Source organism: Felis catus, chromosome B1, assembly GCF_018350175.1.
Source record: "Felis catus isolate Fca126 chromosome B1, F.catus_Fca126_mat1.0, whole genome shotgun sequence".
Lineage (NCBI taxonomy): Eukaryota > Metazoa > Chordata > Mammalia > Carnivora > Felidae > Felis > Felis catus.
The window spans coordinates 59,044,883-59,333,240 of NC_058371.1; the positions used below are offsets into that span (position 1 = coordinate 59,044,883).

Consider the following 288,358-nt stretch of genomic DNA (forward strand, 5'->3'; position numbering starts at 1 on the left):
GGTGTAACAACAGGCTTATTGAAGTGGCCAGGCTTACCAGGGAGTGGTCAGGAAACAGTTTTGTTTTCTCCCACCACCGCCTCATACATTTCTTTTCTCAGAAATATTTCCATGCTCTTGTTGACATTTCCAGTAGAGCCTATGGCTTTTCACCCACTTTTGAGTCTAAAAACAGTCCCATGTTTAGATATTTTGTAGTTTAATCCAGTTTAAATGAAAACCTCGGTATGTCTTCCAATTCAGTGCTTTTCCTGTTTTCCCAGCTCAGGTCTGTCTGATTCCCCGATTTGTAGACCAAGGTGAGGAAGGGATGTAAGTGCCCATTTTAACTACGCCCACTCCCCACAAGCCTCCTCCAGAGTTGGGAAGGGGAGTGTGTGGAGGGAAAGGACCAGCCTGCACCGTTTATGCTATTTCTTTTGTTGGTCACAAGCCCTCCCTCATCACTTATTTTCAAATTCTGTTTCTTCCATGGTGTGCAGCACATGACCTTGGGAGATTTCTCTTGGAGACCTCCTCACCTGCACTCGTTTTCCTTGGAGCAGCTGATGCACTTGCCAGCTGACTTCTGCAACACTCCAGGCATCCCTAGCCCTGCCCTCCGCCTTTTGTTTTTGTAGGTTGGGGGGGGGGAGGGGTTGGAATTCAATTCACCCTGGCAAGCAGCCCTCTTTCTAGGATTTATTTCAAGATGACCCAAGCCCTGTTACTTAATGGTACCATGAAAAAAACATAAGCATCCTTTTGCTGTCAGATGGTGGAGATATACCCATTCCATAGCAACTCTGTCTCCCTGCCTTGTTGTAGGGACTGCTCCAGGCCATATACCTCCTGCAGACCCCTCTAGGAAAGAGAGAAGCTCTAGTGTTATATTCACAAGTGAGCCTCACACATCAGGAGACACAAGTCATGCTCTCCTAACACTCCTCTTGTGTTCTGCCCTTGCCCCACAGCCAGGGAGAGAAATGCCTGCCTCCTTTCTATCAAACATCCATTCTTACAAATATATTTCTTTTTTTCCCCTACAACTATATTTCTTAAAGCTTGCCTCACTTGGTTTGTGATGGGAAGGGAAGGAAATGAATGCATTCCTCAGCATTCTTATCCAGGCTAGCAACTTCCGCCCAGCTGATTCTCTTCAATCCCACTTTTGAATTTTTAGTTTTCTGTCTCATCAGCTGGAGGAGTACATTGAAGTAAGTGATGCTGCATTACCTTCCATATGGGATAATCTCCTGCCATAATAGAAGAGATCTAATGGGATGAGGGGGGCTGCTGTGTAGGAGAGCAGTCCAGAAAGGGCAGTATAGAAGAAGGTGTATAACCTGGGTTCAGAACCTGGGCAGTATAAAGAAGGTGTCCCCATGAAGGGGTGGCCAGGTGTGAATTGTCAGAAACCAAGCAGGGTAAATAGTGTGTCTGAATGGGAGGATTCACACTGGGAGGGGTCCCAGCATAGGATGCCAGGGCCCAAGCAAGGTCAGGAGGGGCTCTGTATAGAAGGACGTCATAGTGCAGGGTATAAGAGAAACTTTGGGGTGTGGAAGTTGCCCTCACAGGGATCTGGCCTGGCCCTGCTGAACCTAAACTAGGTAGGGAGGGCATCCTGTGTGGGGAGCAGCAATGGCAGAGCACAGGTGGGGTGAGAGAGTTTTTTTCAAGGAGGAAGGGCCAGCATACAGTTATGGGAGATTGCCTATGTACAAGAGGATTGATCAAAGAAGTAAATAATACTGAGGGGAAATGGGGATCAGGTTGGGGAAATTATAAATATGGAAAGAGAGAGACCAGAATCAGCCCTGTGGTATTGATTGAAATTGGAAGTATCTTGAGATCAGGGACTTCAATATATATAACTACAGAAATACATATAGATGCAAATGTGTGTGTGTGTATTCCTTATCAACCCACTGAGAAGGTCCAAGGCAGAGTTACTCCAAAAGCAATGAGCACAGTTGTTCGAGGATCTTGATTTCTGGAAACCATTCTCCATTAAAAGGCCAGAACTCCTCAGAGAAAAGAGATGCGAGGACTGGGGCAGAGTAAGGTCAATAGGAACCTGGAGGGGCACCGGGTGGCTCAGTCCGTTAAGCATCCGACTTTGGCTCAGGTCATGATCATCATGATCTTATGGTTCCTGAGATCAAGCTGCATATAGGGCTCCGTACTGACAGTGCAGAGCCTGCTTGGAATTCTCTCTCTCTGCCCCTCCCTTATGTATGCACGCATGCTCTCTGTTTTTCAAAATAAGGAAATAAACTTTAAAAAAAAAAGGGTGGGGGTTGGGCACCTGGGTTGATGCCTCAGTCAGTTGAGCGTCCAACTTCAGCTCAGGTCATGATCTCACGGTTCGTGGGTTCCAAGCCCCATGTTGGACTCTGCTGACAGCTCAGAGCCTGGAGCCTGCTTCAGATTCTGTGTCTCCCTCTTTCTCTGCCCCTCCCCTGCTCATGCTCTGTCTCCCTCTGTCTCTCAAAAATAAATAAACGTTAAAAAAATTAAAATAAAGGGGGGTTGGCACCTAGGTGGCTCAGTTAAGTGTCCAACTTTGGCTCAGGTCATCATCTTGTGGTTCATGAGTTCAAGCCCCACATTGGACTCTGCAATGATGGTGTGGAGCCTGCTTGGGATTCTCTCCCCCCACCCCCCTGCCTCATCCCTCTCCCATTCATGGTCTCTTTCTCTCTGTGTTTCTCAAAATCTTAAAAAAAAAAAAAAAAAAAGGAACCTGGAACATAAGCAAGGAGATGCTGAAAGAATTTGGGGATATAGCAAAAAGATACAGAAGCCAGCCTAAGGAGAAGCCCACAAATGTGGAACAGATTAAGCACCAAAACAGCTAGCTAATGATAGAAATACAAATAATCCTTTGAATGAAATTGCAAACTATGGGAATATATATACTTATTCATATACATATATGAGTACATTGAATATTTACTTAATCTCCAAATACTCTCTAAGAAAATGCTACAGAGAGAAAATGTGACTCTACAGTACAGAAGACTGGAAGACACTAGCTTAAACAAGTTATCAAATTGGACAATACTGAAGCCAAATCATGTGCTATACGATAAGATGCCATGAGAGGAACACAGCATCACTTCTGCGGAGGGTTTTTTTTTTTCAGAGGTGCATACCCTGAATCTAATAATAAGGGATAGTTTCAAACCCAAATTATACAAAACATCTAGCCTATAATCTTCAAAAGAATCCAAGAATGAGAAGTTATTTCCAAGTTGAAGGAGGTTAAAGAGGCATGATAGCTAAGTGGAATGTGGGATTCTGAACTGGATGGATTTTTGCTCTGAAGGATATTATTGGGGATTGTGTTGCTGTTATTGACAAAACTTACTGGTGGGAATGTATGATTGTCATTGTCCCAATTTTGATGGTTGTGTTGTGGTTACACAGGAGAATGACCATGAGGTGATGGGCATCATGTTGGCAACTTCCTCTCAGATGGTTCAGGAAAATGAAAGTTCTTGATATGCTTACTTGCAACTCTTCTGTAAATTTGAGATTGTTTTAAAACTTTTAATTTAATTAATTAATTAATTAATCAATTAATTGATTGATTATCTTAGAGAGAGCATGCATGAGTCAGGGAGAAGGGCAGAGGGAGAGAGACAGAATCCCAAGCAGGCTCCATGCTCAGCATGGAGCTGGATGCAGGGCTTGATTCGACAACACTGGGATCATGACCCTGAACTGAAATTAAGAGTCAGAGGCTCGCCAGCTGAGCTACCCAGGTGCCGGTGTTTCAAAAGTTTTTTTCTTCTTCTAAATTTAAAGTTATGGAGAAAGTGAAAAGACTACCAACTGGAAAAATACTAGCAATGTCAATGTCAGAGAAGTGGCCAATATCATTAACATACAAAGGACTCTTATTAAACTGACAAGATAGACTAACAAACTCAAATAAGAGAAAATCGAAATGAGAAGTGAACGATGAACAAATAAAAAGAAGTTACCTCAGTAGTTGTCAGGGACATGAAATTTAATATACTAATTGAAGGGCACCTGGGTGGCTCAGTCGGTTAAGTGTCCGTCTTCAGCTCAGGTCATGATCTCGAGGTTTGTGAGTTCGAACCCCACATCAGGCTCTATGCTGACCGCTCAGAGCCTGGAGCCTGATTTGGAATCTGTGACTCCCTCTCTCTCCGCCCTTCCCCCACTCATGCTCTGTCTCTGTCTCTCAAAAAAATAAATGAGCATTAAAAAAAAATTTAAAAATTAAGTTAAATACTAATTGAATATCATAAGGCACCTATTAAAATGATACAATGCTTTTTTAATTTTTTACAGTTTATTTATTTATTTTGAGAAAGTGAGCAGGGGAGGAGCAGAGACAGAGAGAGAGAATCCCAAGCAGGTTCTGCACTGTCACCACAGAGGGGCTCAACTCACAAACCGTGAGAAAAATGATACAAATTTTTAGAAGTGGCAGCCAGAAAGGGTGAATTGAGGATGTGGAATGAGTACTGTCATGCTCTGATGGTAGTAACCTAAACTGTTAAGTGTTTGTGGAATGAATCTGACAATATCTGTTTAAAAAATAGGCATTCATGAGCACTGGGTGTTGAATGGAAACAAATTTGACAATAAATTTCATAATTAAATAAATAAATAAATAAATAAAATAAAACACACCAAAAAATAGGCATTCAAAAAAAAAGGCATTCCAGGGGTGCCTGGGTGGCTGTCAGTTTAAGTGTCCGTCTCTTGGGGCGCCTGGGTGGCTCAGTCGGTTAAGCGTACGACTTCAGCTCAGGTCATGATCTCTCGGTCGGTGAGTTCAAGCCCTGCATCGGGCTCTGTGCTGACCGCTCAGAGCCTGGAGCCTGTTTCGGATTCTGTGTCTCCCTCTCTCTCTGACCCTCCCCCGTTCATGCTCTGTCTCTCTCTGTCTCAAAAATAAATAAATGTTAAGATAAATAAATAAAAAAAAAAGTGTCGGTCTCTTGATTTCAACTCAGGCTTGTGAGATCAAGCCCTAAGTAGGGCTCTGGGCTGACTGTGGGGAGCCGGCTTGGGATTCTCTGTCTCCCTCTCTCTTTGTGCCTCCCTCCCTCTCTCTCTCTCTCTCTCTCTCAAAAGTAAAATAAGCATTAAAAAATAGCATTCCACTGCAACTAGTAGATAAATAAGTTCTGCAGATTTAATGCACAACATAGTGATTACAGTCAACAATACTGTATTACAAACATCAAAGTTACTAGATCTGAGACCAGATCTTAACTATTCGAAACACACACAAAAAACACGACAATTATGTGACTGATAAAGATGTTAGCTAATGCTACTGTAGTAATCATATTGCAATATATAAATGTGTCAAACCAATACCTCAAACTTACATGATGCTATATGGTGATTACATCTCAATAAAAATTAAAAAAAATTTTTTTAAATGTCTATTTATTTTTGAGAGAGAAAGAGACAGAGTGCAAGCAGGGGAGGGGCAGAGAGAGAGGGAGACACAGAATCGGAAACAGGCTTCAGGCTCTGAGCTGTCAGCGCAGAGCCCAATGCAGGGCTCAGACTCACGAACTGCGAGATCATGACCTGAGCTGGAGTCGGACGCTGAACCAACTGAGCCACCCAGGCGCTCCCCCTAGCCCCCAAAATCTGAAAGTACATGCCCCTTGACGCAGAAATTCCATCCTAGGGAACCCATTCTCTATATAATGACACAGAAACAAGCATGTTTTATTGCAGCTTTGTTTCTAATTACAAAAGAGAAAATAGTTAATTAATAGTGAATTATTACTATTATTTTTAAATAGTGAATTATTAATAGGAAAATGATTGGGACACAACCATTCCAAGGAAAACTATGCAATATAAAGAATGTTAGCTCTATGCCTGTTGGCTGAAAGGGATTCCTACATTGTATTTTTGAGAGAGAAAAAGCAAGATACAGAGAAAATATATGACATCCTATTTAAAAAAAATTTTTTTTTAACGTTTATTTATTTTTGAGACAGAGCATGAACGGGGGAGGGTCAGAGAGAGGGAGACACAGAATCGGAAACAGGCTCCAGGCTCTGAGCTGTGAGCACAGAGCCCGATGCGGGGCTCGAACTCACGGACCGCGAGATCATGAGCTGAGCTGAAGTTGGCGCTTAACCGACTGAGCCACCCAGGCGCCCCAAGACATCCTACTTTTTAAACAAAGTGAACTTGCCAGTATATGTCCATATATTTTATATATGATTATATTAGCATGTAGAAAGATAGGGAAACATACCTACGTACATACCATATATTGGTTTGGGAGGAGGGGTGGATACAAATAGGAAGGAGGAGATGAACTCTGATGGTATTGCCTTGTTTTGACTAATTTCTATTGCTCTATAGACAAGTCTTATCAGCTGGGCTAATTGATTACTGAGATGCTAGCCATTTGGGTAAATTAATTGCGAAAGATTGCTACCATGAAAATAGTGAGCGTAGTCTGTAGATCTATTGTCAGGTCCCAACTAAGAAAGCCGGAATCTGAAAAAAATCAGCAGTTGGAAGCAAGACAAGTGACTAACATCCTCAGCAAAAAATTTGTGAGAATGGAGGGCCAAGAGAAATGTAAGATGAAGTCCACAGGTGATGATTATTTATCAAAAGCAGTGGGAGGTGGTGAGCAGAGGAAGATTCCCAGCACGAGAGTCAAGCACCAGATGACATTGCAGGCCACGAATGTGTAAAGACTTAGGATCACAGTCTAATGGTTAGAATCACATAAGTGGAAGATGAACATGGGTCTGGAACTTAACGATAGTTCAGAGAAGTGAAAGTGCTGACAGAGCAGGTTGGTTGGGTCGGCCCTTCTGCTCTTCCTCCCGCATGGCACTTACAAATTCCCACCAGTAAAAGATTTGGGCAGCTCCTGGTGCCGATAGAAAGGGAAGAAAGACAAAAACAAACAAAGAAAAAATGAAAACACAAGATTTTGAAATAGAGAATTCTGCTGCTAAGAGAAAAGGCTCCTAAACACTTCAGTGTAAAATAATCAGGTGGGGGCACCTGGGTGGCTCAGGTGGTTGAGCGTCCGAGTCTTGATCTCAGCTCACATCTCAGTCCTAGCGTGGGGAGTTCAAGCCTCGTGTTAGGCTCTATGTAGGGCACAGAGCCAACTTAAAAATAAATTTCAAGTGTATTCTCTTCTAAGCTTCAGAACAACCTGTGAGGTAGGTACCCTGATCTCCATTTTAAACGTGAGGAAACTAAGGCTGACACAGGTTAGATAACTTTCTTAAAGTCACATAAGTAAAAATTCCCAGAGTCAAGACTCAAACCCAAGCCTGTCTGTCTCTATAGTATTAATTATTCTGTTTGTAGAAAAACTGATATTTTTAATGATGGCCTGGAGTCATCCGGAAATGTTAATTTCCTGTGCTTTTAATTTCCTTTTAAAGAAAAAAATTTTTTAATGTTTATTTATTTTTTAAATAGAGAGAGACAGAGACAGAGTGCGAGTGGGGGAGAGGCAGAAAGAGGGAGACACAAAATCTGAAGCAAGCTCCAGGCTTTGAGCTATCAGCACAGAGCCTGATGTGGGACTTGAACTCACAAACTGCGAGATTATGACCTGAGTCGAAGCTGGATGCTTAACCGACTGAGCCACCGAGGAGCCCCTTCTGTGCCTTTCATTTCAAAAATCAGGGAAACTTAAACTATACTTCAAATATCTTCAGCCAAATAAAACTTGGTTTTCCAGAGTGACCCACTCTTCAAGGATTCTGGATAGCTGAAGCTTTAACTGTACTTCACAGCTTCTTACTAGATTTCAGTAATTATAGCTCTATAAATTGATTGAAATTGAGTTGCAAATAAAATTTTTATGAAATGCTATAAAATATATTGGTTGTAAATTTGGATTACTACATAAATTTTATCTATTGCACTTCCTTGCAAACTTCATTTAAAAAAAAACCCTTGAAATGTTTTTGGCAGGATTTTTTCTAAAAAATACTTCAATATGGGCTTTTTCTTGGCAATCCATATGATTTCCTGAAGTTCCTACTGAGTATAAACTTACTATGTAAACATAAAACTTGATTCCCCCAGTAAAAGCATCAACTATTTGTAAATGCCAATAGGCTTTATAAGCAATTTGCAGCCTGTGAGTAAGGTCATCTTCTTTTTTTTCCATATTGTCTCCGATGCTTGTAATATGGGCCACAGAATCCTTAGTAAGGCTATTTGTGAATTCTTCTTTGCTTTAAGACCTCCTGACCTTTTGACTACACATTCCTTCATTTTCCTGGAGTAAAGAATCTGATTTAAAAACTCTAGCCAGCGTTACCTGATCACATTTCCTCCAATATGTCAACTTAGCCATAACTGCTTTGAACATCTAACCTTTCCTTAACCCCCGTCACGTTCATACAACCGCACATAACAATATATACAGTTCTTTTTCATTTATCAAAAGAAAGAATCCTTGGGGAATAAAGATTTGACAGCTCCTGTTACAAGATAATTGTAATACTTAAAAAAAGAGAGAGAGAGAGAGAGATGAGACAGATGGTGTACACTGGAGACATGTGGAAGTTTGCTTGGAAAATAGCTTCAGAAATTCAATTGAGGCTGAAAAGAAATTATGCAAATTATCAGTTTTGCATAAAAGCATCATGGAAAACAAGGAAATTATCTTAATCTTTAGTCTTCCACAATCTTGTCAAAGAGAAATATGTCAACTGGACTGATACCATCTTGGTTTCCTATTTTTAAAAAACTCAATAGCCACTCATTTTTTTCTTTGTTTTTTTTCTTTTTTTCTTTCTTTTTTTACAGAGAGAGAGAGGAGAGAGAGAGAGAGAGCACGCATGAGCTGGGGAGAGGGGCGGGGGCCGGGAGAGAGAATTTTAAGCAGGCTCCCCTCTCAGCACAGAGCCTGTCTCAGGGCTTGATTCCATGACCCTGGGATCAGGACCTGAGCCAAAATCAAGAGTTGGTTGCTGAACTGACTGAGCCACCCAAGTGCCCCTATAACCATTCATTTTGAATTAAGGAGAAAAGAGATTGTTTTGAATGAGATGATTAAAAACATTAACTTCTATATTGCTATGCTGAGGTCTAATTCATTAACATCAAATATCAATGCATTTTATTTTGAGAGAGTGAGCGCGTGCGGGGGGCGGGGTGACGCGCGCGTGCGCGCGCGCACACACACACACACACACACACACACACACACACACGTGGGGGAGGGGCAGAAAGAGAGAGAGGGAGACACAGACTCCAAAGCAGGCTCCAGGCTCTGAGCTGTAAGTGCAGAGCCTGAAGCAAGGCTTGACGAAAGGTTCGACATGGGTTTTGACATAGGACTTGACACGGGGCTCGAACTCACAAGTTGTGAGATCATGACCTGAGCCGAAGTCAGATGTTTAACCAACTGAGCCAGCCAGGTACCCCAACTGTTAATACATTTTTTTTTAAATTTTTTTTTCAACGTTTATTTATTTTTGGGACAGAGAGAGACAGAGCATGAACGGGGGAGGGGCAGAGAGAGAGGGAGACACAGAATCGGAAACAGGCTCCAGGCTCTGAGCCATCAGCCCAGAGCATGACGCGGGGCTCAAACTCACGGACCGCGAGATCGTGACCTGGCTGAAGTCAGACGCTTAACCGACTGCGCCACCCAGGCGCCCCTGTTAATACATTTTTTGATGAGTTATTAAATACTTGTTTTTTTTTTTAATTTTTTTTAACGTTTATTTATTTTTGAGACAGAGAGAGACAGAGCATGAACAGGGGAGGGTCAGAGAGAGAGGGAGACACAGATCTGAAATAGGCTCCAGGCTCTGAGCTGTCAGCACAGAGCCCGAGCGGGGCTCGAACTCAGGGACTGTGAGATCATGACCTGAGCCGACCAAGCCACCCAGGCGCCCCGAGTTATTAAATACTTGTATCATATGTTATTTACATGGGGAATGCTTTACAATAAATTTATTAGTTATTTCATCAAATGTCAATGGCACAAAATGATGATGGAAATTTAATTTTAAAAATTATGTTTATTACTTAAACAAATTTTTCAAAGTGCCCCTTTAAACTTTATGTTTGCCTGATTCACGCATGACACAAAATTTTTTTAAAAAGGAAACACGTACAAGATGCCATGAGGATAGGAATCCTAAGGAACAGTGTAAAGGTTGGGGTGAACATTTTGGTGGTACAGGTTTAGGGAAATGAGGGGCAGAAAAATAATAAGGAAACTGATGTCAGCAGAAGGAGGAAAACCACTTACTGAATTCAGGCAAGTTTTCAGAAAAATGAGTTGAAGTATAGTTTGATCAGTACCCAGCATGATGATAGTTATGCTTTTAAAAAAAAAATTCTTGGGGCGCCTGGGTGGCGCAGTCGGTTAAGCGTCTGACTTCAGCCAGGTCACGATCTCGCGGTCCGTGAGTTCGAGCCCCGCGTCGGGCTCTGGGCTGATGGCTCAGAGCCTGGAGCCTGTTTCCGATTCTGTGTCTCCCTCTCTCTCTGCCCCTCCCCCGTTCATGCTCTGTCTCTCTCTGTCCCAAAAGTAAATAAACGTTGAAAAAAAAATTAAAAAAAAATCTTTTAACGTTTATTTATTTTTGAGACAGAGAGAGACAGGGCAAGAACAGGGGAGGGTCAGAGAAAGGGAGACACAGAATCTAGAAACAGGTTCCAGCCTCTGAGCTGTCAGCACAAAGCCCGACGTGGGGCTTGAACTCATGGACCACGAGATCATGACCGGAGCTGAAGTCAGATGCTTAACCCACTGAGCCACCCAGGCGCCCCATATAGTTATGCTTTTAAAAACATGAATAAACACACTTTACTTAGAAGCAAGGAAGAGAGAGGTGAAGCACTGACTACAGATGAATGAAAATGTTATGGGATCATTTCTAGTCGTTATGAAATCACAGAATATAGGCTTGTATTTGAGTACACATGTGAATTAGTTTGGATAAATTGGGAAAGACTCACATCTTTTGCAGTCTTATAAAAAAAGAAACCTGGGTCACGTATTATGAACCTCTAGTAAATTCTTGCTCATGTCCGTGTGTGTGTGTGTGTGTGTGCATGCTCATGTTTAAGCTGGCCTACTTAAATGCATTAGAAAAGTCAACCTTTATCCTTATATTTGATCAGAAAAAAAAGAAGTCTGAAAATTGATAAACAATCTTTAATATATAAAGATGGGTTACCAAGAAAGATTATGGAATTTCATTTCCCGAAGATGGTTAGATAAAGTGATGGATATTTATCTACTCTCTAATAGTTGGGTTAGGTAAAGTTTGCTTAGAAGCAAAAAGACCACTTCAAGGCTTAAACTTTTAAAATGATAATGGAATTTGACAAGAGAAAGTATTTTTAATAGAAAGGAAGAAATCCTATTATATTTTCCTCATATAGGTTAAATTTTTTTGGTACTTGGGTCAGAAATATCTCAGAGGCATCTGGTTTTCAAGCATTTTTTCACTGAAGTTTAACAGTATTGAGCAACAGGACCTTCTGAGGCGTGATGTGGGTGACCCTGGTCATATTTGGAGTCCTGGGGTAAATTGGGGTCAGCCATGTGTGTTTCTCTGGGCAGACCAATATTTTTGCTTCCCTTTAAACACATATTCTTTAAAAATCTGTCCAGTATTTATTAAGAGGAGAAACAGCACTGCATGGTGAAGTGGGCAGCAAAAAGGGGGACAGACTAGAATGAATGAGGGTGAAACACTCAATGGCTCTTCTGTTGTCTCCAGAAAACCAGGAATGGCTCCAAGCTCGCATGTCCTTCTCGGCAAAATCAAAGCCCTGGAGGCCCATTAGAGATGAGCTTCCTTGATCAGTGCCCAGGGTACCTCCCTTTTAATGTGCCTCTGGGTGACTGTAGGTTACCATTTCTCAAATTGTGGTCCCAGCAACACCTACATTAGAATCACCTGATTCTTGAACCTGTACTAGACCTACTAAGTAAGAATCTGTACCAATGAAGCTAGGATGTCTGCATTTTAAATAAGTTTTGTAAGTGGTTTGGACTACGCTGAACTTCAAGAACCACTCTCTGAAGGCCAGCTTAGAATCAGAGTCAGCTTAGAGCACTCCGGCCCTCGCCAAGTACTCCGCTGTCAAATTGCTCCTCAAATGTTCAGACCTGTTTCAAGAAGGCTGGAGGAAGATTCAGTTCGGTTCCTCCCACTCATCAGTCTTTCTCCCTAGCATCCATCCTGATTGAACTGAAATCTTCGGGGAGTGTCTATAAATACTCCATCTGCTCAGATTTTCTGCCAGACAGTGAAGTTTGCACCACCTTCCCACTACTGTAGACTGAAATAACTTCTCTGGGCTTGCCTGATTCTAACTGATAAGAACCCCTCTTCCTGACAACTAGGGTGCTTCAAGACCACTTGGGTTTTTACAAGAAGAATCCATTGCCCTTAGATGTCCTTTATGCAATTAGCATGGAGATAAAATTTTAATGCTGGAAAGAACCTCAGAGATAATCCAATCCACCCTCTAATTATGTGGAAACAGATGCCGATGTATACAGAAAAGGAGACTGGGAACAAACATTTTATTGAGTCCCTACTATGTGCCATAAAGGCACTGAGCTAGATTTTTCAGTGAGTTCTGTCATTAATTTTTTACAATAAGTTTTCAAAATAGAGAACATTATATTCATTTGAACAGATAAGGAAGTTGAAACTCAGAAAAATTAAAGAAATTTGCAAAGCCATTTAGTTAACAGGTAGTGGATCCAGGATTGAATTTATATTCTAATCAAAATAATATTAACTATCATTTATTAAGTACTTACCATGTGTAGGACATAGTTCCAAGTATTCTTTTTTTATTAACTTATATAAAATCTCCACAATATTAATATTATGCCCATTTATGGGGGAAATTTAGACATAGGAGGCTAGAAACTTGCCTGAAGTTCACCCAGTTAGTAGATGGAGAAGGCTTTGATTCCAAAGCTCTTTCCTGAGTCAGGTACTCTGGAAAGACTGAAAGCAGGGAAAATATTAGCTGTTCAAATAGAAGATAAAGAGTCCTGAAATAAGGATTGGGAGAAGGGGCAGATTTAAAAAGCACTTCTGGGGTGCCTGGGTGGCTCAGTCGGTTAAGTGTCAGGATCAACTCAGGTCATGATCTCACGGTTGGTGGGTTTGAGCCCCACATTGGGCTCTGTGCTGACAGCTCTGGAGCCTGGAATCTGCTTTGGATTCTGTGTCTCCCTCTCTCTCTGCCCCTCCCCCACTCACGCTCTGTGTCTGTCTCTCTCAAAAACAAACATTAAAAAATTGTTTTAAAAATAAAATAAAAAGCACTTCTGATGATCTTTGTATCATTTATCTGGGAGAAGATTTATCAGGGAGAAGAGGGAAAAGGAGAGACTAACTGAATTTTCTTGCTTGGAGAACTAAGTAGATGATGACTAAGACCTAGAATGAAGACAAACTGGCATAACATTCATGTTCTGTGTTATGTAGCTGGAATTTAGCTTTTTCTGCAGCTTAACTGTGAAGAGAAAGAATCATGTGTCCTCTTCTGCATAAAACTTAGTGACTGATAGATTCTGAGAAAGATTCTCAATGGAATTTGGAACATTGCCTGATTTCCTATCTGTAGATCAGCAAAGCACTAAGTATATTTGTAGCCTTAGGATGGTGATAAATATAATTCTACACTTGACTCATTTTTTATTTGAGAATCATTCACTGGTACCCACCATGGGTTGGCTGTCCAGGCTACAGTAGTGAAGAAGACAGACCTGATGCCTTCAGGGAGCTTATATTCAGGCAAGGGAGATAGGCAATAAACAAGGTATCAGAAAGGTAGACTCTGAAGAGTACCATAAAGAAGATAAACAAGGTGCTGTGGTAGAACATGATGGTCTAGGGTCCAAGTGACACAAGGGCTCCTAAGATGTGGAAGGTGCTTGATTTTTATTCTAAGTATGATAGAAAGAAATTGGTGAGTTTTGAGAAAGGGAGTGACATGATCTGTTATACATTTTTTGTATCTTGCTCTGGGTGTCACTACATTCAGGACAAGACTGTGGGGACAGGAGTGGGAGCAGAGAAGCTGGTTAGGAGGGCCAGAGGCAAAGAGCGATCAATGGTGGCTTGAATAAAGATTCAGCCGATCAAAGGGAAGTAGTAGAAATTGAAATATATTCTGAGAGCAGCTGGCAGGCTTGCTGATGGAGAAGGTTGGAGAGGAAGAGGGAGAAATCAAAGATGACCTCTACATTTCTAGTTATGCAATTGGGTAAACAGTGCTTCCAGTTCCCAGTGTCGCCAGCAACTGGAGGCAGGGTAAGTTTTAGAGGAAAACGATGACCAGATACATGTATGTGTGAGTATGATACCAAAGCTTATAGAAGAGTGGTCTGGCCTGGAATTTAAAAGCCCGATTTGTGTCATAACATTGTCACTAAAAGCAATAACTGCTTTACACCTCGTTTTTTCCCATCTACACATGCGGATGATTATATCTGTCTTTACTGCTTCAGAGGGATGCTTAGAAGATAAATGAGACAACATATATAAAAGTACTTTGAAGTCTTGGGAGGATCTGTACGGTATTAAGCCAAGCTATCATTATTGTGTACAGGGTGTGTTTATATTTTCATGTATCTACTCAAAGTCACAGGGGCCATAAGTATATCATGTTTACATTCTTCAAGTTCAGTTCCCAGAAATGGTGAGATGAACATGCTTCTCCTTACCCAACTGTCCCTTCTGCTATAGTATTCTTTTGACAGGATTTTGCAATTGTAAGTGTTTTCTCAAACTTTTCAAAGACCGTGGGAAGGAAGGATTTTGCCCAATGTACCTCTGCCTGGGTAATTTTCAGCAGATAATGATAATGACATCTTTCTTTAATAGAGATGTACAGATTACAAAGAACCAGCACATGATTTCATTGACTCTTCCAAGAACACTCTAAGAAAGGTATGATCTATTTCACCATTTGATGGAAGAAAGATGGCTCAAGAGTTTAAAGTAATTCGCCTAAAATTTCATTTTACAGCTAGAGTAATTAAGGCTAGTAGAAGAGTTGTGTTCTACCAAATATAGTGAAGTAGCACCAGGGGCATTCAAGGAACTGCAGCTATGTGCCAGACAATAACATTCATGGGATGTATGGGGTGCTTTTTTGATCACTGCAGTCTTGGGCACACTGTCTTTAGTTCTTTGATAATGGGCGTGACTGATTTTCTTGCCTAGTTTCAAGAGCTGCACCATTCCACCCATGACTTTATACACTGTTCTCTGTAAAAACAAACAAAAAACCAAAATAAGAACAAACAAAACAGAAATTGTCCCTTGCTCTCCGAAGTAATTACATGATGAACAGTGTCTTCTTTCCCTCGGGAGCAGACATAGTACACTTGGTTTTGCCTGAGGCGGAATGTTAAGAGAGGGTACTTAGAATCTAGAGACCTGAGGTTGTCTTGTGATGTTGTGACCTAGGGTTGAAATGAACCTATTTGAACTTTGCTTTCAAAAACTGTGAGCTGCAGGGGCGTCTCGGTGGCTCAGTCGGTTAAGCCTCCAACTTCGGCTCAGGTCATGATCTCACGGTCCATGAGTTTGAGCCCCGTGTTGGGCTCTGAGCTGTCAGGCTCTGAGCCTGGATCCTGCTTCAGATTCTTTCTCCCTCTCTCTCTGCTCCTCCCCCACTCATGCTCTGTCTCTCAAAAATAAATTAAAAAAGAAACATTAAAAACTGTGAACTGCATATACTAATATTTGTGCTTACTGACTGTACTCTTCCAGTCAGCCTCACCTTCATCTGCACAGTTCCAGATACAGAAGTACATAGGCTAAGTAGTCACTTTCAGAGTGCCTTGTTTCTAGATTATCAGATTAAAAATTCTCCATTCTGGGGACACTTGGGTGGCTCAGTTGGTTGAAAGATGATGGACTTTGGCTCAGGTCATGATCTCACAGTTCCTAAATTCAAGCCCCACATGGGAGCTGGCTGCTGTCAGCACAACCCCTGCCCCCCCCTTCTGATCCTCTATCCTCCTCTCTCTGCCCCTCCCCTGCTTGCTCTCTCCCTAAAATAAATAAATATTAAAAAAAAAAAACCCACTTCATTCTGTTCATTCCTTCCCTTGCCTTCTCAGCTCAAATGCATGTGTATTTGCTCACTTCTAACGGAGGGGGAAGGGGGCTGTTTCTGGTGTTCACACAAGATGATTCTCAGCATATTAATCTATTTAAAACAAAGCTGAGGAGGGATGAGTATCAGACTGCAGTGAGGATTGAATTAATGGGTGTAGAATGTTTAGCACATGCAATGTATGATCAATAATTATTAACTGTTACACTTTCTTTCTCACTTAGGCGATCTCATTTGTCTTGAAGAGTTGAGCGTGGCCTGGGTGGAGACGAGAGAATAATCTGACTTCCCTTCAGCAGGTCACTGTGGTCGCTGGCCAGGCAGGGGTTTCTTGCACAATATGCGTTAACCCTTCTTATGTTCGCCTAGTGTCTGCCTACCTTTGAGGAAGGGTATCCGGGATACCTCTTCTAAGCTGACGGTAAATGCAAATACAATTACGGCAACTTTGAGATACTGACAACATTTCAACTTGTTTTCCCCTCTCAACCGAGTCTGCAAAACAAACCTCAAAACCTGTGGACGTGTTTTTCAAAACTACATTTCAGTTTACAGGTGTGCGCCTGGGGCAACCGAAACAAAGATTACAGTGGTGATTATGGCTGCCTCCTAGGCTCAGATAAAAGAGGCGCCTCTCAGCTAGCTTTACGGTGCCAGCTCACCTGGGGTCAGACTTTGAATTTTCCCCGTTTGGGGCAGGTCTGACAGTAAACCCCCCACAACTGTTTTCCTCGCCTCTCTCCCCTCCCGTTTTGAGCTCCTGGGTCAGCAATCCTCCCAGCCGGCTCGGGTTTGTGCCCCGGGGAGGCGGCGTGATGCCTGGGTGCGGGCAGACCCGGGAGCAAGGCCGGGCTGCGGCGGCGGCGGCGGCGGCGGCCCGAGAATGGGCGGGCGGACAGCTGCCCCGGGACTGTCCCCGCGCTGATCCGACTTGCCCCTCTCGGACCTCGGGGGTAACAGCACTTCGCTCTCACTCTCCCAAGTGTGTCCGGAGGGCCGGGAGAACAGACGCAGAGGAAAAGTGGGATCAGTTCCCGCCAGGGCCGCTCCCGCCCTTTCCGCGGCCCCGGCCCCGGCCCCTCCCGCGCCCCGGCGGGTCCCGCCCCGAGTCGTCCGTCCCGGGCCGCCGGGCACCGCTGGGCCGGAGGAGGACGCGGCCGGTCCCTGCCCCGTGGCGCCTTCCTTCTCCCCTCCGTCGCCACTCCCAAAGCTCCCCCCCTCCGGCTGCTTCATCTTCTCGGGCGTGTTTTCCTCAGGGAAAGGCGCGTGCCCCTGCACCATCCCTCTCACTCGCGCTCGGGGACCCCGCTTCCTGGACTCGCGGCCCTCGCAGCGCCCCCCCCAGGCCGCCGCCCCCATCGCGCCCCCGGGGGCGGGCGGGGACCGCGCGCAGGTACCTCAGCGCCGGGAGGGAGGCTGCGCCGGCCCCGCGGTTCCCGGAGGTGCCGCGCCCGCTCCGGGGGGAGGCGCTGTGGTGCGGGGCCGCCCCCTCGCGCCCCGGGCGCCCGCTGCGGCTCGGCCTCCTCCTCCTCCTCTTCCTCCGCCCTCCTTGGCTGGGAAAGTGGGAGGCGGCGGCGTGCGTGTGTGTGTGTGTGAGTGTGTGTGTGCGCGCGTGAGGGGGGCGGCAGAGAGGAGTCTCCGGGTGCCGCCGCGGCGTCAGAGACACTGCGCGCGGCGGGCGCGGCGGGGCCGCATCTGCATCGGTCTCCGCCGCCGCTGCGGGGCCGCGAACAAAGAGGAGGAGCCGAGGCGCGAGGTAGGGCGCGGGGCCGCGCGGGGGAGCCGGCGCGGGCAGACGCTCGCGGCCGAGGAGGCGGTGGTCGGGGCGCTGGGCTGTCCGTCTGCCCCTCCGCCCCGGAGCCGGGACGGCGGCGCGGCCTCGCCGCCTTCTCCCGGCAGGAAGCTGCCCGGGCTCGGTGCCGCGGTCTCCCGGGGGGCGCAGCCCAGCTCTCCCTGCCCTCCCGGAGGCTCGGTCTCTCTGGGGACTCCCGCCTCATCTGTGCGGCGTCGCAGACGTTTCCCGGTGGCACTTTGTGGGGCTGACTTTCGCAACTTAAGGCTTCGAATGTATTTTTAAGTCCTTGAAAACTTCCAGCAGTCGTTCGGGGGGGGGGGGAGGGATTTGTGTGCCCGGCCTGACCCGAAGGGTGGCGGAGAGGAGGCTGCTGAAGGAGATCCCCGTTCCGGCACCCGCCGGGCCGCAGCCCCAGCGCGGGACCCTCCCCTGCCGCGGGTCGGCGACACCTGGCTCCGGGGTGTGTCCGCGGCGAGCGGCCGCCGCGCCTCCCTGCGGGTCGCGGGGTACCTGTGCTCGGCGGCGGGGGAGAGGGGCTCGGGGGCTCCCCGCTCCCCCGACTCCGTCAAGAACATCCACATCTTGTTGCCCTCTTTCTCCCAGGCGCTCCCATTTGCACTTACTTCGGAGGTGGGGGGGGGGGGGGAGCGGCGCGGGCACCGCTTTCAATGCTTTTTTCCCCCCGAATGGCCCCATTTTCCTATGACGCTCACAGTTTTCAGCCCAGCATTCCATTGTCAGATTCTTTTGGTGATAATTTTGCCAGCTTTTTCTGAATGGGGTTAGGACGGGCTGGCCAGAGATCCGTTCCGGAGTTTGTCAACCGCTGCCCCCGAAGGGTGCTTTTTCTAGTTCAGCTGCTTGCAAGCGAATTGCAAGCGAGTTGTGTCCCTCAGAATTGTCAACCTTCGGCTCATTTTTGGTTGGGCAAGATTAAGCAGTTCTATTTTTAAGGCCGATGAAGAAACATATGTATTTAATATTGGGATCATTTACCACAGGCGATCACAGGAGGCATGGCTTCTTAAGCACTGAAGTGGCTTCAAGACTGGGAAGTTTGTTGGCTTTAAAGATACTTTCAGGTAGAGGAAACTTTGAGTTGCTTCTGTTCAGCTTCTCGTATGAGTTGAGGACGACTTTGCTAAGGCAGCCGGTATCACTTTGAGAGCTGAAGAAGTTATGCTGTTTGTTACATTTCCTAAATCCCGTTGCATTACAGGAATCCCATATAGTGCTTGATACAGCCGAGTCTGCCCAGTGAACTCCTAGATATCTTTAGGGATTCGTTTCGAATTGTTTAAAAAGCCCACTTTGTGTTTAACTGTTGACTTTGGAGTTCAGGAACCACATTCCAAAGCAGAGCTGCACTATTCAGAGGAAGCACTTTTGTGTACTTTTTTGGTTCTCGGGGCTCCGCTGTGAAACGTCTCTCCAAGTAACAATACTAATTTTCCGTCTTCTCTCCTCCCCCTCCCCCGTTACTCCAGAGCGAAGTCTGAAATGGATGTTACATGAATCACTTTCAGGGATGCGCACGACTGTGAACATTTCTGAAGCCTTTTCTCAGTAGACGAGATAAAGATGGATGAATCTGCCTTGTTGGATCTTCTGGAGTGTCCTGTGTGTCTAGAGCGGCTTGATGCTTCCGCAAAGGTCTTGCCTTGCCAGCACACGTTTTGCAAACGATGTTTGCTGGGGATTGTGGGTTCCCGAAATGAACTCAGATGTCCAGAGTGCAGGACTCTTGTTGGCTCGGGTGTTGAGGAGCTTCCAAGTAACATCCTCCTGGTCAGACTTCTGGATGGCATCAAGCAGAGGCCTTGGAAACCTGGCCCTGGTGGGGGCAGTGGGACCAACTGCACAAATGCATTAAGGGCTCAGAGCAGCACGGTGGCGAATTGTAGCTCAAAAGATTTGCAGAGCTCCCAGGGCGGACAGCAGCCACGGGTGCAAGCCTGGAGCCCCCCGGTGAGGGTGAGTAGCCTGCAGAAGCAGTTTGGGTGAATCAAGGCGGTGACAGCTACGTTTTCTTTCTTTATGCTTCAGCTTGAGGTTTGCTAAATCAGTTCACTGCTAAGGAAGCCACACTTACTTGGAACAGATAGGAAATTGTGCCTCGGGATTTTTTTTTTTTCCTTTTGGAATGAGAATGGATACAGATAACAAATTTTTGTTTTTTAAATTCTCTCCAGATAGCCGCTATTACCTTTTAAGATAAATTTTGGGAAACAGGTAGCAATTATTCACTGAAACCTAAAACAAAGCAGTTTTTTGGTGCTCACGTTAAAATGGAAATTTGGTATGATTTTTCCTTTTTCATGGAGTTGGGGAAACCATAATCATGTATGGATGTATATATATATATATGATATATGTTGTAAATATGTGTGTGGGTGGATCATAATAGGAAATTAAACCTTAATTTGTAGGTTGCATTGGGCCATTCGAGCCATTCTTTTGGTTTTATGAATGCACAGCACAGAATTTACTGGTTGGAGGAATTCTTAACAAATCATGGCCACAGGTAGCAGAGTTTCGTTGCTGTAGCAACGAAATGTCATTTAGGACTACAGTGTAACAGAGAATCTAGCTTTATGTTGGGTTTCATAGGGAGTGAAAAGAAATGTTTCCATCAGAATGATTTTTCTTGGGGTTTTGGGTTTGGGCTGAAATAATTTTAAATGAAGGTAAATATTTGGACAGTTACCACATTTTAAATTCCTAGAACGTAAGGTATTCTGAATAAATCTATATTATGTTATGGGTAATGGCATTCCAAGTAAGACGTGTTTTTCTCATTTTTGTAAAAATAAAAAGTCGTTATGGGCATCAGATAATTAAAACAATTTCATTTTTGTCGGAAGAAACAATTCTAATGATTGGCCAAACTGATAAAATATATTTTTAAAGAACAGTTAATTTGGATGAGAATATATATTTCTTTCTCAAATATTCTTGGTAAACACTCAAAACTGACTTATTTAGTGTTGGAACAGGCTATTGGGATGGCGTTAGACGGTATTAATTCACAGATGTGAGTGTCAGACAGCTATAACCATTCCCTCACTTTCTTCTCAGGCTCATCTTTTAAAATGATACAACGTGTTTCTATCACTAGATGTAAAATAGGAAAGTGTCTTAATTACTAGGAAACAGTTTCATTACTAGGCTATCCAGCTTCTTTTGATTTATATTTAACTTTTTTTTTTTTGAAGATAGTGAGAACTTTGGGTTAGAAGACTGTGTGTTGTGAACTTGGTCTGCTTATAGTACTTTTCTTAGATTTCCTTTATTTTATGGAGTTTCCTGGTGCATTGGTTAATGTATATGGTCATTAATATTTTAGCCTCAGAACCAGTGATCAAGTTGATTATTTCTGAGACACCTGACCCAGGTCTGCTCAGCTTAATGAGAGAGTGGATTTGCTTCTTTTGGAGAGATTTTGTTTCCTTCTTAATTGGACTGGAGAGATTGTAGCTTCTGGCTATGGGTGGAAGCATCTTAGTTGTTGACACATTGCCTTACCTGTTGTGAGGAATGCACTGAATGTTTGATTACTGATAAAAAGGAATTTAAGAAAAGGGCTCAAGCATTTAACTTAACATGCTTTGCATTTTAAGTTTTCTTTCTAATAATGGAGATTGACTATGTAATGCTGTAATGTTCATTTAGTTCAACTGCTAAACTTCCCGTATTGAGCTTCACTTTTCTTGGGTAAACTTTTTTTTCAGATTTTGATGATGTTGCTGTTATTTTTCTGGCTTCTATGATTTCCTAATTTGCTTCATGTTTCTTCTTTAGCATGAGAAAAATTATTCACCAAGAAGCCCTGCTCAACTTGAGCCTTGCACCTTGGATAAAATAGTTGAAGTCTATAACACAGAAGATGATGTCTGTTACGTTGTGGGGTGGGGAGGCATAGAAAGTAGAGGACAAAACAACAAAATTATTCAGTAACCTGGGTTCTTGCAACTGTTGCAATTCTTATAAAAAGAACAGTTTTATTTTTCTAGTCTAAAATAATTTCTCATTAGGAGTTACTGGTAGCTTTTGCTTTCGAGTATTCAAAAGAATCAGGGCTACATAAATAGTCCAAATACCTGACAGATAAATACATCTCAGAAAACACTCCTTTTAAAAAAAGAAATCAGTAAGGTACAGACATGTGGAGGTTGTAATGCACTCTTTTGGACACTTTCCTGAGGTGAGTGACCATAATAAATCCCAAGCAAGCATTCTACTCTCTTAGATGTTCTGACACAACCGAGTGGTGCATGAGCCTGTTTCCACATGTTGCGCAAAGCTGAAAGTGATAACATGTGGAATGTTGCTTCAGTTTATTAGTTATGTTCTATGTTCCATTAGATTGTGACCATGTGGCTTCCTCATGCGCTTAGCCGAGGTAGATGGAGTGTTATCAGCAGATATGAACATTTCCAATGTGTGACACAAATCTTGTTCCCAGAATTTTAGTGTTTCCTGCCTAATATGAAGGAGAAAATGAAAAAGTGTTGGATTGGAGTCACCATGGGAATCTGTCAGTTCTTTAGCACAAGTAAAGAATTCTTCTTGGTTTTAGGCCAAAGTCAAGCAGTGGAATGAGTCATAGGGAGAGGGTGACTGCAGATATCTGTTCAAATGGACTAAAAAATACCTGCAGAAGAGAAATAATATATAAATGTCTATGGAAAATTACATATGGAAAACATGTTTAAGTAATTTCTGCAGAATTATCACATAATGGAACAGTTAGATTTCTACTTTCTATGTGTGGTTCCATTCATTCAAGATCTATTAATATCTGTGCACCTTTCTGTCTGTCTAGGAATTACTACTTAATGATTTCACACTGCCTCTATTTCAAAGTGAATTTATTTAGTAAAAATAGAGCACATAACCAGTGATTTACACTAATTTACACTTCACTTACTCTTTCCTTTAGCTAACAAATATTTATTGAGCACTTACTGTGTGCCAGGCACTGGTCTAGCTGCTCAGTAGAAAATGATGGATAAACCAGATGGAGTCCTGCTTACGAATTTATGAGTATGTATCAATCTGAACGACACACATTAATGACATAATAACAATGCAAGTATGGAATTAAACTTGGTGAGTGTTATGACAAAGTGAGGGGAGAGGGTAGGAGAAGGATCTGTATTTAGTGTCAGGATAAATAGTGTGTGTGTGTGTGTGTGTGTGTGTGTGTGTGTGTGTGGTCTTCAAAAGCTTCCTTGAGGAAGAGGCATTTGAGCTGAGATCTTAAGGATAAAATGATATTAATTAGTTGAGAGAGGGCTGGGCAGGTGAAGAGGGGTTGGGAGGAGTATTCCAGTGTCCTTGATCTACAGCCCACTATATGGCTCCTGGGAGGAACCGATTTAAGCTGAGTGTGAACTAAGCAAGGGACAGAGACAGTGAGTGAGATGAGGCTTCAAGTATAGTAATGTACAAGGCATCAAGAGGCACCACAGGCCATCTGGGGTCAAGGGCCAGATGAGTGGTATAGCTAGTAAGTGCTCTGCATGTGAGATTAGGAAAATGAATCATTAGGACTGAGATGATCATCAGGGCTGAGAACAGAAATAGGAGCTTGGTGTCAAAGGACTGAGAGAGAAGAAAGGGAATTCTAGATTTGGGGGAAACAGGTGAAATTTCTTCTGCAAGTGTGTAGAGTATGCTTTCATTTCTTCATAGCTATACTCACAACTCCTTTCTCTCCCTTATTGTTGACTATTATGGGCTGAATTGTGTCCCCTCCAAATTCATAAAATGAAGTCCTATCCCCTAATATCTCAGAATCTGACTGTGTTTGGGAAATAGCAACTTTAAGGAGGTAATTAAGGTCAAATGAGTGGGCCCTAATAAAGTAAAATATGGGTGGGCCCTAATCCACAATATGATTCTTCTTCTTCTTTTTTTTAATGTTTATTTATTTTTGAGAGAGAGAGAGAGAGAGACAGAGCTCAAGAGGGGGAGGGACAGAGAGAGAGATGGAGACACAGAATCCAAAGCAGGCTTCAGGCTCCGAGCTGTCAACACAGAGCCTGATGTGGGGCTCAAACTCACAGACTGTGAGATCATGACCTGAGCTGAAGTCGGTCGCTTAACTGAGCCACCCAGGTAATCCCTTTTTCAAAAAAAAAATTTTTTTTTGAATATTTACTGCTATTCTTATAAGAAGAGGGGATTAGGACCCAGAGTGAGACAGAGGGAAGACATGTGAAAACACACAAAGAAAATGGGTATCTGCAAGCTAAGGAGAGAGGCTTCCAGAAGAATCTAGCCTTGCTGACACCTGGATCTTAGTCTTTTAGCCTCCAGAACTGAGGGAATAAGTGTCTGTAACAGCCAGCCAATCTGTATTACTTTTTTATGGTGGCCCTAGCAAAAACTAATATACTAACTGTGGATGTACTCATAAAGGTCAGCACCTTGAGTGGCCTCAGTCCACTGCCCTTCAGTCCTGGCTTCCCCAAAGATCTGCAGTGGTCTAATCCTTCTGTGCTCTTTACTCCAAGGTGCAATAAGTTTGAGAGGTTGTTTAATACCTACTGCCCTCCTCAGCTGCTCAAGTGGCCCGGCATAGTTTTACAAAATAGGTAGGAGGTTTATGTGACAATAAACCAGATACACAGAAAGTTTTAAGAGTTGAGAGAAGGAAGTGTCAGGAGGAGAGAATTATTACTACTTGCTTATCTACAGGTTCTTCTGGAAGTGGAGTCTGGAGAGGGTGCATGTTACTGCATGTTGAGGCATGACCCAAAGGCCAGAAAGGGAATTGAAGGAAGGGTAGGGGAGAAAGACAGGAAGGACTACAGTGTGGCTCCAGCTAGGGTTTGGGAAGCTAGTGCTATGAATTGCCTCATTGGCCATCTTTGACCTGCATTCAGTGAACAGGTACCTGTGGAGAGTTTTTTTCAGCTCCATTCTAGGCTATGATCTGTCCTAGGACAGAGGTGGCATTAATGCATGTTCCTCTTGGAAAAGAGTTTACATTATGGGGAGGTAACACACAAGAAACAGCCAACAAGGCAGCATATTGTAAAGCATCAAACCTTGGGATAAGAAATAGAATAAGTCTCTATAGTAAAGTTCCTGTTTCATGGCCCCTGGATTAACTGTCTGATCAAAGAGCAGAGTGAGTGTGGATTAGAGTAGGCAGCCTACCAGTGACACAAGAATTGATGCCTTCATGCGGTGGATTGGATGAGGGAGACGTTAGGATATTTCTGAATGGCTGAGTTAAAATAGAAAATGTGTTTGTTTTTGCCAAACAATGTGTATTCCAGATGTTTTTGGCTTATTTTATTTATCATTTCATTCTTGACCCCTGCTTCAGTTCTCATGTTCATCCTGTTCCTGACTTGACTTTATTCCCAAGTTAGGCTCAATGGCTGGGGCTCAAGGCTCAGATTTGGGACAGAGACAGAAGGCAGGGATGGAGAAGGAGTCTGCGGTGCATACTGATTGATAATTAAAAAAAGAAATGCTTAGTGACTTTTTTTTTATATCACACAAAGTATCATGTAACCATTATCATGTAAATCTCAAAACAACCCTCTGAGGTTAAGTACTATTCTTATTTAAAAAGTCTCTGGGGCCTCTGGGTGGCTCAGTTGGTTAAGCTTCAGGTCTTGATCTGATGGTTCCTGAGTTTGAGCCCCGCATGGGTCTCTCTGCTGAGAGCTCAGAGTCCCGAGCCTGCTTCAGCTTCTGTGTTGCCCACTATCTGCCCCTCTCCCACTCGTGTTCTGTCGCTCACACGTGCTCTCTGTCTCTCAAAAATAAATAAAACACTTTAAAAATAAAAAAAGGGGCACTTGGGTGGCTCAGTCAGTTGAGCGTCCAACTTCGGCTCAGGTCATGATCTCACGGTTCCCGGGTTCGAGCCCCACATCAGGTCTGTGTTGACAGCTCGGAGCCTGGAGCCTGCTTCAGATTCTGTGTCTCCCTTTCTCTCTGCCCTTCCCTGCTCATGCACTGTCTCTCTCTGTCTCGAAAATAAATAAAACATTAAAAAAATTAAAAATTAAAATAAAAATAGAAAAAAATAAAAAGTCTTTAAAAAGAATGTGAATTACAATTTTTTTTAATGTTTATTTTTTGAGAGAGAGAGAGGGAGAGAGGCAGACTGCAAGTGGGGGAGGGGCAGAGGGAGAGAGAGAGAGAGAGAGAGAGAGAGAGAGACAGACAGACAGACAGACAGAATCGGAAGCAGGCTCCAGGCTCTGAGCTGTCAGCAGAGAGCCCCATGTGGGGCTTGAACTCATGAACGGTGAGATCAAGACCTGAGCTGAAGTTGGACGCTCAACCCACCAAGCCACCCAGGCGCCCCAAAAAGAATGTGAATTTTAAAGGGAGTTCTGGTGGTAAAACAGCTCAACAATGTACATGTATAATGTTATGAAATGTGTATATTATTCCACCTCTTCATATGCAATTGTATGTGTATGCATATAGCTTTTTTTTTTTTTGTTTTTTTACATAAATGGAATTTCATGTTTTGTGTATATGATGACTTGATAGTTCATTATTTTGTCTGGGAAACCTCTTCATATCTGAGCACATCTGTCTGCCTCATTAAAAACATCACACCTCTTTATTGAGGTTTAATATGTACACAGAGAAGTGCACCTATCTTAAGTGAGTAACTCATTGAAATACCATGCTTCGTTCTTTGTAAATGACTAGTATTTTTCTCCCTGTTTTAAAAATTAAGGTCATACATGTTCATAGTAAAAAATCTTAATGGTAGAAAAGGATGTAATGGAGACAAAGTTTCTAATCTCTCTATTCTTAATCTCCAAGAGTGACGACTGAGAAGAGGTTTGTGTGTGTGTGTGTGTGTGTGTGTGTGTGTGTGTGTGTGTGTGTGTGTGTTTTCCCCCCAAAAAAATTAATAGAAATAGGATCATATTATATGTGCTGTTCTGCAATTTGAGGTTTTCTGTTTGATGATGGATCTTTCATAGCTTTCCATATCTGCTCTCACTGATGTATAAGAAGGCATTATGTACTATCATTCTCATTTTATGGATGTGGAAAGGATGGCTGACAGAGGCTGAATAACTTGTTCTGGATCTCCTAGCTTGAAAATGATAGAGACAAGATTCTACCTTAGGCCTGTCGGGTCCCAAGAGCTTCCTTCCACACTCTACTTAAGTGACAGACATTCTTCCTGGGTCCTGGTTTGTGGCTTATGACAGGGAAAGCTTTGAAGTGGGGGTTCTTGTCTCCTCACTGTCCTTGCTGTGTCCATTGTGGTTGTTGCTCTGAAGGGACAGATGAAGCTCCTTTACAGTGACAGTGGGCCAGGAAACCAGACTGTTAGCTTGGTGCATGGGAGGAATGTGGTTTGGAGGTCAGAGGTTGTAGCCTCCACTTCCAACACTGCCATCAACCAGCTGCTTGGCTTCTCTGGGCTTTATTGTTTCAGCACAGGACTGCGCAACCTTAGGTCCCTAAGCTCCATGCAGGGAGTGGGGGGACAAGGATTGCCGAGTTTGGTTCATCTTACGCTTTTCAGAATGCTTTTGTAGTGTCTGGCACATAGCATGCACTCAAAATGAGGTTTGTTGAGTGAATGTTTTTAGTTTTCTAGGGCTGTGATAGCAAATCACCCCAAACTGGGTGGCTTAGAACAACAGAAGTTTATTTTCTCACAGTTCTGGAGGCCAGAGTCTGAAATCAGGATATTGGCAGAGTCATGCTCTTTCTGAAACTTTCGGGGGAGAATCCTTCCTTGCCTCTTCCCAGCTTCCGGTGGCTCTGGCAGCCCTGGGTGTTACTTGGCTTGTAGATGCATCACTCCAGTCTCTGCCTACATCTTCACATTTCTTCCCTGTGTGTCTGTGTCCAAATTTCCCTCTTTTTACGAAGACACCAGTCTTTGGATTAGGATTTGCCCTAAACTAGCATGACCTCATTTTAACTTGATTATATCGGCTAGACTCTAGTTCCAAGTAAGGTCACATTCACAGGTACTGGGGTTTAAAACTTAAACATACCTTTTTAGGGGATACAATTCAACCCATAACTGAATGGATGCATGAATGAATGGTTGAGTGATGTGCATTCAAGTCACCTTCTAAGAATTCTTGGCTGTCCATTCTCTCAACAGTTTATTTATACTTACCCCCTTTCTTCGTGCTGTCTCCTCACCATCTGTAAAAACGGGTTAACACTTTCTCTACCTATAAATAGGTTGCCTTGTGGATAAATGCAAGAATTGATGTGCAAACATTTTGAAAATTATAACATCAATGTGAACGGATATATTATTATTAGTATCATTACTGTAAGAATTATCAGTCTTCCTCACAAGGAATGTGATACCATTTCTGTTCGGGGTAACAAGAACCAAATAACTGAGAAGAAATTGAAAAGATCACAAAAATGGATGTAGAACTACATAAAATGAGGACATGGGCTCAGTAATTTTGGTCCCTTACCTGTGAGAAATAACCTGATGAATGTTCATTCTCTTTGGCTACCACTTGGAGTTTCTTTCCCCATTTCCCCCATTTTTATTACTCTTCCCTCAGCCCTTATTTCTCCTGTGGGTGACTGAAAGAGAGGGAGGGAAGGCGAGATTATTCTATTGTTGCTGGCTGGACAGAGAAAGGGAAGACAATGAGAGAAAGTCTACTTTTGCTTTAGTCACAAGCCCTTGCCGTTCTTCCTGGTCTCTGAAAAGCCCCACCTCTGCTGCTGGTTCTCTGGTTTCAGCCTCCATTTCCCCCCCCCCCCCCCCCCCCCCCCAGTTCTAGCATCTGCTGGTATGGAACTTCTGTGGTTCACTCTTCTGCCTTCTAGCCACCTTGCATTGTCCTTTCATACAACCATGGTCTGCATTTTCCAAGTGGCTAGGAAGGGGGAAATGGAAGAAATAGTGGAAGGTTAAACATAGGTCCAAAAAAGGTGGGGACAGTCTGTCATTTCTGACCTTGACTTCATTCCAAGAGTCCCTGGCTCTGCTTTGCATGCCTCCATTCCTTAACTCTCCTCCTCTGCCCCTAAGAATGCCTGCTTTTCCCCACCACAGTCAGACACTCACTGTTTATTAATCCATACTCTCTCCAGTCCATTGTATTAATATATTAAAAAATTTTTTAACGTTTATTTATTTTTGAGAGAGAGATAGAATGCTTAGTGGGGGAGCAGCAGAGAGAGAGGGAGACACAGAATCCGAAGCAGGCTCCAGACTCCAAGCTGTCAGCACAGAGCTCCATGCAGGCCTTGAACTCATGAATTGCAAGATCATGACCTTAGCCGAAAGCTGATGACCTGAGTCAGAGGCTTAACTGACTGAGCCACCCAAGCACCCCTCCATTGCATTAATATGGCTTAAGTAACCCTGAGACAAAAGATGAAAAAGCATGTTTTATTTTAAGGTCAAGAGGCAAATAACTTTGTAATTCACTTTCTAGCAGGATTCTTTATGAGGGTCCACCCTAGCAGAGTGACGTAGTATGCATAGTACAGTATAGTGAGCATACTTGTGATAGAAATATTATGTATAGCAACATAGTATAGTGAGGAACTCAGATGTCAAATCAGATACCATGTCAGGCAAGCCTCTTTTACACAGCAACCTAGCGTAGTGAGGTGTACTTGTGATAGAAATAGTACCCTTGGCAACACCTTTGCTAGTAAGGCCCTCTCACTGTGGAACCTTAGACCCCTCAGCCTCCCAAAGCTTTTATCACAAAGAGTGTGTACATCTCTCCACTTTTTTTTTTTTAAATCTCAGAGTCTTTTGAAAGTAGTAACCTTAAAAAGAAAAATTCTGAGCCTCAGTCACCCTTCCTGTGGTCCTGCAGTCCTCTGCAGCGTATGTGCCTGCCAATGCTTAGTCAAGAGGATGGCAGCAATTGCTTCATGAATGGTGACATATGGGTAGCTGTAAACACAGCCATCTTAAAGATAAATGTGTGAGTGGGCTCTTCCGGGGTAACAGGGAAGGGAATGGAGGTGCCATTTCAAATGGTTGACAGTAGGCAGTTAAGTAGTAGACTCCCTGAGCTGTGAAACATGGATAAAAGGGAGCAGAAGACTGTGCAAATGAATTTTCAAGTTACATTGAAAATAGTGCAGAAAGGCAAGGACTGTCACGTTTGAACATTTTTCTGTTAGCCCAAGGAAATAAAGAAGTCCTTATTTTTTGCAAGGAAAAAATCCTTTTGAAACAATGTATGTTTATTGTTTATAATGTTGGAATGAATAAACAGGAGTGGGTTTTCATTATTTTAAGATGTAGTGAGTGTTCCTAAACAATGAAAAATATTTATACAGAAGTAAAATTAAAGTTTACTGTGTGTTCCAGATCTAATTTTAAATATGTGAGGGATGCCCCCCACCCCCAAAATAGAGTAAGAATATCAGTGTGGGGTACCAGTACCCCTGGCATCTGTCTAAAATTTTTAGAAGTATTTGAAGACTAATATTTAAAAGTTGAACATTTGATTTGTTAAAAAGAGATACAATTCCTGTAGAGCTAAAAACATATGTACACTCCTAATTACATAACAGCTTACCATTTAAAGAATTTTAAAAGTTCTTTAATGGATAGATTAAGTATTATATGTGGTGAAATTATATTTCAAACACATTTTTATCTGCTCAGTTTATTCAAAGTGACATTTACTTAGCAAATCTCTTAGTTTTTCTGTTGTTAAACTCATGTTTTAAGCACACTTTTGATTATTTCTAGTATTTCATATGGTTTTACTTTTTCCTCCACAGTTGAACACAGCTAAAGAGCTTAAGTCTATAGGCTAGATATTTTTGCTGATTTTTGCCTAATTATTTTCATTCTGTATTTCATTGTAGATGATGCTATGTGCTGGTATTACTACTTTCATTTTTTCTCTCTTCATTTTTATAAACAAGTATAGAATATTAGATGATATTAACAACCTTAGGTCTATAAAGAGCCTAGGTCTTTATATAGGTCTATAAAGGTCACTTGTATAACCTTAGGTCTATAAAGGTCACCTGTATAAAGACAGTGATGTTGCTGAAACTCAAGTCTTGATTGAAAGACATCATCGTGTGACAGCTTGAAATGTTTGCATATTCCAAGAAAGTCCAACTCTGATATCAGAAAGTATTGGGTCTCAATATGTGAGCATGAATACGTATGCTGTGTAGAAGTTGGGGATCACTTACATGGTGGCAAGAATGATGGAGACCTGGTTTCTAGTCCTGGTTGTATGACTGACTTTATACACTGGTGATTTCTCTTCTATAGGCTATAGTTTCCTTTTGTAAAATGAGGGCTTGACTGCTTGAGTCCCTTTGCTTCCCTGACATTTTTTGAAATAATTACGCTAGCAAAGGCCACTTTGACATTGAACATGCAGAGCAAACTGAGGTTGGTGTCTGCATATCACCTTGGTGCAATGAGGTGAAATGTGCCTCTTACAGTCACCCATGGACACCAGACCCTAATATCCCTGAGGAGCCCACACTGTTTCTGCCACAGGAGCCTTCAGAGGAACTGTTGGATAATCTGGCAGTTTAGATGTGAGGCAGAGAAGAAAAGCAAGGACAGTTTAGTGAGCCTGACTTGGTATCAAGCTCCAAGGAGGGCAGTATGCTTGATGGGCCTCTTCTCCCTGGACTGATCTACCTGTATTCTGCCTGAATATTATCTTCATGTAGTTGTTACACTGCCTAAAATCCTGACAGAGATGGTCGATGTTTTAAAATGTTCTCTGCTCTCTGGAAGGGTATGGAATCATCTAAACATGTTGCTTTTCCCATTCTTACTGACTTGGAAAACACCTGTTCTGATGGACAGTATTCTTCATGCTAAAAGGGAAAGATGGTGGTAAGTGAGCTTCTTTGGGGTCAGACAAGCCTGGGTAAAGAGTGCAGTAAGGGGCTTAAGTGGGGTGACCATGTAACTTATTGTCTACACTTTTGAGCTTGAAGGGATGCTTTTGATAATTTTGCAGAGTCAACAGGGGTAAACTGGGTCTGTCTGGGGCAAACAAGGCCATATGGTCACCCTAGCTGAGGGCAGTGTGAGAGAGCCCAGGAAATAGAAGAAAGTTTCATCCAGTATGGGGAAGATGCCAATGAACACAGAAGCTCTTTCAAACATTTTCAGGGGAAATGCAAGGGAATTGATTTCTTCCTCTGAATGCTTCTTTCTGTGGGCTCTGTGGTTTTTGCTGGAGAGAAAATGTGATGTAGTAGGAAAGGCAGGGGATTTAGCAATAGGCAGACCTTCCTCTATTCTTTGTTATCTGTGTGGCTCCTGGGCATGTTAGTTCATTAGCCTAATTTCTTCATTTGTAAAATGGTGAGGATCTGCTTTCCAGGGTTGTGAGGATTGTATGAGATAAAGAATGTTGGGGCGCCTGGGTGGTGCAGTTGGTTAAGCGTCCGACTTCAGCCAGGTCACGATCTTGCGGTCCATGAGTTCCAGCCCCGCGTCAGGCTCTGGGCTGACGGCTCAGAGCCTGGAGCCTGTTTCCGATTCTGTGTCTCCCTCTCTCTCTGCCCCTCCCCCATTCATGCTCTGTCTCTCTCTGTCCCAAAAATAAATAAACGTTGAAAAAAAAAATTAAAAAAAAAAAAGAATGTTAAATGCCTAGGACCTAGTTAGATATTCAATACATGTTAGTACTTCTGTTTTTCTCTCTTCCCAGAAATTAGAACTTTTAGTACCTTGTATCGGTTATATTGTAAAATAAACTGTGTGTGTTTGTGCACGTGCATGCGGGCGTGTGTAGTCTGGTAATTTAATCAGTCAAGTTTACAAGGTTAATGCCACAGGAGATTTTGTTCTCTTTTAAACAGACAGACTTTAGGCAGACAAGCTGATCGTCACTTAGTAACTGCACATGATGCTAACTACGGTTTAAGTCCTGGTTCTGTCACTAACTGTGGTGTGATGTGCTTCTCTGGGCCTCATCTGTGAGAGGAGATGGTGAGCAACATGATCTCTCATACCTCTTTCTGTTCTCTCATCCTATAAGAGACCCAGCCAGCGGGGTTCATTATATATTAGACCATCTGTGACTGTTTTCATTGCCTGCCTGCCTTCTTCCCTTCCTTCATTGTGGATATGGGAAACTAATAGTTCAAATGATTTAAAATACTGGTCTTTGATTTTGTTCTTTGGTGTAGTATTAAAGACTTAGATCTCTAAAACTTCTGTAAGGGAAACTAGATGTGCTTTGTAGTGCAGTTCTCATTTTTAAAAATTAATGTTAGGAAGGATTTTTATGCCATCACATGGGTCCTTTAATGCCATGTTGGATATAGAATGCATGTGTGTGTTTTATTCCTTTGTGGCTGATTTTTACCATTTCCTCCCTTTCCTGCCCCTCCGTCAATACAGCATCAAGATTATGTTCCTTAAGTAGATATTACTGGTCAATTTAACCATGTTTTGGTTATTTTTATATCTCCTATCTAGAGCAACTAATTGTTATTTTTATGTGATTAGAGCCATCTCAGGCTAAATAAATGCATTTATGTAACTGATAACTTTCTGATGAATTTTGAAATGCCACAACAGTGAAGAGCCTCGCTGTGTTCCAACTTTCAGCAAGTTTGTGTGTATATATATATATATTTTTTTTTTAATGGAGCTTCTATTTATAGTTAAAATATTCACTTCCTGAGTTTGAAGGGTAAAAAAGGACACTGAGTGAAGATTTTATGAAGATGGTCATCTACTGTATTTAAAAAGTCTCTTGAAAAGGACATTTCAAAAGCTCGTTGGTAACTTATTCCTGTGCCTTGCAAGCTTCATAGCCAGGAAGTTCTTTCTTTTGTATCAAATACAAATCCCTGTCCTTGCAATTTAATCACATTCTTCTAGTCCTGTCCTTAATGGAAAAGAAGTGCTCCCTTGTAGGCTCTCCTTCATAACCTTGCAGGCCTTCATGTAGCCAGACCTCCTCCCTAGCCATCTTTTATCTGGCCCTAATAACTGCATTTCCTTTACATGTCCTCTTAGGACTCATTTCCTAACATTTTAATCATTTGGACGCTCTCCAACTTCTCATCTTGCTCGGGTTCAAGTCCAGAATAGCTCTTAGCATGGTAATAAAGTTCTGAATAGATCATCATTCTGTGGAAGGCTATCACATGATCCTCCTGAGCGTGCTGCTTGTCTTTACTTTTTGATGCTGTGTGTCTAAAAATAACTCACTACATTGCTGATTCATACTTTGCCTAGACCCTCAGTTTCTTTATTATTATTATTTTTAATGTTTATTTTTTGAGAGAGAGAAAGAGCACAACTGGGGGAAGAGCAGAGAGAGAGGGAGAATCAGAAGCAGGCTCCAGGCTCTGAGCTGTCAACACAGAGCCTGACACAGGGCTTGAACCCCTAACTGCGAGATTATGACCTGAGCTGAAGTCGCCGCTTAACCGACTGAGCCACCCAGGCTCCCCCCCTCAGAGTTTCTTTTATATAAATTTGTTTTCCTTCTCTTATTTGAGTGGTTAGTTTTTACTACCTTTCTAGTTAAACTGCCTCCTGTTGTTTCTATAATCCTTATGGTGGTGTCAGCAATTTGCAGCTATCAATGGAAACTGAAAAATGTCCATCCCAAATGCTATCTCTTTAGTAGATACTTGTAATTATATCGTTTTGATCTTAAACACATATATAACCTGTTTATCATATTTATTTTGAGTATCCTCTGCCCCCCATTTGGTATTTGATTGTTCTCTAAGTAATTGTGTTTTAGTTTTGTCTCCTGCACCAAGTTATAAGTAACTCGAGAGCAGGGACTCTTGTGTTGTAGGTCTTTTCTGTTCTTTACTGTTGAAAACTAGATGTTCAGTTCAATAAGCACATGTTGATGGGAATGATAGATTCTTCACATTCCAGAATCTCAAAGTTCATTTGAACACATTCACATCTTCCTAAGAGAGAGTGCTTAACCACATGTATATTTTTGGTGCACTTAATCATCCTCATTTCTCCATTATTTAAGTCCGCAATGAAAGTATTACCCAAACGCTGGGTAAACCCTCATGAAACTTGGCTGTAATTGGATCCTGAATAACAGTTCACTTGAGGGTGGCCCTTGAAACATTTGTGTTGCATCCACTATGGTGGTCTGGAAATCATGTTTTCCTAGTTTTATTAGAAAGAATGTTCTACCGAATTGAATCAAAAGCCTTACAAAAGTTAAAATATGTGATCTGTTATCTCCTTTCCCCTAGGCACATCATCGTTCTGACAAAGAGGAAAATGAAATGGATCTAATAGGAATTAGCTGTCCAACAGTCATGTTGATCTTTACCAAACATCTTGTGATTTCTCTGCTTGCATATTTACTTTGGGAATGCAACTATTACATGTAATAAAAGCCTCTTTTTTTTTTTAAATTTTTTTTAACGTTTATTTATTTTTGAGACAGAGAGAGACAGAACACAAACGGGGGATGGGCAGAGAGAGAGGGAGACACAGAATTGGAAGCAGGCTCCAGGCTCTGAGCCATCAGCCCAGAGCCTGACGCGGGGCTCGAACTCACAGACCCTGAGATCGTGACTTGAGCCGAAGTCGGACGCTTAACCGACTGAGCCACCCAGGCACCCCTAAAGGCCTCTGTTTTGATGCAGATTATCTATATACAAAGTAATTCCTGTGGGATAGGTAATCCTGTGGATGATAGGAAGCACAGGTAATGATGTGGTTTGCAATAGCACCTCCACATTCTAATTCCCATAAGAGGCAACATGCACATTCAAAATAAAATTAAAATTTCGAGAATGAAGTGGAAAGGGATAAAAGAAAAAAGGGCAGTTAGAAGAATAAATTAGCCCCAAGGGACTCTTTCCAATTCCTGAATTATAAGCCAGCCAGCTATGATACGAAACATGACAAGAACTGCAGGCTCTTTAGTTCAGATACCTGCAAGGCTGATTTTCTGTGATTGTTAATGTATCAAATATTTAACTAAAATGCATGGAAATACCTCCAGTTATTATTACTTCTCTCAGGAGACTAAGCTACGTGATACCTACAAATAAGGAACAGTAGGTCCACCTAACATTTCATTATAGATGAAAGAGAATGGCTTATCTTGGGGAACAGCACGTCAGGAAGGCTTGGTAACTTTAGAAATGTGTCACGCTGTGGTTTTTAGGTATGCAATGAATGAAGAGCTTTGTGTGGAAGGGGTAAGAATGCTATGTGAATACTTATTATGTAAATTTGTGTGTGTTGCTGGGTTTATGTAAGTTTCTTCTTTGTGATCCCAGCTTTCTTTATTTCCTGGACTGAGTGGCAAGTTTATTTTTCACATTTACCTGATATGTAAATTTGTCAGCCCCCACTGGTGGCTTTTTTCTCCTTCTAGTTTGGTGGTGTCAGGTCAGTATCTGGGCATCATTAGCAATTAGCTAGTGTCTTGTTTGTCTAAGTACAGCCATGGTGTAAGCCACCCAGCCCTTCTGAAACTGGGTTTTTTTGGACCAGTTTAGGATTTAACATGTGACCAGTTTAGGATTTATTTAACATGCCTCATGTTTAGTGATATATGTTGAAATTAAGAATGTATGAAAATAGAGATTGTGTTCAGTGCATGCATGTATCAGTCATTTAGTACACATTTCTTCTCTGTGTCTGGAATGAAGGGTCACCGTTTCTTGGCACTCTTACCAGACATACTGGGATATTAAGCTAAAGAATAGAATAGGTGGGTTAAAGATAGAGGCCAAAATTGATTTATGGTTTGACACTTAATATCAATTTTCCTAGTCAGTCGAGTGTCATCTGGCAAGTTTGCAGCCATGTACTGGATGATACAGTCTGCACAGGTGGGGAGTAATTAGATCACAACTATGTATCTTTAGCTTTAGGATGAAAATAGTAGCAATTTTAGTTTGACAGCAAAATCACTTTTAAATGGTCATGAAATCATTGTAAGAGCTGATCATATGGAATAATATATGTCTGATTCAAGAAAATAAATTCTTCACTATCTGACCTTGAGGGAAAATATGTAGCAAGATGTTTTGTGATCTTGAGTAAACTAATGAATTTGAGTCAGCTACTATTTGAGTGTTCTGTTTGTTGCATCTAGGTTAGCGATGAATGAATTCATTCTTTTGTTAAATAACTTGCTTTGCATTGATATCATTGTTTGAAAAAGTAAGCTATAATGAATTTCATAAGCTGGAAAATGCAACACGCCTTAAAATGTGAAAATGCTGGGCTTCCTTTTATATACTGAAACATTGGTTAATTGCCTTTATTTTCCATATCTGATCAAGTTCTTGAGTCTCTGGATAGCATACCAGAGTCCTTAGTTCCGTAGATATGCAATTTATCATTTACAGTCTTCAATTGATAAATATACTTATTTGGCACAAACACATAGGATCAAAGGTAATCTGAACAGTATACAGGTTTGATTAATGAATACACTAGACTTTTCCTTAAGGTTTGAACAAAGAATGGTATCACAAACAGTTTTGTTAATAAAATAAATAGGGGTTAAGGATTGGAACTGTTTCTAGTAGACTGTGCAGCCCTAAATCATTCAAAAGTAATGAAGCAGTTTTCTGAAACAGATTGTGTTTCCTTACGAAGGAAGCCACCTTTGTTCCATGTCACTGATGCATTCTTTATAGGTGAGGTCACTCTGCATTGCTGATATCTTTTTCCTTTCATAAAAGGGAGATGTGGACCGCTCCCAGTGCATTCCATTTCTCACAGTCCATAAAATAAGGCTTAAATGTACCTGTCCATTAAAAGCTTTTGAAGGACGAAAGCCAACCTCACAGGCTTTGTGAACCATGAATTGACAATAAAAGACAGTATGCTTCTGTTTTTCAAATAGCCTGTTTAAGGACAAAAGAACTATTCACTCCTACATGACTTTCATGTAGTTATAATAAAAGATAGGAGGATGGTCATCTTGTTTTGTGCATAATTTTAAGGCTGTTCGACTGAGATTATCTGAAACAATAGTTTTCATTTATTCAAACTAATAAAGTCACTGAGAGGAATGTATAGTATAAAATATACAAACGTCTTTATGTCTGTTTCTTTAGATAGAATTAAATTTAAGTAGCTCCTCAACCCCCACAAAACCTAACAGCTTAAAGCACTTACAGAGTATGAGATTAAGCTATTGAAGCTAACTATTGAAATGGTCTCCTAACTAATCTTCCTCTTCCACCTGTGTCTCCTAGAGATGTGTGGTGTGATGAGTGTGATGTGTGATGTGACACACTCTTGCTCAAACTTAGATAATGGTCCATTAGATTGAAACAGTATAACCGAGCCGTATCTTTTCCTCCACTTTATCTTTTAAGCTTCTGCATTTTACTTCAGCCATACAAGTTTTCTTGTTCTTCATCAAACCACTCAGACCTGGGGCCATTTGTACCTGCTTTTTGTGAAGCCTGGAAGGAAGGTCTGCTTTTACCCAGAGTTCAACATGGCTGGCTTCTTTATTTCAGTTTGATTTCTTCTCAAGTGTCCCTTCCTTGGGAGGGTCTTCTCTGACCACCATATCCAATCTTCTAGTCTGATAGGTTTATTTTTCCTTGTAGCGCTTATGCCACTTATGTCCATTTAAAATTAAAAATTTGTTTGCTTTGTTCCCTCCCCCCACTGCCCAGTAGACAGGAAGCTCTATGAGGGACAGGACTTTCTCTAAATTTATCCCTGTCAGTATACCCAGCAGCTAGAACACTACCTGGTACAAAGTAGGCCCTCAGTAAGAATTTGTTTAATTAACAAATCAGTGAATCAGTTACTTGATGTATCTTGGTCTTAACTCTGCAAACCTCATGTTGAAAAAATATGGCAAATGGGAAAATGTCAATTGTTCAGATGTTTAAGTTGGAACTAAAAATTTTTATAGATGAGTATATTAAAGTATCATATTTGCATATTTGTTTGGTTTTGCGAATATAAATGTAGAATGATTTCAAAAATAATCTTGCTATAAGCAGTTTTTTTTCCCCCAATGCAAGAGATGAACAACATGATTTCAAATTATAGCGGTATCTGTTTTTTGCTTTTGGAAATGAATACACACCCTTTATAACTGATGGTGTCGGTGTGCTTGAGTACTCATATTTTTAAAGGTACCCAGAACACCAGATAATGAGAGCATGGAAAGGAGCCCTGCCTTTTTCATATATTTCTGCAAACTCCTCTACTTAACATATTCTTTGGAAGAGAAGTGACATTGTTTTCTGTACCTAAAACTGTTTAAGGAGTGGGTGGAAACACCTATTAATCTTGGCTGTGTCGTGACTTGAGAATATTTCCTCATAGGATGTAGTGTAGATTCAAATTAGCCTTCAGATATCGTTTTTTTTTCCATTGCAAAATAATACTACCGAATTGTGGGTTGATTCTGTTGAGTGTCCTGAGCCTGTTGGTTAATATCAGAAATGGATTTTTTCTAATCTAATCATTTCTACATACATTACATGTAAAATTCACTTACGGGTCTCTGTGTAGGCACACAGAAACATGTCACAGTCACATGTTTCACCAATTACTATCCTTAAACCTGCATGTGTTTTAGCTTACTGACAAGGAGTCAGCTTGCTGTAAATTTGTTTTTCCCATTGTTAGCCTGTGTGCATCCAGTAAGGGAATGGATCTTCGTATTTTTTTTGCCAACAGTAATTCTGTGTTTTATCATGTGTTGGTACTCAGTCTGCTTTCCATGTAGAGTTAGAGGACGTTTCCTCCATCCATTAATGATTCTCGGGCCATTCTACAAGGTCACTGTAAATAGGCCCATTCTCCAGGCTCTGGCTCCCAACTTCAGTCTTGCCTTATATTAACCAGGCTGTATGACCTGTTAATTGCTGTCCCCTGGATCAGGTACACACCCCTAATGTTGCTGTGGATTATCCACTGTTCATTCAGTCAGTAAATATTTACTTGGGAGAAGATCCTGAGCTAGTTTGACCACCTCTTCTGTACGCACTGCACTCTGCCCAAACTATCAAAGTTGCTTTTTTTTTTTTTTTTGGCCCTTCACTTTTTTGTTTGTCTCTTTTTATCCCTCCCAGTTACCTGCTCCCAGCCCCATCTCCAGTTTCAGTGTCTGAGTCTTTGTGTTATAGTCCTTATCCTTTTTCCAGTGAGCACATCATATGTCTTAGTGTCCTTTTAAAAATTCCTTAACTGCATTTGACTTACGGTAGAAAAAGGAGTGCAGAATAAAGCACGTGGTAAAAAGTGGCATTAATAGTATACTTCTCAATTTTTCTGCAAAATGGAACTTTATCTCTTTGTACCTTCCCATTTTAGATGAAGACCTATGAGATTATTTCAGTTTTTCTACAGCAGTCTTGCAGGATTGATGTATTTACCATCTATTTTATAGATGAAAAAATTTGAATTGGCCTTTAGTTTCCGAGTAAAATAATTGCTAGTTAAGTGACTTACATTTGTCTATCAGACCTAGTTAACATAAGTTTGTGTCTGTCTTAAAATAAAAGTTGAAAAATTAAATTTGTTCCTTGATAATTTGATTTGTAGGAAGTGGGGAACAAAGGATTCCAAACAGAGCTTTTAAAATCAGTTCTAATTAATTGCATGTGCAGATGCATCAGCTAAGATTGGGAGGCAATTAGTCTAATTATGTTTAAAATACAGTTGCATGCTTAAATAGATAATCACACCCTCAGGCCTGCCTGTCTTTTTCTACTTTCTCCTTTAGGCACGTAGTGAATTTTTTGGCCATTAAGCATGACCTCAGCAGTGTCTATGGAGCAGAACAGAGTGACAGAATGCAGATGAGCAGGATCACACATTCTCCTGGCTCACAATTTGATACTTCGGTGATAATACCTACACACACCTAGATAGAAAGATTAAAATATACTAGGGAAAATTTATGTTTTGCTCCCCCCCACCACTTCCAAATCTTATTTTTTGCAAAGCTGAGTTCTCTTTATGAAATCTTTTTTTCATACCCCAATTTGGAGTAAACTATGGTTGAGTCCTATTCTGAATGTTATGAAATAATTTGAGTTTCAGAGTAAAACTTGGATAAGTAGCACCTTGCCTATCAGCATACCATTTGCATGACTCAGTTATAGGCAAGGTGGAGGGGCCAGGAAAAGTGTCATGTGGGGAAGTAGTTTCATCCCATCAAGGTCTTCCAACTGCTGCAGTTTACGGTGGATGTGACACCTTTGACAAACTATTTTTCTTTTCAACTTAAGCAATTGATATTTGTACAGGTGAATGAACAGAGATGTTTTTCTTGCCTTTCATTAAAAACTAATGTGACCATTTTTCTCTTCAGTAGATTCACTTTTATTGGAAGAATCTATTGAAGGTGGTCTTGTATAAATACTCCCCTATTGCCCTTCCTTTGGTTTCTGGTAGCATTAAAAATGATTTATAAATTACATTTTCATTTTATAGGATATCCTGCAGTTACAAGACTACAGTCTTTATTACCAACCTACCACAGTGATTTTGCTTTTTCTTTCAGCTGCTTTTGCTGTATTTCTGGCCATATTATTTGTAGCAGAAACTGAGGTTTACTATCATTGCTATATTTATAACTGGATTATGTGGTTTTCTCCATGTAGGCACAAACAGGATCTTGAGGGTAGATAGCTTAGTGATGTTAGGCCAGTTGAGAGTTTTGCTTTCTGGACTGTTTTCGCTAATCCTGGTGTGAGAACATAGCCTACTTAATCTGTGGCTATCAAAATATAATGGATTTAGGTGAATGAAGACAAATTTAGATGGAGATTTGAAACACAGACATCTGAATATGTAGATTATTGGTTAATATGGCTTGTGCTCTAACTTGAGTACACACCATCATCAGGGCCTTCTGTTCACACTTCATACATAGACACAGGCCTAAACCTAAGTAGATTTGGTCAGAGGTGACGGTGCCATTTTACTTCGTCTTTTGAGATTACCCTGTGAAAATTGGTAGTTAAAGCTGTGTTGAGAAGTTTATTCTTCCTTTAGTCTTGGATACAAACTACTCTTCTTACTATGGTAAACATAAGCAAATTGTTTTAAAATTTACACCAGTGTAGGAATTTGGTTTACAATACAGCAAAAGATAAATGTATTATTTTAGCAACTATTTGATGCTAGTTATGCTATCATTATGATGGAATATCTGCTTACACAATATGGGTATGTTTACTGTAGTATATTTACCTCTGTGTGTTGTGATTTATCTAAGTATGTAACCCGTGTTTTTTGCATAACCTTTACTAAAAACTGGATGACTCACGTTTTTTGGTTTGTTACAGTTTCAGTATCCCTCTTCATGCTGAGGGTTATATACCACCCTCTTTGTTCTTATTAATAAGATGTTAAATGATAGTACAATTTAAGGATATTAGAGGGATTAGGAGAGTATAACGACAGAACTGAAAACCATTGATTAAGTTTGGAAAAGCTTAGTGCTACAGGGTTGTCATTGTGTCTTGGTTAAATTTGTGCAACTCAGAAAAAATCATTGTTCTGTCCTATATATTATTTTATTAGATATCCTTCGTGTACAAATCAGTTTATCTTAAATATTTCCACACGCATTTTGGGTAGTTAGGGCAGTGTATTTTATGTGTCTTTCTCCTTCAAGTGATGCTGGTTATAGTGAGATGAATTTAAATTTATTAACTTATGGTCTAGGAAAATTTAGATTGATTGACATTCTGGCATTAGCAGTATAGTATATTCTTGAGTCCACAAAAAAGATGTATTGTGAAACTCTAGAATTGGGTAGAAAGAGATCATCTGTCTAGTGGCTTAAAAAAAAAACAAAACAAAACTGGGAAGAGCTTTTACAAAAGCAGCAGGAAGTACTTACTGAATCAGCACTGGTCCATTGTGTGGAGGGGTTTGCAGATTTCTAATTAAGCCACTGAATACTTACAGTCCTCAATTCACATGGAAAAATTTTAAAATGGTGGTGAGGCGCGTGTACGTTCCTGTGTTTGTGTAGGGGAGCTGCTTGTAATGACTTGATAGTGAAAATTAGAAAAAAAAAAAAAAACAATGTATGTGGAAACAGCAAGAAAAATTGAAATAGAATGTCTTAAAAAAAAAAAAAGTAGAACAACAACCAAAAAGTCATTCCATGTAATTTTGAGATCAGACAAAGGGATGGCCAGAGCATAATGGGAGCATGTAGAAGCCTGTTGCTAAATCAGAAATGAACAGGAATGCAGTTCAAAACCTCATTTACTACTCTTTAGTCTGTTGCCCTAGAGACAGACTTAACATATTGACTTTGGCAACTCCAGGGTAGCCTGCCATGTCTGCAGTTATTTAAGTGAAAATCTGAATTTCTGACTTAAAAATATAAGTTTACTGTAGTCAGTGCAACCAATTACATTTGTGGTTGGGTGGGAATTTCCAGAAGGTTCTAAATCATCTTATGGAGAATAGTGAAATAAATGGATCAAATAAACAATTCTGATTCTAAAAAGTTCAGATAGGAAAACACAGTAAGTGAAAGCAAGACTTACTGAAAACCCAGTGTAAGAGCTGTTGAGACTGATTTAAATTTCAGGCATCATCTCACTTAGTAGCATGAATGAGGTAACTGGAGAACATAGATAACAAAATTAATAGTCAGGGGAGTGCTTAAAATATTGTTTAAAGATTAAAATGAGAGAGTTAGCCTGGAATGATCAAGATCCCATCCAGTTCTAATTTTAAATGATTCCTTAGAGCAAGTGAGCTTTTCACCTTTCTCTCAACCATTTCTGCTATGTCTTACTTTCTGGCATTATTGTTATTCTGTAGTTGCAGTGAAAATGACATTTCAAAGATTTTCCTTGAAAAACACTAATCCAACTAAGGATTGTTTAAAAAGTGTCAAATGAAAAAAAAATCATGGAGTTGGGAGAAGAGGCTTGAAGACTGGACAGCTATAATGGAAATGAATTACCTTCCCTGCAGTGCTATTTTTCTAGACCACCTGCATCAGAAACACCAGGGTGCTTATTTAAAATGCAGATTCCTAGTCCCAGCCTAGACCACTGATTTCATTTCCTGGTGCTGAGATGCAGGAATCTGTATTTTGAAAAAGTTCTTGTGCACACTTAATGTTTGATGGAAAATACTTCCAAAATGCGAATGCAAATCTTAGCTATTAAGCCACACAGATTTAATGTTTCAAATCTCTTTCTTCTGAGTATAATTTTAGAAATGGTATTTCATCCTACAGATACTGCTTAATAGAAAAAGATTACATAGATGCTAGAATTCGGGCCACTGTGTAAGTGAGGTGCCTGTGTGGGGAGAAAAGTTTACGTGGCAAGCAGTTTTATGTTTGTGGTTAAATCACACATCAGATTAATGATTGAAATGGTTTTAGGAGTATTTCCCCTTTGGGGAGTGGCAGAATCATTTAGCACTGTAATTTTTACTCTTCTGTTAAAAAAAAGTATTCTGGGGTGCCTGGGTGGCTCAGTTGGTTGAGCCTTTGACTCTTGAGTTTCACTCAGGTCATGATCTCAGGGTTTGTGGGATCAGGGCCCATGTTGGGCTCTGTGTGGAGCCTGCTTGGGATTCTCTCTCTGCTCCTCCCCTGCTCTCTCTCTCTCAAAATCAATGAATAAACTTAAGGAAAAAAGTATTCTAATTGAAATAGAAAAATATTTGATTAAGAATCAAATCTCTTGGGGCACCTGGGTGGCTCAGTCGGTTGGGCGTCTGACTTTGGCTCGGGTCACGATCTCGTGATTTGTGAGTTCGAGCCCATGTCAGGCTCTGTGGTGACAGCTCGGAGCCTGGAGCCAGCTTCAGATTCTGTGTCTCCCTCTCTCTGTTCTTCCCCCATTCACGCTCTGTCTCTGTCTCTCTCAAAAATAAATAAAGCCTAAAAAAAAATTTAAAAAAAAGAATCAAATCTCTCATTTCCTACCAAAGAATCCAATTTATAATTTTTTTGGCATTTAAGCATTATTGTTCATAAACTTTATCTTTTATTTTTTAAAAACAGATTTTTTTTTAAGTTTATTTATTTTGAGAGAGAGAGAGGGAATCCCATGCAGGCTCCCACTGTCAGTGTGGAACCCGATGTGGGGCTGGAACCCATGAACCGAGCCATGAGATCATGACCTGAGCCCAAGTTAGACTCTTAACCCACTGAACGATCCAGGCAGCCCTAAAAACATTTTTTGATACTATGCTTTCTGTTGTTTAACTACAGAGAGTAGACTTAGGGTCTTGAACCATAAGGGACAGAGAAGCCACATTGACTTTAGTAGGGGTCAGAGGGCCTTGTAGGAGGGAACTAGCTCCTGTATCCCTGTAGAAGTGCAGTAATGTATTCAATAACTACACTACCTGGTCAAGTTGCCCGAATGACATTTCAGCAGGATCACAGTCTGGGTTTTTGACTTTTCCTTTTAGGAAGATAGCCACATTTTCCTTTTGGCATTTTTGGAGCAGCTGAACTTGGAAGACATGCTGGTTTTCTCAGGTCTACCCAGGGGGAGCTCAGGTGTGCCCATGTTGGCGGTGAGCCTGTGCCAAAACACATCTCACATGGTCACATGCATTCCAACCCTTCTCTACCCCTAAGGCCATTACTTTGGTTGGATAATTTAAAATACAGACAGAACCCTCACAAAATCAGGTCAACAGTTCTATATAGAATTGGGGGTGAAGTTCAGCTGTTTATTTGCTGAAGGGTGAATTTGTTGAAGAAAATATATTCAAGTTCCTTCTAAATGGTATCTAACATGTATTTCCTTATGTTAATTTGAATGTTTAAAGTTGGTCCATTTCATAGACTTGAGCTATGGCATTGATTTAAATTTTTTAGCCTCTACTAAACCTTTAAAGAGAAGGCTTCACTCTTTTTAAGAAGACCTCCCTGCAATGAGAAGGATGCTTGGATAAAGTTCAATTAGGTCTTGTAAGCACATGATCATTGTACTGAATGAGGGCCTGTTGTATAAGCCCAGTAAGTTGAGTAATGAATAAAGCAGGGTAGTGTCCTGAGTTGAACACAGTTTCTTATGCTTTCTTAAGTGGAATTGAGTTTATTATAAAACACCTTGAGAAGTTTTAATTGACTTTGAAAAAGTGCTTGTCTTACGATTCCACTCTTAGGTATTTCAGTGTCTACTTTGAGTTTGTGCTTTATAAATCTTACCATAGACCTTAATGATTTTTAAAGAAAAGTTTTTATTGATAGGTTTTGTGTTATAATTTGCAGTTAATTAATGGCAGTTATTCTGAGTACTTCCCTCAAATAATGTATTCATTTCATTCATATAGGAATGTTTGATAATGAGGTGGACATTGTTAAAGCTTGAATGGTTAAAAGTTTTAAAACTTAGACTTTTAATTTATTTGGAAGTCTTTGAACAGTTATTTAATAAAAACACATATATACACATTGATTAAGGTGCAATGATTAGTTCCAAGGTTGATCCTTACAGATGTCTGTTTTGTTTTCTGAATAACACTTGTGACTCAGAGCTCACTTCATTAACCTCTCATTATTTCCCCCTCTATGCTTGACTTCTTGAATGTCAGCTTTTTTCTGCATGCTGCTTGTGCACTCGGCCTGCATTATATCCTTCATGGTTTGACAGAGATATGTGATGGTAACAAAAATATCCCCTTTATACAAAGTAAGTAGTTTTAAAACCTTTCTTATTGGTGCAGTCTTGGCTAAAACAGCGACCCACATATGACTGTCAAAAGGCCAAAATTCCATGTAGAAAAGGGAGGTAAGAAAGAAAAAAGATCAGTGGAGCATTACTTAAGTAAGCCAAATGTATCTAATATATTCTAGTATAAGAATTGACCAAGGCCAGTGGCTGAGCAGTTAAACTGTCTTGTGAGAATGCATGAAAGACCCATATGGTATCTTGAAACCAGAAAAGTGGAAGGGAGGAAAAGAAAGACAGACCTAGCTTGGAAATTATTTGTCAATTTTTGTGCCTGAAATAGTTAAATAGTCTAGAAATCAAATAGGAAGATAAGAATGGAGAAACTTAAATGCTGCCTTGGAAGTGATGGGAGGCAGAACTAAATGTGAGGCAGGCAGGAGTAGAAGGAAGATGGTGTGATAAAAGAGTTCTTTACAGCACTCTATTAGCACAGCCAAAGCATTTTCAGAATGGAAGTGAATACTCCCTGTTAGAAATCAGCCCATCGACCCAATCAAAGGAGGGATGTGGAGACTTGGAGCACCATGAGGGGAGGCTTTAATCAATGTTCTTGCAAGAGCGGGTGTCTGATGGACAGGTACACTCAGGGCAGTTATAGCAGACAATTTATCTCCTAGCAATGCAAGTCCCTCCCCCGGTTCCTCATTGGGTGAGTACTACAGAGGTTGCAGCCTTAGCTGGATGTTGCCTATGCCCACGTAAAGGAAGAAGTAGTCTGATTAGAACAAACGTACATACCTTGAGATGATGCTGAGACTTTCATTCGCTTCTCCCTTTGTTCTTTGGCCATGCTCATTACAAAGCCCTTGAAAATAAGCCTGAGGAATGCTTAGGGGGAAGAAGAATCAGAAAGTGAAGTGCCTAAGGGTTTGGGACTCCATGGTGGGGGGAGTTTGTACATATTTCCAATAGGTTGTAAACCTATTGTTAATTAGACAGCACAGCTTTTATTTGGTATTTCTGAAAATGAATCATCTTCCTTGCTTCTCACATTTCCTAAACCAACAAGCCTAAAAGAATTTTTATTTAGCAGTTAGACGATGGGAGGAATGAACCCTGGCAGCGTAGTTGGCTGAGTTGTGCCAGAACAAAGGAGGCAGTGGCTTGTTTCTTGTGAAAGGAACACAGAACTGATTCTTGACCTTTCTGTGGATCTTGAGAAAGTCATTTCACCCTGATAGACAACAGTCCATAATTCTCAGCCTCTTCTCCCTCACAGGCGTCTATAGGACAGATCTGTAAGAATGTACTGTATGTTTGCAACTGAGGAGTCCCATAGATTCAGGGTATTGGTAAAATGGGAAGGCAGCAGAGAATCTATGGGAGCTTAATATTCTGTCTCTTTCCCAATGGCAAAGATGGCTTCTGGGCTGCACCATTCGGTCAGGGCCAGAGTTCCCCACAACCTTCCATACCAGAACACCTGCCAGGTTCCTTTCCCCCTGATGTGATGGGTTTTGCCTCCGCGGGTTGGAGTTGGGCTGCTGTCCCAATTCTGGACAAGTTTGGAGACAACACTCTAGTCTCAACTTTTTTTTTCTTTTCTTTTTTGAGTTCCAGTCTCAGTATTTTCATTCCTCACCATTCACATTGTAGAAACAATTGTAGTATTTGAGCGTTTTTCTAGAGGCATCCTGGAATGGCAGCCAAGTGCTTGTAAAGTTTGTGTCATCCTTTTGGCTTATCTTCCTGTTCTGATATTCAGTCTTTTGTCAGACTGTTGTTTTAGCTTCCCATCGTCTAGTTCCTGGAAGGGGAAGTTTCTGCTACTTCCTCATTTATTCCCCATGACCTTTGACATCTGTGTAGAGTATCCAGAAATCTCTGACCTTTTTCTATTTTCTTTCTTCTGAGTTTATGAACATTCTGTGTGTACATGAAAACAATTTTTTTTTTCTGGAAAGAGGATCCATATACTTTCTTCAGATTTTCCTAGGGCTCTGTAACTCTAAAATGTTAAGAACCACAGATGTCTAATAAGCTTATTTCTAATTTCCTGATTAAGACTATAGGGTATTCTCTCTCTGCAGTCTTATTACTAATTCACCTTCACTATTTTGTGTCCTCTTGCTGACCTTTTGGGTCTCAGGGCACTCTTTCTTAAGTTTTTAAATATCTATAACTTGCCACAACCAAGCTTGGATTTCATCACTCTACATGTAACTTAGTTGGATGTATCATTCCCTTCCATTAGCCACTTTCACAGTCTTATAATTCATATCTGCATTTAAAAATATGTAAAATTCTACATACACATTTTATTATAGCAGCCCCAGACTAGGTTATTTTTCAGTAGAGTAGGATGTTTTTTTCAATATGTAATTGTGGTTCTTCTCTAACTTTAAGAAAGTCTTCCTTTGCTTCCTTCACCAAAATGTCTACTAAAGACTTTAGAATCTCGTAGTTGTAGTATGCTAGTCATTGACATGGACAGCCATCTTATGGACAGCTACAACCATTTCCCCTCTTGAAGTCAGTTTTAATTATCTCCTGAGTAAATAAAAAAGCGCCTGATGAAAATTGTCTTTGGTGATTGTGCTCTTTAAAAATGTTTCTTGATTCTAAGCATGATCCTCTTCCTAATCAAGTCACCTTTACCGTGTGTCTAGGAAAATTCCAAGTTGATTTTCCACATCACATCACTCCTTTTCTATCCGCTTTTTCCATCCCTAGCTACGTGATGTCAGGTACTGGTTCATTAGTAGACATTACTGTGCATGTCACACGGCCAGTTGGCACTACATTTTTGGCTCCTTCTGATGAATATCTTTCTAGTTGGCTGGCAACTTAAATCTCTTCATTGAGAAGTGTGTGTGTGTGTGTGTGTGTGTGTGTGTATGTGTGTGTGTGTGTGTGTTTATTTGTCTTTGTTTAAATGTGTATTACTGGCAGAGGATGGGGCAGAAGCAAAAGTTGGGCTGATTAAATATAATCATCTTTACTCTATTTTCCTTACTTCATCATTTTGTAGCAAGGGGATCATGGGTTTTATTATTCAGTTTTTATGCTTGTCAGTCAATTATTTGGGTCTGACCAATTATTTGGTTAGCTTTTGGGTCTGTGTACTTAGCGTTTTATTATTAGAGTAATAAGAAACAATATATGCATTTACATATCCATTTCTCATAAAGACTTGTGACCATAGTGATGAGTTAGCTTGCCTGAGAGTATCTAGGGTAAATAGTGGGTACTTACAGTATGCTAAACAATGTTCTGGGCCCTTTTTTAATTCTTACATCAACACTATAAGGTAGTTGCCATTATTATCTCCATTTTACAGATGAGGTAATAGACACAGAAAGGTTAAGTAACTTGTTTAAGGTCACATATCTAAAAGTAAGTGTATTATTTAGAAGGTTAAGCCTTGGTGTAATAATAGACAACCCTTAAATTTGAGAGGTTCAACACAGTAAAGACTTATTTTTCACTCATGATAAATGGCCAGTGTGGGGTCACAGGGGGCTCTCCTCATTATAGTTACTCAGAGACCCAGCCTGACAACAGGCTCCTGCTTCTAGGAAAGGAATGGTGAGGCAAGCTCTGGCTCTTAAAGTTACCTGAAGTGACACATTTTACTTCTGCTCACATTTCATTGTTCAAACAAAGTCACTAGGCCATGGCTCCATTTAAAGGAGGTAGGGAAGAGTGGTCCTGCCATGTGCCCAGAGGAAGAAGAGAACTGGAGTGTTTGTGAACAGCCCTAACAATGATCACAGTGGTGGAGCCGGGACTGGAAACCAGGCAGTCAGGCTACAGAGGCTGTTACATTGTTATAGCACAGTGACCATAACTGAGACATACATTGTCCAGAACAGTTTTGTCACTTAGGCTGAAGAAGAAGTAGCATTGAAAGAAATTAAGTAAAATTTCCCTGTAATATGCTCATTATTATATGATTTACAATTATTAACAGGACATGCTAGTATATGAGATGCAATATAGCATAGTAGGTGAGAACACGAATTCTGAGTTAGGCTGCTTGGATTGCAATGCCAGCTCTGTCACAGATACGTGTGTGACCTTGGGTAGGTTACTAGGTTAACCTCTCTGTTTAATCGCCTCATATTTAAATGGGAAAAATAGTAGCACCTATCATACAGAGTTATTGTATCATTGAAAGGGATTTTTAAAATTGTGCATGTGGTGCTGTTAGAATAAGAAATATGGAATACGTAATAAATGTTGAAAAGATGCTACCTACACTTTTTTGTTATGCTACAGAATAAATGACATCTCTAAAAACTTAACTGTAAACAAAATAGTTTGATGACTAGGTTCATCTGTAAGGATACCACTGTGTTAATGTAAGCCAGATTATCATAGTGTTTTGGTACTGTTTAATATTTATATGTTTTCATTTATATTTATTAAGAATTAGAGCAGTGTTGTACTGAGTCTTATTTCCACAGTAGGATTATAGGTGGAATCCTATTTTAAGAATATCAACATAAAAGAACTTGTTGATTTAATTATTATTATTTTTTTTAATTATTTTTTTTTCAACGTTTATTTATTTTTGGGACAGAGAGAGACAGAGCATGAACGGGGGAGGGGCAGAGAGAGAGGGAGACACAGAATCGGAAACAGGCTCCAGGCTCTGAGCCATCAGCCCAGAGCCCGGCGCGGGGCTCGAACTCACGGAGCGCGAGATCGTGACCTGGCTGAAGTCGGACGCTTAACCGACTGCGCCACCCAGGCGCCCCGCTGTTGATTTAATTATTAAAAATATCTGTGCCCAGCAAACTTAATACATGAGAATGTAGGTATAGAAAACTTAAATTAGAGGTGGTTTTGTGTGTATGTGAATGTGTGTGTGGCGGTTTTATTTGAAACTCAGTGGTTGGTTCTCATCCACATTAACGGTCTGTAGACTTTGAATGTGGTGACAGGCATGTAGATAATCAATGTATAGAGTTTATTTGGTGACTCTTCATCTTCATTATATTTCCTGGACAGCTGCACTTGGATATGGCATGAGATCTTACTTCCTCCTTTGGCCCAGACAGCTTTGCTGAGCCTGGTGTCAAAGTGTACATATGGAGTTCCTTTTTCCTTCATGGCAGATTTCTGAATCTCTTTGAAGGCCCGAGTGGCATGCTTCCTGAAACACATTCCTTGGATGTGCTTGTGAGTGTTGACGGTGTGTTCTCTGGTCACTGCTTCCTTGACGGAAGGATGGCTTATCTTCTTACCACCCTTCCTTGCAAGAGCCATTCTGCCAGGCCCAGGTTGGAAAGCTGGCTTTTGTTTTTAAACCTCTAGAACAGTGGTTGTCAATGGGGGCAAGGGAGTGATTTTGCTCCCTAGAGGACATTTGGCAATATCTGGAGACATTAGTCATATTGGACTGGCAAAGGCATTACTACTGGCATCTGCTGAGTCGAGGCCAGAGGTACTGATAAACATCCTACAATGCACAGGACAGCCACCCTTTCCAACCAAGAATTATCAGGCCCAAATGTCAATAGTGGCAAGGTTGAGAAACGCTGACCTGGAAACAAATCCAATTTACCATGGATTGCCTTAAATAGAAAGAATCCTTAGAGTGCAGGTAGATTCCTCTTGTGCTAAATACCATTGAAATACTCAAGTGACCTATTGGAAGTGTAAGGCTATTTCCAAACACTGCCAAGCAGTTCATTCTAAAAAGGTGTGCTGTGAGGTATAGCAATGTCTATTAAATAAGAAGTCTAGTCTTAGAAATGTGTTAATTAATCCCTATGAAAGCAGCTATTAAGACGTCTCTATTTGGATGTAGTAAATGTTCTTCACCAAAACTGATATTCTTTAACCACCATGGCAGTATATTTGAAGAGTTTTATGTTAATATGCTTCTTGGGAGAACTGAAAAATTGTGGTACTTAGACTGAGATCATATTCTAGATCAGGGTTTCCCAGCCTTGAACCATGGACTAGATGATCCTTTTTTTGTGGGGGCTAGATGATCCTTTTTTTGTGGGGTTTGTTTTGTGCATTGTAGGATATTTAGTAGCATCCCTGAAATCCATCCACTAGATGCCAGTAGCATACTCCTCCCAATCCCCTCCATCTGACCAGTGGGGACAATAAACAGTTTGGAATTGCCAAATGTTCCCTGGTGGGGGAGTGGACCGGGATGCGCCTACTGAAGAATCTCTGTTCTAGAGTAATTGGGACGAGGACACTGCTTTCTCAGGAGTGTTCAGGTTGATTAAATGGACAGGTTAAGCAGAGTAAGGTAGGAATGGAAAAAAAAAAAAAACCCCAGTAAACCAGGAGTACATTTCAGCTTTAGGGATATATAGAGAATCAGAATGATAATTGAAGAAGATTTCAGAGTACAGGATCAGGAAGCAGATGGTAACTAGCAGGGACAGAAAATGTTTTATAGCTGCTTTGGGGCAGGGATCAAAATAGAGAAATCGAAGGGGAAGGAAGACCCTCAGACTTACCTGAAAGCTAGATTTTCAATTATGTCCCTTAATGAAATGTCAGCTTGTAAGGGCAGAGCTGACAAGTATGAAAGAGTAATGGTTCTGTGAAATAATGGGGTAGAGGGAGGTGGTTTTCTGATTAAGTTGCTCATTATCTGGAGGCTATGAAGAAAATCAGTCAGTGAATTACTGTGGTGAAATATAACTTTTATTTTTCCAGAAGCCAAACCACCCCCTCCCCCTAAAAGAACCTAAGTAACTGGGTTTGTTTTTCATGACTTACAGTGACAATTCTTATTTATCAACAAGTTGATGAGGTAAAATGTAATGCAGTGAGTTACTAGATATAAGACACTTAGAAGAGTACCTGTCGTCCCATGGTAACCTTTCAGTAATGTTGGTTATCATCAGCTGTTCAAATGAAGACCGTGAATTATCATATTCAGTATAGTTTTAATTCTAAATTATTTTATTATAATAATTCTTTGAAAGTTGGTAATTTTTCTGTGATACATAGCCTATGTGTTACCTTCCAGATAATCAGAATAGTAAATTAACGAGAACATTACATTTACCGACTATTCTGAGGAAATCAGAGTTTTTTAATAATCTGATACATAGTAAGACTTAATATTTACAACCAGGCAGTTTCCACCATTGATCTGAGTTGTAGATTATATGATGTTCACAGTTTATGGATTCAACTAAATTTCTGCTTAGTTGTTTGATGGGCATGAGTCTTATTTGGGGGTTTATGCACATCATGGAAGAAGGGTAAAAAATATCGAGTAGCAGCCAACTTTCAGGACTAAAGTTTATAAAAACTTACTGAATCAACTTCATTTTACATAGCTATGACGTATGTACTATGCCATTTCAATCAGAAAGTTATCTGATTAGGGGTGCCTGGATGGCTCAGTCGGTTGAAGTGTCTGACTTCAGCTCAGGTCGTGATCTCACAGTTTGTGAGTTTGAGCCCTGCATCGGGCTGTGTGCTTACAGCTCAGAGCCTAGAGTGTGCTTTGGATTTTGTCTCCCTCTCTCTCTGCCCCTCCCCTGCTCACGCTCTGTCTCTCTCAGAAATAAATAAACATTAAAAGTTAAATAAAAAAGAAAGTTATCTGATTAGTCAAATTCAATTCATTTGTCTCAGCTAACCCAGGTTGACTACAACTCTGGGATGTGCTGTGACCAAAAGTTTGCCTTTTATTTTAATTTCAGAGGGTTGAGGAGAGAGGTTCAGTGGAATGAGAAAACCTGGATTCAAGGGACCCTCTTGGCTGTTACTTCCTCATCATTATGTGACCCTGAGCAAGTCTTTTGATATTCTTGAGGCTCAGTTTCTGACATTGAATATGAGGGTAATAAAGCTCACTCCACACGACGTTTTTGTAAGAGTGTTCTAAATTTGAAGGTACTGGGAAAAATCATGAAGCCTATTGACTTGATCTACTTCTATTATTTTATTCTACACATTGCTGCAGTCATCTTTTCAAAATATGGATCTGAACCACCAGCTCCCCTGTTTACCTGTTTAAATCTCTTTAGAGCCCTCTACTGAATAGAGAATAAAGTCCAAAAATGTTAGCATGGTCTACAAGAGCGTGCTGGGTCTGACATCCACTTACTCTCTCACCTCATAGGACCTTGTAAGTGCCCTCATTCGCTATCCAGTGTATAGACTATTCTGAGCTGTTCCTGCCTGTCTGCCTTTGGGCAAGCTGTCCCCTCCCCTGCAGTGCCTTTCTCCCCTTTCTCCCCTGACCAGCTCCCTGGCCTGGCACTCTCTCCCCTCAGCAAGGGTGTCAGGCCTTTTTTTTTGTCAATACTATGTCTTAGATATATTTCCATTCTGGAATTTTTTAAACTGTCGAAATATTTTCTTTTGCTTTTCTTCTGGACTAACAGGTTTTTAAAGACAGGACCTGATACTTACATATCTTTATATTTCTAACGTGCAGAACAGTGGTCAACATGCAGTAGATTTGAATATAATTGAATGAATCAATAATTGAAGAGAGATGGTTCAAGCAGAAGTAGACAAAGGCATTGATTGTTCAGGACTCTGATGGGAACAGAATGGGTAATTGGTGGTTATGGGTAGTTGGTGAAGGTGTAAGTATCCTGTCACAGCTTTGGGCAGAAACTAATGTAGGCAATTTAGGTAGAATTTGGAGAAATTTATTTTCCTTTTCATTTATGAATAACAATTTAGGGCAACAAACATGGGTAGAGGGTAGTAAAAATAACAATAGTATGGTAGTAACAGGACACATTTGTTGAATGCTATGTGCCAGTACTATTCTAACTGCTTGGCATATTTTAACTCCCTTAATTCTCACAACAGCCCCACGGGGTAGAGGTTATTACCCTCTCCCTTATATAAATGAAGCAGTGTGGGCACTGAGAAGCTAAGTAAGCCTAGGGCACACAGCTGCTGCGAGGCAGTGTTTAGATCCCATCCCAGACCCCAGAGTGTGTGGTCTTCATGCTGTGTTTTATCATCTCACAGGAGCGGGACACTCAGTGATCAAAGACATTGCTTTTAAATGTATTGAGCCTAGTGCACTGTAGATCTCATTTTTGTAGAATTTTTAAAAAGGAGGAGTCAGTTTTATTTGAATAGTTAATACTTAACATTTTAAGATTAAAGTTAAAATTTTAAATTTAGATTGAAATATTTCTAGAATTTTATTGAAAAACAAGGTGAAAACCATTTGAAAGAAATTTCCTATCCCTTTAAAATTAACTTCAGTTTATTTTAATTAAATATTTTTATTCAGTGAATGAAGGAAAACAACCTTTGAAATGCTTTTTATGAATCTGTTGCTTATATGTAGTAGATGGGACATCCATAGCTCTATTTGAGGGCCAACATTTTGAATGAGATACATTTTGACTATTTATATAGATGGTATGGTTTGTTTAGACTTGGATCATTTAAAGTCCTCTTGAGTTAAACATTTATTTTAGAAGACCCATCCATATAAATACAATTAGAGGCCGCAGTACATTTTCATGTTTGTGTTGTTTCAAGTAAATTTTTTTTTTTTTTTAATTTTTTTTTTTTTTTCAACGTTTATTTATTTTTGGGACAGAGAGAGACAGAGCATGAACGGGGGAGGGGCAGAGAGAGAGGGAGACACAGAATGGGAAACAGGCTCCAGGCTCCGAGCCATCAGCCCAGAGCCCGACGCGGGGCTCGAACTCCCGGACCGCGAGATCGTGACCTGGCTGAAGTCGGACGGTTAACCGACTGCGCCACCCAGGCGCCCCTGTTTCAAGTAAATTTTAATCATAGTTGCAATTTGGCATTGATTCTACATTTGACATTTGTAAATATGTTTCATAAACTCTCATGAGCTAAACTGGGATTGGTTTTATTCCCAGGTCTGTTGAGAATGCTCTGAGTGCTCAATAAGTAATACTCTATGGAGATATTCTCTACATCAGTATTCTCTTCTCACTTTCCTGCTTCAGCCCAGGATATTTATAGCCGTGTTTGGAAAACAGTGAGTGAGGTTGAACAAACTTAGAGGTTTCAGTGTTTTGGGACTTGTTAAGAGTTTTAAAAAGTTAATGTGCATTGTGATCCTCCAAAAGGGGGGCATAATGTACATCCTTTTCTAGATATATATGACCACAGAATCGGGGTTTTTGTTTTGTTTTGTTTTTTAGAGGTATGCTAATTTACATTACCAAGTGTTCACACAACACACTTTGGGGAACAAAGTCATGTATTTGAGAATAGACCATTACTATTTAAATTGCTGTTTTGAAGTTTCAGAAATTGTTTCTTTGATCATCATTTAAAGAAAGTGGCTACGTTATATTCCTGAAACTGATATAACATTGTATGTCAGCTGTACTTCAATAATAAAAATTAAAAAAAAGTAAAGTAGCCAGCAGAAGTATTAGAGAATTGATTTGAATATGACAAAAGAACCATTCTAAATTAAATTCAAATACTTTATTTTATGTAAGTGTCTTCACTTAATAAGAAAAGAATTGTAAAGATGAGTCCAGTTTCCCACAACTAAAGTTGGAATTAAAGTGTCATGATTTATTTTTACTGGAAAGCACTGACAGTTGAGACAGAGTTCAGATATCCTTGGTTAACTGAATGGAGACCTTGAGAATTTCTGGAAAAACTCACTCTTTTGAGATAATGTAAAATTAACAAAAATGTAGCTGTAAGGTCAACCTGCCTATAGCAGAATGGATTGTAACTATGAACAAGAGACTTAGGATCTTTTGTAGAATAAGCCTAAAATGAGATCCTAAAAGAGTTATTCATTGGAGTTATTGTGTTTTTATTATCATATATATTTTTAAGATTTTATTTTTAAGTAATCTCCATACCAAATGTGGGGCTTGAACCTACAACCCTGAGATCTACCGACTGAGCTAGCTAGGTGCCCCTATTAGCATATTTTTTAACCAAAGTAAAATATTTTCTGGTTTACACTCTTTGAACCATCTGGAATTTCTTTCAAGAACAGATTTTTTTTAAATAAAAATTTAACACTATAAAGTTATAGGAGATGTTTATGGAACTATTCAGCAGAGTTAGTCTAGAATTCATAAAGTAAAACAGAGAAACCTAAAGAATTGTGTGTGTGTGGCTATGGCGTATGTCTGTGTATCTGTATGAAAAAATAAAATGGTCAGTGTACTAATAGGTGATTACAAATTGTGGCAGGCAGGATAATGCCCCTTTCTCCCAAAGATGTCCACTCCTAACCCTTGGAACCTGTGAATATGTTGTTATATGGGAAAGGGAAATTAAGATTGCAGATAGAATTAAGTTTGTTAATCAGCCGACTCTGAGATGAGAAGATCTTAGATTATCCAGATGGGTCCAATGTAATTGTAAGGGCCTTTAGAAGTGGGAGAGGGAAGCAGAGTTAATGCTAGGTGAAGAAAACTCAAGGTGCTGCTGTTGGCTTTGAAGATGGAAGAAGGAGCTATGAGCCAAAGAATGAAGGCAACCTCTATAAGCTGATACAGGCAAGAAAATGGAGTCTTCCCTAGAGCCTCTAGAAAGGAATGCAGTCCGCTGACACCTTGATTTTAGCCCAGTGAGACCTATTTTTAAAAAAATGTTCATTTATTTTTGGGAGAGTGCAAGTGGGGGAGGGGCAAAGGCAGGGTGACAGAGGATCAGAAGTGGGCTCTGTGTTGATAATAGCGAGCCTGATGTGGGGCTTGAACTCATGAACTGTGAGAGCTTGACCTGAGCTAAAGTTGGACTCTCAGCTGACTGAGCCACCCAGGCACTCCAAGACTCATTTAAGACTTTGGACCTCCAGAACTATAACATAATAACTTTGTGTTATTTTAATAATTTAATTTGTTATGGCAATCATAGGAAACTAATGCACATGCATACTATAATATGTTTAGATGGCTCCCTGTATTTGAAGAACACTTAATTTTATAGCCTGTATTTTCTAGTGCAGATTTTTAGAACATACACATTTAGAATGTATATTTGATGATGATCTTACTGCTCATGGAAATAGTTTGAAAAAGTGGAATAGTGAAATAACTTATTGAAGAAAGATTAAAATTGAAAATGTATTATGTTACTTTTATAGGAAATAAAATCCTTAATAAAGTTCAGACCAGGCATTTGAGATTCAGAATCACTTTATGACTCCAGAATTTATGGAGTTCCCTTCATTCATTCTTGTGGCATTATTTTTTAAAAGTTTTCCTTATGAATTTTCTGAGATGAAGTGTTTGGGGATGCAATTAGATTCTGCTCAAGTATCCAGAGATGGTATGTTTCCTGTGAGAAATTGTATTGTAGTTATCCTGTTGCCCTTTGACATTCCTCTTAAAATTGGCTGGGTTTATCTCAGTGACACTGTTCTGCTTCCTGGGGAAATGGTCTCTCTACTCTTAAGTTGTTTCCAGTCCACTGGTGGAGAAAGGCACACAGAGTAATTATAGATTAATATGGTAGGATAGTAAAATAAATAATGCATGGATGTTATGGAACACCCAGGGATCTCAGCTACCCCTGCCAAATGTTGTTTCAGAATATAAAATACTAATTCAGATTTTAAAAGAAACATTTTGCTGCTCTGGGCTCCATTACAAGTTGCAAAGCCTAAATTCCAACTTGATACCTGACACCTGTTAAGAAAACCACACATTTTTGTAGCCATGGATGGTTTCCATGAATCATTTTGCCATGTACCTATCAGTGAAAGATGAAATATTTGGTGACAGATACAGTTTTTTCAACAGGAATATTTTTTTAAAATATGTGAAATAGGTAATAGTTATTTGTTCATCATTTGCCATTCAAGTATTTTCAGTGTTTAATAAATTAAGAGTTCTTTGAAAATGGGTTACTGATAGATGACAGTGAACTTGTAAATTTTTTCCTATTATCTAGTGAATTTTTAATTTTTTCCTATTATTTTATAATTGGAATTAAATGAACTCTCAATTCCTTTATAGTTTTAAAAAAATATTTATATATTTTTGAGAGAGAGAGAGAGCATGAGCGGGAAAGGGGCAGAGAGAGAGAGGGAGACACAGAATCCTATGCAGGCTCCAGGCTCTGAGCTGCCAGCACAGAGCCCGATGCAGGGCTCCAACTCATGAACAGTGAGATCATGACCTGAGCTGAAGTCAGATGCTTAACCGACCGAGCCACCCTGGTGCCCCACTTTTATGTGTTTTAAAAACTAGTTTGGTAGTTGAGATGGTACAGCTTAGGTTTAGAATTGGGATAACTAATGCTGTTTTAACTTATTCAGGGTGTCACCCATTCATAGTTATTTTAAGACTTTAGCTTTGCTGGTAATTTTGGCAAACTGTAAAATATATTTACAAAGATAATTTTCATCATCTCTAGAAGTTTCTTATAAAATTGATGGTGCATCATGGCCAATTACTTCAGAAGCTCCTGTTTTAAAGGCCTTTGCTCCTGGCTCATGTTTTTTCTGTAATTTCCTTTTTTGGGGGAGGGATAGTTAAATGAGGTTAGTGTGAGCTATGATTGATTATCTCATTAATTACTTAGCTCATCTTTGTATTTTGTTCTTTCCTGCTCTTTTTTTTTTTTAATCAAGCTCCATCAATTTTTTTTCTCATTATAGCACTCTGTATATTTTGCTTTTCAGTGCTATGGCATGGTGATATTGTGGTGACCAGGAAAAAAACTTGATATGTAGACACGACAGCTATGGTAAAAAGCAGAATCCTTTTGATTTATGAATTTGAAACTGAATTATAAATGTCAAGTGATTGACAAAGACAAACCAAATAGGAGTTTAAATGAATTTCAGAAACAAAATATACTGTTTTATATATAGCAAGCTGAGCCTTGTCTGGAAGGTTATTCTTTATTCACTTACCAAAGATACTTAACCACCCACCTCTTTCATTCACATCAAATGCACTAAACAAAAGCGCCAAACTGTGAGTCACAACATTTGGTTGTTCTGATGTCACGACATTGACTAGAATAACGTTAGGCATTAGTCAGAATATTGTTTCTTCTAAAGTGATTGTCGGAAGTGCGTTGCTGTCTGCAGCTTTATTCCTTGTCTTGTCAGTCACCTCAGCGTTTCACATGCTGTCGATGTCAGTCTGCTATGTGCAGAGGGCCTGTCAGCAACATGGCAGCCACCATGGGTCCCAGGCCTGACCATCTTCCTTTGTTTGACAGAGGAAGAAGCATCCCTTCTCCTCTCCTGTTATTTTGTTAGTATGTGGTGTCATCCTGCAATTTTAGTTTCTCCCTTTGCACTGGAATTCTTCTCATTAAGCTCCCTAAGTTAATTCTCATTCCTGAGACACATACACTCACGTGCACTCACACAACCTCCTCACAACTCTGCCCAAGCTTCCAACTCTTTTATGTCCTTCCTTTTATAACCACACCTTGACAAATAGTGTACTGTCACCTATGTTTCCAAGACTGATTCGCTTCCCTTAGCACTTTGCAGTCACCTTTCTCTCTCTCTTGATGAAACTGCACTTTGGGCAGTTCTTAACTCTTTCTAGTCACAAGAAAAATTGGCCTTTTCTCAGTCTTTATCCCCCTTTACATCCATGCATTTGACCTTGTTGCACATAACCGTGTTCTTAAAACCGCCTCTTCCTTCTCTTCTGTTGCCACATTCTGTATCCACAGCTTTCTCTTCTGACTTCTCTGGTGGTGGTGCTATTTCACATGTGTGACTTTTACAGTCATCATCTTGCTGATGACTCCCAAACAATGATCTGCAGCCCTAACTGGTGCTTGAGCTCTGGTCCCACATATTCGGCTGACTTTCCTACTTGTGAGGTTGGCTGGCACTCAAACCCAACATATCTGAAGCTGATGCTGGACATAGTATTTTTCTTCTGAAACTGCCCCTTTCTCCATAATGCCCAGCTTTGTTCATGGCCCTGTGATCCCTCTGTCACCCAGAGTGGAATATCAGGGTCAGCCAGTCATAACTGGCACTGCCTTTGTCTCTGTGATGTCTTTTGGATTCATCAGGGAGCCTGCTTCCTTTACCCCAAAGGATGCTGTAACTGGCCTCACCCTCTGTCTGACTGGTCTCTCTGTTTTAAGTCTCTCCTTTTGCCATGTAGTCTGTAGGCTGTTATTGGATTACTCTGCCAGAAGCACGGAGCATTCTTCGGCACCCTGTTGCCCACAGAATGAGACTACATATCTTAGGCTAGCTCTCTAGGTCCTCAGCAGTCTTGTGTCAGTTTCCCACCCCAACTCCGTCTTTGGCTTTCCCTTTTCAAAACTCTGCTTCAACTGGATGAAGACACGTTAGGTAGATTCTGATGGCTCTGTCAACAAAATGCCCCTGATGTTGGTACTTTTCAGCATCTCCACTATAACTACCCCAGTCCAAGCTGTCATAATCTCCTGGATGATGGCAGGAGCCTTGTACCTGGTTATCCTGGGGCTACTCTGATCTCCTAGACTCAATTTTTCGTAAAGTAGACAGAAACATCTTTTAAAGATGAAATCCAGATCATAGCTCTACAAAAAGAGACAACGTTTCATATGTCCTCAGGTCGCTAGTGGCTTCTCCCTTACACTCAACATCATTATATCAACTATAACAACAAAGCCACACAGCATCTGGCTCAGTGGTTCTCAGTGGGAGGTACTGCTCCCTTTTGGTCACCTATAGGAGTGTTTAGAAATAAGTGATGGTTTCTTCAATCATTATAAGGATATGTTATTGGCATTCGATGCCTCAAAGGACCATGATACTGAATGGAAACAAGACTACATTATCCTGTCCCAAATGACAATAGTGCTCTTATTGAGAAATACTTATTCTCACTTCACTTGCCTTTCCAGAGCATTTCTTACCTTTTTCTGCTTCACTTGCATTCTAGCCACACTGGACTTCTTGCTAGTCTTAGAAAATGCCAAACTGTTCTGCCTCAGGGCCTTTGTACACTCTTTCCCCATCTTTCCTCTGTTTGAATAATTTATTTTCTCACTTGGTTCAGGTCTGCTCACATACCATCTCATTGTTCACTCTTACAGAAATTCCCCTAAATCACTGTGCCCTTACCCTGTTTTACTTTTCTTCTTTGTACTTATCACTGTCTGACATTAACTTTTATATTTTTTATGGATCTGTTTGTTCATCTCCTCCACTGCAAAATAAGCTCAAAGAGAGCAGTGATTTTGCCTGTCTTATTCAGAGTGCATCCTCAACACCTAGAACAGTGCCTGTGACAGTGTAGTCTTGAGTAAACATTTGTTGGCAGTGATTTTTAGATATGAATCACTTTAGGATATGGAGTAGAATAAGTTTGGGATACAAAGGAAGAGTGAGCAGATGTTACATACCTGCCAGCCTCATGCTGTGCTGTCTCCTTTTGCTCACCTATTCAGAGTGTACTTTATTTGTATCTCCGATTCCTACCCATTCTCTGAGGGCCCCTTGAGCTGTCACCTCTTCATAGTCGCTTCTCTGATTTTACCAGCTCTTTAGAACTCTCATAGAACTTTATAGCTCTTATTATGTGGACTGACTTCTGTTATTTGTTTATGTTTCTGTCTCCCTTGCTCAGCCATGCTCAGTGTCCATTACAACCTACCATCTCTGTGTGCTGAGCATGACACCTTGCATTGGGTATCTATTACCTGTCAGTTGAATAGGTGTCCTTTTGTGTCTTCCTGGGAGAAAGGGTCCCCCTTGACATTTTATGGCCCTGGAGGAATGCCATAAAGGAGTCTGCATGTTGGAGGACTGACACGATTGGGAAGAAAAGTGGAGGCAGTATTGTGTGTGCTTCATCTTTGTGAAGAGCTGCAGCTGAGCAAGCCACGTGAAGCATGACACTGCACCTCTTAAAAATTCACAGATGCTGTCTACACAGGCAGAGGCACCAGCCCGTTTGGCTTCATAGTCAGCTCAGAGCTTCCCATTTTATTTTTTAAAATTTATTTACTTTTAAAAATATTTATTTATTTTGAGAGAGGGAGAGTGCACATGTGTGTGAATGCGTATGTGGGGAGGGGCGCAGAGAGAGAGAGAGAGAGAGAGAGAGAGAGAGAGAGAGAGAGAAAGAGTATCCCAAGCAGCCTCCACACTCTCAGTGCAGAGCTCGAGCTCACAAACGGTGAGATCATGACCTGAGTCAAAACCAAGAGTCGGATGCTTAACCGACTGAGCCACCCAAGTGCTCCAGAGCTTCCCATTTTAGACAGAATTTTCTCAGCTGATCTCCTGTATTAGAGGTGTTGTGGGGAGCAGGGCAGAATATGGGGAATAAATATGTTCTATAAAAGTTAAGTGTCACAAAGTAGAGAGTTGTTAATGTACGTTCGTTCTCACTTTTAGTTGTAAAATGCATTTTAGAAGGTGAAAGATTAACAAGGGAAGCAGTAAACTGACTGAAATGTGTCCTCAGATTACAATTCCACTTTTATGGAAGCAGAGTTTATTATTATTTTGTTATGGTGTTTATCTAACAATGTTGTTAATTTGGAGTTAGATTCTATTATCTTAAATCCCCGTTAAAAAGGTGTCAAAATGTACAGAACAGGCAATGATTGGTAATTTAATAATTGCAACATCACTGATTTTGCAGTGCAGTATGTTTTGCCTTGGGAGGAAAACAAGTCAACCTTAAAAAAGCAAGTACATGGATCGAATGTATGTTACTATCACATAGTAGACATCTACACTTGATGCTCTTACAAGAAAAATTAGTTGTAGTTTTTCAGTGGATGAGGGGAGGCAGACTTTACTTTTAGAAGGATGAACTATATAGTTCCTCTTATTGAAGTCCGATCATCCACTAAACACTAACGTTATGCTTTAGCTTAGCAGTTCACTGTCAGAGACTTAGGATCCTTCTCAGAAAGGCTATCAGAAATGTAGAATGCAGATACCATGTGAAAGAAGAATTTTAAAATTCATGACAAATTTTAGGGAGTGATAGATGAAGTGTTGGGTCATCCTGAATCTAACAGCTAGATTCCTTTATTATAAGCCATAAAAGGTACTGCCTTTAATTGTAGATTACAAGGTATAAGGAGTAGAGGGTTGGTTTGTTAAAATGAAATGCTACCATGACACAGCTCTTATCCTAATGTATATATCTGATTGAACCCTGTTTTCCCAGTGTTAATGTTTTCTAAATTTTCCCAGAACAGAGTTGTTAGTATAGCTAATTATGGCAAATCTTTTTTTTTAAGTTTATTTATTTTGAGAGAGAGAATGAGAGACAGCATGAGTGGGGGAGGGACAGTGAGAGGGGGAGAGAGGATCCCAAGTAGGCCCTGCACTTTTAGTGTGAAGCCCGATGCAGGGCTCGAACTCATGAACTGTGAGATCACAACCTGAGCTGAAATAAAGAGTTGGACATTTAACTGACTGAGCCACCCAGGCGCCCCTATGGCAAATCTTAAATTAAACATTATTTTTCTTTGATGGAGATTAAAAGTAGCAATTTGGGCAATTTTTGAATTTTATTTTTGTCGAAACTAGTTCTTAAAAGTGCTTCCAAATCCGTGTCTGCAGAATGAGAACTCAGCTGGTTGACTGTCTATCACACTTTGTAGGAAAGAGCTATTTTATTTTATTTTTTTTGCATTCAAATGCTTCTCAGAGTTCTGTTTATAAACATTGTCAGCAGCAGAGAGTGTTAGGAATCTTCCACTTGAAAGAAAAATGACAAAAAGAATAAAATCATTACTTGACTTACCCATGGTTTCATGCTCAACCTCTCATCTTAATGCCATAGAGGATTACTCTTGCTCACTAGAGAGCACAGAATGATGTTGTGTCAGCAGACTGAAAGCAGTATAAAATGCAGTGTGTGCCTCTCATTTCTGATTAACCACTTGAGACCTTTTGGTTTTAAAGTTGTGTTCAAACTGTTTGGCACATAATGCTCAAAATACTTTTAAGACTGAACCAGAATTATTTGTCAAACTTCTGCTTTTAAGGCAAATTTTACCTGTGACTGGACCTTCAATCTCATTAATTTTAGTAATAATCAAAACCTCTGCAATGACTTTGGTCTTGAAAATTATAAATACTAACCTCATAAATGTATGGATTTGTGGATTCTTATTCCAGATCGCATCTTCATGTTAACTCAAGTTCCTTTGTGCATTACTTACCAATAAATAATAAGTGGTTGTTAGTACATTCAAGTTTTATGTTGCATGATGGTGAACTCTAGGGCTTTGTGGGTCAGTTGCTTGAGTCCAGTGTAGTGAAAGCTGGAGCACTGGAGCTAGGTGCTCAGGTGCCCAGACTTTCCAGATTTCTGGAGGGTGCGCAAGACCGTGGATTGCTAAAATCACCAAAGGCCAGAAGATGGCTGCTCTTGGAACAAAGCAACTGTTCCCCATCCCCAGCACCTGCCCCACTCCTCAACCCACCCTTGCCAAAATATGTACTCTAAAAGTACTAGAAAAAGAGAAATTTATCCTGTGGAAGAGAGGATCAAACAGAAGTTCAGTCGGTTCATTTATTTTTTTGACTGAGGAAAGCTAGTGTAAATATTTAATCATAGAACTTGTGAAATGACATGTATTTAAAATGAAATATATTCTCCATCAGTCTTCTTGTGAAGAGCCAGCTATTTGTGGACACGACTTGACATTTCTCTTCCAGTTATAATTATAAGAAGTTCATAGGAAAGAAAGAAAATTATGTCAGTTTTGATTTCATTATTAAAACAGTAAAATTATGCACAGTTTATAACACAAAACTATTTCCTGCATTAGTTACTTTTCTCTTAGTTATAAATAGGCCTTGTAATATGAGGCATGCTGGTAGACAGATGATTCACTTTGGCTGATTTGAAGTAATTTTAGTATTTCTTTGAAGCATAAACCAAAAGTTTCTCCTTTCTCTTTTCTTCTTTCCTCCCTTCTGCCTTTCCCCTAATTTAGATTACCACAGGCTAATTTGAATTGATTGCATGGATGTTGATTTTTAATAACAAACTGCCTATTCATGTATCGTTTTAGTCAGCTGAGACAAAATATAGATCTGGGCATAAAAAGCGTAACATATAAGTGAATAAAATGATTTTACACAGGATGACAAGTAAGTAATTGATTCTGATGATTGCTTGATAAAGAAAAATAGTAGAGGGGCACACGTGAAGAAATAGTCTCAAATTCAAAGTTTGTAAACCCCTGGTTTCAACAGCAGGAATGCACGAACAGGGTTCTTGAGTTTGGGCTCTTTGAGTAATTAGAGCAGCTGTCTACTGGCTCTTTGCCTGCAAATAGGCCTAAAGGAAACAGAAAACAGTAGACAAAGAAGAACAAACACAAGCTGCCCCTTAAACACATCCTTCAAATATTTGGTAAGGGATTTCAGAGGAGAGTACATTAATTTTTTAGCAGGCAATTTTGATAGCTTTGAAATAGTTTCTTTTAGGAAGAAAAACTTAAAAATAAAGCAGTGGCTCCTTTATTTGACATTGGTTAGGAAATAAGGTGTTCTCATGGATGAATATTTAATCTAACTGGAATTTATTATGTGAATTCCCAGAACCTTTTTTCTTTTCTTATAATTTTTATGAAGTCTTTCCGTAGTGCTCCCTATGTTGATTGAACAAAGGCTGCACAGCATAGATTAACCCTTTTCTGAAGGGTTAGGATTACCATTATATACATTCATTGTTGCACTGTGCCTCAACACAGTCCAGAGTCTGTTTCGTTTTCTGTCTTTTGTAGATGTCAGTTATCACCTTTTCCATATTGTTACGCTTGCCTCTGTCAGCTACTCCTTCTAAATTGAGAAATTAGATAGCTAGGTTTACTGTGAAGTCTCGGTTATGTAAGGAAGGGTTATTAAGGAGTTTGTGTATAGAAGCTTTGTGGCAAGTTGTATCTGCGTGGTGTAATCATGCTTCTGTGCTCAGTGGCTATGTTTTAGAGGGTGGATCTGTCAAAAGTTTGACTTTTAAATACTATAAATTGCTAAGTTTTTTTTTTTTTTATATATGAAATTTATTGTCACATTGGTTTCCATACAACACCCAGTGCTCATCCCAAAAGATGCCCTCTTCAATACCCATCACCCACCCTCCCCTCCCTCCCACCCCCCATCAACCCTCAGTTCTCAGTTTTTAAGAGTTTCTTATGCTTTTGCTCTCTCCCACTCTGACCTCTTTTTTTTTTTTTTCCTTCCTCTCCCCCACAGGTTTCTGTTAAATTTCTCAGGATCCACATAAAAGTGAAAACATGTAGTATCTGTCTTTCTCTGTATGGCTTATTTCACTTAGCATCGCACTCTCCAGTTTCATCCACGTTGCTACAAAGAGCCATATTTCATTCTTTTTCATTGCCACGTAGTACTCCATTGTGTATATAAACCACAATTTCTTTATTCATTCATCAGTTGATGGCCATTTAGGCTCTTTCCATAATTTGGCTGTTGTTGAGAGTGCTTCTATAAACATTGGGGTACAAGTGTCCCTATGCATCAGTGCTCCTGTATCCCTTGGGTAAATTCCTAGCAGTAAATTACTAAGTTTTTAAAGCACCTTGAAAGAACTCCTAATTACCTGAAGCAAAATTTTACTTCTAGGTGACCTTTACTTAACATTTTTTATTCTTAGATGCTTCCTCCCATAAATTAATTAACTTCTATATTTATTAGGCACAACACTACCTACTTTGTGGACCCACAAATGCATTTCAATGTTAGCTTCAGCCAGCTATAACTAATGTGGTTCTGGTTCTTATATTAATGATAAAATGACTGACTTTTTCTGCATTTTGTATCAAGAGTGGTGGTATTGCCTTTTGGTCCCTGCTCTGCAGCCCTCCTTCCCTATGGTGAGAGGGGCTAATCCCCTATATTCAGACTCCTGGTCCCAGCTTCAAGGAAAGGGTAAAAGCAGTTTCAGTTCAGGCCAGAGACTTTTATGATGCAGGCGAGGGTAAAATATTTTACTTAAATATTTTAAATAATAAAATCTTTGCCCCCTAAATGTGTGTATGTATATATTTATGTATATGTATATATGTATATTTATGTATACACATAGTTAAACATGGCTGTATCAAACTTGATTCTGATACAGACCCAGGTTACTGCTTGTTCTTGCTATGGATAAATACATTCACATTTGAATTACAGTTGGCCTTGAGCAATGTGGGTTTGAACTATGCAGGCCCACTTACATGTAAATTTTTGTCAATAAATACAGTAGAGCCCTGTCAATGTATTTTATGAATTTTTTAAAGAACATTTTGTTTTGTCTAAGCTTACTTTATTAATAAAAATACAGTATATAATATGTATAGCATACAAAATATATGTTAATTGACATTATTGGTGAGGCATCTGGTCAAAAGTAGGCCATTAACAGTTAAGTTTTGGGGGAGTTAAAACTTACATGCAGGTTTTCAACTGCACGGTGGTCAGTGCCTCATCCCCGCCGTTGTTCTAGGGTCAGCTGTAATTTCTTGCTGCAGTTCAGTCTATAGACTATTTTTTGTACAGTGGTGATTTGGAGGATCATAGGAAGTGTTGTTGTTTTTTTTTAAGTTTATTGTTTATTTATTTACAGAGAACACGAGCAGGGAGGGGCAGAGATAGAGGGAGAGAGAGAGAAAATCTCAAATAGGCTTCGTGCTGTTAGTGCATAGCTTGATGTAGGGCTTGAACTTATGAACTGTGAGATCATCACCTGAGCTGAAACCAAGAGTTGGATGGTTAACCAACTGAGACACCCAGGCACCTCAGGGTCATATGAGGTTTTTTAGGGAAATTGAAGAGATCCAGTATTTTTTTTTAAGTTTGTTTATTTATTTATTTTGAGAGAGAGAGTGGGGGAGGAGCAAAGAGAGAGAAAGAGAGAGAGAGAGAATTGCAAGCAGACTCTCCACACTGTCGGCACAGAGTCTGATGTGGGGCTCAAACTCATGAACCACGAGATCATGCCCTGAGTCAATATCAAGAGTCAGAAACTTAGCAAAATGAGCCACCCAGACACCCTGAGACCCAGTGTTTTTGATCAATGATGCTACTAAACATTTTCCCCATATTTTTGAAATTTTTCTTTTTATTGTGATAAAATACATATAACAAAATTTACTAAAATACACAGTGGCATTAAGTACATTTATATTGTTGTATATCCATCTACGTAACTTTTCATTTTCTTCAGCTGAAACTCTGTACACATGAGACAGGCTAATGTTTTATTCCTCACTATCAAGTTAGATCTAATGTTCATCTAGTTGAGACATGTGGTTTTACCCTTTGTCTGGAACCCCTGGTTTAGTAAGCCCTTTAGGTTTGAGCTTTGCCTTTCTGTCTCTAGTACTTCCTCCCCTTTCAACTGCCACTGAGCTCTGGACTAGTATCCTGGGCCCTTTTGCTGACTGACTTTGTCTGACTTTATTAGCCATTACCCACCCTGATTTCCTGTTTCTCTGATTTATTGACTGGTAATAGACATTCTTGATGGCAATAGCTTTATTGGATCATTTTTTTTCTTGCTCACCTGTTGGCTTTGATGTTTTGCCTGCTGGCTTCTAGTCTTTCTCCCAGGTTGTTCTGTTCTTCCTACAACTGCCTTTACTTGCCTTGGTCCTGTCCAGCCTGCCCTACCCATGGTGGTTAACCAAGCCTTGTGGGACCTTGTAAGAAACAATAGAGGCTAAACTAGCTTCTTGCATTGAAGACCATTGGAAATCTATACAAGGTACTAAATGGTATTTTACTTTATCATGACATGTAACATGAAAAAAGAAACATCAAATGTATTTCATTTACCAAGAATGTAAATATCAGGAAAATACTGAAGACTGTTAACTAGCTTTGTCGAAATTATTTATCAGTTAGCTATTAATGGATAATATAAAAAAATGGAAGAATAATTCCCATTAATAAATCTAAGAAATATGTATTAACTCAAGTTATGAAGATATTTCCCTATGTTGTTGTGTTGCTATTTATTGTTGTGTAACAAACATCACTGAATTTGATGTCTTAATTTATTAGATCTTCTGAATTTTTTTTTTTCAGTGTTTATTTATTTTTGGGACAGAGAGAGACAGAGCATGAACGGGGGAGGGGCAGAGAGAGAGGGAGACACAGAATCGGAAACAGGCTCCAGGCTCTGAGCCATCAGCCCAGAGCCCGACGCGGGGCTTGAACTCACAGACCGCGAGATCGTGACCTGGCTGAAGTCGTTTGCTTAACCGCCTGTGCCACCCAGGCGCCCCTAGATCTTCTAATTCTTAGGTTGGTTAGGCTTAACCGTGCAGTTGTTCTATTCTGTTCCATGTGCTATCTACTGGGGATACGTGACCAGGGCTGGAACATCCAAGATGGCTTCACCCTCAGCAGATACTGCTTTGGCCTTTCTCTACATAGTCTCTCGCTCTGGTCCAAATTCGTTACATGGTGATAGTATGCCAAGATGATTTTTATTTACTTTACATTCTAATATTTTTTAAACTTTTTTCCTAACTTGATTTAGTTTACTGTTAACTTATTTATTTATTTTTTTTTAAGTTTATTTATTTTGAGAGAGTGCAAGTGGGGGAAAGGCAGAGAGAGAAAGAGAATCCCAAACAGGCTCTGCACTGTGAGCACAAAGCCTAATGTGGGGCTTGAACCCACAAACCATGAGATCATGACCTGAGCGAGAAACCAAGAGTTGGACACTTAACCGACTGAACCACTAAGGGGAACCTACTGTTAACTCTTTTAAATAAATAGTTAAATACACCTAAGTGACTGTTTAATTGTTATATATAATTTATGTGTGTGTGTGTATATTTATATTCTCTAGAAAACCTAGAGAATAGAATTTTTGCTTGAAGTAAGTAGGCAGTTACACTGCGTTGCACATGTAGATAAAATTTTTAAATGAATTGCCCTCATGAGCTATTCCTTGATATTAGAGTGTAGCATGAGTTTTTGATATAAAAACATGAAGAGAAAACATTTCTTGTTTCTGAACAGACATTTTTATGCTTCACAGTAGTCATTGCATAGTTCTTATTTATATATTAACAATAATGACAGTATGTAAAGGCAGTTACAGGAAATTTTACCTAAAAAATAAAAGATTTCAAATACTGGTGGGAAACAAAGATACCTGGGTATCTTAAATTCAGGAGTCATGAAGATAAATGCTAAATTAATTTTTTTAATGATCAAACTTCTTCATTTTAAACAGTATAATTTCTAATTGTCCTAAACCTTTTACAGAATATGGACTTTTAAAGATTCTTTATCATTAACCTTGCTTAGAAATAGTGAGTCAGACATACAGCTAATATATACCACATATACTACATTTCTTGACTATTAGAAAACACGTGAATATACTGCATATTGAGATAATAAAATCTGTGAATTTCGTGTTTCTGAGAGAAATAAAATGCAACTTTCTTAAAGGATGTAATTAAGTAGGAAATCTGAATAAGGCTAAATCTATTAAAGAAATTGAATCAATAATTAATAACTGTCTAAGACAGAAAGCACCAGGCTCAAATGTATTCACTGATAAATTCTGTCAAGCATTTAGGAAGAAATTATATCAACTCTCTACATTCTCTTTAAGAAGATAGAAATTGAGGAGATACTTTCTAACTCATTCTATAGGTCAAGATTACCCTAATACCAAAATCAGATAAAGACATTACAAGAAAAGAAAACTGTAGACTAATAATCTCTCATGAACATAGATGCAAAAATCCTCAACATAATATTAGCAAATTGAACCCAATAATGTATAAAAAGAATTATACACCATGACCAAGGGGAATTTATCCTAGGTATGCAAGTCTGTCTGGTTCAAAATTCAAAAATGAATTAATGTAATTCATCACATAAACAAGCTTAAAAAAGTCACATGACTATCAATATATGCAGAAAAAACATTTGATAAAATCCAGTACGCATTTCTTACAAACCTCTCATTGAACTAGGAATAGAAGGAACTTTCTCAACTTGTTAAATAACATCTACAAAACCTTATTGCTAACATTATACTTAATGGTGAGAAACTGGTACAAGGCAAGGGTATCTGCTCTCACTACCCCTTTTCAACATTATGCTGGAAGTCCTAGCTAATGCAATAAGACAAGAAAAGGAAATAAAATGTGTACATATTGGGAAGGAAGTAATGTAAGTGTCTTTGTTCACCAGATGACACAATTGTCTATTTAGAAAATCCTAAAGAATTGACAAAAAACTCTTAGAACTAATAAGCAATTATAGCAAGATTAATTGCTAAGATTATCAGATTAATATGCAAAAATCAATTGCTTTCCTTTATACCAGCAACAAACAAATGGAATTCAAAATTAAAAACATTCCTATTGGGGCTCCTGGGTGGTTCAGTCAGTTACATGTCTGACTCTTGGTTTCAGCTCAGGTCATGATCTCATGGTTCATGAGTTTGAGGCCCATATCAGCCTCTGCTCTGACAACATGGAGCCTGCTTGGGATTCTTTCTCTCCCCCTGTCTCTACCTCTCCCCTGCTCAGGCTAGCGCTTTCTCTCTTTTTCTCAAAATAGATAAGTAAACTTAAAAAATTTAAAAAAATATATTGTCTCTCTCTCTCTCTGTTTCTGTCCCTCTTCTGCACACCCCCCTCTCTCAAATAAATAAATAAACAAACAAACAATACTATTTACATTAGGGTCTCCAAAAATTAAAAAATTCTATATAAACTTAACAAAATATGTACAAGATCTGTGTGAAGACAACTACAAAACTGTGATGAAATATATCAAAGAAGAACTGAATAAATAGAGAGATATTTTATGTTAATGGATGGAAAAACTCAATAGTGCCAGGATACTGGTTTTTGCCAACCTGATCTCTAAATACAGTGCAGTCCCATTCAAAAATACCAGCAAGTTATTTTGTGAATATAAACAAACTGATTGCAAAGTCTATATGAGAGGCAAAAGACCCAGAATAGTCCATACAATATAGTAGGAGAATAATAAAGTTGGAGGAATGATGCCCTCTAACTTGCTTAATATAATGCTAGAGTAGTCTAGACAGGGTGGACTGGCAAAGGAATAGACAAATAGATTCATGGAGCAGAACAAAAGGCTCAGAAATAGATCTATGTAAATATAGTCAACTGATCTTTGACATGGGAGCAAAGGCAGCATAGTAGAGAAAAGATAGTCTTTTTATCTGGACATCAGCATGCAGTAAAATGAACCAAGAAAGAGACCTTATATCTATCAAAAAAATTAGCCCAAAATGGATTATAGACCTAAATATAAAAATGCTAAAGTATAAAACTCCTAGAAGATAACTTAGGAGAAAATCTAGGTGACCTTGGCTATGATGATGACTTTTTAGGTACAACACCGAAGTCATGGTCCATGAAGGAAAAACTGATAAGCTGGACTTCATTAAAATTAAAAGTTTGCCATACAAAAGACAGTCAAGAGACTATGACAAGTCATAGACTGGGAGAAACTATTTGCAAAAGACATATGTGATAAAGGACTGTTATCTAAAATCTATAAGAACTTTTAAAATTCAACAATAAGAAAGCAAGCAACCCTATTAAAATGGAGTAAAAGACCTGAACAGGTATCTCACGCAGGAATATACACAGATGGCAAATAAGCGTATGGAAAAATGTTTCACATCATACGTTATCTGGGAAATGCAAAGTAAAACAACAATGAGATACTACACATCTTTTGGAATGGCCAAAATGCACAACGCTGACAACATCATATGCTGATGAGGATGTGGAGCAACAGGAACTCTCATTCATTGCTGGTAGAATGCAAAATATTACAGCTATTTTGGAAGACGGTTTAGCAGTTGCTTACAAAACTAAACATATTCTTAGCACATAATCTGACAATTGTGTTCCTTGATATTTACTTATGTTCACACAGATGCTTATAGCAGATATTTATTCATAATTGCCAAAACTTGGAAGCAACCAAGATGTCTTTCAGTAGGTGAATGGATAAATAAACTGGCATATCTGGATAATGGGATATTCTCTAGTACTAAAAAGAAGTGAACTATCAAGCTATGAAAAGACACAGAGGAATCTTAAATGCATATTACGAAGTGAAAGAAGCCAATGTGAAAAAGCTGAATGCTGTATGATTCCAACTATATAACAAGGAAAAGGCCAACTATGGAGACAGTAAACCACAGCAAATTGTGGAGACAGCAAACCACAGTCAGTGGTTGTCAGGAGTTATGGGGCAAGGCTGGAGAAATTTTGTATCAGTGAAACTATATTCTGTATGATACTATAATGGTAGAATGCCATTTTACATTTGTCAGAACCCATAGAATGTACAACATCAAGAGTGAACCCTAATGTGAACTTTGGACTTTGGGTGATAAATATGTCGGTGTAGGTTTACTGTTTGTAACAAATGTACCATTCTGGTGGGGGATGTTGACAGTGGGGGAAGCTGTGCATGTGTTGGGGGTACAGGGGATATATGGGAATTTCCTTATACTTTCTATTCAATATTTTCAGTGAATCTAAATGTGCTCTGAAAAGTAAATTCTATTTAAAAGGAAAAAAATGGGGGGCGCCTGGGTGGCGCAGTCGGTTAAGCGTCCGACTTCAGCCAGGTCACGATCTCGCGGTCCGTGAGTTCGAGCCCCGCGTCGGGCTCTGGGCTGATGGCTCAGAGCCTGGAGCCTGTTTCCGATTCTGTGTCTCCCTCTCTCTCTGCCCCTCCCCCGTTCATGCTCTGTCTCTCTCTGTCCCCAAAATAAATAAAAACGTTGGGAAAAAAATTAAAAAAAAAAATAAAATAAAAGGAAAAAAATGGAAGGAAATTATGAAAAACAAAAATATATATATATATTTACTTAGTATTAAAAAGAGCCCTGAGGTTATTGTGTTAGTTTATTGCTTCAAGCTAGAAATTTTTACTTTGTCTTTACTAATGGTTAAATATTTCAGAGAATATTTTAGAAACTAGATGACTAAGAAATCACAACAGAAACATTTATTTCTCTTTAACACTACTCATGAAAGCCTAAGTAGTGATATGAAAAGTAGAAAAATTAGCCATGTTTGGGCAGAATTATCTAAAATTGAGTTCTGTAATTTTTCATGTATTTTTGAATTAAAAAATTATTTTTAAGTAATCTCTATACCCAATTTGGGGCTCGAATTCCCAACCCCGAGATCAAGAGCTGCGTGCTTTGCTGACTGAGCCAGCCAGGAGCCCCCAATTTTTCTTATACTTTTGGTATTAGGATATAAAGCAGATCATAAATTAATATCACTTTGAGAGGCCTCCTCTATGAGAGGAGAGTCAGGAGTGGTAGCCAACTAAATGGTGACTTCGGATGGCATCAGCACGATTTTATGCCAGTTTTATTGACATCTGATATACATGGAAATAAAACTTATGAAAGCTGTCATCCACCAACACACATACATTTGTTATCTAGGCTTTGTTCATGGAGCTTTCTTCCTTTAATTATGAAAAACACTGTACAAGCGTGCAAGGCCTTCATTCAAACTGAAGGAACTCACTAAGAACAGTTTGACGTAGTTCCTCATTCAGGGTAGACAGTGCTGATGGAATAACCTGCTTATTCTAAGTTCTGCAGTGAATGGTTACAGCATGGTGATGTTGGATTTAGTTCCTTAGAGAGTGGGTCAAAATACCAAAACCTGTTTACCAATGGACAATAGAATCGAGACTTTTAATGGAACTTTTGATTTAAGAGTTTAAGTGTTTTGTCCTTTGTTCTTATTTCCATTGACCTGTGAAAATAAAGAACTGTTTCGAGGGTTTTTTTGAGCACGTTACATTGAAGCAGCATCACCAAAAAAATAATTATGCAAAGTTGTGTGTGCTATTATGAAAAGAAATAGTTTTTATGAACTAAGTAATTGTAATTTTGTTTCAGTAGGGTTTTAAAAATTATTATTTTAAACATCCCATTAGGCTTAGACCTCTTTTGGAAAAAAACTGAAATCTGCATACTGTTTCAGTATACTTTGTGAAATTAACATTTGCTTCGCGGCTCCTGGGTGGCTCAGTTGGTTAAGCCTCTGACTTAGGCTCAGGTCATGATCTCACAGTTTGTGGGTTTGAGCCCCACGTTGGGCTCTGTACTGACAGCTCAGAGCCTGGAGCCTGCTTCAGATTCTGTGTCTCCCTTTCTCTCTGCCTCTCCCCTGCTCATGCTCTGTCTCAGTCTCAAAAGTAAATAAAACATTAAAAAAAAAAACCCAAAAAACATTTGCTTCAGTTTTTGCATCATGCTATAAATAATCATAGGTTAAAACATATCTAGAACATGAGCCATACAGTCACAGAAAATGTTTTATCTTGATGTGAATTAGAAGGTAAAGTTTGCAGTTTTCAAATGCAAATGATCCTTTGTGGTTAACAGATGAAAATAAACAGCAAGGCAAATTAGAAAGAGGAGCAGGAAGGGAAAGCAAGAGGGAGGTAAAGGATACAATGGGAGAAAGACTCATAGAAGATGAAGGTGAGAGGGAAAGGTATTTAGTGAGGGGAGAAGGCAGGAAGGGACCCATCAGAATGTAGAGATTTGAGGACTGATGAAAAGGCATGAAGAAAGGTAAACATTTAACATATGTTGAATGCCGTGAATTGTGCTAGCATATACTGGTATACTACAGTATTATCTATCTTATTATCTCCATTTTGTAGGTTAGAAAAATTGAGCATCTTTTTTTTTCCTGAAGTTGATTTATTTTGAGAGAGCACTCTTGCACATGTGCAGGTGCTCATGGGATGGGCAGAGAGAGGGGGAGAGAGAGAATCCTGAGTAGGTTCTGCACTGTCAGTCTGAAGCCCATCGTGGGGCTCAGTGTCACGAACCACGAGATCGTGACCTGAGCTGAAATCAAAGGCTGGATGCTTAACCAACTGAGCCACTCAGATGCCCCAGAAAACTTGAGTATCTTATATTACAGTGTGAGTTAATGGTAGAACCAGGGTTTGAACTCATATTACTTAATTTTTCTAGTAATATTTACTGACCCTCATCGCAGGCCAAGCTCGATACTGAGACTACTATAATTATAAGGTAGATATGATCCCTGCCCTCATACAGCTTAAATTGCAGTGGGACAAGTGGACGAGTAACTATACAAATACAATGCAGGTGATAAGTACTATAGATAGTGGAATGTAGTAGAGAATTCAGGGTGAAAACACCTCACGCTGACTTGGTGTCAGGGAGAGCTTTCTGGATAAAGTGAATACTTGTTTGAGAACTGAAGGACAAGTTGACAATGACCACTCTACTCTCCTGTAACAAACTACCTCTTTTTTTTTTAGTCTGTTTTTCATCTTTTTCCTCATTTCTATTTTTTTTTGTTCAATCCTTTGCTTATTTTTGAGCCATAGAAATGCAACTTTTGAGAAAAATTTTCATATCTTTATTCATGCCTGGGGATTCATGCATGATTGAGGCTCACAGCCTGTTTCTTGGCTTTGTCCCTTGGGTTACAAATGACTTGGAATAATGCCGGGCAACTTTGTAGGAGCAGGACCTGAATGAAGGAGATAAGATAAGGCAAACCTAATGCAACTTCAGGGTAGATGTATGATGTTTGATTCAGAACTCTGTACCAGCTCATTTTGTCCTTGGGGGTGCAAGGACAGGGTAAAATTTGTTTAACTAAGATGGCCAGGAGGCATTTATTGGCCTTCTAGGTTATGTGTATTTGATTTAATGGAATGAAAACAGTTATTTACTAAACCATTAGGAAAGAAACATTTGACTTGATAGCAATTGTTCAAGTTTTTAAAAAAAAATCTAACGTAAAATAGATTTGTGTGTGTGTGTGTGTGTGTGTGTACGCACACATGTATATTATTAAGAAACTTTTGTGTCTGTCTTACTAAAAAAGTATAGCTTTGTGGTATTAAAATTTATTTTTCATCTTTTTCTTTTGCCTACTCAGTGACTATTTCCTTTCTTTATTAAGAGTTTCTTTAGGAATATAAATAAAAGGGAGAGGGAAAATGAGAGCACAATGGGTTTCAGTGAGTAACAAAAGGATGAATGGAATTCCTGTAGAAGATAAAGTGGGTGGAAGGGCAAAGGTCATTTAAACTCTGGGCAGAAACTGCTAATACTTGGGGTCAGACAGCAGGGATGTGGATGAAGGAGGGTTAGTAAAGGAATGTAGTTTCCTTTTAGGAAAAAAACAAAACAAAACTGGAGGTCTTAAGTGAGTCTAAGCTAAATCTTTACATTTTTAAATAAAGTTCCATTATTTTAGTATGTTTCATTGTATGCCTTGCGTACCCACAGACAGGAATAACCTGGCAAAGCAGACTAGAGGCGGTACTTACCCAGTTTTGTTTGGGTTCCCCACCCCCAGACCTGCTCCTCTCTTTAAGTAGAATCTGCTCATCCCCCTCACACCCCAATGGTGTTGTCTTTAGGCCTGTGATCTGAGTCCAGCTCTGCAGGGAGAGCTGCTCCTGTGAGTGCCCTTTGGAAAGTGGCACCTGTATAAACAGCCGCATCTCCCCTTGTCCTGTGTTGTATCTTGGTGGTTTTTGACACAGTACACAAGCAGTTGAGGAAAAGGGGGCTTTCTAAACAAGTGTCCTCCACAGAGGTAGATCTGCTGGAACTGGACTAATCATCACAGTCTTCTGTTAGGTTTATCTTCCCAGCCGAGCTCACAGCAGCCAGAACCTGGAGGGCTGAGCTTCAAGAGTGCAGACCACTGTGGAGCTGACCACATATATAGACAGAACTCTGAGCTTTTTAAAAGTTCTTTCTGGGACAGAGGCCAGAGTCTAAATCCTAAAGGGCTTTAGTGTATTGTGGTGAGTTATTTTAAAATGTAAGAATTTTGGTTTAGCAGATGGTATAATGTCCGGAAGTTAGCAGATCTCATTTCTTTTTAGATTACTGCCTATTCTACTTTGTCCCTAACCTGTTTATTCATTTCCCATTGGTAGAATGGCAACAGTTCTAAATGTAATTTTCTTACATTTTCCGCGGCTTTGCGTATCTTCTGCTGCACACCCTGTAAAGACTGGACCCTCGATATTCCCAGGGTATCCTGAGAGCTTGAAGCTGAAATTTTCAGTACAGGTTTCCCCTGCTATCCAAAAGTAGAGTGTTCCTTTGCAACCTTTCGTAAGCCAAAATGGTGCAAAGGGAAGAAGCAAATAGTATCAATTTATGTGGGAAAGTTTTTGAGCATTTCCAGGCCCCAAAAATAACCTCTTGTAGGCTTTTCTGATACCTTAGGACACGTCTTCCTAATGGATGCACAAAATAAATAGAGATAAAGCACAGATGTTCACAGACACAGTTCAAAGCTATGGAGCTTGGCGCTGAGATGCTGAGTGTAGCTTCAGGAAAAAGGAGCTTGGTGATGCCCCTCTGGCTGCACGAGGTGCATACCGCGTCTGTAACGACTGGTTGCAAAACAAATGATGAATGCTGTTTTTGCTCTTTGCCTTTTTCATAATAGCAAAATTCCTTCTGGGATTTCTTTCAGGTTACCTGGAACAGATACAGGTTTTCCCTTGTATCCAAAGGTAGAGGGTTCTATGAAACCTTTTATAAGTAAAAATGGCTTATAGTGAAGAAGCAGTTACCATTGTGTAAAAGTGAATCCTCCTCAGAATTCTTTTGGTTAGCAAAAACAGGTAGTAATGTAGGTCTTTTGTAAAAGCAAAGAGGTATAAGGTGAATGTTCAAAATGCAGGGGATGCCTGTGTAACTTATCTTTATAGCAACTTTGTGGGGCTTTGCATATGGTGAGTGCTTGACCCATTTACTTAATTTGAATCCTATGAGCAGTGTTTTTTGTATGTTAGACATCAGGGCAGTGTTGGCACACCCCTGGTGAGGACTGGTTGCAAGAGGTCACGAATCCAGTGGAACTTCAAGCATCCCCTGTAACCAGAATCATGTATGGCACACAAAGGTATCATTTTCAAATAGTTGGAAGTACTATGTCATTTATAGTAGTAAATATTTCATACATTTCATCATTCTTTCTCAACGTTCTCTTGAAGTGTTCTGATATATTTAAGAGTGCTCTTTAGAACCAGTGTTCTTAATTCCTTGAAATTACTGATCTCATAGACGGTAGGTGCTCTGTATGCTTCTCAGGTTGCTGCGTTTGCTGCATTCCAGAATTCCATTACTGTTTTTTCCCACTTAAAGACATTAATTAAGGGGCACCTAGCTGGCTCAGTTGGAGGAGCAAGCGACTTTTCATCTTGGGGGTCATGAGTTTGAGCTCCACGTTGGGTGTGCAGATTACTTAAAGAAACAAACTTAAGAAAAAGATATTAACTTAAAAATGTATTTATTATTCTTGTGGTGGTGAAGAGGGGAATAACCAATTATAAAATGCTCCAGATTCTAAGCCTAGTTAAAATGTAAATGTCCCTAATGAGCTGGAATGAGGCGGCTTGCCAAAGGGGATCTGAGAACTCCTTTGGACATGGTTTGCTTGTTTTCTTAAGTCAGGATATGAGTTTTTCCCCTCCGTGTGTGTATGTGTGTGTTGTTAAGAAATATTTCAAATATCCTTGATGTTCTCTTTCCTTTTCTTGAGTTAGGAAAATTTCATTCAGCGTTGGTATGGTATGTTGGCAAATTTCAAGAAAGGGAAAGATAGAAATTTATTAGTCTAGTTAAGGATGTCGTTATGTCTGGTTAAAGGCTCCTCTCAGAGTTACTGCCTATATTACTAAGTGAAAAAATGTGCTGGGAGATTTTTCTGACAGGTGAGTATTTGTCAACACCTTAATGAGATCAAATGGCTTAAAAGTAACTCAAGAAGGATATGCTCAGTGTTGCACTATGTCCCTCAGTTTAGGGTAGTATATTTGACATGCCTGAAGATTGGCCTGCATTTTTAGGTGATTTGATCTTATTTTTACAAAGACAGAGTTATTAAATATAAAAGAGAGTGCATGGGAGACTTTGCCATGCTTATTATTGCCTTATCAGTGGTATTACAAAAATATAAATCAGTTTTCATCATAGAAGTCTGACAAGTTATTTCTGTTTCTCCAAACCCATACATGTGGTGTTAATTTTGACCTGATTCATAGGTCCTCTGATACCCTAACACACAAAAAGTGTGTGTAAAATAGCTAGACTTATTGGCATTAACTTTCTTGCAGCTCTTGCCAACAAAGAAATACTACGTACTAAATTTGAATCTGGTTTCAAAACAAATGTCAAAATTTTAAAACATTGGATTTACTGGAACATAAATAGCGTATTTAATGAAGCTATTTCTCTTGAATCCCTTGTTGTTCTGTCAGCATATGAGGCAACTTCACGTTGCTGGTAAATTTCCCTTTTAATATATGATTCCTATCTTTCATTCACTAATGACTGATTGAGACAGAGAAAGGAAATTCAGCCTTCTTATAAAATCTTTTAATTAACAAATCGACTTCTTAATGTTTTAAATTGGTTCAAATTCCAGAAACAAGATATGAGCCCAGACTCTTCAAAGGGAAGAAGTTGCTATCTGTGATAGCTAGACAGGATTTGGTCTTATTTGTGTCACTTAGGTGTATGTTAAATACCCAACGTCATACTCTAATTGTTTTTAGCATATGAAAAACCTTAAACTTGGTATACTGCAGGAAATTTTGTTTGAAGGTTATTGGATAGGCAATATATTATTTTATTGTAGAAATACGCTGTTTTAATTTTGAGGATGATAAAGCCTCTGACAGGGAATAAGGTAATTTAATGAAATTATGTGCTGGAAGTTTTGTTGAATTAGTTTGATTAAAAGAAGATATATCCCTCAAAATTAAAAGAAGCTACTGTATTCAGGACCTTTAGGGAAACAGATGGAAAATAGTATCACATTCTTTAGAATGTGATTCTTTAGAAACCAATTCTCTATTTTATCATATTCAGTGTGGGATTTGTTTTGCCTTATTTCATCTTATTTAATACGCTATCATGAAGTTTTACTTATCCCTTGAGTTCCTTTTTCGTCAGGGTTTAAATATGGAAGAGTAAATTAGAATGAGGGAGAGAAAGAGATTACTGTTAACTTTTGAATCCCTCTAAGTGCCAAGATTATGCTAGACACTTTCTTCACAGTAGTCTTTTGGGATAAAAACAGTTTAAATTCTTGTTTTGCAAAAAGTAACTGTTCAAGAGCACACACCTAGTTAAACGCTGTTAGTTTAGCACCAAGCTCTGTATTCTTTCTTCTGTAATGTGCTTTTTTTTCCTGTTGTTTGAGAGAGAGAGAGAGAGAGAGAGAGAGAGAGAGAGAGAGAGAGAGCACGAGCAGGGGTGTGGGAAGAAGGGCAAGAGGAGAGGGAGAGAGAATCTTAAACAGGCTCCATGCTCAGCGTGGAGCCCGATGCAGGGCTCAATCCCACGACCCTGGGATCATGACCTGAGCTGAAACCAAAAGTCAGATGCTCAACCCTCTGAGCCACCCCTTTATATATGTATGTATGTACGTATGTATGTATGTATGTATGTATATATATGTGTATTTATGCAATGTGCTTCTAAATGTATGATTTCATAGAATCACAGATTGGTGGCTGGTACCTCTTAGGGAGTCTGGAAGAGGAGATCACAAGAGTTATCTATTGACTAGAATTGAAGGGAAAAATGCAGATTATTTAATTATTCGTTTAGCAAATATTGTCACATGCCAGATACTGTTCTAGATGTACCTTCAACCAAATAGGCAAAATAGCTTACATTTTTTTTTTACATCATGTAGCTATAATTTATACATTTATAGAAGAGAACTCTTATTTCTGGTAGGGATTGTTGAGCAGTTAGAACAACTCCAAGGTATCTTCATTTTGGAGGAACTACAATTTTTTTTAATGTTTATTTATCTTTGAGAGAAAGAGAGAGAGGGAGAGACAGAGTGTGAGCAGGGGAGGGGCAGAGAGAGAGGGAGACACAGAATCCAAAGCAGGCTCCAGGCTCTGAGCTGTCAGCATAGAGCCTGATGCAGGGCTCGAACCCACAAACTGCAAGATCATGACCTGAGCTGAAGGCAGATGCTTAACCAGTTGAGCTACCTAGGTGCCCCTACATCAAATGTTTTGAGTTGTGAGTTAATATTCTCTGATGCACTTCATATATCTAGCAACTATGTTAATATGTGGCATAATTGAAAAGTACTAAATAACAGCATTTCTTTAGGCGTGTTCTCTAGAGTATTTTGTTAAGTCAGTTTGGAAAATGTGTGCTTAAGTATAAAGAGATTTCTTTACTGCAGAACTTCTTAGAGCCCTCAATTTGCTAGCTAATATGCATTGTTAATTTTGCACAGTATTTCCCAAACTTTTCTCCTTTTTAAAGTTTATTTATTTTGAGAGAGAGAGAGAGAGAGAGAGAGAGAGAGAGAGAGAGAGAGAGTGTGTGTGTGTGTGTGTGTGTGTGTGTGTGTGTGTGTATGTGTGCGCACGCGCTCACGAGAGCTGGGGAGGGGCAGAGAGATAGAGACTCTCACGCAGGCTCCACACTGTCAGCACAGAGCCCATCTCAGGACTTAAACTCACGAACTATGAGATCATGACGTGAGCCGAAATCAAGAGTCAGGCGCCTAGGCACCTAAGCCACCAGGTGCCCCAAACTTTTTTTCTATCATCTGTCTAGCCCAAATAGTGTTCAGGAGAACTTCACAGTACTACCTAGATATAGAATGCTATGTCCTCCTCTTTTACCTTTTTTTTTTTCTTTCATGCTCAGAAAGCTCATAATTGGGTCTTTTAAGGTTCTTTTATTGAAGACCTCAGCATTTCTAATGGTACACATATTAAACTTTAGGTACAAAGATTAAATATCTAATGACAACAATATATGTAAAGAACTCCAAGGAACTCATTTGTCATAGACTGCTTCTCTGCTTGTCATGAAGTTGCTAAGTAAAATTATTGTGTTATTTCTTTAGAAATAGGCACTTACACAGGCCTGGAATTAACTGATACTTTGGTTTTTGAAGGTAGGTATTTACTACCATTGTGTTTTCAGAGGTTCAGACAATTGTCACCATGCTTTAAACCCAAATAATAATTATAAGCTGGCGGCAAGATGAAGACTTTTATTCATTTTAAATTACCCTTTAAAAAGAACCACATCCCTCCTTCAGATGAGTTGGTAAATTGAAATAGTTCTGCCCACCCCGGACTCCATTTTTCATCTACACAGAGACTCACTGTTTGAGTTTGTTAAATGTGTACTCTATTTGCCTACATGTGTGGGCACAAGAGAAAATAGAGAGGGCTGAGACTCAAGGTTGATCTCATACCAGGAACCAGCCTCCTACAGAGGGAAGTAAGCATTAAAAGGAAGGAGCAGAGTAAAGAAACAGTTTTTGTTAGGGCCGTAGAACAAACACTGTCCTTTATCTTCCAGCACTCAAACACTGTGTAGCACGAAATATCAATAAATATTTGCCGAATAACTGAAACAGTAACTTCCTCTTTAATTCTGAATCCTGAGGTCAGAGAGAACTGAGTTCTGGGGAACTCAAGATATTTTCTTTTTTAGGTTGACAGTTTGATAGGTTTTGTGCTTACATGTTTTATATACATTGTCTCATCTTATCCTTAAAACACCTGAATGAGGTACTTTTCCATTTTACAGATGTGTAAACTGAAGTTTGAGAATGCTAGATACTGTGCCCAAAGACCCTTATTTCGTGACTAGTGAAGCCTAGAGTGAATCCAAGTAGTCTGAGGCTGGTGCTTGCAGTTTTAACCAGCGTCCTGTGCTACCAGGTTTCTCTGCTTGCCTCTGTAGTGATGAGAGATGGGATTTTGGTTGTTTTTTTTTTTTTAAATTTTTAATGTTTATTTGTTTTTTGAGAGAGAGGGAGACAAAGCATGAGCAGGGGAGGGACAGAGTGAGGGAGACACAGAATCTAAAGGAGGATCCAGGCTCTGAGCCTTCAGCACAGAGCCCAACATGGGGCTCAAACTCACGAACCATGAGATCGTGACCTGAGCCGAAGTTGGGCACTCAACCGACTGAGCCACCCAGGCGCCCCAGGGGATTTTGGTTCTTATTCCCAGAATTTTAATAGTTAAATCTTTTATTTACATTGGTAAGAATAAAATCAATGTATGATTCTGACTGAGAAATAGGAGCTGCAGGGGAAGTCAGTAATGTTTTCCCTGTGACATCACAGGAAGTTACCATGGAAATGATTATGGTATTATGAATACAGAATTATAACCTTGAGTGGGAAATAAGCTGCCTACGGAGACAAAATGCTGAGAAATAGCAAAGTTGTTGTCATGACAGTGCCTTTCAGATTTTCGATGAACAAATTTAGCAACATGAAGTCTAAATGCCTAGTCCCTCTTAGCATTCCCGAAACATCAGTGTTAAATTATTCTTTTAACTCTCCCTGGTTTTGTTACTACTTTCAGAACTTGTTGAAAGTAAAATAATTCCCATGTGTGCATATGTGTTTTTAGTTTAGCAAATATTTTTGTTGTTGTTTTTTTTCTGATCCTCACTGCCTATACTCCTCTAATTCCTCCTTCAAGATATTCCCAGTAGAGATAAACCGTTTCCTGGTCTTTGCATCAACACATTCCCTGTAAAGTATGTTAGCGCTGGTATTTGTTAATTGTTAAAGCCAACTCTGGCAGTCAGATGGAGGGGGTATAGTGAAAAACAGTGTTATTTTTTCCATAGCAAATTTAATTCCAAAATCATCATTTCTATATCTGTTCAGTAAATGCAATTCTTTCCAAAAAAAAATGCTTGTTTAAAAAACATTGGTCATATACTGTAAACCTTGTCAAAGAAAATTGGAAGTGGTGACAGTGCTATATTATTGCTCATTGTCTTAATTTCTTTATATATGGAATCCTCTAGTGTTTTTATTTATTTAGCTAACATTGTGTCTGACTTGCTCCAGGGCACACTGAAGACTTCTGTTATTACTGTCCTTTTGCTTTGAAAGGGCTAACAGTTCTAGACAGGAATTTCATAGTTGTTCTGGCCCCTTAAGCTCTAGAAATGTGTCAGTTTACTTATTTCAGTTAGTACCACTGATTACTCTGGGATCCAAAATATCTCTCTTCCTAGTCAATTCTGGGATCTGAAGTATTTTCCTACCCTGTGATTAGGAAGAGAATAGTGAATAAATGGAGGTTTCTTTTCAATGAAAGGGAATTTAAAAGTGGTAAAAGGAAGACATAGCTGAATTGGTCACAGATTAATTGCCAGCGTATCAGGTGACAGTAATACTTGACATATATGAAAGACTATGTGAGGTATATATGTGTTGTGAAACTTACCTATAAACTGGTAAACCTAGCACCCAACTTAAGATTCAGAACATTACCAGTACCAGCAAAGCTATTTGTATGTTCATTCACTGTCCTGTTCCTCTTCCAATTTGGGTTTAACATTCACTTGTTTTGTAAAAAGAGAGTTGTGTAGTTTACCACATAAGTACAAGTAGTTTTGAAGAAATAGCACATCAGCTTAGCAATTCGGTTTTTTTGGTTCAGTATTGTGCTTATTCACCCATGTTGGTGTGAGCTGTGGTTCATTCTTACTGATGTATATATTTCTTTTCCAGTCTTTACTTTGACTTGTGGCTTATTTAGAAATGTTTAAAAGTTTCCCCAATATATGGGGATTTTAAATTTATTTTTATATTATTGATTTCTAACTTAATTGCTTTGTGATTGCGGACATGGTCTATATAATATCTATTCTTGGAAATCCACTGATACTTGTATTGTGGCTTAGCAAAACAAAACTTTTGAAATGGGTATGTGAAAACTATACTCTGATTATTTGGTATACTGCATGTGTCTACTACATTGAACATTTTTTGGAATTTCCTACTGTATTAAAGGTTTATTAATGTCTCCTGTGTGTGTTTTTTTTTTAAAGGTTTATTTATGTTGAGCTAAAGCAACCAGGGGAGGGGCAGAGAGACAGGGAGAGAATCCCAAGCAGGCTCTAGGCTCAGTGTGGAGCTCGATGTGGGGCTCAGTCTCACCACTGTGAGATCATGACCTGAACCAAAATCAAGAGTTCGACACTTAACTGACTGAGCCACCCAGGCAACCCCCCCTATGTTTTTATTAAATTTTGCTTTATACATATTTAAGGCTATTTTAATATATGTAGAGAGAGAATTGTTATACCTTCCTGTTAAGTTAAATTTTTATCATTATATGCTCTCTATTTCTTTAATATTTTTGTTTTGAAGTTCATTTTTTAAATGATATTAATGCATTTTAACATCATTTGTTTAGGTTAATATTTGGTATATTTTTTCCATGTTTTCTTTGTGTTTTCTTTGCGTTTTTCCATGTCTTTATGTTTTAGGTATATCTCTTGTATTGCTGGATTTTATTACTGTTTTAAAATACATCATAACAATCTCTAATATTTAACTGGCAGATTAATTTACATTTATTATGATTGCTGATATGTTTCATGTTATACTTTCTATTTGTCTCACTTTTTAGTCTTTCTTTTTTCTCTTTTATTTCCCTTTTTTAATTGGTTGAATTTTGTTTGTTTTTTTTCTTTTCTTTTTTTGAGAGAGAGCCAGTGCACAATTGGCAAGTGGGGAGGGGCAGAGGGAGAGTGAATCTTAAGTAGGCTCCACACCCAGTACAGAGCGGACTTGGGGGCTCCATCTCATGACCAGGAGATCTTGCATGACCTGAACTGGACTCAAGTTGGATGCTTACCGGACTGAGCCACCACGCACCCCTTGCTTGTTTTCTTATTCCACTATACTATACCTCTGGTTTGGAAATTGTAACAAGTCTCTCAGCTGAGATCCTAAACTTATGTCCTCCTCCTCTTCCTCCTCCTCCTCCTCTTCTTCTTCTTCTTTTTTTTTTTTTTTTTAATTACTTACTTACCAAAGTAATCTCTACACCCATTGTGGGGCTCTAACTCACAAGTATCACAATGATACTCTAAGGATTGGTGGAGCCACACAATGGAAGGAACCTGAGACCTTGAATCTCTCTATGTGGAGGAGAACCGCTTGCCAAACAAACATTAGACTGTTTTGAGAAATACTGTGTTAAGCCACTGAAATCCAGGGGGTTTGTTATAGTAGATGGTATTTTCTTGAGTAATGTAGAAATTGTACACTGTTTTTCTTCTTTTTAGTGATCCTCTTGTCCATGTATAACTAGCAGAGTCTAAAGTGAAATCTGATTTTAAACCCATCTCCCATAATACAAGGATCTTAGAACACACCTCCAATTGTGTCCCTCTTATCTTACATGTTCTTCTTTTTTTTTTTTAAACCCTAGGCATTATTATTGTTTTGCTTTGCCTCCATTTTACCGATTTATTTCCTGCCTTCTTTTCTTGTCACTCAGACTTGTTTCCTAGAGTCATTTTCCTTCTTGAAGTATGTACTTTAGAAGTTCTAGTGGGCAAAACTCTACTGGCAATAAATCCTCTCAGTTTTTACTTGTCTGAATGTGTCTTTATTTTTCTCTTGTTCTTTTAAGTCTAGGTTGATGGCTATTTTATGTAAACACTTCAAAGATATTGTCATGAACTTTGGCCTTTATTTCTGTTGAAATCTGTTTTCAGTCTAATTGTCATTCCTTTGCTAGATGCTCTCTTTTTTTTTTCCTCTTTTTATAGTCTTATCTTTGTGCTTGATGTTCTGCAATTTGATTATAATGTATCTAGGCGTGATTTCTTTTTATTTATCCTCTTTAGTATTCATTTTGCTTAATGTATTTATTTATACTTTTCAAAGATTTGGACAAATTGGATGATCTAAAAAAAGGTCAATCATTTGATTTATTTCCAGAGAGAGTGCGTTATTTTTAACAAATTTATTTTCAAATATACAAATCAAAATTCATGTGTTGGTATGTATATATTATATTGAACATGATATAAAAAGTAGGAGAAAAATATATTTTTAAAATTTATTTATTTTCTATACTTACAAAGGTGTATAATGTCAAGTACAGATTTATATTGACCAGTCCTGTGAAAAATTACAGCACATAAAAAGTTAAGAACCTGGTGACAACATTCTTCTCTATGTAGACCATATGCAATGCAGAAGGAGAACACTAATGTTAATATAATCAAGAATGTTAAAAATATTCATTTGCTTGTATTCTAAGAGTTAGGACTTTATTGGTGGTTTAAAGTGTTGAAAGCTATGGTAACCTGACAGTTTCTGATTACAGAAAGCAAATGAAAGGTAGAGACAGAAGACCTTGTTGTGGACCTTTCCATAATGTAATTTATCTTTTGCTCCAGCACAAAAATATTGACAGAAAGGGTGGAAAATCTTATTAGATGCAATAATTTTATACCAAGTAATTTCTCTAAAGCACTATTATAAGACTTTTTCATTTCTTTCTTCAAGGGAGAACATTCTGATTTTAAGGGTCACTTTGTATTTAACATTCCACTCGTGTGTATCAATTGTTTTTTCTTATACAACAGAGACAACAGTTGAAACTTTTAATATTTTCTATTGATTAGTGTCCTGTAGTCAAGTGCCAACTTTTAGTCATATTTTATTTTATTTTATTTTATTTTATTTTATTTTGTAAAAGTTTATTTATTTGAGAGAGTGGGGGGAGGGGCAGAGAGAGAGAGAGAGAGAGAGAGAGAGAGAGAAAGGGAGAAAGAGAGAATCCCAAGCAGGCTCCATGCTGTGAGTGCAGAGCCTGATGTGGGGCTCAAACTGACGAACTGTGAATTCATGACCTGAGCCAAAATCAAGAGTCAGATGCTTAACTGACCAAGCCACCCAGGCACTCCAATCATATTTTAAAAGGATATAATATTATTTTAACCAAAAGGTGCTAGAGAAATGTTATCATTTATTAGTTATAAGAGTAGTAGGTCTGTTTAATTTCTGATTTTAATATAGAATGTTAATAATTTTATTATTATTGAAAAGATTACTCCCTTTCCCACTATTCCAGATGCAGTTTGTTTTATAAAACATAATACAGCAAGTGTAGTTATTCTAGGGTAGGGGCCTTTTAACTTTGTATAGTTAAAAATAGAACTGATACAATTACAGATTTTTTTCTTTTACCTTTTTTTTCCCCCTGAACAATGAAAATTTAATTCCACATAGTTCTGGAAACAAGAAGTACAAGACCAAGGTGTTAGTAGAGTTGGTTTCTTCTGAGGGCCTCTCTCCTTGGCTTATAGTTGGCTGACTTAGGGTGCCTTCACTTGGTCTTCCCTCTGTGTCTTCTTTTACTTGAATGTTGTTTTGTTTTGTTTCATTTTGAGGGTTGCTTAGTATGTTTTAAGTAAAATAGTCAAAAGTATTTAAAGGGCTTAAAAGCTAGAGAATAACATATTTTGTGGGATAAAACCAAAGCAATAGTAGACAAATTCATAGGTTAGTTATATAGGTAGGCTTTGAGGAGATACAGTAAAGGAACAGCTTGTTAAAGTAAAACACAGGGCCGGGGTAGTGGACTAGGTAATTTAGGGTAACCTTGCTGAAGAAGACTGGAGAAGCAAGTTAAAATATAAAAAAGTTTTCTTGGACCAACCAAGATATCTTTCAATAGATACATGGATAAAAATTAGACTCTGATACATCTAAGCATTAGAATATTATTCATTGCTAAAAAGAAACAGGTTCTAAAGCCACGCAAAGACTTGGGGAGTCTTATATGTATATTGCAAAGTGAAAGAATCTTACCTTAAAAGGTTACTCAACTGTATGACATTCTAGAAAAGGCAAAATTATAGAGAAGTAAAAAGATTATTGGTTGTCAGAGAGTGGAGAGTGGTAGGGGAGGATGAGTGGGCAGAATATTGAGGATATTTAAGGCTGTGAAAATACTCTGTATGACACTGTAATGGCTGATACATGTCCTTGTATATTTGTCCAAACCTATGGAATGAGCAACACCAAGGGTGCATTGTAATGTAAACTATGGACTCTGGGTGATTATGATATGTAAATGTAGGTTTTCAGTTGTTGTAAATGTACCCCTCTGGTGGAGGATGTTCATAATGGGGGAGGTTTTGCATGTGTGGAATTAGGGGGGGACATATGGAAAATTGTTGTACCTTCCTCTCAATTATGTTGTGAACTTAAAATTGCTCTAAAAAAAAGAAGTCTTTAAATTAAGAAAAAATTCTGCTTGGAGGCATTGGGGAGGTTGTAAGATAGTGATGAGTTATGACTCCGGATCAGGGAGAAAAGAGGCCCAGCTTCTAATCATCTCATTTCCTGAAATTAGATTAAGGTGATTCCAGAGTACTAGTCCCACAGATATCTGGCAGAAACAGGCTTAAATCCCCTGAATAAGAATATAACATCCTAGTCCTCAAATTATTTTTACTAACAATTTTGCAAAAAGAGTGACAATAAAAATAACCTCATCAGGAAGAAAGACAAACATTAGCAAAACCTAGAAAAACAGGAGCAATAGAAAAATGCATAGAAGTTTTATATATTGGTGTTACTAGAATCAGATGTTAAAATTATTGTTTACTGTTTTCAAGGAAAGATAAGAATTCAAGAAAACTGCTAAGTATAAATAAGAACCAAATGGGAATTCTAGAACTGTAAGTTACGATGACCAAAATGAACAACTCAGAGGATAGATTTAACAACAGATTAGATATAACCAAGGACGGAATTAACAAAATAGGTGAAAGAAAATATGCAAAATAAAACACAGAGCAAAAGGATGAAAAATACAGAAGAGAGGCTAAGAGACATAAAGGATGTGGTAAGAAGTTTTGACACACTTATAATTTGAATCTTGGAAGTTAGGTGAGAGCACATTAAAGAATGTTCATAACAGAACCATTCAGAATAACTAAAACCTGAAAAGAACTCCACTGTGCACCAAGATTAGGTGGGCAAATTGTATATTTGTACTGTAGACTATACATCAGTGAAAAGGAATGAATTGACAACTACATGTAGCTACCTGGATAAATTTCACAAACATAATATGGAGCGAAAGAAGCTGGACATAAAGGAAGACTGCATGATTCACTTAAACTACATCTTAAAAAGACAGAATGGAACCATAGTGTCTGAGGATGTGTGCTAAGGTAAAAAGGATGATGGTTGCCTTTTGGGAGAGTGAGGGGCTAGTTATCAGGAGGGAGGCCTCTAGGTTCTGGCAAGTTGTATTTCTTGACCCTCGTAATGGTTACGTGTTTTTCCTTTGTGATAAATCTTTGAACGGCGCATCTTGTTTTGTGCATGTTACTGTGAATGTTTCATAACAAAAATGTTAAAATGCACACTCATATAATTTTCAAACCATACAGAAGAAGTTTTAGATGAAGAACTATTTTAACTTTTTATTATCTAGGTGTGTGTGTCTGTCTTTGTCTCTGAACACATATTTTGGAGGTTCTCTTGGTACAGTTTTTTAGCAGCTCTCATGCTAGCCACCAGGAGCCTGCTAGTCCCTTTTTACAACTCTGGCCCAAATATGAACACAGACCCCACCCCTTAGGCCCAAATATGAACAAAATCCTCTCTCACTGTTAGCACAGCTGCATGAAAGATTTTAACCAAATATCCAAGGAAGAAAAGGCAGAAAAAAATACCAATAACAACAAAGGAATATAAATCTTACAGTCTCTTTTGTTCAGATTTTGAATCTAACAACAGCTAATTTATTCCCAAGGCTCATAGACTCTGTCCTTTTCCATCGCTGAAAGAGTGTCTGTTAACTTCTAAATAGAGATCTCATACTCTGTTCCAGTTCCCAGGCCAAGGGACCTATTCTTCAGGTGACTGGCAGGGCTATGTGGTGAGACCTCCTTCCTTATTGTATTGATGGAGTGATGCGTTCCGTGGCAGGGCTTACGCTGTAATAATTACTCAGCCATGTGGTGAGCCAAGCATCCTTAGTAACAGGGCAAAGTCTCCTTATTTGTCCCAGAGGGAACAATTTCGGAATGACAGTTTTAACTTGCAGACTTAATATCTGTATATACTGAAGTAGAACATAACGGCCCTGGAATAGCTACAGGCATTTATTTATGTTTAAAAGAAAAAATATGCCCCAAATAACTCTCCGGGGGTGGAGTCCTTGGACTTTGTTGGAGGCTGACACATCTGCAGCGTTCTGCCGTAACTTAAAACAAACCTAAACTTAGTTGGGGGAAGGGGAGAAGAGGGAGAGGGGCCTGCCATACACTGAGTGTAGCGGACCTCTGTAGTCTTAGGTGCTTTGCACGCTTCCCAACCACCCACCCCACCTCTTAGCCCCACAGGACTCGAACCAAGAAAGTGAACTTCAGGGAAGCAGCTTCCCTATGAGTAAGTAGCTACCAACCGTGGTGGAGCAGGTCCCAAAGTTTGTTCTTTTCCCGTACACCCTACTCTCTTTAACAGTGTAGGGAAACACTGATTTTATTTTTAACTTAGGGTGCTGCACTAATGGCCTGTTTTTTGAAACAGAAAATTTGTGAAAATCTGTAGAAGAGTCTCTGGAAGTTCTTTTCCCTGTTTTTTCCCTGCCCTAATGCTGACCTTGTTTGGATTTTCATGTCCAGAGCAGTGCTGAGGAGTTAAGAAAATTCATGCTAATTCACCATGACTTTTGCTCTGCTTGGCCCCACATGGCACCCGTCGAAATGGATTACCAGATCTTTATAACAGAGTGTTTTAATAGGACCAAAATAGCAAAATTTCAGCAGATGCTGATGACTTTACTGCTTGATGATTTATTTGACTAATTGCAGAGGGTCATTTCTGAATTGATGTAAAAGGTTTGGGAAAGGTACTTTGTTCTCTGTTGTGATACATGTTTGCTTTGTTCTGGGGGCACTTGAATGTACCATCAATGAAAATAGAAAGGTGAAAACCACAATGTGTTCATCTTAGACATTTAGAAAAGTTTCTACTTAAACTGGCAAAACTCTCTTCACAGTAACTGTGTAAGCCAAAGCTATCTTTACTAGAATGAGACCATTATTTGTATCCCCAGAAATTTTCATTTTTAGTGTGTGTATATACATACATGTGTGCCTGTGTGTGTGTGTATTCTTTTCCACTGCAGCTAACTTCTTGAAAATGTCAAGGTGATTACATAATTTCATTGAAAAAGTCAGTTACAACTAGTACATTGATGAACTATTTCCTTAGTGATGCAGCCACCAGAATATTGGAGAAGAAAAGAGCATGTGTTTAACACTCCTTGCTGAAAGCTTGAAGCACATACAAAAAATGGAGATAGGGAGTATGGAAGAAATTATTTTGCCAATTTTGTCCACTTCTGCACAAAGCTTTTCATTTAAAATTTATTGAACTGTGGCAGGCAGGTTGAAATTATTAAATAAGCCAGAAAAGCTTTAAAGATTTTGAGTATGTTGATGCTTTTAGATGTGGGCTTTTTTTCTGTCAGATTTTCAGTGAGTTATAATGATTGCCAACTACATTTTCATTATCTTTTGTACTGTAAATATGGGAAAGGTTTTCAGAAATGATTAGAGAAAAGCAATGTATCGTTCCTCAGTGGTCATACCGTTAGAATAACAGACTTTTACACCACCTTTCATGTTTGTGGTTGGGTTTTGCTCTTACCTTGCAGCAATCGAAGGGCAAAGAGCTGCTTGAATGTACGAACACCGGTGTTTACAGCGAGGGTGATGTAGGAAGTGTAAAGATTGTGTTGTAAATACTGAGTAGGAATTTGCCTCAACGTTATCTATCTTTGATGCATTAGTATTTCACTTTAAGAATGAATGGTAGTGAAGGGGCGCCTGGATGGCTCAGTCGGTTAAGCGTCCGACTTCAGCTCAGGTCATGATCTCACAGCTGGTGAGTTCCATCCCCACGTCAGGCTCTGTGCTGACAGCTCACAGCTTGGAGCCTTTTCGGATTCTGTGACTCCCTCTCTCTCTCTGCCCCTCCCCTGATCATGCTCTGTCTCTCTGTCTCTCAAAAAATAAATAAATGTTAAAAAAAAAAAAAGAGAGACTGAATGGTTGTGGGAAAGCTACTTTTCTCTATCTAAGCATACTTTTCAGCCAAAGATGTTATATTAATTTCCTAGGGCTACTGCAACAAGTTCCCACAAACTGGGTAGCTTAAAACAACAGAACTTTAGGGGCGCCTGGGTGGCTCAGTCGGTTAAGTGTCCGACTTTGGCTCAGGTCATGATCTTGTGGTTCGTGAGTTCAAGACCCCGGTCCAGCTACATGCTGACAGCTCAGAACCTGGAGCCTTCTTCAAATTCTGTGTCTCCCTCTCTCTGCCCCTCCCCTACTCACACTCTCTCTCTCTCAAAAATAAATAAAAAACATTAAAATATTAAAAGAAAACAACAACTTTATTTTCTCACAGTTGTGGAGTTAAGTCTGAAATCAGTGTGTTGGCAGGTCCGTGAGTGTGGCTCTTGGGAAGGATCTCTTCTGTCTTCCTAGATTCTGGTGATTGCCAGCAATCTTTGGTATTCTTTGACTTGTATCTCCATCACTCCCAAGTCAGCTTCTGATGTCACATAGCCTCCCTCTGTGTATGTCTTCCTATATCTTCACATGGCCTTTATAGAAATGCAACTGCCATTGAACTTAGAGCCCACAAGAATCCAGGATGACCTCGTTTTAACAATTTACATCAGTAGAAACCCTATTTCCAAATAAGGTCACATTCTGAGGTTGCAGGTGGACATGAATTTTGGACTGTTTAACCCAATACAGGCATACCTCATTTTCACTTCATTTTGTTGCACTTCACAGATAGTGTACTTTTTATAAATTGAAGGTTTGTGGGAGCCCTGTGTTGAGCAAGGCTGTTGGCAGCATTTTTCCAACAGCATTTGCTCACTTCACGTCTGTATCACATTTTTGGTAATTCTCAACAATATTCCAAACTTTTTCATTATTATATTTGAATTGCTTCAAGCTCATGATAAAACTTAAAGGTTGGGGAGTTGCTTCTCATGGATGAGCAAAGAAAGTGGTTCCTTGAGATGGAAACTACTCCTGGTGAAGATGCTGTGAAGACTGTTGAAATGACAACAAAGGATTTAGATTATGACATAAACTTAGTTGGTAAAGCAGTGGCAGGGTTTGAGAGGATCGACTCCAATTTGGAGAGTTCTGTGAGTAAAACGCTATCAAATAGCACTGCATGCTGCAAAGAAATCATTCATGGAAGGAGTCAATTGTTGTAGCAGACTTCATTGTTTTATTTTAACAAACTGCCACAGCCACCCCAGCTGTCAGCAACCACCACCCTGATCAGTCAGCAGCCATCAACATCGAGGCAGGACCCTCTTCTCAGCAAAGGGATTAAGACTCACTGAAAACTTAGGTGATGGTTAGCAGTTTTTAGCAATAAAGTAGCTTTTAATTAAGGTATGTGCATTATGTTTTAGACATGCTATTGCATGATTAATAGGCTACAGTATAGTGTAAATAAAACTTTTATATGCACTAAAACCAAAAGGTTCATTTGACTGGTTTTATTGCAATACTTGCTTTATGGGGTGGGCTGGAACCTAAGCTGCAATGTCTCCAAGGTATGTCTGTACAGATACCCCTCATTTGCTTCAAAATATATTTACTTCATTTGTTTATATCTGGTATTAACTTGCTTAAAGTTTTTTTAATTTATAGATGATTAGTGTTTTTAATAAGACCTTTGACTACTTTGTTATACCTCAACACTGCTCTTGTGAGAAAGGGGAAAAACTTAAACAAGTTGCTTGCAGACTGGGAGAGAGATTTGTTGTAAAAAAAAAAAAAAGTAGAACAATATGAAACAAACTCATTTAAAACTTTTAACCATAAACTAGAGAAGTAGTTGCTAGTAGTCCTAATAAGAAATACCAAAGAGAATCATTTTCTGAAAAGAGAAAATAAGTCTTCTGTTAAGACTTATCCCTTGAAGGCGCCTGAGTGGCTCAGTTGGTTGTGTCCGACTGTTGATCTCGGCTCAGGTCATGATCTTATTGTTAGTGGGGCTGAGCCCTGCGTCGGGTGGGCTTTGTGCTGATAGTGTGGAGCCTGCTTGGGATTCTCTCTCTCCTTCTCTCTCTCTGCCCCTCCCCTGCTTGCACGTGCATGCTCTCTCTTTCTGTCTCTCTCAAAATGAATACATTTTTTTTAGAAAAAGAGAGAGCCACTAACTTAAAAGAAAGACTTGTTCCTTTCGCCTAAAACTTCATCCTAGGAAGCAGATAACACAAACTTACTTGTAAGACATTTGCAATAAGAACGCTTTTTTCCTGGTGGTCTTGTAATAATATAATTATTTGAAATCTAAAATGAGGCATAAAGAATTTGAGTCAGGAAAGTAAGCTCTTTGTCTTGTAGATAAGCCTTCACATGTATAATCTTGTCCACTGTTGTCCGTTTTCCACTGCTGAGTCCCAGTTTAGTTTTAGGTGATGCTATTCAAGCATAATTTAGATTGTACACCCTAGGGCACAGACTTTGTCTTGGCATATTCTACACATAGCCAGTTTGCAAAAAAATAACAAAACTCTCTTACCTCAGATGATTGGGAAGTTAGGAATCTTTTCTCCACCAGCCTTCATCATCCAGAGATAGGCATCTTCTTTTCAGTGGCTCATAGTTAATTAGTGGTTGCTGTGGATTGCATGTAAAGGTCACAAGGCTCTCTTTGGAATATTATTACATTGTTTGACTTGAATGGCTCAAAAGGGAAAGAAGAGCTGTCTTCGTGAGGCTCAGGAAAGTGAAGTAAGTTGTGATGAAGTGAAGCAGCCTGGATTCAAGCCCAGGTCTGACGGACTTCACCGCCCATGCTGGTTACACACTGCTCCATGGCCTCGCCATTTGTTTTTTAGAATCATCAAGCGTGGAAGGTCAAATCTATTTTTTGATATGGGCATGTGTGATGTGCCCTGTTATTGCTGATAGAGCTAGAAACACCTTAAAATTTAGAGTTGAACAAAGGGTGTTGCCTGGAAAGCATTCAGGAGATAATTTGCCTTGAAAATATAGACATCCTGCAGGAGATCCTGCTGTATCAAATGGATTTCAGAGATAGAGGATATAGGTTCACAGCCTGCTGATGGGGTGCCCTTGAGGTCTGGTACCTTTTGTGAGTGAAATTCTGTTGCCACCAAGGATTGTTAATGCTCTCCAGCCTCTTTACTACTATATCCCAGGTAACAGATTTAGGCAGAAAGTGACATAAGCTATTATTGCTTTTAAAAACAAGCAAACCGTCTTGTTAGTCTTGCTAATGGAGACAGTCTGTCAGCTCTACCTTTGTAGTTTCATAAACTTCATGATTTTATAGAAGTAACAAGTCTCTTTCCTACATTCCTATTATCTTAGCAAAGGCTTCCAACAGGCAGTCATGTCCTAACTCATTTGTTTCTTGTTGGCATTTTTAAAAAAAACTTCAGCAATTATTAAAAAGTCTTGAAAAAAATCCACTAAAAGCCAGCTTTCTTTTATGATAGAAAAAGGCAGTTATTTACATACTGCTTTATAATGTACTTTCTTTAAGGAAACGGAGTAAGCATCCTAATATCTGGACGGTGATTTGTTATTCTTTACACTTGACCACTTTGCCTCCTTGGAGTCCTATTAAAAAACAAAAATTCAGCTGAGTAAATTTAAAGTTCAAATTGGCTTTATTTAAGGATTCATGAGTTGAGCAGCATCCCCTGTAGTAAGTAGAAGTTCCACCAGGCTATAGAAAAGGAAAAGTTTGTAAAGGCAGAAAGAGGGTGGAAAAAGAAAATTATTAGCAAGGAGTGCAGAATTTTGGGCAGGGTCACGCATCCTCCTAAGGGGGATTGAAGAGGTCTTTGGGGCAGATTACTTCACTGGTACTGTGCACAAAATTCCAGATTGACTGGTTAAAGGTTACATTTCTGGGAGAGGTTGAAGCTGCAATTAGGTTAGGTATTAAATCTTGGTTTGCTGATGTGGTGCTTAGTACACATGACTCCATTTTGGGCCTCTTGTCTCTTTTTAAAAAAATGCCCCCTTTTGATCAGACTCAGCTTTACTGAGCGATGTGATCAAAATTTAAGGCATTAGCACCACTCTCAGCTACCGCTCTGTAGTTTTTGTAACATTTGTTGATCCTTTGTGGTATTCACAAGCCATGACATTTTTTGCTTAATCTCTGTGATAGGCCATGATTTTGGGTTCACAATGTTTAAGTTGGTTATTCATTCTTTTTCTGAAATTCCAGTGTTAGGGAAATCATTTGCTTGACAGTTAGCAGCTGTGAACACGCATTGCAAGGTTTTGAGAGAATACAATGCACAGGGAGCTTACTATGATGATTAGAAGCAGGATAATTCCATGGTCCCCAAGACCCAAATCAGTCAAAATCAAATAAGTCACAGGAAGACCTCATTGAAGGAGTCACCCTTTTAAGCCAAGCGCTTGCTTGCTCAGTGATCTTATGTGACTGAGTTTCAGTTTCTCCAGAAGTGTTAATCCAGGTGGAGCACAACACAGACGCCTCTTTGCTCAGCTAAAAAATAGGCAAGAGCTATTCTATTATCAAGAACAACTTTGGTCTGAGAGTCTAGTGGTTTTTTTAGCAGTGGATTCTGCAGTATTTTCAAGAGTTAAGGAGAGGTTTCCAATCATAGCCTCATTTACATTTACTCCTAACCAGGGCTATAGGGCTTTACCAAAGGAAGTGAATCCTGAATTATACACAGTTTGTATTAGCTGTGTATAATTAGTTGAATTATACACAGTTTGAATTAGCACAGTTTGATAACCTAAGAGGCATTGCTCAGTTGTATGCCAGCTGTCTGAGTCATTCATAGGCCCAAGGAGAATAATAATCACTGGAGACCAGGATAAATCCTGTGAAGGCTCAAACCACTCCCATTAAGGTGGTACTTTTAGTGGAATATTGGAGTTTTTGGTGATAAATCCAGCAGTCTGAAAGGCAAAGTCGTCCCCCTGCCCTGCCCCCGGCAATGGCCTAGGAAATACTCATGGTGGTGTTATCTTTCTAGGCCAGTGTCAGAGTAAAGGAAAGACAGAAAAGAAGGGGTTTTATGTTTAAAGTATGAAGTTTTGATCTGATGTTTTGGGAGGAAGCAGTCTACCTCACCGTCAGCTGCTTCTCTTCGTAGTCAGTTTGTTTTGGAGGTCTCCAGCCCTTGTACCTGACCAGATGTCAGATGGAGCCTTCTTCCTCTGTGAAGTATGTACCCAAGGTTTAAGTGCCTGAAGTTTGGCTTCCATCTGGGTAATGAGGAGGATCTGGTATAGTCCAAAGGTGATTAAAGGGCAGCCTTAGTTCTTAGTGATTCCAAATCCGAGGGGGAGAGAGAATTGAAAACATTAGTTTGGTAAGTTATAGCCAGTTATTTCCAGGTATAGCCAGGAAACTAGAAGGATTCAGGATCCAGTCCAGTTTACAGGTATATAACAAAACCTCAAAGACAACAGGATTAGAATCTAATATAGACAAAGACACAAACATAATTTTCCTTTACAGTTATCCCATTTTTCACCCAAGGATAATCACAGTAAAACTAATTTGTTTGCATTAGACTTGACGTGGTTATTTACACAAGTGCAGCAAGAATAGTAATTGACCGTATAAGCTCCTTTTATGATTGCTTTGTAGGCAAGAACCTTGTAAACAAGTACCAGGCCAAGTTTTTCAAGGGGCTTTATTCTGTAGTCAGTCTTGGTTCTTTAAAACTGTCTAGTCATATCTGAGTCTACACATACTTCTCTCAAATACGACATTCTAGTTAAAGCCTTGGTGATCTAAGCAATATTTCCAACTGAGTTATTACAAGAAGAACAATTCTTATTGAACTTATGCAAATAACAGTAGTGTTATTTCTGAATTTCTGAATTCTGGAGGGCTCAGGGAGAAAAAGAAAGTATTTCATCTTTGTTCACAAAGGCATCTTTTACCAAATTGTTGATAGCTTAAGAGAGAAGAAAAAAAAGTTTCCTAAAATCTGGAAAAACAAAATATTAAAGAGTCAGCAGTGTTTCAAACAATAAGTCTTAAAATGATGTTCCTCCTCCTCAGTTTATTTAGTCTCATGGAATTAACACTTGTTTGGCTTAAATCAAGTTTTTTCATTAGTTTTGGAAATTCTTATCCAGTTCAGTTTTATGATCTTAAAGTTATCAGAAGCCATGTTCTAGGCTTTCCATGAATGTCCTTGAAGATGAAACACTTCTGCAAAAGCATTAGAGTGAAACAGTAACTGTCAGTCAATGAGAAAAACCTTGAGAATGGGTATGATTAAAGATCTGATGAAAGTTCATTCCAGTGCAGTTGATAAAGAAGTTTGGTTGTTTCAGTGATAACACTGGTAACATTTCAAGATAAGAACTAGGATTACAAGTGATATCAGTTTCATACAATTTCTGAAACACATATTAATAACATATCCACACAAATATAACCTAAGAAGGTTTGGTATCGCTTATTTGACAATGCTTCCCATATAATTAACAGACCCAATAAGCCTAATACTTGTAACATCAGTTTTGTTACAAGGAAAGAGAACAAATCTTTTGAGACATTACAGAGATCTTCTGCAAAATCCTAAAGTTAATTTGAGGTCGAAAAGATGAATTTGATTTGGGGGGAAGTTTGTCAAAAATATCAAAAAGTTTTAAAACACTTGATCAAATAGGATCATAGGTCACTGTAAAACAATACTTAGTTATCCATTTAACTGCAGTGACAATTAAAAACTTTGAAGGCAAATACAGAAAGTTAGTTTCAAAAAACCTTAGCTCTTTTAATAGAGAAGACTCAGTCTTCCTTTTTTTTTTTTTTTTTTTAATGCTTAATTATTTTTGGGAGACAGAGAGAGTGGGAGAGGGGCAAAGAGAGAGGGAGACACAGAGTCTGAAGCAGGCTCCAGGCTCTGTACTGTCAGCACAGAGACTGATGCGGGGCTTGAACCCACGAAGGGTGGGATCATGACCTGGGCCGAAGGTGACGCTCAACTGAATGAGCCACCCAGGCACCCCAGAAGACTCTGCCTTCCTAAGTAATCAAAGACCTGATAAAATTATTTTCACAAGACACAAATTTTTTTCTTTTCTCTTATTTTAAGTATATTTATTTTTGAGAGAGAGAGAGAGAGAGAGAGAGAGCATGAGCACATGCCTTAGTGGGGGAAGGGCAGAGAGAGGGAGAGAGAATCCCAAAGAGGCTCAGTGCAATCAGCACAGAACCCAATGTGTGTCTCAAACGATGAGATCGTGACCTGAGGCAAAATCAAGAGTTGGATGCTTAACCGAATGAGCCACCAAGGTTCTCCAAAGTCTTTATTTTCCAGGCAGATAACTTAAAAGGTAAAGAAAAACCTTTTATAATCTCTTGTCAAGAGTAGAAAAAAACAAATTCTGATTTTTCAGTGGCTTACTTTTGATATTAAAATTCATTTAACTTAATTAATTTTATTCTAATCTTAGCCAGCTTGACCACACATTAAAATTTCTTTCCACAGATTTCTTTTCCATAAACCTACAACTTTCTTTTTTACATTTAACATTTTGCCTTATGTTTTTCGTCTTTACCATTTTGAAATAATTAGCTTCTCTTTAGAATAAAATTGCTTTATTTCCCTTCAACAAAAATGCATTTTTGTTCCTCATACCTTCTTTTAGTGAAAACACACATCTTACTTTTCTTGCATTTGGAAGATATTTTCCTTATTTCTAGTGGCTTTAATTACATATATTAGAATTTTTAACCCTTAAGAACCTTGTTAGTGAAAATAAAGAAGTACACAATTATGGACTCTGTTCTAAATTAGCTTTCTGTGGCTTGACAAATTTATAAATACTTTTTATAATTTCTAAAAATGCATGTTTTCTAACAGTAAATTTTTCAGCATGGCACAAAACATGTTTACTAATAGACCCAAATATTTTTAGTTCCTCTGTAAAAGGAAACAAAAGGTAGATAAGCCTGTGTTCAGTAATTGATGTTCAGTATTTTCTCTTATTTGGAAATGATCTTGATATTTAATGAGTTTAACTTAACTCATCATTTAACTTAATTTAGCAAAACTTTAAGGTTTTTTGGTTACAAAAAAAAATTAGGGGAAAGTATTTAAAAAGTTTGCTTAAGGGGCGCTTGGGTGGCTCAGTCGGTTAAGTGTCCGACTTCGGCTCAGGTCATGATCTCACAGTCCGTGAGTTCCAGCCCCACGTCGGGCTCTGTGCTGACAGCTCGGAGACTGGAGCCTGCTTCAGATTCTGTATCTCCCTCTCTCTCTGACCCTCCCCCATTCATGCTCTGTCTCTCTCTGTCTCAAAAATAAATAAACATTAAAAAAAAAGTTTGCTTAAAACCATTTTTGTTCCACTTAACATCTATTTAATTTACTGTTTCTTAACAATTACATTTAGACTATCCACAAAAACTTGATGAGACAGACAAAATCAGCCACATGCCAAGCTGTTTGTCTTGCTGACAAATTCTTAAGAGATAAAGTGAATTTACTTGATTAGTAACCCCAGGTAGAATAGAAGTTGTATGTCTGTATTATATTTAATGCTAGTAACTTGGAAGACATGCCTATTTTAATTAAACCAAACTCAAACTAGCTTTTATGTATCAGATATTAACCTGGATTAATGAAACTAAAAAGTAGTTAGGTTCGTTTCTATTGTAGTGTTGAGAATTTTTATGAATACTTAATTTATACAAGCATTTGTTTTTCTTTAAGACACTTATATAGAGGTCTTTTACAAATTAATTTTGGCAGTAGCATCCAGAAGTAGAAAATGTCACCCATCTGTAACACATATGTAAACACACATAAACATACAGACAGATACAATCAGAAACCTTATAGTTTTGGAACACTTCAGATTTCCCACTAGCCCGAGTTCCAAATGACTCCCCCCACCGCAGGTTTGTATCAATATTTACGTCTCAAAGGCACAGGGAAGAATGCAGGTTACAAGAATTTTAAGATAAATAAGGAAGATTTAGGGATTACTGAAAAGGAATCAGTGAAATTTGAATTGCCTCTGGAGTTGCATTTGTAGCTGTGCAAAGATTTGTGAGATAAAGACAGTTGCTCTTTATTCCTCAAGGAATGGGGTTGCAACCTAATTGGCCTAATAGGTTGATCCACCCATAAATCATTTCACAAGGGCTTTGGGAAGATTTTCTTTTGCTCTGGGTACATAGTTTTATTTTAACTTAGGAGAGAAGGCTTTAAAGTATTTTTCTATCAGGTTCTGCAATTGTCCAATTCCTCACCACAGAACTACTTTGTAGTTTTTTAGCTGGGGCAAACAGTAAATATTTTTGGCAGTATTGAATAACCCCTTGGACTCAAGACACATTCCCAGAGAGGGTGCAAGAGATATTTTATTTTCCTCTTTCTCCGGAGTAGTACAGCAGAGATCCAGAAAATCTGAGGCTGGTAAGAATTCTTACCCTTAGCCAGCTTCTGCTAGTTTTCCTAGGATTCTGTTTGCAGGCTCTGAGTGGGGTTTAAAGGGGGTGTGGCTCCGGTGTCCAGAATTTGGCGAGGGTTTTCATTAATTTTTAGTTTCTCTTTGCTGGTTAAGGGAATAACATAGCAGTTTCCCAGAAAATCCCTCAGAGTCTCATCAACTCTGAGTGAAGAGGAGGGGGAGGCTATATGGGCTCCTTTGAGGGTAGATACGAAGACTTTGGAGTTGATGTTGAAAAATTTGCATAGGCCCTTCAGGACAATCTCCTTCCTAGCTGATTACAACTGAGACATTGATCCTTGGGCCATTGTACCTGTAAGACATCAATCCCTGGCCTTACATACCTATAAGACTGTTTGCTTGCTTGCTTGCTTCCTTCCTTCCTCCTCTCTCTCTCTCTGTCTCTCTCTCTCTCTCTCTGTCTCTCATCTGAACCAAGATGTGTGTGTGTGTGTGTGTGTGTGTGTGTGAGAGAGAGAGAGAGAGAGAGAGAGAGAGAGAGAGAGAGAGAGAACCCCAAACAGGCCTGATGCAGGGCTCCATCTCGCGAACCGTGAGATCATGTTCTGAGCCGAAATCAAGAGGTGATGCTTCACTGGCAGAGCTACTCAGGCACCTCCGAAATGTTGTAGCTATAAAGCTAATGGTTTGGCAAGCTTTTGTTTATGATCTTGTGTCTTTAGATTTTCATTAGCTTTCTTCGGTGAATATTTTAGTAAAGCTATTGTGGAATCTTAAAGCCTTTTGAAAGCTTCTACATACCAATGGAAAAAGGTATGCCATTCTATTTATTTGATAAGAGAACCCTTAATTTCAAGTACCCATCTTAAGTTGATCTTGTCTAATTGGAATGTCTCCCATAATGGCCATTGTAATTCTAGGTTGGCTTTAGTAGGATTTTGTCATTTTTGTAGCTATTTATAGCTTCTGGGACTGCAGTTGTTAGACATAAAATAAACAGGTGTGTCAGAAGGTGGCCCTTAAAAAAATTTTTTTTTAATGTATATTTTTTAGAGAGAGAGAGAGAAACCTCATGAGCAGGGGAGGGGCAGAGAGAGAGAGGGAGACACAGAATTCAAAGCAGGCTCCAGGCTCTGAGCTGTCAGCACAGAGCTCAATAGCCCAATGTGGGGCTTGAACTCATGAACCTTAAGATCATGACCTGAGTTTAAGTTGGTTGCCCAACTGACTGAGCCACCCAGGCACCCCTAGAAGGTGGTATTTTTTTTTAAATTTTTTTAATGTTTTATTTATATTTGAGAGAGAGAGACAGAGCATGAGCAGGGGAGGGACAGAGAGAGAGGAAGACACAGAATCAGAAGCAGGCTCCAGGCTCCGAGCTGTCAGCACAGAGCCCAACCTGGGGCTCGAACTCACAAAACGTGAGATCATGACCTGAGCTGAAGTCGGACGCTTAACCAACTGAGCCACCCAGGTGCCCCAAGAAGGTGGTATTTTTAACTGGAATTTGAGGATCTCATCTTTATTACCATTACTATAATAACTATTACTACTACTATCATTATTTTAGCTAGGCCTTTAGGTCTCTCTGAGCCAAATTAATAGCTACAAGGGATATGCCCTGGGTTTTGGGATGTTGTGATGCTTTACGGTATATCTTGTTGAATGAAAATTTTCTTGACCTTAGCAGGTAACCTGGTATCAATTTAACTTGTCCCATGACCAACTTACCCTAACGTGGGAGTTTTTGAAATAGGTGGCAAGGGTTCTATCAGCCTTTAAAAAGTGCTTGCCTGTGCCGTCTAACTTTATGGCTTTTTGACTTCCAAGATTCCCATTAGCCATTGGCCTTTGTCTACACAAAACATGTACATCTTAGCACACCACCGATAACCAAGAGATATTATTGCATACTGGCCAAGACAAGGCCGTGCACACCACTAGCAATTCCCAGGGTGGATTAAATCGGCAAACTCCAGTAAGTGGGGACTGTGGAACTGGACAAAGTGATTCCAAACAACTGGACAATTGCTGACTGAAGTATTACAGGTGGTAAAGCATTGTGTGAATGAAGTCTTGGTCCTTGGATTCCCCACAAGAAGATGTATGGGGAGGGGGAGCCGGGTGGTGCCTAGGTGGCTCAGTTGGTTAAGCATCTGAATTTGGCTCAGATCATTCTCTCACAGTTTGTGGGTTCCAGCCCTGCATCAGGCTCTGTGCTGACAGCTCAGAGCCTGACCCTGCTTCAGATTCTGTGTCTACCTCTCTCTCTCTGCCCCTCCCCCACTCACACTCTGTTTCTCAAAAATAAACATTAAAAAAAAAGATTTATGTGGAGATATGTGCTAGAATAAAGACAGCCAGAAGGAAAGTAGCAAGCACAAAGCAGTTTATTAAAACAAAAGTACACTCTCCAGGTGGGAGAGTGGACAGGTTCTGGGAGGTGAAACCAGTCCCTAGGTTGTTTAGGCATAGGATATTTGTTCCTTCTCTCTGGGCTGAGAGGAGCTGTGACCTACAGTGGGGTGCTCTTTAATGGGGTGTGTTTCCAGTCATTTGGGGGACTCTTCCCACGGATTGGGAGGGGGAGTTTTGTACTGGAGCCATCATGGCAGCCTCTCTCCATCCGGGGGTGTATAACTTCAATGCAAATGCATTATAATGTGTTTAGGAGTTACTCTGGGGCAGAAGGGGAAGAAGAGAGTGTATGCTCTGCACCCGTGGCTCTTGATCTGTCAGGCCCACAATCTTGGAAGCCACAAGGTCAGGATGTTGTGCTCCTGGGTTTTTAATGTGTGGCTTATTTATCACTGTCCTTGCCTCCAGCTCATGTCTCTATTGTTCCCCTTCAAAGACTTGAGACTCTGCATGGGTGTGTTCCTTCCACTGCTCAGGTCTAGCTTCTATCCAACAGAACCAAGGACAAGGACTGGGGTTCTGGATGGAACTGTCTGCCAGCTCAGACTGACCGACTAAGCCCTGACTTGGGAAGCTAATTAGATTGGGAGCTCAAAGCAAAGAGAGTGGGGTGAGGAAAGACTGTGAACCCAAAAGGGTTTGCAGAGTATCATGACTATGTTTTCCTTGTCCCTGAATGCTGTCAGAAGTTCACTTCAGATCTCACCATTGCCACCAAATCTGTTACAAAACAAAAATACAGATGAGTACATTTAAAGATCAAGTTGGTTTTATTCAGTGATTCATGGATCAAGCAGCATCCCACCTAGCAAATAGGAAGGAGCCCTGCTGAGCTACGGAGAAGGAGAAGGAAAGATTTTTGAGTTTAAATTGGGGCAGAAAAGGAAATTATTAGCCAAGAATGCATTGTTTCAGGCAAAGTCACCCTCCTAAGGTGGGGACTAGGAGGAGTCTTGGATGGATTACCTCACTGGTGCTGATCAGGGAATTCCAGTTTGCTTGGTGAAAAGGTAAATTCCTGGGAGAGGTTGAAGCTGCAGTTAGGTTAGGTGTTAGGTCTTGTTTCAGTGACATAATGACTCTATTTTGGGCCTATTGTCTTTTTTTTTTTTTTTTTAAACAGTCCTTTTGCAGTAGAACCTACTATGAAAAGAGACGAGAAGGGAATGATGGTCATTAACAGGGTGCTGAACTGATCATTCATGTTCAGAAAAAAACATTTTCCATAAGCCCTTTGTCACATTAGAGCAAGATTGGATTTAAAAATCCCCAAATTACTTTATGATAGAGGTTAGTAAATTGTCTCTTTTATTTTAAACTGTAGAGATTAGTTTTTATGTTATATTAGTTTCCATACTCTCAAAGCCTTCATATAATATTTTTGAGGAGTTTTGAATTTTCTAGATAATGTTAGAAAATTAAGAATACCTTGAAGAGAGAAAATATTTTGGTATTCTTAATGCTACATGTGCTGAAACATGTATACATTCTATACTATGTTCTCATGTACAAGCAGTTGCTCAGTAAATGATCTTTTTTGGTCATCATCTTTTGGAAATGATTGTGTTTTATATAATCATTAATGATTTGGTTATGAAAGTCAACATTTTTAACAAGTAAGTTATAATATGTTTTTTTTTATTTATTGAGTTAGAGTAAGATACAAATAACTTTATAATTATTAAGTTGACTCTATATTGAATCAAGGTTGTAGAGTGTAAGTATGAAAACGCATATTTGAGTTTTCCAGATTAATCTCTATTTCAGATATTCTATTCCATTCTCCCACATAAGCAACAGAAGCCTTATTTATTCATTTAACAAAAATTATATAAGTACTTACATTATGCCAGGCCCATTCTTAGATCCTGAGGATACAGCAATAAATAAAACAAATATGGTCCCTCTCTTCACTTAATAGAAGAGTATACAGCAAAAAAATAGATACCTAATAGAACATCATATATATGTGCATGGATAGATATGAATTGGACTATAAACACCATAAAGAAAAATGAAGCTGAGTAAGGGGATTTAGAGAGTGGTGGGTACAGAAATATCAGACCATTTTTGTCAGACCATGCATCTTAATTTTTACTTTGAAAATTTAGTCAGGAAGATGATGGTCAGGCAGTGGCTTTTTGCAGTAGGGTTGGTGAAACCCTGAAGGGAGAGGAGAATTCATTCAAGTGCCGGAGACCACCTGCAGGAATGACCAGCTTGGAGACAACTTCATTTTCAAATCCAAGAGCTGAAGAGGTTGGAAACGTCAAGTGTCATGGCCTCGTGCTGGTCTGCATTCCACTCTTTGTCACCATGATCTTAGAAGAATGCAAAGGACAAGAATAGCAGTTTCAAAAGGACAGAGTGGATGAGATGCTGGATTTTGGGTGTAGAAAGTTTCAATTATGCAAGATGAGTAAGAGATCTGCTGCATAAGATTGTGCCTACTGATAGCAATACTGTAATGTACCCTTTAAAATATAAGAGGGTATTTTATATATAAAATATAAGGTTTCTTATTAAGAGTTCCTACCACAATAAGTACAACAAAAAATAAAACAAAAATTGGACAAGATAAGGAGTTAAATTTATATGAACGTAGTAATAGTTTGCCCACATAATATAGATAGAAGAGTCCTGGTGGGACTTTTACACACTCAAATATCCTCAGAATGCCTCGGATTTCACCATTACTTTCATTTCTTTGATATCTAAATGATCTTATTAATCTTTAGGAGACTTCTTTTACAAGGGTTTCCCAAAGTGTTTCCTAGAAGTATTTTGGATGTGGGACATAGGTTGGGAGAGATGACATGAAGATTAGGCACCAACCAAATAAGGGAGGAAAGAACATGACAAATTACATGGAAGGGTCATTATTTTCAGTATGGCTCCCTGGATGAAACATGAGCCTCAGTCCTCTCCTTTTGGCCTTACCCTCCAGCAGTGGCAGGAGGAACTGACCCACTGTGGAATGCTTAGCTAGCAAGGTTTTGTGGTTTCATTGCAACAGGGGAGAAAAGATACTGCAATTCTGTTTCTTCTGTAAAACAAGAGAAGTGGAATAGATGATTTCTAAACTGAACCTTCCAGATTTAATAGTTCCTAGGCCTGTGGTCTTAAATAATTTTAAGGAAAAATACTTGGCATTCAATTCGAAGGATTGAGCATTTCTGTACAGTATATCTAAGAATATTTGGAATACTATATGTGATTTTCCTGAGTACCTGCATTTCCTGAGTACATCCTGAGTTGGGCTGCATTTCATATTTGATTTACTTTACTAAGAAGGAATACAGCACCCTTCATTTCCTAGAGTGAACGTGTGATTAAAGAGAAAAGAAGGGGTCACTGGCGGGTGAAACTTTTTCTGTGGCTAGTGAGGGGAATGCTAATAGGTGCCCAAGACATCTGAGAATATTTTTAAAGTATTTTTGTTTATTTGTTTAGGTTAGAGTTTAAAAAGTTGAAGAATGAAACTGAAAGTATTGGGTTTAAGCCACGGGTTTTTTTGTGGGGGGAGTTATGTTAAAGTTTATAAAGTCGAAGAATAAAAGTATCTTGAGTTTGTTTCATGTATACACTAATGTGATGTAAATTAATATATATATATTTTTTACTATATCACAGTGTATATGTGGTGCTTTTACTGAATCTTACTTAACTAGGCAACAACTAAAGGCTGAACCAGTTAAATGAAACCAAAAACAAACGGGGCTGGGGAGGGGACCAGGAACCCAAATCCTGGATGAACTAGACTCCTCTTGTTTATTACTCTGTGTTAGTCTGCATACTAAACGTTCATCCCTTTTCTTTTTCCGTTTTTGCTTTGAAGCTCAGCACAAATGTAGCTGGTGACGGGCAATTCACTAAACTAGTTAAAATTCCTCTGGTTGTGGCAGTGTGTTAAGCTGTAGTGTTATTATTGTAACTGGCTAATTATGTCATGTCAACAATTCAATGAGGTGGAGGATCAGTATTTATACAAGCAGGACTTGGAACACGAGCCTTTAGCCTCTCTGGTTTGGGCTCATTTTTCTCATCTCCAGGTTTTCAGTTTAACTCCTCTTTTTCTTTCCCACACTACTTAATTCTTCATGGATAATCCCTTCCCAAATCAAGACACATTAAGTTGGAAATTGGAAAGGAAAGAATCAGTTAAGGCTTGGGCCTCCTTTTGCTGCATTTGCTTCTTTTGCCTTTGCTGTTATGCAGATGGCCTTGGCATCGGTTGTTCAGCACTAGAACTACAAGTTTTCCTTTTCATTCTGCTTTTCCCTCCATGCAGTGGATGTGGCCAAGATTTATTCAGGTTTCCTTTGCGTTAAATTTAAGGTATTTTATATATTCACACCTTCCTGTAAGAAGCTTATTGCGGAATGGAAATCTAAGGGATTTGCATTCACACTGTAATCTACCGTGATTAACAAGGCTGCTGCTATGACTTAGTGGGTGGAATATGTCTTAGGAAAAAAATATGTAATTATAACAATATGCTTTTTGAAGAGTCCCAACCAGCTGTTTCAAGCAGAACACTATAAAATTTATTCAAAGTCAATTTTATTTCGCTTGGAAGCAAATGTAGTTCAAAGAATGGGCTAAAGTAAACAGTGAAATTTAACTTACTCAAAGTTCGTGCGGTGTTTTCTTTGTGTAGGGCTTTCAGCAGCTTTCTCTTCTGTTGTCAAGCTGTGCTCCATTCTACTCAACTTATCCTTGTATAACCTGAGGAGTGTGGGAAGTTCCTCAAAGAGAGGCGTGAGGTCTGCCCCATGTGGTCTTGGACATCCAGCTGGCCGAGGGATGAGAATGCTGGATATGGATTCACATAGTGAATTCGTTTATTTTGGCTATAACAAATTACCACAAATTTAGTGACTTAAAGCAACACGACTTTATTATCTTACAGTTTTGTAGGTCAAAAGTCTAACACAGGGGCGCCTGGGTGGCTCAGTCGGTTAAGCGTCCGACTTCCGCTCAGGTCATGATCTCGCAGTCCGTGAGTTCGAGCCCCGCGTCGGGCTCTGGGCTGATGGCTCAGAGCCTGGAGCCTGCTTCCGATTCTGTGTCTCCCTCTCTCTCTGCCCCTCCCCCATTCATGCTCTGTCTCTGTCTCAAAAATAAATAAATGTTAAAAAAAAAAATTAAAAAAAAAAAGTCTAACACAGGTCTCACTGGGCTGAAATCAAGGTGCAGTCAAGGCTGTTTTGCTTTCTGGATGCTGTAGGAGCGAATCTGTTCCCTTGCCTTCTTACTGTCTAGAGGCTACACACGCTCCTTGGCTTGTGGGCTTCCTCCATCTTTATAGCCAGCAATGATGCATCTGTCTGCATCAACGTTCATAGCCAGCACTGTTCTTCGTAGTCACATCTGCCTCTGACTCTGAACTCAGCTGGGAGTGTTCTCTGATTTTAAGGACCCGATGATTACTTTCAGCCCACCTAGATAATCAAGGATAACGTGCCCATCTCAAGGTTCTTCATCACATTTGCAAAGTTCCTTTTGACTTCAAAGTACATCTTCTCAAGTTTTAGGGTCTTGGTTTTGCCACTTACTAGCCGTGTGACTTTGGTCATTCAGTTCACCTTCCTATCCTGATGTGTGGAGGCTGGGCTAAATAATCTTTCAGGCCCCTTTCAGCCCCAATATCCTTTGGTTATTTCCTTCAAAATAGGGTTAGGTTCATAATTTCCAGTTTTTTGTTTTTTTTCCCAAGTCTCTAAGATGTCATCTGTGAGAATCAAGGCCTTAGCACCTTTATCTGTCAGCTTTGTAAGTGAATATCTATCTGTATGTGTGTTCACATTATACATACACATATGTGATGTTTTCTATTCAGATATACTGGAAACTATGTGTATGAACTACATATTGGATCTTTTCTCTTTTAACCCCTTAACTCCATGGAAACCGGTTTACATATATATAAGCAACTTTATAATATGGAGATCTTTTAAAACATTTCAGTGTTTAGTTTAAAATTTAAAATGGTAGATAACACGATTAACACATAGTTAAAATGTGGCTCATTGTAAAATTATTGATATAGAAGATAGCTTTACTAGACTAATTCTTTTAGTGATATGGACATATAGAGTGGATTATGAATGTTCTTTCTTGTTTATTAAACTTTCATTGCAAATACAGATAGTATGTTTATTAAAGTCAGTGTGGGGATCTTTCAGTGCTTAATTTTGTAACTTCTCTGTGTTTCTGACCTTGTAAGTGTTGTCCTTTATTTAGTTGAAGTCTTACTAATTAGAGGATGAAAAATGTCTCCTTTGGTACAAGTGGGTATTTATAAAGTAAAGATCTCTAGGGTACAAGCTGAGGAAATCTTTAGGAAAAGATCTCTGTTTTCTGAAAGAATTTAAAATTGGAGGACAAAGAGTAAGCAAAACCCTAATGGTGAATATGCTTGCATCTACTTTGTGTTCAGCTGTACTTACAAGATGGCTTATCATTCCTTCAAATGTAACTAGCTAACCCTGCTTTGAAGAGTTGTTAACATTTCCATTCCGTGTTCGTTGCTGTACTTAGATGGAAAAAGAAACATGTATTGTTGAAGAATAGTGCTGAGTGGAAGAAGGAACCTCTGAGCCCTCACCCAAATTGGCTGTCCTCTGGGCAGCATACTGACAGTGTTAGCCTTTCTCCATATGAATACTTGCTGTTGACCAGGAAGGAGCTCATCATTAGAAAAAACACTTCTTTACATTGAGAATGTGCTTGGCCCATTGTAACTTTCCTCTGTTGTTCTAGTTTAACGCTCTAGAACTATAGAGAATAAGTATAATATCGTTCCATATGTCAACCCTTTGAGTGTTTAAAGAATACCTCCTGATGGTAAGTGTGTGCTCTGGAATCAAACCCCACCACTTACCCAATGTGTAACATTGAGTAGGTTATACAACCTTGCTGGGCCTCGGTTTCTGCAGCCCATATATAATGATAGCCTACCCCACAGATGTATCATGTGTGTGAATGTATGATGGGACATTGAGAATGCTCAGCAAAAACCAACTGTTACTACCTTCATTTTTTTTTTCAAGTCTTCTAAATCCTTCAGACAAATGTTCTCTAACATGATTTCTAGACCATTCATCTTTCTAAAGATCATTTTACTAATATTCCTCTTAAATTGGGATACACACAAATGAACAAGATTCTGTAGACGTTGTTGATCAGTCAGTACATGAAAGGTCTGTCCATTTTTCTGATTGCCACAGATATCTCATTTATGCGGGCTAATGTGCCTAAAATTTTGACAGTGGCTGTGTTACTTGTGGCTTATATTGAACTTGTAGATAGCAAAAGCCCTTGAGTCTTTTTCATTCAGTCTTTTATTGGAGCAGGTCTTTTGTATTTTCCAAATCTGTGCAAGTGGTTTTAAGCAATGAGATACACAGTGAATGTTCATTCCCCCAATGCTTGCTTTGTTGTTTGGTCCATATTTTATCATTGGTGAAAAATTTTCAAAATCACATTTCTGTCATTCATCATATTAGCTAGCTAGGTCCCTTCTAGGTTTGTGTCCCTGGCAAATTAATTGTGCCCTAAATACTTTCATTCAAATTCTTGCTAAAAAGTCTGGACATCCCAAAGGATAGATAGTTACAAACCTTTGGGGCACATCACAGAGCCCTATATCCAGGTTACTTTCTGTAACTCATTTACAGAATTCTGTGACTCATTTATTCATTTTACTGGTGTCAGGTTACTTTAACAAAATACTGTGAGGTTTAAACAACAGACATTTATTTCCCATAATGTTGGAGGCTGGGAAGTCCAAGGTCAAGGTTCTGGCATATTTGTTTCTTGGTAAGGGCCGACTTTCTCGGTTGTAAATGGCCACTTTTTTGCTGTGGGTTCACATGGCCTTTCCTTTGTGCACAGAGAGAGGAAGGGAAAGGAAACTCTGATGTCTCCTCTTTTGTTTATTTATTTTTATTTTTGAGAGAGTGCAAGTGGGGGAGGGGCAGAGAGAAAGGGACAGAAGATCTGAAGCTGGCTCTGCTCTCACAGCAGCAAGCCCGATGTTGAACTCACAAACTGTGAGATCATGACCTGAGCTGAAGTTGAACGCTCAGCCGACTGAACCATCCAAGTGCCCCTGGTGTCTTTTCTTCTTCTTCTTCTTCTTCTTCTTCTTCTTCTTCTTCTTCTTCTTCTTCTTCTTCTTCTTCTTCTTCTTCTCCTTCTCCTTCTCCTTCTCCTCCTCCTCCTCCTCCTCCTCCTCCTCCTCCTCCTCCTTCTCCTTCTCCTTCTTCTTCTTCTCCTTCTTCTTCCTTAATGTTTATTTATTTTCGAGAGAGAGAGACAGAGTGTGAGTGGGGGAGGGGCAGAGAGAGAGGAAGACACAGAATTCAAAGCAGGCTTCAGGCTCTGAGCTGTCAGCACAGAGCCTGATGTGGGGCTCGAACTCAGGAATCTTGAGATCATGACCTGAGCCAAAGTCAGACTCTCAGCCAACTGAGCCTCCCAGGCACCCTGGTGTCTCCTCTTTTAAGAGCACTAATCCCACAAGGAGAGCTCTATCCTCATGACCTCATCTAAACCTAATTACCTCCCAAAGGCCCCTCCTCCAAATACCATCACGTTGGATATTAGGGCTTTCACACATGAATTTTGGGGAGGACATAAACTTTCTGTTCATAACAACCAACATGCATTAGAGTGCCTACAGCTTGCTAGGTATGGACATAGGCCTATGATCCTACCTTGACAAGACAAAGTGTGTTTTAGAGCTTATGTTCTAGTGTTTTAGGGTGGGTCAGGGGGAGACAATAAACACACCAACAAAGGAATGACTAATATAACTTCAGGTGGTGATGAATGCCATGAAAATAAGCATGGTAGAAAGACTAGGGTAAGCACATTATGATAAGTGCTGGTTGTGTGTGAGGCTATTTGGGGATGGTCAGGGAAGGCTTTTCTGAGGTGACATTGGAATAGAGACCTGACCACTGTGCAGACATAAGCCTGTAAAGATTATTGTAGGCATAAGAAAAAATAAGAGAAAGATCCTGAGGCAGAAAAGAGGTATAGTGGTCATGAGCAGCAACAAGGTTAGGAGTTGGAGGTTAGTAGGAGCTGGAGGTAAAGGAGTGAAAGAAGTTGGTTAAAGTAGGGGCTAGATGATGCAAAGCCTTGGGGCCATGGGAAGGAGTTTGTATTTTATTGTAAGTGGATAAGAAAGCCAATGGGAAATTTATAGGCAAGAGAGTGTGGACATCAAACTCTAGGGGTTCAGGAGTAGCAATATGGAGGTAGTATCATCTTGGCTTAGGCTGGTAGTAGTGGAAGTTGTACGAAATGCAATGGTTTAGGATGTATTTTGAAGGTAGATCCAGGAGGATTGCTGATGAATTGGATATAAGATTAGAAAGAATGGCAACGGAGGCATCATGGTGAAGCTCAGTCTTTGGGCCAGAGCAGCTACATGAATGATGGGGCCATTTACCAAGATGGGAAAAGGTGGTAGAGGATCAGGTTTTGGTGAGGGCAGGTGGAAGTCAAGAGGTCTATTTTATTTATTTATATTTTTTAATTTTTTTTTTCAACGTTTATTTATTTTTGGGACAGAGAGAGACAGAGCACGAACGGGGGAGGGGCAGAGAGAGAGGGAGACACAGAATCGGAAACAGGCTCCAGGCTCTGAGCCATCAGCCCAGAGCCCGATGCGGGGCTCGAACTCCCGGACCGCGAGATCGTGACCTGGCTGAAGTCGGACGCTTAACCGACTGTGCCACCCAGGCGCCCCCAAGAGGTCTATTTTAGACAAGTCAACTATTATACATTCAACAGGAGATGTGCAGTAGACACTTGAGTTCGGGGGAAAAGTAGTAGCTGAGATCAGGTCTGGGAGACATCAGTGCGTAGAGAACAGGTCTTAGCCTTTTATAGAACCATTAAGGAGCTTTTTAAAAACCTATACTTTTGACCCAACCCTAGAAATTTTTATTTAATTGGTTTGGGGTGGGGCCTTACATAACTTTAAAAGAAGAAGAAAAACTCCCGAGTTGATCCTAATATGCAGCCAGGGTTGGTAATAGCTGGCATAAATGGCTTTAAAAGAAGGGAATAGATGAAATCAGCTTGGAGTGAACCTAGAAAAGAGAAACTGTCAGAAGATTGAACCCTGGGGCAACCGAGGAAGAAGAATGAGCAAAGAAATACGGAAGGTAACTGATCCCTGATTCCCATGCTGCTCAAAGTATGGTTCCTGGACCAGCAGCATCACCATTGCTGTCACCTGGGAACTGTTAGAAATGCAGACTCTCTAGCCCTACCCAGAACTACTGAATCAGAATTGCTTGCAGTGGGAACACCCAATGACTCATAAGCTTGAAAATAAATAAAGTTTGAAAAGCACCTGTTTTTATTGTGTAACCAGGATAGGCCTTGCACTAAGTATGAATCCAGTCACCGGTTCACTTCCCTCCCTCAGGGAAAATTAAAATGGAAGTATAATGCTGTATCCTTAAAGGTGTTGGTGGTGGAAACTGCCCTTTATATCTTTAAAAATTTTTTTTTTTAATATTTATTTATTTTGAGAGAGAGAGAGAGAGAGAGAGGGAGAGAGAGAGAGAGAGATGGAGCATGAACAGGGGAGAGGCAGAGAAAGAGGGAGACACAGAATCTGAAGCAGGCTCTAGATTCTGAGCTGTCAACACAGAGCCCAACGCGGGGCTCAAACTCACTGTGAAATCATGAACCTGAGCCGAAGTTGGACACTTAACCAACTGAGCCACCCAGCCACTCCATATATTTCTGAAAGACTTTGTTGCAAAGAGAGAAATGGCTTTATTTTAAACATTTCAAAATCTTGTCTGTGATTAAGTTTTTCAACTATGGTTCTAAGAATTCATATACTACCAACTTGCTACCCCTCTGCCTTTAAAAGCAGCTTGTAAATGATGAGATAACTGTTAGTTAGGATTATACGTTGACCTCTTAAGTTTGCATGAGAAATAGGTATTTTTGAAGATGACATGTCAAGTGACTTTCGTGTATTTCACAAGTTAAGTAAACTAACCCCTTTTGAACTGAGAGTAGGTGTTATGCTTTTATTTTCTCCAAAGCTAACATGCTTAACTCTCCAGGCCCCATGATCTACGGCATGTCAGGATCACCAGCTCCTAGATACAAACTCTCAAGGTGAAATCACATTGATTAGTTGAATCACCAGGTCTTACAGAAGTAGGGAGCATGATTGTGAACACGATCTATGTCTTTTTTTTTTTTAATTTTTTTAATTTTTATTTTGGAGACAGAAAGAGGCGAGAATCTCAAGCAGGCTCCCTGCTCACTGCAGAACCTGAAGCAGGCCTCGATCCTATGACTTTGGGATCATAACCTGAGCTAAAGTCAAGAGTCGGATACTCAACCGACTGTGCCTCCCAGGTGCCCCTGGAGATTGATTCTATAAATCAAGACCCCTTAAAAACACCATTTGTGGTATTGTGATTATATAAACATTCACTGTAGTGTGGTTGGGTTGATTAAAAAGGAAACATAACCTGTGTCACCAGATCCTGCCTCACTGCAAGTGGGATGAATCCAGCTTTTAAGTCCAATGGATTCTCCTTAAATTTCTTTCCCATTTTCTTCATGTCTTCTAGATCATATTTAGTCATACATGTTTCTTGTATCACATATCCTCTCTCTAGGAGTTTTCTATGGGTTTGGGGGATGTAGGATGGGAGATACCTCCTGGAACTTTTTTTAAAATTTGATTTGACTTATTTTTTATTTATTTTATGCATGGGGAATAAACTTTCTGAGATTTTATATATTCATTAATATCTTAATTTTGTCCACATACATATTTAACAATTTAGTTGACTATATTTTTCTAAATCATGTTCCCTTAGAAATTCAAAGGCATTCTCTTTTAATCCACTGTTGCTGCCAGGAAGTCAGATTCTAAAACTCTTCTGCCCTAAATCTTTCAGAATTTTTTCCTTATCTTTGGAATTTTGCAGTGTAATGAAATATGTCTGAATATGGATATATTTTTTTCCCTTATTAACCCTGCTTGGTTCTTAATGAGATTATTATAGCTCAGATCTTGGGTGTCTTTAGTTCATGATACTTTTCTTTCATTATTGTAATTTCGTTCATGATTCTCCTCCCCCTTATTGTGTTTTTTTCTTTATGAGTCTCACTTTAGATTGATATTAGACTTTTTTAGAGCTATCTTTCGTATATCTTAATTTTTTTTATTATTTTTTCATCTCTTATCTTTTTTCCCTGTGTTTTGGGATAATTACTTGACTTCATGATGATGGTTATGACCTTGGTCTTTGGCCCTATATTTTTTAATCCCACCACTGACTGAGATTTTTTTGATTCCACCTCCTTTCATTCTAGAAATTCCTAGAATTTTCTGGTATGCTAATGGCTGTTTTCTCTATTTTCTAGAACTGCTGTGGTTTTATTTTTTTTTTAAATACTTTTTGTTATTTCACTATGACCTTAGGAAAGGAGGTCACTCAAGCAATTAAATGCATGTGTTTAGCCCACCACTGCTAAATTCTACCTTGATGTAAGTCTCTTTCTTTTATTTCCTTGCTTAGGTCAGGTAAAATAACAAAAATACAAGCAGACACCCATGTCAGTGCCCTGCCCTTCTGCTTGATTGGTACATACAGGCAGTTCCATGTGGGTCACTCTACTAATTTCCCAAGCAGAATTCCTTAGAGAAGTGAATAGAAGGTACAAGATAGGAGTTGAGAAGCTTCCTTCTCTTTCTTAGAATTGTGTAGTTGGTGGGAAGAAGAATTGCCTAGAGGGAGACACTGATCCAGTTCATTTCAGTAAAATATGTTTACTATATGTAAGATATATTATTAGACTCTGCAAGTGATTTCAAGAAAGGATGAGAGACCATCTCTGCCGTCAAAGTGTTTTTAGTCTGGTAGCGTTATTAAAGTACTCAAATATATATAATAAAAGGTATAATAAAGCCAACAGAGAACTGCAAACAAAACCTTCTGAGGTTCAAAAGGAGAATATCTATCTGTGTTGGAGAATAAGGGTCTTAGAAAATATGATGTTTAAATTGTGTCTTAAAGGCTGGATGGACTTCTGACAGGTGGACATGTAGTCTGGGGAAGAGGGCTCTTAGGGTGGAACAAATAACAGAGAAAAGACCCAGAGGTGGGGGTGGGGGGGCGAAAGGACCATATTAGGAGAACTAGAGGAAATCTAGTTTGGTTAGAATATTGGATACTTGTTGGAGAGGAGTGTGAAGTATTTGAGAAAACAGTTCGGGGTCAGACTGTGGGCATCTTAAGTGCCAGAGAGAAAGATTTGAGCTAAATTTGCTAGAAACGGAACTAGAAAAAGCCCAATCAGACAGATGATTTGGTAAAAGCTGTATTTTAAGAAGATGAATCTGGCAGGTTTCTTTAGGGTGAAATGAAGAGGCAGCCAGAAAGCAGTCCTCTAACAGATTGATTCTGTGCCTTGTATTGTGCTGTCAGGATACAAAGATGAATGAGATCCAGAGCCTGCCCTCAAGTCAGTCACAGCCTGGTGCCCATGAAGAACTAGTTGCTTTACCCAAAAAAACATTTAAACAATTTTTAAAAACAGACAAATGTATTTTATATTAATAGATATTTTAAAACTGTAACTTAATTTGCCAGTGGCTATTTCAGATGATCAATTTCTAATTATCTCAAATTTTCTATTACTACAAATATAGCTAGAATGATCTTTTATCTTCTTTGTGCAATATGTATTAAATGCTTAATGAAAGTAGTCTCAGATGCACACATGTGGACTCTGCACTTAATTTTTATATTCTTTGCTATATTAATCACCTAGAAATCTAAAAAACGACACATCATTTAAAAAAAATTTTTTTTTAATGTTTATTTGTTTTTGAGGCGGGGGGCGGAGAGAGGGGGGAGACACAGAATCCAAAGCAGGATCCAGGCTCTGAGCTGTCAGCACAGAGCCTGATGCGGGACTCGAACCCACGAACCATGAAATCATGACCTGAGCCAAAGTTGGATGCTTAACCGACTGAGCCACCTAGGAGCCCCACAACACATCATTTTTATATGATGGTTCATTTTGGTTGAAAATACCTGTAATTAATATCTTACTGTTGAATTATTTATGGGAAAATAGAGTCATTGTTGGATTAATTACTAAATATTTGCCCCTTAAGTTTCTCTCCTTTATTTCATATTTTTAGTGATCGATATACTTCAATTGGAATACCTTTTTTTTTTTTAAGGGGAACTTCAATAAACTACTTATTTTAAAATAATTATCTATTGGTAAAATTATTCATTGCAAAATTTTTTCCTTTATAGTAGCATGTTGAATTATTTATGGGAAAATAGAGTCATTGTTGGATTAATTACTAAATATTTGCCCCTTAAGTTTCTCTCCTTTATTTCATATTTTTAGTGATCGATATACTTCAATTGGAATACCTTTTTTTTTTTTAAGGGGAACTTCAATAAACTACTTATTTTAAAATAATTATCTATTGGTAAAATTATTCATTGCAAAATTTTTTCCTTTATAGTAGCATGTCTTGTGCAGTCATATAATAAAGAAAGTAGATAGTAAAAGCAATTCGTGTATTCTAATAACACTCATTTAAGTGTCATAAAATATTTACAGGTATTTTTATAGTATCATTTTACAACAGACTTAATCAAAGGTAAAAGAGCTTTGTTGAAAGAACTATAAGAGTGTCTCTACATTCAATTCATACTTTAGAATTTTTTTGAAAGCCAGACTTCTAAAGCATATGCATATAGATAGATTTTTTTTTTCAATGAAGACTTAATTATGTTTTAAAGATCTTGATTCTACCCTATGGGTTTCACAGGATTGGTTTTATATCCTGGTAATGGATTTGTTTCAAAGTAAGAGAATATTATCCTGTAGTAATTACTCAATCCTCACTATGTAAACTTCATATTAATTAACTGACAGAACACTCCTTTGGAGAATCGTAACAGAAATACACACATATTACATATTACTTTTTGATATAAATAAAAATGAGATAAAAGACAACTTGGTGTGCCTGACCACAGCTCAGCTTGCCTCTACTTTTGCTGATAATATTGTAACAGGTTGTGATAGACTTTGGAGTAGTAAAGCTGGCATAATTTGATTTCTACAAGCTAATTCATACTGTCACTTTGTTTTCTTTCTAAATGTCCCCTCCCAGCTCACTCTCCCATACCTTAGCACTTCTTGGGATTTTACTCCTAAAGAAGAAACAAATCACAAAATCATCGAGAATAAAATTATTCTTTCAAATGGTCTGATTGCCAAAGAAATCACAGCATTGCTAGAGATCACGTGTCATAATCTTTGTTCCTTTGCCTTTGGGCAGAACCAAACTTGTGAGGCTGTCCTATTTTTAAAAGTCTCCAGTGAAAGAGATATCATAATCCGTTGCAATATTTAACAACCCTCACTGTCAGGAGATTCTTTTATCCAACTTAAATAATGCATGTGTCAGTTTAAGCCTTTATTTTTTCTTCAGTGAATATCAAGCCGACTTAACTTTCCCTGTGTAAGACCTTTTCACTATATTTGAATATTCACTTTAATACTGCCCCACTGATTCATCTCAAGTTTCTGCAGCTTCTCCATCATAATACTTTCCAACACTTTTATCATCTGTTCCTCTCCCTACTGAACACACTGCAGTTCTCTGTTCATTTTGCTTGTGGAATTCAAAATGTAACCCGGACATCTAGTGAGAGGCTGACTAGTGCTAAGTGTAGGGTCTGATTATAGTAGAGACCCTATATACTATGTATACTCTGCACATTGGTGATGGATTTCCTTTTCAAAAAGTAGCCGTCTTTCTAGGCACTAATCTCCATACCTCTGGACTTCAGATTTCTTGTTTTGCCAAGTTTGCCATTCTCTTGATTGCCAGCGTAAGTTGTTACTCATTGTGATGCTTTTGTATCTTTTCTTCCATGTGCATATAGAGTCACATATTTGGCATATGTGGTTATTTCTCATTTTTTTTCTAAGTGCTGCTACTGGTTTATTTTTTATATATTTTAATATTAAGATAAAATTTACATATGTGAATTACAGTTCTTAAGTGTACAATCTAGGTGTGCCTGGCTGGCTCAGTCAGACGGGTGCACAACTCTTAATCTTGGGATTGTGAGTTCAGCCACATCAGGTGTAGAGATTACTTAAGTAAATAAAACTTTTTTTAAAAAGGGTACGATCTAATACATTTTAACACATTTGTATACCCGGATAATCAACATCCTATTCAAAATATAGACTCTGTCTCTAATCTCAGAAATTTTCATCATGCCCACAACTGCACCTCTGATAGACAACTACTATTCTGATTTCTATTACAGTAGATTGTTTTCGCCTATTCTTGAAGCCAAAGAAATGTGATTGTATAGTATCAACTTTGATTTTTTTCACTCACGTGTATTAGTGATTCTTTTTTTATATATAACTAAGGATTCCATTTTTCGTCTAGTCTCTTGTTCATGGACTTTTGTGTTATGAATAGTGCTGCAGTAAGCATTTCTGTGACAAGTCTTTGTATGATCATATGTCTTCATTTCTCAGTTAATACCTGGGATTAGAATGTTAGGTCATGGAGTAAGTGTATGAATAATTTTATAAGAAATTGTCAAACGTTTTTCCAAAGCGGTTGAACCATTCTAGACCCCCACTAGCAACATATCTGAGTTCTGTTTGCTTTGTATCTTTCACAACATTTTCTGTTGTCAGTCTTTTTAATTTTAATCATTTTAATGGTTGTGAAATCATATCTCATTGTAGTTTTATTTTGCATTTCCCTGGTGACTAATGATGTTGAGTACCTTTGCATGGCTATATAATAACTTCCTTCTTGAATTATATCTTCAAATCTTTCTGTTTTTTTTTATAATGTATTTATTTATTTTGAGAGAGTGGGGAAGGGGCAGAGACAGAGAGAGAGAGAGAGAGAGAGAGAGAGAGAGAGAGAGAGAGAGAATTCCAAGTAGGCTCCATGTTGTCTTCACAGAGCTTGACGTGGGACTCAACCCCACAAACTATGAGATCATGACCTGAGCCAAAACCAAGAGTCAGACACTTAACCAACTAAGCCACCCAGGTGCCCGAAATCTTGTCTGTTTTTAAATTGCACTGTTTGTTGTTGATTTGTAGAAGTTCTTTGTATTTCTGGATTCAAATCCTTTGTCAGATATATGTATTGCAAATATTTTCCTCTTTGTGCGGCTTGCATTTTTATTTTCTTAATTGCATTTTGATGAACAGAATTTTTCAATTTTGATGAACTACAGTTTATACATTTTTATGGTTAGTTAGGGTTTTGGGTTTTGTTTTTGTTTTTGACCCACCTAATCCCTAAGATAATCTCCTGTGTTCTTCTAAAAAACAGTTTTAACTTTTACGTTTGTTTTGGGGATTCATCTCAAATTAATTTTTGTATATGATGTGAGGTAGGAGTTAAGACTCATTTTTCCCCATATGGGCTTCTAATTATCCCAGAACCATCTGTTGAAAAGACTTTGTTTTCCTAAATTGAATTGCCTTGGCACTATTGTCTAATTGCCCATATACATGTGGGTTCATTCCAGTGGTGTTTTAAGTCTGAAACTCTGAACTTTTCTTTCACATACAATGTCATGTCTAAATTACACGAGCATATCTCTCTGGGATATTAATGAAAACACTGGACCAAAAAAAGTCTAAAACGAGGCAGTTGAATTAGATTGAGGCCTTACTTGACCTTTCTATTTAATATGAAAACCTGCTCCCACACACCCCTCTTCCTTTGTATTTTTGACTCTCCTTACCCTTCTGGGTTTCTGTAAGGATTAGGCAAAGACCACGCAGAGTTCCTCATACACAGTCGTTCTTTTCCATCTAGTCCCACGCCCCCATGGGCAGGTGGGAGGTTTAGGAAAGGGCAGGGGCAGATTCCTTGCCAGGAATCAAGCTGTTTTTCAAATAGACAGAAACTTGACCTTTTACCAGGAAACATCCCTCATCCTGCCATGAGTCCCCAAGATCATAGCTCAAGTTACTGCAGAAAATTTTCCCAATAACTTTTCCTCCCCTTTGCAAAATACTGTTGTAATTATTAAACATGTGATGAAACAGAAAACTAATATTCAGGGCAATGAGTGACATAAATTTCCTGCATTTTATTTCCGTGACTGCATTCTCAATAGCTATCTTCCCTTAGAGAAATTCAATAAGATTTGTTTTCTTTAATGATTTGTCTGTCAGATGGATACTCCCTTTTTAAGGCCAGCCAAGAAAAAAAGCTATATATCATCTACGTGACTATTTCCTCATAACCACCAGAGGAGTTTAAAAGGAAAATATTTGTTTGTATGGTTTGCTATGTAATTTGCTTTACATTTTTCAAATGCCAGCAGTTTGCTTAGTACAAACTGAACTGCCCATTTCCAGAACAGATCATGTTTTTAGTCTTGTTTCCAGAGCACATTGAAGTAGACACCAGTTAGCAGATTAGCTCACATTACCCTGTTTTTCTCTGGCACTTTCATGTGCTACAGGTTTGGAATGAGGAATGAAATTCTTTCCTCCGTATTCCTGCTCCTCCTGTGTCCCAGTGTCAAGTGCCCACCATATACTGTGTTCCATAGAAGGCACTGAAGACAGTTTCAAAAAGATGGGTTCACGATCTGTCATTCATGAGGAGTATCAGAGGCACAGAAATATGTGCGTACATATACTGTGCAATACATTTAAAGCCAATGAGCCCGACTGTCCACAGAATTGTCTTTTGTTTTTCCTTTGGATATGGTATTTTTACACTTAGTCATCCACGTCATAGACCTCAGCCACCTAGATAAATTCATTTTTTTTGTTTATTTTTCCAGCAAGAATTTATTCACAGACACTGAGGTAAGTGCTCATGATATAAAGATGGATAACACATAGTCCCAATCTGCAGGAGGTTACAGTCCGGTAGGGGAAACAGGCTGTAAACTGAGTAAGATGGAAGCCATAGTAACAGTATGCATAAGACATGCTGGATGAGCGAGCATAAGAGAAGCACTTTCTCCAGATTTGGGTGAAGCAGGCTTGGGAGAATCTTCCCCAAGGAGGCAATGGCCACTACATCTGGAAAACAGAGTCTGTCCTGCTGACCTGCACCGGAATCAGTCTCTGATCTTAGCCTTATTTACATCTGATTCCAAGCAACAGAAGTAGTCATGCTAGAGAAAATAAAAATAGAAGTGAAATAAAAGCATGTAATTATCAACTGCAGCTGTATCAAGATATGTGCTGGGGACTCTCGATGTAGGAAGATGGAGAGATGGGCTGCTCTTGAATTTTGGTGAAGGAGTATCTTAGTCCATTTGGGCTGCTCTAATACCACAGACTGGTTAGCTTATAAACAATAGAAATTATTTTTCACAGTGTGTCAGCACGGCCTCATTCTGGTGAAGGCGCCCTTTCTGATTCATGTCTGGTGCCTGCTCAGTCAGTTAAGCATTCCAACTCTTGGTTTTGGTTCAGGTCATAAATTCATGGTTGTGAGATCAAGGCCCACATCAGGCTCCGATTCTACCCTACACAGATGTATTTATCTATTCTCTATACTGCAGTTCCTAGAAAAAGATGTAAGAGTCTCATATAATTTTTTTCTAAAGTTTGGAAAATTCTCTTTGTTCTCTTTCTGGATGATTGAACATAATCTTTTTTTTTTTTAACTGTATTTATTTTGAGAGAGAGAGTGTGGGTGCAAGCGAGTGGGGTAGGGGCAGAGAGAGAGGGAGAGAATTCCCAGCAGGCTCTGAGCTCAAACTGACCAACTGTGAGATCATGATCTGAGCCACTCAGGTGCCCCTGAACATAATCTTATAACCTCAACTTACTTCATTCTGTATTTGCATTTGGTTAAGTATTTGATTAAGTATTGACCGAATAAATGACTATGTATTATCATTTGATTAAATAGCAGTGAGAATACTGTCCAGGGAAATTGGTGAGAAATCTGCTACTTTGTCTCCTGTCCTTTTAACCTTGGGTTTTTTTTGTTTTTTGTTTTTTTCCCTCTCTCCACCCTTTCCCTAAGCCGTTAATATCACTAAAACAACGAGGTTGAAAGCAATAACTGGCTGATTGCTATTTAGTCATGGGTTGGGATAGAAACTCCCTAAGGGCTTATGGGTTGGGTTGTAGAAGGTGAGGGTGAGGAGGAGTGGATAGAGTGTGTGCAGTGTGAGCAGGAGCTGAGTGCACAGGGCACTAAAGCAGTGCAAAGCCAGCTTCAGCCCACTTTCTTGAGGCACCATGTCTGGAGTGGAGGAGAAAGATAGGCAACCTGGAAAGAGTGTGCTTAAGGAGAATGCTGAAGAAAATGAGCGTGCAAGAAAAGATGGCAGTGAAATAGTAAAATAAGGACCAAAAAACGAATAAATGTGAATGAAGAAAACATGTTTTTCTTCATTTCTGTCTATTCACAACTGCCATCCTCAAAGTGCTGGTAGATATGATTAGTCTGATGAGAAAATTTTATGTGACAAACGTGGGGTGGATAGCAGATGGTAGCTTAAGAGTGATCATCAGAGAAAATGTCTCAGCACAGTGCTGTCCAGAAATAAATATTAAAGGAAAACACAAATAAGAAATGGACTATTATGGGAGTGCCTGGGTGGCTCAGTCAGTTAAGTGTATGATTTCAGCTGAGGTCATGATTTCGTGGTTTGTGAGTTCAAGCCCCACATCGGGCTCTCTGCTGTCAGCATGGAGCCTGCTTAGGATCTCTCTCTCTCTCTCTCTCTCTCTCTCTCTCTCTCTCTCTCTCTCCCTCCCTCCCTCCCTCCCTCCCAGAAAGCAAATAAACATTAAAAAGAAAAGAAACGTAGGGTGCCTTGGTGGCTCAGTCAGTTGAGCGTCCGACTTCGGCTCAGGTCATGATCTTGCGGTCTATGGGTTCGAGCCCCACATCACGCTCTGCTGACACCTCAGAGCCTGGAGCCTGCTTCAGATTCTGTGTCTCCCTCTCTCTCTGCCCTTCCCCCACTCACACCTTGTCTCTCTCTCAAAAATAAACATTTAAAAAATTAAAAAAAAAAGAAATGGATTATTATGGAATTATGGGATTCTTAGTCCTTTCTAATACTGCTTTGGAAAAATAACTTGTAATACTTATTTTGGATGTTTGTTATATTGAGGTTGAAACATTTCAAGGGATGGTCAAATAATATTTGAATAATAATCCAACCTGGACATCTTGATATCAGTACGTAAGACTTTTTTAACTATTGAAGAATATTTTTGCGAAATACTATTGGTATATTCCGATAGATTTTCACTTTGTAGGGAAAAGCCAACATGTATTTTGTTGTCCAAAGGACATTTATTTTTATTTATTTTTTTTAAATTTTTTTTCAACGTTTATTTATTTTTTGGGGGGGGGGACAGAGAGAGACAGAGCATGAACGGGGGAGGGGCAGAGAGAGAGGGAGACACAGAATCGGAAACAGGCTCCAGGCTCCGAGCCATCAGCCCAGAGCCTGACGCAGGGCTCGAACTCACGGACCGCGAGATCGTGACCTGGCTGAAGTCAGACGCTTAACCGACTGCGCCACCCAGGCGTCCCTCCAAAGGACATTTAAAAAAAACCTTTCCTGAACCATTTTGCTACTTTTTACTCTGTATGTAGTACTTTCTATTACTGTAATTTCTTTATGCTTCAGTTCTTTCTGGAAAGTTTTTGAAAGTCAAGTTGAAATCAGCCATAGTTCATGCCCATTTAGATTTAACTAAATTCTTAAATTATATACACCATGGTGCTGTTCCTATGGCAAGAGTATCTTCCAGATATTCTTTTTAGTAGGTCATTGAATCTTTTTTACTTTATGGAGCAGTAAGAAATGCATGAAGGAATTTGAATTTAAAGAGGCTGTCTTGCATGTATATCTGGGCATTGGCATTTAGAGTCTATAAAATAAATTGGCAGTGAATGTTTTATTTACCCATCAGAATCTCAGCTACACCATCAAGTACTGCTTTGCTAGATATATTGGAATACACTTGATGATACAAAAATGGAGTGTAGAGTATTTCATCAAAAATATTTGTGTGTGGGTCTCATAAGGATTTTAATGTCATGTAAAATATCTGTATACATAATGTAGAAGCAAAAATTACTTTAAGAGTAAAACTAGCCCACTGTCGTATTTATTCCTTTCTATATGACCAAAATAGTCACTGTTTATTGAAATGTATTCCAGATTAAGAATAGTTATAATAGCTCACCTGTCTAAATTGCCAAGGTTTTTGATAAAGCTGGCAGCATGAATGACAGCTGCAAACTCAAGGTTAGACTGCAGAGTCCGTTTCTCTCTGGCTTTCTCTCCTTTTAAGCCTCCCTTTCATGTGTAGCCAAGTGAAATGTAAGCTCTACAGATCCTCGGGGGCCTTGGCCTGATGAGAGGATACAGAAGAAAGGCAGCAGTTTGGAAAGCCTGCCGAAGGCACGGGGGGCAAAGGGCCCGGGTGATGACATGACTCCCAGACCTTTCAAAGGAGATGAATGAGAAGGCAGTGCCTCCGTGGGCCCCGGACGTATTTTACCCACAAGAGTAGTCTGAGGCTATCAAACCAATTGTTTTGACTTTATCCTTCAGATGTTGCAAAAGGAAAATTCATTCTTTTATTGCCCTTCCAAGTCGTGTAACCATTTATCCTTAATCATCTGCAGTCTGTGTGGGAATAAGTCTTTTAAAGATCACTGAACTTTGCTTGATTTGAAATCAGAGTAGAATTCATTTTATTTAATGTGGGAAACCTTCTTTTGAGAAACTTGACACAAACTGGCTTTTTAGCCTCTTAGAATTTAATTGAAAAAGAACACCATAGAAAAACACAGCCAGATGCGCAAATATCTGCTGGTGGATTAGATTGCCGTAAGCTTTATGATTCTTTTTTCTGTGGTTATTGATCACTGAAATAGCCTTAGCAGTCAAGATTTAGCAAAACAGTGTGAATTAATGAATTTTAGGTTGCAGTCACAGGGATGTAACTAGGCTAACCATAATGGATATCACTGTTATCATGAGTTTTATCCTTACCATTCATTGTATTAAGTATGTGTGATGATTTTAGGGGTACTTAATAGATTTGCTTTGGTGGAAAAGTTAATAAGTCCATTGGGCCACTGGTGTGTGGAAGTGATCTGTGAAGAAATCAATTCCTTCAGTTTCCACGTGAGCATATCACAAAAGAACCATACTGTGGTTTTTTTTGGGAATTTTACAGATCTCTTCAAGAAGCAATTCAGAATGGTTTCTAAGAGTGCTAAATCTGTATCTTGGTGCATGGATTTGGCTGGCATGGATTTGGACAGAGTAGGCCAAACAGAGCTAATTGAGGTGGGGAAAAAATCGAGAGAACAGGCCATAATGGTGAATAGAGTTATTTGTCACCGAGTTTGTAATAGGATTTTCAATTAATTCATGCAGGCTTCCAATGCCTTACATTAGCCCTGTCAAGATGAACTACAGCCACATCTAAAATGCCATCCCCTATTAAACCGTGCATGTCAGTGAATTTGTAATTTCTTCTGTTCAACCAGAAGATGAATGGATTCCACTTAGAAAACAAATGTGTGCTTCAGAAACGCACATTTCAAGATTCCAGCACTTCCTTGGAGGAACATTCTTTGCATTGCTATACAGTGAATATGTATTAAAAATGTAATTGCTATGTGAATTCGTCCAAAAAGGAATAGCATCCAGCTGCATAGAGACAAATACATTTTCAGGTGCTGTGTTTCACTGGTGAACAAGGCTTTTCATACTGGGCAGTGACAATGATGATAATAGTTCATGGGTGCGACAGCAGTTACTAACTGCTGGGTCTTTTGTAGCGGTTTACATACATTAACTCACCAAATCCTCGCAGCAACCCAAATGAAGAAATTGAGGCACACAGCTAGTAAGTGGCTGAGCTGGGATTCAAACGTAGACATTTGGCTCTGGAGTTTATGTTTCCAACCCTTACGTAAAACTGCCTTATCGTGGTCCCATACAGCTGTGTTCCAAGAGTTGGTTTATTACAGGACATGTCAGTTCTCTGTCTTTGACTCCATCACTCTTGCACTGTTTCATAATAATATTCATTTCTATGTTTATTTACTATTATTTCCTCAAGCCTGCCTTGGGAAATATTGTTATATTTTCATAACCAGACTTCAATAAATATACAATAAAGTAGAGAATGCAGTGAGGCATCTCTGTGAGAGTAGACAAAAATTAGAGTCCTTCCTTAGCATTCGACACTGAAGGGGAATATGACTAAAGTTCACAGGATTGTGAGGCTCCAGAGTTCCTGATGGGCATTTTCCTTCTGCAGAAACCAAGGGGCACAGCAGAATTGTTTATGAGATTAGGTCACGGTCAGATAACAGAAGTCATGCCTTCATAGGCAGGATCTTAGGTCAGGGTCCAAAAGTCAGAGGGCACATGAGGGTTTCAGAACTTCTGGAAGGCTCAGCTCCTGTCTTCTCAGGATATTGGCCTCTAGAGCAGCTCTCATTAACCAAACACATCACATGGATCAAGCCAACACAAGATGACTGCCAATAGCATTTTGAGAGCCAAGAATTGGCTATTCCTCTTAAGCCAAACAAAAATATTTAACAAAAGAAATTTGGCTTAGGAGCAAGCCAGACTCTAACTCTCTGACCAGAAACCAAAGTAATTTTTAAAAAGTGTATTACGAAGTTCTGTTGCCTCAAGAGTATTAAACTGTGATCCACTTTTTTGGGGAGCGGGGAGATGGAGGAGCACAGGGAGAGGGCAGTACTGTGAGTAATGCTTCTTCCTATTCATTACAAAGATGAAGCTGTAAAAAAAGAAAAAATTCAACTAGTTAAAGCTTGTGCTTAACACATAGCTATCTGTCCGCCTGCCCACTTCCTGTCCATTTTCCACTCTCATGCCAGCCTCATCTGCCTGACTGACACATGCTTCTTACCATGGCCATCTGTATTTCAAACCTGTGAGGGCTTGTCTTTGCCTGAAGGACACAGCAATTGAACCTCTTTAACATGTCATTCAAGATCTTCCATGAGTTAGCTTCTGTCTACTTCTCCTACACTTTATATTCCATAATTCCTGCATTCTTTATAAAACTCAGTCCCTCTGCACAGTGTGCTCCATGTCTTTGCTGGTGCTGTGCCCTCTGGTGAGAATGCCTTACTTTGATCTTTTACTCCAGCTTTGCCTGGCTAATTCCTATGTATCCTTGAAGACTTGGCTTATGTGTCACTTCCTCCAGGAAGTGTTTCATTTTCCCATCTGCTAAACTCCAGAGACCTGCACTCTGTGTTGAGTTGACCTTAACTAAAAATAATAATACAGTTAAATTTTTAGACGCTTTTGGATCATTCTTTAATTAAAACTCATCTCTTTCCCTAAGGGTATACCTCAGTTACCTTGTGCCAAAGCGTTATACAACTACGAAGGGAAAGAGCCTGGAGACCTTAAATTCAGCAAAGGTGACATCATCATTTTGCGGCGACAAGTGGATGAAAATTGGTACCATGGGGAAGTCAACGGGATCCATGGCTTTTTTCCCACCAATTTTGTGCAGATCATCAAGCCGTTACCTCAGCCCCCACCTCAGTGCAAAGCACTTTATGACTTTGAAGTGAAAGACAAGGAAGCAGACAAAGATTGCCTCCCGTTTGCAAAGGTAAATTTAGAATGTTTGCCAACTCTTTCTGTGGACCCAGATACACAGGAATATGGCTTATATTTCCTTTCACAAAAAGATAAAATAGTTTTTAAAAATACCTGTGCTTTTAAAAATACCTGGAAGCAGTTTTCTTAAAGTCACGAAAAACTAGACCATTCTTTTTTTTAAAATTTTTTTTTAATGTTTATTTATTTCTGACAGAGAGAGAGAGAGAGAGAGAAAGAGAGAGACAGAGGAAGCATGAGTGGGGGAGGGGCAGAGAGAGAGGGAGACACAGAATGCCAAGCCAGCTCCAGGCTCCAGGCTCCAGGCTCCGAGCTGTCGGCACAGGGCTGGACACGGGGCTCGAACTCACACACTGTGAGATGATGACCTGAGCTGAAGTAGGATGCTCAACCGGCTGAGCCACCCAGGCGCCCCTAAAACTAAACCATTCTTATATGAAAGATAATTTTGTTTGATAGTCTGTGTGGTATCATTTTCATATTTATAGCCTAAATTTAATTCTAAGCCACTTTATACGGTATGTGTGCCACTCAGGGATTTTAGCTTACTGAATTATGAATAACAAAATGAAACATCATTACTTCCTTATTTTATACATAAATTTCTTTGCTGAAAGCACACAGGAGTATATCTACTGAATTGATAAAATCCTTTAAAATTTTAAGTAGATAAACACAGTAGTGTTTTTTATAAAGAAAAGCAGTAGGATATGCATTTAAAGGTGGGTATTTGGTGTATTATCAGAGAGAATGTGAGAAGAGCCTGAAAGCCAGTCTAAAATGGAAGTTCAAGAGGCTGGGGTGAGTAGCATTTAAGGTTGTAATTTGTGGATCTTAACATAATGAGCAGACAACCCCTGTATAGAAGGAGTTTATAGTTTTACAACGGTCTGGAAGAACCAACAGGTTGTAGTGGCCACTTAGTTTGTGGCAACATTGGATTCATGTACTAAAGATAGGTCATGGCATTTTGATTCATTTACTCTTGAAACTTGAGCCCCTTTAATGAAAAGGGAAATTAAGTGATGAACTTAATGGGATCAAAGAGACTAATGTTTGCTGTTTCTTCAGGATGATGTTCTGACTGTGATCCGCAGAGTGGATGAAAACTGGGCTGAAGGAATGCTGGCAGACAAAATAGGAATATTTCCAATTTCATATGTTGAGGTAAGTTAATCTGTAGAAAATTCAAACATGTTAGTATTCAGCTTAGTAAACAAATCTTAATTATGCAATTTGGGTATTACGAAGTCCTTAACAGTCATTTTGCAATATGTACACACAGCAAATTCTTAGGTTGTGCGTATACCTTAAAGGAATACAGTATTATATGTCAATTATATCACAGTAAAACTGGGGTAAAAAAAGAAAGACAAAAACCTAGAAGGAGAAGGAGGAAATGGGGAAGGAGAAGAAATCATCGTCTTCACAACACAAAACATCAGGAATGCCCTGTTCCAGATCACTGGATGGATTAGGAAGAATTCCTCCATCCACCTACAGTTACTGAAGACTATGAAATGTTTGAAACTCTTTACCTTATCCCCCTGCCGAAAGCATTCCTGTGTCTTGTTAAATGTTACTGTATGCTTCCTGTCAGTACCTATATTGTTTGCAGGTGTTCTATTCTGTTTGCCAGCTTTGGTTGATAACGTTCTGAGTGAGGTGGGAAGTGAGTGTATCTGTGTACCTATTTCTTTCCTTATCTGCCACGTCATCAGAACCAGAATGGTGATTTGCAGAGTAGGCCTCTAATAAACATGAAGTAAGTGAATGAATCTTCCCCCCGTGTCATCCCAGCAACACCTTAGTCCCTTCTCCCTTTTTAATCAGCTTTACCCAGAAAGGTTACGGCCAGCCTGACTCAGTGAAATCTTTATAGGCAGTATCTATAAAGTAACACGGTTCTATTATTTTAAAGAATAGCACAAATTAAAAATGAAATAGGATGTGACAGTTTACAAGAGGCCTACATCATGTATCATAAGCATTCATGTCCTTTAGTTATAAGAATTTCTTGCTGAAAATTGAAGGCATTTTTAAAGAATGAGACACAGCCCAAACAACCATAAAGGGTTAGCTGAGGTCACAGAAGGATTCTGGAAGATGGGAGTTCTTAGCGCATATCTGTGTGATGGATAAATAAGGGTTAACCAAGAGGAATGGAAGAAGAACATTTTTATGGCAGGAAGAGCATCCATGCAGGAAGACTGGAATGTGCAATAGCCAAAAAGTAAGAGAGAACACTGATTGTTTGGGGGAACTGAAAGTAATTCTGTTGCTTAAGATATCAAAGCATGTATCTGAAGCATATGAGAAGGAAAAACCACCAGCACTTATTTTCTCATCTTTTTATCTGAGGCATTTGTTTTGGCATGATTTTGAAAACTGAAAGGACAAATTGTGTCATTGTAGTTAGCACTCAATTTTTCCCATAGACAGTAAGATTGCCAAAGATTTCATTAAAAATCAGTTTGACTACTGTATACCCATGGAAAAATAATTCAAACCATGTATGAGCCTTGAATTTTATCCATACCCTTCAAATGTTCCTATTTATTGAAATATTTTTTTCTCCTTTGAAAGTAAACAACAGGAAAAAAATTCTTACATCTCAGGCAATCCTTTCTGTACATTATTTATATATATTCTAGCTGTGGGTCATGGAAAATTATAAGCATTTCCAAGTATTTGAATAGTTACACTGAAAAGCATGGGTAAGCACAAGATTAGTAATGAAAGCCTGTCTTTACTTGTTAGGTATTATCAATATTACATGCCAATACTTGGTTTGTGATGCATGAAAAAGGATTGCTATACTTTTGTTACTGAGCAGGTGTAGAATTGTGCAGATAGGCGTAAAAGATCCACCCCCGGCAAATCCAGAGTCACTGTGAGTCACTCGGGTCATTAGAATTATTTATTCTAACTTAAGTTGGAAAGATAAACATCTACCCAGTGGAAGGTTTTTTCATTCTTCTGCCTCCTTTCTTTCAAATGAGTATTTTTCTCATTTGAACCAGAATTTTGCCATTTGAGACACGGTAAACAAATCATCTATCTCTAAGAGACTATGAACATTTCTTTGATGTCAGGCCATCAGATTGAAGTCTCTGGTAGGAGCAGAGCATCTGGGGATTAGTAACACCTGGTTTAGCCTTTAGGGGAATTGAGGGGAGGCAGATTTCAATAGGAACTTACCAAAATTCAACTATTTTAATAAAGTATAGACTGTCTTACAAGACAATCTTAGATGGGGTAAAGCCAGTTATAAGGAATCAAAAACAGAGCGTTTTTCCTGAATAATGGCCTTTCTCTTGCTCTGTAAACCACTTCAGGGTGCAGACTGTCCCCAGTGTAAAAACAGGCTGTGTTATAAAAATCCATTTGTAAATAATTTTCTTATCTCTTATAAATACACATTTAAGTCTCCATGGTTGTTAAGTGATTTTGCTTTTTCCACAGTGCTCCAAAAACTGTTACCCCCCAAGAAGTTCTGGGAGGATCACATGTATAACATATTTTGAAGGGTCTGGCATGCTGTGTTTTAAGCATAGTGGTTTGGAGCTCAGATTAGTCTGTAATCCAGAATATGCCAGAGTATAGTATGATCAAATAAAAGAATCTCACCACCACATATAATGAGAGAAATGAGTTCACAATTGAATTCTGAGTCCCAGAGTGACATCTTTGATCTCAGCAAAAGCTGGAACTCCCCCTCAACTCCTAGCTGGTTGGCTTTGATAATGGAAACGTTCAAGGAACTTGGTTGCGGCAGAAACTCTAAACAGGATGGGCCTGAGGATAGGATTGTGGACCTGGAGTAGAACCATGGGGTCAGAGGTTCAGCTGTGGAATTAGAGGGTAGGGTAAATTGAAAGGAGCTGAACATTAGAGGTCGGTAAAGAGAATTGAGTGGGAGGATTGAGATAGAAATAGAAATGCTGTTCGAATAGTTTGCCTTCCCTTTTTGTCTTCAGTTGTCCTTTCTCTTCTCCCTCCACATCCCATAACTGTGTACTACAGTCTGTATCTGTATTAGAATAAGGTGATAAAATGGTATAGCAACTTGCAAGCAAATGACCCCTTATTAAAGTACAAAATTCTTCAAGTTTTGAACAGAGAAGGAGCCTCTGGTTGAGGGGAATGAGTAGGGCAAAAAATGGCTCTATAAAGGGCCTTGAATTTATCACTTGGAGCCTTTGTTTAAGCTCCTAAGATTGGGGTTGAGTCATAGAGGTTGTGGATTCTATTCTGCTTAAATAGGATCTGCCTAGACTTGAGCAAGCTGGAAAGTCATGAGGGGTAGGGGTCTCTTAGGGAAATCTGGGGAATTCTTGAAGACACCATGCCAGAGTATGTATAAAGGGTATATTTGTCAAGGACTGAATGCAGCTTAAAAAAAGAAACCAGTAGCTTTTTTCTTTATTTGTTAAAAAATACCAGTCTTCTGTAAGATAGGATGGAAGACTTTAACAATGTCTTTAATTCAGAGCTGACTCATTCAAGTTTAGCAGTCATTTGAACAAGTATGACATGATTCTTAGCAAGCAGAAAAGTTTGAATGAAGTAACTGCTAAATGTGGGATTTGGGATGTTTTTCAACCATTGTGTATTGTAGACTCTGGTGAACTATAAATTTTATTAAGTTTATCATTTTATGTTGGTTCTTAGTCATTCATTTGAATATCACTTGTCCAGTTTTTTTAACAGCAACCAAAATATTTAATTATTTAGCAACCTGTGCCTCTGCCATGGATATAATATAAAAATAAGCATTCCTTTTGCGCAGATGGCATGAAGTAGGTATGCCCAATAGACAACTATTTTTACTCTTAAGTCACTATCAGAATTAAGGGCTATGTTTCTTGTTTTTTAGATCTGTGATCAAATATCACTTCTTCTGACAAACTTTTCCTCACTACCTTATCTACAGTAGTTCCTTTTCATCTGCTTGCTTTACCTCACACATTTGGTGGTATGATTATGGAGAAAAACTTGTGCCCTGAATCCAGATGACTGGAATCAAGTTTTCACTCTACCACTAACTGATTTTGGGCCTTTTCTTTAATTTGTAAAATAGAACCACTTCCTAGGGTGGTTTCATTCCAATGATACTTCCAAGCAGTGCCTTAGCACCTATTAAGAGCTGTATAAGTGATAGCTGTGATTATTATCACCACTGTTCTTATTCCTTTAATAATTTATTTGTTCATGTGGTTACTGTCTCCTAACTCTGCCTGCTCCCAGTAGAAAGTGAGCTCCTGATAAGAGCACCTTGTCTTCATTCTGATTTACCTTGGTCTCCTGAGGTCCTTGTACAGCATCTGCCCATAGTAGACTCTCAATAACTATTGGTTGTTAGTTGCTCATTTATACAACCTAGGCATACATTTCATATATTTCATCATTGATTTATCTTAGTGTTATTTTAGGAAGTTCTGTTTCTCAAAGCTAAAAGGCTTGTTGTGTTACCTTAGTGAGATCTTTTTTTTAATGAGGCTAGGTGAGGGTTTGGTTGTGTCTAGCATTTTTCCAGACCAAATAATAGTAGCCATGTTCTGTGGGTTAGATTTTGAAGCCTCTACTGATTATTTATCTTTAACATACAGAAAATCCCTGAATACTTTCTGGATGAATTTTCACCTGCTTGGGATTATTCCTTTGGCTTACTTTGAGCAGAGTTAGGGTGGTCTTGTTGTCAAGGATCCTCATTTTTTTAAAATAACTTTTTTGAGTTATAAGTGACATACAGTAAACTGCACATATTTCAAGTATATAACTTGATGAGGTGTTATTTGTTGTGTTCAACTTTTAGAAGCAACCCATAGGCGAATCTTGGGACATGTTTCTGTGGCTAGGGAATAGAATGAAGTGTTATCAGCCTTAACAGTGGAAAATCATATGTGCAGGTCTCAGAGGGCACAAGTGGCCTTAAGGAATGCTAGCTTCCTCCTCTACAGAGTTGGGGAATTGGGAAATCTCATCTGTGCTCCAGGAAGAAGTAGAGGTTTAGATACATAGTTTGAAGTTGCCAAGGTGACTGACCCTTGGAGGAGCTCAGAATAGCAATAACTTTCTTTCTTAACCTAAAGCCTTTCCTCTAGAGAATAATGAGATCAAAAGACCAAAATAATAGTTCTTGATTTAATATCAGAGAGAGTTGCTTGAGCAGTATAAAAAGATTCTATCATCTGTATTTTTGAGTGTATTCTTTTTCTTTAAAATTACAAAATAAATTGTTCAGTTAATTGAAATCATTTTGTAAAAAAGAAATGCAGGAAAGTTAGGGGGAAGTTGGAGAGAATAACTATACTGCTTGGCATTCAAACTTCCCCTTCTATTCCAAAGTAAATTAATTTTTATAAAAGAAATTTAGAGAAATTGTTGGAAAGTCAGAAGGGCAGAATTACTGTGTTGCTTACCACACTTCTTCCTTCAATTCTGAAATAAATTAATTTTTACAAATGAAATTTAGAGATATTGTTGAGAAATCAGTAAGGGAGAATTACTCTGATGCTTGGCTTCGTACTTTTGTCGATTGAGAAATACAGCAAGACTGAAGGGCGAACCAAAAGTTTTTATTTGGGGTCTGAGAATTATAATTCAAGAGACACAGATTTGAGCAGGAATTGAAAATGTGTTCCAAAGTTGGGAGAAAGGAGGAGGGCTTTTAAATGCAAGAGGGGATTTCCAGTAAAGCCACATAAATTGTTTGTCAAGTATTAATGGTTGGTGCTGACAGGTTGAAGCTATTCTTATCTGGCCATGATTGGTTGCTAAGGGCTATCATGAAGCAAAAAGTCCATTTCTAAGTAAAAGAAAAAAGTTCATTTCTCTTGAAATGGCAGAGTTGCAGCTGGTGCTCCAGGATGCTTGTGGTTCGGCAGTGACCTATATTTTGAAGTTCATCTTTTCTTTCAGGTGGGAACATGCATAAATGTCTTTAATGGCCTCCCAGCTCCATTTTAAATAGCTCTCCTGGCAAGACTGACTCCATTTTGATGCTTCTTTCACATTTCTCCCCCTTTGATCAAAATCTTTCCTCAACTAATAGGTCATCCAACATTGGTATAGGTGTCCTCTGCACTAGGAAGGCTAGTTTTTAGAAAGTCACATCCCACAGAGGAGGGAAACTAGAGGCAGGGTGTTTGATCTGTTTGAGGAGAGCTTGTGACCACAATTATGCAACAGGGAGGTTTTCAGGAGACAAAGCTTAGGCACTGTCTTCACTTGAGCAGTTTATCAAATTTATGATGGGAGCATGAGGAAGTCCACATGAGTAGGCTTGGCGTATCATTTGAAGCCTTTGAGCAATGATTTTGGTTTCCTGAGTTGTACAACACTGAGAAATGCAGAGTTAATAGTTGCATTAAGACAACGAGATTAATAAAACAGTGAGTAATATTATTTGTGGCCCCATTCTTAGGATGGTCCCCATCCCAATTGGAAGCCAGCTGAATAAATATGGAAATCTAAGGTTAAACAAGCTTGTTATTCCAGGGGAGGGAGTTCCTTTTAGGGGTTTGGTGGGTTTGAAAAGCTTAGTTGTTTCCCATTCCACCTGGCTGGATGCATTAACCCAGGTGCAACAGGAAGTATTTGTGATAGCACACATCCCTCCTTGGGCATCCAACAGGTAGTCTAAAGCTATGTTGTTGTCAAGGACCACACAGGAGGGAAAATCTAAAGATTTCTTTTGAGCTCTAATGGCTCTGGAAGTTGATCTGGCCATTCTGTTTATAGTTTGGGATAGGTTTCATATCATGTATTTGTTCCATGCAGGTACTATCCCAGGCCAGGAACTAAAAATTTTCCCAAACTAGGCTGTTTCTAAAGAGTTGACCCCCAAACTAGGTTGACGGTTTTGGGAGTGGCCACACCTGTTGTCCTCATTCAGAGGGATTTTCATCAGGTTAACCTTTAATTATATTAAGGACTCTCTTTTGTCTTCCTGGTTTCTGGGAACCTTGAGTTATTAATTTAAGAATTGTGAATGGAGTTATTATATAACCCAGGAGACATTTTCCGAGGAGTCTGTCTAAACAATTGAATGTCTGTGGTTTATTTTTATATGCACAGACAAATGTGTCCTGAGGGTACACAAAGTACACCTGCTAGTGTATGGTTATTTATAGATTTGTTTACCAGTATGGAAGAGGGTTTATGATCAAATGAGAGATCTGTATGTAGTTTAGTGTAATTTTTTTTTCAGGAATTGAGTGGCTTGTTTGCCCAGCCTATAGATCTCATTTCTAGTTGTTAGAAGGTGTTACATAGAGGGTCAGGGCAAGATATACAGAAGGATATCTATTTTTGATTCAAGCCATTGATAAAGGAGGGCTCATGGATATCGTTGGTACTCCATTAGACAGGGGGACCCAAAATCATGGGGTATGTTTTGCCTGGCAGCAAAACTATCTTGACACAGTAAGTGGAGCTTGAACGGGTTGTTTGATTTGTGGTACAATTCAGAAGGGATGAAAAGTTATTGACAGGTATAACAAAGTTACCATAGAGTTGGTAAGGGGCTTATGATGATATGTCCAACAATTAGATAAGTCTCCTATTTTGGCCATAGACTGGGATAACCAAATAAGGGTATTTTTATGCCAAGTTTCCCTGTGGACTAAGGACAGAATGAATAGGATCAGGGGAATCATCCTTGGGTATAGTAAAATCAGAACCCTTTAAACAGAGTTAAACAATTGAAACCAGGAGGAAAAAGAAGAATCAAGTGGAGTACAGTTATTGCTGTAACAAGGAGTAGGATACCAAATATTTCATGAATGTTTATTGGCTAAAGGGTTTAATATACAGGCCTGGTCCAGATTCTTGGGAAGCAGTCTGTATCAGGTGTCATATGCTTCTAATCCTGGCTGAGTAGTCTTCAAGATGGTCCTGGGCTGTCTGGAGCCTTTAAATGTAAGGTCCCCAGTGGCTTCAGATGACCATTCAGGAGCTGATGCACTTTTAAAATGAATCTATGCATCAGTACCCTTGAGTTTAGCAGCACAGAGATTGGTTAATAATGCTTGGTATGGTCCTTTGGCTGTGAGGTATCTTCCTGGAGATGACGTTTCCAATAAACATCATCACCAGGTTACAGGTCATGGTAATGTATGTCTTTGTCTTCTGGGAGCATGCTGTGAAAAGGTTACTCTATGAGCTATAAGTTAGTTTTGAGGGCGTTTATGAGTTCCTTGCAGTAGATTAAAAGGTCTCCTTTTCGGAAAGCTGGTTCATATATTCCTTCCATCTAGTCTCATAGGTCTGCCAGTGATTAGTTCAAAGGGTGACAACCTGCTTTTTCCTGTTGAGCAACACCAAGGGCAGAGCTCTGGGCCTAAGCACTTTAAAGGATTCTATGGGTTTTGCCAATTGATTTTTGATAATCCTGTTGGTGCATTCCACCAGTCCTGAGTACTGGGGATGGTAAACACAATGAAAATGTAGGATGTGCCAGATTTTACAGATTGAATTACCTGACCAGTGAAATGGAAACCTCTGTCATTAGGGAGTTCTGAGGGAATTCTACAAATGAGAATATTTTTTTCCCAATAGTATTTTGCTCACTGATGAGGCTGTGGCTCTGTGGTATGGAAATGCTTCTACCCAGTGAGAAAGCATACGGATCATTACCAATACAAATTTGTATCCCTAAGAAGGCTGCAACTGGATGAGATCCATTTGCCACATAACAAAGGGACCTAAGATAGGGAAAATATTCCGTAGAGGTATGAATGGGTTTTTAGGGATTTATTTTGAACAAATTTGTTATTTCTGGTATACTTGGGAACCGACTTTGAGAGACAGCTTCCAGTAGTACTGATTTCCCCATAAGATCATTTTGTCAGTGTTCCAATCGTTAAAAGTCATGATATACATTTATTGTTAATACTTGTTTCTCTGCAGACAGTCAGGGAAGACTGGCCATCCACTTGGACCTACCCATAAATTTCTTTTTGGTTTAAATTTGCATTCTTGTTCAACACATTTTTTCTTACTTTGTTGTGCAGCCAAATATGCTGTTAGAAGTTGGTCCTTCATATTGATAAAGGACTCAGCCAAGGTTAAGGATGCCCTGATTATCTTAGGGGCTAAATTTAGGGCTGCTCTCCTGGCAGATGCATCAGCCAAATGCTTTTCTCTTGTTTGTCATAGAGTGTGTTGGAGTTTTTGGTTTTTGTAGGGTAGAGATTTAGGTAGTTGAATGGCTCCTAAAAGGTTTAAAACATAAGCGCTATTTTTTTTTTTTTAATCTTCTGTCCAGAGGAGGTCAGAAAACCTTTTGTTTTCAAAATAATACAACGTCATGGACAACACCAAAGGCATATTGGCTGTCAGTATAAATATTGGCAGTTTTATTTTTGGATAAGATGCAAGCTTGACTTAATGCATGAAGTTCTGCCTGTTGGGTAGAAGTTGCTTGGGGCATTGAGTCAGCTTCAGTTGTTCCATTTAAGGACACAATTTTGTAACCAGCCTGATATTGACTTGTTTATTCTTTTAGGTAAGATCCATCAGCAAACCAAATTAATTCAATATTTTCAAGAGGGGTTCCTGTAAATCAATTAAGAGTCAACAGTTACATTTCTCTCTCATGAACAAAAGGGAAAAATGTAATCAATAGGGTGCCTCAGGGCAGGAAGGTTGTATAGGCTCTGTGCTTTATCTTATTAAAGGCTTCCTGAGATCCTGCTGCCCATGTAAAGGTCTCTGTTTGGTCAGTGTAAGAAGGGAATAGAAGGGCTAAGCCATGGTAGAGAAATTTAGGATATAATTTCTACAACATCCTGCCAACCCTAAAAACCCTCTGAATTGTCTTTTGGTTTTAGGGGCAGGAAGGCACGAGATACCTTGAAATCTTTTGGGATCCAGAGAAGGCCATGGTCAGTGATCAAATGTCCCAGATATTTAACTTGGGATTTATAGGATTGAAGTTTTTCTTTAGATACTTTGTGTCTCCTTTTTGCTAGTTCTTGAAGGAGATGGAATTTGTTCTTGAGAAATGCCTCTCCAGAAGTTGAACACGGGGGTCATCTACATATTATAGAAGGGAGGACTGATATCGAAACTCTTTATTGATGATAAAGATTGTAGAAAAATAGGTTGGACTCTCAGTGTATCCCTGAGACATTACTGTCCAAGGGTACTTGTCCTTCCCAAGTGAAAGCAAATAGGAACTACCTTCTAGAATTGATAGGAATACTGAAAAAGGCACTACACAGATACATGACTCCAAAGAATTTACTTTCTGGTCATATGACTTAAAGAAAGTTGTGAGGATTAGACACGACTGGGTGCTGAGGTATAACTGTGTTGTTTATTGCTTTCAGATCTTGGACAAACCTCCATTCCCTTCCAAGAGGTTTTTGGACAAGATAGGAGTATTTCAAGAACTTGTATGAGGAACTGTGAGACCTTGCTTAATGTATTCCTCAATAATGGGCTCAATTCCTTGAGTAGCGTCTGCATTTAAAGGGTATTGGTGAATATTAAGCAGGGGCTTATTTTCCTCAATTTATATTTGTATTGGTAGTATATAATGAATGTACCCAATGTCAGTTGCATTTTATCTATCTATCTATCTATCTATCTATCTATCTATCTATTTATTTTTAAGTAGGCTTCACACCCAGCATGGAGCCCAATGCAGGGTCTGAACTCATAACCCTGAGACAACCTGAGCTAAGATCAAGAGTCATCCACTTAACTGACTGAGCCACCCAGGTGCCCCCTCTGTTTTGATTTTAGACCATATTTCAGGTGGAATGGAATCTAGGAAGGGATTTGGTTCAATTATAGTGCCTGAGAAGACTGTGATAGCTATGGACAAGTCTTCTTGAGGATTGTCAATTGGAGATGTAAAAACTGTCTTTTGAGAAAAAAAAAAAATGTGAGCTTTGTATGCCTCAAGGATATCTCGTCCTAGGAGGTGAATAGAGGCAGAGGGAACTAAAAGGAATTGATGAGTTCCTTCATTGGGCTTGTGTTGAAAGAAAAGGAATTTTGAAATGGTCATGGGTTGACTAGAAACACCCACCATTTGTGTAGTTTTAGTACTCCAAGAAAGGGGAAAGGTGAGGCTGGTGGAGATGAGGACTGAGTATATGGCTTTAGTGTCTGTTAGAGCCTTAGTTACCTCATTCCCAATGGGTAAGTCTGTTTTCCCCAGGTAGTCAAAAGCATAGGGAAAAATCCTCTTTCAATCCTCAGGGCATCTCTACTGTTGGGAGTATTTAGGTTGGAATTCCTGGGAGAAATCATAGTTTCTGAGGCTATTGGCCTTATAGGAGACTTTCACTTGTAAACAAAACTTTTCTTGGTGTCTGGGCTTTTTACAGTAGTGGCAAACCCCTTTAAGGATGGATGGCTTGACTGGTGGATTTTGGAAGATAGATTTGGTTGTTAAATGTTGCATTTGTAAGCTCATTATTTGGGTAGCTTGAATATGGATACTTAAAGTTTGAATGACTTTTCAATTTTTTCTTTGGATCCTTTGGCTAGTTCAGGCAAGTTGACTAGGTTATAAATATCCATAATGGCCCAGTTAAGTTGCTTAGGTTAAACAAATGTGCTTAGTTCTTCATTTAACCTGTTCAGGAAGGTTGAGTTAAACAGGGTGAGCATTGGGGCGCCTGGGTGGCTCAGTCGGTTAAGCCACTGACTTCAGCTCAGGTCATGATCTCGCGGCCTGTGGGTTCGAGCCCCGCATCGGGCTCTGTGCTGACAGCTCAGAGCCTGGAGCCTGCTTCGGATTCTGTGTCTCCCTCTCTCTCTGCCCCTCCCCTGCTCATGCTCTGTCTTTCTCTGTCTCTCAAAAATAAGTAAATGTTAAAAAATTAAATAGATAGATAGATAGATAAATAAATAAATAAATAGGTGAGCATTTCATAATTAATTGAATCTAGACAATATTTGTTTTAGATTCTTTCAAGGTGATTAATCATAACTTCCTCAGGTTTTGAGTGAAGTGTTGGGTATTTTCCCAATCAATAATTTTAGGAAAAAGTTTAGGAATCACTATAAAGTATTTTTTTTGCTAGTTTGAGAATATTCAATTGGTCAATTGCTCTCCACTTACTGAAATTCTCGAAAGGATTTTTCTAATTTACTCTATGCATTCTTTAGCTCTTCCTTCAGAAGAGCTGAATCTTCAGCATGGACCACTAGATTAAATTCCTTTGCAAAACTTACAGGATTATATTTAGGATCTGGGAACTCTTTAGTAATAGCCCAGAGTTCCATTTTTGTCCAAAGAGTAGAGATCATGGAGGGGGATCCCTGAACCACTTATATTAGGTTTAACCATAAAGGGAGTGGCAAAGGCTGGTGGCTCAGGATCTGAGTCATTAGAGTAAGGAAGTTCAGCTAGTGAAGGATAGAGAGGTGGTGAGCAAGCAGGAGGAGGAGCAAAGGGAATATGAGCAGAGATATCAGAGGAGCCTTTGAAAGACTCCTCCAATTTACTAAGTCTCTGAAACAGCTCAGAATTAGCCCTGGTTAATTTCAAGTTAGCATTCTGGAGGAAAACACTTTTGGAAGTATTTATGCATTTAGAGCCCTTGAAATGCCAATGAAAATAGGCTTCCCACTCAGGCTGTTTTGTCTTACAACCTCTTTCAATTGGCTGCACAGATAAACCAATTTAGGAATTTCAAAAGAGCCCCAAGTGAGCCAGTTCAATTGTAAGTTATCCTGAGTAATCATCATTCAGCATGACAAACATTTGTAGGACAAAGGTGCATAGTTTTTATACATAAAGCCAGCGGGAATTCCAGAGGGGACTGATTAGTAGCCTCCTCTTTAGACAGTGAACTACCTATTTTAACAAAGAGTGTGTACTTACCAGAGACACAACAGAAAATCTTCTGTTAGTAAAGGCTGGCAACACAGGACACCAAAACAGAGCCTGAACCTTGACTGAGTTGGGAGGTTCAGGAACAAGAGGACTACTACTGTAACCCAAAACACAGGAGACAACAGAGTGCACTGAACTCTTGTAGGCACCTTACTTGAATCCACAACAGCAGCAGAGGTGGAGGTGAAGGTCAGCTGCTTTGGATCCCACTTCTGACACCACGTAATATCAAATGAGATATGCAGCAAGACTGAAGGGCAAACCAAAGGCTTTTATCTGGGGTCTGAGAATTGCAATTCTAGTGACACAGATTCGAGCAGGAATTGAAAATGTGTTCTGAAGTGGGGAGAAAAGAAGAGGACTTTTAAAGGCAAAGGGGGAATTTACAATAAAGCTATAAAAATTGTCAAGTAATATGATTGATTCTGAAAAACTGAAGCTATTCTTACCTGTACATGATTGGTTGCTAAGGGCTATCACTAAGCAAAAAGTCCATTCCTAAGTAAAAGGAAAAAAGTTCATTTCTCTTGAAATGGCAGAGTTGCAGCTAGTGCTCCAGGATGCTTGTGGTTTGGCAGTGACCTATATTTTGAAGTTCATCTTTTCTTTCAGGTGAGGACATGCATAAGCCTTACTTCCTTAATGGCTTCCTGGCTTCTTTTTAAATAGCTCTCCTAGCAATACCTACTTCATTTTGATGTTTCTTTCATACTGCCATTTTTAATTCTAATAACTAAATACATTGAAGTAGCTTTTTTTTTTTCCCTAGCACAGTGGGCTCCATCTCATAGTGCATGTTTTGTTATCTTCTGAATGTTATTAGCTTGATACAAGTAATTGTTGCCTTTTCGTTCTGCCACAATGACAGAAGGAAAAATGAGCACTGGTTTCTGAATTTCTAAGGGCAGAGGCAGGTCTTCTCTGGACTGCAGGAACAACTGCTTAATACATATGGCTCGAGGCAACTTGACTAGATTCAATCTGACAAGGAGGCCTTTAAATTAGGTAAGGAACTTTATTTAAGGCAGTTTGCACTCCATCTATTATTCAGTAACCCTTTCTAATTTAAAAGTTTCCTATCAAGAAAACACTCTGGGAGCTGAGATTCTAAAGATCAGTTAATGTTTATTGAATTCTCACTGCATGAATGGGCAGTTTCCAGTACTCTGAGTAGCTTTGGAGAACATAAAAATGCAGGTCTCCTGTGGTGCCTTCATCAGAGACTGAGGATAATGACCAACTGGTGTCTAACATCCACAATGATTCCCCAAGGAACCCTCAAATTACTTAGCCTGGCTGTATCCCCCTGTACATAACCAGGGCCCTCACTAAGTTGATCTACTGATTGTTCCTGGAAAACATAGTTTGGAATTGCTGCCTTTACAGCTCATCTGGGATATTTCTTTGTCCAACTATCTGTAGAAAGTTTACTCTTTCTTCAAGGTCCAGGTGAATACTGTCATTTTTCATGAAGTCCTTCTTTCCTAATTCTCCTGTGCAGAAACAAAACAGAACAAACAGCTTCCTCCTTGCTTCGAACATCTATGATACTCAGTTTGTACCATTTTAGATCTGGCACATGCTAAGAATATAATTATGTGTGTAGATGATTTAATGCTTTCCTGTGTTCCTTGGGAGCCACATCTTACATAAAGAATATTTTTAATGATTTTATTTCAGTAATATAATCACATTGTGGAAAAGTTGGAGAGGAAACAAATAACCCTTAGTCCTATCACACATGATTTTGATAAATATCTTTCCATTCTTTCCCCTTATGCTTTAACACATGATTTTGCCATTCTCTATGTTATTATAATACTACTAATCATCAGGGTTTTTACTACATAATAAACATGCTGGTAGCTAAATCATAATGTAGTTAATTTTTTCCCCCATCTTTTAAACAAGTTAAGTGTCTTGTTTAGGGACACACAGCCAGTAATTGAAAAGCAAACTGTGGTCTCCATTCTGCAGTCCATTGACGCCCCACATTTCTGCCCTGTGCTAGCCTTACAGCACATGGAATACTAGAGTTCCAAATACTGGTATAGAGTCACTGTTATTAGCAAGCTTTGCTTAAAAAGTATGTAGGACATTTTGATTTTTCAGCAAGAATAATGATAGCTTTTTAAATTCTAACACTTAAAAGGTTAATTTTCAGAAATGACTCTTTATTCCACAATTTCAAATATCTGAGGTTGCCTTTTTTTAAGAGAAAAATCACACATTAATTAAAACCATTATAAGACCTTTTCAATTTTATTGATATTTAAAAATATTATTATATTTCTGTATACATCCTAAATTTGGTGGTAACTAGGCTTTAAGAAACAAATTAGATTCATTTTAATTAACACAGGTTAAATTCTGTCTTGTATCCTGAAGAAGGTTGAATGGATATTCTACTTTATTCTGCACATTTGTGCACATACGTGGCATATAAATGGCATAAACAGAAGCATCTTGATTATTAAACCACTGAGGAACATGCTTCTCTAAAATGAAATTGAATGTATTTCTGGAAAATTTTTCCTAAGTGTTGTAAAACAGCATTGTCTTTTAAAATAGTGTTTAGTGGCAGTGTGCCTATTAGGTTTCACATGTGTGTGAAGCAAAACTTTCTCTACAGGCTGAGGAGAAGGAAGATCTTAAACAAAAGTGCAAATTCATGATAGTCATTATTCTCAGTATTTTTCTGTATCAGATTCCTTCTTGGCGATTAGCTTTCCTCCCTGTGCCTTACAACCTTCCACCCCTTCTCTCTCTTTCTCTCTCCCTCTCTGTCTCTCACACACTCGCACACACACACACAAACACACATTAGGTACTAGGGCAGGAGAAATAGTCATTCGCTAGTTTATTAACTGATTATGTATCACTGTGGAATTTCTGTCAGTGTGTCATTTCACACTGACAAATTATTACTTAGAATTTAATGGCAATTGCATATTCTTAACCTTCTGAGATACCTATTCCAGATGTAGTATTGCTACATCTGGTAATGAGGTCCTTGAAAATAAAATGTATGAGTGGAATGTATCCTTTTGGTTTATAGACATTTCTTATTTGTGGTGTGCATTTGGTGAATGAATACCACACCAAAAGAGACCCACACAAAACCTAGAGTATTAGAGTCAGTGGGCACAGAGAACTGAACTGAGCCCAACTTCTAAATAACCATTGGTCTCAGTCCTTGACACCATAGTAAGATTGTAGATCTGTTGTTTCAGAAGTAACAGGTATGACTGACTCTTTAGCTTTAACTGTCAGGGTAGAGCTTTCCTCTCTCTCTCTCTGAATTCTTCTGCATATTTGCTGCTCACAGTCTCCCCGTCATCTTGATGGATGAAGTGTTTCTTTTCCTTTGAGTTTCTGTCTCCTCCTCCCAAACCTTTCATTCTGCAGGAACTTGGTCACATCATATGTATCTTTTCTGTTCTGCAGTTCAGTTATTTGCTTTCCTCCTGGCTTCCCCTTTATGTAGGGAAATGAGCAGCTTTTTGCTCACCTCAAAACTATTTTCCTTGACTGCACTCCCTTCACGTTATGATTCTACCTCTTTCCTTCCTTTCCCTGCCAAAATTCTCATAAGAATCACTTATACCTGCTCAGTGCCTCTGATTACCTACTGTTAGGCTTTGGCTACTTCAGTCCCAGAAACTGCCCTCCTGGCTGCCAACTAACTGCCTTTTCGTAGCTCTCATTTTGTTGTTTTATTCTCCCCGGGACATCTACCACGAGTTTTTCTTTTTCCCCCATAATATTAACCATCACAACCACTATTCTTAATCTCCCTGTAACTACTTGCCTTTTTCATTTCTGCCATATTGGTTGGTTGGTCTGGGAAACTTTGCAAGGCCTTTCTGTAGCCCGAAATTCTTTTTTTTTTTTTAACTTTTTAATAAAAAGTTTATTTATTTATTTTGGGAAAGAGCGAGAGTATGTGCTCATGAACCATGAGATCATGACCTGAGCCAAACCAAGAGTCGGACACTTACCCAACTGAGCCACCCAGGTGCCCCTGTAACCTGAAATTCTGAGTGCCTTTTTGCTTTTCCCTCCTGCTTCTGCTATCTTCCATACTTTTTCTTCCCTAGTTAGACAATGACTCCATATGAATTTTATGCTTGGCTTACAGAGTGGGTTCGTTTTAATTCATTGTTAAGATGGAAAAATCAGGAGATTTTACATAAGCCTAAATTTCTAGCTTTCCTTAAAAAAAAAAAAATCAGCTGACACCAGCAAGCAGTTGCCTCTTGAGAGAGGACAGACACTTGCCAATGTACCATACAGTCCACTGCTCCCTGTTGGTCTCATTGAATGAGCTCTGCTGACAGGTGAATTTGCACCTCCTACCCAATGTTAGAAATCCATTGTGCTATTTCCTAGGTTTCTTTTTTCACAAGTCGGGGGTGGGGTTGTTTCTCTGTGTCCCATTTACCCCACACAGTACTGTGCCTGGCTTATAATAGTCACTCAAAAAACACTTGAATGAGTGAAAGTCTTTATGTTTGATTCTGGTCACCTTGGGCCTGAGGGCTTTATACTTGACAAAGAGGTCTCTGCCTCTGAGTATTTTGAATAGGATGTTTTTGATTTGGGTTGAGAAAAGGTATCACACTACTTTACATAGGAATAAAACTTTACAGATCATTAAGTCCAACTTCAGGTTACATATGACAAATAGGAGACACACATACAAAAAAGTGACTTGCCCAGGGCAATGGAGCATGTGAAGGACCAGCTGGGATCTCTCTGGGAACAGTGAGAATAACTCATATTCATATAGAGCTTTACGGGTTACAGAGCACTTTATCCTGTACTCATTTTTACCTGGGGTATACAGAATTGATATTACCTTCCCTGTTTTATACAGCGAAGGAAACTGAAGCCATGGAATTTAAATGGTCTCCCCAAGAGTACTTGGCCAATGAGGAGAGACTTAACTCCAACCCAGACCTTTCAACTTTATGTTCAGAGCTTTTCCTGTGGTTTTCTTTCTTTCTTTCTTTCTTTTTTTTTTAACATTTATTTATTTTTGAGACAGAGACACAGCATGAACGGGGGAGGGTCAGAGAGAGGGAGACACAGAATCTGAAACAGGCTCCAGGCTCTGAGCTGTCAGCACAGAGCCCGACGCGGGGCTCGAACTCACAGACCGCGAGATCATGACCTGAGCCGAAGTCGGCCGCTTACCGACTGAGCCACCCAGGCGCCTCAATTCCTGTGGTTTTCTTCAACAATCTTTTATACATATAGCTCCCACAGCTAAAATTCTGTTTAGGTTTTCAATGAAGTGAACACTCCCTTTGTCCCTTATATTTCAGAATCAGCAACCTGAAAAAGAAAATTCTGGTTTGTTTATTTTTTAACAGCTGGGGCCAACAGAGGTGAGGATAATTAAGCCAGGAGCACCTGGGTGGTTCAGTCAGTTAACCATCCAACTCTTGATTTTGGCTCAGGTCATGATCTCACGGTTCATGGGTTCAAGTCCTCCCCCACTCATGTTCTGTCTTTCTCTGCCAAAATAAACACTTAAAAAAGGTAAGCGAGGAGCTAAATAACTGATGTTTCTCACCTTCCTAACTTAGTGCATTGGGGCAGTTACTTTGAAAATCCTTTTCCCTGTAGGATGTCATGAAGGCTGTACTGAGTCTGTGTTCCTCACTTCCCTGCTGGGTAAAGGAGTAACCCTCATTACCAGTGAACAACTTCAGGGCTCACGAGGCTTCACAAACGTGGGCCAGGGGAGGTCAGGGGAGTAGTTTCAGTTGTTTTTTCTCTGTTTGGCAAATCTGTTGTGCTTAATCAGCCTCAGGAGACAGCCATCTTGGGTGTAGTTCCTCTCCCCTTCATCAACTCCTGAGAGTCCAGAGCTGTACTCTTCAATATGTGTAGCTACTGAGAACTTGAAATATGCCTATTCCAGGTTGAGATGTGACATAAGTATAGAATACACACTGGATTTCAAAAAATAGAATGTAACTATTTCAATAATTTTTTTATGTTGATTACGTGTTGAGTGATAATGGATAAATTGGACTGAATAAGATATATTAAATTAACTTTACCTGTTATCTTCTTAAATGTGGCTATTAAAAGTTTTAAATTACACATGTGACTCATATTATACTTCAGTTGGACAGTGCTGGTCTAGAGGGAGCCCCTCCTTCCCTTGATAGTTCTAAGAGACTGACATTTTTATTTACTCAACAAATATTTACCGAGCCCTAAATGGAGTTGCTACCTGAGGGAGGCTTTCAGATCAATTTTAAAAGACTTCTGAGTAATCCCTTCAGTCTTTATAAGTATTCCTTTTCTGTGGGGGAGTCTTGTATTATAAATGAAGACTGAGCTTGCTTTTGTATTTCAATCATACAAAAACAAAAATCTTGTTACCTAAATTGCAGGGAAGAATACAAGACTAATGGAAATACAAATTCCTCATTGCTACTATGTGAAAAGATTTTGCAAAGGACTGTAATGTGAGGCAAAATATTTTTGTTTCTGCTAAGAGGAGGTAAATGGCATGAATTTACATCCTGTAACATTCATTCACTGGTATTCAAAGTGTCTAACTCTCTGGGGAAGGAACACTGGACCTTGTGATGTAGCAGAACACTGAAGTTCTTTTAAAGCATAGCTTTATGAAGGTGCATTTCAAGCCAATGAGGAAAAAGTGGACTGTTAGATGAACAGTGATGGGCCAGCTCCTGAGCCACGTGGAAAAAAACATAGCACAATCCTCACCTTATTCTTTAAAAAAAAATTTTTTTTTAATGTTTATTTATTTTTGAGAGAGAGAGAGACAGAGTGCGAGCTGGGGAGGGGCAGAAAGAAAGGGAGACACAGAATCTGAAGCAGGCTCCAGGCTCTGAGCTGTCAGCACAGAGCCCGACACGGAGCTCGAACCCACAAACTGTGAGATCATGACCTGAGCTGAAGCTGGACGCTTAACCGACGAGCCACCCAGGCGCCCCCCTCACCTTATTCTTTATGCAAATGTGCACATTGTTCAAAGATTGAGATGTAAAGAAAGAAAAAAAAGGATGGAAGGAGCCACCAAAATAGTAGGAAAAAAATAGTTTTCTTTTTAAAAATAATTATAGAATAAGACTTTTAAAGCATGATAAATTAAGATGCCATTAGTGGAAAAGATAAATTTGGCACATAAAATAAAAAGGTCTATATAACAAACATAACAACTTAAAAAACAAATTGGAGTAATATTTGTAACTTGGTGAATATATACACACACATATATATACATGCATACATGTTATATTAAAGAATGACTTAGATAATATATGAAGAACAGTCATAGATCTATAAGAAAAATACAAACAACCCAATAGAAAAATGGATAAAGTGTGATAATATGCAAATCCAAAAAACACAGATGTTTGATCTTAACAAATAGAGAAATACAAATTAAAACAGTATAATATAGTTTGTTACCTCTCCAAATAATATTTTTTAAATGATTGACAATACCCAATACCGTTAACAATGTGGAGAAACAGATACATTTTTGTTTTTAAGGTTTATTTATTTATTTTGAGAGAGATTGTGTGTGAGCAGGAGAAGAGCAGAGAGAGAGAGGGAGAGAGAGAATCCCAAGCAGTCTCCACCTTGTCAAGGCAGAGCCTGTGGGGCTGTATCTCACCAACTATGAGATCATGACCTGAGCTGAAATCAAGAGTCAGCCGCTTAACTGACTAAGCCACCCAAGCACCTCAAAACAGAGACTTCTTAATAGTCTACTGGAGGTACAGCTAAAATTTACACAATGTAGTATGTTAAATATATTGCAATAAAAAAATACACCATCGGAGGTGATGAAAATTGACCACTTTTTGGAGAGCAATTTGGTAATATCCTTCAAAAAAGTGTTTTAAGCTTATACTTCGATCTAACAATTTCATTTTTAGGAGTTTGCCCTGCAGATATGCCTGCACAAACATGCCAAGATATATTAAATGAGACATCTCTGTACAATGAAATACCATGCTGTCTCTATTGATGCAGAAAGATGAGATACTGTTATAGGAGAGAATAGTATATACCAGTTGGTTTCATTTGTGTTAAAAATTAATAAATACATATTTTACATATTTAACAATATCTACATAGAAAATATATGGAGGGATATGTTCTAAACTGTTAAACTTAGATACATCGGGGAAATGAGTTAGGGGGAGACATGTGGAAACTGGCCAAGGCCTTTCACTTATTACTTCATATTATTCTATAGTATTTCCTTTTTAAAAATCATGAACATATCTTACTTTTATAATATGTTTTTCTAAAGTTTTTATTTGTCGTAAAAGACCTATTATGTTCAAGGGATACTCTAGTGGGTTGTGAATTAGTATAGGCTCCTCCATCAGACCTACTGTTTGTATTCTCTGGTGCTCAAAAACTAACAGATACATCTGTAAAGCTTCATATCAAATAGTGACTACTCAATTTCAACGTTTATTTATTTTTGGGACAGAGAGAGACAGAGCATGAACGGGGGAAGGGCAGAGAGAGAGGGAGACACAGAATCAGAAACAGGCTCCAGGCTCTGAGCCATCAGCCCAGAGCCCGACGCGGGGCTCGAACTCACAGACCGCGAGATCGTGACCTGGCTGAAGTCGGACGCTTAACCGACTGCGCCACCCAGGCGCCCCTCAATTTCATTTTCATTAAAATTTTTTTCCTTCTTTTTAAAAAATGTAAGTTCCATCTTTTAAAAAGGTCATAATCTCTAGGAGCGCCTGGGTGGCTCAGTCGGTTGAGCATCCGACTTCGGCTCAGGGCATGATCTCACAGCTTGTGGGTTCAAGCCCCGCGTCGGGCTCTATGCTGACAGCTCAGAGCCTGGAGCTACTTTGGATTCTGTTTCTCCCTCTCTCTCTGCCCCTCCTCTGCTCGTGTTCCATCTCTCTCTCAAAAATAAATAAACGTTAAAAATTTTTTCAAAAAATCATAGTCTCTTTAGCGAAGACAGCTTCAGCCACAGATTATTTGATACTTCTTCAGCTGTCTTGTTGCTGTTGTTAGTATTATCAATATTTTGTCTGTATTTCCTTTCTCATACTTCTTTATCTTTCTGATAATATTCCATCTAAATTTTAGATTTTCCAAAAAAAAAAGACATTGCAGTTTTAAGGTTAACAAATCTCATTTGTCCCTACTTTAGCTCCAATGTACTGAATTTTACCTTGTAGGCAACCGGGTCTCATCAGATACTCCTTACCAAATGCTGGAAAGAAGGTATTTTAGGATACAAATTTATTTCGTAGGTGATAAGTGTACTCCTAAACTAAAAGGTCATGGTTAGATAAATGTCACAGAAAGTTTACACTAGTGAGCTCAAACAAACATTCATAAGTGAACATTATCAAAATTCCACTAAAAGCTGTCAGATCCTTGCTCTCCTGTTGTTGCTGAATGTTAAGGTACACTTACAATAAAAGCCTCTTTAAGTTTCTGCCTGATTTACTTAAAGCCTCTACCAAATAGTCTTAACTTTGTGCTTTTCCTTGGAACTTACAAAGGCAGCAAATAGCATTTTTAAGTACTAACCTCTGCTGCTTCAGAAGATGCCTAACGTCATTTTAAAGTATGGCAGCATTCTAGTAACAAGTATGACTGCCTGTGTGTAAAAATGAAGTGCAGGAAAAATATAATAGGTGATTTAGAGAAATAAAAATGAAAGATGTGAAATAGAAAAATGAATTATATCTGTTTAAGTGACATAATGCATTACACATGTGAGAGCTAAGAGAGACAAAAGACTAGAACTGTGGTCTTCTCTCTGCAATTTGCTGGTTCCACCACACCGCGATGGGTCTGCCTGTATGCACATACTTCTGCATGTAGACTTTATTTTTCTAAACATGCCAGTTGTGTAGCCCAGCCATTCCTCTCCTAGGCATATACCAAACATCCAGATGAGTGCTTAGTCCACCAAGAAATATGCACAAGATTATTCATGGCCGCATTGTTCTTAATAGCCAAAATTTATAGGAAGGAGGAAGTCTTCAGAAAGAGAAGGAGAAGGGACAGGAGGAGAGGTAAAGGGAACCCAAATATCAATCAACAATAGAATGCATAAATTGTAGTGTATCTGCACAATGGAATATTATATAGCACTTTAAAAAAATGACCGATTCATAGGCCATATGGATAAGTCTCAAAAAGTGTATTGTTGACTGAAAGAAGTAAAACTCAGGAAAATATAAAGAGTGTGTTATTTATAAGTCTGTTTGTAAGCTCCTTGAGGGCAGGAACCATTTGTCTGCATGTATAGATCTCCAGCTCGTAGCACATCATCCATCATGTAACAAATGATCGATGTGTATTTATTTTAGTGGAAAGATCAGTATGTATTTATTTAATGGAAAATATAGGAAAAGGTACAGGGAAAGCACCCTGTATTTTTATAATGAGAAAAACAGCAGGAAATATAGGGAATATATGTAGGACATATATTTCTTATATTTATTCCAGAGCACGGCATACAGAAACCTGAAATTTTAATTCATTTTAACTAAAGCAACACTTGGCTGGGTATGAACAGGACCATGGTAATATTTCAGACTATTTCAAAGCAGACATTACTAATGGAAGCTATGGTTTGATCCCAGAATAAATTTAACTTTGATATCAAATAGATGCAATAGTTTTTTCAATTCGTATTTTTGGCCTTAATGGGAAGGAAATCTTCTCAGTTCTTTCCCTTATTTCTTACTCAATGCAACATGAGTGCTGAGTTAATTGGTCAGATTCCAGCATGTGGATTAAGTCATGCTTTTGAGGATTTGTGCCTTGGGATCTAAATGAGCTTATAGTAGAAGAAGGCATTTTGTGACTCCTTTTCTTCTTCTGGTATTGTTGAGGTTTGGGCCACTCCCACCATAATAATTAAACATTACATTTCTTCCTTCCAGCATCTGATTTTCTTAGAGACCACCAGAAGGTGAGATGGCTAGGCCAAGGTAGGATTTGTAAGTACTGGATCTCCTGGCCAAATGCTAGTGTAATGTTATATTAAGGCCACCCTTTAATAGTACCTCATTTCTTCATTCCTAAACACGTAACACAGAGTCCTTATGATCGTCTGTCTCCTCTCTCTCCTGCCATTGATACTTCAGGCATTGATAGGTGTTAATGGTAGCATCACTGCCTATTATTCTTGAAAGTTTATCATGTGGAAAAAATCCTTGAAGTCTGAAGGAGAGGCATGCTCATGTTTGAAAAAGATGTATCCTACTAACTGTAGATCAGACAGGCCGGGTGAATTCAAGGCCCTGGGGAGCCACAGGAACAAATTGTTAATCAATTTGCAGTCATCTATGGAAGCACTGGCTACTGAGCTGCAATTAGTTAGTACAGCTTTGTGAGCAGCCAGTTGTTCCAAAGCAAGTTCACTTTGTTACATATTGACTGACAGGATTTCCATTCTTCTAATAGGACATTCTCATCAACAGGGCAAGGAGACATGGTCGTAACCATTGAGGTAGATGGAAAATAACATTTGATGGTGATATTTTATCTAAGGTTGTTTGTAAAGTGCTGAGCATGCAAAGCTGAGATAAGAAAATCCCTATTATCCTTAATATTTACCTAAATTTACCTTTAAAAAGTCCATTATTTTTTATCTTAATGTTTTTTTATGCGAGGTTAAACTATGTGCTCAATGATTTCCTATTACTGTAATATCTTGGTAAGTTATATACAGCTTATTATCATGGAAGTTTTGTGGAAACGTTTTATTCTACCTCAGGAAAAACAAATTTCATGCTCTTTCCTTTCTTGCTGGTGCTATCGGCCCAGTGCACAGCCTTTGACCCCTTGTACCCTTAATAGAGAACTTTTCAAAGAGACAAGTTAGCTTGCCAAAGGACTTGAATTTCATGTTTTACCCCCTTATGATTTAAACCATAAGTACATATGAGAAGAATTGATGCAGTGACATGACAGATAATCAAGGATGTTGGGGCTCCTGGGTGGCCCAGTCGGTTAAGCGTTCAACTTCAGCTTAGGTCATGATCTCATGGTTTGTGAGATTGAGCCCCACTTCAGGCTCTCTGCTCTCAGGGCAGAGCCCACTTCAGATCTTCTGTCTCCCCCTCTCTCTGACCCTCCCCCGTTCACGCATGTGTTCTTGCTCTCTCTCGCTCTTCTTGCTCTCTCTCAAATATAAATAAACATTTAAAAAATAAAAAAGAATGTCTACCAACTTTTTTGTGAAGTTTTCCCAAAATATACAGAAGTGGGAGATTAATTTATGTGGAAGTATATTAGTTAACATGTAATGGTTTCGTTCTTTGTCATCTCGCTTGTTTTTTACCAGACCCAAAAGTTGCCCCTTCAGTGTTCACTTGTGCTCTGAGGAAACACCTAGCCATTATTGGACAACAGAGTATTCAGGTAGACAAATGGACCCTTTTAATTGTTCTGATTTAAATTTCATCAGTGAACTGAAATTGAATCTTCATTTGTTACCGGCAGGTTTTAAAATTAGATATTCTGAATATTCTTGGAGAAAACTTTTTTTACCTTGTTGGTGTTGAATTAGAATTGTTTATTCTTTTTTTTTTAATTTTTTTTAATGTTTATTTATTTTTGAGAGAGGTAGAGAGAGATCAAGTGCAAGCGAGGGAGGGGCAGAGAGAGAGGGAGGCATAGAATCCGAAGCAGACTCCAGGCTCCAGGCTGTCAGCACAGAGCCCTACACGGGGCTCGACCTCGCAAACCATGAGATCATGACCTGAGCCGAAGTCAGATGCTCAACCTACTGAGCCACCCAACTGCCCCTAGAATTGTTTATTCTTGATTTAACATCTATTAATGACAGATCTAATGAAATGCCACTATTGAGAGAAAAGATATCCACATGGAAGAAATATAAAGAGGCTTGCAAATGCAAACTCTAAAGTGATGACATTAAATTTTAGATAAAGCTGGTTGAAAAGAAATCTCAGTGAATCCTTGAGAACTGTGTAACTGTCTTGTGTCGATTTCTTGGTTTGCAGTTTAACTCGGCAGCTAAGCAGCTGATAGAATGGGATAAGCCTCCTGGGCCAGGAGTCGATGCTGGAGAATGTACCTTGGCAGCAGCCCAGAGCAGCAATGCCCCAAAGCACTCTGACACCAAGAAGAACACCAAAAAGCGGCACTCCTTTACTTCTCTCACCATGGCCAGCAAATCCTCCCAGGCATCCCAGAACCGCCACTCCATGGAGATCAGCCCTCCTGTCCTCATCAGCTCCAGTAACCCTACGGCTGCCGCGCGGATCAGTGAACTCTCTGGCCTTTCCTGCAGTGCCCCTTCTCAGGTAAATCATCCAAAAGGCGTGAACAGAGCTCAGGTACAAAATGATCTATTCACAAACATGTTTGTTCACTAGCTAAACAAGACTGCTTGTTTTTGCCTTCAGAAGATAGTAGCTTTCCTGAGATGTAATAAAGATTTTCTCCATTCTGTAGGTAGAAAAATGGAGAAGAGAAAACTAACTTGAGTGTATTAACCTGAACTTACTCAGTCATTTTCAAAGGAAGGATCAGAAATTACAAAATGATTTACATACTTAGTTTCAAGCAACTGCTCAGTTTTACAGAACTTCCTCACAAGGCTGCTCTGGGAGATCTTGCCAACTAAAACTTTATCTTCATCCAAACTAAAGATGCTGTGGTTGAAACCCATAGTTGACAGTTGCCTGCATCCATCTAATTTACCCCGACATTCAGGCTTCCCAGTAAGAGCTATAGAGAAAAAAGAAAGGACGTGAAAAAGCATTTAATTTAAGTTAGAAATTGGCCTAGCTTTTTTAAAAAGCTTATTAGTTCATCAAGGCTTTGGACTATCTTAAGAAATTGCTGCACATTATTCTTGTGTTAATAAAAATACACAAGATGATTGGAAACATTCATTCATTCAGCAGGCATTTATTGAGTGCCTTATTTTTAGAACCTTCTAGGCACCATGTATGCTTCTTTGTTAGGCCTTAATTCTGGACTGCAAAATGAGCCTAACTGTTACCTGCCTAATTCACAGGGCTGCTGTAATTATCCAGTTAGATGACCACTATATTTTCCTCAACTCAAAGGTCAGAGAGCCCGGTCCAAAGTAGCCTGTCACAAGTAGGAGAAATTTCTTTCAAATCTCATATTTAGTTGTTAAAATTCATGCAGATGTTACGTTCTACTTTATAATATAGCTGTAGTGTTTTTCAAAAAATACAAAACTAAATTATTTTCCTTTAAACAAAGAAACACGTACACACAGGGTCCTGGTCCTCAGAAAGTTTACAGTTTAATAAGTGCCTGTTGTGAGCCACAGAATAAAAATTTACAACATAGTTTCTGGTATTCCTTGCCAATTTTATTAAAAATTATGTTCTCTCGGCCTCATTTATTTGACCTCACTCCTTTAGATTCATCCTGCATGTTGCGAGTTAAATGCATTCACTTTCTGAATGGGATTGTGGTTCACTGGTAGTTTTTAGGTGGTGGGGCCATGAAACTTTTGATCTTTTGAGGGAACTGGTACACACACACACACAGACAAAGCCTACTAGAACACGAGTATGATGAGGACAGACATCTTTGTTGTGGTCACCGATGTATTCCAAATGTCAGACATACAGTAAACACTCAATAAATATTTATTGAATGAGGCGTCCCTTGAAAATGGGTAGAGAGGAGAGCTATGTTACTTTACATGTAACTAATTATATCCATGTGAAAAATAGACATGGATTATAGATTGGAGTAAGAAGTACCAAGTGAGATTACTCTGGAAAGGTTCAAAAGATTTTTGAATAAGGTTCTGACAGAGGGGTCTAGTAAAGCTGGCCATTCACTAACAGAAAATTGGATCATTTGACTGCGTTTTTTATTTTGTGACCTAGCAACATTTGTACAATGATGTTTTGTTTAAAAAAAAAAAAAAAAAAAGATAAGTTTCTGGTAAGAATAGTGGCAACTCAGAATAGGAATAGCTTTAAAAAAATAGACAGTAATCTTTTGGCACTAGACAAAATTAAAAGAGAAAGGGAGGATAAAGCTCGAGTTTATATCTTTTGTAGAGAACTCGGCAGTCAGGTGTGAGCATGTCTGACGGTGCCACACCAGAGCTGGGAATGAAGACTATAAAAGTAGAGCTATTTTTGTTTTGGTTGGAGTAGCTTAGGAAACAAGGCTCTTTCTGTGTTCCATTAAAACAGTTTCCCCTTCAACCATTCCACCCCTCCTCCCATATTCTAATTCATTCTGTTTTCAGTGGTAATATGTTGCCTCAGGGAGAAGTGATTTCAAGAAGACGATGGGAGATGTTTCAAGTGCTGCCTGGCTTCTCTGGCTCAGGTTTACAGAAAACACTACTTGTCTAGCATAGTGTGTGCATTGGAGGGAACTACAGTCTATAGTAAAGCAATGGGTGTGTGTAGCATAGCAGGAGTGTGTGACAGGCAGACACTCTCCTGACTGTGGAGATCAGCGGATATGGGAAGATGGCTCATGTGAGACTCTTTGAAATAGGACTGTCCTTTTCCTCTGCCTTGCAAAGGACCGATCAGGAGATGTGACTCCTCCTGCTATGGCCCATTTCTTTTTCTTTTTCTTTTTCTTTTAGTTTTTTTTTTCTTTTCCTTTTCCTTTTCCTTTTTTACAGAGCTGAGGAAAAGGATGTTTTAACATCTTGGTCCACTTTTTGTCTTGCTTTTCCTTAATTAGGTTTGGTTGCACTTAGAAAATCTAAAGGAAGGAGCCTAAGAAGTGAGCGTTCATTTTTCTCTCACCTGAACAGAATACACATATAGGCAGTCAGTGCTGGTGTGATGTGCTTTTCAGCTTACCTTTCCCCCATATGGGTAGAACATTATCCTCCTGTTTCTATACGGAATTTAGAGATCTCACCAGGACATCCCAAGTTCCAGGCAACAGGATGGGGAAATAGAAGAAAGGAGTAAAGGGCTGGCTTGCTATTATATATGGTGACTATTGAGTGAAGGCTGAACTTTCAAATACATAAACTAGAAGATTATTTATAGACTGTGCTGTCTAGGTGGGTCACCAGAACAGATGTGCACAGATATCTGTGATTGACATCTGTAAAAGCACATGATGCTACAAGCAACTAAGACATTTTATCTTTCTCTGGCCACACTCAAGATATTTTTTGGCCTCTGCCAGCTGGAGGAATGATTCATGATATTAAGTGGTTTTGTGGCATATTTGTATTGTCAGTGGCTTCAGGGGAAGCCAGAGATGCACCCACTCATTTGCATTTGCTTACCCCACCTCTTTCCCCCCCTTCACAGAGCCCCTTCTTGTAGAGGAGCCCAACTAATTTGCAGTTCCATGAGGAAAAGAACAGCAGAAAGTCACTCTGTCCCTATTCAGGACATTTATTCTGGGCATGCTCACCTTCAGGCAATTTACTTCTGCTGCTTCTGCTTTTAATCATTCTTTGGTGACTTTTATCTCTTCCTTTACTCAAATACTAGGAGTGGCCCTGTGTTCGCTGGTGCTTGCAGGAGTCTCAATGTTTAGTGCTTCACTTCCATGACTATGACGGTGGACACATTAGGGGGGCTCTGGTCCAGCTCATATAGGGGGGTGAAGTGTCTTGTCTAAGACCATGAGCTCATTAGCAGTTAATTATCTTGACTCCCAGTCTGCAGCTCTTAGACAAAAACATTGGTCAGTCATGAGATCTTTCTTAGATATTTGTAGGGTTGGGCCCAGGAAGCTGTATTTTGATTCCATGATAATGGCATGCACTTTGAAGTGAGCTTCATTGTATCTTCTCAAAAAAAACTCTTATGTAGTGCCAACTTACAAATGTCCTTGGGTTATGTATATAAACAGATTTATTGGTTAAAACAGCTGAAGACCATTGGATTTTATCCTAGAATGAAAATCAGTGTGCTTCCCATTAGAAATTGATTGATAATAGACTTTGGTTCACAGGAGAGACAAAAGAAGGGTTTGGGGAGAAACTCTTGTTAGGGCATCCCTTAGATCTGCTAAGTTTAAGCCTCCAGTTCGATCAATGTGTGAGCTAACAGGCACAGATGTGATTTTAAAAGGATGTGGATTCCATATATAACACAGATTTATTGGTGAAAATAAATTGTATGCTGTGATGCTGTTTATCCCTGGCCTTGGCAGGGCCTAACCTAAGCAGGAAACTCAAAATTTCCTTCAGGCCCTCTGGGAACTAATCTCTGAGCTTTTCTTTGTCCTGATAATCTTTTTCTCAACATATGGGAATTGAGGGAAGTATGTTTGGGATTAAGTTTTTATTACAAAAGGCCTAGCGTTTTGGGTGTATCGTTTCCTTGGGGGAAACAAGGTACCAGCCAACCACATTCCTTTAACAGTGGAAGAAAACCATCCCATTTGTTCAGGCCCACACGCCTACTCCTGCCTGCATTCTGCAGTTGGACCTGATACGCAGCTTGAGTGAAATTGATCGAGTAACTGAACACAGGCAATGAAATGACCTGAATAACTCAATTTCTTTCTAGTAAATTAATCTTGGATAGTATCATGGATAAGACACCTTTGAAAACAGCTAATTTGGCTTGACATTGTTCCTTTAAAGGTTTTATAAATAATTACCTGCTCTAGGCATGTCTAGGCAGCTGCATTTTAATTATGCATCCCCACTGAAAAGTAGAAGTCATGAAAAATGATCCTGAGAATAACAAAATACCTTAAGCACTTCACATAGATTTACATATTGATAGACAGGTGAGTGTTCAGCCATGACCTACCTTAATAGGATCTTCAGGGAAATTGCTAGTGGGCTAAGCAAGCAGCCGACTAACCATCTGAAAGGTCAGTTTGGTTCACAGTAGCCTCCCAAGTTATGAAAGCCAGCAGCAGTTGAATTCTGTATGTAAATCAGCAGTGGCCAATATTATCACATTACCTCCCAGTTCCGAATACAAATTAGGTAATCAGTAAATGTGGATTGAATAAGCTGCAAGAGATTCTGCCTTCCCCCAAATACTAGAAACCACAGATTTTTTTAAAATTATGATTTGCCTCCCCAAGGTTCAGCCAGTAATCTGTTGTATTAAATGTAGTTGTCTTTTAATTAACTTTTCTTTTTCTTGGCAGGTTCATATAAGTACCACCGGGTTAATTGTGACCCCACCCCCCAGCAGCCCAGTGACAACTGGCCCCTCGTTCACTTTCCCATCAGATGTTCCCTACCCAGCTGCCCTTGGAGTGAGTACAGCTTCTCTATCTCTGTCTCTCTCTCAGGTATTTAGTGACGTTAATCTGGCACATCCCACCTCCTAACACCTGCAGTTTACATTGACACTTGCTGGGTGGAGGTGGATCTCTTTCATCTATTATCTCTGCTGATCTTACAGAAAAAATTAGAAAGCCTCTTGCCTACAGCCTGCAAAATGTTTAACAGTGATCAGTGGCCTGAAGGCATTAGAAGAGATCTATAAAATGCTTTCCATTTTCATTAAAGTCCAGCCTGATTTCCTGAAGGCTTAACCTAAAATTTCTTTTTCATTTCTTTTGAGTTTCTAGAAGACTTCACTTATTTCCTACAAAGACAGGTTTATAGAAATACTGAGGAAACCAGGATCCCGAAGGCTAAATGGTTTACCTTGAGTCACGTGGTGTGTCAATTCCAAATCTCTCCATTTATGATTCACCTTTTAGTAGGTTGTCTTCCACTGCAGTAGCTGCCGCTCTGGCTGCCGAACGTAACTGCTGTCTTGGAAGGCTCGCTCAGATTGTGTTGATTTTCCTTCTGAACACCTAGCATCCTACAGAGTCCAAACACTTATTGCTTTAAAACATCCTCACAAGAGAAATTAATAGGAGAAATGAGGGCAGCCAAGGGAGATAGACACTAAGAAGAACACTATGGAGAGAAAGTTAAAAGGGAAGAAACAAGCAAATTCAGCCTTAGAAAGCAGAAACACAATAGTTTCCTGAACTTGCAGGCAATTGAACTACAAGGAACCAGCAATTGTGAGTCATCTCTCATCCAGTCCTGTGCCTTGGCTTATGCTTTCACACTCTTTCTTCCAGTGCTGAGTTGAATGAGAATAGAAAAGATCACTAAATCAGATCTCCCCAGTGGGCCCCACTCCCGTAAATTGCTTTACAGAGTCTTACTGGTTGTGATGCTCTTGGAGAAACAGTGTGGCCCGATGGTGGGGACACAGACCTAGGTTGGAAGCCCACCTCAGTCACTTCTTTGTTTACGTGACCATGAAAAGTTACTCAGCGTCTTTAAGCTTCAGTGTCCCTACCTGTAAAATGACACAACTATTTTCTGCTTTGGAGAGTTAGCACCATGCCAAGACTATAGTCAGGGATGACTGTTATTGATCTCATTATTGGTCTCTATTGAGGACCCTTGCAAGGCAGGCCTGTGGCATGTGCCACTGGTTTGTTCTCAGAATGCCTTGGAGGGCCTGGTTTGTTGGGTTATGGTTTCTCTGCTCTCTGTACCAGGAATAGTGAGACTTCTAGGCAGCTGGTTTGTTTTTAGGTTGTGGATTTTATATATGCTGTAAAGATTATGTTTCCTTCTGCTAGAATGCTTGGAGCCAAATCTGTACCCCCCTCCAACAAAGACCTCACAACATATTAGTACATTAGTCAAGATGTTTGCTCCGTCTAGTTTTATTGTCCTCATTTTCCTTTTGCCTCATTTTGCTTTGAAACAAGGTGGATATAAATAAACGTGGAGTTATTACCTAGCTTGACTTAGACGTTAGAAAACTTTTTATAGAGTTAACCATGTTCTTGTATTTAAATGGAAGTTAATAATGTTCTGGTTAGAGGTTAAAGTTGTATTTTTTTTTTAAATGTTCCCAGAACGATTACACTTCTTTGATAGCACCACTGCTTGGTGCAGGAAAGGTTGTGCTGATTCTTCTGGGGAGAAGATGAAATTCATTTAACTTTTATTGATATGTGGTTTCCATGAGATTCTGTTAGCCCTGGGTGTTTTGACCAGAGCCAAGTTCCATAATCATCCTGCCCTCTCATCTCCAGAGAAGACTCTCTCCTTTCCCTCCTTCTCTTCTCACCCCAATACATACACAACCACTTGGTATTTCCCTTTCCAGATGACTACTTCACATGGAAAAATTCTAACATAATTTCTTAAGGGAAAAAGACTGCCTTTTCTGATCTTAGAAAAATTAATTAGTGGAAAAGACATAGAGCTGGCTGAATTTCATCCCTTATGGGCTGAAAATTTTACAGTGTAATAAGTAAATGGCCAGTTGCTCTAAACTGGAGGCAACTCTAGGGCAAATCAATGGGACGGGTCACAGGAGAACATGAATATACAAAAATTAATTTACATTCAACCATTTCATCCTAGGATTATATAAGAAAGCCTGCATGTTAAGCAAGCGAAAGGTTTATTAAACAGTATGTCTACTGTGCCAATTCCATTTAATGAAAAACTAATTATAAACAGATCTGTCTGTCATCCCAGGAGATGTCTAGATCTCAAAGTCCCTGGTAGGTTGGCAGAAAGGTTTTGGATTTAATATGTTAGGTTTAAATGAGAAAAAAATCTCAGTAGCATGTACCCTCTGTATCTTACATTAATCATGGCAAGTATCTTATTTAAAATTTGAAATATTTTCTAAGACATAGAGCACCATCACAGCAATATTGTATGCAGCTTGGTAGAGAGAAAACTATGCTTTTCATGGTGTGGATTTATTAGGTAATAAATGCCAACACTAGAATAGGAAATGAAAATTATTTCTAGTATTTTTATTATGAATTGAGACTTTCTAATCTTTCATGCAGAATGAACTTAGGATCATACTGTCCTATACATTTCACATGTAACAGTTAAAATGTTAGATATCTAATATTAGGAGCAAAACTGGCATTACATCTATCTAATTCAGACATCAGGATGTTAATAGTAGTGAGGGCTTTTTCCACAACTAATTTTGGGAAGGGAGGAGGGTGAGGATCTATGTTAGTCTTGTATTTTCTGCACAAGGGCAGAAAAACTTTCAAATAAGTGATTAATAATCCCTGATCCTCTGTACCAGCTGAGAGGTGTTTAGCTGCAAGATGTCGTGAATTAGGCAGGTCAATAAAGGCCAATACAGCCTGTGACCAACTTATAAACAGATTGCATTCCAAAAATATGTAACCCTGACTAAAAAAATTGTACACATAACACACATAGTGTGTGTCTGTGTGTATATTTAAAGAAGCAAATTAAATGATGTCTGGTTCTCAGGATAGCCAATATGTAATTAGTCCATTGGAGCCCATGATGGAAGGCTCAGCAGGACTTACTGATCCACGGGATCAGGGACGGGCTCTGCAAAGAGGGGAATGAAACTACCATGTCAATAGTTTGAGAGGGACAAGTTGAGGCTTTGGAATTGATATGAGTTCTGAAAATCAGGATTAGGGATAGAATATGGTCAGAATGTTCATAGCAACAACAGAAAAGGACTCTAGTATCTCAGGAAACAAGACCTCTTGATTCATATCATATTGTCCTAAGGGAAGTTGAAGCACAGAATGTTTTCTTATTTGTGAAATACTCATTGAGGGTCTGTTAACTTCTGTCTGCAGAGCTGGGTGACAGTAATACAAAGATGAGTAAGACAGTTTCTGACTTCATGGTCTCATGAATCATAACAACAGCTTCTATTTATTGAGCTTCTGCAGTGCTCCAGGGCACTGGGAAAGGCAGCTTTACCTAAACTATTTCTAATTACAACTCCATCTCACAGATTGGTATATTGAGGCATAGAGAGCTTATGTAATTGATACAAAGTCAGTTAACTAACATAAGTATCTCTTCTTACAAATCAAATGTAGAACAATAAATCTATAATTTATGAGGGAAATTCCATTCCTGGAGAGATTTTTAAAAATTACCAAATTCTTAATTACATCTTTCCCTTTAGACATAATCATCTAAGGATCGATTTCTAGTATTTTTTTAATATATTTTTAAATTTTATTCCTTTTTCTTCATAGCTGTACCCACAACTGACTGGCTTAATTCCAATGAGCATCCAGTTGAGACGTAAGACTTAGGGACCTTCCATCTTTATCTTAATTTTATTGAATTCTGATACCACTAAGTTTTTTTGTTTTGTTTTGTTTTGTTTTTGTTTTTTGATCGCTGGTGTCAGTACTTCCACTTTTCTACTTCCTGCTTATTGTCATAAAATAAAACCAGCTAATCACATAATTGCACAGACACTGCTGTATGCAGGTGGTAATGCTGCTGAAATTGCTAACACTCCCAACTTGAGGAAGCATGATCATGCAGCAGCTTGAACTGTTCCTCCACCAGCCTGTCTACATGCGTCTGAGTTCAGTACTCAGGCTGTTTAGAGATGTTGATGTGTAGGGTTGAAGGTGGGTTGTTTGGAAATCAGGTGTGAGGAAAAAAAGGATGCTGGCATTGGGGGGGTATTACAGTGGGATTTTCCCAGGGGACCCAGAGATGCCCAGAGTCTATCCTGCCCATCACTTTTCTACTCTGGGAGGTAGAAATGTATATGAGGGAAATGCACACTTAAAGAACAGTTGGAAAGAAAATGAATCCTTTATTGTCAGTTGTACTTGTTGCCCAAACTCCAATGCAAAGCACTTTACTGGTAAGGTGGCCTGCAGCCCTTGGCCCAAGCTTAAGACCTAATGGATCTTGTCACCTGTCTTTAGGCAGACCCAGACCTAACCACTCTTTGGTTGTATGAAAGGACACAAAGAGGAAAGAGCACCAGAGAGGAAGGGTATCACACCCATGCACTTGAACTTTTCACTCACAATGCTCACTAGAATTAGGCTCATCTAGCCTAGAATCCAGTCCACTTGGAGAGGACACTTCTTTTCTGGTGCTCACTCTAACATAGGAGGGAAATTGAGGACTGCCCTAAGACACTGGGCCGGGATTGGAATCTATGTTTATCTGTCCCCAAAGCCCATGCTGCTTCTACTGCTTTCAAGGTCACTGGGTCAGGGAAACAGAGAACCTGGACATGGCAAAGTATGATCATTTCACATCAGCAGAACTGTTGTCCTGTCTTTACTGTTATTCAGAAATAGTAATTCTTGCCTCAGACCGTTACCGCCTACTACAAACAGAAGATCTGAATCTAAAGAAACATAAGGAGGATGCTCATTTTTAATGGATATCAGAATAACATCTAGTTTTCTACACCAGTATTTCTGCAGCCCAGCCTATAGCTATAGACAGCTTTACTTTGATAACATAGACCTGCTGCATTTCCATAAAATAAAACTACAAGTGATGAGTGCTTTTCAAAGTTCCTATTAATTTAGCACGCAATGTCTAGTGAAAATGACATTTATGTGTGGTATTTGGTTCTGGACAGTATTAAGTTAACAAAATATTATTAGAAAAATGTGACCTATCGTTCTTGCAGGTCCATAGATGTTTTTTGCTGCTGGTGGAGAGTGCGCCTTGGCCTCTGGGGCCTGGGCTGGCCCGGACTGTGAAATAATAAGCAGGTCTCCAGGTCAGCTCTGGGTGAATGGAAGGCTGTGGTTTGCTCTGTAGAAATTTCAGGTCTTGCAGGATAGCAAACTGCCTGAAGCACAACACACAGTGGATTACCTTTTGAACTTCCACATCACCAGATTATTTCAGTTTAAGTTGTTTATAAAGCAACCCACAGAACTTCCTAGTCTATCACAGCCTTGGACTCACCAGAGCCCTATCATTTTACCAACCCCACAGGGTGGAACAACATCTAAGAGTCTGATTTTAATCAGACTTTCTCTCTTTGGTCTTTGTGTGCATGTATCCCAAGTACACATGCACACACAAATGCCTATTTCCCCAAAGATATGTAGCCCAACACTGCGGGAAAATCTGCCCAATTTTATTAAGACAGTCTGTGTTCCAACAACAGAAAAAGAGAGAGAACTACACTTTCTCTCAAGCACAGCCTTTGGGGTCTTTCAGAATATCCTCTTGTAAGCTGTACCTCAAATGACTTCTGACTTACTCTCCGTGAAAGGAGTGTACATGAAACATTAGTTTACTGTATTTTTTAACTACAAGAGGTGACCTTATTTTACATTTTGTTAACAAAATGTGACATGTTTTTGTCAGGTCTGTAGATGTTGTTTTGCCTTTTTCTTCTTAGGGCTAATTTAGTTCAGCCTCTGTTTGTTTGTTTGTTTGTTTATTAACATTTATTCATTTTTGAGACAGAGAGAGACACAGAGCATGAATGGGGGAAGGTCAGAGAGAGAGACACACACAGAATCTGAAACAGGCTTCAGGCTCTGAGCTGTCAGCACAGAGCCTGACACGGGGCTCGAACTCACGGACCGCGAGATCGTGACCTGAGCCGAAGTCAGACGCCCAACCGACTGAGCCACCCAGGCGCCCCAGTACAGCCTCTGTTTTAATAATGTTAAGCCATAACAGACAATTTTAATTTCCTTTCCTCTTGAAAATAGAATTCTACTTAGAGTGTGAAATGGAGCTTTTTGGTTCTGTGCCTTGGGTAGTATTTTAAGTAATTTCTAGGAGCAGTTTGTGTTGGGCCCCGTGTTGAGCACATGCACTGGTCTCCCCATTTCCATAGCCACGCTGTTTGGAAATCGGGCTTAGGAAGATTTAAGTGGAAATCGGTTGAGTGGTAATTTTACAGTCTGCATATATTATCCTGAGTACAGTCTAGACTTGTTATCCTGCCCGACGAGCCACTGATGTGTTGTTATTACCGATGAACTGCCCAGGTCACATGTACTGAGTGTTTTACCAGGATTATCTTTGTTTCTCTCTACTTTGTCACTGGGAGGAGACCTAGTGGAATGAATGCTTAACCTACTGGTTAAAGGTTTTGAAGAATCTAAGCCCCAGTACAGGCAATTCCAGAGTTGTAACAAATCTTAAGGCTGCCTGCCATGTTTTGCATGGATGATGTGAGCAACATTCATGCAGTTCTAACTTTTTGAACTGCCCTCTGCCTTGTCCAGGTTAGCACTCTGTAAGCAGCGCTGCGCCTCATTTATTTCTGCACTGAATGTTCTACAACACCTTCAGCTTCGGTACGGGAAAAATCCTTCCTGAAAGTCACTTCAGCAAAAAATTAAATTACAATGTGTGAAATAGTTGCAACATATGTCAGGAATTCTGAAACTTTTTCTGCATAGTTTATTGTGTTTCCAGAACTGTGTACATTAATCGGCTAATCCGCAGATGAAGGAAGCAAATGTTGATGAGATGTGAATTTTTATTTAAAAAAATAGAAACAAACTGACTGTTGTGAACGATGTTTAGAAATCATTGGATTTTTGTGTTTATACACTGATGTGTAGAAGCCATTTATGCTTTCCTAGGTGCATTCTTTAGTCTCCTTATTTCTCTTTTAATTCAGTTTTTACATCTAGTGGTTCAAAGATTTGGGGAGGGCGAGGTGGGGGTTCAGGCAAGTCTTTGTGTGCCTGTTTTCCCAGGAGTTTCAGTATACAGACCCTAAAGAATCATCTGGGGTTTATAGATCAGAAAGTAACAATTGCTCCATTGATTTTCAAAAGGCATGGAATCCTGTAGGCAGAACCCCATTAGTCTGTGCCCATAAAGGAACCAGCAGCTTTTCACTGGTTTACTTGTTAAAGATTACCAGGCTTGATAGTACTAAATTTCAAAAGCTGGCAAAGTTAAGAAAAGAATAAGCAAAAGTAGCAACAATTTCCCAGTGATTGTGGCTTGCTATTGTTTGGGCTGTTTGGAAACCAGGCATCAAAGGAAATTTTCTTCTGAGGGAATGGTTTGAGATATAGTGCAGCTAAATTGTTTTGTGTTGTGTTTAAGTTTCAAGTTACAGAAACAATCACAGATTACGTCTTAGCAAGCAGTGTGACATTATAGCTGCCCTCTTCAAAGGTGTTTGGATTCTTATCCAAGTCTATACTTAAAAATGCCATTAATCTTAAAATTACATGCAGTTGTTCCTTTTTTTTTTTTTTTTCTTTTCTTCTTTCCAAGTGTCATTACGTACCTGTTTGCTGAAAAAGTTGCTGTGGCTCTAAGATCTTAAAGCAGAACAAGAGATGAGTTTTTTTGTTGTTTTTTTTTAAAGGAGGCTTTCATACAAAGTAGCCAGCTGGTTCTGCTCCCTGTGGATTCCATTAAAGTCTTTTCCTATGGATTCCTGATTCCTTTTCCCTCCCACCTTCCATGAAAGATGTAAATAAATAATTCATTATTATTCTCTTTCTTTTTCTCCGTCTCTTCTCTTTCTTCTCTCTCTCTGTCTTCTCATACCAGACTATGAATCCTCCTCTTCCCCCACCCCCTCTACTGGCCTCCACACCTCCGGGCGCTGCTGCTGCTGCTGCTGCTGCTGCTGCTGCTGCTGCTGCAATGGGACCGAGACCCACAGTGGGACCCACTGACCAGATTGCACATTTACGGCCTCAGACTCGCCCCAGTGTGTAAGTGAGGGTGTCATTTATTACTGCTTTAAAGTTTATTTCAAACTAAGCCCAAACAGCAGAGGTAGAGAAACACCTTTCTGATATGAGCTGGTGACAGGCTTATGGCTTATCAAAGTGGTTTGTGTTCTGCAAACTTACACCCAGTCATGCATATAATTAGGAAACTGCTGAAACCAAATGGGCCCAATACATGAGCTCAGTAGGCAGCCATCCTGCTGAGTGGAGGCCTTTTACAGTCTAGGGAAACATAGTGTTTGCTTCTTCATAATATTATATGCACATAGTGCCGTCTTTTTGTACAATTCCTATTTGAGCTTTTGGTCTCCGTTTTCATTCCTTACACTAGGATACTAAGGAACAGGAAGGCATTTTCCACACAAATCAGATCTAGTGCAAATATGCATTGGAAAAGCTATAAGACCCAACCATAAGTATCCAGAAAAATCTAATTGTCTTGTTAACATTTACCAATGGCAGAATACAGCTAGATTTTTTGGCTCCTACATTGCGTGGTTTTATACATGGAACAGTTTAGAACCCTGGCAAAAACTATTGGTTAGCGTTACCTGCCTGGTTTCCATATGTTGGTGGCACAGTCACCTTGCACTGTGGGGTGGTTTTGCACTCTCTATGACCTGGACTTTTTTTTCCCTTTTGACTTTTTCAAATTCAGTATTTTTCCTGGCTGAGCATACAAAAGCAGGTGCAACCCAAGCCTCTAGGTTCAGCTTGTGTGTGGAAAGCAGCATGTTGTGCCTCCCAGCAGGATTTCGTGCCATATGTCCTCATGTGGGGCTACTTCCCACGTCTTACCAGTGCTGTTTGAAGAGCTCAAGTTTCCCAGTGGGTCCCTAAACCCCAGCAGCAGGTTAGACACTTTGGGAAGTGGCATTAATTCTTTCACACCCTGAGAATACCATTTGGTGGGATAGTCACCTTCACACTGGGGGGACCAGGTGGGCAGTTCTTAATCAGGAAGGCCTCTGTCTTTCAAATGTAGGCAGCAAAACCTCTTTCAATGGACAGTTACCAATGCTACTTACAGGCTAAGTATTATATTTTCTGTTTATATCTGTACAAAATATTCAAGACTTTGTACCAAGGAAGAGTTTTTGAGCATGCCAGGGTTTGTCTGTTACTCAGCCTGAAATCAAATATTCTTTTCTATTCTAGGTATGTTGCTATATATCCATACACTCCCCGGAAAGAGGATGAGCTGGAGCTGAGAAAAGGGGAGATGTTTTTAGTATTTGAACGTTGCCAAGATGGCTGGTTCAAAGGGACATCGATGCATACCAGCAAGATAGGGGTTTTCCCTGGCAATTATGTGGCACCAGTCACAAGGTATGGTTCTGAGTAAATGGCTTACTAAGTTCTAGACAGAGAAGCTTTGTTTTTTTCCATGGTTTTCAGCCTATCCAAGTTTCCTTCTCACACTATAATTATTGCCTGTTACCTAGCCAACATTTTAAAAACTCCTATCCATATTTGCTGAAGTCTCTTCTAACTCAAATTCTTAGCTTACTCTTCACATGGGTATATGTGAAATTGTAGGTTTCTACCGATAAATGTACTGGGGTGTAAGTTATTTGTTTTAAGTTGTATGTGCGAAGATCCAACCAGTTTCGATATTTTTTCTGTTCAAAAGTAAAAAATATCATGTTTAGTATAAACAAAAGCTATATTATTAACACTTACATGTTACATAAGGCTTACTATATGCCAGGCAGGCATATTTCTAAATGGATGACACATATTAATTCTGAGTCCTTAAATAACTCGTCGATATAGTCACTATTATTATCCCCACTTAATAGATGAGAAAATGGAGGCATGGAGAGGTTAAATAACTTGTGTATGATCACACAGTGAAGAAGTGCTTAAGCCTATGCGTCTGGCTCTGTATTTATTCCAATAGCTTGGGGATTACCTCGGAAGTCCAACAATAATTTCTATAATAGTCAGAAATAAAATTCCTGAAATACGACATTGATCCTTCATCCTTCTCAATTAAGGGTGATTTTGCTCCTGAAGAGAATTTGGCAATGTCTGAACACAGTTCTGATTGTTGCTGTGGAGGACGTGGGAGGAGGTTGCTTATTGGCATGAAATGCATAGAAGCCAAGGATGCTGCTAACTGTCCTGTATTACACAGCACAGCCTCCTGCTGAAAAGAATCATCTGACCCAGAATGTCCCTGAGGTTGAGAAGCCTTGTTATAGGATACTAGGAAGTAAGAGCTTTAATTATACAAAATTTTCTTTCTTTTTTCAAAATTTTCTTTATTTAAAGGTAGTCTACCTTCTGGTCACTAAGGAAAGTAGCCTTAGAAACTGAATGGAAGGACCTATAATGGCATTGAGGGAGCCCCAGTTTTAGCCACTGGGCTTTTAATAAATGCTCTAGGTTTAACTGTGTTAAATCATTCCTCAAACACCATGATTTTAAATAAATGGCTTAATGAACTGACATGTTTGTCAGCTGTTGGCCTTGATTTATAGGTTGGCCAGCAGCCTAATCAAATGAAAATCACTATTGTTGCAGATGGTGACAGAATGTTAGCTTTAATTTGACTTGCAGATTTTTAATCAATATAAACCTTCTTTTCTGTATATGTTAAAATCTACATTCAGGATCCAGAAAATGGCAGATAGACCTTCCCGGGAGAGGAAAAAAACAAACAATAAACTACCACCACCACAACAACTAAAGGAAATAAAACAAACCAAACCACAAAAAAAGACTAAATTAATGAAGGAAAGCAGTTTCATAACATTCAAAAACAAATTACTAACAGTCTCTGAATAGATGCAATAAATTCTCTGTTATTTATCGTAGTAAATAAGGATGTTTGAGTTAATGAAGTTTTCTACTTAGTACAAAGTTACTATGTGTAGAATTGTTATTTAAACAAATTTAGAATATTAAAAAAATACATTATACAAAACTACATTGAACTAATTTAATTTAACTCAACCTGTAAATGTTTGTTTAGAGCTGGCTGTATCCTGATAACTGGAGGAATGTGGAAGAACCATTTCATACTGGGCCTACTTTCAAGGAACTTTTACTGAATCAGGAGTATTTAATACAGAATTTACATATTAAAAATGACATATTTTATAATCAAGGGCCGTAGAAGGAAGAAATTCACATGAAACAATAGAGTCATACATAAGGTCTTAAGCCTAAGCCTTAGGCAAGGCTTCTTAAAAGGACAGGATTTGTGGACCTTGAAACATACATGAGATTAAGACAGGTCAAGAGTAGCCAGAGAGAACATTCTAAGAGTGTGTGCATGTGTGTATGTGCACACACATGCACGTACACAGGCACTTCTGTGATGTAGAACTAGGAACAAGCAGGGAGAAGGGCAAAAACCATGAGCAAAGCTATGCAAATGTAACAAAACTGCTAATGTTACTAGCAGCAATAACAAACAAATCAGCTTCTTTGAGAGCTGAAGCAGAAGAATCCAGGACCTTACAGGCAAGAGGTGTTGAGCCTTCATCTGGAAAGCCGAACCCAGTAACTGAATATTCTTGAGCAGCGTGCAATGTATAATTTTCTATGACTAAGAATGTATTTCAAGAACTTTCTCTCCCTCAGGGCCATCTTTACTTTGAATTTGTGATTCTTACATTTTCTAAAAATTATTCCATTCATTCTTTAAAATGTTCTGTCTTAACGCCCTGAGTCATTTTTCTTGCATTTAATTGTTCTGTCTCCCATTTTGCTGATGGATTGGGCTTTCTGTCTGTGTTTCTGTCTTGGCAGGGCCGTGACAAATGCTTCCCAAGCTAAAGTCCCTATGTCTACTGCTGGTCAGACCAGTCGAGGGGTGACTATGGTCAGTCCTTCCACTGCAGGAGGGCCTGCCCAGAAGCTCCAGGGAAATGGTATGGCTGGGAGTCCCAGTGTTGTCCCCACAGCCGTTGTGTCAGCCGCTCATATCCAGACAAGTCCTCAGGCCAAGGTCTTGTTGCACATGACTGGGCAGATGACAGTCAACCAGGCCCGTAATGCTGTGAGGACAGGTAAGGAGGAGACCAGACTGAAAAGTATCAGGAAGAGGGTTGCTTGCCTAGTACCAGATCCCTTATAACAGATGTTGAGAAGAGCAGATGTAATGTTAAAGTCATGAATAACATTAGGAATTAGAAGCAGGCACAGTCTAGTCAGTGGCACACTTCACATCTGCTTATTTTGGCTAAGCCTGTCCCCCACATGAATTCAAGCCTGATCTACAGATAGAAAATCTGAAAGAAATTAGGCTGATCCTGAGAATGTCAATAAGACTTGGAAATATGGCTTCTGCATTCAAGACCATACGAGCTCAAATCTCCCTGATGCCAGCCGCGTGACCACTGCATCATACTCCATGAACTAGTGTGCTGATGATTTCTGATGAACCTAATTCCAAGTTTGTTTTAAACCCAATGGGATCTTAAATACTTTTCTTCTTCTTATAGCACTGAAAACCTACCAAGAGTCTTGGGTAACGGTGATAGGGTAAACTTGTAAATTCTGTCAGAAAAACCAAAAGATGGAAGATGATTAATAAGAAAAGGAAGAATAATTTTATTTACTTGTTTGTTTGTTTGTTTGAAGCAAATGGAGAATAATTTTCAAAAGGCCTGGAGGCCAGCTTAATCTGACACTGTAGAGTATCATCAAAGACCGGCTGTGTCCATAAATCTGTGGAAAGACTTTTTAACTGAACAGCCTGGGGTTATCGCTAAGCTTCCAGGCTCTCAGTGGACTCAAGGGCTGATCTGGAAGGAAAACAGTGTCTAAGGACCCAGCTAATATTAAGTGCTTTTAAACCACTGTGCATCCATTACTTCTTATAAAAGTGCAATAGCAACCTTTCATTATGGTCTGATGCAGTGAAATGACTCATGGTTTGGTGAGTAGCATTTATTAGAAGGTCAAATTTTGCTGTTTTCTCTCCCATCACTACTAGTTGCAGCACATAACCAAGAACGCCCTACAGCAGCGGTGACGCCCATCCAGGTACAGAACACTGCCTGCCTGGGCCCTGCATCTGTGGGCCTGCCTCATCATCCCTTGGCCTCCCCACAACTTCCACCTCCAATGGCAGGCCCTGCCACCCACGTAGCTGCCATCAATATGGGTCGAGTCAATGCCCCCCTGGCTTGTGCTGCGACTGCTTCACTGACCTCTCCGAGCATCACCACCGCCTCTCTGGAGACTGAGCCCAGTGGTCGGACAGTGACCATTCTTCCTGGACTTCCCACCTCTCCTGACAGCGCATCATTGACTTGTGGGAACAGTTCAGCAACCAAGCCAGATAAAGATAGTAAAGTAAGACCAACGTCCTGTTCCCCTGCTTATGTTGTGTCCCATCCTAACTAATGAAAGGACTCGTTGTTGAACAATGAGTCCTTCAAGTGCTCACCATGTGTGAGACACTGCGCCCGTTGCTAGATTCATGTTTCTCTGCGTTGAAACACCCACTAAGTTGCAAGCCTAATATTGGATGTTTAGGGAGACCACAGTGAATGAGACTAAGTCACTTTTGTGCAGCTTACATCTTATGGAGGAGTTTCCTTTCTCCTTTAGTTACTCATTCTTTCGTCATTGTGCTGTCCTTAATTCTTCCTGTTCAGTCAGTTCTGCAAAAAAGTATTTAATATACAAAGCAGTTGAAATTATTGATCAAAAAATGTTATTTGTGGATTTATTTTTCCTACAGCATATCAGATTATAATCAGCATGGATAGTTTTTCTCTTGACGTGAAATAAGGCTGAAAAGCTATTTTCTAAATCCATAGATGTTTAAAAAAGCTCTCATTTGGGGCTGAATTTCAAAGAAAATATAAATGGAAAGCTGTGTTTGAAAGACTAACCTATGGTTGGGTTTGGAGACAGGTGGTTGGAGGCAAAGGAAATTGATGGTGATTGAATGTGAACAGAAATGTAAGAGGGATAACAAAGTCTGGATAATTGTACTATAATCAGATGAAGTGACAACCTGAGGAAAATATTGTATTTTCTTCAGTATTTCATGCATTTTCTCCTAAAGCTCTAGCCAGGTTCTGGGAAGCTCTAGGCTAATCATAAACTCTGAGCCACCTGGTTCAGTGGTATTGTATGTTGCTCTATTTAAATGGTTAGGTAAGCCTGTAAATAGGAGTTTATAAGGAAATAAACTTTACAGCCTACTAAAAAGTTAATATTTAATTGTTAGGTTAACATGAACGTTTTTGAAAAAGATTGGTATCTGTTCAGTGTTTATAATTAACTACATTAAACTTGTACTCAAGCTGACATGTTCAACTTTGTCAAGATCTTTAAAGAATTGTTTTGTACTTTAGAATTTAAGGTTTTAGGACAGTGTGTCTCAGGGCCCTTGTCACTAACAGACTCTTCAGCTTCTGCCCTCCCAGGAAAGAATTCATTAAATCTGAGGCTTGAAAGGGACCTGTGCCAGAGAGAATAATGGCTCCCCAAAGACGTCCATAACTTAATCCCTGAATTTTGAGAATGTGTTTTCTTGTGTGGCAAATGGGATTTTATACATATGATTAAATTAAAGGTTTAATTGAGATGAGGGGATTATTCTACATTATCTGGGTGAACCCCATAAAATCACATGGATCTTACTGAAAGGGAGGCAGGGGGATCAGGTCCAGAAGAAATGTGGCATCAGAAGCAGAGATCAGTGATTCAGGGAGGGAGCCACAAGCCAAAAAATGCAAGAAGCTTCTAGAATCTGGAAAAGGCAAGGAAACAGATTCTTCAGTAGGGCTTCTGTAAGGAATGCAGCCCTACTGACACCTTAATTTTAAGACTTGATTTTTACCACAAAGTTTATGGTAATTCGTTATAGCAGCAACTAATACAGGACCTAATGGGCTATTCTGCTGAGTTCCTATCCTTGACAAATGGCCACTGGTCTCTGTTTGGACACCTTATTTGACCTTGAGTATCCTAGCTCCAAAGTGTGCCATGCCATTCTCTTTATTTTGAGGAGCTACATAGAAAGTATTGATCTCCTTTCTATATGATGCCTTGACTTATTTAAGAATTATCTTATTTTTTTAAGGCTACATTCCTGAAGTTTTTGTCACTGTTACTTATGTCACAGATTATAAACTTTCCTTCCTAAATCTACTACCTCATTTAGTGTTCCGGATCCACCAGGGAGAATTCTCCTGGTTGATATAAAATCAATAATTCCATAATTAACATGATTCAAGTGTCATTTAGTCTATACTCCTCCATCATGTCTATAAGGATATCATGGGAGAACTTATGAGATGCCTGTCAAAATCCAGAGGTCTTTTGCATTCTCCCTTCCAAACTATTCCCCAGTCTCCCCATCATTTCAGCTGTTACTCATGTTAGCAAGGGTCTCCTAGAGGAGTCTCTTCCTCAGTGTCAGAGACTTCCTCAGGAGTCTCTTCCTCAGTGTTCCTTTCATTTAATACACTGTTCTAGAATTTTCCAGACAGTCAGCAAAGAACATAGTTGTATTCTTTTTGAAAATTAGGATTACACATGCCCTTCTTGACCTTTTGAGTTGACCTGATCTCAGGCTCATCAGGATCTGTCAAAGATTATTTGCATTTTATGAAAAGAACAGTTGCATTTCAGCTGTGAATTTTCTCTGTATGCTGGGGTGATTCATCCTGGCACATAGTTATTAAATCTCTAAACCCCAATATCTACACTCATTTCCCTCCTGTCAGCATTTGTTCTTTCTAGTCTGAAGATTATCCTTCTCTTTCTTCATACCTTCTGAGAACCACCATCCATCTCAAACAGCAGGTCTATATTTTTCCTGTTCTTGTTTCAAACATAACTTTAAGGTTATCCACCCCCCCTCCCTTTTTTTTCAAGTTTAAGCTGTTATGGGCCATGATATGTTCTTTCTTATGGTCACTTCTCTTGATCTTTTTGTACTGAGTCCTTTAAAAATTTGAGCCCATTAGTCTGCTCTCTGGGAGATCACACTAGTGCCTTTAGATGTCTCCATATTTTCATCTGCTCAGATAATTTACAGTTGTATGGTTAGAATATCATTCTGGAGAGCCCGCCCATTGCTCTTGAAGTATCTTTCCTTTTGAGTTTCAGGTCATGCATATATTTTCTCTGAACTTTTAAAATCAGTTCTTTTAAACTTTAGAGTTCAAATCTGACTATAGCCAACTTCTCTTTGGGTGCTTACTTCGAAGTTTTCAATATTTCTGTCCACCATCCGAACCACTCCACTCCCTACCTGGTCTCTACTGTTCCCCCAGTTGATCAGAATTAGACCCAATGTGAGATTAAATTATGGACAATTCAAGAAAAATGTCTATCAGAGATTCTAAGTTTATAGAGATCCTAGTTTTTGTTGAGACTTCCAACAACTATCTAGATATTTGACAATTCCCTTGTTATCTCCATCTTCTTTCATCATTTTGTGATCAGCATCATCCATTTACTTAAACTCTTTAGATAGTGTATGGTATATCTGCCAAACGATAGCTTGTCGATTTCTCTGTCCTTTTCTCTATGTGTAAATCGTCTGCAGTGAGCTACCTACCACTGATGTTCCACAGAGACATACAACTTTTTGATGTGCACACAGGACTATTGCAGCCCCTCTCCTAACTGAGTTATTCCTTTTGAACAGTATTTTATTTGGAATTCTTATCTCACAAAATCTCAGAAGTGTGATTTTTGTCCTTGACTTAAAAAAAAAAAAGTGTTTTTTTCCCCCTCTGGCTCATTTTTGTCTGGTAACTGCATTCTGTGGTTGGATAAATAAGCATCTGAAACTATAATAGATTTCCAAACATCATCTCAGTTACTTCTTGTTTGAAATCCTGGGCCTTTCTGTCATTGTTATTCTTCTTTCTATGAGATCCCCTATGTCTTCTACAGTTATCAGTTTAACAGCTTTATCTGAACATTTTTCTAACTTCATATTCAGTTTAAAGGCTTCATTATTTGAGTAGCTAGTCTCCAGGCAGATGTGTTTCCCAATCCTTATGAGATGCTCATGTGTATGTATGTATACGTGCACACACACACACAATGTTTTATTGTGTTTTCTTACTATAAAATTGTTAAAAAATACATATTTATTTAAAAGTGAGAGTAAGTCTAAATATCCAAATAGAAGACCTAAGTATGATTTAAGATTTCAAAGGTAGCCATTAATACTATGGTGTATATATGCTTTTTTCCCCCTCATATACCAAAATACAGTAAATATTATTTTGGTACATTAAGCTTCTATCCAGAAAATAAAATCTTTTTTTCCAGCACCAATTATTGATTGTTCTTATATTCTCTAAGTTTTGTTAGAAAATATACTGACACATACTAAAAATTCTAAGAGTTTGAGTAAAAACATATTCAAATCAGGCAGCACCCACTCTATCAAGGAACCAGGGGCAAAAATTATGTAAAGGACACACAAAGCAGAGCAAGGAAGTTATTTGACTGGCTGTAATTTAAGTGGTTGCCTTATTTGGGGAGAGCCCAGTTGGCTGTTTGTGATTGGTTGTCCTTATAGGTTTTGATGTCCTTATAGGTTTTGAGGTGTTTACAGGCTTAGGGTTTGGTTTGCTAAGGGAGCTGCTAGGGCTTTAGAATCACCTCAGTCCTAATGGCCTCTAATTAAATCTCTAATGGTTTAATTAATTTTACAGTTTTAACCATCACATAGTAAAAGAGAAGAAACCATCTCTGAGGCACCACTTTATACCCCCACATGCTTCCATTTCCTTCCCCTACCTTCATAGTATAAGTTTTCCCTGACATATTCATTTATTTCCTTTACCAATTAGCAGAAGTAGGTATTGGTTCTCATGCCCTTTCCCATATTCTGGATTTGTTCCTAAGAGTTGACATTTCTACATGTGGGCCACAAAAAGGTCAACATTTAGTACCACAAACATCCCACCCCCAAAGTCCTACTGACTCCTTTCCTTAAGGAGCCAAGCACAGGTCTTCAAACAATTCGCTGTTTGAGGACCTTTGCTCTTATTCTTGGTTTTTTTAAGCAGAGGGTCCATCCAGTTTTTATTTTAATTTTTATCAAGTTTTTTTATTTTGCGAGCAAGAGAAGGGGAGAGGGAGAATCCTAAGCAGGATCTGCGCTGCCAGCGCAGAGCCTGAGGCAGGCTCCATCTCAGGAAGAGAGATCATGACCTGAGGTGAAATCAAGAGTTGGACACTTAACCAGTTGAGCCACCTAGGCATCCCCATCTAGTTTTTCAGTAGCCATTTTTGGGGCATCTGGCTGGTTCAGTCAGAGGAGCATGTGACTCGATCTCAGGATTATAAGTTGGAGCCCCATGTTGGGTATAGAGATTACTTAAAAATAAAATCTTAAAAAATAAATAAATAAATAAATAAATACCTGTTTTCTTCTGTTCTGAACACTGTCCTAAAGTCCCTACTGATCACTTTCTTTGCTTGCATGATTTTCCTTCCTCCCAGTTCTTTTTCAACGTTTATTTTTGGGACAGAGAGAGACAGAGCATGAACGGGGGAGGGTCAGAGAGAGAGGGAGACACAGAATCGGAAACAGGCTCCAGGCTCTGAGCCATCAGCCCAGAGCCCGACGCGGGGCTCGAACTCATGGACCGCGGCGGGGCTCAAACTCACGGACCGCGAGATCGTGACCTGGCTGAAGTCGGACGCTTAACCGACTGCGCCACCCAGGCGCCCCCCTTCCTCCCAGTTCTTATTTCACTGTCCAAACCAAGTTGGTCTGTGAGCTTTGCCATTTCATTTTCTCACAGAGAAGTTATTGTCCATGTTAAGTGATCGGAGTCACATTCCTGCCCGTGCCAGCAGCTGGGATCCAGACCAGCTGTGGACAGTGCAGATGTGCACACAGTTTCAGAGTGACTCGTGGGTTGTGCAACCCGTAAGCAAACATATCTACTCTTATCGCTCCATGGAGTAGATGTGCTTCTAGAGTTGTTGCCTGTGCCGAACTCTCAGAAGAGAAGAGCAAAGGCCGGGTTATCCCACTTCCACCCCTTACTAGCAGTATGATTGTAGGCAAACGTAGAGAATAATGGCAATGGGAATACTACTGATTCCTGTCCCATCAGGTGAGTGTGAGAAATAAATGGGGAAATCTTTATAAAAGCATTTAACAAGATTCTTGAACCCAGTGGTGTTTGATCATCAGATTTCACATGGCCTTTCCCCGTCTCCATTCACTTCTTTATTATTTTTTTAATGTTTATTTATTTTTGAGAGAGAGAGAGAGAGAGAGAGAGAGAGAGAGGCAGAGAGAGAGGGAGACACAGAATCTGAAGCAGGCTCCAGACTCCGAGCTTCCAGCACAGAGCCCGATGCGGGGCTTGAACTCACAAACTGCGAGATCATGACCTGAGCTGGAGTCAGATGCTTAACCGACTGAGCCACCTAGGCACCCCACCATTCACTTCTTTAAAGAAGCCTTTCCTGGGTGCCTGGCTGGTTCATTCAGTACTGCAAGCGACTTGATCTCAGGGTTTTGAGTTCAAGCCCCATGTTGGGTGTGGTACCTACTTAAAAAATAATAATAATTTGAAAATAAAAATTAAAAAAATTTAAAAGCCCTTCCTGAGCTCCCTGTCTCAGCACCCCTGGTCATTCACTCTCCTCTTACCCTGCTTTATTTTTCTGCAGAGCACCTGTTTTATAGCCATGTCTATGTCTCTGCTAGAGAATGTGAACCCCTTATTGTCTTATTCACTCTTGTATTCCCAGAACCTCACGCATTGTTGGTTCATATTTGACATTCAGTTAATATTTGTTGAAAGAGTGAGTGATTATTATTAGACAATCATATGAGTTAAGCTTTGGAGATGCCTTATCTAAGAATAGTGACTGATTGTTGGGAATATGACTGTAGATATTTGATGACAGTGTCCCGGAAGAGTATTTATCTTTTGCTTCTTTCTTTGTACATCTGAAGGCAAGGAGAGGAATAAAGAAGATTCAGTGGGTAGAATGTTTTCAGCTTCGTGAGTTGCTCAAATCAAATTTATTTTTGCTTGAGAAGGAGAACTCGAGGTTTCCCATTTTGTATTCATCCTCCATGATATGACTAATGGAAAGCTATTTAGTGATGTTCAGAAATTATTTTTACGTGTAGAAATTACTCTTTCTCATCATCTGGCAATTATTTTCTGAACCAAATAGTTGATCTTCTGAAGAGAAGATTATGGGTATAAAAACATTATTCCATCTAGGAATAATTTCTTGAAAAACCCACAGGAGAAGAATTATTAAGGTTCATATTCAAAGATATGTCCCTTTTTCATGCATGTTAACACTACATTTGAAAAATTGCTGAAGTGTAGTCCTTATTAATTCATCTATAATTTTCATTTCTGCTGTTGGATTCTGAATAAAACAAAGGCACCCTTAGATGGTAAGTGTCTGTGTTTGCAGAATTATCTCTCTCCAGCGGCACACTGTTCTGCTAACATAGAAAACATGAAAATATGGTATTAAAAGCACACTTGGGTGGAACTAGGGCAGCATCTTTTCCTTGTTAGTACCCCCACCCCGTACCCCCACACCCTGTCACAACACCTAATCCTCTGCCTTCTGCTCAGTGGGTAGTCGGCATCAGCTGATGATGATAACATATCTCTTAGAAGTCATTAAAGCAAGCTGTATTTAATGTGTTTAATCATTTTAGATGAACCAAGTCATCTTTCTTCTTAATCACTTTAGAAGCTGTTCCCTGAGCGCCATTCAGTTAACTGAATTTTTCTGAGTGCCCAGAACTGAGCTTTTAAGAAACATCTGTAGCTGTGGCTTGCTGAGATTGTAATTTACCACTGGACTTGATGTTCTCAGTGGATCTGTGGGGGTCCAGGGATTAGAGCATGCTTTCTTCCATCATGGCAGGAATAGCTGGAAGTTGTGGCTGACTGCCCCCATAGAAGTGTAGACGTTATTTTTTCTCAGCTCATTTTTCGGCCCTCCAGACCTCAGGCTCCCTTAAAGAAGTATAGCTGTGGCTTTGGCAGGTGTTTGTCCAGCCCACTTCACCGCACATTGTATGATTTGAGAATTACAAAATGCCCTCTCTTATTCTTTTAGCCCTGGGACTCACTAAATCATCTCCCTTCCTCCCCCATCTCAGTCTCTTTCAGTCTTGGCCTCTTGGCTCAATAGATGCATCTTTGCATTAGGCACTGGGTGGATGGGGTCCAGGCATCAAGCAGGTAGTCCAAGTTTATAGGGTCGTTTATTGGAATGTATTAGTAGCCCCTTGGGAAATGAGAAGCTAAATAAATGAAGCAAAAACCTGCAAGGTGAGTTAAGGCCAGGCCTTGAAGAAAAATGCCAAAGAACCTTCCTCAGGCTGGGATGAGGAGAAGGGGGGTGTGGATCCAGTGTCTGGCTCTGCTCATCTGCAGCCTGCGTTGAGCTGTACAGAGATGACTTCAGCGCTCCCACCATCTTTCCCTGTCCCCCGTTTCCAACCCATGGGTTGGTTCATACTGTGAACGGTATTCTCTAAATGGGGCCTGCAGTTTCCTGGGATTCTTTTTCCCTGGAATGCTTTATCGTCATCTGGCTAAATCATTACTTTTGTCTCTTCCTTTTTCCTGCCGTTCTGTCTCTAATGGATCTGTGTTTTTATGGATTCAGACCCTTTTCCCCAAGGGATTTTTATGGAGTATGAACTAACTCATATTCTCAAGAAAAATTCCTCAGGGTTCTATCTCCATGTGGGCCCCTCATAATTCTATTTCTCTATTAGTCGACCTTAGTGATTCCAGATTGCCTATAGTTTTCTGAAGAATTATTTCCCTCTGAAATGTTTCCATTCAGATGACTTGGTGATGTCATTGACATCTTAGTAAAACAACGTGAAATGATTGTTGTCTATGCTTGGTTGTCAGAAAGAACATTGACACAGGGTTTGGAAATGAAGAAAACCTAGCTCTAGGTCTGGTTTTCCTAGCAGTGCAAGGAACAAGAGTGTCAAAGAGACAAGAGATTCTAGAGATGGTTTTTGTGGAGAAAGATGCTGGGGAAAAATTTTTTTCCTACTTTTGCTTGCAAAGAGACATAAAAATGTTTTTGATTATACTGCAGCTTTATTTAAAATTTTGTGGAGTTGTTTTGGCTTTCTAATCCAAGATATTCTTGCACAATAGAAATGGTTTGACTTCTGTCATTATTGGCTTATTAAATTTCCTCAAGGTGGTGACATCTGAGAACTGTTTTAGTCCTTAACCCTGATCAAGACATTACTCTCCATAAATGATAAGAATCAAGTCTATGGATGGAGAGTAAAATGCTCTATGGATGGAGAGTAATGTTTAGTTCAGCACATAAGAATTAGAGGTAGTATAGGCATAATCTCAAGAAATTAAATCCATAATCAGAAATTTCCATTTTGTCCTAAAATGTCTGCTTCTGTCTTCACCAAGCCAGAGATGTGACTTGGTGAGGTTTTTTTTTTTGCTTTACTTTTTTATCTACTTCTTCTGCCTCAGTAGAAGATGAACAGTGGAGTGTCATACAAGCACAAACATGCAGGCAGAAAGGGAGAGGAAAGACAACCAAATGTCAGGTTAACATCATACAGGAAGGAATTGGGAGCTAGATCATAAATAACCAAATATCCATACAAATGAATCTTAAAAGACCAAACCAGTGGCACCTGGCTGGCTCAGTCAGTAGAGCATGAGTCTCCCCATCTCAGGGTTGTGAGGTAGAGCCTCACCGTTGGGTGTAGAAATTACTTAAAAATACAAATCTTAAAAAAAAAAAAAAAAATCAAACCAAAAATAGAAAACTAGCTACCCTATCGATTACAATAACAACAGTACCATCCATCTCTAATTAATGTACTTTTTTTTTTCCTAGAAAGAGAAAAAGGGTTTGTTGAAGTTGCTTTCTGGCGCGTCCACTAAACGTAAGCCCCGAGCATCTCCACCAGCCTCACCCACCCTGGAAGTGGAGCTGGGTGGCGGGGAGTTGCCTCTGCAGGGAGCAGTGGGACCTGAGCTGCCTCTAGGGGGCGCCCACGGCAGGGCTGGCTCCTGCCCTGCAGATGGGGACTGCCCGGCCCCCGCTGTGGCCGTGGCTGCTGCTGTGGCTCAGGACGCTCTTCATCGGAAGACTAGCTCCCTGGACTCCGCTGTACCCATCGCTCCACCTCCTCGTCAGCCATGTTCATCCCTGGGCCCTGTCATGAATGAGTCTAGGCCTGTGGTTTGTGAGAGGTGAGTTCACTGTCGTTCCCGGAGAAACGAAGAAATGCAAACAAGCTTTGTGCTGGAATATTTATTCCAACATGAGGATACTTTTCCACATCCTCCAAATTCGTTTTAACTGAATTTGTAGTAACAGGCAAGCACTGGCCTTCTTGTACCATTTGCTGTGCTCCTTACATGGGTTAGGCCTCCAGCCCTCTTTTTGTTTATTTTCTCCAGACATCCCCTCCAGAATTGTAACCAGATGAGATGTGTTAATCCCTGGAACTTGGTTCGCATCTACTTCCTTCTTGCTTCTCTTCCATGCCAGCTTTTGCTCCCTCCTTTCATCCTTTGCCTTTTTTATTAAACATTTACATAAGTACCTGCTGGTTGTAAAGCAGCTGGAGAATTCTGCCAACCAAGAGAATTCTCTTTTTATTCTTCCTGAGCTAGGAGAGTATGCCTAAGTTCTGAGAGACCTGACTCCCCCTCCTGACACTGAGTTGGTTGGGTTCCACTCGGAATGAGGGGCCTGCCTTGTGTTACTGATTCTGGCCTTGAATCATGATTACACATGGGAGTAGTTCCGTTTGATACAACCAGTGGGGTTCTAGGAATATGTTAGGAGAAACTATATATTTAGCAAGACAACTATCTGCTAGGATTATATGAATTAGAAATGAAGCACCGGTGGTTGGCCAGGAAAACATCATGAAGCACACTAAAATAGTGGACTGTTGTCACATAATGCATAAATATATAAACATTTGTTTTTAAAAGTGCCATCTGTTTTATTGTTTCTATAAGCTTTATTCCTTCTGTACCTGCCTTTTATAAATCAAATTTCTGATTTGTGGAGGTGTTGCAGTGTAGGTCTCATTTTCAGTTACTGATTTGAAGTCTTACTATAAACTTACACATTCCAATGACTTAAATTTACAAATCTGTATTTCAGATGGACATCTGTACCCACAAAATTTGAGGCCTTCATTCGTATAATTTGAATTATCAAAAAATAAGCTGGACAAGAAGAAACTTTAAACAGCCTACGTGCACTAAGTACAAAGTACACAATTTATTATATATTTTCATAGTGAGGTGAAATAGCTTTACATAGGTCTAATCCTTATAAAACCAGTTATGAAATGAGACAGAACTCTGAAAAGTGTTCCTCCCCCACAAATAAAATCATTCTATCTTTCCCCTTCATCTGTTGTGCTCTTAGTAAAGCTTTGAAAATTTTGTCCTGCATTCACTTAATCCTTTATTCTGAGAGTCAGCCTTTTTTCCTGCAGTAATACTCCGCTTTCCAGGGATAGGGCTTCTGTCCCTGGAGTTAGTCCAGGGACTTGTTTACTTTCTTTTGGTCACAAAGGCTCCTTCTTTCGTCCCCACCCCCAGGCATCGATCTGCAGTTTTTCCTCCATACCCTGAGTCTCTCTCCTCTTTTCCCTGTCATTTGTGGTGTTTGTGTGACTGTTCTGAGCGATCGTTCATTTTGCCCAGCCTCTCCCTAGGCACTGGCTCTGGCACTGCTGCCTCCCTCCCCCATTATGCATTCCTTTTCAGTTGCCAGATGTCCTCAATCTCTGTGGCTTCTGCATTCCTGCCCTTTCCTCTTAGAGGAGCTCATTTCTAACAGCAGGCTCCTGCTGTTCAGTGCATCTGAAAGGGAGAAATCGCTAATGCAGACAGGTGATGGTGGTCCAGGGAGCCAGGGATGCACATCACATAGGGAACATGGAGAATTTAATGATGGAACAGATGGGCATGGGCACTCTGGAATTCTCTGGCAGGTTTTTCATATAACCATTTCCATTTTTACAAGTAGAAAAGGGGTCTTTGGAGAAGATTTCTGCTCAAGTTTATATTTTTATAATCCATATGTTCAACAGAATATTAAATATAATAGCCAGCCTGACCAACTTTTCACCACCCTGTTGCCTTCATACACTGATGGTGATGGTATTTATTTAACTTGTGTTCTTAGGCCCGACTGGCTATAAAAACAGTAGGAAAAAGGTGTGGAAACAGTATAGGAAAACATCCTATTATCCACTGGGAATGAAAGTTTTTGGTTAGTAGGAAACTACCAAGTATGCCGTTTAGGGATTACCTGTTTTGATATTTCAAAATTTTTAACATAATTAAAAGTACTTAGTACTAAAAATGGAGGGAAGATTAACTTTAACATCTCTATGATTCAGAAAGTATTTCAGGATCTTAGATTCCTTGATTCACAACCTAAATAGCAACAACTCCTGCTCTGGCAAAGTGCAGAAGCCTGGGGTTCTTCTGGTAGAATTTTTCCTGATAGAATTTCATAGAAGTAGTTCTCATTGCGTTGTATTGGTGCCGTATGAGAGCAGAGTATAACGAGAACAAGCATAAAATTTCCCCTCAAACCATGGCTCTGTCCCATAAATCTAAAGTAAAAGAATGTGACTAGGGCAGCCCTTCAATGGGAAGAAGCATTCACGTGATACAAGGACTTAAGCAATCTCACAGTAAGAAGGGATGAACCTTGAGGTGTGTTGACGGCTGTGGTGTCAGCTGAGACAATTCTCTGAGGAACAAAAGGATTCTTTTGTGTTTGTTAGAGAGGCTGAGGAAAACAAGCAAGAAATGCTACATCCTGGAGGCAGAACATGTATAATTGATGACAGCAGAAATAACAGAACAGATATTTTTGACTCTATTTTAGATAATGGAGAAACAATAATTAGGAAATTGCAAAGAGGAAGTAGAAATATTTCAGAAGGAATGGCAGTAAAAGAAAGTATATGTGACAGGCTTTTCTTTTTTTTTTCTACTAAAACAGCATAGACAGATAAGGGCTTAAGGAGACACGGCACATCATCTCTGTGTATTTTGAAGTTTAGGAATTAAACTGATAACCACATACCTATAAGCCCATCTCTTAAATTGGAAAAGAACCTGTGATCTTTGATCAGGGATTAAGCTAGAACACTTGGAAACACACAAATTGGATAGAGATAGATTTACAGAAAGTCAGTCGGGTTTCACCAGCATGATTAATTTGAGTCAGTGACAATGAACCCACCGGGTGAAGCAATGGACATAATTTACTTGGACTTCAAGCAAAGCTACAAAGCGAGCTAGTATGGTTTTGCCAGTGAAATACTTAATTGGATATTAGATTGCTGTAGCAACTGGCAGAAAGCAGTGAAGGTTACTTACCCAGACTAGGGTGACGGATAGAGTGCCTCCCAGAGCCACAGGGGGTCCAATTTGGGCTGATACCAAGAGAGATTAGAAACAAACAAACAAAAAATGTATGAATTGCAGAGAATGCATGAGAGGCCAGAAAAATAAAGGAAATAGAAAATCTATACAAATGAAAGATTGCAAGTGCTCATTTAGGTGGAAGCTGGAACACCATAGCCTGAGGTGGGAAGAAGGGCAGTGGGATGTGGATGGGGCTTCTTTGTATAGCAAGCCTGTTTCTTCAATTCTGGTGACTGTCACAGACAGGGAGGGTCACAAAGCTGCCAACAGGCAGAGACCCATTCGTGGCCAAGTCTGTGAGCCCTGCTATACACCTCACACTGTCCCCCGGGTCTCTGTTCAAAGGGATACTTTTACAACAGCCAAGTGACCACTCAGCTTTCCATGTTTTTTCATTTTTCTTATTTTCCCCTACTCTTTCCATTATTTTTTATTCACTCATTTATTCATTTATTTTTTTTTAATGTGTATTTATTTTTGACAGAGAGAAAGAGAGAGCATGAGCGAGGGAGGGGCAGAGAGAGAGGGAGACACAGAATCTGAAGCAGGCTCCAGGCTCTGAGCTGTCAGCACAGAGCCTGACGTGGGGCTCGAACTCACAGACCGTGAGATCATGACCTGAACCGAAGTCGGATGCTCAACTGACTGAGCCACCCAGGCGCCCCTATTCATTTATTTTTAAATTGTGCTAAAATATACATAAAGTTTACCATTTTTTAAGGTGAGATTCAGTGACATTAAGTACATTCACATTGTTGAATAACCATCACCACTGTGCATTTGCAAAAGTTTTGCGTTATTCCAAACTGAAACTCAGCGCCTGTTAAACAGTAAGTCCCCATTCCCTCTACTGGCAGCACATGACAACCACCACTCTACTTTTCTGTCTCGGTGGGTTTGACTCTTCTGGGTGCCTCGTACGTGGAATTGTATGATATTTGTCCTATTGTGTGTGGCTTATTTCACTTAGCATGATGTTCTCAAGGCCCATCCGTGTTGTAGCATTTGTCAAATTACATTCCTTTTAAGGAGCTTTGCATCTTTTTAAAAATAGTTTTCTATACATTGTGCCTTTTCTTTTGTCATTCAGCACACTTACTCAGAATTACCATGGGAAAAAAAAGAATTATCACGAATTATGCTAAGTGGTATGAGGCACGTAAAGTGAATTTACCATCTTCTCCCCCTCAAGCAGCGTATGGTCTGGGAAGATGAATGAGACAGGGATGCAGATGGTAACAGTGCAATGTAAACCGTGCTAAGTGCCGTAAGAAATGTACATGAGGCCTCTGGGACCTGAGCAAGCATGAAATTACTTCCAGCCACGGGCTAGACAAGATTTTGCAGGGGCAAACTAGAGCCAGGCTGTGGGAGGCTAATCAGGTGTGGATGGGCAGAGGCGTCATCACGGGGAGTTCCCAGTGGAAGAAACCACATGCACCAAGGAACGGAGAGGTAGAAGCCATATTTGGAGGGCACATTCAGGTGTAGAGGCATATTTGGCACACTCGTGGAGATAATAGCAGCAATAGGTAGAGAGATGAGGGTCAAATCATTGAGGACTTTATATGCCAGGCTGAGGATTAACCTTCCTCACAGGCGTTGGAAGCCAGTTACGATTTTTGAGGGATAGATAACTACAAGCAGAGTTGCCAGTTAAGAAAATGGGTCTGTTGGATCTACGTAGAATGGAATGGAGGCAGGAAGAAATACAGGCAGGGAGGGCAGGTAGATTATTTGACCGGGTGAACGTCATGAGTTTGTCCACCAAGATGGCGGCAGTGACACTGAAGAGGAGTAGATGGGGTGCAGATTTTGAAAGTGGGATTATTAGCAGGTCCCATGGATGTCATGGGAGAGGGGTCTTTGAATCCTGAGGTTCAGAATTTCCCAAAAGCCCTACTCAGATAAGCATAATCCAAGCGAGGCGGAGGGTGGAGGAACAGATGTGAAGGGCTTCTGCAGCTGTGCCTTATATGTGTCTGTTGGTCTGTAAACATTCTGCTTTCCATGCCTGACATAGTTGGCCATTTGCGCCCAGAATCTGGCCTTAGGAGTCTATGTTAGAAATCTGTGTGCAAACTACAAGGCTCGAGGCCAGGATCCGAGCTGGAAGATTTCTAAGTAGAGTCTGTTACCGCGGCACCTGGTAGCCTTCATACATCAGGGCTGTGTCACACTTTCCATTATGCACAGGGTTTCTCATTCCGCCCCCCAGAGGTTTATAACTTCGCAATGAAAATTTGCTCCCACTGGGAACTTGGCAGGAAGATTATGTTCTTAGCCCAGCAGCAGTTGTAGTTCAAAAAATTTTTTGACGAAAATTGGTTTAGTGCATTTTATAAAATGCAAATATTAATCTAATTCACTTCAAGTTTTTCAAGAACTATTTTTGTTCCATTTCACCTTTAAGGCATCTCCCAGAGAACCGATGGGGAATACATTTCATGAGAGATCTACTCTGAATATGATTTGAGTCACCTGTATGCCTTTTTTCCAGAATTACAAAGCTTTGCTCAAATTTTAACTTCCCCCAAATGGCAACTTATTACATTGCTTTCCACGTGGATTTTTAACATGTTTGCATCAGACTTGAGAAATCTTTTCATCTGAAACCCTTCTTCAGATAAGTCTATAATGAAATTATTTGTCCTGCTTTTAATGATATCAGATAAGAGATTCCAAAACCTAACTTTATCATTCTAAAGTGTCATGTCTCATTATCAGGCAGTTCTTTAGACTGTGGCCTGAGTCTGCTTCCTGGATAGAGGTGACCAGTGACTTCCTGGTCCATTCTTCACCTCCTTGAAGCACAGACCCCCACCTGCTATTGCCTGAGCCACGTGATCACAATGGGAGCTTGCATTTTGGGTGTAAACTATGTAACAGAAACCACTTAAGAGCATCGCATTCATAATCTCACTCCATTACATGGTAATACCTGTTTAAGTTACTACAACCTTTTCCTACAGATGAGGAAACTGAGGCTGAGAGAGCAGAGATAATTAGCCCAAAGTTAAACTGCTCTAAATGACCTTTAAGTCTATGTCAGCCCCTAGACCCAAGCTTAGTGCACAGCACCTGTGTGGGCAGGGCTGTGCTTCCTCCCTCAGTTCATGCTTGATTGAACCCCGAACCTAGTGGGTTCAACATGTTAACTCATGTTTGAATTAAATGAACGTTTCTTAGAAATAATAAGTCACCAAGGTGGCCCAGTCAGTTAAGCATCTGACTTTGGCTCAGGTCATGATCTCATGGTTCATGAGTTCAAGTCCCCCTTCGGGTGAGCCCTGCTTCTCTCTCTCTCCTCTCTCTCTCTCCCTCTCTTTCTCTCCTTTCTCTCTCTGCCCCTCACTCATTCACTTGGGCCATCACTCTCTCTCTCAAAAACAAACAAGAAAGAAAGAAAGAAAAAGAAAGAAAGAAAGAAAGAAAGAAAGAAAGAAAGAAAGAAAGAGAAAGAAAGAAAGAAAAAATAAATTAGCCTCTATGCTATACTTTGTTTCAGACCTTGGAGGATAATTTGGTTCATGTGCCCAGAGTAGCTCAGGAATTGTTTGGGGAAGCCATTTGACTTTTGCAGAGATGCCTTTTTTTTATAGAGTGATAGTCTGGGGCTCTTGCTCGGGTCCTTCTTAATGAGAGTGGATTCTAGTTTTTATGAGAGGAGATTGATGAAGCTAGCAATCTTCTGAAAGGGCTAGTCTCTGATGGGTTTCATAGTTTAGGGGTAGTTCTATAGAATTTGTTATGACTATCATTATTTAAGCCATACCATTCTTTACTTACAGTCAAGAGTAGGTCTTGTGAGGCTCTGAACTTATTTTCTGACTTTAAGAACCAAACGAAAGTAGAAACTTAAAATCACCTTTATGATTGAATACTGCATAACAGCAAATGGAGAAAAATATATGTTCACATTTTTTTAGTTATCTGTTGCTATGTAACAAATTACCTCCAAAATTGAGTGGCCTAAAACAACAATAAACATTTATTTCCCCACAGCTTCTGTGGGCTGGGAACTTGGGAGTGGGTTTTCTGGGTGGTTCTGGCTTGGGATATTTCCTAAGGTTGCAATCCAGATATCAGCCTCAGCTGTAGTCCTGTGAAGGCTTGACCAGGGCTAGAGGAGTCCCTTCCAAGGTGGCTTCCTGACATCACTGTTGGCTAGTTGGGTTTTTAGAAAGAAACTTTGGTTACTCACCATGTTCTCCTCTCTATAGGGATGCTGAGTTTTCTCACAATGCGGCAGCTCATTTTCTTCAGAGATCCAAGAGAAACTAATGTAGAAGCTACAAGGCCTTTTATGACCTAGACTCAGAAATCACACAGTTACTTTCACAGTATTTTATTGGTCACACAGATCATCCCCATGCATTGTGGGGGAAGACTACACAAGAGTATGAATACCAGGAGGCAAGGGTCACTGGGGTCATCTTGGAGGTTGACTACCACATACCACCCTCCCCGCTTCCTCTGCCTTGGTTGGAAAAAGCAAGAGAGGAGTAAAGGAGTGAAGTAATGCTGGAAAAAATAAAAGAATATGGGGCTCAAAACCTCCATCTGGCTTTCATGGCAGCTAATCATAATTTTGCACAAGGAGACTAAGGAGAAAGGAAGAAGGAAGATAATATTAAACCAACAAGGCTTCTTGGGGTTTTAACTGATAATTATCCCTTTTCCTACTAATATCTGAGTTGAGAACCAATAAAGAAACAGACACAGTTGTCAGACAAATGGGTATCAGCCTCGTTACTGGTGGTGTTGGATTGAATTTGTGGTCATTGTCCTTCCTTCCTTGTCTAGACCGTAGGACAGCCTGCCTGAAGGAGAATTTGGGTATGTAAGGCAGATGAACTGCCTTAGAATTGCTGCCTCATCCATGTCAAGCCCCAAAGTAAGGGACACAGAGAGATGGACTTCCAGACTCACTTCTAGAAGGCAGGCCTGACCCCCTTGGCCCTTGACCATTCCGTGCTTACAAGCAGAAGCAGAGCAGAAGCCACTCAGCCTAGAGGCAGGGAGTTCAGAGAGGACTGAATCCATCTAGTCAACCACTTCTCCTAATCTCACCAATCAAATGAATTCATTCCTTTCTTCTTGGAGAAGAGGGAAGGACAGGGCATTTCCTCCTAGGAAACGGAATAAAATTTTCTGTATGGACAAGATACAAACAATGGAAAGGGACAAGAATAGCTTTTGCTGTACAGGTCACTCAGATAAACCAGTCTCATCGATAATGGACTGTTACACACATGTCAACTCTATTAAAATCAAGTCTCTACGAAGCAGAGAGTCGTTGTATTTTGAGTTGTTTTACAGATGTTATAAACTTCTGTTATTTTCTATTCTGTTTATGTTTAATGCTCTGTAGACCAATAGTGTACCTTTTTTTTTTTCACTACTTTGAGTGGCTTTAACTAAAATATATCTCTCTTTTCTAGGCACAGGGTGGTAGTTTCCTATCCTCCTCAGAGTGAGGCAGAACTTGAACTTAAAGAAGGAGACATCGTGTTTGTCCATAAAAAGCGAGAAGATGGCTGGTTCAAAGGCACGTTACAACGTAATGGGAAAACTGGCCTTTTCCCAGGAAGCTTTGTGGAAAACATCTGAGGAGACTAACATTGAGAAGGCTGAAGTCACATCACACAACAAAATAGCACAAAGCAATTTAATGGAAAGAGCACATTTTGGACTTCCAGATGGTCAGGAGATGAGCAGAGGATGGGTGTGTGACCCCAGTGCCCTCAGCACAGTTAGGCCAGCCAACAGTGTGAAGAAGGCGTGTGTATGGGTCTTATCATTCTGGGTTCTGATGTGTAAGGTGTGCCTTGTACTGTCTGATTTGCTATACAGAGAAACCTTTTTAAAAAGATATATAGCTAAAATGGACAATTGTTTACAAGGCTTAACTAATTTATTTCCTTTTTTACACTTGAATTTTTCTTGTAATAGATAAATTCTTTGGATTATGATTTTAAGAAATTATTAATTTATGAAATAATAGCTAAGGAGAAGCTGGATTATCTCCTGTTGAGAGCAAGAGATTTTTTTTTTTTTTCGACATAGAATGAATCCCCCTTTCTCCCCTCACCGGTGTTACTTTTTACTTCTTTAAGACAGAAATGCCAGTTCTCTAATTTGGTTTTCTTCTTTAGGAAACTAAAACCTATAACTGAATCAATATCAATAAAGGCCTGGGGTAGGCAGACAGAAACAAGAGAAGAGAAGTTAGTGATTCCCTGTCTTTCTAGTTTGGTCAGGAATCACCCTTATCACCCTTAAGACCTAGTCTTCAGTATAATTTTATGGGTTTTTAATTTCCCTAGAATGAAGCCAGTGAAGTGATAAGAATAAAGCACAACCTCAAACAAAAATGTATTCGGAAATGTGTTTAGTTTTATAACAGAAGCAGCTGATTCATTGGTTGGAAATTGGGAAAATTGAAGTTGTACTCCTGTCTGAGAATGGCTATGAAATGTAATCGCCCATTTTACCCCAAGTGATCTGCATGCCCAGGACACAATAAAACGTTTGTGAGATTGTGGTGGTAAGTGGTGCACTCGTGCTAAAGTCAAAGGCTATAAGAAACACTGTGAAAAGTTTACATTCATCCCTTGTGATTCTTTCCCACCATCCTGCATGTGTTACTGGATTCCCACAGTAATAGGGACTGTGCATGGTGTGTATATTTCATTGCAATTTCCTGTTGAGGTTGGTTTGCGCTCAGAAGTGACCAATGCAGGAGGTGTAAAATAAACAGTATTCTTTTTGCTCCTGACCGAGGTCTCTGAGCGTACTCGCTCCCTCCCTGACTAAGGAATCCATCAGCCATTAGACAAGTCATTAATGAAAATGTTCCTTTATGTCCTCCCAGCTGACGGATGTAAAGGATGAGCCAGGAGACTGCTCCTGTGACTGTTCTCTTGCAGCTCTGGGAGGCCTTTCACGAGTGAAAGTGCCCACACCTTACAACGGCGGCAGGATCCAGCTGAGCCCGTCTTTTTATATCCATTCTTTGATGTCATTGGCCTCTTCCCGTTACATTCCGGCACCAAGCGGTCATGGGTCTGGGTAGTCCTAAAATCAAAAGGAGGGAAGACATCCTGGTAGTGAATGAAATTGTTGCTACAGTTTTTTTGTGAAAAACAAATAAAAAACCCTTTTTCATTTTTTACTTTTAAGAATTACAACTGGGAAATAGAAACATGAACTGAAAAGTCTTCTTGCGATAGCAAGAGGTTTCATGGTCTTAAAAAGATATATCATGTGGTTGAAAATGAAATCATTCCTAAATTAACCTTTTTATATATATATATATAAAACACTGTACATTATGTTCCTGTGTGTTGAATTTTTAAAAAAATACTTTACTTGGATATTCATGTAATATATAAAGGTTTGGTGAAATGAATTTTAGTTAGAAAAAAAGCTGACATCAGCTTTCATCTGTGTAAGTTGACACCAATGTGTCATAATATTCTTTATTTTGGGAAATTAGTGTATTTTATAAAAATTTTAAAAAGTAAAAAGACTACTACAGCTTAAGATAATTTTTTACCTGTCTTTTCTCCATATTTTAAGCTATGTGATTGAAGTACCTCTGTTAATAGTTTCCTGGTATGAAGTTGGTTAAAATTTCATCTGTTAATAGATCACTTAGATAATATAATGTATGGGTTTTCTATTGGTTTTTTTGGAGACAGTAGGTGGAGATTTTGTAACAAGGGCTTGTTACACAGCGATATGGTAATGATAAAATTACAATTTATCATTCCGCTTCGTGTTAATAATTTGAAGACTGGAGAAAAGGTTCAAGATTAAAATTTGATGGTCAACCGTTACATGTCCCTTGTGTTAATTCTTAAAATTTTTCTTTTTTCCCCTTTTTTTAACCTGAGACACATTTGATATATAATTTCATTTCATAAAAATTATTTCCATGTACCTCGAACAGAAGATGTCTACAGTAATCAATTCAGTGGTTATGAAGCATTTTACCTCTCCAACTAGCAAACATTGTTTGGTTAGTTCCCCAAGAAGTTTAAAATCTTCTTAAAACAGCTTGTTGAGGGACACCTGGATGTTGGTCTGTTAAGCGTCTTGATTTTGGCTCAGGTCACGATCTCACGGTTGTCGGTTGTGAGATCCAGACCTACATCAGGCTCTGTGTTGACAGTGCAGAGCCTCCTTGAGAGTCTCTCTCGTTCTCTCTCTCTGCCCCTTTCCTGCTCACACACACTCTCTCTCAAAATAAATAAATAAATAAAATGATAATAAATATTTATAAATAAATAAATTTAAAAAATAAATAAATAAATAATTAAAAAACAAAGTAGCTTGTGGAGATTTACCAGGGAGTATATAATCTGCTCCCCTCTCCCCCTTCATGGTACTAAAATCTCTGGTGACTGCTAGAAGATACATCTTAGCCATAGAAAGAGGTACTAGACCTATAACCAACTATAAGATAACCAATAGGTCTCAGCAGAGCTTGGGAACATCATCTTTAGACTTCATGACTTTAATGGAATGCCAGCAAGTTGTAAGTTTAAAGAGACTGTGTTGGTCATGTTAAAAAAATATTTTCCTAACCTAACTTAGTTATTATCAAATTACTTAACAGAATTAAAATCAGGAATTCCAGTATGTATCATAGCTTTGCTAAATCTACCTTTGTAACCACCTGAGCAAGTCAATTATTACTTAGTGTCCTCCTGTGACTGCCCTCTCTGCCACATTGAGTGAAGGCGAGGAGCAAAGGAGACTATGCCACTGTTTTGAAAAAGTGCTATTGTAATAAACGGCAGCATTTTCATCTCTGGTTTCAAATATTTCATCTCATTCTCTTGGAGTACATGCATATAATGCCTTTACTGTGTCTAATTAGATTTAGAAGGAGCAAATTAAGGTGATGTTTCCAGCTGTTATGCATTTAACTTTCTGTTCCTGATGAGAATAGGACAATTTTCATACCCGTAGAAGTTCAGAATATTTCAATCCAGAGCTCTAAGCAACATTAGAATTCAAGTTTGGAAAATGCTTTTAATAGATGTTAGGCTAAGTTGTTGTGTGTATCCATGTGAATTTTAGAAAATTAACTAGGATCGGGATGCCTGGATGGCACAGTCGGTTAAGCATCTGACTCCTGATCTCAGCCCAGGTCATGATCTCATAGTTCATGAGTTCAAGCCCCGCATCAAGCTCTGTGCTGATGGCATAGAGCTTGCTTGGGATTTTGTCTCTCCTTCTCTCTGCCCCTGCCCTGCTTGTTGCTTGTCCTCTCTCTCTCTCTCTCTCTCTCTCAACATGAATAAATAAATTTAAAGTTACCTGAAACCAATTAAATTATGCCCTTATTGAGGTAGCATCCTATTGAAACTATTCCTTTCCAAGAAAAAGAATTTGCCAAGCTACCACAGTAATGGAGAGAATATTTACAAAAGAGATTGGCCAATGTCAAGGCTTAGAAGGCCTTGCCCTTCACTAACTCCTGTGAACTGCAGGCTATAATGGGATATACTCCAGTGTATATGGATGTTTCTAATGGGACTTTGCTCTATTCCCGGGAGTAATTATCATCAGAGACAGTAAGCTGTTGGAGTGGTAACCAGCCAATGTGAACTGTGACAGTTTTAAAAGACTCTCTCTCTGATTTACAAATGAATGTTTCTTTTATTTCTTTCGTGTTTCCTATTAATAACTTTCTGGCTTGGCTACTTCAATTTCCATTTTGAAAACACCACCTTGGTCTCATTCAGGGCAAATTCTTACTGCATTGCAGTCATCCAGACATTCATAATCATGTTGAAGGGACCTGCGATTCACATTAATCTTTGAGCCATCATTCAATACTATTATTATATGGTAAGACTACTTTAGTGATACTGTTAAGTCTCCAAAGACAACAGAACTATCCCTACCAGTAATCAGTGAGCCAGATGTCACTGCTATTGCTTCCAACTTAAATACGAAATTTGGTTCCAGAAGGCTTTGACCTTGAGTTGAATCTTTCAAAGTCTGAATCCTTGTAAAAGTACTAGAAAAAACCATCAGACATTTCAGAGTGAGAAGGCCTTCCTAAATATGACTCAAAAAGCAGAAGCCATAAAAAAGGAAACATTGATACATTCAACTACAGAAAAATATCTACACAAAAAGACACCATAACCAAAGTCAAAAGGAAATAATAGACAAAAAAGGTACTTGTAACTCCTATAGCAGTTTCCTTTATATATAAAAAGCTCCCACAAATCAATAAGAATAAGAACAAAAGCCCAAAAGTAAAATTGACCAAGGATTTGTGACAGAGACTGCCAATTACCTCCCAATGTTCATTTTTCTTTTTTTTTTAAGTTTTTTTTTTTTTTAAATCTTTATTCATTTTTGAGAGAGAAAGAGCCAGAGCATGAGCGGGGGGAGGGGCAGAGAGAGAGAGGGAGACACAGAATCTGAAGCAGACTCCAGGTTCTGAGCTGTCAGCACAAAGCCCGATGCAAGGCTTGAAACCACAAACTGTGAGATCATGACCTGAGCTGAAGTTAGATGCTTAACCTACTGAGCCACCCAGGTGCCCCCCAATGTTCATTTTTCAGTTCTTCCTTATTAACTGATATCTGGGCAATGTACTCAATCAAAACCTACATTTCCAGTTTTTCATGGATGCAGCCATGTGACTAAGTTGTTGAAATATAAGTTCAAGTGTTAAAGGAAACTTCTGGTAAGTTCCTAAAAGGGCACACACCCTTTGGCCATTTTGCTTTTCCTTCTTCCAGCCTGCAATGTAGAGTTGAAGGCTGGTACTCTAGCAACTGTTGAACCGTAAGTTTCAACTTTTAAGATAGAAGCCACATTTTATTTTATTTTATTTATAATACAATTTATTGTCAAGATGGCTAACATACAGTGTATACAGTGTGCTCTTGGTTTTCAGGGTAGATTCCCGTGATTCATCGCTTACAGACAATACGCAGTGCGGAAGCCACACTTTAATGTGATAGAGGAGGAAAAAAAAGAGCTTGAGACCCTGATACACTTGTGGCCTTCATGCCAGCCTGAACTACCCATCTTCAGATAACTTATGTGAGACTAAGTCCCTTGAATTTAAGCCACTCTAAGTGTGATCTCTTACCCTTAACCAACATGACTGATGTCAATATAAATTGCTACTTTGGGGGGGTCTGGCTGGCTTGGTCGATAGAGTATGTGACTTTTTTTAAAGTTTATTTTGAGTGCGGTGCAGAGAGAGGGAGAGAGAGAATCTCAAGAAGGCTCCACAGTCAGCACAGAGCCTGTTGTGGGCTTGAACCCACAAACTATGAGATCATGATCTGAGCCGAAATCAAGATTCGGACACTTAACTGACTAAGCCACCCAGACACCCCTATAGTATGTGACTCGATTTCAGGTCCCACACTGGGTATAGAGCTTGCTTTAAAAGTAAATACATAAATTGACAGTCACCAAAAAGAAATTCTAATATATATGAAAGTTCCATTCATTCCTAATGTAGATGCACATTAACAACAGTGAAGTATTTTTCACCTATAAAATTGGAAACTTTAAAAAATTAGAAATCACTCTGTTGGCAAAATGAGGAACACTTAGTATTTTGCTATTGAGAATATAATTTGATAAAATGTGTAGGGAGAGCAATCTAGAAAATATCAAAATTGGAAATGCATTTACTCATTCTACTTCTAAGAATTTGTCTTCTGGTATATTTATTTCTCAAGTGTAAAATGACAGTACCATATTCATTGCAGTATTATTTACAATAGGAAAATATTGGAAACAACCTAAATGTCCGTCAATAGGAAACTGTTGAATTATAGTAAATTTACTATGATATCAGACTACTACATAACCATGGAAAGAATGGGGAAGTCTTTTATACATGGATATGGGAACATCTCTGAGATATACCATTAAATGAAAAAGATAAGGTAGAGTATGCTACTGTTTAGGAAAAAGTCAGTAGGGGAAAGACTATATATAGTACATCGATAGCATGTATATATAGCTCTCTAGAAGGATGTATAAGAAATAGAATATTGGTTGCCTTCACCATTGAAGATGGGACTTATGCTAACTTATAGTAAGTCTCTCAGAAAGATACAAGAAACTGAAACTCCAGTCTTCAATGGAAGCCATATGCAGTTGACCCTGAACAACACAGGTGGGAACTGTGCACGTCCACTTATACGCAGATTTTTCTCAATAAATACAGTATAATACTATGAACGTATTTTTCTTCCTTATGATTTTTTTAATGTTTATTTTTTAGAGAGAGAGAGAGACAGAGTGCAAGTGGGGAAGGGGCAAAGAGAGAGGGAGACAGAATCTGAAGCAAGCTCCAGGCTCTTAGCTGTCAGCACAGAGCTTTACGCAGGGTTCGAGCTCACGAACTACGAGATCCTGACCTGAGCTGTACTGAGCCACTTAACCAACCGAGCCACCCAGGTGCCCCATCTTCCTTGTGATTTTCTTAACGTTTTCTCTAGCTTACTTTATTGTAAGAATGCAATATATAACACATGACATACAAAATATGTGTTAATTACCTACATTATCAGTAAGGCTCTGGTCAACAAGCTATTTAGTACTTAAGTTTGGGGGGATTCAAAATTTTTGACTGCATGGGGCACCGGTGACCTAACCCCTATGTTGGTCAGGGTCAACTGTATTTGGAAAAGAGAATGAAGAAGGGCAGAGACAAACATTAAAATTTTTTTAGGAAAATGAGATCTTTGAAATTAAGTTGGAAAGCAAAAGGATACCCACTTTAGTGAGAATGATTCATCATGTTACTGCTGAGTTCAAGACCAGACAGAAAAATTATCTCATTGAGAGAGAGCCATTCCACATTCCACTCCTGTTCAGAGCACATTGTCTTTAAGAACCCAGTATAGCCCAGAGGTTGATTTTCCACAAAGAACTGACTTTTATTCCTCTGCTGTTATTTTGAGAAAGTGAGAACCAGTGGACTTGTTTTATGGTACAATGGATACCATGAAAAAGACCTAACAAAATAAGTTGGATATACAACTAAGTCATTGATTAGATTCCACCGGGGTTTCCGCATGTATTTCCAAGATATAGAACTAGCACACTTGCTGTGGTGCAAAACAAAGGGAAAGTCTCAACAAAAGACAGATGCTATGGTGCAGGCTTCCAGACTTTGATCTTCTCTAAGGATAAGTCTGAAACAAGGCAGGACTTATGCAGGTGGTGGTCTTGGTATGAAAACTGCCACAGGAGTCCTTAGCAGTTCTAGACAGGCATACTACCTACACATAATGGAAATAGATTCAGACATTCAACATGTCGCTCATCATCCAGGTGGTTCAAGATGAGAGAGCAAGAGTAATGATTATCTGCTTGGCAAACTTGAACTCACAGACCTCACCCACTCCTCTTGGATCATGCAGAATCAAGAGGCCTCTAGCCTTAATCCTCTCAGAGGAGCTGCTACCAGCAAGAGGATGAGTAGCAAAAAAAGCCCCACCAAGACCTGCCTCCCAGAGCAGAAGGTGTTTGATCAAGATGTAAGATTCACAGTCCTTGCTGACACTATAGCTATATAGGTTTTCTCCAGCTCTTTCTGCAGATTTTCAACTTTACCTTTCAAGGAATTCAATTCTTTTTGAAGGTGGAGCCTCTGAAAGACCGATTATTGAAGATCAGTCTGCCACACCCAGCTGGCCATTAAATCACAGGACCTCATAGCTGAAATGTTTCTAATGGCAGCTGTAAAATTACATTTGAACTGTTATTTAAGTGTTTGGCTGTTCTGAATATATATATATATATATATATATATATATATATAATATACTATATATATATATATATAATAAACTTCATCAGTATATATTTTCTAGATCCGCACTAATAGGACTTATGCTCCAGAAAGTGATGGAAAGTTTTACAGTTTTTTTATCTGCACTGTCCAATATGGTAGCCACTAGCCACTTGTGGCTATTGATCCCTTCAAAAGTGGCTACTGTGAGGAATTGAATCTCTAATTTGATTTAATTTTAACTAGTTAAAATTTAAATTTAAGTAGCCACGTGTGGCTAGTGGCTACCATATTAGACAGTGCAGTTTAAGACAATAACTATTTTTAAATTTTTTTTTCAACTTTTTTTTATTTATTTTTGGGACAGAGAGAGACAGAGCATGAACGGGGGGAGGGGCAGAGAGAGAGGGAGACACAGAATTGGAAACAGGCTCCAGGCTCCGAGCCATCAGCCCAGAGCCTGAGGCGGGGCTCGAACTCACGGACCGCGAGATCGTGACCTGGCTGAAGTCGGACGCTTAACTGACTGCGCCACCCAGGCGCCCCGACAATAACTATTTTTAAATGTTCGGACCAAAAACAAAATGTAAAAGCAAACAATGTGGCATTGCTACCCTGTATCCGACTTCTCATTTGGAGGCACCAATTTATAAGTTAAGGATCACAGAACTGGATTCGAACAAAGAAACTTTCCCAAGATACGTGAAAACATCTTAACTTTGGGCAACAGAGACTATTCTTTTAATTTTCAGTAATTTCTGGTGGGGTTTTGGGCTGGTGGGGGTTCGGAGCTGATGGCCAAGATGATAGGGAAAAATCTGTTATAAGATGGCTGGCAGGACTGATAGGGAAATTCCAGTCCCCGACAGAAGACTTCCCTTCCAGGTTCTTCTTCCTACTCTGCTTGCCGCAGGGGCCAAATTACTACTAATGCGGAATGCGGAAGTAACACACTATAAATTTTTCCCTCTGCTTACACTCACTCGCTCCATCTCTCTCGCTCGGGGCTCAGACCTCCGGAGACTGATCTCCTCTGAGCCCGCTGGTGTGAAACAAGCCTCCTGCCTTCCAAGATCTCCGAGTGCTGCTTGGTTCTTTCACCTGGTGATCCAGAACAGGTTCCATAGCAAAGAAAGAATTCTTGAAGATGTCTCTGGTGCAAAAAGGTGATTTTATTAAAGCACAAGCACAGGACCGCTGGGCAGAAAGAGCTACACTGGAGTTGTGAAGAGTGATTGGTTATAAACTACGGAGTCGGGGGAAATAAAGTCCTGAGGAGGTTTCTTAAAGGGATTTTCCATATGCTAAAGACTCACAGATTACTGGAGGCCTAGCTATTGTCAAGATGAGGTTGTTTTTCCCTCTAGCAAAGCATTAACATTAAGACAGTAGGGAGTTCCTGGACATTATTAGGCTATTGATAAGACTGTCCTTTTCTTGTAATTTTACCAAGATATTTGTAAACTGATGGGGACTTTTATCAGTTTAACCACTTATTTTCTGTCCTTTCCTTTGTTTTGGGGCAGCCAGGAGTGTCTGAGGAATATCACACACATCCCACCTGGAGAGGGGGGTTGCTAGGTAGGGCTTGACCCTCAGTGTGCCTTATGGTCCCTCATCAGTTATTTCCCCCTTTTGCCCCCCCAAAAGTAGACGAAGAAGTTAAAGAAGAGAATTAGGAGATCCTGCTAAAACTCTTTTTTTTAATGTTTATTTACTTATTGTGCACACATACACACACACAAACAGGGGAGGGGTAGAAGGAAAGGGAGAGAATCCAAGCAGGTTCTGTGCTGTCAGCGCAGAACCTGGCTTGGGCCTCGATCCCACGAACCATGAGATCGTGACCTGAGCCGAAATCAAGAGTCAGTTGCTTAACTAACTTAGGCACCCAGGCACCCCCCTACTGAAGCTTTTTGGTGTGGCAGAAAGGACCAGTGCCTTCGATACAAGCAGAGATCCTGTCATCCTTCAAAGGGCAGGCCTCGTCTCCTCTAAGCCTGTCTTGATTTTAACATTCACCTTGATCTTGAGCCCACTAAGGGTCCCCAGAATGAACACATGACTCTCAAAGCTGCTAAGATGATGATCAGATGATCTGCCTACTGGGAACTTAATGAACATTTTCTCAGCAGATTGAGGTTGGGGTTTATAGAGGGGAAAAAAATGGAATTGTAGCCCCTCTAATTAAACATGAAATGACACCTGTGGAACAAAGGCCATGCTTCTTATTCCCCAGGCCCTGGAGCAAGGTCAGTTCAAGTGAAGGCCAGTGCCTTATCTTTCCAATCACATCTAGTTCATTTCTTTTGCCAGAGAAAATTGAAAGCTTAATGGAATTACCTTTTCCCTTTTTTTAAGCACTCGAGGGTGCTACAAGGCATAAAGCAAAAACGTCCTTTTGAGTAAAACCAATTTCCTTATAAATTATATCACAAAAGCACATTCAATAAACTCCCTAAAGGCAGAAACAAAGTCATGAAGACTGAGGCCCCACTGCCAGCTCACTCCTTAATACAAGTTAATTCAGCCATGGCCTGCCGTCTTGATTGGTCTTTTTTCCTTTCACAAAGGTTTAGTAAGAGGTTCTGTTAAGAACTGATTCTGGATCGGGAACCTTAGTTCTGGGGGGAGGGGAGATTCTGTGGGTATCTGGACGATACCAGACGCCAGCATCACCATGTCTTGTGGGTCCTATGTGTGAAACAGCTGCTGGCTTTAAATTACTTCATATGGAATGAGGCCACGTTGGTTCTTGAAGCCCTCTGTGTGTCAGCAAGCCCTCTTCCTCAACCAGGAAGCCCAAGAGTTGAAACCTGAAGTACACAAGACTGTTTAACGCATGCTCTAAATACAACATACTGTGTTTATTTCTTATTGCACTTTCCTGTGGCGTTGATAAAGGTGTTTGTAGTGACTAGAACATTCCAACCGCCAGGCCAGAAAAGCCCTCTGATAACAACAGAATGCCGTAAGACCACACCCCACACATCCCCTCCCCTGCCTATGATCACACGCTGAACATATACGGACCCCCACCCACAATCAGACGTTCTCTGCCTGCTCTCCGGCATGTACCCCTCACCCGCAATCTCTCCCTGTAGAACTCTAGGTGTCTATCTTGTGGGCAGAGCCTGTCACCTCCCCTAACTGCTGGCACCTGAGGTAAATTTCTCGCTTTTCTTTTCCAACCCTCCTCTCTTGAGTTATTGGCTTCTCCTGGGACCAATTTATCTGAGTTTGTCCGGCAGGAGTGTTGGCAAACCCAACTGTGCTCTCGATTTGCCTAGCCCCTTGTCCCAAAGGGGATTCCCAGGGGGGAGCAGTCAGCCCCTGCACTGCACCAGGGCTTCCCTTCAATTCCTGAGTTAAGGGCTGTGATAGATCCGTAACATGTGGACAGTAAGTAAAGATGGACATAGAGGGTAATTTAAGAGACATAGTGCTCAAAGGAGGCTCATATATTATATCGGTCCCGTGGCACTCAAGCAGCCAAGTCTTTATACAATAGCCACCTGCAAGGATGCCAAGTCTGAGGTAAGGAGTGAGGAATCGTTCCTCTGTTCCTGTCTGCAGAGGAAGAGCTGGGCTCTTGAAGATGTGAGGAAACACGACAAACCGCCTGGTTGCTCTGGCTCCCGCCCCCATGGCAGTAGGGCGGTCCCCCATATAGTGCCACTGCATGTTGTACTGGGTAGCAATTGTGGGATTGCTATGATGTGGTGATGGGTGCAGAAATCAAAGCTGGGCTGGAATGTCACCCTTCACGCTAAACTGTTCTTTTCCTGTGATTTCTTTACCCACTGACACAGATGTGTGGGATTGGCATGTTATCAGTCAGCCCCTGGAAGAAAACTGACGTGGGTGAAGCTTTCAAGAGGGTATCTCAAAAGAAATGCTTCCCATAAGCAAAGCTGTAATAATCTCTCCCACCATTTAAATTCACCCAGTGGCTCAGGCCTGAAGAAAGCAGACTCAAAACTTTTAAAATCAGAATCTTGCCCTCTGATCCTGAACAATTCTTTATGCCAGAGAATGCATTTATTTTCTTTTCTTAAAAAAAAAAAAAAAATCCTATGGTTTGGATTATTTCACTCTTACCTCACTGTCTCTGTTTCTCTTCTTGTGTCTCCATCTCTGCCTGTTTATCCCTGTCCCCCCAACCCCTCACTCTCTCTTTAGAGTAGGTGTTGGGTGATGAAGCTTGGTGTCTGATGTGATGTTCCGTATACTTAACTACTCCTCTTAAATTCCCATCTGAAAACCCATTGAGGGTTGTTGTTGTTGCCTTTTCTCTCTCCTTAGTTTTAGTTGTATTAAGTCATTTTCAGGGTACTGGGATATAATAAAAGACAACACAGCTGAATCAAAAGGGGGAAGAAGACTTCAATGATTCCATCTGGATTCAGATTCTCAAGGAGCTGAAATGTATTTGTTATTTGCCTGAATTTCATACACTTATGCCCCACTATGTTTCAAAACCAATTATATTATTTTATTGAGTGGGTTCTCACAACCCACCGTGTGTTTAGCTAAAACAATCATTGTGACAGATACAGAAGAAATACTTTTTTTATACTGCAAATGTTTGGAGGTACCTACAACAACATATACAATAAAAATGGCAAAAAAAAAAATGCAAATAGGTAAAATGTGTGATTAGGGAAAACAAATAGGATAGCAAGAGGAGGGGATAATTAGAAGAAATAGGGGTGCCTGGCTGGCTCAATCAGTGGAGCATGCAACTCCTGATCTCAGGATTGTGAGTTTGAGTCCCACGGTGGGTGTAGAGATTATTTAAAATAGAAGAAGAGAAAGAAGAAGGAGGAGGAGAAGGGGGGGAGGTGGTGGAGGGGAGGGGGAGGAAGAGAGAGAGGGGAAGGAGGAGGGAGAAGGGGAGGGGGGAGGAGAAGAAGAAGAGGAGGAGGAGAGGAAGAAGAAATAAATGACACTGTCCTTGCCCTTAAGATTACAGTCTGGTGGGGGAGAAAACACAAACTGAAAATTGTAATGAGAAGGCAGTGCATCATTATAATAACTAAGATTACAAATGCAGTATGAGCTCAGAGGAGAGGGAGGCCACGGAAGGCAGGAATAAGGTTTAGATAAAAAGGTGATAGGACCTGGACACTGAAGAGTGGAGAGATTTTGAATAGGTGTCAGGGAAAGCAAAGGACCTACAAGGGAGGAGACCTTCAGCAAAAGGGCTCAGCAGCAGACATCAGGCAGGCATATTTGTAGGGAGATGGAAAACCCATGACTAATACAGAAAATGTGCAGTTTATAGTTAGCTTATGGCCAAATGCTAGCAAGTCATGAAAGCCAAAAAGTATTTACCTTGAGGCTGCTAAAGGTTTCCTAATATGGAAGTCACGTGGAAAAAAGATGCGACCCCAACCGTCTGTAAGATCAGGGTTATGGAGATAAGCAGGGGGGGGGGGGTCAAGGGAGAACATGAGGAGATAGGGAACTATACCTTGAGGGGCAGGGAGCAGAGGGAATGAGGAGAAAAATCAAGCCAGAAGAGACATTTTGGAAAAAAGAGCCAATAGGAATTAATGGCTGAATGAATATAGGAAATGGAGGAGACGAAACAAAAAACACCAAAGATTTATATCACAGTGACTGTGGCAGTGGCCTTTGGAAGGGACTCAGAGGTCGGATAGGAAGAGCATTTCCAGGCAAAAGGGAAAGTTTTATTTTGGGACTGTTGACTTGAAATAACGTCAGGAGTTTAAACTGTAAATGTCGGGGCGCCTGGGTGGCTCAGTTGGTTGGGCGTCCGACTTCAGCTCGGGTCACGATCTCGTGGTCCGTGGGTTCGTGCCTCGCGTCGGGCTCTGGGCTGATGGCTCAGAGCCTGGAGCCTGCTTCCGATTCTGTGTCTCCCTCTCTCTCTGCTCCTCCCCTGTTCATGCTCTGTCTCTCTCTGTCTCAAAAATAAATAAACGTTAAACTGTAAATGTCATGTAGATAGCTGAAGACATGAAATTTCAGTTCACCTGGGGTGACAGAAAAATATCAATGGGGTGATTTTGAACCCCTTCGAGAAAAAGCAGCATGGGCGATGGATAAGTCCAGGGCCAAAGGCAGCAGTTTGGAAAGGCACATTGCACAGCATTTCTTACTGGTAACACAGGAAGAGAGGGTCAGGATAAGTCTCACTTCAGAGAAGCCAAGAGAGCAGTTTCCAGAAGCAGAGGTCAACAGTATGTCCCACAGCAGAGAGGAGCAAGAAAGAACTTTGTATTTCCCGATCTCTTCTCATTGTTGCTGACAATCCAACTGAATCCCCAAGTGGGATGTTACATTGGACATTCTGAGAGATTCTGCTCAGAGAACCAACCCAAGGAACTCTTGGCAGGAATCCTGACCCCTTTCCCTCCTCAGCTAATATATATATATATATATATATATATATATATATATATATATATATATATATAGAAAGCTATTGCTCTTCAGGAAGCAAATGCAAAGATCGTGTAGACCCAGTCAGAGCTGAAATAAAATTTTGGTGTTCTCACTATAATGTAATTTTGCAGTAATGTATAAATCCTGCTGGCAGATCATATGGGGATTGACATATAAAAAGGATGTCTTTAAAATCATATAAAAGTCTCATTGAACACAGCATGATATTTGATATATAAATATGGCAGTGTTTTCCTTATATTGGTTTTTCTTGTATAAAATAAGAACAGATCGTTTATGAGAAGTCACATATCCCCCTTGCTAACTGCGCCGTTCATGCAATTGTGTGCAGAGAACCCACATGCCTGATATGAGTAACAACTTTGGCAAGTGCTTGCTGCTGCGAACACTTACAAGCATCTCCATTTGCTATTTGGATTCACATCTTGACTGGTCGTTCCCTTTATGTGATTTTTTTTTCCCCCATCTCTAATCATTTTCTCTGCTTCTTATATTACACTGCTCACTCTGGGCATATGGCCACGGAGACGGAAGAAACACACATTGTTGTTGATTCTGCAGTGCTTGTAATGTCTGTTAACTCTGCTGGTGATTTCTCAAGAGCGAGAACATGGGGTGACTTTGAAAAATGTTTCCTTCCTGGTAGGACAAAATGGAGAAGTATCCAGAATTGTTTGTTTCCTCCTTGCAGAAAGGAAACATCATGAAAGCCAGGCAACTCTTTGCTGATCCTTCAAGACAGCTAGTCCAGACAGTGGACTCCCGTTCCTCAAGTTGCAAAGCACGTTCCCTTTGCTAATGCTGTGGGACCAAAACTGCCCTCACAGGTCTGGCTTCTTCGTGGCTGGGCAACCTGGTGGAGCTGTCATCTGATATGACTCAAGATTCTCCCCAGTGACCTGGGCTTGTACATACTCTCCTTGTTCCTTCTGTCCGGGTTGGTAGGTTATCACACGTAACCCTGAAGGGACCGTCAGCTGCGCGGCACTTGCAGAGTGGAGCTGGAAAGCACGGTCTTGTTGCAAACTCGAGCCCTTCCGGGCTCGCCTCGGTTCCTCTGCTTGTAGGTAAATAACTGCCACCTGTCTGCGCGGAAAGCTGCTGAAGAAAGCTGTGGTATCGTGATTTATAACAAGAAGTATATATTTGGTTTTCATCCCCTTTTCTGGCTCAGACCTCTTGGAATTTCCTACCTGTTGAGAGCAACAAAGGTGTCTCTTGTTATGCTAATGAGGTGACTTTCTAAAGCACCTGAGAATGCTGATCTTCAGAGGAGCCAATAGTGTGCTTAGAGGGCTGCAATTTCACCCCACTCTCCACACCCAGCCTCCTGAGCAACCAGAGGGGCTAGAGGTTGAATCAATCACTAACGAATGAGTTCATCAATCGTGTAACGAAGCTTCTGTAAAAACCCAAAAGAAACGGACAGGGTTAGGAGAGCCTCTGGATTGGTGAACACGCAAATATCTGGGGGGGAGAGTGGTGTGCCTGGAGAGGGCATGGAAGGAAGTTCCACACGACCTGCCCCATACCTTGCCCTATGCATCTCTTCCATCTGGCTGTTCCTGAAAGACGTCCTCTTAATAATCCAGTGATCTGGTAAGTAAAATGTTTCTCTGTGTTCTTTGAGCCTCTCTAGCAAATTAATCAAACATGAGAGTGAGGTCATTAGAACCCTCAATAGGTAGCCAGTCAGAAACATGGGTAACAGCCCAAGTCTGACGTCATGGTGGCGATGGGGGCTGCCTGGGGAGGGTGGTCTTGTGGGACAGAGCATTAACCTGTGGGATCTGACACTATCTCTAGGTAGATAGTGTCAGAATTGAGTTGGATTCTTGGATGCCCTACTGGTGTCTGAGAATTGCTTAGTGTTTTCTAGGAAGAAGCCCCTGCCCCACCTTGGAATTCGGTGCAGGAACCTAGTTTAGAGACCCACCTGGAGACTCTCTCTTTAGTGATTACTCATTATGAGAACAAGTTAGGGTGCCTGGATGGCTCAGTCGGTTAAGCATCCAACTTCGGCTCGGGTCACGATCTCATGGCTTGTGGGTTCAAGACTTGCAATGGGCTCTCTGCTGTCAGTGGCTTCCGATCCTCTGTCCCTCTTTCTCTGCTCCTTCCCCACTCATGCATGTGCACTCTCTCTCTCTCAAAAATAAACATTAAAAAAAAAAAAAAAGAATGCAAGTTAAACAGGGCACCTGCCTGGCTCAGTCAGTAGGGCATGTGACTCTTGATCTCAGGGCTGGGTCATGAGTTGGAGCCCCATGTTGGGTGTATAGGTTATTACAAAAATAAAACAAAGAATGCAAGTTAAATATTCTCTAGGGAATGCAAGCTGGTGCAGCCACTCTGGAAAACAGTATGGAGGTTCCTCAAAAAACTAAAAATAGAACTACCCTATGACCCAGCAATTGCACTACTAGGTATTTATCCAAGGGATACAGGTGTGCTGTTTCGAAGGGACACATGCACCCCCATGTTTATAGCAGCACTATCAACAATAGCCTAAGTATGGAAAGAGCCCAAATATCCATTGATGGATGAATGGATACAGAAGATGTGGTATATATATACAATGGAGTATTACTCGGCAATCAAAAAGAATGAAATCTTGCCATTTGCAACTACGTGGATGGAACTGGAGGGTATTATGCTAAGTGAAATTAGTCAGAGAAAGACAAAAATCATATGACCTCACTCATATGAGGACTTTAAGAGACAAAACAGATGAACATAAGAGAAGGGAAACAAAAATAATATAAAAACAGGGAGGGGGACAAAGCATAAGAGACTCAAAAATATGGAGAACAAACAGAAGGTTACTAGAGGGGGTGTGGGAGGGGGATGGGCTAAATGAGTAAAGGACATTAAGGAATCTACTCCTGAAATCATTGTTGCACTATATGCTAACTAATTTGGATGTAAATTAAGAAAATAAAATAAAATAAAATATTCTTTAAGCATTTCTCCTGTTTCTTGCAGTACTCTTTGAAAGGGGCTAGTTGCTCTGGTATCAGGTTGTCTCCTCTACAATGTGCAGCCTTTTCATATGTTCGGTAATTTTTTTTTCTGTTGTGATTTTGCTTTTCTTAAAGAGGGAAGTCTACATGTATCCAGTAATGGGGATTAAGATGTGTTCTTTTAGAATGGTGTGGATTCAACTGCAAACCTTTGGGAGAAGGGAAATGTTTAGATTTATTGTAGTTTTTCTTTGACATCTTACAGATAAGGATGAGAATAGGTGGAGGGTTGCTGGCACCAAAGGCAGTATCTTTTGGGCCTGAAGATTTCTTGGAGAAATAACATGACCCATTCTGTCCCCAGAGAGCAAGTGTTGAAGAGCTTCCCATAATGGCAAAGAATTCAGATGTCAGTCTTCCCGAAATGTTCCACCCCCTTCTTTCCTACCCATCCATGAATTTCCTAGTAGCTTGGATGTGGAGGTGGGTCCAGATGGACTTGATTCCATGTCAGTAAGTGATTAGGGTGGAGAGGAGTTGATGGCTGAACAGAGCTTGGTGTTGGCAATTCATGTCCAGAGCCCAGGACGAATCCCTGAACTGACCTAGTGGCCGAGGGTGTTTAGTATCTGCTGTAGAAATTAATTCAAGTTTGTACCCCATCTCTTCAGTCTTACTGGCCAAAGGCCTTCAGGTTAAAGATGTTCCACATTACCTTCATCTCAGTGTAGGGCGATCTGAGCCAGGGTCTGGGATTTTCTGTCAAACCCCTTCAATTTCTTTTTTTTTTTCAACGTTTTTTATTTTTTTTTTTATTTTTTTTTTTATTTTTGGGACAGAGAGAGACAGAGCATGAACGGGGGAGGGGCAGAGAGAGAGGGAGACACAGAATCGGAAACAGGCTCCAGGCTCCGAGCCATCAGCCCAGAGCCCGATGCGGGGCTCAAACTCACGGACCGCGAGATCGTGACCTGGCTGAAGTCAGACGCTTAACCGACTGCGCCACCCAGGCGCCCCTAAACCCCTTCAATTTCTTACCAGCTCGTGGATATTGGGTGGCAGAGGGTAGTGGTGGACACAGCTAAGCAGTTGGGAATGGTTGGGTTTACTCAGTAGAGGGGGATGGAGTAGGGATCCAATCTTTTCCTTAATTTTGTGTCCTGTGCCCCTGGTGTTCCATCTGGGCTAGAGCAAAACCCTTTTGTAACTGACTCCTTAGAACTGGGCTTGGTTGTGAGGAACTCACTCCCTACTAGGCCCAAGCCTAGAGTGTTACAGCCCTTAATGACCAACTCTTTCCTCATTAGCACATTCAGCCCAGGAATATAAACCCATCCCAGGAGGTGGGCTCAGCTTTAGACAACTTCAGAGAACACCCTTGTTGTGCCCTGTATGAATGATGCCTTCTGGAGCTGGGCAAGGTCGCAGTACTGCTGGAAGCCCTCGTTGTGGTGATTTCTAGCTCACCGCTCTGTGGACCCAAGATGTTCTTCAGGCATCTGTTCTCTAAGGGATGGGACAGATTTCAACTGAAAACCTCAAAGCACAAAGTGTCTTGTGAGTTTGCCCCTTTCCTACAGCTGATGTGGGTCCTCAACACATTTCTACTGTCTTGAGGAAGGGTCTCCTCTTTCTCTCTCATCACATAGGGAAAATAACACCAAGTTAACTTCTGGCAGGGCACCATTTTAAAAGGGTACCAACCACACATGTATCTCATGGCCATCTGAAGTTATGCGGGGTGGTGACCTTCTTCAACTACACAGCTGCGCTCATAGGAGCCACAGTTGAGAGGGACCTGGCTTTCTCATCATCCCATCTGTGCTAAATGTAAGTGCCAAGCACTATAGGGAGATGTCTCTGCATGGGATCCAGCATCTGGTAGCTTCTAAAAGGCAACCATGGAACAGGTTAGCCCTGTTCCAATTGCCCACTGACCTCACCTCAGGCCTCACTCTGTCCTCACCCAAACCAGAGAGGTTGTTGCATTCCCAGTGGGCATGCCTTTGTTTCTCTGAGGCAGGACTTTTCCTTTGAATGCAATGGATCATGGCTTGGTGAATCCTTTTTCTCTTATCTTGACCATAATCCATGTTAAAGAAATTCCTCTAAGTTTTTGGCATGCGGTTGGCACTATCCTTACCTATTAGGAGCTATACAGCTCTTTTATTATCCCGTTTTCTTGAAGAACAGGGGGCATTCTGGGCATGATGTGTTGAGAATTCTTCTGGAGTGCTCTATGGAACCCAGCTTCTGCTGCAGAAGAAACATTTCAGTTCTATCCCGGAGCCTTGGTAACTGTGGTGTTTTGAATTCCTTAAAATAGTCTAATTGCCCATATTTGAATCATTTACTGCTTCCAGGACACTAGACAACTCAGACGTTTTCTCAGAAAGCCTTTATGTGAGGGTGCGGCTCTGTGAGAGGGAGGCTGATTTAGAGAAAGCACACCCTCTGGGAAGTAGCAACCTCAGAGAAATGGGTTTGAATAAATAGAAAAATGAAACACTGACTTAAAGCAATTGAATGAATACTGAATGCATATGTTTTAAAAACTAAAAAAGAAAACTATCTTCTACCATAGGGTTTCAGTAGGGTCAGGAGCTGGGTAGGGAATTGTGTGTTTCTGTCTTCTCTCTGCTTTCCTGCACCTTCTCTCCCTCCCTTCTCCTTCCCCCCTCTCTCCCTCCTCTCCCTCTCATCTCCTTTCCTCTCCTTGCTCTTCTCCTTCCCTCTTCTCTCCCTCTCCCTTCTCCTTATCTATTCTTCTCCCTTCCCCTCCTATTCTCCCCTGTCCCTCCCTCCTCTCTCCTTCTCCTCTCCCTCTCCCCCTCTCCCTTTCCTTGCTCCTCCCCCTCCTCCCTGTCTCTCTCTCTGTCTCCCTCCCTCTGTCAGCTACCCCTGTGCTAATATTCTCTCAACTCCCTTTCCTCAATCCCTCTGGGCACTTTGTTCTTTAGGAATTGAACAGAAGCCTGGAGATTTTGTGTTCAAATTGCTAGTTTGCTGCTTAAACATGTTTTGCAGGAATTGTGGAGGATATAAAAAAATTTTAGAGAAATATGTGGTATATTACTCTGAATATAATCATTCTTCTTGAAAACCACTTCTCTCCCAACTCTATTACCTGCCTTCCTTATTCTCCTTCTCTGGAAATTTCCCTTTCTCATCTCCAGCCCCATTTCTAATGGTCTGAATGTCTTGTTAACCCAAAAAGTGAATATTTGTGCACAAATTCATTGAATTTAATATAATGATCTTAAGACTCACACTTCAAAGAAACAAGTTGAAATAATCTTGCACTGCTTTTGTTGGCCAAAGATAAGGGAGCTTTATTGAGACTAAAAGGTGATGTTTAATGAAGTTAAATAAGGCCTGGATAATATAAACTACCTTTTACGCGATCATTTATATTTTTCTATGGCAGACTCTAAGTATACAATAATAGCAGTGAAGTTCGAACGACAAGAAAGGATGTCTGGGGTAGTTTGTAGGTCGTTTGCTCGCTTTGTTCCTCCACCAATCATAAGGCACTTGCTATGTATCAGGATGATGTGTATAGGCTTCAGGGCAGGGGATTTGGGTTCAGACATTTGATACTGAAGACAGACAGATGGCTACTACACCTTGCCTTGGTCTTCAGGGATGTGGAAGGGCTTTCGGGAAATTCTGTACTGTAAACTGGATGGTGTGGTATGTGAAAATAACAGAATTTTCCTAGTAAGGAAAATCAGATCCCAAGATATCGAGAGACTTTGGAGATGTGACCGAGAAAGTTTTTGGATAATCTCTGAGAAATCATGAAAGATAACAGAGCCAAAAGCAATGGGGAAAATGGAATTGTAATTCTCAAAAAGACAAAGAAGGCAAATCCTATAAACCATAGATTATTGGAGCTTGATACTGATTCTTGGTAAGAATCTTAAAGAGAATACTAGATGGTGGTTCCTGAGCTCTTAGAAAGGGAATCAGTGATTATGAAGAGCCAGCACAAGATCACTAAAAAGAAATTGTGTCAGAATGTTTTCATCTCCTTTTCTGATAGGATTATTTGACTGGCAAACTTATAAATGGGATTGATACAAGCTGTCTACATTCCAGGAAGGAATCGGACATGGTCATTCCAGTACTCTTGGGGTAAGGGGAAGAAGCAGGATATCATTTGCTTTTTTTAGATCATGAACAACAGAAACAAGTTCTAACTAGCTTAAGAAAAAAAAGGGGGGGCGGTTTATTCAAGGATACAGAGCAGCTTGCAGACTCTTCTGAAGGGCTAGACCATCAGGTTCGGAAATCACAAATCAGAATCACATCCAAACATCACAGAGCTGGTCTTGTGAGCACATGATTGCTTATCAACACTGGCATGAACACCACCATTTGCATGGCCGACACTGCTGACCCTGGTGTCCCCAAAAGGGTATAAGGCTCTTCCCACCCTCTGCAGAATAGAATCCTTAAAGTTCCAGCCTCTTTGCATCTCTAGCCCCTGGGTCTGCAGTACAGCATGATGCCTCCGATTAGTGGAGCATAGATCACATGCCTGCACTCCAGCTGCAAAAAGAAGCTGAGACGGCCAGGAGCTAACATTTTTCACCTTTTATCCTGGAAAGATGATCTCTGCCTTCTAAAAGACTCAGAAGGTAGGTAATTGCCCCAAATGGAAAAGAGGTTCAGATGGTGGCTGCCATTAAAAAAATGGTTAATGTCCTACTCACAGAGGCTGAGGGATAGGGTAATTGGGTAGGTTTATGAATGGTTGAAGGACCACAGCTAAAGCTTGCTAATTAATCAATCCTTTTTAATCTAAAAGAAGGTTTTTATTGGCATACCACAGGACTCTGCATTTTTGTGCTGTACAAGATTTTTTTTAATGAGTGGCTGGCTGAAGACAGAAAATAAGCTTATTTTATTCGTAGGTGACACAGCGCTAGAGTGGAATGCTAATACATGCAAGGGCAAAATCAGAATTGCAAAAGATCTGTAAAAGTCTGAACCAATCAGCCCATATTACAAGACAAAGTCTATCAGTGGTAAATGGTAGGCTCTGTTTTAGGGTTTTAAAAATCCAGCTACTACCATATGTAGTTGCTGCTAAGAAACAGGCCATAGTTTAATGTGGTTGCCAAGAAAGCTAATTAAGCCCTAGGCTGCTTGAATAGATGCACAGTATTTAGAACAAAGCCTGCCTCACTCCGCACTAAATAGACCACAGCTGAGCACTGTGCCAAGCTATGAGCACCATAGTTTACCAGGAGCCAACAAGTTGGAGGACGGTCAGGGGGGAGCACCAGGATGGTGAGCAATCTCAGACCCCTGGTATAGGAAGAAAGGTAAGAGAAACTGAAAGAGTTTGGCCTATGAAGAGAGGCCTTGAAGGGAGTAGCCACCAGTTACCCAAAGAGCTTGCACATGGAAGTAAGGTAAGATTTATCCCACAGGGTGTGACGAGTTAAAACTAAGGCCAAAGTGGAAATCGTAGGCAGTCTTTTATAAAAGAAAGACTTTCTACCTGAGTAATCCAAAGGCGGAAGAGCCTTGGATGCTGGGAGGTAGAAAGTTACCTGTCAATGGAGATATTCAGGTAAGAGACTAGTGGCCAGTCCTATAGTCTTCATAGGTGCTGTTGTGGAGCCTCATCTATGCTTAGGATAAATGAACTTTCAACCTTTTTATGTTTTAATATTTTTATTTAAGATTTTATATTAGGGGTGCCTGGGTGGCTCAGTCGGTTAAGCATCCGACTTCAGCTCAGGTCATGATCTCGTGGTCTGTGAGTTCAAGCCCCGCGTGGGGCTCTGTGCTGTTAGTTCAGAGCCTGGAGCTTGCTTCAGATTCTGTCTCCCTCTCTCTCTGCCCCTCCCCCACTCACTCTCTGTCTCTATCAAAAAATGAATAAATGGCAAAAAAAAAATTTCAATAAGATTTTATATTAGAATAGACATAACATATTTATTTCAGGTGTACAGCATAATTATTTGGTATTTGTGTATATTGTGAGATGATCACCATAACAAATATAGTTAACGTCCCTCACCATATACATGTTTACAAAAATTTTTCTTGTGATGAGAACTTTTAAGACCTATTCTTTTAGCAATTAATCTGTTCTCTGTATCTATGAGCTAATTTGTGTGTGTGTGTGTGTGTGTGTGTGTGTGTGTGTAAGATTTCACATGTAAGGGAGATCATACAGTATTTGTCTTTCTCTGTCTGGCTTATTTCACTTAGCATAATGTCCTCAAGCTCCATCCATGTTGCCATAATCACATGGTGTTGTTGGTGTTATGTTCACAGGTGTAGCTATCATCTGTCAGCACACAACACTATTGCAATACCAATGACTATTCATTTTTATAGCTCAATAATATTCCTATATGTATGTATGTATGTATATATACATACCATAATTTCCTTATCGATTCATCCATCAATGGACACTTAGGTTGTTTCAATATCTTGGCTATTGTAAATAATGCTAATGAACATGGAGGTCAGTGGGGAGTTGTATTTTTTTTTTTTTTAAATATATACCCAGAAGTGGAATGCTGGATCGTATGGTAGTTCTATTGTTAATTACTTGAGGAAACTCCATACTGTTTTCCATAGTGGCTGCACTAATTTACAACCCCACCTGCAGTGCACAAGGGTTTCCTTTTCTCCACACTTATGCCATCACTCGTTTATGCCTTTTTGATAATAGCCATTCTAATGGGTATGACATGATAAATCATCATTTTGATTGATGTGCATTTCCCTGGTGATCAATGATGTTGAGTACATTTTCATGTACCTACTGGCCATCTGTATGTCTTCTTTGGAAAGATATCTATTCAGATCCTCCGTCCTTTTGGTTTTTAATTGAAGGATAGTTGACACACAATGTTAAATTAGTTTCAGGTGTACAAAACAGTGATCCCACAACTCTATACATTATGCTATGCTCCCTACAAGTGTAGCTACCATCTGTCACCATATTGCAATACCATTGACTATATTCCCTATGCTGTGCTTTCCATCCCCATGACTTATAACCGGAAGCCTGTACCCTCCACTCTCCTCACCCCTTTTTGTCCATCCCTCTACCTTCTCCCCTCTGGAAACCATCCGTTTATTCTCTTTATTTATGGGTTTATTTCTGCTTTTTTTGTTTTTTGTTTTCATTTATTTTGTTTTTTAGATTCCACATATAAGTGAAATAATATGGTATTTGTCTTTCCCTGACTTATTTCACTTAGCATTACGTCCTCTAGGTCCATCTGTATTGTCACCAATGACAAGATTCCATTGTTTTTTATGACTGAGGAATATTCTATTGTATAGAAAATACACATCTTCCTTATCCATTCGTCTATTGATGGACACTTGGGTTGCTTTTAACTCTCGGCTATTGAGAATAATACTGCAATAAATATAAGGGTGCATATTATCTTTTTGAATTAGTGTTTTCATTTTCTTTGGGTAAATGCCCAGTAGTGGAATTACTGGATTATATGGTAATTCTATTTTTAATTTTTTGAGGGAACTCCAAGCTATTTCCCACACTGGCTGTACTAATTTGCATTCCCACCAACAGTGTATGAGGTTTTCTGCACATCCTCATCAACACTTTTTATTTCTTGTGTTTTTTATTTTAGCCATTCTGACAGATGTAAAGTGATACATCATTGTGCTTTTGATTTGTATGTTTCCCTGATGATGAGTGATGTTGAGCATCTTTTCATGTGTCTGTTGGCCATCTGTATGTCTTCTCTGGGGAAGTGTCTATTCAGGCCCTCTGTCCAATTTTTAAAAGATTATTTATTTAGTTTTTTTTTAGTAATCTCTACATCCAACGTGGGACTTGAACTCACAACCCTGAGATCAAGAGTCCCATGTTCTTCTGACTGAGCCAAGCCAGGCATCCCTTCTCTGCCCAATTAAAATAACTTTTTTTTAAACATTATTTTTTTTTTTTTTGAGAGAGAGAAAGACAGAGCATGAGTGGGGGAAGGGGCAGAGAAAGAGGAAGACACAGAATCCGAAGAAGGCTCCAGGCTCTGAGCTGTCAGCACAGAGCTCAATGTGGGGCTCAAACCCACAAACCATGAGATTATGACCTGAACTGAAGTCGGATGCTTAACTGACTGAGCCACCCAGGCACGCCTCCTCTGCCTAGTTTTTAACTGGATTATTTACTGTTTTGGTGTTGAGTTGTAGAAGTTCTTTGTATCTTTTGGATATTAACCCTTCATTGAATTTATCATTTGCAAATATCTTCTCCTATTCAGTAGGTTGACTTTTACTTTTGTTGATGGTTTCTTTCACTGTGCAAAAGCTTTTTATTTTGATGTAGTCCCAATAGTTTATTTTTGCTTTTGTTTTCCTTGCCTCAGGAGACTTATCTAGAAAAATTTTGCCAAGGCCAATATTGAGATGACAGCCTATGTTTTCTTCTATGTGTTTCATGGTTTCATGTCTCACATTTAGGTCTTTAATCCATTTTGAGTTTATTTTTGTGTATGGTTTAAGAAAGTGGTCCAGTTTTACTCTTTTGCATGTACCTGTCCAGTTTTCCCAACACCATTTATTGAAAAGACTGTCTTTTCCACATTGTATATTCTAGCCTCCTTTTCATAGATAAGCATGGGTTTATTTCTGGGTTCTCTACTCTCTTCTATTGATCTATGTGTCTGTTTTTGTTCCAGTACCGTACTGGAACCGTATCTTTAGAAAAAGTTTTTTAGTTTATTTACTTATTTTGAGAGAGACAGAGACAACGTGAGTGGGGGAGGGGCAGACAGAGAATCCCAAGCAGGCCCCGTGCTGCCAGCGCAAAGCCTGATGCAGGACTCAAACCCATGAAACTGTGAAATCATGACCTGAGCTAAAACCAAGAGACACTCAACTGACTGAGCCACCCAGGCATCCCTGTAGTATATGTTGAAATCTGGGATTGCGATACCTCCAGCTTTGTTCTTTCTGAAGATTGCTTTGGCTATTGGGGGTCTTTTGTGGTTCCATACAGATTTTAGGATTATTTCTTCTAGTTCTGTAAAAAAATACTATACATATTTTTATAAGGATTGCATTGAATCTACCTATTGCTTTGAGTGTTATGGACATTTAAAAAATGTTTACTTATTTATTTTTGAGAAAGAGAGAGCATGAACAGGGGAAGAGGCAGAAGACAGAGAGAGGGAGAGAGTGAATCTCAAGCAGGCTCCACACTGTCAGTAGAGAGCCCAACACAGGGCATGAAGCTACAAACCTTGAGATCTTGACCTGAGCTGAAATCAAGAGTCAACTTCTTAACCGACTGAGCCACCCAGATGCTACTGGGTATTATGGACATTTTAAAAATACTAATTCTTTCAATCCATGAGCATGGAATATCTTTCCATTTTGTTTGTGCCATCTTTGGTTTCCTTCCTCAGTGTCTTACAGGGTTCAGAGTATAGGTCTTTCATTTCGTTGGTTAAATTTATTCCTAGGTTTTTTATTCTTTCTGGAGCAGTTGTAAATGGAATTGTTTTCTTAATTTCTCTTTCTTAATTTTTCTCCTCTGCCCATTTCTAAATTGGATTTTTGGTTTTTGTATGAATTTTCTATATATTTTGGATATTTAACTCTTATCTAAGATATGATTTGTAAATATCTTCCCCCCTTTCAGTAGGTTGTCTTTTCATTTTGTTGATAGTTTCCTTTGCTGTGCAGAGGCTTTTTAGTTTTATGTAGTCCCAATAGTTTTATTTTTCTTAGAATTTCAAGGTTCTATTTTTAATGAAAATATAAGGCATTACAAAGGTAATATCATTATTTTAACATATATGTGTATGTATGTATATAGGTTTTCTTTTTTTTTTAATTTTTTAATGTTTATTTATTTTTGAGAGAAAGAGAGAGACATAGGGTGAGCAGGGGAAGGGCAGAGAGAGAGAGAGAGACACAGAATCTGAAGCAGGCTCCAGACTCTGAGCTGTCAGCACACAGCCCGATGCAGGGCTTGAACTCATGGATTGTAAGATCATGACCTGAGCCCAAGTTGGAAACTTAACCAACTGAGCCACCCAGGTGCCTCTGTATACAGGTTTTCAATATAAAAAATGCATAAAGATGTTTTGTGTATCACCTGAGGTTGACAGAGATTGCTTGGGAATTACATAGGAAGCTCCAATGGCAGAGAGGAGAAATGCTGTGTGGTAGGGCTCATTAATGACCAATGGCAAGGGGCACCTGGGTGACTCAGTCCTTTAAGCGTCTGACTTTGGCTCGGGTCATGATCTCACATTTCGTGGGTTCAAGTCCTGTCTGCTTCGAGTCCTCTGTCCCCCTCTCTCTCTGCCTCTTACCTGCTTGTGTGTTCTCTCTCAAAAATAAATAAACATTAAACAAACAAACAACAAATAAATAAATAAAATGCACTCAAAGTTTAAAAAAAAAAAAAGGCTAATGGCAAAAATCTTCCCGGGCTTGTTTGGTTTGAGCTTTGTACGTGTGGGCCACAATACCAGAAACAGATGGCCAGGAATTCAGTTTCTCTCTTTTTTTAAAGAAATTTTTTTTTTTTTTTAATGTTTATTTTTGAGGAAGGCAGAGACAGAACACAAGCAGAGAGAGGGAGACACAGAATCCGAAGCAGGTTCCAGGCTCTGAGCTGCCAGCACAGAGCCCGACGTGGGGCTTGAACTCGCAAACCGTTGAGATCATGACCTGAGCTGAAGTTGGATGCTTAATGGACTGAGCCATCCAGGCACCTCCAGTTTCTCTCTTAAGGAAGGTCTCAGAACAGTGCCTCAACTTCAGTCTGAGGGAACTCCCTGTTTACCCGCACAAGCCAATAAGCTCTTCCCCAAGAACAACCAAAGCAGTCAACCAGTAGTCTCTGATTTTGTCTCCATTGAATACTTGGGTACACCCAATGTGTAATGGAACTTAAAGAACATCCTTATTTTACCTACAGGGTTTGAAATGTTTTTATTTCAGTTATTCATGAATCATTATAGGCACAAAGGTCCGTGAGCAGCTTCCTTGTACGGAGGGGAAAAGGGAAGGAGTGAGATTACTCCAGAGAAAGCAAACAAGGACCTTCAGCTTCAGGGCACTTGGAGAACTACGGTCTCAGCCTTTTGCCCCACATAGCAGGAAATAAATAATTCAGAGGCCTCATAAAAGGAAATGTCATAGTCATATGGGTTGAACACCTGGTAGAGTGCACCCAGCTAGACAGGAGTGGTGTCTGTGAGGTAGTCCTAATCATTGTGGATGCCGCTCAGTACAGAGTTTTAGTGAATGTTTACATTATAATTTTCTGCTTCCAAGATAATAGGTTAAAGGGGTGAGAAAAAATAGACACTGGATTACTTATATTATCTTAGATTAGGACATCATGATAGTCATAATGAGCGTGAGGGTGACATTGGGGCTACCCATTTGCGTGTCTTTGTGACCCTATGTAAGAGACTAGTTGTTTCTGTCTCTCAGATACTTTCTGGAAGCTCATAGTCGTGCTTTGATAGTAGTAGATTTCTGGAAGTTCAAAGTGTTCCTATATGTCTGGTTCATGTCCTGTTAATCACACCCCAAAATGTAGGCAAATTCTCAGCGTACAAGGCTGCCTTTATGATTGGAAACTTTTGGGGGCATAGAGAAGGAGGGCAGGGATCTCAGATGTGTATAGTGGGTTTCAAATTTATAGTGACAACTCAGACGTGCAAAAATGAAACTTTATTTCTCTGAAACTGCACTCAATTTGCTTATGAGGTAGTGGAAAACTCAATCTTGGCACTTTAGGATAATTGACCCCATTCCGGCTTAAAAGCCTCTTTTGGATAATTCCTCTGACATTTTAGGATTTTAACTCCATCAAGGCTGCTTTCCCTCATCCTCCTTCCTGGATAAGCCCTGGGTCTGAGCTCCATGCCCCAGTTGCCCCCTTGGACACATCTTGCCACATTGGTCATGGGCGTCCGCTTTGGTCCCAGTTGACTTTACCACTGGCCTGCCTTGTTGTGTCTGTCAGGCAGCATGTGGTGACTGCTCCCCGCTCTACAGTGACTGGTGCTGCTCTCATCAACTCTCCATTCTCAACTGCCTTCCTCACTCCTCCCAAGGAGCCATGGGCTCTTTTCTCACTTTCCCCACACAGAAAGGAAGTGAGGGAGACTCAAGGTGGGGCAGTGGTTTGAGGCCCTCTCTCAGTCCACATCTGCCCTACTAACTTTCCCCCTTCCCCAGCCCTCCCCCCATAGTATACACCCTTGTATAACTCTCTCTCCTCTCCCTGTCTGTCTATGCTCTACCCCACCCCTCTGTCCTGAGTCAGGAAATACTTTTATTGCTTTTGTGTGTGTATATGATGGAGAAATGACCTTGTACCGTGACCTGTATCCTTTAAAGGGTAACACCTGTGAACTCTATGCTCTAGTCCTCCAAGCTTTGACTATTATCTTCAGGCTAAGCCCTTTTGGAATTCCAAATAAAACCACCTCTCCCCCACACAGGACTAGTTCTTTCAAGTCTCTTCAACATCAGATGTTGTGAATTATAAATCCATTTAGCACCTCCACTGACTGCTTTGTTCTGGCTGTTTCCACTTTCTCCTTAAGTAATGAATGCCATTGAACCAATGGGTGGAGGGCCAATAACTTTGGGAAGGAAAAGAACCTCAATATAAATTTTTAAAGTATTATTTTAATCTTTGATAACCCACAGGCCTCCATTCCAAATCAATGAAGATCAAAATTTGTGGATAAAAGTCAAGATGACCTCTAGTTTTTCCTACTTCTGATGAAAGGCTGGTGTTCCCTAGTATAAGCTCAAAGTAACTCGCCAGTTTGTCAGTACTTTTCTGTTTTCAAACCATCCCACCAAAAAAAAAAAAAAAAAAAAAAAAAAAAAGTCACATATAGGTCACACCGCCTTCGCCGAAATCTAGTGGAGGCTTATACAATCTGGATTCCTGTTTTCATCTATAAAGAACTGACTCATTTTTATTTTTATTTTTTGTGATTATTTTTAAGTGTTTGTTTGTTTGTTTGTTTATTTATTTATTTATTTATTTATTTATTTATTTATTTATTTTGAGAGAGAGGGCCAGGCAGGGGAGAGGCACCAAGAGAGGAAGAGAGAGACAGAATCCCAAACAGGCTCCATGCCATCAGTGCAGAGTCAGACGTGGGGCTTGAACCCACAAATTGTGAGATCATGACCTGAGCTGAAATCAAGAGTCAGACACTTAACCAACTGAGCCACCCAGGCGCCCCTGATGGATTTTTAAATGAACACAGTGGTCATGATTTGTTTTGTAGCTTATTGTCATAAAGACTTTGTTTTAGAAGAAAACTAGGTTTTTGTTCTTCAGGTCTGCCTTGGACTAGTTTTATGTTGCCTCTGATGTATTTTTTGTAAATTTCTCTTGCAGAAAGATGGTGCTGCACCTGGCGGCAGCAGCGACCACAGGGGTAGCTGTTATGTCTCCCTGGGCCTCCCGTGGCCCAGTGCAGGCCAGTGCCAGTGCAAGCACTCCTTCGTGCCAGTGCAGGCATCACCCGCACTCCCCTCACTTCCCCTCCATGTCCAGTCCATCCCCAGCTTTCTGGATCTTGGAAGTGTCAGCGGGCATCTCAGCAGAGTTAATGAGCTTTCGGGGGGTCATCCTCATGGTAGGTGGAGAAAGTGGTCAAGAGGCAGCTCTTCGGGACCCAGAGGAATGTGTGAGCTTGATGCAGCTGATGCTGGGCTTTTTGGCCACGTGGGGAGAGAGTAAAAAAAAACAGAGGAAATTATTTCTTTTCTTTTTTAAAAAAATTGTTTAGGGGCACCTGGGTGGCTCAGTTGGTTAAGCATCTGACTACAGCTCAGGTCATGATCTCACGATTTGTGGGTTCAAGCCCCATGTCAGGCTCTGTGCTGACAGCTCAGAGCCTGGAGCCTGCTTCGGATTCTGTGTCTCACTCTGTCTCTGACCCTCCCCTGCTCACACTCTGTCTCTCTCTGTCTCAAAAATAAACAAAACATTAAAAAAATTTAAAAAAAAATGTTTAATATTTATTTATTTATTTTGAGAGAGAGTGAGCAAGAGCAAGTGGGGGAGGGGCAGAGAGAGAGGGTGAGAGAGAGAATCCCTAGCAGGCTCCACACGGTCAGTGCAGAGCCCGAGGCAGGGCTCAAACTTACAGACTGTGAGATCATGACCTGAGCCGAAACCAAGAGTCAGATGCTTGACTGAGCCATCAGGTTTGGCAGAGGAAATGATTTCACATTAGCATTTAACACAGTGAACATTTAGAGTGTACCACTTCCAACATTTTACTCATCACTTTTCTGCATGCTGTGAGGGGCAGAGCTGGATCCTGGTTATATGGAAATTATGTACACAGAATTAGTTATGACATAATGAGTAAAGAAATCACAGCAAATTACGTATTTTAAAAAGCTAACAAATAAGACACAAATCACAAAATCCAGAAAAATAATACATTTTCATTAATTGATTGCCTGCTATACTTCTGTAACACTTTTCCTCTCTACATTCTTTGGTTACCTTTTTAAAGAAAACAATTTTATAATTTCATTTGCTCTAGAGAGAATAGAATCGTACTCTTTCCTCTGGCATGGTTAACTGATATTTGTTTATTGATAATCATCGGTAACATCATTTAAAATTCTAGCGTTATGTTGGGGCACCTGGGTGGCTCAGTTGATTAAGCATCTGACTTCAGCTCAGCTCATGATCTCACGGTTCTTGAGTTCAAGCCCCACATCGGGCTCACTATTGTCAATGCAGAGCCCCCTTCATATCCTCTGTCCCCCTCTCTCTCTGCCCCCCACCCCTCACGTGCTCTCTCTCTCTCAAAAATAAATATTAAAAAATAATAAATAAAATTCTAGGGTTATGTTAAATTTGGGATAACCTCTATCAAGTTCCCTTTATATATAGGCTCTGAAGTCTGGAAGAATGTTCCCCCAGACTGGTTTCTGGCTCCGTGTGATTCAAACTGTGTTTTAGGTTCACAATGCACACACCTGAGGGTGCCAGAAGCCACAGGACACATCTATGCTGTGACACGTGTTCTGGCCCTCCATGTTCTTGTCCTCATGCCGCGTGAGTTGGCACCGTGGGTGGTAGTTTTCTAGAATCCATGCCTACATCAGGATGACTAGCTATGATTTGAACTTTACACAGATATGCCTGTGAACCAGATGAATGTGTCCCACCGAGTCCAACTAACTGTCCAACTAAATATAATTCACTAACTCAACTTCTCCTTAGCTGGATTCCCAAAATACACATGGCCACTTCTATGGCATCTAAAACAAGGGGGAGTAGGGTGGAATGTGAATGGTCTTAACCATCTGAAGTTAAAGTCTCTCACATCTATATATTTATTACAAAGCAGAAAAACACGGGACGCCTGTGTGGCTCAGTCAGTTAAGTGTCCAACTCTTGATCTTGGCTCAGGTCACGATCTTGGCAGTTCGTGAGATTGAGCCCCATGTCGGGCTCTGTGCTGACAGTGCAGAACCTGCTTGGGATTCTCTTTCTCCCTCTCTTTCTCTCTGCCCCTCCTCTACTTGTGCCTGCATGCGTTCTCTCTCTCTCTCTGAAAATAAATAAATAAACTTTAAAAAAAAAAGTAGAAAAACACATTGCTAGGAGCCCTCCTAGGACCTTGGAAGGAACCTGTGCAGATGAGGGATTTGGAGGCTTCAATCTTATCTGTTTCACAGCGTAGCCATATCTGATGGGAGGGAGGATGCCGAACAAGGACCGACATGAGCTTCTTGATGAGAAGACTGGCACAAAAGACCACAAAACCCAATGCCCCCAGTTCAGTGACTTGCTTAACCATGTCATTTCCAAGGAGAGGTGAAGGGTGGGGGCATAAATAAAGCACCAAAGGGCATCTCAAAGAAAGGGCGGATTTCCGCTCTTGAGGGTTTGCTTGCTCCAGTGCCCACCAGCACAGTCAAACCACCCTTCTCCCACCTCCCACAGCCCTACCGTGATGAGTTTCAGGAGAGAGTGAAGCAATGCATCTGCCCCATTGACTTTCCGGACATGCAAGTGATGTCGCTTTTGTTACCTACCCCTCCGTTTGTCTTCTGTGCTATGTCAGTGCTGCAGTTGGCTGGTCAAAGTTGGTGTTCGGTGACACAGCTATGAACAAAGGGCGTGCTTTGATAGATCTAAAGTGCAGTGACTCCTCCGTCCTAGTGTGCTGGAGTTTGGGGGGGGAGGAGCACACTGACTTAGAGGCCACAAAGGCAGCATTTCGCTGAGGAATTACAGTTGTTCCCCTTTAGGGTGTATTTTACTCTGCTCGGGAAAGTTAATGTGTTTCACGGTTGCTACCAGGGAAGGACGTAAGCCCTGGGAGAACTCAGTTCAACAATGACTGTCTTATGTAACAGAGTCGCTCACTTTATGACCACCTTAGGAACCACTAAGGAACATAATAAGAAATACACAGAACCGGTTGTGCGGCTGCTCTTTCCCCCTTTGATTTAGAAGGGAAAAGATAAAGCCACATGGCCCTGGGGAACTCTTACTTAAAAAAAGTCTTTGTTTACATATCAAGGCCGGACCGATGACAACAAAGTACGGAACAGTGAGCATGTGTCCTTGTCACACGCTGCTTGTCTACCACTGTCGGTCTGCCTGGGGTGATCCGGGGTGTTCTCTAAACCCCGCTCCTGTTCAATGCCGTCAGAATTTGGGGGGTGATGCCTAAGTAACTATTGTTTTCCTCCCCTCTCTCTATTTTCTCTTTCCTCTGAAATGCTGCCAAAGCAGCTAGAGTCATATAATTTTAGAGCTGGGGGCCCGGGGAGAGAGGTTTGGATCCTGATGAGCCAAGCATGGGAGAGGCTTTAAAAAAAATCTGAACTACCCTCCGTTGTGGATCCTACACATTCACTTAATATTAGCTGGTGTTGGCAGAGGTTTATAGTGGCGAGACTGCGACTCTCTGTGCCCCGTGTAAGCAAGATAAAACTCGAGGAAAGGAGTGTTGGCTTAATTTGGAAAGGCTCTGGTTTTTATTTGATACTAAAAAAAAATCATACAGTTTGCAAGTCTTGTGACACCCAAAGATGTAAGCAGCAGTTTTAAATGTGCTAGAAGAGGGTCTGTGAAAGACAGGTACCGAGAAGGTGCTTTGAAAGCACAAAACATCTGTAAATAACAACCTTTGGGTATTTCACCTGTGGTTGTTACTTTCTATTGTTTTATTCTAATATTAATTTTGATCAGGAGTCCCCTTTTTTTCGTCCTTCAAATGCTATTTGCCAAAACATATATTTTGGGGACAAGAGGCAACTTGGATGGTCAAGCTGAATTATGTTATTCGCCAACCTGTCACCTTTTGTTTCTCTACACTAGCATTGGTATATGTGGCCTAATAAACCTCATCCAGGATCAGTAATGATGAGATTAGTAGTTTTCCACCTCAAAGCCCAAGGTTTTAGATGCTTTGATTAGTCTCTTGAATTTTTCTCTGTGCTCTGGAAGCTGGGTGCTGCAGGAGGGATATTCACTCTCCCTTTACCCAGGGAGACTCTGGAGTTTCTCAAAGGGCATTCATTTCCTCTTCTGCTAAGCATCTACCCATGCCTGACTTGGGCTCCCTTCCTATACCCTGCCCTCCAAACTAAAAAAAAAACAACAACACTCAGATTATTTCTGTTATCTTGACGATCAGTATAACTGTGTAGAATTGATTTTGTGCTCCAACAGGCCCCAATCAGAGCCATGATGAGATTCCAGATCATTTTGCCTGCTCTGGTGGTCACAGACTTGGCCACAGGGAAAAAGAGAGCTCGTGTATTCTTATAAGTGGTCCAGGAAGAAAAATACAGGGAAAGAGTAGTAAAGAGGAGCCACTAGAATGGAAATGTATTGGTGATTATCTAGGATTTCTCAATTGGAAAGAGAACTCAGTGGTGTTGACCTTCAAAGCCCAAGACCCCAGGAGGCATTGTGTCTCCGATTATCCCAAGAAGCTAAATATGAGGAATGTGGTTAGCGTGACTTTCAAAATCCCCGATCAACTCATCTCCCACAGTAAAATCTGGGACTCAACTGCTTTGATGGAAACGAAGCAGACTTTAGGAAGTCTGGTTTCGGGGGTGCTCCGAGAGCTGAATGTTACATTTTTATTTGTTCCAGAAAGTCCTGGCAACTTGGTACAGCAAATTTGATCAGCACCATACGCCCGACCTGTCTCAGTAACAGTGCCGTGCGTGTGACGAGGACTGCAAAGCAGCATGTGTTAGTGGGGGAAATGACAGGCACAGGAAGGAAAAGCTGAGAACACTGAAACTGTTCCTAATTGTGCGGCAAGAAGGGAGGCTACTGCCTGGCAGAGCGGCGTGTTGGCTGGAAGAGGAGAGTGATCAGCAGGGCTGGCAGCAAGAGCGTAGACTTGTGTGAGTGAGCGAAGAGGCAGCAGTCTGGAGGCGCCTCAGATCACAAAGCTCCGAGAGGAAAGGATCGCGTTCCTCCCTCCCCCAGGGAGCTGGGTGGGAGGCCCGGAGGAACCTCCACAGGAGCTGTGGGCAGGCTTCTCTGCCCCGGAGAGGATGCGCTGCGAACTAGATGCTGACTGTTTCCAAAGGCCTGAAAGTCAGAGCTCAGTTTGCTGCAGTTTGTCGAAAGACACTTCACTGAGAGGATTTCCACTTAGGTTCTGACTTGAAAGAAGTATCTGGTCCTTCTCCTTTATCAGGATTCCCTCTCCTGAAGTCTGAAGCTCAAAGCTTTTCCCGAGGAACACTTCTTTCAAGTGGGGTTACCAGTGTGTTTGGTCTGAAAGCTGATTCCCTGGAACAGTGGGCCTACTATGTGCTCGGTGTGGTTGATGTTATCAGACGGTGGTATTTCCAACATAGGCCTGAATGAAAGAAGCAACTGAGGTCAGAAGAGGAGTTTGTCAGCTTTGAGAAATGTTGAATTTCCTAAGGCATAAGCCTTACACAGACTGTCATGAGCCTGCAGATAGAGGCTCTGGTGACTTATCCAGAGGAAGGGAGCCAAAAGCTGGAGACTTTTGAGGACTTGAAGGAATTAAAGTGCTGTCAGAGCACTGAGAGCTCTTTCCCCATGTTCTCTAGGTCACATAGGCTCACACACAGCCCTGGGAGAAAAATAATGGCCCCTAAGACTCATAGCATGCTTTTGTATGTTTGTTCAGAAGGACACCATCACATTAAGTGACATAGTGACCCTGCCCAAGCCTGAGCTTAGGGACACAATGTGGGTGTAGATATAAAGGAAGTTTCTCTGTCACTGTGCTTGGGTTACAAGTAATTGTCAACATGGGAGCATGTTGACTTCTAAACATCAGTGGTGGGTCTGTGACTCCCCAAGCTGGTCGCTGACCTCAAGAGGACTATTCTGGACATTGCAGGACCTACAGCCTGAGAAAAGAAATACTACCTCCCTCTCTATCCCATGACCTTTAACAGCCTGGTCGCCACCATGGCCTTTTGTTCCTTGAGGGGATAAAAACTTTGGAAAGTGGGGTCACTCCATGCCTTCTGGAGGTCATCTTCCCAGACTTGCTGCAGTCTCAGAATCTCAGTCTTCTACTCTGCTTTATATATCTGTTTTTTAAGTTTTTTTTTTTTTTAAATTATGAACCACAGTGTTTCAAGCATATAGAAGAGTGCAGAAAGTAATATACTAGACATGCAAGTACCCACCACCTAGGTTTAACAAATACTAACGTTTTGCCCTATTTGTAGCAGACATTTTGGAAAATTGCAGTAGAGTTAAATTGCCAAATATCTATTTTTAGTAGATAGAAAAACATAAACAGGTTTCACTCTGGTAAGTTTCTGGTTGTACACAACAGCTTCCTTTGAATCTTCAGATAATGGAAACTATGCATTTGTGCACAGCACTGAAGTCCCAGTGATCTGCCCCAACCAGAAAGATGGCCAGTAAAGCATTTATCTCGACACTTGAGCAAATTTTCTCAGACCTACGTTGTGCATCTTACCCCAGCAGTTTGCCAAGTGTCCATAGGGTTAATATCCATCTCAGCCAAATGCCAAGAAGCCCCGGCTCCAAAGGTTATAGGTGTAAAAACATTCTAACCTACTCAGAGTTTTGCCCTATTTAATAACAAAGGATTAGTAAATATTTTCAGAAAACTAATGAACCCTTTTATGAAAGTTCAAAACTTTCCAATGTCTACATCAGCCAGCCTCCTAGAAAGCTAAGCATTAATTCACCTACTATTATAGAGGCTCGAGTATTTAAGGCTATATAGAGAGACGTCTCTCCTGAATTCTAGACCTGAAGCTTCAGTTCAATTCATTTCTACAAGAATGTCCTGGGAACGTTTCACACTCGAAATGTCTGAAGCCAAACTCATTTTCTTTCCACGTAATTATGTCCTCTTTCCAATTTATCCATTTTTCCCATCGAAAGTCACCACTATTCTTCCAGCCACATGGATTCAAAACCTTGCAACCAGCCTCGGTTCCCATGTCTCCTTTGTCTTTAACATCCAGTATCTTTCCTCAGTATTTCTTTCATCTGTTTATTCCATCCTAATCCCACTGCTGCCATTCATATTGGGATATTGTTCACTTTTATTGTTTGACTTCTGCAGCAGATTCTGCCTTTCCCCTGTCTCCTTTCAATCTATTTCCAGTATCAGATTAATCTTCTGACAGAAGCATTTTGTGTCATTCTGCTCAAAATAATTCAGTAGTTCCCATAGCTTAGCAAAGACAAGTTTTTTTATCTAGCACCCTCAGGGCTTTTATAACCTTTTCTGTCCCCACCTTTCTATAGTGTCCCACATCGTCTCTCACTGAAACCTCTGCCCCAGGCACACAGCACTACTTGCCATCTCTGATTATCTGAGTCTTGTTTAATTATTTTCTATGCCTGAATCTCCCTCCCCCTTCTTCATTAAACAAATCAATCTTCCAATCTTCATTGGGCACCTACTATGAAGCAGATCATGTGGTAGGTCCAAAGTGCAACAATGAGCAAGACAGAAAAAACCCCTGCCCATAAAGATCTTATAATCTAGTAGAGAAAACAAAAGGAGAGATAGCTGGTAAGCCAGGATATGGGGAAGTACTGGGACAAAGGAAGACAAGGACCCTAATCCCAGGCACGCTGAGGATTCATAGCAGGCTTTCCAGAGGAAGGGACACATAAATTATCATCCATTCTTGATGATGGTTAGCTAGGTGAAGGAGAGGGAGAAAAGGAGGGAAGGAACTCTGCAGGAGAGGGAATCATTCTGCTAACCGCCTACCCAGCTTGCATGCTTTCTTGAGCAGACCCAGCAATCCGTGAGAGGATAGATTCAAAACTACACATACCCAGGGACACCTGGGTGGCTCAGTCAGTTAAGTGTCAGACTCCTGATTTTGGCTCAGGTCATGATCTCATGGTTCGTGGGATTGAGCCCCACGTCTGGGTCCACACTCTTAGCACAGAGTCTGCTTGGGCTTCTCTCTCTCCCCCAACTCTCTCTGCTCCTCCCCTACTTGTGCTATTTCTTTCAAAATAAATAAAGATTTAAAAAAAAGCTACACGCACCCAAATTCTAACCCTGACTCTGCTATACACTAGTTGTATAAATGATTTTACTTAACTTACTCAAGAGTAATTTAATTTCACTAATTTAATCTGTAAAACAACTAACTCTTACATCAAGAGTTCAGTCATTCTATACATATGTCTTAAACATAAGAGCCAGGTACTCTTCTTGGTGATGAGGATATAACGGAGAACATGATAGAAATCCTGGTTCTTATGGCACTTACATTCTAGTAAGGAAAAGTAGACGGTAAATAAAGTAAATATGTAAATTATACAGATAAATTCTATGGAGACAATAGGAGAGATGGAAAGCATGGGGGAGGTTGTAATTTTATTTACTCATTCATTTATTTTTTAATGCATTCACTTATTCAAACAAATAGTCTTGAAAGCCCACCACATGACAGGCACTGTTTTAGGCTCTGGGGATATAGCAGAGAGAATCAGACAAAAATCCCCGCCTTTATGGAGCTTCTGTTATGGCAGGGGAGGGAGACAAGAAACAAGATAAAAATAGGAAAATGTGGAGATGTTAGTGTAAAGCAGGAAGAATGGATGGGAAAAATGAGTAGAGGTATTTAAATATTAGACAGGGAGGCCAGCTAAGCCTATTGAGAAAGCCTATTGAGTTGATTTTAGATGCAGAGAAAGTGAGGAGGCAAGCTGTGTGAACACATGGAGCAAGAGAATCCTAAGAACAGCAAGTACAAAGGTGACAAAGTAGGACCATCTTGATGTGGGTGAAAGGAGTGAGTGAGGAGGAGAAAAGAAAAATAGATAGATAGGTATAGATGCCAAGACCGGTCAAGTCCCTATGGTTTATTACGAGGGCTTTGGCTTTCATTTAGAGTGACATGAAAAGCCAGTTTAAAGCAGAGAAGTGACTTGGTGAGACTTACATTTTAACAGGATCACTCTGGCTGCTGTGCTAAGAATAGTCTGAGGGGGGACTAAGACAGAAGCTGGGAGAGCAGTTGGGAGGCTACTGCTATAATTTAGGCAAGGAGTAGTGATGGTCTGGATTAGAGTGGTAGCAAAGGGAGCAGGAGGGTTCTGGATAGATTTTAAAGGAAAGCCAGCAGTACCCATGATGGATCAGATATGCAGTACAGGAATAGACTGATTCCATTTTTGGCTTGAGCAACTGGAAAGATGAAATTGCTCTTTCCTGAGATGGAGAAAAGTCTGGGAGGAGTAGGTTGGGGGAAATGTTAGGAATTAAGCTTTTGATGTGTTGAGTTTGATGTTGAATGATCTAAGAAAGAGGATTCACTGAAAAGGAGACAGTTCAGTATGCACTTGAAGGAAATGAGGAAAGAAAACTTGGGAGGACTTAGCAAAAGGATGTTCGAGAGAGCACCTGGCACAGTACAGTATCAGGCAAGCTCAGGCCCAGTCAACTCCATTTTGTCATCCTTAAGGATATTCTCATGCTCTAGGGAGCAACGACTGATGCCTGTTCAAGGTTATATCCTCCCTCTGGGGGTAGACTGCACCTTGTCCATTGTAATTGTTAAGCAATATTTGCTGAATGCATGAGAGGAAGGAATAAGCTATAATCAGTGGAGGAGACTGTTCCAACCATTTTCCCTTTCTCCTCCCCTTCCAAGGAAGACACCCTGGCCATACTGTTTTGCATGTAGGGGAGAGGCACTGGAGGTCAGTATTTTCTATGTTATGGTTAACACAGAGTGGTGGTTCTCCAAGCGTGGCACCACCTGCAGCAGAATCAGAAGGGACGGTGGTAAAATACGAATTTCTGGATCCTTTCCCAGACTTTCTCTACCTGAATTTCTAGGGGAGAAGCTGGGATCTCTGTTATAGACACATTGATTCTTCAGAAACTAAAATTTAAGAACTACTGACACTAAAGAAGATGACCGCTCACTGACATCTTTCCTTGGAGGCAGATAATTTCTAGCCATGATGCGGTGAATTACAACTTCTCTGCAATTTTATGATAATGTGTGCTCATCACCTAATCAAACTGCTTCAGTTGAGTTAGAACCTGGCTGGCTCAGATCCCCACTCACATTGTCAGGTGATTGCTTCAGCAAAAGAAGTCTTTTGCCAAATACATCACAGTCAAACTTTGCAGCCTCGGGAGAGAAGTATGAGGAAACACATAAATGTCAAATCTCTTATTATTCTAGGAGTTTTCAAACAATGAATATGATTCCATTCCACTTTCTCAAGAAATAGGGCAGCACACCTATGTCACTCTTAACTATAAAAACTATATGGTTTCTCCACATTGCTCAGAGTGTCTCTGCCACATAATGGTTTTTGGTACCATATTTAGCAAGTACTTTATGGCCCATCTTCCACTGCTACTAGAACGAGGGCAAAGTGAATATTGCTCATTGCTCTCTCTTCAGTGCCTCAAAGAATGCCTGGCACACAGTAGTCACTCAATAAATATCTGTGGCTGGATGAATAAATCCATTCCACTTCCTGAAGTGAAGAGGCAAATTTACACACATTTCCGTCTGTGGAGTATCATTGTTTCCTGTAGTTTACATCCACGTACCTCCTGCCACCAGATAACTACCCCCTATATAAATCTGTGCAGTTTTCACTTAAGATATAACTTTCTGGTGACCCCATAAAAAATTGGCAGAAATTCTCGGAAAGGATGATATTATAATTGGTCTTGTGGGGGATCCATGGAAGGATAAATTTCACATTATTCATGTTTCCAGATGGGCTTTAGTCCCCAGGGCAGTCATTCCAGAACCTTTTCTCAGCCTTAAGTTTACTCCAAGAAATATAAATAGTGATTTACAGCTTGATTGCTCCCACAAAAGTCTCCCCTGTTTTTGGTGCAGAGTGGGAAATAGGGCAGAGGAGAAGGCAGCTGGGAAGCAGGATGGGGGACTGGGGCCCATAGGGAGGGCATTGTGTGTGAGTCAGATGCTGGTCTACCGTGTCTCCTTGGAGGATGAGAACTTGGAGGCCATGAGGATGGGCTAAAGATGGATTTGTCTGAGTGGTCAGAAAGTTGAAGAAGCTCTGAGCAGTAATAAGCCTTGGATGCTGGCATGCAAATGTTGATGTAGATGTGAGTTCACACTACCCTCCCACAAAAACAGTCTTCAAATACCAGGGCTAGTATCCAAGTCTATGTAGTTCAGCTGATTGGGGAGCTATACTACTACCAAGGTTTAATAGTATTTCCTGGGCTTTTACTAGGCTACTCCACTAGCTCCTTCAACAAGTATTTGTGTGTCAACCTCTGTGCTGGGTGCTAGGAACACAGTCATGAAAAAGATATGAACTAAGGACCATTTGTATCAGCGAACTCCTCTCCGTTTCATGGCCTCAGATTCAAGCCCTAGTCAGATATTTTTCAAATGCTTGTTGTTTTCAAAGGGTACATTCAGACTAGGTAGGTCAGAGTAAATTCTTCAGGAGTTCTCAACTATAGGTCAGAAGAACCCCATATTGTAAAGATATAATGATATAATGTATGATTGACAATCAGCCAAACAAACACTGAGCATTCAATTCATGTAAGACTTAGTCACAATTTTGGTATGAGCCTGATAGGACAGACTATTCATTTGTGAAGAATGATATTGTAGCTTGCTTAGACTGCTGCAAAGCCTCCTAACTGGAATCCTTGCTTCCCCTCTTGCTCTGCAGGGTCTATTTCCCACGCAGCAGCCAAATCATTTTATCATGATCTGGCTGAAAACCCTCCAATGGCTTCCTGTTGCAATTGGAATCAAATCCAGTCTCCTTGCAAGGGTCTTCTATCAAGGATCTGGCTCCTACTTAAAGTCCTGCTTTATTCTTGCCTGAGAGTTGACCTGAAACTCTTTCCCACCTTATCTTTGCTTGCCTAGCTCCTTGTTATTCAGGAGTCATTTCAAATATCTTCTAGGAGATGTTCTTCCTGACTACCCTATCTTAAGTAGTTCCATCCCTCTTCCCCACAGTAATCTCTTTATTCTATTAGCATATTTCATATTCATGGAGGGAACTTCAGTGGTTCAACTTATTTATTTTTTGGTGATATATTATTACCCACTTCCTCCTACTAGAATGTAAGTTCCTTGAGAGTAGGAGAGTAAGCGGCACTTAATAAATATTTGCTTAATGAATTAATTAATGTAATAACATTTCCTAAACACCCAAAGGGTTTCTGGGGATGTCTCTGACTGTGACCAGACTGCCAATGGTTTGAGAGCATTTTTGAAATCATAAGGGAAAACAAGGTACATGACATGGAGCCCTAGCACCTAGTATTTAACCTAATGCTTAATCTTTTTTGTTAAATTGACTTGAACTAAATTAGCAACAGACCAGTGACTGGAAAAATGCACGTGACCAAAAAATCCCATTGATGGTGCCAGAGAGTGGCCCAAGAAGATAAATTCATAATGGTGCATGTTAAATGAGTGGATGTCAGAGGCACCTCTGGGTGGCTCAGTCAGGTTAAGTGTCTGACTTTGGCTTAGGTCATGATCTCATGGTTCATGAGTTGGAGCCCCACGTCAGGCTCTGTGCTGACAGCTCAGAGCCTGGAGCCTGCTTCAGATTCTGTGTCTCCCTCTCTCTCTGACACTCCCCTCTTGCTCTCTCTCTCTCTCAAAAACAAATAAATATTAAAAACAAATTAAGAAAAAATAAAAGAGTGGATGTAATGCCACGTTTTCTTTACTGGGAATAGGGGGCTATGGCAGAGCCCAGGAAGCATGGTGATACCCAAGAAAGAAATAGCCCATAACAGGGACAGGGCTGGTTGAAATCTGATGGAAGGGTAATGACGCGGAGGTCTTGCGCTTGATGCCGTATTGAGACTGGATGCTGGTAGGACGGTGCCCTGCTGTAATATGTTTAGCAGCTTCACTTGCTGAATTGACAGCCTTTCTGTTTAAAACTGACAAGGAGGAAATTAAAGTTTCCCTTGTTTTTTGTGTCACACATGAGTAACCAATTGCTTGGCAGCTAGTTAAAATTCATATTTCCTTTGTCAGGTTTTTAGCGACTGTGAAGATTGGGTTAATGTAAGTCTCCCCTACCTTTGCCCTCTTGGCTGACTAGCTAGCTATATTTGCATTTCTTTTTATATAAATCTTTTTTTTCCTGTCCTTTTGACAGCACATGATCAGAAATGGCATATTATCTTCACAGATGTTCCATGTTGGGAAGCATTTGCTCCTTGTATAAATACAGAAACATGAAGTGACATGTTGCATATATCAAATCCTTTCAATGACTTAAGGTCAAAGATTGCTTTTTTTCCTCAGTGGAATGACCATCGACAAAAAAGATTTGTCAACTACTGGGGATTTGGGAGTTTTCTAATTCTTCTGGAATGGGAAATTTTACACATTGTAAAATAGGCTTTTCCATTCATGGAGATTCCCTTATAGACCCTACACCATACAATTCTGTCACTGACTTGTGGAAAAGACTCATTTCAACTTTAGCGTATTTTTCACACCTGTGAAACACCTGGCCGTGCTGTCCTACGCCTTTCTCTTCTCAGCTCAGTAGAACGATTCAATCTCCAAAGTGTGGAAAACAGACAACCTTTGCTCTTCACCCTCTCTCCGTTTCCCTTCTCGATCCACAACTTACCCACAACTGCAGCTGAGAATCGCTTGCTGGCAGCTGTAGCCACAGATCTTCTCTCCGCATCTCAGAGAAATAACTGACTAGGGAGTTGAGTTGCCTCTTGGCTTTACAAACAATGTCTCAGGAACACAGCTGGTCATCACCCTGCACGAGGGATGAGAACAGATGAGAACCAGAGAGGAGGGTAGGAATTTTTCTCACCCCAAAGAAACCCAGGAGAGATACTCTCCTAAGGTTTGTAGGAAATTTGTTTCTGACCCCAGGGTCACAAAATAGCTTACTATGAATTTTAATTGGCTGCCAAATCATTGCTAATTCGTCTCTGATTTTGACAGAAAAAAATTAAGTGTTAAAGAAATGAATCCGGCAGGAAGTTGTTTTTTTGTGGGTTTTTGTTTTGTTTTGCTTTGTTTTGTTTTTTTTACGTGAGTGTGATCCCACAGCTGCTGAAAGTCTGACAGAGCGGATGGTCAATAAACATATGGAGCTAGGGTGTGTTCATTTTCAGAACTTTCTGCTGGAAGAGGAGTTTGGAAAACTGCAAGATTCATTTTGGATTATAAATCTTTTATGCTGACAGGGGAGTTATCCTGCTACTGCCAAAAACAGGCCAAATCAATTTTATAATGCTGTGAGATCAGGCTGAAGGGACAAGCGTAAAACGGCCCGTCATAAGGTACACGGCAAATGAAGGGCACGCCAACTTGCCCTTGGCTTGAGAAACTGAACTCCCAGGTTACTGATCTCACTTCCTGTCCTTGTGGGTTTCAGAGCGTCCATCTTTATTTTATCCCTGCTCGTTTCTCTCATTTTTCTCCTTTCCCAATTTTTTCCCTTACTTTACTTTCCTCAAACTCACATTTTTTTTTTATTTCTCATACTTGGTATCAGATATATGCATGAAAATATGTTTACAATTTCACAGGTGAATCCTTAAACATCCAAATGTCTGTAATGAAATTGAACATCCTTCTGGCACTTTGTGCTGCTGGACAGATATCGATCTGTTTATTGATCATGCATTCCTGTCCACCTTTGCCCTTGTCTTCCTTTATTGTAGAGGCTAGAAAGAAACATTTTCAACTTTTCAGCTTCTCCTGCAGCTAGGTGGAACCTGAGATAGTCTGGATGCTAGTTAGGAACCTAAGTGTGATTTTTCAGATCTGACCATAGGCAGCTACAACTGCTCTACCTGACAGAATTCCCAGGGGTAAACTGCACTCCCGACACTAGACTGGGTACCCAGCCAGTGCATCACAGCCTCTAAGGGAAATTGTAGTCAAGGATCCAGGGACCCCTGGCCGGCCATGTACTCATGTGTAGTTGCATTCCTAGCCTGGGTACTTCCATTTGGAGGTCTCCTCATTGGAGCACTTTGAAGACACTTTGCTCTGACTCTGTACTTTTACACTCCTAGGCCTTCTCTCCCACATTCCTTCCTCCCCCTGGGTCCATAAAATGACAGGAGCCGTTTGCTCAGGACTTCTTCATAAGTAAGACAACCCTATGCTGTGCTGATCCATCCTATCCTCCAGTGGTGGGGGCACATCATTTCAGGCGGGAAATGAAACAGGAGAGAGTAGACGCTTTCTCAGTTTAACTTCTTGCTTATACTATTGCACTAAGTGATTAAAGACTTCACTGTTAACTTTAATTTTGGCTCCTTGTTGCTTTAATTGGCTCCTCCAATACCTGACAGCTCAGCTTTCTCTTCAAGCTCAGTGGAGCTCCTGACAGACCCACGTGACACAACTGTGGGCAATGAAATCTAAGAGAAGTCAGCTGGATGGTTGATGAGAAAACTGTTACTTTCCTGCATAGGAAGGAAGGGCGTGGAGAGTGGGGGACAAGTAACATTCTGCCTTTGTCCTGCCTACAATACAGATGTGATGCCTGGAGATGCAGCAGCCATTATATGAACAAAGTATAAACCAAGTCCTTAAAGATGCTGAGAGAAGATGTTAAAGAAGTCTGGAGTCTTTTTTTTTTATTTTAGAGAGAGAGAGAGAGCATGAGCTGGGGAGAGGGACAGAGAGAGAGAGAGAGAGAGAGAGAGAGAGAGAGAATCCCAAGCAGACTCCAGGCTCAGCATGGGGTTCTATCCACGACCCTAGGATCATGACCTGAGCCAAAATCAAGAGTTGGATGCTCAACCAACTGAGCCACCCAGGCACCATGAGCATGAAGTCTTGATAACACTGTTGACTCACTGTAATAGACTTGGGATATCTATCTTTGTACTTCTTGTGCAAGGAAAAGAAACTTCTTAGAGTTATTTAAAAATATATCCAGGGGGCACTTGGGTGACTCAGTCAGTTGAGTGTTGGACTCTTGATTTCAGGTCAGATCACGATCCCAGGGTTGTGGGATCAAGCCCCGAATCCAGCTCCAGATGAGCTTGGAGCCTGCTTAAGATTCTCTCTCTCTCTTGTTTCTTCTGCTCCTCTCCCCTGCTAGCATGTGTGTGCTCTCTCTCTCTCTAAAAATAAACAAACAAATAAATACATAAATAAATAAATATCTGTAAATTATCTGACCTTCTTTCCATCAAAAGGAAAAGTCTAATTCCCCTTCCCTTAATTATGGTCCATCTTTAGTTTGCTGCTATTAACAAATTGAATACAGGAAACATGATGCTGAGGATAAGTCAAAAAAAGGTGATACAGCTCCTATCTCTCTTTTTCTTTCTTAACATATGTCTTGGGAGCCTTTAGTTGACGCACAAGAAGTCCAGCTACACTAAAAATGCAATACTATAGAAAGCACTTTTTTTTTTTTTAAACATGATCATGATCCTCCAGCTGCTAAAAGTCTAATAAAGGGGATGGTAAATAAACACACAAGCTGGGTATACATAGCTGGAATGTGAAGCACTAGGATTTGGATTACTAAGGAATTAGCACGAATCATTCTTGGGGGACTAGGGAGAGAATAACGAATGCTACTAATTAGCCTGCTAAGTATTCTCTGTAACTAGAGGATATTTGGTTGCAACTAGAAAGCTGAGGTAATTATCTCTTCATTATGTATGAATCTATTTACATGATCCACATGGGCATTTATGACTGGTTAGCTCAGATAAATGGATGTCCATGTTAATGACAACATCATGGATTCATGCTGTGTAGCTTCTTTCTATTCTAAGACTATAGATGCCATCCCTTGTAGTTCAAGGTGGCCACCACAGGGTAGAAACACAAACAATATTATTTTATATAATATTGTTAAATCACTTATCATGTATTAATCTATATTTCCAGAATTTAGTGGCCAGCCTGGAGACACTTTGGGGGATATTGGTTTTTTGTTTTTCTTTTAATTCATTTATTTATTTTGAGAGAGACAGAGACAGTGTGAGTGGGGGAGGGGCAGAGAGAGAGGGAGACAGAGAATCCCAAGCAGGCTCTGTGCTGCAAGCACAAAGCCCCACGCAGGGCTTGAACTCAGAAAACGGCAATTTCATGACCTAAGACAAAATCAAGAGTGGGATGCTTAACCAACTAAGCCACCAAGGCACCCCTGGGGGATATCTTTAACAAAACTCAACCTATTCTAACTTCCTAGAGAGGTGCCCCTCATCCACCTAGGTAGGCGCCTAGAGACTCTTCCTGTTGTGTGGCTCACCTTGCTGGCCTCAGATGATTGAACAAGAGGTGAACACTTGATTCATGCAGGACCAATCAGATTCTCTCTTCCAGCAGTAAGTATGGAGAGACAGTCAGTCAGTGTCTTCTAGTGACTGGAACAGTCACAGATAAAGTCATTAACTGTGGTTCGGCCATATTTGGCCTTATGGAAAGAAAATCAGGGAAAGCTGGACTCTAGTGTTGGAGAATGAAGCAGATGTGCAAGAAAAAACAGAGTAGAGATGGTCTGAGAGTATATCTTGGGAATATGGATGCTTTTCATTTCTTAATTCTAGCCCTTCCTAAAGTGTGACTGTACTTCTATACTTAGCTCTTTAGCACAATTCTGTGCTAAAATTCCCCCTTTGTGCTTAAGATGAGTCCATTTGGTTTCTGTTACTTGCCACCAAAAGGTCTAACTAACATAACTGTCATAACTTTAAACTCTAGGAGAGGAAAAATAATTTTCCTTCCACCTTTCTGAGCTCTTAGCTGAGTCTCCTGTAATAAGACAGATTAACAAAAGAGAAATAAACAGAACTTTACTAACATGTTTACTTCATGTACACTTGGGAGATGCCCAGAAAAAAATAATTCCCCAAAATGGCTTAGAATTCAGGATTAAATGCCATCTTGATAAGGAAAGGAGAGGGATGTTTCCTATGAAGCCTCTTAGGGAAGGGTATATGATTTTGTGAAAAATAAATGGGCCCTTAGAAGGTTAGATGGAAGGTATGATAGTTTGTGACAGAGTTTGTCCAGATGTGGTGTGGACTTCTAGTCGCCTCTCCTGTGACAAGAGTCAGTCCTCCTTGGGTGATGAAACTCTCAGGGAAGGGATTTATGACAAATGAGTTCCTTTTGGAGGATCTGTGCTGTGGCAGATAAGGGAAGGGCAGAGAAAGCCTCTCCCTGCATTTGCTGTTCTTTGAATGGCTGTGGCTCAAAATAATCAATATACCAAAGTGGCCTGTTTTTATGGCGGGGGGATATTCTGTTTCCCTTCAAAACCTTGTCCACCATGTCCTCAGAGAATGCTGTTGGTAATGAGGGGCAGGAAGGACTATGTGGATAAGTACGAATCCATTGTCACTGAAGTGGAAACCATCTAAGAGCACCCTCTTCTAGAAGGAATGGCACCAACAGCATCATTTCTGAACACAAAGGGCTGCTGCGTCAATCCTCCAGAGCATGGAGAGCTCTTCTTTCTATTTCAACATTGACTTTTTTTCTAATAGAAAAGAGTTTCCCTGAGGTACTGCCAGAAGAATCTACTCTTTTTTTTTTTTTTAAATTTTTTTAACGTTTATTTATTTTTGAGACAGAGAGAGACAGAGCACGAACGGGGGAGGGTCAGAGAGAGAGGGAGACACAGAATCCGAAACAGGCTCCAGGCTCCGAGCGGTCAGCACAGAGCCTGACGCGGGGCTCGAACCCACGGACCGCGAGATCTTGACCTGAGCTGAAGTCGGCCGCCCAACCGACTGAGCCACCCAGGCGCCCCAAGAATCTGCTCTTTGAGAAACAAGTTCAAAACCTCACACTCTAGAAATCTTCATGAAAATGAAAAGTTGCCCTCAGAAATGCGTGGCTGAAACGTCCTCCTAAGTGATTTGCACTGTCCTTAGCTAAAAGTATCTCCACCAAGTAGTGTAACTGAACAGAACTGCCTTCTCAGACTTGGTTCTATGTACAGTGTCCCCGAACCAGATTTTATTTGATGTCGTTTTTGGTGTTATCGATGATTATTCCTATTTCAATATAAAGTCTCTTCTTATTTATAGCTGGTAACGTTATAAGGCTGGGCAAAAAGGAAAAATATGGGGGGAAATGGCAAAAGACTTTAAATTTTTTTTTTTTTTAATGTTTATTTTTGACACAGAGAGAGACAGAGCATCAGCCGGGAAGGGGCAGAGAGAGAGGGAGACACAGAATCGGAGGCAGGCTCCAGGCTCTGTGCTGACAGCACAGAGCCTGATGCAGGGCTCGAACCCACAGACCGCATGATGCAGGGCTTGAACCCACAGACCGTGAGATCATGATCTGAGCTGAAGTCGGATGCTCAACCGACTGAGCCACCCAGGCGCCCCATAAAAGACTTTAAATATGAATGTGAAAAGGGTGAGTGAAGAAAAGAATAAAGGTAAGAACCAAAATAGCATAACAAGAAGCTAGGTTGGGGAGCAGTTCCACAAGTGAGTTCCTTAAGGTCTGGGACCTCTTTGTCCAGAGCCAAGAGCTTCACCTGGGTTAGAACAGGAACTGAACCATGAATGTGCGGTTACCTGACCAAATCAACAAATGACTGAAAGGCTTGACAAAATGAATTTGTTTCTGTACTAAATCTTCCTGAATTTGTCCGTTTCAGTTAGACTCTGATGTAGCCTCAGGATACAAAAAGTGAAATTCTAAAAGCTTGTCAGGCTTCCACAGTTAATGCTGTTATACTATGTTGAATGTGGATAGACGTCACAACCTTGACCTCCTGCCATAGGTATGAGGAGATGGCATGAAGTCCTCTCTGCCTGACCACCACTGTATTCGTTCTACAGTCTGCTCAATTTTTGCCCGAAGGAAGACCATACTTTGTTCTTTGCTGGCACCGCTGTACGTTGAAACTTAAAGAGACTTTGGAAATACGATCCGACTCCACAGAGGACAAGAAGGGGAGGAAGCGTCTCTGACCTGGTGTCTCCAGTCTGGTGCCAGACCCATCACAGGGCACAGGGAACCCCTGCCACCCCTTTTAATTACAGTCTCTGAAAAAAGAGACTGAACCCCCTCTGATTTGGAGAAAGGCTGGTTTCTTCATCTTATTAACAATAACATATCCCAGTGCTCCAGTAATTACAGACCTATTGCTGAAGCAATCAAATTGCTTATTTGAAAGAAAGACTGTTTCCTTTCCCTAATGAATGTGAACAGTTCCCCAGAGCCCGAAGGTGATGTGTGTGAATGCTCCAGTGTAACAATGAAAAGCGATTATAAATAAATGACACAGAGCTGCTCTGTTCTTAAAAATCACTGCGTGATCAATTTGGGAGACATGCATAGAGATGGGACTCATGAGATTTAGTTTTAATTATTCTGCCCGAAGGAAAACGACACTTTATTCTTTGCTGGCACCATTGTACATTGAAACTTAAAGAGACTTAGGAGACATGATCCTATTCATCCTTTTCTCAAACCACTGGCAGATACAGTGACACAGTTACCTTCGTTGTATAGGAGGAGAAACTGAGGTCCGAATGTTTGTGTTCTTCGTAAAAGGTCTGATTCACATATTGTCATATCCAGCTGATTTCTTTGTCTCTCCCTTACTCAACTCCTCTGATAATTGTTTGTATTTGAAATTACAAATTTAAAATTTGTAAGGGGAGAAATTAAGGGAAGGCTACGACAAAGAAGGTGAGGCGTGTTTGTACATACATGCATTTGTGCACGTCTTGATTTTGGGGTAAGGAAATAGTATGGGGTCTGGAAAGATGTCAGGAGGCAGGGGCATTCCATCTCAGTCCTTGATGCTGGAGCAACTGCCCCTCATTGAAAGCTGTAACATGTGAGCTGAGGGGTTGGGGCTGGAAGGAGGCTGATGAAAAATAATCTCACATTTTTGTCAGATCAGGGCACCCTTGGATTAAAATCTTTTTGAATTTAAAGAAAAAACCTGGTTACTAGTTGATACAGGATACCCAACTGAGTCCAACCACTACCCAGAATGGTAGTTTATAATTAATCTTTCACTTAGGGGTCCTGCTGTGGACCACCAAAGAGGCCTTCTAAGGCCATATTGAGAAATCAACGTGTTATCCTTTGCCATTTCTAAAAACTGAAAATTGAATCCATTTGAAATTCAGAGATGAGTCTGCAGAATTTCCAACAAGATAAACTAAAAATTCCTCAGGATCCAGGGTGTTTATGTTTCTAGAGATTCTTTAGTGAGGGATTAAGTTATCAGTACTTCTTGGATGAGTTTCTTGATTCTGGATGATATATACCATTGCATTACATTTTTGCTCAACTCTTAGTCATATGACACTCATCAGGAGTTGGCAGAAATTCCCCCTCCCCCAAAAGAATTTAGAGGAGCCTTATTTCTGCTTGCTTTTAAAGGAAGAAAATATAGAAATTACTTAAAAGAGTTTCTGGAATTTGGCTATCTGTGTGGTTTGATAGTTTTAAAGGAATCAACTAATCACCGTTGACCAAATCACTAGCTAGTTCAGTAAGGCAGTCAGCTTAACTAATTGTCTGGTTGACAATCAAATCAATTAATTGCTTTTTTCGGTTGTTTTTTTGTTTCTGTTTGTTTGTTTTGCCTTTGATATGGAATAGGTACAGCTCAAGTTAAGCAAACCAGACAATCTTGTCAATGCTTACAGAATACAAGTGGATGGTATATTTAAAAATGTGAGAATCCATATGGAAAACAGAGCCTCATTAAAGAATTAGATGGAATTAAATGGGTTAAGCTCATCAGAAAAAAAAAAAAAATAAGGGAAAAGGCTATTCTTGCCAGGGACTGAAGTCTCTGCAGAAATTGATTCGGTAGAGGGTCCCTCTGGGGCTTGGAACAATTAGCTCTCAGAAAATTAGAGGACAGCCTTTGTGCTTCTGGGGATTCAGATGTGACAGGTGTCTCCTGTCCCTTAGGAAACAGTTCACTCCTTCCAACCTTTCATTTTTTTGGACGCTTGCCCCTTCAGGGTAAACCCAAACCCCTGAGAGTTAAGGATTTCGAGGCACAGAGCCTGAATAATTGGATTCTTGGAAGACATTACTTTTATGATTTTCTGCCACAGATGTACTTCCTGGGGTGTTTTCTGTTTGAAAAAAATTCTTCTTTTGAGAAAAGGTAGGAACTAAGATGCTGTGCTTCCTAAAGTAAGTGATGGAGGGGCGCCTAAGTGGCTCAGTCAAACATCTGACTTCAGCTCAGGTCATGATCTCAAGGTTCGTGGGTCTGCGTCGGGCTCTGTGCTGACAGCTCAGGATCTGGAGCCTGCTTCAGATTCTGTGTCTCTCTTATTTTCTCTCTCTCTCCGCTCTTCCCCCGCGTGTGCTCTCTCTCTCTCTCTCTCTCTCTCTTGAGTATAAATAAACATTAAAAAAAAAAATAAAGTAGGTGATGGAAAACTTTTTTTTTCTGTCCCTTTACTAACTTCATTCTTCACACAAAGTGAACGCTGGGAGAAGGTGACTAGGCCACAATCTTCCTGATGCCTGAGGAGACTAAAATGTGGTCTTTAAGTGAGAGGAGGCAGTGTCGGTAGACCTTTAGAGAAGGCAGGGGGCGGGGCACAGAGGAAAGTGGCAAAGGAGGACAATTTGCTCATTTTACCTGCTGAGAACGATTAGCTGTATTTATGCCAGGGTGGGTGTTATTAACCTGATGAGGACAATCTGACAGAGAGTTAATGAGGGATCTTGAGTGTAGGAGCCTGAGAAATAGATATCTCCCCAACTGTGTGGGAGGAGGGAGGTGTGGGAAAGGGAAATCAGAGTAGGTGGATGGGTGAATACTTCTGCACAGAGGAGTCAGCACATTCTTTCTTCAGGGTAAAAGGCTTGACACGTTGTGGAATGAGGATTAGAATATTGTATATTTTTAGCAGCTGATATAAAAATTCCTCCTAGGGAGAAACCCATCTTTGGAGAAATTACCCCTACGATCCCCCCTGGGAATTGCTGAGGCTCCTGGGTTTGGCTAGGCCAAAGCCCAGCATTCAGAGGCCAGTCAGGCAACTTCTGTCTCATAGAGGACGGTGCCTGAGTGGGGGAGAGGAAGGGGTGGAAGAAGGCCCCAGAAGGGCATGAGGATAGGTTGCAACTGTCCAGAATGTTTGCTGGGAAAGGATTCTTTTTTTTTTTTTTAAAACCAGTGAAGGTGGTCGCTTAACTGTGGAACAGAGATCAGATGTGTGGACTTAGGATCTGGAAGTGGAGGGGTCTTTAAAACTGTAAGTTTACGGTAGGGGCCCTGATGTCTGAGTCACAGAGTAGAGTAGTTGAGCTTTCAGAGGATATCTATTGTATTTCAATACGTGGCTGCAGAGATCAACACACGGCACATACAACTTCCCCGGAAGAAGAGAACCCCAGAACCACACTGCAAATAGAAATCTACTTCCAGTGGTGATTTATATTTAAGTGTATACACGGACGCATCTTTTTGAGGGGAAATTGGACAGTATCTATCAAAACTTAAAAGAGGCACATCTTCCAACTCAGCAATTTCACTTCAAGGAATCTGCCCTTACATGTACAAATATGTAAGTTCAAGAAGTTCTTTTGAAACATGCCTTATAATAGCAAAACATGATTATCCACAAATAGGAGTGTGGTTAGATTAATGATCATACAATTATATGGAAAGATCTCCAAGGTACTAAGAACTGATTTTTAAAAAATGATGTAAAATTCACACAACATGAAATTAACCACTAATCATTTTATTTTATTTTTAAATGTTTATGTTTATTTTTGAGGAGGGGGGAGGGGCAGAGAGAGAGAGGGAGATGGAGAATCCCAAGCAGGTTCCTTGCTGTCAGCACAGAGCCCCACGCGGGGCTTGAATTCATGAACCGTGAGATCATGACCTGAGCCCAAATCAAGAGTTGGATGTTCAACTGACTGAACCACCCAGGTGCCCCACCATTAATAATTTTAAATTTGTGTTCAGTGGCATTTCGTACATGCTCAGTGTCATGCAACCATCAACTCTAATTCCAGGACATTTTCTTCTCTCCAAAATGAGACCCTATACCCATTAATCAGTCACTCTCTGTTACTGCAAGAAATGATTTTTAAATGTCAGAAGAGTGTATACAATTTTATCCCATTTGTGCTTTTAACAACCTCCAAACTATGACCTCTATGCCCACTGACCGACAGAAGCAGTGTAGAGTTGTGGTTGGTTACACCCGGGGCCTCTGGAGTCAGCTTGCCTGTTTCAAATTCCAGCTCTTACACAGATCGGCTGCGCATCACTTGGCAAGTATTTAACCTCTCTGTGCCTCCCTTTCTTCAGGGGTAGGTTGGGGATAGTAACAGTACATAGAGGGCAGTTGTGAAGAGTAAATCAGGACAAACCTGATGCAGCCGCCATTTAGTCCAGCTGTTTTTGTGTTGTTTGAATTGTTTGTTGTTGTTAGTCAAAACCATGAGTAAGTAAACCTACTTCCAGCTGAGGGAGCAGGTGTGCTAAGCACACGTTCTCAGAATACCCTCTTTCAGGACATTGTGGAAAGCTGCTCCACTATAGCAGTTGCCTCTTGCTTAAAGACCAAAAATGTGGGCTTTAAGCACCAACGAAATTCCAACTAAAAGACCCATATGAAGTATGAAATATGGGTCTTCATTACACCTAAATGAAATGCCAGTAGGCAACTTGGAGGGCAAGAGGAAGGGTCTCTGTGAGGCTGAGATACCTAAAGGGGGAAAGCAGGGAAGAAGGGAGGAAGGAATGAAAGAAAGAGGGAGGGGAGAAAGGAGGAATAAGAACAAAAGAACAAAAGGGACAAGGATAGGTTAGGATGAAGGAAAAGAAGAAGAGAAAATGGTAAGGAAGTGATTGCAGGCCTCGGCTATAAATGGTTCAGGTTGAAACAGAGCACGTGTAAAGCATTTCAACCAAAAAGTAAAGAGAGCCAGGAGAAGCATCTGTGATTTCTTTCTTTTCTTGTTTAGTCCTAATGTACATTAAGCTCAGAAATACAGCCATACGAAGCTGCTATGCATCAAGAAATAAGCATGACCGCTGCCATACTTTCACCCTGTATGACTCTTTCTGTGCTTCCCTTCTTGGGTGAATCCGATTTCCCCACCCCCATGTGCCTGCAGAAAACGCTGCCCTGACAAACCCCTGAGAAGCCTTTACTTTTGTTTCGGAATCTGAACACAGCCCCACATGGACTCTGGGATGCTGAACCATCATGATCTTGAGAGAGTTAATGAGGCTTGGAAGTGGTTAAGAGAAAGCTCAGGTCTCGTCAGTTTCTTTGTCAGGACAAGGTGGAAATGCAAGTTTGAAACTGGCTAAGTCTTGCGGAATGAAAAAATACAGAAAAGGTAGTCCTCCTTACCTGTAGTCAACCACAGTCAAAAGCAGATGATCCTCCTTCTGAAAGTCAGTAGTAGTAGCCTAAGGCTCCATAGTGCCTCTGTCATTCACCTCACTTTCTCCAAAAGGTAGACATTGTATCATCTCACAACATCACAAGAAGGGTGAGTGCAATACAATAAGATATTTTTAGAGCGAGAGGGACCACATTCAGTTAATTTTTATTACAGTATATTGTTATAGTTGTTCTATTTATACTAACCTCCGTTGTTAATCTGTTAACGTTGTTAACCTCCGTTGTTACTGTGCATACTTTATAAATTAAACTTTATTATAGGTATGTATGTATAGGAAAAAACATAGTATAAATAGGGTTCAGGTAATATCTGCAGGTTCAGGCATCCACTGAGAGTCTTGGAACATATCCCCCACAGATAAGGGGGGGGGGAAACCACTGTGTTGAACTACTGTCTTTTTAAATAGGATACTTTAAATCCCACATGCTTCAGAGCCACCAGAAATGAGGTAGATAGCATTTTGCTAGCATATCTTTTCAAATATTAAAAGAATGTTTTATATACTTCTGTTGATTTAATAAAGTAACTCAGAAGGGTTAAGCAGGGTTTGGCATCTTCAAGATGGCGATTTTGCTTCTGATAACTTTCCAGAAAAATTAAATGTGTTGTGAAGGATAAATTACAGTTTGATGCAAGTTGTCTTGTTAAAATGTCATTCCTCTTCCCCAGCAACCTACTTCCCGTCTCATTAAGCCAGTCGACTGGATATATCCAGACAATTATGACGGTGATTTACTACCTTAATGCTCAATTGTTACTGGGAGCTGAAGGGTGGGGGAAGGGAAATAACATTCCCATCCTCTGTGTCTCATGGAGAGACGATCAAGCCCTCAGCTGTAGCATTAAACACAGCAATAGAAAGCAGAGGCACGGTAAAGCATTTTCACTGCGGTTATGAGCTGAGATATAAAATGAGATTTATTTGCAACAATCTGATAGAGAAAATTGAGTCCTGGGAATTGATGTCCCAGGGAGCCTTTCAAGTCAGCCAGGAGTTACTACAGGACGTGAGTAACACAGCAAAATATGAAAGAATGGGAAGAGGAAAAAAAAATTTGTGCTTTGACATTTTCTGCGGCCACTGCTAAAGATAAAGGAATTGACTAGTTTGTACAATATGAATTATGGTCACAATTATAGTCTTCCCTTGCTCCAGTCTCTCATAACAGTTGAATATCTTGAGTCCCAAATTGGGGCTGTAGCTCAGCCTTTTGCTTTTTTAAAATGTGGTTCTTCTACGGATGTGATGCCAAATAAATAAACCTTCAAATGGCTCTCTGTTTTCCCCAATAGGTTTCATCCTAATAGATAATTTCAAATAACTATGCTGGTTCTTCTAGCATTTCATTTCTTCTGGCATTTTATTTCTTAATTTTTCTGAAAATTACCACTGAAATTTAAGTTGATGATATAGCAATCCCCAGTTGGTATTTTTAAATGAGAGTGGAAATTAGAAGTTTATGTTAAATTTCATTTACTCGGGTGTTCATTCTGCAGCCAATATTTGTCACAATTTTAATGTGTGTCTGTCTTTGCTGGACTGTGTCCAGGGAGAAGATATACGTGATTTTTCAATGTATATAATTTGCCTCAAGGATATATTTCAAGTCTATACATGTTTGCACACTGCAAGAGGTCACAGGTAAAACTGAAAAAAAAAGTGAAGTTTCACGAATATATATGGGGGCTTTGACAAAATCAGGGATAAACCCCTTCCCTGAAGGGCTAAGTTCAGTTCCTTTTAATAAGCAAGGTGTCTCAAGCTTCTGAACACCTGGCGACTGGAATCCAGTTTCTGTGCTGGTTCCTCTGTCTTCTACCCAAGATTATGCTACACAACATTCACTTAATCCCCACACCTGTCTCAACTGCTGGGGAGAATAATTTTTTGCAATCTTGACTCCCCCTTTTACTTGATCTTGAGATTTTTTTGTCCCGAACCTATAGCTACTTCTATGAATAACCAGATGGCTATTTCAAAAAGGAAAAACTTTCTGACACCTTTATCACTGCCTCTAGATAGAAATAAGGGTAATGCTAACATTCAAGGATAACTAGTACATTCAATCACAACTCACTACCTCCTCTGAGGCAACCGAGGGGGTGGGGGAAGGGCACAATGGGTGCCTTCTGTTTTCCCCTCCAAGAGAGATGGTGTAAGAACTTGCCAAGCATCTCTTGTTTTACTTGTTGTGAACGTGTGCAATTTATCTTTCTGAGAAAAGTGCATACAACTTTTGTGTAAATTGTTTAATTGTCACAATTGGTTAATTTCATCTTTTTTTTTTTTCCCCAAGAGAGGTGGAAAATGATTAGTTTGTGTGGTGGGTAATGGTGATTCTTTCTTTGGCCCATAAAGGGAACTGGATCAAAAGATTCTGAAAAAAAAAAATGTCATTGGCTTAAACATTCACATCTGCACTGCATTTATATTTTTGACCTATAGTTCATGCTTGAACAGGACTCTTAAGTTCAATATTTTAACTAAAAAGTTGATAATATTTTCATTGTTTTATTCCCATTTATCTCTAAGTTTGTTTGCTTGTTTATTTATTTATTTATTTATTTATTTATTTTAATGTTTATTTATTTTTGAGAGAGTAAGAGAGAGAGTGCACGGAGGAGGGACAGAGAGGAATAGGGAGAGAATCCTAAGCAGGCTCCACACCGTCAGCACGGAGCCCTACGTGGGGCTTGAACTTATGTACCGTGAGATCATGACCTGAACTGAAATCAAAAGTTGGACGCTTAACTGACTCAGCCATCCAGGCGCCCCTCGTCTCTAAGTTTATAGGCTATGTATTGTTCCCTGCTTTCTTCCTCTTTATCCCCAACTTTTTCTTTCTATAGTTATGTCCCATTCACTTTAATAAGGCAAAACATCTCTCACACTTAAAACTGTATGAGAAATTTTAAAGAAAATGATTATAGATTCCATTCAGAAAAGATACTCTGGGTAGCCAGTTTTCTCTTTCTTTCTTTCTTTCTTTCTTTCTTTCTTTCTTTCTTTCTTTCTTTCTTTCTTTCTTTCTTCCATTATTAAGATTGGCTAATTTTTTTAAAGGCTTTTTATTTTGAAATAATTATAGACTCACAAAAAATAGTGAAATCAATTCCTAGAGTTCCATGTATTCTTTACCCATCTTCCCCTGATGGTGACATCTTATGTGACTGCAGTACACAATCAAAACCAGCAAACTATTAAGTGGACTAGAGACCTATTCAGTTTTCACCAGTTTCTACATGCATTCTTGTGTGTGCACATGTGTGTGTGTGTGTGTGTGTGTGTGTGTGTGTGTGTGCTTATAGTTCTATGTGGTCTGATCTCAAATATGAGTCTGTGTAACGGCCCCCACAATTAAGGTACAGAGAGCTATTTGTTCCCTCACCACAAAGGAACCTCTCTTGTTCTGCCCCTTTAGATTCACATCCTCCCTCCCTCTGTCTCCTATCCCCAACCCCTGGCAACCAGTAATCTGTTCTCCATCTCTGTACTTTTGTCATTCCCAGGCTGTTAGAGAATGGGAATCCCACAGTATATAACCTTTGGAGATGGACTTTCTTCACTAAGCATCATGTCCTCGAGGTCCATCCAAAGTTGTTGTGTGTATTAACAGTTCATTCCTTTTTATTGCTGAGTAGTATTCCATTCTGCAGATGTTCCAGAGCCTGCTCAACAATCCACTCTTTGAAAGACAGTGGTTGTGTCCAGGTTTTTGTAATTTCAAAGCTGCTATGAACATTCCTGTACAATTGACCCTCGAACAGCATGGCGGGGTAGGGACACTGACCCCCCTCACACAGTAGAAAATCCACATATAACATATGACTCCTCCAAACTTAACTACCGATAGCCTACTGTTGACTGGAAGCCTTGCTGATAACATAGTCAATTACTACATATTTTGTATATTATATGTATTATGCACTGCATTCTTACAATAAAGTGAGCTAGCAAAAAAAATGTTATTAAGAAAATCATAAGGAAGAGGAAATACATTTACAGTACTATACTGTAAAAAATTCCTATGTAAGTGGACCTGTGCAGTTCAAATCTCTGTTGTTCAACGATCAACTGTACAGGTTTTTATGTATGCATGTTTGAACACAAGTTTTCATTTCCCTGGGATAAATGCCCAAGAGTATATAATTGCCGTGTTATATGGAAAGTGTACATTTAGTTTATAAGAAACTGTTGAACAGTTTTCCAAAGTGGCTATACCATTTTATATTTCTACCAGCAGTATAGGAGGAATCCACTTTTTTCTGCATCCTTATCAGCACCGGTCTTTTTAGATAGGTAAATGAATATCAAAATATTGTAAGAAGTCACACAAAGGCCATGTGGACACTGAGCCAAATGCATGGAGGTACTTAGCTTGTATATGAGCCTAAGACCACTTTTTCAGGAGGGTTGACAGCAACATTTGTTGTAATATAAATTCCCCAGACCTTATTAGCCCATAGCCGTGTGTCAGTTAGCAATGGCTGCAAGTGAGGAAAACCCAGTTACAGTCAGTTAAGCACATGGGGCTATTTTCCTTCCTTAACAAGAAGTCCAGAACCCAGCTGTTGCAGAGGCTCAAAGACGATGGCAGCTACTGCTTCAGGAATCAATACCAAATTCATCTTGGGAGAAGAGAGAAGCAGATAGGATAGTGTTTGTACCAGGAAGGAAAATGTTTTCCCAAGAATGTCAGTACAATTTCCTGTTTTGGTCCTGAACACTGTCCTGAGTTTCTCATGGCTGGAATGTTATAGGAAGTGAGTTCTGAAAAGCTCAGTGGGCCAGGCATTTACCATTGTCTGACATAGGACAGTACACATTAATGGTCGACTTTGGCCAGCTTAAAGCTTCACCTGATGATGCATGGCCCACCCTCAAGTATTTCTGGGTTTTACCACAGGGGTCTCTCATTTGTGCTTATAAGCAAAGTCCTCTCCCACTCAGGATTACTGTGCTCCAGCAGGTCCTGTGAGGCACAATGGTGTCTGTAGGGCTCTGCCCTTCCCTAGGCCTCTGCCATGGTTTTCTTGCTATCACTGAGGAACTGAACCCTCATATCCTCCCTGCCTTGTGCTTTGTGTTTCATGAAGCCCTTCCTGAATGCATTTAATCACTTTGGCCTGCAGACCTTCACTCTCCATTGCTTTTGAGTTTGTCCATGGGCTAGGCACGTGACTAGGACACTGACGATCCTTTCCACTGATAGGTGTTTTTCATTCTTGACATGCACACAAAAGTATATCTTAGCATGCTCTTTCTGTGGCAAATCATATAATGCAAGTGAACAACTGAGGAGGGGACTCTGTCAGTCTCACCTGATCAGATGGAAATCTCTGTTTAAGCCTAAAAAGGGCCATCCATGTTTACTGTCTTCCTTTTGATCACATGTGTTAGTTCAGCTGGTCTACCTGGCTGGATCACTAACACTGTGCTCCCTCACGGCTCAGTGTTTGTTTCCCAGGTAACAACGTTGGAATGAAAAAGGACTATTTTTCAGGCAAGGGTGGAGACCCAGTTAGAACCTTTCTTAAACTCCAGTGGGTCAAAGAGAACTCCTCCTATCTTAACTGCTACCTTCCTGACATCCAGAGCTGATACGGCATCTCTATCATCTGGTTGCCTTTTATGTTGTTGCTCTGCCATACTCAACAGGCAGCTTCAGTCCCTGTGTCCAATATGGCTAGCTGTCACCATCACGTTCACACCTAACCGGTGAGAAGGGGAAAGTAGAATGGGGGGAGGGGGGAAACCCTTTCCTTTTATGGGCATGACCGGAAGTGACCCACATAATTTTGTCTTGAATCCTATTAACCTGACTTTAGCATCTTTGTCCCACTTAGCTACAAGATGCTGGGAAATGCGGTCTGCATCCTAGACTGCCACAAGATTAGCAGGAGCTTCTACTACCAGCACGGGATTATAGATACTGGGGAACAACTAGCAGGATCAGATAAATGCCCTCTACCTTTGGGGCCAAGAAGAAGTGCTAGAATTTAGGGGAGCGGTCCTCAACCAGGGGCAATTTCTGGAGATATCATTGTTTGTCTTAACGGGAGCGATGTGTGTTACTGGCAGCTAGTGGGTAGATGCTGCCAAACTTTGTACAATGCACAGGGCAGTCCCCCTCCCCCCTCACAAAACAAATTATCCAGCCTGAAATGTCAGTAGTGCTGAGGTTCAGAAATCCTGCCTTAGGGATATATCTTTATAAAGTCCTAGCCCACCACATTATAACAATGTTTTGGCTTTCATTTGTGCTTTTATGTATGTATATATGTATGTATTTGGTTTGTTTATTTATTTTGAGACAGAGAGAGAATGAGAGAGAATCCTAAGCAGGCTGTGCGCTGTCAGCACAGAGCCCGACATGGGACTCCATCTCATGAATTGTGATATCATGACATGAGCCAATATCAAAAGCCAGATGCCCAACCAACTGAGCCACCCAGGTGCCCCTCATTTGTGCTTTTATAAGCAAATTTCTAAGACTAGTGTCCTCTTAGGGGAGATTTGGGTGATAGCAAGGTGCTTCCAGTAAATTAGAATTGGAGCTTGCTGTGGTCTGAACGTTTGTGTTCCACCCCTTCCCGCCCCCCCACCCCGCCAGTTCATATCCTAAAATCCTAAAGCCCAATGTGATGATATTAGGAAGTGGGACCTTTGGCAAGTGCTTAGATCATGAGGGTGGAGCCCTCATGAATAGGACTAATGCTCTTACAAAAAGACCTCGCAGAACTCCCTTGCCCCTTCCACCAGGTGAGGACACAGTGAAAAGCCCGTGGCTGTGACCCCAGAAGAGGGCCCTCATCCAGGGGACCTCAGTGGCTCAGTCGGTTGAACAACCAACTTCGGCTCAGGTAATGATCTCGTGGTCTGTGGGTTCGAGCCCCACATCAGGCTCTGTGCTGACAGTTCAGAGCCTGGAGCCTGCTTCCAATTCTGTGTTTCCCTCTCTCTTTGCCCCTCCCCTGTCTCTCAAAAATAAATAAATGTTTAAAAAAAAAAAAAGAGACCCTCATCCAACCTTACTGGCACTTTGGTCTTAAACTTGCAGCCTCCAGAATTGCAAGGAGTACATTTCTTTTCCTAATAAGATACCCAGTGTGTGGTATTTTGTTATAGCAGCATGAATAGGCTAAGACTGAGGTGTAAAACACCATTTGCTCAGTTTGCCAGAGGTCACATTAATGAAGGAATGAAACTTGTTGACCCTTGCGTATAGTTCCACCATAGTCATTAACAAGCTGGCTTTAGTCCTGAAGAGGAAGATTTCCTTCTTTGGGTTTTCCCAAGCTATTTAATAATATATCATATTCCACTAAACCAGAGGAAAGGAGGAAATCTATTCAATTACAGACAAGTGTAATTTTGTACAATTAATCATAGTCTTCTTAAGGGAAATAGAAATAATTTGTTTTTAGTAAGAAGGAGCCTATAATTATTTGGTGAGAGAGGAAAAACCACTTATTAATATATCATGTTTACTTTGAATGTGGTGAAATGTATTGCAGCTTTGCTGTTAGTCTTAGGCATGAAAAACTGTGTGTTAAATTTTGTCATTTCTGGTTCTGATAATCTGCTTTGATGACAGATTAGAAATGCAGTTTGGCTTTCCAGGACATAAATCTCAAATAATCAACATGAGAGAACGGCACCAAATCCTCCAGAGACGTTTCTAACATGAGATGATGACGCTTCTTAATAAACTCAGGATTAGTGATGTAACTTGTCACTGGTTCAGCCAGAAGACACAGGGAAATATCACAGTTGCTACAGTGACCACTCAGAAGTTGTGTTCTATAAATCTGGAAAATCAACTTCTGGAAATTCTCCCCTGGGATGAAGATATACTATGTGTCAGCCATGTATCACAGAAACCTTTTATTATTTTAGGCATCATACATTTTTTCTTGTGGAGAGAAGCAAGAATATTGTTCCTCATTTCCTATTTCCCTAGATTTGAGGGATGTCTAAGTTCTTCGTAGGACATTACAGTCACCTCCCTTAAAATATCCATCTCCCAGTGAATCACATACAACTTTCGCATCTTTGTTCCACTTCCGTCTACTATTTTACTTTTCATACCATTGTAATTTGTTTTTCCCAATTAGAAAGTACATATCTGGCGGAGAATTTTCACTTCTTTTTTTTGAAAGTTTATTTATTTATTTTGAGAGAGAGAGCAAGAGAGAGAGAGCGAGTGCACAAGTGGGGGAAGGGCAGAGAGAGAGAGAGAGGAAGAGAGAGAGAGAATCCCAAGCAGGCTCTGCACTGTCAGTGTGAACCCAATGCAGGGCTCAAACCCATGAATCAGGAAATCATAACCTGAGCTGAAGTCAGATGCTTAACCGACTGAGCCACCCAGGCTCCCTGAGAATTAACTTCTTACACTTTGTTTCTCCTGTGACATCCAGTAGATTTCCTTCCCTGTATAGGGCATCTTCATGGACTTTGTGTTTTAGCTTTGCTTAACACCACGGTTATTAAGCATGATCTTGGAGTCATAATTACACTTATCACCATTATGAAATTATGTGCAATTAACTTGTTCCTAATTATGGACTGCAAAAGAATTTGGAACATTAGAGAATAGAGAATAAAAGATCTGGATTTTATGCGATTAAGAGATATTTTAAATAGGGAAATAAGTGCACATATGCAGTAAAACAATATATAGAACTTCCATTTGTTGTATCTGGTGATATTTAGCAGAGATCATTTAAAGCAGATTATGTCTGAAAGTAGAAATCAAGGAATACTTGTTAATATCTCTGTTTATTTGTGAAGTTTATTTGTGAAGCAGCATAGCCTCTGGCATCCAAGACAAAGACTTGAGCCCCTTGTTACCCTTCACCATTTACTGGCTGTGTTTCTGTAAGCAAGTTACTTTAACCTTGATGAGCTTCATTTTCCTTATGCATAGAATGGGATTATGATACCTTCCTTTTAAGAACATTGTGAGTATTAAATTAAACAAATTCACACAGAAAGCACCCAGCACCCTGCCTGGCAATGTCAGAGTTCTTGGGTTACAAGCAACAGAAACCAACATTGCCAAACTTAAGGCAGAGAAGCAGATCTATTAGAATCATAGAATCAAGGAAGAAATGAACGACCCAGTTTCAGAACTAGGAGACTCTTGGTATCTCTGCAGCAGGAAGTGTTGACTGTTTTCTGGGTACAGCTATTTTCATGCATGAGTGGAATCATCTCCAACCAGTCTTAGTTCTTGTCAAGATTTAAATTCCCAGGAAAGAGACTCTTGTTGTTCTAGATTAGGTCACCTGATTTTACAAAGGCTGGGGGATTGGGTTAAGTCATTGGCAGCCTCACCAGAACCACGAAGAAAGTGGGAACAACATTCTCTATAGCGAACGGGAGATAGTGTTACTGAAAGAAAAATGGGAAGGTATTCGGAGCAGAAAAAGCATAGATTTCCACTGCACCAACACATAGCAGGTGCTCGGTTAATGTTAATTTCCTTCATCCATTTAAACCCTTTCTGTTTATACCTTAGTGTAAAATTTCCAGCATGTGTGTATGTGTGTGTGTTTAACGTTATGTTTTTCTTTTTTTTAAATGTATGTTTTTTTTTTTGAGAGAGAGAGAGAGTGCAAGCAGGGGAAGGACAGAGAGAGAGGGAGACACAGAATCCTTAGCAGGCTGTAAGCTCTGAGCTGTCAGCACAGAGCCTGATGTAGGGCTCAAACTCACGAACCTCAAGATCATGACCTGAGCTGAAGTTGGATGCTTAATCGACTGAGCCACACAGGTACCCCTTAACATTATGGTTTCTAACAGTTGGTATTTTTAACAGTTGGTAAGCTAAGACTCTTACACTCATTTTTCCCCATCCCATGATTGTCTTCTGTCTCATCCTTGACACTCCCCATTATTCAGTGGAGACTTTGGTATCTGGCTTATAGTCTCTCTTTCCATTCGGAACCCTGTCATCAGCTTGGTTGACTTCCATATCCATATGGTCACACTGCTCCGATACTAGCTTCTCATTTTGTTAACTCTTCATTGTCAGTGACCTTATCCTCCATTTCTATCTCAGCAATTCCCAAAATTGTCTAGAAAATCGCCAATATATACATCATTTTTCTGATCACCAGCAACCTCCTAGCCTTTGCACTTGCTTTCACAACTACTCTCAGTATGCATTTTACCTCATATTATCTGTTCCTGCTTTATTATCTTCTTTGTGCAGCCTGGATTCCATGGTCCAGCATTCCAGTCACTCTCTTGGCCATCACTGAATTTCCTGAGTTGTTTATGTTTCACACTTGGCCTGGAAAAATCAGCATTTCTGGGTAAGCTCAGTAACACTTGGCTGCAGGAGTACATCCCGGGAAAATGACAGTCTTCAGGTTGAAATGGACCCTCAATATAGTCCAGTAATCCCAGTCTCTCTGATCAGTTTATATTTCCACCCTCTATATTAAATTGTTCTGTTAGACTACTTTTTAATAATCCATGTCATGGATTGTTGATTTTGTTCTAAAATATCTCCTAAATCCATAAACTTTTCTCCATCCTCACTATAGCCACCCCGGTATAATCCACCATAATCTCATGCTTGGATTACTATAGTGAGCTCCTATGTGGTTCCCAAATATCATCTCTTATTCCCTCCAAATACATCTTCTCTAGTGTATCCATGGTCATGTTTTAAGGCTCTTCTATGGCTTTCTCTTTTCTTTAACATACACTTCAAAATCTGCAAGGTGTCCTATGAGGCCTAGCAAAATATAACTTTTTCTTTCTTTCTCTTTTTTCTTTCTTTCTTTCTCTTTCTTTCTTTCTTTCTTTCTTTCTTTCTTTCTTTCTTTCTTTCTATCTGTCTTTCAAGAACTTTATTAATAGGTGCTTGCTGTTGGTTGACTCTTGAAAAAAATCAAGTTGGAAACTTTTTTTTAAAAGATCTTATTTTGAAGTAATCTCTATGCCCAATGTGAGGCTCAAACTCATAACCCTGAGATCAAGAGTCACATGCTCTACCAACTGAGCCAGCCAGGAACCCCCAAGTTGTAAACTTTTATTACAAATTAAAAATGAAGGGTGTCTGGGTGGCTCAGTTGGTTGAGTGTCCAAGTCTTGATTTCGGCTCAGGTCATGATCCCAGGGTTGTGAGATCAAGCCCCACATCAGGCTCTGTGCTGAGCATGGATCCCGCTTAAGATTCTCTCTCTCTCTCCCTCTGCCCCCTCCCCTGCTTGTGTTCTCTGTATCTAAAATTAAAAAAAAAAATAGGGGAATGTGGGTGGCTCAGTTGTTTGGGCGTCTGACTTTGGCTCAGGTCATAATCTCGTGGTTCATGAGTTTGAACCCCGCATTAGGCTCACTGCTGTCAGCCTGTCAGCACAGAGCCTGTTTCAGATCCTCTGTCCTCCTCTCTATGCCCCTCCTCTGCTTGCGCTCTCCCAAAACTAAATGTTAAGAAAAAAAAAATTAAAAATGAGGTTCCTAAGTTTCTTAAGATGACCAGATATGGAACAATTTAAAAAACTTTAAAGGTGTATTGAGAAAAACTAGGCTTTTTTTTTTAAACTACACTTGTCATTACCAAAAAGAGACATCTTTAGGTAAAAATAGGTAAAAAAAAAAAAATAGGTAAAAAAAAAAAAAAACCCATGCTGCATAGATAGTGCAGATAGTTCTATTTATGTAGTCAAGGGCAAAAAGCAAGCACTTAAGATCTTCAGCTCCAACCTTGCATTTATTTCTTATTGCTGGAATTTCATATTCATTTCTTCTTGTTAGGTGAGTAAACCAGATGATAGTATAGATGATAAGCAGGTACTTACTCAGCCCTGATCTGCTCAACTTTGGGAGTCGATGAATTCTTAGCTTCTGGATTGACTGCTATTGTCTCTTTGCCATGGTGTGGTTTAGAGTTTTCTGGGTGTCTGCCTATGTTGAGGTGGCTGCTGGCATAGGGTCTTATCTTGATTTTCATTATCTTCTTCAAAGCCATCCTCTCTAGGCTATCTTTGGGGAAGATAACTCCTGCGGAATCATGGTATATAACCCTGATACATATTCTGTCTTGCTGGTCTACCTTACTTTCCTGAACCTGGCTTGTCAGCTCCCTCTACCACTTCTCCTTGCACAGAAGGGTTGGAAGACAGTGGTTGATGCCCATAGTGTCCTCCCCCCACCCCCCTGCAATTCTTGTTATTCTGGGACTTCTGCAGGTAATTGTGTGGAAGACTCCCTGGATGGATAGCATCGATAGTGGCTACCAACCAAAGCATATTTGCAGCCTTGAACTGGAGCTCTACCAGGGCCTGTGACATTTGCTGCCTCTGTACCCTTTCCTTGTCCTTCAACAATATCAAATTCCACAGTCTCTCCATCTCCTATACTGTGAAGGTACTTCCTGGCATTATTCTTGTTCATAGCAGTCTGGTGTACAAATACATCTTCCTTGGTGTCATTCCTTTTGATGAAACTATATCCACTTCTTTCTTTCTTTCTTTCTTTCTTTCTTTCTTTCTTTCTTTCTTTCTTTCTTTCTTTCTTTCTTTCTTTCTTCTTTCTATTTTTAATTTCAGTTAGTTAACATACAGTACAATATTAGTTTCAGGGGTAGAAGTTAGTGGATTCAGTAATTCTGTACATCACCCAGTGCTCATCATGACAAGCACACTTCTTAATCCCCATCACCTATTTCACCCACTCCCACCCCCACCTCCCCTCTGGTAGCTATCAGTTTGTTCTCTACAGTTAAGAGTCTATATCTTAGTTTACCTCTCTCACTCTCCCCTCCTCTTCTTTGCTCATTTGTTTTTTTCCTTAAATTCCACATATGAGTGAAATCATGTGGTATTTATCTTTTTCTGACTTTTTGCTTAGCATAATACTCTCTAGCTCCAACTATGTCATTGCAAATGGCAAAATGTCATTGTTTTTACAGCTAAATGGTATTCCATTGTATAAATGCATCACATCTTCTTTATCTGTTTCTTACATTGAACCATTTTACTGTTCCCCAAACCTTTGTTGCGATGACCTTGCCCCCACAGGCATGCACCACCCATGTGAGGTCATCTGGGCCCACTCCCTACACCCTGGCTGCTGCCAGTGGAGGCCAGCTTGGTGTCAGCAGTGCCGAGGGCAGGTGGCTGCTGGGTCCCAGCCTCACCACTCACAGTTGCAGTGATGGTGACTGGGGCAGCTGTGACCGCTGAGGTTCCCCCCAGCATGTGATGGTAACTAGGCCCACAGCAACTCATAGTTCTTCAGTTCTTTTTTTTTTTTTTTTTTTTTTTCATTTTATTTTACTGTTCCCTCCTCTCTCAAGCTTCAGGCACACTGGCCCAATGTTCATTTCTAGAATAGTTTCCATCTCAGATGATTGCATAGTCAGGTTCCATACCTCTTTTCTCCACACTTACCCAGCCCTGTTGTCTTCTTTACTCGATTAACTCTTTCTCACTCTTTCTTACCAAGATGAATTGAAATGTTACTTCTTTAGGAAATTTCTCTTGCTTCTCCAGGCTACGTTACCCCCATTGTACATTTCTATTTCCCTCTGCCCCACTTGCGCTTTTCTTTCATAACATTTGTCACAACTGTAAATACTTGTTCAACGTCTACCTTCCCCGCTGGACTATAAGCTTTATAAAAGGAATAACTTTTGTTCACCACTATTTCTTGAGGCCCTAACACAGTGAAGGGAACATAGTGATGGAATGTCTTCTGACTGTGTATCGGTGGGCATGTGTCTCCAGTGGGCCATGATCAGGTATTCCATTGCCCTAGGAAACAGATCTTTCCCTAGTACTTGGAAAATATTGTGTAAATAAATAGATTTTTCTCAACTTAACTTTTTCTGTGATTATTATTTTAAAACTTTGGCTTGAATCCTCAGAAATACCTGTGTAATCCCCCAAATTAACAAAGAACTACTAATGAAATGTTAATAGAAAATTTGAAAATAGCTAATCACACATAGTTTTAGAGTTAGCCTTCCCCTCATTTATGTGGGCCTGTGTTTATGCTATATTTTTAAAATATTAAATATGTATAATGTGTGAAATACATTTTCTGCTACTAAGAATATTCTTAGATTATGTAATACTCAGGAAACAACAGACGTTGGCAAGGATGTGGAGAAAGGGGAACACTTTTGCACTGCTGGTGGGAATGCAAACTGGTGCAGCTGCTCTGGAAAACAGTATGGAGGTTCCTCGAAAAATTAAAAATAGAGCTACCCTATAATCCAGTAGTTTCACTACTAGGTATTTATCCAAAGGATACAAAAATGATGATTCAAAGGGATACATGGACCCCAATGTTTATAGCAGCACTATCAACAAAAGCCGAATTATGGAAAAAGCCCAAATGTCCATTGACTGATGAATGGATAAAGAAGGTGTGGTGTGTATATAGAAAATGGAATATTACTTTGTGATCAAAAAGAATGAAATCTTACCATTTGAAATAATGTGGATAGGACTAGAGCGTATTATGCTAAGTGAAATGAGTCAGAGAAAGACAAATGTATGATTTCACTCATATGTGGAATTTAAAGAACACAACAGATGAATATAGAGGAAGAGAAAGAAAAAGAAGATAAAAACAGAGAAGGAAGCAAACCATAAGAAGCTCTTTTTTTAATTTATTAATTTTTAAAAATTTATATCCAAGTTAGTTAGCATATAGTGCAATCATGATTTCAGTAGAATCCAATGATTCATCACCTGTATATAACACCCAGTGCTTACTCAGCAAGTGTCTTCCTTAATGCCCCTTGCCCAATTAGCCCATCCCCCCACCCAACATCCCTCCAGCAACTCTCAGTTTGTTCTCCATATTTATGAGTCTCTTCTGTTTTGTTCCCCTCCCTGTTTTTATATTATTTTTGTTTCCCTTCCCTTATGTTCATCTGTTTTGTATCTTAAATCCCACATATGAGTGAAATCATGTGATATTTATCTTTCTCTGACAGACTCATTTCACTTAGCATAGTACACTCTAGTTCCATCCACGTTCTTGCAAGTGGCAAGTTATCATTCTTTTTGATTGTGAGTAATATTCCATTGTGTGTGTGTGTGTGTGTGTGTGTGTGTGTGGCATCTCTTGTTTCCCGAGTTATTCATTACATAATCTAAGAATATCTTAGTAGTAGAAAATGTGTTTCACACATTATACATATTTAATATTTTAAAAATATACCATAAACAGAGGCCCACATAAATGAGGGGAAGGCTTACTCTAAAGCTATGTGTGATTAGCATATATATATATATATATATATATATATATATATATATCCACCACATGTTCTTTATCCATTCATCAGTTGATGAACATAATGCTGACATAAATGTGGGGATGCATGTGTCCCTGTGAAACAGCACTCCTGTATGCTTTGAATAAATATCTAGTAGTGCAATTGCTGAGTCATAGGGTAGTTCTATCTTTAATTTTTTGAGGAACCTCCATACTGCTTTCCAGAGTGGCTGCACCAGTTTGCATTCCCATCAGCAGTGCAAAAGTGTTCCCCTTTCTCCACATCCTCACCAACATCTGTTGTTGCCTGAGTTGTTAATGTGAGCCATTCTGACAGGTGTGAAGTGATCTCTCATTGTGGTTTTGATTTGTATTTCCCTGATGATGAGTGATGTTGAACATCTTTTCATGTGTCTGTTAGCCATCTGGATGTCTTCTTTGGAAAAGTGTCTATTCATGTCTTTTGCCCATTTCTTCACTAGATTATTATTTTTTGGGTATTGAGTTTGATAAGTTCTTTATAGATTTTGGATACTAACCTTTTATCTGATATACCATTTGCAAATATCTTTTCCTGTTGTATTGGTTACCTTTTCGTTTTGCTGATTGTTTCCTTTGCTGTGCAGAAGCTTTTTATGTTGATGAGGTCCTGATAGTTCATTTTTGCTTTTGTTTCCCTTGCCTCCAGAGACATTTTGAATAAGAAGTTGCTGCGAGCAAGATCAAAGAGGTTTTTGCCTGCTTTCTCCTCGAGGATTTTGATGGCTTCCTGTCTTACATTGAGGTCTTTCATCCATTTTGAGTTTATTTTTGTGTATGGTGTAAGAAAGTGGTCCAGGTTCATTTTTCTACATGTCGCTGTCCAGTTTTCCGAGCACCACTTGCTGAAGAGACTGTCTTTAACTATTGGATATTCTTTCTTGCTTTGTCAAAGATTAGTTGGCCATATGTTTGTGGGTCCATTTCTGGGTTCTCTATTCTGTTCCACTGATCCAAGTGTCTGCTCTTGTGCCAGTTCCATACTGTCTTGATGATTACAGCTTTGTAGTATAGCTTGAAGTCTGAGATTGTGATGCCTCCTGCTTTGGTTTTCTTTTTCAAGATTACCTTGGTTATTTGGGGTCTTTTCTGGTTCCATACAAATTTTAGGATTATTTGTTCTAGCTCTGTGAAGAATACTGGCATTACTTTGATAGGGATTGCATTGAATATGTAGATTGCTTTGGGTAGTATCAACATTTTAACAATATTTGTTCTTCCTATCCAGGAACATGGAATCTTTTTCCATTTTTTTGGTGTCTTCTTCAATTTCTTTCATAAGCTTTCTATAGTTTTCAGTGTATAGATTTTTCACGTCTTTGGTTAGATTTATTCCTAGGTATTTTATGGCTTTTGGTGTGACTGTAAATGGGATCGATTCCTTGATTTCTCTTTCTGTCGCTTTATTGTTGGTGTATAGGAATGCAACCGATTTCTGTGCATTGATTTTATATCCTGCAACATTGCTGAATTCATGAATCAATTATGGCAGTTTTTTGATAGAATCTTTTGGGTTTTCCATATACAGTATCATGTCATCTGTGAAGAGTGAAAGTTTGACCTTCTCCTGGCCGATTTGGATGCCTGAGGAGAGGATATTTTTAAAGATTATTTATTTATTTTTGAGAGAGACGTGAGGGGTGGGGACAAAGAGAGAGGAGAGAGAAAATCCCAAGCAGGTTCTGTGCTGTCAGTCCAGAGCCTGATGCAGGCTTGATCTTATGAACTGTGAAATCATGACCTGAGCCAAAACCAAGAGTTGGATGCTTAACCAGCTGAGCCACCCAGGTGCCCCAGCACCTATCTACTTTTGTTTGATTCCCTACTTTATCATAGCTTCACAACAGCTCCCAAAGTTGTATATTAGTGCAACTTATGCCACAAAGGAAAAGGAGGATGTGATAGATACTAACAGGGAAACACATTTTATAATGTATTTTAGTAGCATTCTGAGGACTGGAATTAGAAACATATTTGAGGATAATTCTTTTTAAGTAAAAAAAACTTATGAGTTGAGCTCTCAGGTAACAAATATTTTTTAAACATTTTTTTATCCAGTGATTTGAAAGAAATGAAAGGGGTGGAAGTTAGAAACCAGAAATGTGATAGATGTATTTTGTCTAAGGTACAAGAAGTACTAGATATCAGAAGAAAAACACAAGCTGAAGAAAGGAATGCTTTTTAGTCTTAGAAACCAGAAGAATGATGTAACACGAGACTCTTAATGGTGATGACTAAGCCATGACTCTCAATGCATATGCCCAGAGAGCCCACTGACGGAAAGAACTAGTAATTATTAGTAATTTTGAAGTGACAGCATTGTTCTATATGCTTTGTTTAAGATTGACTCATCTCATGCTTGTGAATGACCTCATGTGTATGTTATTTTTCCCATTTTTCAAATATAATTTAACCTGGAGACTTTAATAACTTACTCAAGATCACTCAGTTGTTGGTACAGCCAGAATAGTCTAACTGTAGTTAAACATGATGTTATATTGCCAATCTCATATTTATTTTTAGAGTCTTGCCTAAAATAGCAGACTAAGACTTCACTTTGACTGAAAAATATTCATGTTTTAGTTTGTCACATTCTAAGCAAATTCTTTTCAACAGATTTACTCGATTTCTGTTTTGCAGAATGGAAAAAGGATACTTTATATAGTTTTGGTTAAGAATCATCTACGTTAGGGGCACTTGGGTGGCTCAGTCGGTTGAGCGTCTGACTTCGACTCAGGTCATGACCTCACAGTCCATGAGTTCGAGCCCCACGTTGGGCTCTGTGTTGACAGCTCAGAGCCTGGAGCCTGCTTCAGATTCTGTGTCTCCCTCTCTCTCTGCCCATCCCCTGCTCATGCTCTGTCTCTCTCTGTCTCAAAAATAAGTAAAAACATTTAAAAAATTTTGAGAATCATCTACGTTATACTCATTTATTTTAAATTAATATAGTCTAGGAGTAAGCTTAATAAATTAGCTGAATAAATTAGTATGTCAGTTTCAAAATAAGAAAATGAATTCTGGCCTATTTTTCCCCCATTCATAAGTTATGGAGGAACATGTAAATATTTGCTCCTTAATGCCCTAACTTAAAAAAATTATGAGTACTTCTTCCCAGAGGGGACTGATTATTGCTCCTTATAGTATTGGTACCTGTTTCACTTTTTAAAATAATTCATATATCTCACCTCAGATATCATGACTTCCTTTTCCATTTCTCCACATATTATATGCTACATGCTGTTCTGAGACCCACTACTGCTTAATTGTAACAAAACATTTCTAGATTTCATGGGGCATTGGTTTTAGTTACTTAAAGGAGAGAAAAACACAGTAGTCTGTTAAGGAGACTAAATGATGCACATTTTACATTTAAGACAAGTGATCATTTGTTTTTCCTGTCTAGGATCAGGAGCAAGATAAAGATGATTACTTTCAATCAACATAGTACTGAAAGTCCTACTCAGGGAAATTAGGGAAGAAAAATAAATAAAAGTCATCTAGATTGGAAAGGAAGAAGTAAAACTGTCACTATTTGCAGATGACATGATATATATGTATCTATATATCCCTAAAGATGCCACACACACACACACACACACACACACAAAACCCTGTTAGAACTAATCAATGAATTCAGTAAAATTGTATGATACAAAACCAATATATAAAAATCTTGCATTTCTAAACACTAAGGACAAACTATCAGAAAGAGAGATTAATGAGTCCCATTTACAATAGCATTAGAAAGAATAAAATGCCTAAGTGTAAATTGAACCAAGGCCTGTATACTGAAAACTATGATATTGATGAAAGAAATTGAGGAAGAAACAAATAATTGGAAAGATACTCCATGCTCACAGATTGCAGGAATTAACTCTGTTAAAATGTCCACACTACCCAAAGCAATCTACAAATTCAATGCAATCTGTATTAAAATTGCAATGGCATTTTTCACAGAAATAGAACAAATAGTTCTAAAATTTGTATGGAACCACAAAAGACTTGAACAATGGAAGTAATCTTGAAGCAAAGAAGCAAATTTGGAAGCATCATGCTCCCTGACTTCAAAGTATATTACAGAGCTATAGTAATCAATACAGTATGGTATCAGCATAAAAACAGAGACATAGGTCAATGGAAAAGAATAGAAACCCTAGAAATAAGCCCATGCATATATGATTAATTTATGATGAAGGAGCCAGAAATATATAATGGGGAAAGGACAGTCTATTTAATAAATGATGCTGGGAAAACTGGACAGCCACATGCAAATGAGTGAAACTTGGACCACTAGCTTAAACCATACAGAAAAACTAGCTCAAAATGGTTTAAAGACTTGAATATAAGACCTGATGAAACCATAAAACTCTTAGAAGAAAACGTAGGTGGTAAGCTCCTTGACATTTATCTTGGCGATGATATTCTGGATTTGACACTGAAAGCAAAGGCAACAAAAGCAAAAATATATGAGTGGTACCACATCAAACTAAAAAGCTTTTGTACAGCAAAGGGAACCACCAACAAAATGAAAAGGGAGTCTACTGTGAGAGAAAATATTTACAAATCACGTATTTGATGGGGTGCCAGGGTAGCTCAGTTGGTTAAGTGTCCGACTTTGGCTCAGGTCATGATCTTGCAGTTTGTGAGTTCGAGCTCTGCATCAGGCTCTGTGCTGATGCCTCGGAGCCTGGAGCCTGCTTCGGATTATGTGTCTCCCTCTCTCTCTGCCCCTCCCCTGCTCATGCTCTTTCTCTCCCTGTCTCCAAAAAATAAATGTTAAAAAAAATTTAAAAATAAAAAATAAAAATAAATCATGTATTTGATAAGGGGCTAATATCCAAAGTATATGAAGAACTTATACAACTCAATAGTAAAAACAAAAAAAAAAGCACATACAATCTGAATAAAAACTGGGCAGATGATCTGAATAGACATTTTGCCAAAGAAGACATGCAGATGACCAAGAGGTACACAAAAATATGTTCTACATTAATAATCATCAGGGGAATGTAAACCAAAACCACAATGAGATATCACCTTACCACCTGTATATTATCTATTATCTATGTCTATTATCAAAAAGACTTCAAATAACAAGTGTTGGTGAGGATGTGGAGAAAAGGGAACACTTGCACACTGTTGGCAGGAATGTAATTTGGTATAGCCACTATGGAAAGAAGTATTAAAACATTAAAAATAGAACTACCATATGATCCAGTAATTCTACTTCTGTATATTTATCTGAAGGAAGTAAAAACACTAACTTAAAAAGATATGCACCCACATGTTCACAGCAGCATTATTTACAATAGTGAAGACATGGAAGCAGCCTAGGTGTCCATGAATGGATGAGTGGATAAGGAATTTGTGGTATATATACACATACACAATGGAATAATATTCAGCTCTAAGAAGATGAAATCTTGCCTTTTTTATGACTGTTTGGAAGTTTACTTTTTTATTATTTTTTTAAAATTTTCTATTTATTTTTAAAAAATTTAAATCCAAGTTAGTTAATATATAGTATAATAATGATTTCAGGAATAGAATCTAGTGATTCATCACTTAGTTATAACACCCAGTGCTCATCCCAACAAGTGCCTTCCTTATTGCCTCCTGCCTATTTAGACCCTCCCCCCACCTAACACCCTTCCAGCAATCCTCAGTTTGTTCCCTGTATTTAAGAGTCTCTTATGATTTCTCTCCCTCTCTGTTTTTATCTTAATTTTCTTTCCCTTACCTTATGTTTATCCGTTTGTATCTTAAATTCCACATATGAACTAAAACATGTGATATTTGTCTTTCTTTGACTGACTAATTTCACTTAGCATAATATACTCTAGTTCTACCCATGTTGTTGCAAATGGCAAGTTATCATTCTTTTTGATCACTGAGTAATATTATATTGTGTGTGTGTATATATATATATATATATATATATATATATATATATATATATATATTACACCTTCTTTATCCATTCATCAGTCAGTGGACATTTGGGCTCTTTCCATACTTTGGCTGTTGTTCATAAGGCTGCTATAAACATTGGGGTGCATGTGTCCCTTCAAAACAGCACTCCTGTATGTTTTGGAAAAATACCTAGTAGTGCAATTGCTGGGTCATAGGGTAGTTCTATTTTTAATTTTTTGAGTATATTCCATACTATTTTCTAGAGTGGCTGCACCAGTTTGCATCCCCACCAGAGTGCAAAAGAGAGCCTCTTTCTCTGCATCCTTGCCAACATCTGTTGTTGCCTGAGTTGTTAATGTTAAGCCATTCTGACAGGTGTGAGGTAGTATCTCATTGTGGTTTTGATTTGTATTTTCCTGATGATGAGTGATGTTGAGCATTTTTTCATGTGTTGGTTGGCCATCTTGATGTCTTCTTTGGAGAAGTGTCTATTCATGTCTTTTGCCCATTTCTTCATTGGATTATTTGTTTTTTGGGTGTTGAATCTGAGAAGTTGTTTATAGATTTTGGATACTAACCCTTTATCTGATATGTTGTTTGCAAATATCTTCTCCTATCCGTCAGTTGTCTTTTCATTTTGCTGATTGTTTCGTTCATTTTTGCTTCTGTTTCTCTTGCCTCCTGAGAAATGTCAAGTAAGAAGTTGCTGCAACCAGGGTCAGAGAGGTTTTTTTCCTACTTTCTCCTCTAGGATTTTGATGGCTTCCTGTCTTACATTGAAGTCTTTCATCCATTTTGAGTTTATTTTTGTGTATGGTGTAAGATAGTGGTCCAGGTTCATTCTTCTGCATGTCACTGTCCAGTTCTCCCAACAATATTGCTGAAGACACTGTCTTTTTTCATTGAATATTATTCCCTGCTTTGCCAAAGATTAGTTGGCTATACGTTTGTGGGTCCATTTCTGGGTTCTCTATTCTGTTCCATTGATCCGAGTGTCTGTTTTTGTGCCAGTACCATACTGTCTTGATGATTATAGCTTTGTAATGTATCTTGAAGTCCAGGATTGTGACGCCTCCAGCTTTGATTTTTTTTTTTCAGTATTGCTTTGGCTATTTGGGGTCTTTTTTGGTTCCATACAAATTTTAGGATTGTTTGTTCTAGCTCTGTGAAGAATGCTGATATTATTTTTGATAGGGATTGTATTGAATATGTAGATTGCTTTGGGTAGTATCGAGTTTTTAACAGTATTTTTTCTTCCAATCCATGAGCATGGAAAATTTTCCCATTTCTTTGTGTCTTGTTCAATTTCTTTCATAAGCTTTCTATAGTATTCAGTGTATAGATTTTTCACCTCTTTGGTTAGGTTTATTCCTAGGTGTTTTATGGTGTTTAATGCAATTGCCTATCGGATTGATTCCTTGATTTCTCTTTCTGTTCCTTCATTATTGGTGTATAGGAATGCAACTGATTTTTGTACATTGATTTTTATATCCTTTGACTTTGCTGAATTCATGGATCAGTTCTATCGGGTTTTTTTGGTGGACTCTTTTGGGTTTTCCATGTAGAGTATCATGTCATCTGTGAAAAATGGAAGTTTGACTTTCTCCTAGCTGATTTGGATGGTTTTTATTTCTTTGTCTTGTCTGGTTGTTGATGCTAGGACTTCCAACACTATGTTGAATGACAGTGGTGACGGTGGATATCCCTGTCATGTTCCTGACCTTAAGGGGAAAGCTCTCAGTTTTTCCCCATTGAAGGTGACATTAGCTGTGGTTCTTTAGTATATGGCTTTTATGATATTGAGGTATGATCCTTCTATCCCTACTTTCTTGGGGGATTTTATCAAGAAAGGATGCTATATATTATCAAATGCTTTCTCTGTATCTATTGAGAGGATCATATGGTTCTTATCCTTTCTTTTCTTAATATGAGATATCACATTGATTGATTTGCAGATGTTGAACCAGCCCTGCATCCCAGGAATAAATCCCACTTGATTGTGGTGAGTAATTCTTTTAATGCGCTTTGGATCTGGTTTGCTAGTATCTTGTTGAGAATTTTTGCATTCATGTTCATCAGAGAAATTGTCCTGTAGTTATCTTCTTTAGTGAGGTCTTTGTTAGTTTAGGAATCAAAGTAATGCTGGCTTCATAGAATGAGTTTGGAAGTTTTCCTTCCATTTCTTTTTTGTGGAGCACATTCAAAAGAATAGGTGTTAACTCTTCTTTAAATGTTTGATAGAATTTCCCTGGAAAGCCATCTGGCCCTTCACTCTTGTTCGTTGGGAGATTTTTGATTACTAATTCAACTTCTTTACTGGTTATGGGTCTGTTCAGATTTTCTATTTCTTCCTGTTTGTGTTTTGGTAGTTTATATGTATCTAGGAATTTCTCCATTTCTTCAAGATTGCCCAGTTTGCTGGTGTATAATTTATAATAATATTCTCTTATTATTGTTTGTATTTCTGTGGTGTTGGTTGTGATCTCTCCTCTCTCATTTGTGATTTTATTTATTTGGATCCTTTCCCTTTTCTTTCTGATCAGTCTGGCCAGAGGGTTATCAATTTTGTTAATTTTTTCAAAGGACTAGCTCCTGGTTTCATTGATCTGTTCTACTGTGTTTTTTTTTTTTAATTTTATTTTGATAGCATTGATTTCTGCTCTAATCTTTATTATTTTCCTCCTTCTGCTGTTTTGGGGTTTTATTTGCTGTTTTTTTTCCAGCTCTTTTAGGTGTAAGGTGTAGGTTGTATATTCAAGACCTTTATTCCTTCCTTTAGGAAGGCCTAGATTGCTATATACTTCCCTCTTATGACTGCCTTTGCTGCATCCCAGAGATTTTGGGCTGTTATCATTTTCATTGGCTTCCATGTACTTTTTAATGTCCTCCTTAATTTCTTGGTTAAACCATTCATTCTTTAGTAGGATGTTCTTTAATCTCCAAATATTCATGGCTTTTCCAAATATTTTCTTGTGGTTGATTTTGAGTTTCATAGCATTGTTATTTGAAAATATGCAAGGTATGATCTTGATCTTTTTGTACTTGTTGAGGGCTGATTTGTATCCCATTATGGGTCTATTCTGGAGAATGTTCCATGTACACTTGAGAAAATGTGTATTCTGCTGTTTCAGGATGAAATGTTCTGATTATATCTGTTAAGTCCATCTGGTCCAGTATGTGATTCAAAGCCATTGTTTCCTTGTTGATTTTGTGTTTAGATAATCTGTCTATTGCTGTAAATGAGGTGTTGAAGTCTCCTACTATTATCGTATTATTATCAATGAATTTCTTTATGTTTGTGATTAATTGATTTATATATTTGGGCATTTCACATTGGAGGCATAAATATTTGCAGTTGTTAGATCTTCTTGGTGGATAGACCCCTTAATTATGGTATAATTCCTTTCTTCATTTCCCTTCATTTTAAAATCTAGTTTTTCTGATATAAGTATGGCTACTCTAGCTTTCTTTTGATGACCATCAGCATGATAGATGGTTCTCCATCACCTTACTTTCAATCTGCAGGTGTCTTTAGGTATAAAATGGGTCTCTTGTAAGCAGCATATAGATGGGTCTTGTTTTCTTTTCTATTCTCATACCCTATGTCTTTTGATTGGAGTGTTTAGTCCATTGACTTTTAAAGTGAGTACTGAAAAATATGAATTTAGGACCAGTGTGTTGTTTGTAGAGTTTTTGTTTCTGGTGATGTTTTCTGGTCCTTTCTAGTCTTTGTTGCTTTTGGTCTTGTTTTGTTTTGTTTTGTCTTTTCTCCACTCAAAGAGTCCCACTTAACATTTCTTGCAGGGCTGGTTTAGTGGACACGAACTTCTTTAGTTTTTGTTTGTCGGGGAAACTCTTTATCTGTCCTTCTATTTTGAATGGCAGTCTTGCTGGATAAAAAGAATTCTTGCCTTCATATTTTTCTGATTCAGCACATTGAATATATCCTACTACTCCTTTCTGGCCTGCTAAGTTTCTGTGGAAAGGTCTGTTACATACCTGAAGTGTCTTCTCATAGGTTAAGGACTTTTTTTCCCTTGCTGCTTTCATAATTCTTTCCTTGTCTGTGTATTTTGTGAATTTGACTATGATATGCCTTGTTGATGGTCGGTTTTTGTTGAATCTAATGGGAGTTCTCTGCTTCTTGGATTTTGATGTTTGTGTTCTTCCCCAGATTAGGAAAGTTTTCCACTACAATTTGCTCACATAAACCTTCTGCCCCTTTTTCTCTCCCTTCATCTTTGGGGACTCCAATGATTCAGATGTTGTTCCTTTTTAATAAGTTACTGCTAAGTCTTGTATCATGGCCTTTTGCCTTTATTTCCCTCTTTTTGTCTGCTTCATTATTCTCCATAATTTTGTCTTCTAAATCACTGATTCACTGCTCTGCTCTGTTCATCCTTGCCAATGTGGCATCCATTTCAGATTGTATCTCAGTTATAGCATTTTTAAATTTGTCCTGACTAGATTTTATTTCTTGTATCTCTGCAGAGTCTATGCTTTTTTCAACCCCAGCTAGTATTCTTATTATTGTGGTTCTAATTTCTAATTCATACATCTTGCTTATTTCTGTGTTAATTAAGCCCCTGGCTATCATTTCTTCCCATTCTTTCTTTTGGGGTGAATTCCTTCATTTGTCATTTTGGAGGAATAAATAAATTAATAAAATAAAAAAATTAAAATTAAAAAATTAAAGACAAAACAAAAAATCAAATAACGTAAGATAGATCATAGGTGTGCTTTGGTCTGTTTGTTGATAGAAGCTGAATAGAAGAGGGAAAAAAGGGGAAGAAAATAAAAGAAAAAAGGTAAGAAAAATTTAAAAATGAAAAATTATAGAATAAAATAAAATAAAATGAAATAAAGAAAGTGAAATAGAATTAAAATTGTTATAATGGAAGGTCTTTTTTTTTAACATTTATTTATTTTTGAGAGACAGAGAGAGGCAGAGCATGAGCAAAGGAGGGGAGAGAGAGAGAGATACAGAATATGAAGCAAGCTCCAGGCTCTGAGCTGTTTGTTAGCACAGAGCCCAACACGGGGCTCGAACTCATGAACTGCGAGACCATGACCTGTGTTTGTCAGAAGCTCAACCAACTGAGCCACCCACGTGCCCCTAAAAAATGTTAAAAAAATATAAAAATAAAGTAAAAATAATTAAATAAAAATTTAAAAATAAAGAAAGTAAAAATAAAGTTTTTCTTTATGTATCCAAGAAAAAGAAAAGAAAGGAGAAAAAGAAAAAGGAGACACAATTTAAACAAAAATGGAAGCAAAAAAACCCTGAAGTAATAAGTGAACCAACAAACAGAATGAAACCCAAATGAAATTACATCCAGTTTCCCCTAGAACTGAAACTATGAAGCCCTCTGTAACCTGTACACTATGCAGGTGGAGGGACTTGTGCTGGTCTTCTGGAGGATGTGCTTGGAGAGTGCAGTTGGGCGGGGCTTGGTGTAACAGCTCCACTGTCCCTTAGGTGGTACTGCTTAGCTTACTGGGGTGTATCAGTCTGCTGCGCATGCACATGCATGCATGGGAGAGGTGGAAATGGCTTCACCCAGCTCCGTAGTCTCTCGCACAGAATTTTGTGCTCTCACCAACTGGTAATCAAGCATCCCTCCTTTGTCTCAGGCCTCTGTCCACTCCCCGCCTCCACCCTGTTCATGTCCAAGCTGTCCGCCTGCCAGTAGGCACTTCCCTCCAGAGTTTTATCTCAGAAGGGGTTGTGTTTCACAACCCCACACTTCAGAGACCCCTGAAGCTTGGACCCTTGCTGACTCTCTGGGGGAGAGTCTCACTGAGCAATGCAAGGTGCCCGCTTATCCCAGAAAACATTTGTGTCATCATGCAGTGGCAGAGGTTCAGAGATTGTGGCAAGTCACACAACACACAGCTGGCACCAGGTTTCATTGCTCTCTGGTGTCTTTGTCCCAATATCAGCAAATATGACTGCTCTCTGGGGTCTGCTGGGACCTTTGCCTGTGGGGAGGCCATATGACCCCTACCGAATGCTCTCCCAGAAAGATTACTGCTTCTCCCCGTGTGGCACATGCACCCTTCACATCCTGCTCCCTGCTCCTGGGGATTAGTCCTGCTTCCTCACCAGCGTACCGCCAGACACTGAGCTCCAAAACTTCAGCCTCTGCATTCTACTGTTTATAGAATCCTGGTGGTATTGAAACCCTCTCCTTTCTTTCCATCAATGGTTTTGGAGAACAGATTTCTTGTTCATTCCCCTGAGGGTATTTTCACTCTTTCTTTCTCTTTCTCTCCAGCTATTTTCGGGGGAATGTTTTTCCTGCACCCTCCCGATGTGCCACATTCTCTCCCTTTCTCTGTTCTGTCTCTGCAAAAACAGTTCCCTACCCTCTGCAGCTTTTCTTTCCCCAGTTCACCTCTCTGCACTGCACACCTTCTGAGTTCTGTGGCTCAGGTTATACAGATTGTTGTGCTGATCCTCAAATCAATTTCCTAGGTGTGCAAAATGGTTTGTTGCTAATCTGTGTTTTCAGGGATGAGACAAGCTGAGGATATCCATGCTGCTCCGTCATCTTGATGGCCTATTCTCAAATGAAATCTTGCCATTTGTGACATGGTTGGACCTTGAGGGCATTATTCTAAGTGAAGTAAGACAGAGAAAGGCAAGTACTATGTGATCTCACTTAATATGTGGAATCTAAAAGTACATGAAAGAAAGAAAGAAAGCGGAAGAAAGGTAGAAAGAAACCAATCAAGCTTATGGATACAGAGAACAGATCGTTGGTTGCCAGAGGTGGGGGGTAGGAGAAATGGGCAGACTATTTTTGTTCTTATTTTCAATTTAAATTGACTATTTTTAAAAAGTGCTTAATTTTAGTAAAGATCACCTAGGAGGATGATGTTTGTATAGGTCTATCTGACCTGTAGTGCAATACTGCCCAGCCTGTCTGTTTTAATAACAGCCTCCCATTCTGAGCACTTGTGGCAAGGTTATTTGGCTAAGATTGTACTTTAAGTCTCTAAGCACCCCACTTACACAGCACACTTTTAATCTCTCACCTGGCTAATGACCAATCAAATTTCCTGTCTTAACAAAGAGAGACAGACTTTAGCCACTTGAACTGAAAAGTGCTATTGGGCTAAAGTAGACTATTTCAATTCTGTGCATAGATAAAGTGGTTCTTCAGGAAGAAGTGGCAATTTAGAACAGGGAAGAGCAAAGAAGGGAGATCTTATGACTACGCAGAGCAGGAAGGCGGCAGAAAGAAGAGCTGCTATGATTTCTGAGGATTCCCAATGACCATTTCCTATTCCCAGGGGACCCCAGGTTGCTCCCTTCTGATGGAATGCCCTATACAATAATCTCTGGGTATTTGAATTGCTTTAGTGAATTTCTCTTTCCTGCAACAGAAAGTCTTGAATACAATTACAACTACCTAAAGACTTTCCAGATTTGGCATTACGTGGATATGGTAGATTTTCAGGGCTCCTGGGAAGATCAGATAGAGGTACTGTAACATAGTGGCTGGGAAGGCAGGCTCTATAGCATTTATGGCTCAGTTAGAAATCCCAGTTCTGCTGCTTATTGGTTGTGTGATCTTGGACAATTTAACCTCTCTGTGCTTTGGTTTCCTTGTTTGTTTGTAAACACAAGGGTAATGATATTTTTCGACATCGTAGTTTGTTGTGAGGATCAAACCCATGTAAACAGTGTACTTGGCGTGTAGTATTTCAAATATCCAATGAGCACCAGCTGTCATCTTAGTAAGGCCTTGGCTTCACACACACACACTCATACATATACACATGTATGTACATATATACAAACGTAATAATGTACATATGCCTATAATATAAAAAACCTATAATAAAATCTATTTATATGTATGTATATATGTATACACATGTAGAGATGTATACACACACACTCACACACACACACACACACCCTCATTACTTGGCCTAAGTCTGAAGCTCTGTGTTCCTACAGCTCTTTGTTCACATTTATATTATAGCCTTCATCACACTGCATTATAGCCTACTTATGTATCATTTCCCTCAACACATGTGAGCTTCACAATTCAGGTAATTACCTTCTTTGTTCTCTTATCCCCAGAGCTTTGTGTCTGGTACTGAGGATATTCTGGAGCTCACAGCAGATTTATACTGTTGGATAGGTAGATGCTAGATGATACTTCACTATTAGATTATCATCTCTTTAGCTTAACACTTGTCTCTCTGTTAAATTCACATGTCCCTAAGCGACTTAACGCTTCATGCTGTTGTATTATTTACCACTTAGAGGAAATGAATTTCAAAGTCCTCACCAAAAGTGAGCTTTGGCAAAAGTGTAAGTGAGAGATTTTAGGAGTCTGGATGTCTGTGAGCGATGGGCAAGCGTTAAGTGTGTGAGATTCGTGCTCTTCATACTTTTGTTCTGGAATGGTTCTCATAGTAACATTTCTCTTCCCAACTCAGCTTATGTGATCAGCTTGGTTGTAGCAAAGAAGAAAGTGAACCGTCACATTTCATTAGTTTGCTGGGGCTCTAATAACAAAATTCCACAGTCTGAGTGGCTTAAACAACATAATGTTATTTTCTCATAGTACCGGAGGCTAGAAGTCTAAGATCAAGGTGCCATCATGGTTGGTTTCTGGTGTGGCCTCTCTTTCTGGCTTGCACTGCTGTGGCCTTACATGGCCTTTGCTCTGTGTGCACACAGAGGGAGAGAGACAAAGAAAAAGAGACCTCTCTATTTTCTCTTCCTCTTCTTAAAAGGTCCAGAAGTTCTATCAGAAGAGGGCCTAATCTTTGCTACAGATGGGATATTTGTGGCTTCCAAAATTCATATGTTGAAATCCTAACCCCCCGCCGTGATGGTATTAGTGGTGAGGCCTTTGAGAGACAGTTAGGTTTTGAGGGCAGAGCTCTTATGGATGGGATTAGTGCTCTGATAAAAGGGATTGCAGAGAGCTCCCTTGCCTCTAGTACCATGTGAGGTCATGGGGAGACCATAACAGGAAGAGGGTTCTGATCTCTGCCTGGATCTTGGACTTCCCAGTCGCCAGAACTGTGAGAAATAAATGTTGTTGTTTATAAACTACTCAATCTCTAAAATTTTGTCATAGCAGTTCTTCTGACCTCATTTAATTTTAATTACCTCTTTAAAAGCCTATTCCAAATACAGTGACATTGGAAGTTAGAGCTTCAACATATGAATCTTGGTGGGGGGAGACACAATTCAGTCCATAACATGCATTAATTCCAATTGCAAACCTCCTTTTTAAATGTTTATTTATTTTTGAGAGAGAAAGAGACAGACAGAGAGAGGGAGAGCGCAAGCAGGGGAGTGGGAGGGACAGAGAGGGAGGCAGAATCCCAAGCAGGCTCTGTGCTGTCAGCGCAGAGCCCAACATGGGGCTTGAACCTACAAACTGTGAAATCATGACCTGAGCCAAAACCAAGAGTCCAACACTCAACTGACTGCATCACCTGGGCACCCCTGGAAACCTATTTTAATAAAGAGTTTGTGTGTGTGTGTGTGTGTGTGTGTGTGTGTGTGTGTGTGTGTCTGTCTGAGAGGCCCAAGTTTCCTATTCTGCATAACTTTGTAGTCAAAATTGAAGCTGAGGGATGGGTTGTCTATAGCCTATACATGAGTGACAGAAAGAAGTGATCATTCAAATGAGATCCCTGTAGTCACATAGGTGCAATCTGGAAATGCAGAAGCCATTACATGTTAGATTGGTCCCAAATGTTAAAGCCACACAGTGTAGATTCACATTTTCCTGGGTGAACTTGGAAGAGTCAGAATGTGCAGAGTCCAACTCCAGTCACAGCTGCCAGACACAGTCCATGGAGGAGGTGGGATGTCCCAGAGTTTCCCCAGGGCCTCTGATACAGATCTATGAGCCTGAGGACTGGCAGGGCCAGGATGGGAAAAGTTCACTTGAGCCTGAGAAACGCAGCAGGTGAGTTGAGAGCCAAGTGATAGTCTCCAGCCAGAAGGACAGAGCAGGGAAAGTGCCAAAGAAACAAAGAGATGGGAATGGAATGATAGGAGAATGGGGTTAGAGCGGGGGAGGCCAGCCTCAGACCTAGTTTTGGGAACACAGAGTTCTCTTATGTGTAGCTTGGCAGACAGGCTGCATTGGGGGTTTGATCTTAAGCATCTAGAGCTGGCCTTACACCATTAGAAACATTTTGGCAGATAAGAAAAGGAGTTTCATTAGATTTCAGGAGTTTCATTAGATACCCTTCCATGGTGCTTCCTGGTGAGACATCCAAGCTAAGTGATCTCATCCAGGAGTAACACTAACCCTACTTTGGCTAATGATCTCTTTCATAATGAAAAGCGAATTTTAATTAGGATTTTTATTTATGTATACATTTTGCTATCTCCTAGTTAACCTTGTACTATACTCATGGATAGTAACTCTAGTTATCATTCTTTGTAATAGGTCTTAGTTTTTCCTTTAACTTATGAACATTACATCTTCAGAGAAGCCTTCTCTGACCTTGGACCCCCAGATTGGATCAAAGCCCTCAGTTATGTCCTCTCTTAGCAGCCTGTACTTCTCCTTTATAAGCTTTCCCACTATTGCAATTAAACAGTAATTGCATGATTAATTGTTTAATGTCTGTCTTCCTTGCCAGATTATTTCCCCAATGAAAACAGGAACCAGGGCTATTTTAATCATGGCTATATCCAACACTGGTTCTTGCCCATAGCAATAAATTCTTTTTAAATGGGTTATTTCATTCACTCATTTATCCATCCATTAGCTAACGTACTGAGCATTCACAAGCCCTAGGAACTGTGCTACAACCAGGGAAACAGAAATTAATGTGATCATGTCTGCATTCAAAGAGTTTACAATTTGGTACAGAAAGTTCTTAACCATTGTAGGTGAAAGTTCCCCTTGAGAACCTGATGAAAGAAGTCATCCGTCTGCCCAGAAACTAGACACTTAAAATGGACTTTGTATTTAACTAGCTGTGTTCACAGATTCATGGGAGTCTGTTCACTGTTTTCCTAAAATTCCCTGAATTCTGATGTCAGGATCTCTCCATGAAACATTGAAACAGACTTAAAGACACAAACAAGGTAAGGAGAGGAATAAAAGAGGGCATCAGCATATCCTGCTATGAATCAGAAAAGGCTTCCATTGGAAGAGATGTTTGAGTCAAGGCTTAAATGATAATATGATTTTACTAGGAGAAGAAGTGAGAGCATTACAGGTTGGGAAGACAGTTTTTGGAAAAGTATGGAAGTGTGCAGGAACGTATCATTTCAGGGAATTGCAAATACCTTGTATAGATGAGAATGTGTGATTGGGAAGAAGGTTGGTGGGTGAGGGGTGAGGAGGGTGGTCAGGAGAGGGTCCTGGAGAGGTTATTGAATAAGAGGACTTTGCTCTAACCTGTGCTTGATGGGGAGCGATTGCAGGGTTTATTCAGGGAGTGATAGGATCAGATTTGTATTTTAGAAGGAGCCCTCTGGTGGTGGTGTTGTTGAGGGCCGATCAAAGGCTGAATTCCTGGAGGCTGGTAGATCAGCTCTGTGAGTCACTCAGGCAATGAGGTTTGAGGAGAGGGTGTAGGCTGGAGTGGTAGTTGGGAAGAAGAATCAGGAGGACTTTGTGATGGACTGTGGGAGAGAAGGTAGGAATAAACTTTAAGTTTTTGTTTTAATCAAGTGCATGATGGGCAGTCTTGGCTCCCTGGCAGCCTTTTTGGCATGAATGCAATTCAACAAAATAAAAGTGCTCCCAAGACACATTTTTTTTTTTCCAGTTCAAAATGAAATAGGCTTTTGTAAATGATAAAAAGTACATTCCTTACAACTTAGATTACCTAACAGATTGGATAGAAGAATGTCAGGAGAAAACCAGCGCTGCAGCTGCACTGACTAATCACAAAAGTTCTATCTGTGCAGCCACTCTGAGGCAGTTTTCTAATCTTTCTTCTTGAGATAAGAGCATGAGCTGTGTTGAGAAGCTAGGTTGGCCACATGCAGTCTGGGTACTGCAAGTTACTCATCATGGCTTGACGACTTTTGGGAGGAAAGGCGACAGTTCAATTATAGACCCACTAGATTGGAAGCACTTAGTACAGAGTGTTGTGTAAACAGGACTCCCAACAAATATTTAACCATAACTATGAATTATACATTTTTTTATGGATTAGGAATAGTGAGAATTATAAGTCTTGACTTATAATAATAAAAATGCCCATGAAAGTTATAATCCACTTACAATTAGCTGCAGTTTCAAACCTCATTTGTGATTGACTTTTTAATTTTTTAATTATTTATTTATTTATTTATTTTTGAGAGAGAGAGAGAGTGCAAATGGGGGAGGTGCAGAGAGAGAGGGGGACAGAGGATCTGAAGCAGTCTCCTCGCTGATAGCCGAGAGCCCGATGTGGGGCTCAAACCCATGAACCATGAGATCCTGAGCTGAAGTTGGATGCTCAACTGCCTGAGCACCCATGTGCCCCCATTTATGGTTGACCTTTGAACATGGGTTAGAACTGCACCTGTCCACTTATATGCAGATTTTTTTCACTGAATACGGTACAGTACTATAAATGTATTTTCTCTTTCTTAGGATTTTTATCTTCATTTCTTTATTTTAAATGTTTATTTTGAGAGAGAGAGACAGAGTAAGTGAGCGTGTGTGGGAGAGTGGGGGAGGGGCAGAGAGAGGGAGAGAGAGAGAATCCCAAGCAGGCCCCACGCTGTCAGCACAGATCCTGACACAGATCTTGATCCCACCAACCATGAGATCATGACCTGAGCCAAAATCAAGAGTCAGATGCTTAAGCAAATAAGCCACCCAGGCACCCCTCGTCTTTAGGATTTTTAAGTAACAATTTCTTTCTCTACTTTATTGTAAGAACACAGTATATAATACATACAACATACAAAATATGTGTTAATCGACTGTTTATATCATCAGAAGGCTTCCTGGCCAGGAGTAGGCTATTAGTAGTTAAACTTTCAGGGAATCAAAAGTTATATGTGAATTGTTGACTGCATGGGGGTTGGCGTCCCTAACCCCTGTGTTGCACAAGGATCCACTGTAGTAGGAAATGAGCTTTCAATTAACCTTTTAAAGAACAGCTTTGTTGAGACATAATGCACATAGCATATAATTATTCCAATGAATATGAACAATACTTTCAATGAGTTTTAAAAATATTGTTGTTTAGAAATAATTTTTACAATTAAACAATATTCCTTTTGTAACAAGAAAAAAAGAATATAAAGCATACAATATTTAAAATCTAATAGTCTTTACACATAAGGAATTTTCTAAGGTGCTTCCGATAATGGGAGTCAAGAGAAAATACATTCTTATGG

General features: G+C 39.8%; 1 protein-coding gene and 1 pseudogene across 3 annotated transcripts; one reads left to right on the plus strand and one right to left on the minus strand.

Moving 5' to 3' along the window:
- Positions 1-17,731: 17,731 nt before the first annotated feature.
- SH3RF1 (SH3 domain containing ring finger 1) lies at positions 17,732-199,549 on the plus strand. 3 transcript variants are annotated; one of them, XM_023252683.2, is made up of 12 exons: positions 17,732-17,869; positions 19,396-19,882; positions 132,646-132,921; positions 134,001-134,096; positions 159,825-160,127; positions 164,923-165,033; positions 173,093-173,259; positions 174,436-174,606; positions 177,040-177,299; positions 178,229-178,590; positions 188,125-188,483; positions 197,150-199,549. In XM_023252683.2, the coding sequence occupies exons 2-12, from the start codon at positions 19,490-19,492 to the stop codon at positions 197,316-197,318; spliced, it is 2,667 nt and encodes an 888-aa protein (XP_023108451.2). In that variant the 5' UTR covers positions 17,732-17,869; positions 19,396-19,489; the 3' UTR covers positions 197,319-199,549. The 3 variants fall into 3 exon arrangements, with proteins under 3 accessions (XP_023108451.2, XP_044911625.1, XP_044911626.1); XM_045055690.1 differs by lacking the exon at positions 17,732-17,869 and adding an exon at positions 18,856-18,990; XM_045055691.1 differs by lacking the exons at positions 17,732-17,869; positions 164,923-165,033 and adding an exon at positions 18,856-18,990.
- A 66,072-nt stretch (positions 199,550-265,621) lies between these two features.
- On the minus strand, positions 265,622-267,056 carry LOC109499354 (annotated as a pseudogene).
- Positions 267,057-288,358: the final 21,302 nt, after the last annotated feature.

Bases quoted from the DNA above. Each gene is read 5' to 3' on its own strand.
- SH3RF1 (XM_023252683.2), top strand. From the start codon at position 19,490: ATGGATGAATCTGCCTTGTTGGATCTTCTGGAGTGTCCTGTGTGTCTA. The intron at 160,128-164,922 runs GTAAATCATCCA...TTTTCTTGGCAG, and splicing joins CCTGCAGTGCCCCTTCTCAG to GTTCATATAAGTACCACCGG. The intron at 177,300-178,228 runs GTAAGGAGGAGA...CATCACTACTAG, and splicing joins CCGTAATGCTGTGAGGACAG to TTGCAGCACATAACCAAGAA.